General features: G+C 34.2%; 15 protein-coding genes, 2 long non-coding RNA genes and 1 pseudogene across 33 annotated transcripts; 9 read left to right on the top strand and 9 right to left on the bottom strand.

The window, feature by feature from the left end:
- The first annotated feature begins 43,015 nt into the window (after positions 1-43,015).
- Positions 43,016-44,075, top strand: LOC149905484 (flexible cuticle protein 12-like). The gene is made up of 3 exons (XM_090106614.1): positions 43,016-43,125; positions 43,283-43,404; positions 43,743-44,075. Exons 1-3 carry the CDS (start codon positions 43,117-43,119, stop codon positions 43,936-43,938), a joined length of 327 nt encoding a protein of 108 aa, XP_089962740.1. The 5' UTR covers positions 43,016-43,116; the 3' UTR covers positions 43,939-44,075.
- A 9,787-nt stretch (positions 44,076-53,862) lies between these two features.
- On the top strand, positions 53,863-55,604 carry LOC149905483 (flexible cuticle protein 12-like). The gene is made up of 3 exons (XM_090106341.1): positions 53,863-53,924; positions 54,735-54,850; positions 55,281-55,604. Exons 1-3 carry the CDS (start codon positions 53,916-53,918, stop codon positions 55,474-55,476), a joined length of 321 nt encoding a protein of 106 aa, XP_089962467.1. The 5' UTR covers positions 53,863-53,915; the 3' UTR covers positions 55,477-55,604.
- Positions 55,605-104,128: 48,524 nt separating this feature from the next.
- Positions 104,129-106,336, bottom strand: LOC149905482 (uncharacterized). Its single transcript, XM_090106584.1, has one exon. The coding sequence runs from the start codon at positions 106,334-106,336 to the stop codon at positions 104,129-104,131; it is 2,208 nt and encodes a 735-aa protein (XP_089962710.1).
- A 17,542-nt stretch (positions 106,337-123,878) lies between these two features.
- Positions 123,879-152,392, bottom strand: Nrx-IV (neurexin-4). Its single transcript, XM_090106007.1, has 25 exons — positions 152,189-152,392; positions 151,925-152,038; positions 150,013-150,209; positions 148,402-148,543; positions 147,859-148,062; positions 147,164-147,330; positions 146,341-146,517; positions 145,754-145,915; positions 144,981-145,197; positions 144,115-144,259; positions 143,338-143,444; positions 142,490-142,615; positions 141,755-141,958; positions 141,354-141,533; positions 140,603-140,740; positions 140,198-140,334; positions 139,762-139,913; positions 139,377-139,573; positions 138,810-138,950; positions 137,842-138,021; positions 136,933-137,066; positions 127,055-127,784; positions 126,171-126,308; positions 124,562-124,653; positions 123,879-124,089 (listed from the first exon to the last, which is right to left on the bottom strand). Exons 1-25 carry the CDS (start codon positions 152,253-152,255, stop codon positions 123,991-123,993), a joined length of 4,347 nt encoding a protein of 1,448 aa, XP_089962133.1. The 5' UTR covers positions 152,256-152,392; the 3' UTR covers positions 123,879-123,990.
- Positions 152,393-152,785: 393 nt separating this feature from the next.
- Positions 152,786-172,505, top strand: sw (cytoplasmic dynein 1 intermediate chain short wing). 14 transcript variants are annotated; one of them, XM_090106425.1, is made up of 17 exons: positions 152,786-153,104; positions 154,437-154,567; positions 155,116-155,306; positions 155,911-156,038; positions 157,995-158,027; positions 163,376-163,396; positions 164,135-164,182; positions 166,320-166,457; positions 166,798-166,954; positions 167,520-167,774; positions 168,140-168,257; positions 168,828-169,059; positions 169,385-169,545; positions 169,761-169,901; positions 170,548-170,673; positions 171,389-171,528; positions 172,003-172,505. In XM_090106425.1, exons 2-17 carry the CDS (start codon positions 154,445-154,447, stop codon positions 172,004-172,006), a joined length of 2,016 nt encoding a protein of 671 aa, XP_089962551.1. In that variant the 5' UTR covers positions 152,786-153,104; positions 154,437-154,444; the 3' UTR covers positions 172,007-172,505. The 14 variants fall into 14 exon arrangements, with proteins under 14 accessions (XP_089962551.1, XP_089962549.1, XP_089962548.1 ...); XM_090106423.1 differs by having other exon boundaries at positions 166,299-166,457; XM_090106422.1 differs by having other exon boundaries at positions 166,287-166,457.
- Positions 172,506-174,619: 2,114 nt separating this feature from the next.
- Positions 174,620-177,087, bottom strand: LOC149905479 (peptide deformylase, mitochondrial-like). Its single transcript, XM_090106334.1, has 3 exons — positions 176,641-177,087; positions 176,393-176,513; positions 174,620-174,829 (listed from the first exon to the last, which is right to left on the bottom strand). The coding sequence occupies exons 1-3, from the start codon at positions 176,974-176,976 to the stop codon at positions 174,639-174,641; spliced, it is 648 nt and encodes a 215-aa protein (XP_089962460.1). The 5' UTR covers positions 176,977-177,087; the 3' UTR covers positions 174,620-174,638.
- A 2,616-nt stretch (positions 177,088-179,703) lies between these two features.
- Positions 179,704-180,847, top strand: LOC149905478 (uncharacterized). Its single transcript, XR_016457154.1, has 3 exons — positions 179,704-179,718; positions 180,119-180,361; positions 180,654-180,847. It is a non-coding gene; the product is annotated as an uncharacterized LOC149905478 (long non-coding RNA).
- An 864-nt stretch (positions 180,848-181,711) lies between these two features.
- On the top strand, positions 181,712-182,487 carry LOC149905477 (uncharacterized). Its single transcript, XR_016457153.1, has 4 exons — positions 181,712-181,758; positions 181,886-181,957; positions 182,076-182,155; positions 182,260-182,487. It is a non-coding gene; the product is annotated as an uncharacterized LOC149905477 (long non-coding RNA).
- A 2,087-nt stretch (positions 182,488-184,574) lies between these two features.
- Positions 184,575-188,116, top strand: Hibch (3-hydroxyisobutyryl-CoA hydrolase). 3 transcript variants are annotated; one of them, XM_090106269.1, is made up of 5 exons: positions 184,575-184,635; positions 185,097-185,631; positions 186,307-186,581; positions 186,917-187,058; positions 187,443-188,116. In XM_090106269.1, the coding sequence occupies exons 2-5, from the start codon at positions 185,097-185,099 to the stop codon at positions 187,586-187,588; spliced, it is 1,098 nt and encodes a 365-aa protein (XP_089962395.1). In that variant the 5' UTR covers positions 184,575-184,635; the 3' UTR covers positions 187,589-188,116. The 3 variants fall into 3 exon arrangements, with proteins under 3 accessions (XP_089962395.1, XP_089962396.1, XP_089962397.1); XM_090106270.1 differs by lacking the exon at positions 184,575-184,635 and adding an exon at positions 184,728-184,827; XM_090106271.1 differs by lacking the exon at positions 184,575-184,635 and adding an exon at positions 184,965-184,984.
- Positions 188,117-188,525: 409 nt separating this feature from the next.
- LOC149905475 (uncharacterized) lies at positions 188,526-189,807 on the bottom strand. The gene is made up of 4 exons (XM_090106191.1): positions 189,431-189,807; positions 189,131-189,238; positions 188,780-188,839; positions 188,526-188,618 (listed from the first exon to the last, which is right to left on the bottom strand). The coding sequence occupies exons 1-4, from the start codon at positions 189,518-189,520 to the stop codon at positions 188,577-188,579; spliced, it is 300 nt and encodes a 99-aa protein (XP_089962317.1). The 5' UTR covers positions 189,521-189,807; the 3' UTR covers positions 188,526-188,576.
- Positions 189,808-189,981: 174 nt separating this feature from the next.
- Positions 189,982-191,528, bottom strand: LOC149905474 (uncharacterized). Its single transcript, XM_090106582.1, has 4 exons — positions 191,053-191,528; positions 190,849-190,853; positions 190,482-190,779; positions 189,982-190,159 (listed from the first exon to the last, which is right to left on the bottom strand). The coding sequence occupies exons 1-4, from the start codon at positions 191,400-191,402 to the stop codon at positions 190,036-190,038; spliced, it is 777 nt and encodes a 258-aa protein (XP_089962708.1). The 5' UTR covers positions 191,403-191,528; the 3' UTR covers positions 189,982-190,035.
- Positions 191,529-196,283: 4,755 nt separating this feature from the next.
- Positions 196,284-198,077, top strand: LOC149905473 (odorant receptor 43a-like). Its single transcript, XM_090106054.1, has 6 exons — positions 196,284-196,556; positions 196,649-196,745; positions 196,864-196,971; positions 197,293-197,400; positions 197,815-197,874; positions 197,980-198,077. The coding sequence occupies exons 1-6, from the start codon at positions 196,357-196,359 to the stop codon at positions 198,019-198,021; spliced, it is 615 nt and encodes a 204-aa protein (XP_089962180.1). The 5' UTR covers positions 196,284-196,356; the 3' UTR covers positions 198,022-198,077.
- Positions 198,078-198,591: 514 nt separating this feature from the next.
- Positions 198,592-201,874, top strand: LOC149905472 (uncharacterized). 2 transcript variants are annotated; one of them, XM_090106684.1, is made up of 7 exons: positions 198,592-198,968; positions 199,135-199,446; positions 199,556-199,810; positions 199,887-199,999; positions 200,137-200,300; positions 200,756-200,908; positions 201,245-201,874. In XM_090106684.1, exons 1-7 carry the CDS (start codon positions 198,798-198,800, stop codon positions 201,364-201,366), a joined length of 1,290 nt encoding a protein of 429 aa, XP_089962810.1. In that variant the 5' UTR covers positions 198,592-198,797; the 3' UTR covers positions 201,367-201,874. The 2 variants fall into 2 exon arrangements, with proteins under 2 accessions (XP_089962810.1, XP_089962809.1); XM_090106683.1 differs by having other exon boundaries at positions 199,093-199,446.
- A 501-nt stretch (positions 201,875-202,375) lies between these two features.
- On the bottom strand, positions 202,376-236,471 carry Moe (moesin). The gene is made up of 12 exons (XM_090106440.1): positions 236,298-236,471; positions 226,782-226,961; positions 213,931-214,053; positions 212,448-212,618; positions 211,011-211,222; positions 210,384-210,644; positions 209,598-209,703; positions 208,002-208,136; positions 207,412-207,558; positions 207,054-207,278; positions 204,052-204,224; positions 202,376-203,684 (listed from the first exon to the last, which is right to left on the bottom strand). The coding sequence occupies exons 1-11, from the start codon at positions 236,316-236,318 to the stop codon at positions 204,060-204,062; spliced, it is 1,746 nt and encodes a 581-aa protein (XP_089962566.1). The 5' UTR covers positions 236,319-236,471; the 3' UTR covers positions 202,376-203,684; positions 204,052-204,059.
- An 8,070-nt stretch (positions 236,472-244,541) lies between these two features.
- LOC149905469 (palmitoyltransferase ZDHHC6) lies at positions 244,542-252,561 on the top strand. Its single transcript, XM_090106335.1, has 8 exons — positions 244,542-244,755; positions 245,041-245,222; positions 245,504-245,588; positions 246,445-246,572; positions 246,904-247,074; positions 248,842-249,048; positions 251,450-251,637; positions 252,312-252,561. The coding sequence occupies exons 1-8, from the start codon at positions 244,701-244,703 to the stop codon at positions 252,427-252,429; spliced, it is 1,134 nt and encodes a 377-aa protein (XP_089962461.1). The 5' UTR covers positions 244,542-244,700; the 3' UTR covers positions 252,430-252,561.
- LOC149905470 (U2 spliceosomal RNA) lies at positions 247,633-247,809 on the bottom strand (annotated as a pseudogene).
- Positions 252,562-259,248: 6,687 nt separating the features above from the next.
- Positions 259,249-270,375, bottom strand: LOC149905468 (tubulin alpha-1A chain-like). The gene is made up of 9 exons (XM_090106436.1): positions 270,255-270,375; positions 264,214-264,386; positions 263,763-263,891; positions 263,249-263,419; positions 262,508-262,711; positions 261,360-261,415; positions 261,075-261,171; positions 260,446-260,558; positions 259,249-259,754 (listed from the first exon to the last, which is right to left on the bottom strand). The coding sequence occupies exons 1-9, from the start codon at positions 270,373-270,375 to the stop codon at positions 259,571-259,573; spliced, it is 1,248 nt and encodes a 415-aa protein (XP_089962562.1). The 3' UTR covers positions 259,249-259,570.
- Positions 270,376-270,378: 3 nt separating this feature from the next.
- On the bottom strand, positions 270,379-285,623 carry LOC149905467 (tubulin alpha-3 chain-like). The gene is made up of 2 exons (XM_090106438.1): positions 285,528-285,623; positions 270,379-270,609 (listed from the first exon to the last, which is right to left on the bottom strand). The coding sequence occupies exons 1-2, from the start codon at positions 285,528-285,530 to the stop codon at positions 270,379-270,381; spliced, it is 234 nt and encodes a 77-aa protein (XP_089962564.1). The 5' UTR covers positions 285,531-285,623.
- Positions 285,624-288,358: the final 2,735 nt, after the last annotated feature.

The following is a 288,358-nucleotide window of genomic DNA, read 5'->3' as shown; positions in this document are numbered from 1 at the left end:
TCATAATAAAATCTCGCTCAAATGATCAAGCTTACATTTTGTTGCTTTTACAACGAAAACCCATACATTTTCTCGTAAAGGTAGGCCAGTTTCTGGATAAGAAATAGCGCAGTTAATGCAGGGTCACCTTAAAAGGTTGTCGTTAGGATCCGACCGACGATTTGTCGGCTCAATTGACTGTCAATGAATGGATGTTTCTTTGATAGGAGCTCATGCTACGGGGAGGGTGAATTTTTACGAAGGTAATGTTGGGGGACGTTTAATTTTCGTAGTGACTCAATGGTTATGAAAAAGTCGAAGGTAGAGCTAAATATTACTTGCTAAATTCTGCTGCTGTTTTTTAGTGCTCAGTGATGACATCTATCTCTGAACCCAATACATTAGGCGAATATTTATATTGATCCCATATTTACATCTAAAAAGTTTCAAAGTACATTATTCCTACCTCACAGACTGATATTATTTAAGATAGAAGTATAAATGAATCGAATATTATGTAAGGATAATTCGATGTGTAGAACAGCTACTTAAATAATCAAACGCGTTTCCGAGTCACTAATTATAAAATTCAAATATCCAACGACCCAACCATCAACTAATTATTTAAATTTAAATTAAATTAACTTAAAGCACATAAACAAGTTTGTGCTCTACAATTCACAGCGCCTGTTAAAAGCTAATAAAACGCCTATAAGGTAGATATATGTATATGGAATTCCAGATTCGCCTGTTAAAAGCTCATAAAATTTTGTCTATAAGGTACCATATATGGAATGCCAGGTTCACCTTCTTCGATATCGTAAATGCAGTGAATGTTAACGGTCGATCGGTTCCACCTCGCTTTATATTATGCCCGGGATAGCCCAATTATGGCGGACGGGACGAAAGAATTGAGTGGATGTGCTTGTGTACGGTGGTTTGTTTCATTATGTGGTAATATTTAGTATGGTATATTGCTACAAATTATTTGATACGAGATTATTTAACATTTTCTTGAAACCTGCTTGACAAACATCTGATAAAAATATTATGTATAGACGCAATCGCGCAATCGCGAATGAATTCATTCGCCGCTTGAAATTTTCCACATTTTTCTTAAGTATAGTCGTGGGCACGGAATTTCACTTCTTGGAAGATTAAATTAAACGAAAAAAATCATCTTACTCATAACTTATTTTTTCCTTTCTTGATCGCATCAATTCAATTGAAAACAAAGGGACAGTAAAAATGCTATAAGTGAAAAATGTAATGTAAATATATTTATTTAAAAACCATATGTTTTACACAGTTACAATTGTTTTTACGTTGCACGTTTTACATACATTTGGCTTAATCTAGGTTTATAACAAAGGTTTACTAATAGTACCTACATTAGGCAAGCCTGGTATCGTGGGAAAAAGTGCATTTCAAGATCAATTATTATTTATTATTCTTCAAAAAAACCTTCTACTTCTGTATAAAACAAATATAAAAGTAATATCCACATGTTTCCAACATCTCCCCAATTGAGCGGCACTTTTAGCTGGTTACCTTTGCCCATTTCCTTCAGAGATAGTTTTTCTTCCACATTACTTACAGGGTCGATAGACCTGCGTATGGAGCGAATGTTTTGCAATTGCGTCTTCTTATATAAGTCTAGCACGAAGGTTATTTTTAATGTATAAATTTCAATGTTGGAAATGTAGTGTTTTAATTTGTATAACATTTTATAACTTCTCGAATGTTTTTTAATATACTTTAGTGTTGGGGATGTAGTATTATTTGTAGAAAATTTTGTAACTTTTTCTTTGAATAGGAAATTGAACTGGGAATTGAAATATAGAAGGTCTATTTCTTTTATTAAGTTACGAAAAGTGTCGAGATGATATGTTTACATTGACTAAGCTGTATCATTTATATTTAAACTTAATTTATACGAACTGTGCCTTCTTCATCTCTATATATAAAAATGAAACCTTATTTCCCTTGATCACGCCATCACGCTTGAACGACTGGACTGATTTCGATAAAAAAATTTTATAATATTCCTTGAAGTACGAGATTGGTTTTTATGGAGAGAAAAAGTAAAATGTACCACGGGCGAAGCCAGGGCGGACTGCTTGTTCAAAATAGTTACAGGAAGCAATTTCTCAAGAACAACGTTTATTATTAAGAAGATCCTACTAATTTAATTAACCAAAGATATTAGATGTGATGAATCAAGAGGAGACTCAATCACTGCCAGCTCCTGATTGATCGCTTTGATTTTATGATATTATTAGTTAATCGATCACAGGTCGATCCAATTTGCTTTTTTTGTTTTAGGCTCTTTCATCACTATGCTGTTATTTGTTGCAAGTCATGAATAACAATGCATAGTGATTATAGAAAGTACTTGTGTAGTAATAGAAAAGACCGTACTTACCATATATTTCAATTCATTAACTAAATAAAAAGAATACAGTTTTTCACTTAAAATTACAGGAAGAACACCAAATTTAGTAATAAACTCCCCGCAGTCTAACAAAACCAAATCATAAAGGTCATAAAACAATCTTATTTTGTACTAGCTGTGCTCCGCGGTTTTACCTGCAGTGCTCCGCTCCTGTTGGTCTTAGGGAGATGAAATATACTGTATAGCCTTGCTTGATAAATGGGCTATCTAGCACGGACAGAATTTTTCAAATCGGACAAGTAATTCCCGAGATAAGCGCGTTCAAACAAACAAACAAATTTTTCAGCTTTAATATATTAGTATAGATTTTCTCTCCATAAGAACCATCCTCGTACAAGGTTCAAGGAATATTATAAAAAAAGAATTAACATAATCGGTTCAGCCGTTCTCGACACGACTTCAGTCGTTTTCTACATCTTTACCGAATACCATTTTTTATCCCGTTTCAACACAAGTTATTAGAGCAGTAAATATGAAAGCTATCTATCTACTTACCACCTCGTTCAGTAACCGGAGTCCTGACATCCGACACCACCTTTTATCTCCGCAAACACATCCCAGGTGCTTCCCTTAAATGGTATTTATCTTGCGAATATATCTGATTGTTTGTTACCTGATATTTTAATGTTATTGTTCGTTTTTCTGTGTTTGAAGCCACTGATCATTTTTCTGTAAGAATTGATTCTAATGTTTAGTGCACATTGGTAATATAAAACTGTAAAGTGAATTTCCATTTGAAGTGAAACTTCTTTAGTGGAGAGTAAAATTTAAAAGTCGCGTAATAGCAATACCGTCACGTCATGAAGTAAGACCACCATAGGTATATTTTAATCTTGCCAAAGAAGTTTCACTTCTAACACGTGTGCTCGGCACACACGCTATTTTTTATTCTGTGTTATGACCAACCTGGGAAATTTTAATTGAGATGTGTGATGAGCAATTATTATAGTGAAGATATTTATCAGTAATTCATTGCTAGTAATTAGTATAGTAATATATGAATAAGTAATTTTTTAATTCATCTTAGGGCCGATTTTTCAATTCTTGGATAAAACTTATCCGTCCAATAAAGTATTACACGATAATATTAAAATGTCACGTAAACTGTCAAATACGGGCAATTAGAATACGTTTTTAAAATGGTAGTTTTATACATTATTCGACGAATAAGTTTTATCCAAGCATTGAAAAATCAGCCCTAAGATGAATTATATATATAAATAATAAAATAAAAAATATATAAATAAAAAATAATAATACTATTATAAAGGCGAAAGTTTGTAAGTATGGATGTATGGATGTTTGTTACTCTTTCACGTAAAAACTACTGAACCGATTACAATGAAATTTAGCACACATATAGAGGGTAACTTGGATAAACACATAGGATAGGTTTTATCCCGGAAATCCCACGGAAACGGGAACTATGCGGGTTTTCCTTTGAAAACGCGGGCGAAGCCGCGGGCGGAAACCTAGTTGTTCTTTAATTCCTACCGGTCTTTGAAGAATGGAAGTAAGAAACTATTAAATACACTAAGTGAATAAGCCAATAGTCGAACAATTTAACGCTTTCCCGTATGGCTATTTTCACTTGGCCATTACCAGCCCATTTCTACGCGCGTAGAGCACGTAGCTTGGCGTCGTAGAGGCGTAGCACTGTAGCTGCGTAGACGTTTACGTGGAGTGCTTTTTAACCGGTAAACAGGGTTGTTTTAAGGTTATGTGGGTGTTTGTCTGTTGTGTTAGAGCTCAATAACAATTGAATCAATTTACTTTTTTATAAATTATCCCAAGTTTTTAAGTTTTATAAGTTAACTATTAACTTTTTCCTTATCACACTTAAATAAGAATCATTGCTGTAGTCAAAAAATATAATACCATAAAATTATTGTTTCCATTAAATACTTAACGAAACTTGCTAAGAATTCCACCTAAAGTAACACACATTCAAAGAATATTAGCTGAATAACACTCCAAGTTTTAAAACAATTACCCGCAGTGTCATAATATTTAAAAGTTGTTCCCTGCAGGTGACACTATTACAAACTTGTATTGCATTTGAAATTGGCAAAAATGAACTTTATGATTTGGTAATAAGTGTGCTTTAAAGTGGGGGGACTCCCCCTACTTCTTGTAGAAATATCTGACGGTTTGTGACGTTTAATCTTGCGTGGTGCGCGGTCGCGCGTAGGTATCACTTGACTGGCGACTTTAGTGATGTTAAGCGTAATGAGAATATCGATAAATAATTTTAAGGCGTGTTTGTCAATAACTATATAATATGCAAATTTGTCTGTATATGTCACGTTGAAATGGATGGACCTTTTGTAATGTAATGCAGTTCTGTTACTCATTATACTGCAATTTTATAAAAATGTATTCACTCATTCAGTTACGTAAATAATTATTGTACTCACTCACTCACTTTATTCATGTTTTAAAAAGTACCTGGAAAAATATGGCTTAAAACTTATTTTTAATACAATGAAAACAAAACCACGTAAATCATTGTCCATTACCATTTATGGAACAAAAAATATCAATTAATTATCCTAATTAACAAAAAATAATTAACCGCTAAAACTATCGACAAGCTCCACCCCATCACTAGGCACGCGTCTGCAGAAATTCAATTAACATTACCTCCAGTCGCGTGCACCTTTATTTCCGTTCGGAGTGAGTCTCCCTCCCCCCACGGGAGGGGTAAGACTCCGGTAATGAGGTCCGGTGACCATTTAGTGTACGTAATAGCTTACGTGCGCGAGTTGCTGAGAGCTTTACCTCATAAGCCTTGTATTTATTGATAATTTAGTAGCTCTGATTAACTTTTATTGTTACTTTTAATACAGTTATAGTGCGAATATGGAATTTAATAAGTTTTGGATATTAAAGTACTTAATTTGTAGGGAACATTTTGTTTTGTTTTACTGTAAAATAAAAGATAAATTTGATTGTACTGTACCACTGCGTTAGAAACCGTTACCCTTAGGAAGAAACCTGTTTGTTCAAATGTAAATCAATTTCAATAATGTTTGGGAATTGCATAAGATATAATATGAGAGATAGAATTAATATGATCTCCTTGTCTATTTATAAAGACGTAATTTTAAATATTGAACATATTGTGAAATATTAATATATTGTTTATGAAACAAACACTTCAATTTTTGTTTATTTCAAGATTTGTCCAATTCCGATCAATTCAGTATTTCGTTCCAAATAACAAATCCCAAATCATAATTCTATCACCACAAAGCTTAAATATTCTAAACTCAAAATTTACGACACGCTATCAAATACAAGTACTCTAAACTTCTCTACATTTGAAAATTCAAACAAATACGTTCAAAAACAAACCAATAACTTTAGTTATTTCTGGTTGGAGCAAAAATACCGTGATGAAGACAGATGTCGATCTAGATAGGGAAGGTATCTGACGCAAAGGATTCAGGAGGTAATAGCCAATCTGTTTATTTTTGTTTGCAAACGCTTTCTAGGGAATAAGGTGAACAATGAACATGTTTTGTACGTGTTTTTAGATAGCAATTTATGGGAGTTATAAAAGATTGTATGAACGATCTATATCATAATAGTTTCTTGATTTAACAATCTTAACGTTAACGTTTCTTTAACGATCTAATTTGATAGTTTAGGTAGAGTTAGAATACTTAACACGTATAACCGACCATTACCAAAATTTACGTCAACCAATGATTATATGTTTCACACGTCTATTTTAAGTATTTCATAGACTACTATCACTACTACCTATTATAAAACAAAGTTATCCGTTGCGTCTGTCTGTTCGTGAATTACTCAAAAACTACTGCAACGATATTCAATCTGTGAAAACTAGCGGATAGCGTGATGCTCGAGGAAGGTTTTAGTATATAATTTGTTAGGTTTTACAGCACGCGGGAAAAATGCTGGCGGAAAGTTATATTCTAAAAAGATAAACGTTACCCTAAACAGTCATATATAATATATATGAGTAACGACTACAAATACTTTTACAGCCTTAGTTTCAACATAAATGTTATCACAAATAAATTAACAACCGCATTATTCAGTATTTCCGAGAAATATGGTTATAAATTCCAAAGAACAACCCTTGAAAGTCGCAATAAGTAAGTTAAACGATTTATTCAGGTGATTTGGGATGTATGAAGGCATTCAACACAATCCATCTCTCACGGGACGCGCTCGGGGACTCTTTGTGTTCCGGATTTCACGGTCGCTGGGAATAGTGACGTGTGGTGGGGTATCGATGAAACTTATTTATCGATGGACTTTATTTTTATTTCTGTTCATTGTATTTGTTCAATAGGTGTGCGCGATATTCGATATGGCTTTATCGCCGAAAACATCCAATGGGTATAAGAGAAGATGTAACAGACAACTATCTTGCCTTTCACGTTATTATAGTGTAAAATGATAAATCATAGGTAGCATAATTTAGTTTATTGATGGTTACATTATAAAGAGGTGTAAAAATACGGGATATCGATACCCTCTACTGTTGCTGCTTATTTTTGAGGCTTAGACTTAACTATGAAAAAGTATATGTAGGTACTAACAGTTTATGTTTTTATTTAACTATCAATTCAAGAAAAGGAAGCTCAGTTTTGAAATGTTAGGTAAAAGACGAAAATATGATCTTTCATTTCAATTTTTAATTTCTTTTCATTCCATTACGATAACATATTTTATCGATAAACTACGCACATCACTACCAACTCACAGGGGAAGTGACAAATGCCGTGTAGTCACTGGACCCAGAGTGGCTTCAGTCTCTAAACACACAATTTCATTCCTATTTATAAAATTTATGACTCGAATTATTCTTATTGTTTTTACAAATGTTATAAAAATATGTTGTTTACGAGTATACGAGTAGAAATAATTTGTAAAAGACATTTGGATTAAATCCCTACTTATAAATACGAACATAAAGTGAATTTTAATTTGTTGTATTTGTCTCCGCCTGAAAAACTTGGAAAACTCACAACATAAGGATAGAATTTCTAGTATGCGATTCTAAGGCATTAACGTTTTGTACATTTTTAATATGAATAACTTTGTGAGGACGGAAATATTAGTAAGGAATTTTTAAGTCTGAACTTTTTTGATATCATAGGAAACATTCCTTAGCAATTAAATACTTTGAAATTAAAAATGGCGGCAGAAGGCATAATGGAACACCTTAATCTTTGCAAGATCTCATTGCAGTGAGATGAGATTCTGCTATATTAATTAGTAGTTAAGGAGCTGCCACACCAACAACGCAGTTACTGCGGTTAGCTTGCGTTTTGCTTGGTCTTAGATAATGAAGACGTTATATTATAAGCATCAGAGAAATATAAACATCATAGATTAAAAAATCTAGCTGAACATTACTCATAATAAAAATTATAAAAAGTATGCTATCAAAATATAAGCTATAAACTTAACAAATACAGAAATAAAACGTAAGAACAAAACATTATCAGAAATAAATTGATTTGTAATAATTAATTTCTGTGAAAAATTTAAAACTTATTTCGCCAAAACAAACGAAACTGAATTTGAAATTAAATGTCTAATTCCAATAGAATATACCTATTATTATATTACTTTAAGATATGATAACATACTTGAGTTAAAAACGCCCAATTTTAAGCCCTTTAAAACCCGCCGCGATTCCGCTGCAAGTGTGAAGCACCTTAATCCCTTAGTTTTCTCCGCAGCAGCAGATTTGAGACCGTCAGACTGCTCTTAATTAATTGGCTTGCATTCGTTAGCATGAATTACTCAGGTATTCACAAAACCCCCTTTTCGACAATTTTTCACCCTTTGTGTTGCTAAATGGTTAATATAATCAGCTCATCTGTATTGGTGGGACGAAATTGGCCTTAAAAATTGAGTGTTATAATCTAAGTTAGTGAAAAAAAAAACATAAACTCATAATATTCTAACAATAAATAGATTTTTGTCGTCTTATAATAAGTTTCTATATAAAAAATGTCACGAAGTTTTATTTAAATACAGTCCTGAAATTTAATTTAATTTAATAAGAGACTAGAATCACGTTTTCACTATTACAATTTTAAGTAGTTCTCACTAGATGGCAACGTTATAATTGAAGAAGAAGCCCTAAAAAATAAGTATCTTTTACTGGAGGCATTTAATAATGTACAAGTTGTGTGGGTTATAAGTTATAACTTATAAATGAATGATGCGTGGAAGAAATAAATGACTTATTGTTATAAATTAGTTGATAAGCGCTCTCAATTAATATAGCATGGGCCGCTTTAGTATCTTATTACAAAACTTACTTTCACGGTTTCACTGACTGTCACACATAAAAGAATTAAGACCACCTAAATATAAAAATAAAGCTCAACCCCACAGGACCGGTTATCTAAGCAGCTACGTACTTTATCCATTAACCGTACTTGCGGCGTGAGTCTAAAATCGTGTTTGATCCGCCCCGATCCGCCCCGAACCGGAATAATCCGGTTCACCTGATCCACGGGCGACTTGCGGCATCTGCCGGGGCTTCAACTTGTATGGGATTTAGCTCAAATTGTTTTGTATAGAAATTTCTGGCTGTACACTGTGTAGAGAGGACTATGAAACTGTTCGAAAATAGGAAAATACATCATACCTAAATAACAAACAAATATTTTATATGTAGTAATGATTAATAAGTGGCCGAGTGGATAATTAATGTTTTCAATAATTTGATTGTTTTCTTTTCTTCTAATCAAATAAAGATCGTCAAATCAACCCAATTATCCTATATTATTACCTACATAATATTATTGTTATTTTCGATGATACCTAATGTTTGCGAAAAAATTAAAACTTAAGTAAAACAGAACGTGTGTGCTGAGCACACGTGTCAGAAGTGAAACTTCTTTGGCAAGATTCAAAGATATCAAAATCATGACGTAACCTAGAAATTTTACTCTTAACGCGCCTAAAGAACTTTCACTTCAAAAATAGAAAAAAACCACCTCGCCTTAAACATAAAAAATATAGGCACCCCATACTTACCCATAGCTCCCCCATACAAGAAAATTTCCTCAGAAACTTGCCACTACGTCATCTGTCAGCCGCGGGCGACTTTCTGTCACAAGTTGCGCAACTTGTTGTTCAGTGTTGCGATTAACACCTGTACCGTTAAGTTTCTCGCAAAGTTTCTAGACGATGGGGAATTTTTAAGCCTTTAACATTGTTTTGTAATTCATCACTTTTTTTAGTTTTCAAGAGAATTTTATGTTTGAAAAGACTTTTTAACGAGACTGAAAACATTAACTGAAACTCAAACATTCATTTATTGAACTACCAAAACTTTGATCTATGAGCTATTATTACTACGTAGTAATACATCTCGAAGGAATAATAGCTCAATGGTTTCGTTTTCTAAAATTATACATATTACATTAGTATGTTATGTATAATTTTTATGTTATGAAAAATTATTACCTCGATATTTCCCTACGTCACAAATCTATTTTGGGCTAAGTATTTTTTATCACAACTTCTTACAATTTTCTTTATTTATCTATAAGTACTATTCATTATAGATTCCAACGCCCTCAACAATAATCAAAATTACCTAATTCAAGTAATATACATCTTCATTCAAATTCAGACTAGAATTACATGCAAAAGTTCCACGTAACGACAAACTTCGTGGACAAATTGAAATTATTTTTTCATTAAAATTTCCCAAGTTTCAAATTCAGGTGAAGTTAGTGAAGTGGCCAATTCAAACTTTGTATAAATGAATATCCCGGAGTTTATTAGGAAATAGGAATTTGAACTTTGCGAATAAATAATTCATATTGTCTCTTGTAAGTTGTGGTGTACGAGAATTTTGTGTGTTTAGAGATGTTGTTATATATATAATCTTTAAATATAATTCTAAAGCCCGAAATTTTGTGTCAGTGTTTCGGGTCATTTGTAACAGGATGGCGGTTCTACAAGGGTCTTAGTACGCAATGACAAAAAGAAAAATGATGGTCAGAACGCTGATACCGGATACCATAAGATACTGTAATATTTTATATTAGAGAATCTTAACATAAAATATTATAGCATCTTCATCGTGTGTGATGCGCTTAATGCTACTCAATTTTTCCTACGTCCCTCAAACTCAAATACCTTAATGAAGATCTTTAATATAATATTTCGTAGTATATCCAGACAATAATGTAAAAATGCAGTTTAATTGTTTTGTTTACTCACAATACCTACTATAGGTACTATCTACAGCATGCTGTTAAGGTGTTTTTTTTTTTTTTGCTATTCATAATTACTTGTAACATTTTACACCGATAACAAGGTTTTATCAAACATTTATTTTATCAATTATTCTTCTAGAAGCACTATTGCATTTATTTTTTTTATATTTAAGTAATAAAAAAAAATAAGACAAAAAATCCTACTTAACTCACACCATAGCAATAGCCAACAAAGCTATGAACCATATCTAACCGTTAGCGACATACGTCGATGATAATACTCCAAATGATATATCATGGAGACGGATAGCTTATCCGTAATCCCGGATACCTGCGGGATCTTCCCGGTATACTTGGGATTATTTTATCTGTTACTTTTTAAGGACGTTGTATAGGAAACATTATAAAAAGAAGTTCCAAAGGTTGTAAAAGTTTAGGACCCTGTATAGGAACTTAGGAAGTTAAGGTTAAAATAAAAGTGACTATAAGGATTACTAAATTTTTTATCTCGAGGAAAATGTCTGGACACTTTATAGGAAAAGTTATAAATACCAGTTATCTCTATATATAAAAATGAATCCCTATTTAAATTGGTCACGGCCTATAATTCCTTGAAGTATGAGGATGGTTCTTATGGAGAGAAATCGTAAACATGTACCACAGGCGAAGCCGGGGCGAACCGCTAGTTATTTATAAAGGAAAATAAAAGGGACTGAAAATTAAACCAAAATCTTACTGGAAAAATATGCATGGTAAAAGATACTAAATAATAACAAGGATAGTAGTTGTCAAATTAAACTAAATTTTGTTCTTTTGAACTGTAGGAACAAAGTAACTTTTAACAGAGTAAATCTAGTTTCATGTCAGTCCTTCAGAAGAACCGTAATTCAAAACCATACTCTACGCCTATACTAATATTATAAAGCTGAAGAGTTTGTCTGTTTGAACGCGCTAATCTCAGGAACTACTAGTCCGATTTCAAAAATTATTTTAGTGTTAGATAGCCCATTTATCGGGGAAGGCTAAAGGCTATATAATATATCATCATCCCAAGATCAACAGGAGCGGAGCAATGCGGGTAAAACCGCGGGGCACAGCAAGTATTGTATAAGACAGTTTTTAGTTTGCGTTCGATTTAAATATAATCCAAAGAAATTGAAAAGATATGAAAGAAGAAGGTATTTGTCGCGAAAAACAAACTAGATTATCTTGAAATATGGAATGGAAATTTAAAAAGCTAGTAATTTAAAGCCAAGTACAAAGACAATAAAACACCTCGTTAGAACAGGTAAGGCATAGAATATATAATTAATTTTATTTACGCGCCTCGCGGACTGAATCTTAACCAACTTTGTAAATTGTAAATAGCTGTTTGTTAATTACAATCCCCTGAGTAACTGAGTTAGTATCGAGTTAGGAGCTTTTGTTTTTATTCATTGCTTGTGGTTTTTAGAATTATTTTCAGTATATTATTTTTATGTATTTTTATTAAGAAATAGGGTGTTTATTGCTGCTTGCACTCGAATAAAGTTCGGATCATGTTACGTATTTTTAACACGCATTTAATAGCTTCACTTGTATGTGTGAAAAAGACTCCATTTACACCCGCTTTAAACGGATAGATTTAATTTAAATTGTAAACACTTACGAAGGATCGGTGACAATAAAATTCTTTGAGTTCAAGCGTGCTTTTTAGTTTTTTTACTATAGGTATTCACTATTTTACATAAGGAATTATTTATCCGACACACTATCACCTGTAAAGTAACATTTATATTCTAAAAACCTAAATCCATTTGTTTGTATGCCATTTCAAAGCAATCACTCAAGGAATTGATACAAAAAGTACGAGCATTTCAATCAAATAATGAGGACACATTACGCACCCTTCAGGAACATTTATCCAACCTAATCGTGCTCTCACGTACATACCTTAAAAACCACTTAATAAAATTTCCTCACTAAATTAATTTTGCCCGAAATCCGTCTCTTTGTGACAAAGAAAAATTGTAGCGAGCCCGCAACCTGCTTGAGTGTGTTGCAAATGTGTTCTATGGTAATGGAGTGTGGTTTGATTTAGCTTGTGGTGTGGATAATTGAGTTGAGGTGCAAGGTATACGTTTATTTTTGGGGTAAGTAACGAATTGTTTAAAATATTATTTTTGACGAATACTTATAAAAGTTTTAGTGCCAAAAACCTACATTGAAAGCTTTCCATTCTGTATTCATATTAATGAACTATCTGTCCGAATTATCTTTCGTGCTTCATACAACTGTTCAATTTCAACCTCTTATCTTAAACGTAGGTATCCCATTTTAATAGCTCAGATGTAAAATATGTGTATCTAAAAATGTTATCAAACTGACAAATCACTGAAATAAAACCATTACAACTGAAAGATTTCTATTTGTGTACTTTTTTTTACCCAAAAATCTCAAACAAATATAACAACGCTACTGCCCTTAATTTAAGCCATACAAAAACAAGAAAAAGGTAAGTCAGGCAAGCTGGCTGTCATTAATACATCGGGATGAGTAATGTCCCGGGTTCGGATCCCGTGAGCGGTAAATACGCTTGTTACTGAATTCCTGAACAATTATTGGTGATGTCTTTTTGTATTGAGTTATTTCGTTGGAACGTGTAAACAGCTTTATAAAAAGTACTTTATATACAATAATTATGAATATATAATATTAAAAAGAAGTAAGTAGAAATTTACATATTTTCCAAGCGATATCTAATTATAATAGCCGAGATGTTATTATCTAGAGATTCATATACATATTTTAGAATTAAAAAAAAAAACACTAATATGGATAACATTATATTTAACAATATTTTTATACAGGGTGTCCCACTGTTGGTATAACTAATCTCAAGGGAGACGTATTTTTTTTTCAAATAGAAGTCTTAAAACTCTATGTGTACACCCATAAAAAGCAACCCGCCCAGCTTTGCCACCAGCACGTGAGCTATCGTTTAAGATTATGTTTTCATAGATAAAATACTCACATTAGCGAAGCTATAATATATTATGCCGGCTGCGCGAAGCCAGAGAAGAAAACATGGATTTTCAGGAAAAATTTAGCAAAAATTTTTTGACGTAATTTTGTTGTTTAAGTATTTTTTTCGTGATCAGTGTATGCAAAACTATAAGTCCCTTCGCGCTTAGTATACCAATAGTGGGACACCATGTATACGTTCGTACGACATTTTTTTATCTTTTGAGCTCTAATACATAATACATATTACACATAATATTATTTAAGATATAACTATTAACTAATGTTTGAGATAATTGTTTCTAAATTAAACGCTTCACAATGCTACGATTAATTTAAATATCGTTATGTTTAAAAGCATAAAAAGAAAATTCAACCGAAGTTGGAACCTTAATGAAATTTTTTATAATTTATATTGAGTAGAGATTCCATATTAAAAATCTAATAATTTCCTTATAAGATAAGCAAGCAAAGCTAAGGGCATAGCTAGTGAGCCTCACCCGACGCCGGCTGCGCCTACCTTTGTTTCATATCCTGATGTTCCTAGCGCATTTTTTCTAACATCCAATGGTTCATTTGTATGGAGATGGACTTTTTTAATAACTATAGATATCGTTTGAATTCGTATAGTTTATTTCTATGATAGTGAAGCTGCCTGCAAGAGGTGATGCGCAAATTTTCATTAACTCTGTATAATTAAGGTACCTATTTAAAGCAAAGTGTAATCACAATTGACGTTATAACTAAGTCGATTTTATTCTTACTTGGTTCAACCAATTATCCAAGGTAGACTTTTTCATTTTAACGACATAAATGTGCATCTATCGTTTGAACGCCATTCATTCTTCTTGTTTTCTCCAGTGCATAATTATGATAGATATCATTTGAACGCAATTTCTCCATATTGATGATACTCGCGTGCTACAATCTTATCTTTTTTTTCAAGTTGTCACAAATTTCGTAAAAGCGCGTAATCGCGTACAACTGATATCGAATTACAAACTTCCTTCCACATGATTAAGATACATACATAATACAACCTAGGTAATGTTTAGGTAACATTAGAATTTAGAAGATAAAGCCGCCTCCACACTGGCAACCGTTCGTTATTAGGTATGATCGTCGAACAGTGGATTTCAATAAAGCCTCGACCTTTTGTTACGTGTTACCAATATTTGAGCTCGACTCGCTCGCCAATATTAAAAGATTCATTTCAGATCACTTCGTTCATCATCCGTCTAACTAATATCGGCTTTTCGGTGTTTTTCATCGTTATATCGAAATGGTTTTGATTTGACGAAGATATTTCGGTCGGTTGGTATGAAAGCTATTTTTTGGCAGTATTTTGTAACTTATAAAAGTATTTTTTAAGCTATTGCATAGCTTCTATCGCGGGCCTTGAGCGCGGGGACCGAATCCAGAAATTTAGTAACGAAAAACCTCACGCTCCCCACGGGCGCGGAGGTGTGGCTTGAAGGCATAGCATGCAATAGCTTTACCGCGGCAGTCCCCGAGTGCCACACGTCTTTTTTTTAAGTAAGCTAGATATTATTATTGGTACTTGTATCATAATAAGAGGGATTATTAGTACCTATCACATGAGGGGAAAAATACGGCATGATACTATTTCTGTTTAAGGTTCTCTTAATTGTTTAACATTTACATATTTCTTTTAATAATTAAGACAATTATTGGTATTTCATAAAAAACGACACTAATTAAAAAAGAGCACGTGTGCCGAGCTCATGTTAGAAGTGAAGCCTTCTTGGCAAGATTCAAAGATAGCAAAATCGTCACCTTACTCCATGCCGTGACGGTATTGCCATGACGCGACCTTGAAATTTTACTCTCAACGCGCCTAAAGAAGTTTCACTTCAAAAATCGCAGACACACGAAATCAAAATATAAATTTCCCCTATCGAAATTTACCATTATTACTTAGAAAATATATCTAACATAAAGCTGAATATGAGACTGTAGTTTAGGATATATCGTAAACAAGTAAAATTAAACATCGTCGTAAAGCACGGCATGCAGGGAATGCAAATGCAACGGTCACAATAATTTCCGCTAGCTGGCAACATAAAATATATCAAAAAGATTATTGTTTTCACTGTTGAGAATATTACATTTCGTGTTATTTTGGAAGTGTACAGTGTAGCTTGTTAGAAGAGTATGGTCGTGTGCTAAGGGATTTCACTTATTTATTTTTTTAATACTTTATCGCCTGTATCGGTAGATATAGAAATACTGAAAGAACTAAGAACATAATTTATAACTTTAATTGACAAAAATGAACGCCTGACAAAATTTTCACAAAAAATTGTATTTTGGGTGCCTATTATCATATCAATTTTTTATATGAATTTACAAAACAAAGGTACAAATAGTACGTGAAGATAATTATTAGTATCTAGTTACCCGAAAAAAATATTTGTACCTTTTTGACTGTAATTTCGTGTAAGTTAAGTTTATTAATTGAATAGGTATGAATTAACATTACAAACATACAAGTAGTTTGAAACTATAAAAATTGCAGGGCACTTCACGCAATGCCGGGGCAGTTCTCAAGCGTAATACAATATTCCAGCATTATTTTCAAACAATACTTTAATCTGAACTTGCTTCTAATTTATGAATTCCCCTACCTGACCCAAGTTTCTCAGTTTTAATGAATTCTTTATTCGATCGCTCAACTTTGAGGGCTTCCATGATTTTTATATTGCAAAGTTTCTACATTATCTATGCATTGTTCCCGAGCATTGTTATTTAATTTTTAAAAACGTCTTCTTTCTTGTTTCATAATGTAAACCTTTTTTAGGGATAACTTGTATTTAATCGAAATACGGATTTGATTGTATTATATACTCTTTTTATCAATAAAAAACAGCGTGTGCTTAGCAAACGTGTCAGAAGTGAAACTTCTTTGGCTCGAAGATACCAAAATCGTCGCCTTACCCATGACGTGATGGTATTGCCATGTCGGTATTGAAATTTTACTGTCAACTCGCCTAAAGAAGTTCCACTTCAAAGCAATGTTTTTGCGCGTTTATCCCCTAAAATTTTTCATGTGAGGTAAATATTATTCACAAGAACGGTACTTTAAACAAAAATACTTACATTTTATCCCGTAAATCTTACCACATAATAAACGAACTCCCCAACACCTTAAAACCTCAAAACAAAAAGACCAAAAAAGCTCCGCGTTTGATTGTAATGGTCCTCGAAGCTGAAACCGGAAGCGCCGCCATTTCCTCCCTCCACCTGTCGTCGAGACGACTTCCGGTGACGTCTTGACCGCCCCAAATAAAACAGCTGGTGGGTTTAAAAGGAAAATTTGAGGTTTTTACACTTTTCTTGATTGTATAATTTGATGGTGCGAACGTTATAAAAAAAAAACAGTTTAAAAAAGGACCAAAAAACCCAATGACCAATATAGGTCAGCCAGTAATATTATTATTTCAATACATTCTAAGACTTATTACTAAAAGCAACAATATTGTCTCAAAAATATTCCCTAACAATTTAGTTATAAAATTTATACACTATAAAAATTAAAAATAAAACGTTAAACACTTTACACTTGAAAGAACAATCTCGAAAATACAAACGTTATCTAAATTGAAAACACGTGTAGTCGGGACAATAAATACTGAAGCTAGACTTGGACATAATCTAGACTACCTGACTCATTCACACATACACTTGTCTAGGGCGTGCGTGTACGAAAATGTACTTTTAGCAGAGAAATCTTGAGAACTCATGAAATATGTATATGTTTTAGAACTATTTATTTTTGCCTCGATAAGTGGTACAATTTTGGATTTAGTTTTATAAATACGCTGAATAAAGAAATAACTGGCCTGCCAATTTTTTTTATAACATTTGCCTTGATAAGTCGTAGACTTTTTTTGGTTTTTAGATACGTTGACCTAATTAGGAAATAAGTTGTCTACCTAATTGCCTATCTTCATCGTCGTTATCATCTTAAAATTGTTCAACAAACCATCTTCTATATTAAAATAAGTACCTATATTTTTAATGTATCACAGACTTTTTGTGACGAAAAATTTGTTCAAAAAGTGTTCTTCCAGCTGACTGCTTCATCTATAATGTAATGAATAAATCGTGCTTTAAATCCGTTAAAAGGTATTTTTCTTCCCACTATCCTCCAAACAAAGCTCCACGGAGCAGATAATGTGTGGGCGGCAACACCTTACAGGAACAACACTACAATATGCCAAGTGTATTCTATAAATCTTCAGTACCAGCCCCTTGACTTGTATCGATTTGGACCCATAGCCAAGTGTTTTTAACCTTTTGTAAAAATAGTTAAAGAAGTACAGCTTTATTTACAAATGGTAAGATGTGTGATTTTTTTAGAAAGTAACTCTGTCTGTCTGTCTGTCTGTTACGCTTTCCCGCTTAAACCTCTCAACCGATTTTGTTGAAATTTGGCACAGACAATCTTTAGACCCTGAGAAAGAACATAGGCTACCTTTTATCAAAACACCACGCGGGCTAAGCCGCGGGCGGAAGCTAGTTCAAATATAATATGGAAAGTGATTTTCGTTTACTATTTAAATTGTTTAAAATTTAAAGGTTTCGGGCATAGTTTCATATCTATAAAAAATGCTTTAATATTTAAATATGTCCAAAAATAACAATCAAACATTTCGTTTTCAAATACCTATTTCAAGATATTGATAAGTTGATTAGATAATAAAATGGTAGATTCAATCCATAAAAATATTTAAACCTGAATTTGTCAGTTAGTATACCAATACATAATTTCAAAATGCTTGCCAATGTGTTTCAAACTAGTGTTACAGCTATCTTATTTAACTATCTATTACAACGTATCGCGACAACTAACCTGCACCTTAAAGAAAAATAATTCATAAAAATCTCAGTTTTCAAATTCCCTAAAATATAAAAGCACAATTTTAATAACGGGTCAGATTGTGTTATTTATCGCGCAGGTAGTTTGGAAAGTCGCCAACAGATAGCAGAAGATACTTTGTATTTTGGCATCGTAAATTCAAACATAATTCAGTAAAAAAGGACAATTTTGTGTCCCCTCGGTATACACTGCCTTAATAGCTTAATGTCTGGGCACAATATGGCTCTAAATTTTATATTTATTTTTAATTTGTTTTTTTTCAATAGGGAAAATTAAATTTGGAAATGATTTCATTAATAGGGAGTTAATTTGATGCAATAATAATTGGAACTGAGGTTACAAAGTTCACATTGTACACACCATACGCACTATGCGCTAAAGAAGAGCCATACATTTAACATTGACAATACAACTTAATCGAGACTCGAGAGGTTTTCCTTCGGCCTTCGACAGTAATTAGGTTTACAGACATTTATTTCAAAGAATTTTAAAATTCACTTATTCTAACGTTTTATAATAATACTAGCGGTGCGCCCCGGCTTCGTCCGTGGTACATATTTCGCAATAAAAGGTAGCCTATGTTCTTTCTCAGGGTCTAAAGATTATCTGTGCCAAATTTCATCAAAATCGGTCCAGTAGTTTATGAGCCTATTCATTACAATCAAACAAACAAAGTTTTCCTCTTTATAATAATATTAGTGTAGATTATAATAATTATTTAATAATGTACTGAAAGTCAAAGAATCAATACAAAACCAAAACAAACGAATTTAACAAATTGATTTGTTATTGTATATTTTAACTCTATAAAACCATTTTCATTTTATTGTGTCTCAATTTCCTCTCCCAATTTGAAAGTGTAACATTATACCTGTTTACAAGTACCTGGCTGTAACAGTGAGCCCGACTCGCTCCATTAACTGTGCCAACTTAGTTTGTATTCCAGTTATGCAAGAGAGTAGCAATAATATTTTATGATTAAATTTCCGTTCAGTAGGTACTTTAGTTAAGGATATTTGATTGTTTATTTCATATTATAATAACAGGTATATTAGAAAATTAAGTTCAATTATAGATTAAAAAGATATTATAATTAAACCTCTCAACGTACATCCATCAATCTAAAATGGTCTTTGTGGACTTCTATTTTACACTAATTGCCACTACTTTAGTAGCGTTAAATTATATTTTTTCGTATAGGTAGCCTTTTCTTCTTCATCTTATAGCCAACCTTCTCTTCTATCCTTAATATTATTTCTTATAACATAAACTATCTGTTAATAAAATTTGGATACAATCTTGCATAACTCCGTCCCTTCAAACAACAGGCCTATAAGGACCGATAAAGTCACGGAGGGGCAGTAGAGCCAGTCATGTTGTTTTTGTAAACAACCCCGATCAAACTATGAAATATTTACAAAAATACTAGGTAGGATTATTGTTATATTATTATAGTGTTATTTCTATTGGATTTTTAGGAATAATAGTTAAAAACGAAAACTTATTTTTATTAGATATTTATTAAATTACTCGATTTCTCGAATTTTTCTTTCATTGACAAATCATTTTTAAGATTTAGAACAAGAATAATATAATATTATTTTTAATATAATATTATTAATAATAACTTAATTAAACACTGTCGTAGGCTTTCCATTTACAGTGAAAAATATGATTTAAAATAAAAGACAATTCAAAAATGTTTTCCTATTTACAACTAGCGGTCCAACCCGGCTTCGCCCGTGGCACATGTTTACGTTTTATCCATCTTCGTACTTCAAGGAATATTATAAAAAAAAGAAACGAAATCGGTTCAGCCGTTCTCGAGTTTTGCGCTCACCAACACATCTTGCGATTCATGTCTCTATTTACGATAACAAGTTAGGTACATCGAAAAACAAACACTTCGTTCTGTAACTGTAGAATTATACGTATTTTCAACAAAGCTCGTTCAGGAATCCCAATTTAATTCGTTCATACCTGAGGGAACATGGCGAGACATTTTAACTGCTACACATTTTCATATGAATTTATATTTTTACAACAAATTGTCGGGGTTGTTTCTGTCGCGCTTGTATGTATGGATCTAGATTTAAATTAATTATTGAAACTGTGAATTATAGTATGCTGAGTGAATTTAATTATAAATTTAGGCCCTTGTAGCATATTTTCTGTTTTTTGCTTTACGAAAAAGTTGATGCAGTATAAAATAATATCTATGGTAAATACTATCTATAGCTTATCCTAATTATAATTTTACGGAGGTTTTTTTTCCTATCTTAAAGCAAGAATTCAATTTTTCAACATTTCTATATTGTACACTAGCTTACCGCCCGCGGCTTCGCCCGCCTTGTCTAAAACCTAATAAATTATATACTTAAACCTTCCTCGAGAATCACTCTATATCTATTAAAAAAAACCGCATCAAAATCTGTTGCATAGATTTAAAGCTTTAAGCATACAAAGGGACATAGGGAAATAGGGACAGAGAAAGCGATTTTGTTTTATACTATGTAGTGATAAATACAAGACAATATTTTCTTTACTTTGTCCATACAACGATGACGTTTTCAAATGAAAAATAATTTTAAATTATTTCAGATGAATCAATCATTATCACGCAATGTGGAATCATACCTACGCGTTGAAAAATGACTCCATAAAACGTATGATATCAATGCATTGGTTCTCAAAATCAAAACTCAAACTCAACTTAACATTTATTTATTCAATTAGACTTCTTCTACACTTTTGAAACGTCATTACATATTTTTAACAATTACCACCGATTCGGAAAGCAGTATCTACGGAGAAGAACCGACAAGAAACTCCATAGTTGCTCTTTTTAATCATGTCAGTTTTACAATTTAATTTTACAAAATACATATGTAACATCATATTATATTATCGTAATATGCCAAAGAACTGTCCTGTGGTTTTTACGCGGGTTCATTCGTTAAAATAACTGTAAGTAGGTATTTTAATAGATAAAATGCAAAAATTATTGAAGTTTAAAATAGTTTAATTTCATAAACATACGTTTAAAAAACTCCCATCATGAAATTAATGAACACCGCTCACTGGGGAGGTAATAGAAATAAAGCATGGCTTCCACTCAGCTTTATTTTTCCGTAGTTAATTATTTCCAGTTAACAAGGTGTTGTCTTTGTAATTTATTGCTCTGTGAGCGGTGAGCGTGGAATTAGGGTGAGTGCACACTGGTATAGAGATAATATAGACCATGGTAATTTTGAGGAGATACTGGTTGCTATAAAAAAAATTGGTTGTCTGTAAAGTCGGCTCACTGACGATAGTTGAACGTGACAACGTCCGATTGTGCTTCTTTGTCGCTCGTTCCGCGCTCTCGCTTGCACTTCAAGCCTCACATGGAACGCCTCAGAGCGAGGTAACGCCGCATGACTCATGTTTTTTCGTGCGTGCAGCCGGCTCTATCGAATTATAGACGTTGTCACGTCAAAAGATAATATTAATATGTACAGTGTAAAAAGGTATTCTAGGTAGAATACCTACGATGTAGGCATGGGTAAAATGGTAGTATCATCGGTAGAATGAAGCTTAAAATAGCTAATAGCTAATAGAAATAGAGCTACTAAAGCTAAACTTCATACAATGAAGTCAAACTATTAATTTGTTCGAAATGAAACTACCCCTTTTTTCATCTACAAATATTTTAACTCAACTTTTCTTAATTTCCGAACATATTTCCTTAGCTTCTTATAGCTTTATTTGGTGCACAAGCTCTAGCATTGGTTTACTGAAAGTCCTTAGTCAAACAAGATACCTTGGAAAGAATTATTTCAGCTGAAAAGGTTTTATTAGTGTAAAGAAACATGATATATTCGTTTAAAACAATTAAAATTTACAGAAAAATAGACAATGAACAAATGAAAAAATATAATGTAGCTTTTCTCACTTATATTTGGAAACAATCTGGAAATATATAGCTTCATAGTTTAAAACTATAGCTATAGGGTTATTTCCCTCCCTTCTATATTAAATAACTAGCTTACCGCCTGCGGCTTCGCCCGCTTTGACTTAAACCTAATCCATACTAATATTATAAATGCGAAAGTAACTCTGTCTGTTTGTTACTCAATCACGCCTAAACTACTGAACCAATTTGCATGAAATTTGGTATGGAGATATTTTGATACCCGAGAAAGGACATAGGCTACCTTTTATAGCGAAATATGTACCACGGGCGAAGCCGGGGCGGACCTCTAGTAAATTATACTAAAACCTTCCTCTTGAATCACTCTATCTATTAAAAAAAACCGCATCAAAATCCGTTGCGTAGTTTGAAAGATTTAAGCATACAAAGGGACATAGGGACAGAGAAAGTGACTTTGTTTTATATACTACTAGCGGTCCGCCCCGGCTTCGCCCGTGGTACATATTTACGTTTTCTCTACATAAAAACCATCCTCGTACTTCAAGGAATATAATAAAAAAAGAATTATCGAAATCGGTTCAGCCGTTCTCGAGTTATGCGCTTACCAACACATTTTGCGATTCATTTTTATATATAAGAAGATGTAGTGATTATTTATTATTCAAGTTATTTAATAATCATATAACTATTTAACGTTTCATAGGTTTTTAATTTTAACAGCATTCAAATGCTTAATAAATGAGAAATTTTTGAAGAATAGAATAAAAAAACGATCACTAGGCCGGATACGCCCCAGTAAGGCGAAAGACGCGGGTTCGAATCCCGCCTAGTGATCAATTTTTTTTCAGATAATTTCATATTTAACGTATCAATTTTTTTTTCAATCTTCATTATTACACCTAGCAAAAACCTGAAAAACCATAATGGTTTATTTTCATAATAAATCCATAGTATAATAACCCTCTATCATATTGTGACCTTATGTTTATCACGGCTAGAGGGGACCAGGTACAATTTATCGCTAGCTCTTGCCCGCGGCTGTGCTCGCGTTAATGCGTTTTTTGGATGATAAACAGTAAGGACATAACTTAAATTTATATTGCTTCGGGAGTTGAGCATGATTTGCAACGTATTTGGCCAGATCGCACCGGGACAGGTAGCATACCCCTGCAGAAAATCAGCGTGAAATAATCGCATTTTCTTTTCCTTACCCATCCCAGTCCTCTTGTTTATTCCCACCCCATCATCAAAGCTTATCCCATATCTATAAAAGTCGGCTATTTGATTGCAGAGGCATAAAGTATGTGAAAATAGTATTACGCTTCTGCAAATATTCATGGGCGATGGTTACCAGATTCCAGCTCCTTTGCAGATTATCATAATACAATTGTAAGAATATGAGGAATTGCATGTTCCATTGCATATATAATAAGTAAAATATGAAAAAATATTTTCCCTATATAAAAGCCTCTTCCAATAACATAATATTAATCGAAGCCTAAATAAACGATGCCAGAATATATTCTACATGTAGTATAGGTATGTTATTACAAGGACACACATAGTTTTCATACTCATAAAGAAATAATCTCACTAAAAGTTGGTGTCATGGCGGTTTTTGCTGAGCGCAGGTGTCGTTTATTAGTTGCAAACTTTTGGTGGGAAAAACTAACGCTATGCGAGTTGAGAATTAGTTTTCATAATAAGGTAAAATGATGGGGATATTATGTAATAAGAATATAAAAAGGAGGTATATTTTATGGTACAATTTTTATAAATAAGGAAAATAATTCATAACGAAATGTACTGAAGACGGCCATATCTCCAAAAGTTGTATAAAAGCCATCTTCTCCAGTCCAATCAAATTTTGTATAATATTAGAATTGCATATTATGCAAATAACGTATAAACACAGATTATATAATAATACACAGATAATTAATATAATGCCATTGTAATATTAGCCACCAATATATAATATATTATGTATTATCAAGTTATTTTTGTGAAAACAGTCTAATGATATTTTGTGTATTGTTTTATCCTTTTTCACATACAAAGAAATGATATGATTTATTGTCATATTATAATAACATGTTCGTTTTGAAGATGTATTTCAACACGTTCATATTAGAAGTAAAAAAAAACAATCGTATATTATTGTAGTTAGGTTTGTCGACAAGCAACTGAATTCAAACACCGTTTGTAGGTTCACCAGCCTTTTTGTTTATTGAATACTTATTTTATATTTCATTTTGAATGCAACATTCTGATGTATGGTAAATTGACAGTATACCTATAATATATTGCTTTAATCGATGATTTGATGAAATGGTACTATGTATTGAATGCAAATTTGGTAGTAGTACTAGTGGTAGAACTAAAAAAGTAATTTTAAAATTCTAGACACAAATATTCACTTAAATTCTTTCCTATGTGCTTAATATTCTTAACTAAGTTTTGCTTGGTGATTGGATCACAATAACACGTGAACTTATTATCTTTTTAAAAAATAAGTTTCTTTGTTTCTAAGATTCATCTAGCCTGAGATTCCAAAACAACTGACATTGCCAACATCTATCCATAACAAAACTAAGAAAAACAATACCAAAAATAGCCTTCAAATTTATCCCAATTATTCGTAACATAATGGTAACACAGTCTTTGATGTTCGCGCGTGACTCTCACAAAGGGCCCTTTGCCCTTTGCTGTAACGACACCATCACTATCATTTTGTGATGTATTGGGGACATAGGAATAGTGAGAATTAGTCCCATGCCCCCCTCAGCGTATGGGGCATGCTCATGGAGGATTTTTTTGACAATTTATTTCCAAATTTTTCTTGCAAATATATAACTTTGACAAATTATTTGTAAGGCCATAAAATTTAAAAAATAGTTTTCCACGATTTGTATCTGAGAATTTTCATACAATTTTTTACGTAATTGTTAACTTAATATATGAACTCATTTTAAAGTGTTATACATAACACTTTAAAATGAGTCTAACGCATATAATATATGTACATTGTACAATCTATTTTAAGAATATTGCCTAACTTTTTATTGTAAAGTAATGTCCGCACAGTGCCCTTACTGCGAACGAACAGCATTCGCTTAACAGTGACGGGACGAAATCTCTTCTGACCTCAAGCTTTTTAATGAATTCTTATGAAAAAAACAGATTAATACATAGACAGCACCTGTAATATGTAAAAATACTTCGAAAAAAAAATTTTCCGCAGATTTTATAACATATTGATTTCATTAATACTGCATACACGAATCGATTCAATATCTCTAATACATTTAAAATAGTTAATTACTGCAGAAGTAGGATACAATTATCATTTCCAAATTGTATCTATGAACATAATATAAAATATATCTAAATAATGCAATTGTGTTAAATATTAAACTAGCTCTGTGTGACCTAACCACACATGACTCACTGGCATTTCCTATCATTTCACAAAGAATGATCACGCACTCACGATACGTTGCTAAAAATGTCAGCACTATGCTGTTATAAATGTGATTCATTTGTACGCACCTTGATTTATTACCTCTAGGAAATGCATATTTTTTTTTACATTGATAGAGTAAATATTTTTTTTAAGATAGAGTAAACGGATTTTAAACGCGATTTATTCATTATATTAGCTCTATTAGTTAACTTTGTGGCGTGGTCAAAGGGAGACCGTCTATCTCCATTAAAAAAATCGCATTTAAAATCCGTTAAAATCTTTAATTTCTAATAGACTACAGGACCAAGTTGAAAAATTTATGGGTCATTTGAACCACCAGGTGACCTATCTAGAACGATATAAGAGCATACAATAATAAGATTCAGCATTATGCCGATTTTTTCCCCTTGTCTCCATGATTTTTGTACGGCGTTGCGGAATAATGGATCAAAAGCATAGTGGAATAATGGATCAAAAGCATGAAATAGTATGACACAGATGCCGTACAAAAATGGTGGTCCACAAAGTCGGAATTTATTTTTATTTTCCGACAATTGCCGGGGTAAATTTGGTCATTTATTTGATTTGGTATTTCATTGAACGAGCTAGATTCAAAAACTAGGTTGAAAAATTAATGTTGTAATATTTAATCCATTTTAAATCGCTATTTTATAACACCTTACGACCAATAGAAGCGGTAGGTCTATAAAGTTTTTTTTAATAATGTTAATAGTACAAAATATAACTTCTATAAAACACAAGAAGTTGGGTCAAAAAACATATAAATTTTATTGATCAAACATCTATTATTAAATAATTTAAGTTATTTATATCATTCGCTTTTTTATTAATAGAATTTTGTAGGTTAGTAGGAGATTAGCCTTTGACATCTCTTGATGCTTACGAGATGACCGCTGTACCAAGATAAATAAATAATTTTCATGCAAAAGTTCTATTATTTTCTATTTATATTGTTCTATACATACTTACTTAAGTTACAGGTTAGCATTCAAGTTTTATGATCTTAAATTCTCTGACCATAATATGCAATATTACATCACAATCTCTTCAGCCATTTTGGTCTAAAAACGGACCATTAACACTTCAACTATGATATGATTGCATGCCAAACAAAAAAAAATTCAAAATGAACCAAAAATTGCACAATAAAATAAAAGATGCAAGGATGTATGCCTCTAAAACATATTTCACAATAGAATATGTAAACGTTTTGTCTTTTTTTTTTCAATTTACCATCCTATTTAAATCAATTACTTTTGACAAGCAATTTCATACTTATTAAAAAAGAAATATGTGTAAAGCAATGCATGTTTACATTTAAAAATTGTTGCGCTGACCTTACGTAAGGTGTAGCTTCCAGTGAAAGCTATAACGTGTTAGGCAACATTAAAGCTACATTCAAGATAACTTTAAAGGCATATTTCTCTGCACCTTATTTTGAATATATAATAAAAGGCTCATAAAATAAACCTTGACCATTAATTTTTAAGTCTGTAATACTAGAATGTATATTATTAAAATTGTGTCTGAAAAATCAAGGAACGACGTATTAAAATGTTAAGAATATTTGTTAATTTGGTAATTTTAAATACTTAAAATACTTGTACAAGTTGTAAGTAAAACCGCGGTATGGGGTTAAAGGATTGAAATGAAAAAAAAAATCTATTATAGGCACTACATATTTTATAAGATTAATTCGCTTAGCTTTCTCTGTGCAAAGGTATTTATTCAAATAATAAGCCGATTAGCTTATGACCGATTTATTTAAACCAGTATGACGCTTTTCTAATAGTGTAAATTGAACTTTATTCACAAGGCTTTAAAGTATATTATTAGTTAGCAATAATATGTGTGGGTTGAAATAATATTGATTGTTTGTTATTTTATTTGGTAATTCGAATATGGAGAAATGCGGTGTCATCAGCGATGTTTATTTTGCATCCTTATTATGGAAACGGAGGCTCCGTTTATTTTAAAATAATATATTTTGTTTTAACTTTACTCATCAGATAAACTATGTCTATGATATCGGAAGTAAACGAAGACATACTTTAAAAAAGCATTAAGGAAAATAATTTAATTTTTCAAAATAACATGCACTTAGTTAGTTAAATTAAATTATTTTTATACATTTTATAATTTAAAATTCCTATTTACAGACGCTTCGCCCGCGTTTGCAAAGGAAAACCCGCATATTTCCCGTTCCCGTGGGATTTCCGGGATAAAAACTATCCTATGTGTTAATCCAAGTTACCCTCTATATGTGTGCTAAATTTCATTGTAATCGGTTCAGTAGTTTTTACGTGAAAGAGTAACAAACATCCATACATCCATACATCCATACAAACTTTCGCCTTTATAATATATATTAGAATATTAGATATTAGATACCTATTTAAATATAAATATTTTTTTAAACACTTGCAGTTTGAGGAAAAAATACATCTTAAGGCATCTTAAGGCAACCACTGAAAATCAGTGTATTGCACTGAGTGGCAGTCGGCAGACCTATTGTGGCACATATATTTAAGTTTCTTGTTTCATTTTATTCATATCTTTTTATGTATCCATAATAAACACATTTCATTTCATTTCATAATATTTTCATTTCATAATATTTTCATTTCATTAAAATACGTCCATGTAATTTAATCTAGAGCCTAATGGACCAAAAATCTTACTGTCAGTATTATGACTACTCAAAACCATCCCTGTCAATATTAATAATTATTTAAATACTCTTAAACCGCTTATTAAATTAATTACAAACAATTAAAGCACACGTAATTAACCATCGGAAAATACAGTTTTGACGTTTGACAGACATGCAACTTGCGCAAGCTAGGCTTGTTATTAATTAGCGTTGTATTTCAAGAATTAAGAAAAAGTTATTAAGTTTTTTTCCGATACTTATCTGTAGACTAGCGGTCCGCCCCGGCTTCGCCCGTGGTACATATTTACGTTTTCTCTACATAAGAACCATCCTCGTACTTCAAGGAATATAAAAAAAAAGAATCATCGAAATCGTTCCACCCCTTCACGCGTGATGTAGATTCAGAGGGACAAGCATTAGCATTTAACATAACAAAATATTTAAAATAACACAAAAAAACGTTTCATAAACGAATAAAACAGTAGGTAACATATAAAATCAAAGCAAAGTGATTAAAATTAATAAAAACATCCTTTTAATTTAATAAACAATGTGTTTGCAAAGCTTGCATAAAATTAATATAATAATATGATTATAATACAAATTACACATTCAACCCGTAGAAGGCATGCTGTTCGAATAGACAGACATATGAACACATTCCGCGGAAGATGCTAAATGTCAAATCAAACGGTGTATGGTTCCATTATCACACGATAATTTTAATAATTCATGACGTCATACTTCTGTAATTCGCTATTTTGTGTGATGTATTCGTATAGAATTATACTTTTTGATATACATATATTTGCATAAAGAAAGAAATCAAGATATACCTAGGTATGCATTGCTTTCCAACGTCCATAGTAACGTCTATATTATTATTACGAAATTATCCCTGGCTTTCATTGATAGCTCCATTAGCTGTAATTTTGGATAGAGTTTTTTCCTCATAATCAAGATCAAAAGTTCTTGGATACATGATTAGAAGGTATGCAGTTCGATAACATTCGTTTATAAGCCAATACATGATGATATATTTGAATGTTTTATATCAATATGTCCAGTGCATCTAAAAAACCGAAACAGATTTGACTACTTAATTCAATAGTTTTCTATAAAGAAATTTCTTAAACTGAAGTCATATTACCTAGTTAGGATCTTTGTAACAATAATATGGTCAAATTTCTATGTAGTTGCTATTATAAATACGATTTTACTTACAAACGACCCTTTGAAGAATCTACAATTCGAAACTCTCTTAGATACCTATCAAATTATTGCACACCCTTATCAGTTTTTCTTGCTAATTAATACTTTTCCATCATCTACCATTAAAAAAATCCCGTGCCGTCCAACAACGGACACTCGAGCACGCGACCGGTGAATGTATCGCGGGTTCGAAGCCAGTTATAGTTTTTTTATTGGTCTCTAATTATGCGACACCGCGTGTCAAGGTGAACAAAAAATATTGCGATATAGTGTTGTATTGGGATTTATTTTTTTATATTTTTATTATTTTATTACTGAAATAACTTCATTCAGTTACGAAAATGTGTAAAAGATGCGAATGTGTGAATTAAAAACGATTTAATTTAAGATTTAATTGAGCGCGATGTATTGATTTGGTTTTCATTGAAATATACATATGACTGCAACTAAACATGAAGCAGGTTCTTAGTTTTAAATCGTGCGCAGAATAGTCTGAAAAAGGCTCTATCTGCTATGGCCGCTCCTAAATCGGCTACAAGTTTAATAGGAAATAATTCAAAGGTGTTCTCATCTTTACCAACCAAGATTAATTCTAATTATTGTTTAAATCAAATCAAATATATTTATTTGCTCGTATATGGCAATTTAAGGGTGTTATTTCAATACTAAGCGATCTTATATTTATGTTCTTCTCTTGTTAGATGTAAAATATGTTCTTTAAATAATGTTTAATGACCATATGATATTCCAAAATCGACACACCAAACAAAGACCTCACCAAAACACGACTTAAATAAACTTTTATTATTCTCTAAATATTTATGAATAACTGTCAATGATCAAATCGCCATTTACGTCCAAAAATGCCGATTTAATATTATTTCACCTTGAATTAAATCATCCACCTGTCCTTAAAATGCACATAAATAACTATTTAATATCATATATTATATTTAAATTAATATAATGTACTATCAATTTATGCTAGCTTTAGCTCGCAGCTTCGTTCGTACCTCATTATATTATAATCATAAATCATATCTAGGTATGATATATTATGTATACTTAATAATCCAGCTAAATTATGTGGGATTATAATTTACTAACTGTGCCCGCGGTTTTACCCGCGTTGCTCCGTTCCTGTTGGTCTTAGCGTGATGATATATAGCCTACTTCCTCGATAAATGGGCTATCTAACACAGAAATAATTTTTCAAATCGGATCAGTAGTTCCCAAGATTAGCGCGTTCAAACAAACAAACTCTTCAGCTTTATAATATTAGTATAGATAACACGACCAAATGAAAACGTGCTCTCTACGACCTTTAAACGTCTAGTCCGCTAACCGATTTTCTTCTTATCATACAAAACGAACTAATTAAATAACGATAAATATGCATAATTTAGCAGGTTTTACCATGCATGATGACTTGGTAACAAATAACAAAAAATAAAATGTATACTTATTAGATATTTCAAACGTTTGCGAAAACAAATTTATTGAGAAAACAAGTTTGATATCGGATGTGAAACGTGATTTTTTTTTGTTAGAAAAATCCATTGACAGACATTATTTTACTTGGCTAGATACCAGAAGTTATGTCACCTTATTATATTAGCAAAAGGTCGTCTATTTAAAATAACCGGTATAACGACCCCATGTAGGTAACATGATAAAGAATAAGGTGATTAAAATAAGATTTTGCTTAGCCTTAGAATATTTTTTTGTAATTGTTGTTGAAGAAAATTTAAATTAAAGAAATATATTAAAATTAATTACATGAACTTTAAGAGATTTAGGATAAATAAATCTGAGATAACCATAAAATAATAATATGCTATAAGTACTTAGTCGTCATGAAAAAAATACGGTAGATCATAAAATATCGAATAATAGAGTGTAATTGCTTTGAATTATTTTGACTCATTTAAAGTTAACAACTCATTATAACATGAAATCTATAAAATTATTCTAATGTTAATCCAAGTTACCCTCTATGAGTGTGTTAGATTTTATGAAAATCGGTTCAGCAGTTTTTGCGTAACATACAAACTTTCGAATCTAGCACATAGTTTTTCATGGTAATGATAATGAACTTACAGACTTCATATTATGTCTTTTATAATTATAGTTCATTATAATATTGTACCTATGTGTATCAATACAAACATACAAACAATAAATCGTTATTATATTAGTGTACATTCACGTGAACGTGCTGTGTGGGCACGTGCTTCTATATTTCATAATATCTTGACCAAGATATATTTCAAGTCTTTAGAGGTCAATCTCATTGTGAATCTTCTAACAATATTTTTATTCAAATCAACGTTTAGCTAATAGTGTTAAACGAAAACTAATTTATTGGTGAGAATAGAATAATTTATTTAAAATATATTCTAAATAACGACATTTAGATTATTAACACAATAGGGAGCTTTATGGTTGATATCGAATGTTAATTAGCTTTTCGCCCGCAGCTTTGCCCGCGTTGAAGGAAAACCCGCATAGTTCCCGTTCCCGTGGGATTTTCGGGATAAAAACTATTCTAATGTTAATCCAAGTTACCTTCTATGTGTGTGCCAAGTTTCATGAAAATCGGTTCAGCAGTTTTGGCGTGAAAGAGTAAAAAACATACAAACTTTCGCATTTTTTGTATAAGTAGGATATGCAATTCGATTAGTAATTTCTTTCCCTGCTAAAATTAAAGTATTTAATAACAGATTACTAAATAGTTACGATAATTAACACCAAAGCAAACCAAAAAAATAAAACTAAATAAAATATTATTATGCTATAATGACAAGAACTGGTTTGTATAGATAATATTATTTTGTTGTTTTATCTTTTTAGCATATGCATGAATGAAAAACGTTATAAAAATATTTCTTTATGTATAGATCGGGTTACACGGCTCAGATAATTACCATTATATTATGTACATAATATAATTCAAATGATACCATACCTAATTATTATTTTGACAAAATACTGAACTGTTAGTTTTTCATGTAAAAAAGAACCATCAAAATCGGTTCATTCAGTCAAAAGTTCAAAAGTCAGTTGAAAAATCAAACAAAATAGATATATATTACACATGTCATCAATCAATGGTTAAAAATCTAATAGTTCACAGTGGCGGTTGCGTAAGCGTATAGTATTACCTGAGTTACGGTGCATTTACACCAAACGAGCGAATACTCAATCTAACCCCATTATGTCAAATTATTGTAGTGTTAACAGGCGTACAGCATTCTTTCGTTGTTCTTAGTGCGTTCGAAAAAATTATATACAATGTTCAAACTCAAACTCAAACTCAAACATTCATTTATTCAATTAGACTACTGTTTAGTAGCACTTTCGAATCGTCATTACATAGTATTTTTAACATTTACCACCGATTCGGAAAGCAGTATCTATGGAGAAGAATCAGCAAGAAACTCCATAGTTGCTCTTTTAAAATAATGTCAATAAATTTACATAATATGTAACTTATATCTAACTACATAACATGCCAAAGAACTGTCCTGTGGTTTTTTCGCGACAACCCTCCATGGGTCTTTATCGTCCATATATTCCTGAATACTGTAGTACGCTCTCTGAACTAGTACATTTTTTATGTAAGTTTTAAATTTAGAACTACTAAACTCTTTAATATTGTGAGGAATTCTATTGTATAAGCGTATACCTTGACCCATAAATGATTCTACGTTCTAATTAACAACACTGAATATGAGTTTTCGTTTACACTAAATATCACGAAAGACTGCTCTTGCTCTAGCTCTAGCTCTATGTTCGTTTGATGTGAATGCACCGTAACGTTTGCGCGGCATTTGACGCAATGCATAACTTTCACATACAGTGTTGAATGCCTTTAATATCCTTTGTACACGGATAAACTTCCGTGGTATTTGATAGTGACTGTATTGGTTAAGAAAATAATTATAAGCACGTTATTTTCCTGTTTGTGTAAAACGAAAAGCATTTAATCGGTGAAGAAGTAGGTATAAGTCATATTTTTTGTTGTTAAATAATAATATAATAATAATAAATAATAATATCATATAATATCGAATCGATCGTCGAATAACATATTTGTTGTATGTTTTAACCCATTGAGCCCCGAACGGCCCGATCGGTCCACGACACAATAGATTTTCTATTGTGTCTGTGATTCCGGGGCCTGAGTTATTAAGAAATAAAAAAATAACATTTATGAATATACAAGCAGCTGAGCAGCTGCTATTTTTTTAATTTATTTTTTACCTGAAGACACTGATTATTAATTAAAAAAACAGCTGCTGGGTTCTTCTTTTTGCTTTGTGACTAATTGAATAAAACTGTGTAAAGTGAAGCTACAAATTAATAAATAACGTAATAAAGAAGTAATAATTTAAGTATATTTCCTTGAAATTTAAACATCGTTTTACTTATATCGAACCTAATTTATGTCATGATTTATAGTTTTTAATTATAATTTATGGATGCCATGATTGTATAAAATTAGGTAGTTTTGGATCAGGAAGTAGCTTAGATTAAAGGTTAAGGTCTTATTACAAAAGAATCTTGATTTAGGTCTTAATCTAGTCTAGAAGATGATTAAAAACATGATTTGAAGATCATATAGATGACCTACAAATAGATACTAATAAAATGCTAATAAAATATTTTCGTATCTTAATGTTTATTCATAAATTTCTGGGCATAAAATGTGTGTTCTTTTTATATCTAACCTTTGCCATAATAACATAGGTATCATATTATGTAAATGTAAAAAGATTATCAAAATTAAAAATTACCAGAATCTGTTGTTTAAATAGATATATAATAATCGAAATTCCATCACTTCTTCAGATTTTAACTACATAGTAACATATTTAATGGTCAATAATTATTGTTAAACATTAGTTTTAATATACGCCTAACACAATTGCGCGAAGGAACGTCGAAATGCTAAATAGCCGGTATAAGATAGACTAATCAGAGTTAAACTATGTTTGTAACAAAAGCTAAGCTATATTTTAACTGACGTTCCCAGAAACGACGGAGGTTTTCAAGCGTATTTTTATAAGCCATTTTTACATTGGTAACAATCTAAAATATAACATAGTTAGTCATATTTTAGATTGTTACCAATGTGTAATTTAATAACACGAGAGTGTAAATACGTAAATACCACAATTTGAAAATAAATAAACTGTTAGAAAATGGTAAAATAGCCTTTTATTTGTCTTATATTATTTATTTTTATGGTAACTTATAGATATTATGACAACCACACATTAAATAATGCTATCAACGTATTCAACAAAAAAAATGGTTGTCTGTAAAGTCGGTTTACTGACGAAAGTTGAACGTGACAACGTCCGATTGTGCTTCTTTGTCGCTCGTTCCACGCTCTCGCTCGCACTTCAAGCCTTACATGGAACGTCTCAGATGAGTCAGAGCGAGGTAACGCCGCATGAGTCATGTTTTTTCGTGCGTGCAGCCGGCTTTATCGAATTATAAGACGTTGTCACGTCAAAAATATAGGTACTATAAAATATAGCTTTCACAAAACGTTAGCATATCTGTAACTGGGTGAGATACCGAAGTTCACCGAAAAAGGTCGCTCAGGCAGGTTATATTTATGTATATAAATTATAACATTACTGGTTTTACTTTTAATACGCGTTTTGATTACGTGATGTAAGGGCATTGCCTAGAGGTCAGGTTGAATTTAACAATATACTAACTTTGCCGGATTTTTTGCCCCTTTATATTACAGTAGACCGGACTTACACCGGCCCCTGGCCCCGCCCGCCCCCTTAATCTGACATGTCTAAAATTGCTGAACCCCTATTTTTTGTCAATTTTTACGTCGTTCAAGCATGATTTAACATTGTACAACCTCTACAAAAATAAGTTCCTATACTATTGTGGTTTACTCTAAGTTTTAATTCTAAAATACAAAATGAAGCATGATTTGAACCTACTTCTGAAACAGAACTAGCTATAACATCTTATCTCATTAGGTCAGTTATTTGTCGAATTACAAGGTACTCTTGCGTCTAAACATCCGGACTATAATCCGAGAAATTCGATACTTCGACAAGGCCCTGCAAAACGATTGTCGGAACCGCGGGTCTACTGTACAGTGTTTTGGAGGAAATAAAATTATATCAGCTCTAGGACTTGCTTATGAACGTTTTGTTTAATCGTGGTTATCTATTTTTGATCAAAATCCTTTGCATATAAAAATCTAAGCATACATAGGAACACAAAAACTACTATGTAGTGATGTCAAATTTGTTTATTCGGATTTGTTATTATAAAAGTTATGCAAATAAAAATCCAATAAAAAGCATGTAAGGTGTAATTATACTACTATAATATAATATAATATAATAAAATACAAAAGTATTTTCCCAAAACCTTGCCGTAACAAAAACCTGTGAATCATATTATCTCATAATCATATTGCATAAAATTTCTCCATTCTATGACTGTATCACTTGTTATTTTTGGGACAAGGTATTCAAGGTATTCTTGAGATCTTATATACTTACACACACACACATACATACAAAGATCCTTATTTCGGAAAGTTTAATTTTAAATAACTAGGGAAAAATAAATATAGAGCAAGTTTGGTCAATAATTTTCCTTAATTTTAGACTTTTAGAGAAAAATATGTTAAAAATAATATTTAAGCGAACTGTTTAATAAATAATATCTATCAAAAAACAATTCCAAATGGAAAAACTTTGCTCTATGACCTTCAATTGTCAACATTTATGCAACAAATAATTGCCTCCACAATTTTGTTAATCGTCTCTACAAAACACAAATTCAATTACTGATTCCTGCGCTAGAAATGATCATCAGATATATGGAATTACAACAAAATTACCTTCTTAAGCCCCAAGTTACATACATAAAAACTTACAGCTAATAAATTCGCAGCCTTGCATAATTTGCCGAAGGCTGTCGCGGCGCTCCCACTGCCTAGTATCTACATCGTCATGTCCTGAACCGTTTATAACCTTAATATATAATATTAATAATTACCTTTTTAACACGCTTTCATTAGCTTCACGTGTATGTATGTATGTAACAAATATGTTTGTTGACAATCGACTGTTTGTTAACTTTTAGACTCGATTTTGACACATTTTAAACGGACAGATTTAATCCAAACTTTATACACTTAACAAAAATCAGTAACAATAAGTGAAGTCCTATGTCCCCGTAGTGGGGTAAGGGGCAGATGCATTTTACATCTGTTTCACTGATCGATTTTCTTTAGGGACATGTAGGTGATCAGCCTTCTGTGTCCTACCAGACCAAGGCATTTTTTTTCTTCGTCTCCACCGGGAATCGAACCCAGGACCCCTCGGTGTTACGCTCACGCGTCAACCACTGTACCGAGGAGGCGGTCAATAATATTTTTTTGAGTTATAAGCGTGTTTTTTTATTATTATTTTTTTAACTTGGTATATTAATTATTAATAGAATAGATATAAAGTTTGTGAGTATAAGCAGGATATTACGGGATAAATTAACTTATTTTACACGGTTATGAAATCATGTTATTTGGCTGGCATGGTTATTTTCGTAAAGTCAAGTAATTATTGTTATAGAATTACAATCAAATATCATATCATATCGATGTATTCACATATTAGAAATATTGCATCATTGCTATTATTATTTTTTAGAAAAAACTAATTTAAATTCTTATTTCTATGTAAAACGATGTTGTTTTCAAATTTATTGTATTGTTTCTGCATTAATTGGTGTAAATAAAAAAACTGTGTTAATTTAAAGTCACGATTAGCTTCTAAATTCTTTAACAATATTACGATAGTTCGAGATTTTTTAGTTCAATAACATTTTATAACATGACTAGCTTCCGCCCACGACTTTGTACGTGCATCCCCGTTTTTCCCCGTTCCCGCAAGAATTTCGGGAAATCCTTTCTTAGCGGATGCCTATGTCCTAACATCTACCTGCATGCCAAATTTCAGCCCGATACGTCCAGTGGTTTGGGCTGTGCGTTGAAAGATCACTATATCAGTCACCTTTGAGTTTTATATATGTATATAGATTCACAGAACACTCTCGGTTTTGGAATAGAGGATATTATCAAAAATGGTTAGTACATATTCTTAAATTTAACAAGGAAACCTGTTAAAATAAAACCGGATTCTTTTAAAATATTTAAATCACTACATGTAACGAACGCTTTCGATCGAATAAATTCAACACTCATTATCTATTCCGACTCTTCAGGAATTGACCTTTGAAAATAATAGTCGTGTTACTTTAACTATTTTCTTTTCAAATTTATTCCCGTTCGATATTGTGGCTTTAACCGTTAAAGCGCATCAGAAATACAAACATTTAAAAATAAAGGCACACATACTTTCAAATTTTAAGGAAGGATTTATTTGTGAATTTTTATAATATAAATCCTCAGCCATGACACGCTCAATAAAAAACTAAATATTTATTAGAGACATCTTCATATATCAAAAGATCACTAATTATATGAATTAATTACATGTTGACATTGAACTTGTTTGGTAATCTCTGAAGTAAATGTGTAAGGCTGGTGACACACGAGCGTTTCAACGTGACGTAATCAGATTTTTATTAAGAGTGTGTGCTGAAGATGAATGGATTATGTAGAGTCCTCTATCACGCAAAAATTACTAAATGGATTTGAATGAAGCTTTACAGTAATTTAGATCATATTATATCAGCATGATTCATAGAAAATATAATAATTTAACGATAAATCGGTCAGAAAAAATTCTGCTTTTTGAAAATAATCTTCACTTGCGCTAGCGTTGGAGATATAATGAACCGTAGGATTTCTTTGACTTTTGTTTGAAAACGCTCGTCGTAACTTCACCCTTAATTAACATTTTAAAAATTAAACTCAAACATTAAACACATAAGATTCCAAACTGAATATTATGTTCGTATGTGGGTCCAAAACGGGCCTTGAATAAATAATTTTGACACATGGCATTGTTGATAATGCATTTACTTATATGGCAGACATTCTTTTATGGTGTGCAAACTTAAAACTTATGTTCTGAGTGTGAAAATTTTTTATAATTATATTATTTAAACATAATATGTTAACATATTATGTTAGTTATACATATTAATACAAATGTCAGATGTTTATGTATGTTTGAATAAACGATTCATTCATACGTTTTTTACGTGAAAACAACTGAACTGATTTTCATGAATTTCTCACAGATACACTAAATATTTTCATAGATTTATTTCTTTCTTTCTAGGAGGTACAGGCAAAGAAAAAAGCTTTATATGGACTTATTTATTTATAACATATTTGCTACAAATTTTATTAAATAAAAATGAGATCCTAGGAACTTACCAAACTGAATATTAAACACTAAACTAAATCCCAATTAAAAGCTTGGATTGAATTTCTTTAAAGTTAATAAAGAAGGTTCTCTTAATGCTAGGAATTCTGACGGAAGTTTGAACAAACCTCTAGTTAAGATTTAAGGAAGGTAATCAAGCTGTTACAAAGACATCAATTAACATATAACATATATAATATAATAACAAATAGCTGCGGACGCTGTGGTAACCTTAAATAAGATATGTAAGATATATTTTGGTAGGAAGAGGAATAAATAAGAGAGACTGGTTTTTCACAGATACAAGAAGAAAATCTGATATTATAGTTACTTTTCTCTAGAAAGTTATTATTTTAGTGAATAGTCTTAAAAATACAATTAATCATCCAAAAGTATATTTATCGATAGATGCTAGGTTGTGCGCCATATTCACAATGGGCAGTGTTGGGCGAGTAGAGGCAATCACGATAGTGTAGAGGGCCTATATGTTTGTGATGGCCGTCTTTGTAGATGTTTATTCGTAATCGACGTAATGGCGGCAAACATCGACGATCATTTGTTGGGCCATCGTTGCCTATTGTGAAGAGGAGGCATTAAATTAACCTACGACCTACACTATATAGCAGTGTCAACAAGAAGTGATCTAAAAATGGGAAAAAAGTACCTAATCCTTTTGATATCAAACGAAGATTAGTGGATGAGATAGTATTATGATAAAGAGAAATATGTAAAGAAAATGATAAAATATAATAAGTCTAGCTATTCATTTAATTAATTCTAGATTTCAAACATTTTTTTTTTTTAATGACATAAGAAGGCAAACGAGCAGACGCCTTGCCTGGTGGTAAGCTAAGTGCGCCGCCCATAGACTACCGCAACTGATGTTACGGGTGTTGCCTACTAAAAGAGGGAAATGGACAAGATATTGGGTAAAATAGGATATGCCATCGGTGGATTAGGGACTAGCGTAGTTTATTGGCCTTTCAGGTAGCTGTAAGCTCTTTTTTGAAGGTGACCATATTGAAGCTGTTCGGGAATACAGACTTTGGCAGTTTATTCCATAGTAAAGCAGTACGCGGAAGAAAGTTGCACATAAAGCGCATTAACATAATTTCAATACACGATCAAACCCAGGGCGGACAGTAAACCACTATCAACTTATTTAAATCACTTTCCAATGGACACAAAATAACAATCAAACTATTTATATATATTTAAACCAGATTAGCATATAACATACTTGTTTGTTACGCAACCTAACCCTAAGATGACCCGCCGTCATATAACCTACAGCCAAATATCAGACTCATTGCAATGTATTATGTAATGCTGTAATATAGTGATATATGCTCATAACCCGTATATTATACGTATGTAGACTATATTTAAAGAGATCTATGTATAAAATAGTTTATTTTGTGTGTATAGAGAAAACAATGTAATTTATGTAATTGATCAAAACAATGTTCAAATACATAAATTACTAGTTATTAAAATTCAGGCATTACATACAACGTCTAACTAAGCTATAGAATTAAGCAATTTAATGTCTGAACGAGTTAATTTCAATGTATTTTTTCGCATTTTTTAAAGTCGCAATTGAAGTTTCAAACAGTCCCAGTTGACTTAACACATAAATAAATAATTTCTTAGATTTATACAAAAGGTGCATCCTGCTAATGACAAGACGCCGTTCATTACATCAAATAATAATAATCGGTTGAAAATATGCGGGAAGTATCCTTATGATTAATTATTATAAAGCTTCTTGCAAATAAGTGCACTAGTTTGTAAAATTATTGAGATTACGTCTCATTTCCATATCTATCCTAAACTATTTGCTGATGAGTTAAAATGGTATTTACCTTGTGCGTATTATTATTATGGCTTAATCCTACTATGTACAAACTTCATGCTATTCCTTAGGAAAAACATCATGTACAAGATATGGAATAAGGACTGACGAGAGGAAGAAAGGAAAGGAATGCGAAGAGTTAGGAAAAGGACACGCAACTCCAGCTCTCCCACAAAAAAGCTGTAGAGAATTTTATCTTCTGTATCATTGGTAATATAATATAAATACTTATAGCGAAAACCCCAACGGAAACGGAATAATTGAAAAAAAAAACGATTTTTGTGACCTTTGACCTTTTTATAATATTTAGGTTTTGAGACATATTTGAGGATGTCAAAATAAATGTTTAAACATGCATAAACGTATTGAATAGCTCTCATTCCAAGATGAAACTACTAAAATTACTGGACTACAACTTCTTTAGATCGAACTATTAAAAACTTAATATATTTTAAAGAAATATTGAACAATAAATCTTTTAAAACATACTTTGTCATTGTGATATTCCTCGAAAGCCGCCAGCGGCATAAGTTATAACTTTTCGCCCACTCGAGTTATGTAACTATCTGTATAAGATTTAGATTACAATAGAATCTCAATGAGTTATATAATTATATGAAATAGATCTTTATTGATTGCGTTTTTGCCACGGATAAGTTTGTTTTGTGGGTGTAATCTAATTGCTCTAGATTTCATCGATAAAAATAGTTCTGTTTTTTATTTTATTTCATATGCGATAACGATTTCTTTATTTATTCGAAACATTATATTTTATATGATTATAATGAATGGCCAGTTGTTCTAAAAATAATTTTATCCGAATATCAGTATGAATAAAATACAAAAATTTTAGTAGCTCTATATAATGTACCTATATCGAAAATCCTCAATATTATCTATAATTCTTTATCAGTTACTTTTCAATTGCATTATATTCTTACACTAGTTACTTTGCAAAGAAATGTTAAACAAGCTAACAATTTTGTATTTTTTTATAATTGAGAGCATAATCACACTTTTCTCGGCCTGAATTTAGAGCAAATTTCAAGTTTCAAATATAAACAAAGTCACGCTAAACAGCTAGTAGTCTAGAATCAATCTTATTAATATTATATTATGTAATTACATTAATTCAAATCTATCAAAACTTTCTATAAACCGATTCGTTCTCAATATCAAAGCAAATTACATATTACCTACATTAAATCTATTGCTAAATACCCATACGAGCAATAGTTCACCGCCCTGTGTCTAGCCTTCCTAGATTTATCATTCCTAAAACATACAAATCCTACTAATATTACCTCTATATTATGTGAAAGTCCACTCAATCATGTTAAAACGTACGGCCTGATTTGTATGAATTACTAGCGGTCCGCCCCGGCTTCGCCCGTGGTACATATTTACGTTTTCTCTACATAAAAACCATCCTCGTACTTCAAGGCATATAATAAAAAAAGAATTATCGAAATCGGTTCAGCCGTTCTCGAGTTATGCGCTTACCAACACATTTTGCGATTCATTTTTATATATAAGAAGATAACAAAAATATGCCTTATAATGTTAGTTACGATATTGCTCTACGCATCTTGTATTTTAAATATAAGTTTTAATTAGTATTGAATGATTTGAAATAAGTATTGAAGCTGTATTCCACTAACTTAAAACTTTATGTTTCGAACGTTTAAATGTTAAAAATCTGTAAATTTGACTATGCAATTAATAACGCTCAATCCTAATACAAAAATGAAAGTGGAAATTTTTGTGTTTTTTTTTGCAATTTTTTTAGAAAATCTGTAAACTGTATAATTCCATAATTGACCTTATGTTTCCAACAAACGGTATCCTTCATACAACCGGACACGAAGAACCTTTGGTTACCTATAGAGGATCGCTGACCGAAGATGCTAAGATCAAATGTCACAACGCGTCCTTGCCTGCAGTGTTAGTCAGTATAAAAAGGCACATCTTCATTCCATTGGCATCAGTCGCTCGATTGCTTTTCACCGCAACACACAAAAAAACCAAATCCTTCAAAAATGAAATCGGTACGTTTGGGATCAACCCTTTATTAGAATTTGTAACTTCAAATAATCGATCTTTTTATAACATGTGATTTAAGGCAACAATGCCTAACTGTGGTGTTCTAGCCGATCCCGGCCTAACAAGAGTTAACTGGTATATATATATATATTTCGTTTACAGTTCGTAGTTTTCGCTCTGTGCGTTGTGGCCGCCCTCGCCGCTCCCCCCACCTCCAACGACCGCGATGCCCAGATCCTCAGATACGAGAACGAAAACATCGGAGTCGGCCCCTACAACTACGCGTAAGTTTTACCTATTGCTCCCTTCATCATATGCCAATCAGGAAACGCTCAGGAGCCCTTTCACGTCTAGCAAACCTTTAATATATCTAGATCAGGATTCAGAATAGCTATTTAATTCATATAAATTGATATTTGACTTCCTCCTATATAGGAGCAATTATATATTGTTATTTAATATTCACGATTTCCTCACCTTTTAAATATCGTTCACGAGCGATATTCGGTAACAAAATTGACGAAATGTTCAAATATTCATAATGTCATCATGTCATTCAGTTTTCTTCCACTGCGAATGAGATTAAATAGTGTCGTTATTCAATATGTGTTTATTCCGACAGCGTGGAGACATCCAATGGCATCAGCGCCCAAGAGAACGGCCAGCTGAAGAACGTCGGAAGTGAGAACGAGGCTTTGGAAGTCCGCGGTCAATTCTCCTACACCGGTCCCGACGGCGTCGTCTACACCGTCACCTACATTTCCAACGAGAACGGTTTCCAGGCCACCGGCGCCCACCTTCCCCAACCTCCCCAATAAACCCTCACCACCTAGCTTATAATCTAGTCCAAAAATACTCAACTTCTTTGTCCCCCCATCCCTCTTTAGATCGTTCAAGCGATTCTGTGATACCCTCTGATTTGTATATTGTTAATAAACCAATGTTATAATAATTATTCTTGAATTTTATTACACCATTAACCGTTCAAAAATCGAAGACGTTAAATATGAAATAACTAGAAAATATTTCAAGGTTTACCACAACGTATTATTATTCGACATAAAGGCATTACAGCCGCGATATAGACTTACGCGTCTGTTGTCTGGTTGGGCCCTGAAAACCAGCGCTATGCCGACCGTGGTGCGGCGTAGCATATGCTGAGTGGCCTTACCCTTTAGGTCACCAGTCGCCACACAAATATTTATAATAGATTTTTAGCTCTTAATTTTTTCTTTTTTTTTATCCCTGTTTATTTTCTATAGTCTTTAAGAGTGCTTTTGTTATTGTTTTTTTATGTGGTGGTGGTACTTTGGAGATCGTAATAAATGTATTTTATTCTTTTTATTCTTTATTCTATATTATATAGTATATTATAGATATATACATATTATATGCGTTGTTTTGCGCAGTCAAAGTTGACGGTTAAGCCGGTATGTAAATTCGTGACCTTCTCATCTTCTATCGGCAATCTCATTATAATTTTAATGTTCCTTGCCGTGGAATCCTAAATTTTGTCACTCGCTTTTTAGAATATATTACCATTTACACAGTTTTTATGTCATCGTTATTTTTAGAAACATTTATCGTGTTTTAACAAAGGAATCAAATAAAACTGGAATGTTGAATTGGACGATTACTATTATTTTGCAGGTACTTTTATATCTTTATAAGTATTTTAAGTGTCATTTAACATTAAGCCTTCCGTTTTTTGAGATATTTAGCATATTATTTCATTAATAAATTGATGTAGGTAATGAAATATTATGTAATTAGATATTTATATATATATAATGGGGACATTGATTATTATTGATTACAAGTTACATAAGCTACCGTTAAATTTAAGCTGAACCATACGAAAGGTCGAAGGCATTGATCTTTTTTTTAAATTAACATTTAACATTGACCGTGTGAAATTGAAATTCTTTTGAACCTGCGGTCTAAGATGGTACGAGCTTCCCTAGTAGGTACCGGTTCACTCTTAACTTTTTAATTATCATCATAAAATTATTGCTAAGAAGTAAGTGTTTAAAAATAAAATGGGTACACAAATTAGATAATATTATATAGATGAAAAAAGTTGTCTGAATGCATATGAATTCATAAGGTGTTAATAATTTATTTTATACAGAAAATGATCGTCAAGCTATTTCTTATTAAGTCATATTATTCCACATTTTTCTGTTGGCAAGTGTACGATAATTTTGTGATGGTAAATAAATATAATGTAGATATATCTATTACCAAGTTCTAAGTATCTACTTTCTCTTACCATGAACTTTAATAAAGCTTGTTCAGGATGCAATACTTCAATAAAATGGATAGATATAACCTTGCATTGATATCATATTAGTATTCTATGCATTCTAGGATTAATATTCGTGATATCCGCATTTTAAACTATAAAATATATAGATACAAATCAGCCTTTAATACAGAAAGAGGCAAATTCATAAATCTACAATTACTTTTAGTTAAATATATTAATCAGCCAAATAAATTGTTTTACTAACTATTACGTATTTGGCATACTATCTAAGTTATGTATTAAATAATAGATATATATTATGTTTAAATTTATTTTTAAAGATTTCACACCCTACGCTTAACTACAATGAAACTAAACAATGTTTTTAAACGTAATTATTTAGAAAAACATAAATATATTCGTAAAAAAATATACCGGCTGAATTGAGAACCTCCTCCTTTTTTTTGCAGTCACTCCTCCTCCTCCTTTTTTTAGGTTTCTTTGCTTTTCCGATTATGCATTTAGGCTTTATTAACATAAACGACGTTGTTTAACTTTAATAAGAATATTTAGGTTCACATAGAATAATAATTAATAATTATATAGCACTAGCTCTCCGCCTGCGGCTTCGCCCGCGTTTTCACAGAAAAACCCGCATAGTTCCCGTTCCCGTGGGATTTCCGGGATAAAACCTATCCTATGTGTTAATCCAAGTTATCCTCTATATGTGTGCTTAATTTCATTGTAATCGGTTCAGTAGTATTTGCGTGAAAGAGTAACAAACACAGACACATCCTCACAAACTTTCGCATATACTATCATTATTTACAAACTAAAAGTGTTATAGGTTTAATTCCCTTAATAAGACAAAATGTTGAAAAAATCTTACAGGCACTTCAAATATGGATGCAACATAAAAAAATTCAAAGATCCATGTCAAAACAGTTACGATAGTTTTTAAAGGATACTCAATGGTCAATTTATCTTCCAGCTATCATTAAAATCGAAAGCTTTCGCCGACATAACCTTTGCAGATGTGAGCCTGGCCGTGACCTTGTTCCGTACCCACTTAGCAATGTTAAGCTGTTGATCGACGTGCGACAATTTTTTGCATTTTTTTTATATTTGAGCTGTTGTAACTATTTGGATAGTATAGGGATTGATGCATGTAATTTGTATATGGCAATAAATTATTCTATTGGTGGTATTTTGTTTTTTATCGACCCGACGAGGAGAATGGTTGCCGGTAATTATGAAGCGTTTATTGAAAGGACTTTTTAATTTTTAATACAGGTTATGGAAATAGCCACATTGCTAACAAATATTACCTCGTTAAAGTTGTAAGTAATATTTTTGTCAAATTATATGGGAACAATTAATTATTATTTTCATTTCTAATTGTACTACAAAATACATCGCCTCTCACTTAAATCGTCCTTCAAAACATCATCCAGGACACCAACAGACGTTTGACTCTTACAAACAGAATCACAATAGCACATAAACTCGTAGTCGTAGTCGCAGTCGCAGTCGCACAACACTAGTCGACATAACAAAGAATGCAATGACTCAGTGATGTAACTCACTCGTAACATTATCAGAGGCTCGATCAAATTGTGGTAATCTTTTATATTTAATAATTTACACTTGGCTGTTTGCCTAACTTTGACATTTCCATTACTAGCATTGTAGTGACGAGATAAATGTGAAAGTTTGTTCGTTTATTGCTTAACCACGGCTGGATGGATTTTGATGTAACTCAACATTCATACCTGTTTATTTATAACAGCTATGATATATTTATAATTAGTATATGCTTTCTATGGAATAATTGTTTTTAGAGTATAGAAGAGAACGTAGGTGAAGTCTCGTGTATAAAATTAGGTCATCTTTTTTGCGCAATAACTTTAACTAGCTTACCGCCCGCAGCTTCGCCCGCTTTGTCTAAAACCCAATAAATTATATACTTAAACCTTCCTCTTGAATCACTCTATCTATTAAAAAAAACCGCATCCAAATCTGTCGCGTAGTTTTAAAGATTTAAGCATACAAAGGGACATAGGGACAGAGAAAGCGACTTTGTTTTATACTATGTAGTGATTAGCTTCACCTGTATGTAACCCACATGTTTGTATGTAAACGACTCCTTTAGACTCGTAGTTATTTTGGGATAAGTGCAACAAACAACCACGAATCAATCTATTTTTTTTTCTATTTCAAGGGGTGGTTTTATAATATCTCTGTTCGGCTTTTTCGTACAGTAGTGGCACGAGTTACCCTGTGGTCATGGGTTCTTTTTAGGAAAAACTTAAACAAAACAGTATATTAGGTACTTTTAATTGAACTCAGTGAAACAGATGTGAAATACATCTGCCACCCATTTTTTTACATGTCATTTAAAAGTGTTACAAAGTGTTTTTGCTGTAAGTCTATATTTTATTTAAAAGATATATATATATATAATATTATATAAGCATATAAAAACATATTTGATTAATAGATATATCATATTGGTATATATGCAAGTTTCCGCCAACGTATTTCATGAGAAACGTTTGATTTATTGAAACAGACGACATTTATATTTTATAGTTTTTAAGGCTCATCTTTTATTTATTTTTCATTATGATAATGTACTTTTTTTAAATTAGAAAAACTAGAATTAAATTATTTAGAAACGAGGAAAAACTTCCAAATTATTCATATCCTGTCTTAGGTTAATGGTACGGGAGCCAGGTGCAAATTTGGTTAATTATTTCCTCTCAAGAGATAATTCGTCAGACGCCTCAGAGTATAGTATTATAAAGCCTCGTGAACGTCAGCTGGCGCTCGGTTGGGGGGGTGAGCGGTTGTAGCCTCCCACGCACGTAGGAAAAAAAATACATTCATTCATTCATTTCCTCTCAGCTAAAAATTTGTCAAATTGTAGCTAACCCAATATCTCAACGAAAAAAATAATCAGCTGGTTACAACATGGTGTATTATACGTCAGCTGGTGTCTCGAACATGAGAGAAAAATTTTTTTTTCCGTGATTTCCTCTCAAACAAAAATTTACCTGATGATAGCTTATATGTAACTGTGGATAAATATATAGGTCAGCTGGCTGTATCTTGGTGGAAAAACCGTCAGCTGATACGGGAGGCTACAACCGCTCTTCCCCCCAACCGAGCTCCAGCTGACGTTCACGAGGCTTCATAATACTATACTTTGATGCATTTTACTAATTACCGCTTGAGAGGAACTTGGTCATAAAATCTGTTCCTGGCTCCCGTACCATGTATCTATCATACAATCAATGATATGATAATACATAATATATGAAACTTGTTTGAAAACTTGCATTGAAACACGAATCTGGATCATTTTAATATTAAAACTACTATATCAATGCAGATATTAATAATAATATGTAATTTGCTTAAAATATAAAAGAGAAAATTACCATATTCTGTAAGTAGCTTAGCTTCGTTTAAAAAACATAACATATTTATAGAAATTGTATGAAGAGAATATTATATTTTTCCTTACCTTTGCTGTGTTTTTATCTTGAAGTGAAACTTCTTTAGGCGCGTTGAGAGTAATATTATTTCAAGTTCAAAGGCAATATAATCACGATAATATGGAGTAAGGTAAAGTACGATTTTGGTATTTTTTGACAAGTGTGTTTGGCACACGCGCTTTTCATTCAGAAGGACGAAGAATAAATAAAATTATGTTTGGATATTTAATCGAATATAATGTTTTGGACATAGGATAGGTTTTATCCTAGAAATCCCACGGGATCGGGAACTATGCGGGTTTTTCTTTGAAAACGCGGGCGTAGCCGCGTACGTAGCGCGAAAACGCGGGCGTAGCTAGTCTATAATATAAAAATGAATCCCAAAATGTGTTGGTAAGCGCATAACTTGAGAACGGCTGAACCGATTTCGTTAATTCTTTTTTTATTATATTCCTTGAAGTACGAGGATGGTTCTTATGTAGAGAAAACGTAAATATGTACCACGGGCGAAGCCGGGGCGGACTGCTTGTTGTTTATAAAGTTGGAAATGTAATTACAATGCCCGTTTTATTGAAATTTTGTACTTTTTAATATACAAGGATTTTTTATAGGTTAAGCTTTATAAATGAAAAGCTCTTTATAAGTTAGCATCAACCCGCTGTATCGTCCACATGATATGTCTCAAAATAACTGATAGGTTTTAGTTCAGTGATATAAGCTACCTAAATACCAAATTTTCTTAACACAATATTACCAAAACGTGTGACGGAAAGTGATAATATTTTTACACTAAATCTAATTTATGTGTGCCATTTTTGTTTTCAGACCTCGATCTCGTTCTTAATTAGATCGATATTAGATAGAAAAAATATAAAATCGTTAGACTCTCCTGTTTTTACTAGACAATCGTATACATGATTATTATATAAGAAAACCAGTTATACAATATTTGTTTATCGTATTTTCCCGTTTTTATGATAATAATTATATCAAACATTTATATACCTATAATAATTATTATAATCGGATTATGTAAACACGTTTGAGACCAACTAAAAAAAATTACATGGAGAGGAAAGATTTTATTGAAGTGAAAACTTCTTTAGCGGCGTTGAGCACTTTTTCTGTAATGGGTATAAAATCTTAAACTCGCGTCAGTACACGTGACCTGATCGAAAAAGGGTAAGACGGATGGATATCAAACATGCTCAACGTTAATAATCAAGTTTTCACTTCTGCCGGCACTCTCGGAGTACAACCCATCTTTTTTTTATACTAGCTTTCCGCCCGCGGCTTCGCCCGCGTTTTCAAAGACAACCCGCATAGTTCCCGTTCCCGTGGGATTTCCGGGATAAAACCTATTCTATGTGTTAATCTAAGTTACCATCTATATATGTGCTAAATTTCATTTTAATCGGTTCAGTAGAATTTGCGTGAAATAGTAACAAACATATCTACACATACACAACCATCCTCACAAACTTTCGCATTTATAATATTAGTATTTAGTAGGAAGGATAGGGTAGGGATTAGCTGTCCTGGCAAACGATGTTCTGCCTTACTCTTATCATTTATGAGGATGAATAATAGATGTTCGATTCTCAGACCTACCCTATATCACAGATTAATAGTTACGTGCACGTCCGATATGCACACAAAATTTCATGAGAATCGGTCGAGCCATTTCTGAGGAGTTTAACTTCAAACACCGCATGAGAATTTTATACAGGGTGTCCCACTATTGGTATACTAAGCGCGAAGGGACTTGTAATTTTGCCTATACTGATCGCGTAAAAAATACTTTAACAACAAAATTACATCAAAAAATGTTTGCTAAATTTTTCCTGAAAATCCATGTTTTCTTCTCTAGCTTCGCGCAGCCGGCATATATCACTTCGCTAATGTGAGCATTTTGTCTATGAAAACATAATCTTAAACGATAGGTCACGTTCTGGTAGCAAAGTTGGGCAGGTTGCTTGTTAGGGGTGTACACATAGAGTTTTAAGAATTCACCTATTTGAAAAAAAACTGCGTCTGGAATTTTATAAGTATTTTTTACGTATTCAGCGTATGCAAAACTATAACCTCCTTTGAGCTTAGCTGTATACCAACAGTGGGACACCCTGTATATTAGAAGATTAGATTAGATGTAACTCAATTGTGCTCAATTGATACAAAAATTATAATATTATACCATTAAAAAGTAACAACATAGGTTTTTTGAAGTGAAACTTCTTTAGGCGTGTTGAGAGTAAAATTTCAAGGTCGCGTCATGGCAATACCGACACATCATGGAGTGAGGCGACAATTTTTGTATATTCGAATCTTGGCAATGAAGTTTCACTTCTGACACGTGTGTCGGCACACACACTTTTTTTTAGTTAGCCCCGGGTGAAACCGTGGCAAGCAACTAGTATTTAATTAATTATTTAAAATGACAATGCCTCGTAACACACACAGATTTTAAAAACGTTATAAAATGATAAGTTTCGTGGCTAGGTAAGCCGGTTCCATCCTTTCTGAATGTCAAGGTCGTGGTTCCAATAGTTTTGTAAGTAATGTGATTTTTGTGAATTTTATAGAAAAAAATAAATTATGTACCTATCTGTATTAGATTTTGCACTAGGTAGTTAATTTAGAAAGTATAAAATCTATTATTGATATCTATACCTAGACACTAATATTATAAAGCTGAAGAGTTTGTTTATTTGTTTGTTTGTTTGAACGCGCTAATATCAGGAACTACTGGTCCGATTTGAAAAATTCTTTCGGTGTTAGATAGCCCATTTATCGAGGAAGGCTATAGGCTATATATCATCACGCTAAGACTAACATGAGCGGAGAAATGCAGGTGAAACCGCGGGGAAAAGCTAGTATTAAATAAAAATGCATATTTTTTGTGAATTCTATTTTGATTAGGTTGATCTTATACCAACCTACAGAACCTACAAGCTTTTATGTTTTTTTCAAGCGGGCATAGAGATTGAAAATCTATATACTTTCATATTATGTATAAATATTTACGTATTATCTTATGTATATGTAGAAAAATGAAACCCGTTTTCCTTGGTCACGGCATCACGCGTGAACGGGTGGACCGATTTCGATAATTCTTTTTAAAGTGAAACTTTTATTACATCGTCTTAAACTTTTTGGTCTGTGTAGCGCATGTCGCGTGACGGTCGGCTGCCGAGTAGGTATAAAGCAGTGTTCGCAACCGTACGATAATTATCGTACAAATACCATAATTTTGTGCCTAAGTTTCACTTTTACCGTGGTTTCATAAAACCACAAAACATTTTTTTATTATATTCCTTGAAGTACGAGGATGGTTCTTATGTAGAGAAACGTAAACATGTACCGCGTGCGAAGCCGGGGCGGACCGCTAGTATCCTGTAATTCTTAAATTAAGTAATCCTCAGGAATAATTTTGTGACCGCGTGACCTCTATATACCTTATAGGTAAAGATATAGAGCTAACAAGTGTAAAGAATTTTGTTGTACCTAATTAATAAATAAAAAACCGGCCAAGTGCTAGTCGGACTCACGCACAAAGGGTTCCTTACTATCATTTATAATAGAAAACCATTTATTGTACGTAAAATTTCAGCTTTCTAGCTATCACGGTTTATGAGATACAACCTGGAGACAGAAAGACACATAGACAACGAAGTCTCAGTAATAGGATCCCGTTCCTTTTCGGTAAGGAAACCTTTTAACGTAAAGAAAACGTTTTTTTTTCGATTTTGTTCATTAAATTATGGGAAATTTAATATCGGGATGTGAATTCTGTGTGTGTTCAGTGAAAGTTTTAATCATTCAAATAGTGTTAAAAATATATTGTTAAAAGGTATTTTATTCAAGTAGTTCGTGATTGGGTCAATGCATTTATGTCATTCTCTCATGATATTGCTTGTTTTTCACCTAGATAAAAATCACTCAATCACAGAAATGAATTAACATCTGTAGGTAGCTATTGATAGCTACAGATGTTAATTTTGTAACGAAATAAAATCTTAAAATGTTCTTAATTATAAGATAATGTCCTTAGTTCTAAATTTTCTTGTGAAATAAATGTGTTTCTTTTTACCAAATCATGTACATGCATAGTGCAGATACACTTATGCATACTTGGCTTCTAAAATAAATAAAAACAATATGTATTTGCGTTTTGTAGTGTAAGTTTCCTATACCTATATACTATGATTGATATATAACCTAAAATGAAAATAGGCAACATTACAGATACTCAACAACGAACTAGAGTATAAAACCTTTTTTATTCAACCGTGTAGTGTGGTACATCAAAAGGTCATAGACTTATATTTTAAAGTGTGTGTTTTATTACCTATTTAAATAGATTTTAACCACTTTATTAAACTTTATTATTTTTTTAGGACATTTCCATTCAAAATTTGGCCGCACGCATTTTTAATTAATATTCATCATCTTTAACAACCAGTAACCCTCATTTGCGGCTGGATTTAATAAGGCAACCATAAATAAAATACCTGTAATTTGATATATGATTCATTAATGTGCGCTATGAACGTGTAACGTATAGATGGATTGAAATTATACCTGTTTGCACCAGGCTGCCAAGGGGTTGCGGCCAGGTGAAAAACGGCAACCGTAGTTTTTTAGCATCTTTATGTAATTTGCCGTGATGTAGACTATAAATAACAAGTGAACGGAAATTTTTTCCAAAAGTCGATTAGAAAAAAAATCAATATACACACTTGCGGCCAAATTTTGACTGGCAACCTGGTCGATAGGTATATATTTTTTTATAAATATACATAACTAGTATCTACTAACATAAAAAATATTATATATTAATCCTATTATCCCAATAATCATCACGACACATAATTAAAAAAACGAAATTGTCAAAAGTCGCCCGAAAAAACCAGACTGCATCAGCCCAAATTTAAATATATGCAAAATAGTTGGATATGGTATATAAAGTGCGAAATCTATATTCCGATCACAGTTCAATTCAGTCGACTCATCCTCACGGACTACAAGACCTCATCACCTATCAAAAATGAAATCCGTGAGTAGTGACCATTATTACAAAAAATTGCCAGCACTTGTCAGAAAAAGTCGAATTAATACTATTAACAACAAAAGTTAAAACAGTTAAAACGGCGGCAGAAAAGGAAGCAAAAACTTTTCTGCTAAGTTTTTTGTCCAAAACATCGTTTTTATAATATAAGGCTCCAGTGGAATCAATTTAAATAATTTTAAAGCTCATTAAATTAAATATTTCAATGATAAAGTACTTATTGCGTGGAAAATCGTGACTGAGTTTCATTGCGGCTCTAAGATTTCCAGAAACTCATCGATTTTAAAGTCCTATATTTCGCGAAAAAAGCTTTTTGCAAGCCTCGTTTAATTTACAATGTGGTTAGGTCAAGGTCACTATCATTCTTTACGACTTGTAACAGGAAAGTTAACGATACATTCTTCAAAATTACTCAACTATTACCGTCGATTGTGTGATACTTAAGTTATTTTATGAATCAGAGTTTTTTTATAATGTCTTTTTATATGTTTGACCTTTACACATTGAAAATGATTTGGGCCAAACGGCGCGTTTCATCATACAAGATTGTCTAAATGTTTGGCAATTAGCAAAAATGGCAAACTAATCGACCTGAGGTCAATGATATGTGCAATGAATATGTTTAGTGGTTAATTAGTAGTTTAACTACTTATCTTGTTCAGTTCTGTAAATGAACATTTCTGTCCCTTTTATTATAACTTCATTACAAATAAGCCTCTCTTCATTAATATGATGCCCAACATGTTTGTCGACATTGAGACGTTCTGTAGCACATTCTAACCATTCTTCTTTCTCTAGTTCATCGTATTCGCTCTCTTCGTGGCCGCGGCCGTCGCCCTCCCCGTTGAGGACAAAGACGCCACCGTCCTCAAATACGAGAACAACAACATTGGTGTTGAGGGTTACTCTTACGGGTAAGTTCATCTTTACTTACTTATTTATTACATTGCTCTAGGAAAAAGTTTCATGTTTAAGTAAATTCATCTATTTATTATATTATAACTAGTGGTCCGCCCTGGCTTCGCCCGTGGTACCTACATGTTTAAACTATCCTATCTCTCAAGTTGGATCGAACTGCACATGGTGTGCGAATTTTATTATAATCGGTTAAGTGGTTTAGGAGTCCATTGAGGATAATTCAGCTACTGCAATATAAATATTGAATCTTCTTGGCACTATATTGACTATTAGACATTTTAAATGGATTTTAGACCTTTCTTAAACTTAAACTTAAAAACGCAGTATCAGGGCTTTATCTAGAAGGATACTAATTAGTAATTACCAACTTATTTCAATATCCATAGTCTTTTCTAGAATGATACTAATTACCCATTTAAATTTCAGTGTAGAGACATCTAACGGTATCCAAGCCCAAGAAAATGCTGTGCTCAAGAACCAAGGAGCCGAGAATGAGGCTATTGAAGTCCGTGGACAGTTCTCTTACCCCGGTCCCGACGGCGTCATCTACACCGTCACCTACATCTCCAACGAGAACGGTTTCCAGGCCTCCGGCGCCCACCTTCCCCAATCCCCCCAATAAACGACGACCTGAGCCTTCTTGATATCTAGTCCGATCGACCATCAAGTTGAAATGTCGACTGAAGTTTTTTTTTTAATTTGTTGGGCTATTGCACTAAGATAGACAATACATGTTTTTTTGATTCCACATTTGGTTGTTTTCTTTCCTCGTTTTGTACATGAATGGCACAAAAATTTTGATTACTTTAAGTAAGACGGATGTGAATTTAATATGAATATTAATTCTATCACTTATATTAACAAAAGTCTTTGAAAATTGATAAGAAGTTAAAACACTGTAAATTTTTAAAATCACAATTTTCTTCTTAATACATTATAAATTTATTAGTCTTAATATTGAAACTTGCTTTAAACCTTTTCAAGATTTTAATTAAAGTTTCAATTTTGAAACCCCTTTTTAACAATAGACGAGACCAATTATCTAAAAACCTAAGTGAAGCCAGATCAAGACAGTCAGGTAGGTCTTTCAACAATCCATTAGTGCTACCTAGATCAAAGTTAATCGACGACACAAAGGGACCAAAAAGAATCCCATTGTGGTAAATAGTACTCTACAGTGCGTTCATGTGGAACACACTCTACTTGATTATTCTAGAAATAATTCAATTTTCAGTTGTTAGATAGTTAATACCTTATTAATGAGAGAAATAACTTAGCTTCTTAATTAGATGAATATTTTGTATGACTATTAACTTTAACGGGACGTATCCATTCTTCCTCGGCATTCCTTTGTCATAAACTATATTCCATTAAAATCTTAAAATAAAACATGACAAGAAGTGATTACTTCTTAAAAATAGCACAAAAAATTTAAACGGTTCGGAAAACTTAGTAGACGCGCATTTTAGGAAAGCTAAAATGCATTACATTCATACTCACCTTATTACTTATTTAAACATTCATAGATACATTCTAGACCCCATAGATAGAATGTTTGCATAATATGTATACCTATATTTGAGTTTCCAAATTCTTCCATGGAACCCTACCATATAATTTCAAAGTTAAAGTAGAGTACCTTCCCCAACACAAGATTACATCTACGACATCAAAGCGACTTCTCTAGGTGTTAATGCACAGTGTTACTCGCACGGTGATAAGATATCACTCCCTTTGTTGTCTCTCTTCCCGAGGTACTTACACGCAAACAAAATATTTCCAACCTCTTTGCTAAATGAAAGATGCTTTGTTAGAAACGGTACAGATAAATACTATTGTAATAATTGATTTAGTAATGGCTTTTTCTATAATATACTGAAGAAATGTAACATATTACAATATGTATATCTACATAGATTTCTTAAGTATTTAAGTACTGTTTGTAGTGATTTTTAATTTTTAACTTATTTAAAACGTTTTTACAGTATAATGAGTAAAGCTGACACATTTGAAAGAATTGAAACCATAAGAATACGAGTGTTATAAAAAAAGTATAAAGTACCTAACTAAGCGTATAATATAGTAACACGTTCATGCTGAAAAAAAGTTTTCATTTCCAGATTTAGGTTAGATATTATCGTAACTAATATTTTCGTATTCACACGTATCTACATTGCTTTCGCGTTATCTCCAAATGGTTTTTTACGATACTTAGCGAACTTTTTGCAAGGAACGGCGCGAAACTTTCAATTTTCCTGTCATTAAGTCGCTTAACTCTCGGAGAGGGAAAAAATTGTAAAGCAATGTAAAACACGTAAAAAGAGGGTGGATTTTGAATTTTGGAAGTTGTGTTAAATATATTTAGGAATTAATAATATTTTGGAATTTTATTGACAGCGTTCTATTCAAGTAACTATAAGCTTTAGTGGATTTTTTGATAAAATTTAAAAATAACTGTATAATAATTATACTCCTTCTTTTTAACAACATTGCTATTACCTTAAAAATTTTAAAATACAATAATTGTTTTGGCCGCGGACTGCCCAGGGCTGTACCTATCTCTATAGTGCAGTCATGGGCAGGCTGCGGCTGGTGTCCCACAACACAGTAAAGTTCTCTAAAGGGCCTCTGCGTGTTGGATCCGTGTCCCCACATAAGCCTTCCAAAGGACCGGGTGCCTTCCTTATGATGGTACCCGAGTATTGTGGAAGTGAGATACACGTAATAATCATAACTCACATAATATAATATATCTACCATTTATAAAGTTGGTGAAATACTAAAATAAGATGTAAACTGAAGCTGAAATGCTGAAAAGCGACAATATTAAAACAAGTAAATCATTGTATCGACACGTTGGAGTTATTTTTACACATATTCGTGTGTTCTCTGCTACGTTCACTTTCTGTGGTACAAGTTGGAAATATACTTACTTAAATTATAAATACAATAGTTTAGTTTGATATGATGTTCGTGTCTATATTATAGCGTTCTAACAGACGAACGGCAAACTGCAAGCGTCGCCACTTGTCGACGGCAGCCGTCGGCATATTGACTGCTGCCGCCGATGCGGACGCGTTAACAACTTGCCGTTCGTCTGTTAGAACTCTATTTAAGAAGTTAGAGAGACATAACCTGTGTTGCTACGCCGGCCAAGTGTGGGGTAGAAATGTCACAATTCGTCGAGCTTTTGAATTTTGATTATAATACATGCCATTTTCTTTTTCCAAAAATAATATCCACAATACCTAAAAATAAATAAAAAACCCAATTGGAGTATTAAAGTAACAAAAATTTTTTTAACAGTAATCCATACTAATATTATAAATGCGAAAGTAACTCTGTCTGTCTGTCTGTTACTCAATCACGCCTAAACTACTGAACCAATTTGCATGAAATTTGGTATGGAGATATTTTGATACCCGAGAAAGGACATAGGCTACCTTTTATTGCGAAATATGTACCACGGGCGAAGCCGGGGCGGACCTCTAGTATTACATAAAGTTCAGTTAAAATCTAGTTAATAGTTATCATCACGATTTAATTCAATAATATTTTGATGGCATTTCAATTTGTAGCTTTGGTACTCGAGGTGCATAAAGCGATGACAGTGTACACGGACATGTCACATGAGTTACCTTTAATTATTGAAAGAAAACTAGATTGCCATCGCTCTTAATGCCATCACGTTGAATATATTCGCTAAAAAATAACAAATTCTTGTTTCCACGATCAATAATTTTATATAATTGCCAGACGATTTAGACCAATTAGAACATGATACATAGTAAAACAATTTTAAGAAGTTACAAATAAAAAAAGCTTTTTCGCTACCGCCTATACCCTGCACCACGCCACGTAGGAGCAATAGATCACAGGCACCTGTATTATTAACGCACTATCACTAACACATGGCGTTGCTTGCGCGTGGACCATGCTAATATTGCAAAAACGTTTTTCCCTATATTTGTGCGTGTAACTTGTCTTAAAGATATTATTGATTGGTGTGAAATGTATGGAATAAATGTGTTTTGGGGATGATGGAATTTTTTTGCACGCCTCTTATGCGAAGCGTTGAGGTGGGTACTACTGTCACTTCGCGCAAAACATCTGATTTTTCAAACTTAAAATGTCTTTATGTATCATACATTGCACTTGTAAGATAATACATACACACACATATTAAGAAAAAACACTATTTTTAACATTCATGATATTTTTGATGTCATTTTTGTTATTTAAACTAGTTCAAAAACAGTTTAAAAAAGTTCTGTCTTGGACGTCCGTGTGTCTGTATGTGCGGATCCTTTTTCTTGTTAACACGATAGCGACCGAAATACTTTACTAATCGAGTCTTTTTTTTTCTCTTACGCTTGAGTATGCTCAGGAATAGAACCCTTTCATTTTTCAGGGTCTGATTCGATGTGGTTTAATTGTTATTAAATAAACAAAAATAATAATTAATAAATAATTATTAAAAAAAAATTATGAGGCGTGCACTTTTGGATTTTCCAAATTATTTAATAATAGTTTAGAGTATAGTAAATTTAGAAATTAATTATGCTTTGTGAGTGTTGGTCGTTATATAATCACATCAGACAGGCGGAACAGTTAGAAAACAAACTTGTTTCCGGAAAAGTACACTGTACTGTGTTCATAAGCTACCTACACTTTACCGGGTCATATATTATTTATAAATGCAAGAGAATTTCAGTCAAATAAATAAAACAACGTAGATACAATTTATTTTTAATCCAAATTAATTCTACACACACAAGTCTTTATATCCCTAAGTGCCTAAAATAACAAAATGTTATAAAAATTAGGTGAATTACTTTAAAGTTTAATATAAATCAAATAAATACAATAAACAATTGTACCTAAGATCGTAAAAATTCTTATAACTAAAACTATATTACTTGCAGTAATAATGAACTCGCACACGAAAAATCGAACTACGTCTAACAAATTGAATAAGAAAATTTTATTTTTACCTTTTCGTCGAATAAACGAAAAAATAGAGAGGACCCTTTTATTATACCTCTATTAGGATAGGAATGGGCATCGAATTGGCTAATAATCGTTCTATCAGGTGAACGGAATTTACTTTCTTACGCTCCTTTGTTGCTAGGGATGTTTTAGTTCCGAGTATATCGATATAAATCTATCGATATGAATATTTTGGCACAATTTTTGTTAGTAGATAATTAAATAGGCAACTGTGTTAAATTATGGATTTTTTTTTATTTGGTAAAACACAGGAGAAAATTTATCAGAAAAGTTAGAAACGCTAATAATAAACGCGTATTATCTTTAGAATTCGCTCCAGAGCAAGTAAATCTTTTGAAGTGCTTTTTTTATGGAGAGATATCCGTTCTATATACAACGTACAGCCACAGGTACTGCAATGTAAATATGTATATCATAATATTCAATACTTAACGAAGTAATCCATCAAATGTTTTTTTTTCTTATTAGAAATCAATGAATATCAATTTATCGATATCGCTATCCCATCACTACGCTATCTCCAGTACGCACAAGTTTGTCCACCTTGATCGCAGTTTTAGTGCTTTCCGCACTGTTTGTCGACACTCTGACACATTAGCACGCTTTTCGATAAAACTTTGAACAAATTCGTATTCTATCGATAGCTTTTATGGCACTTCGGAATAATTAAATAACGAACCTAATGCCTGTTTTTGTTGGATACAATTTTACGGGGAAAATATATTGTTATTTTTATAGGTAAAAATGTATTGTGTGTTAAAATTATTCTGTTTTGGAAGCAACTTTGCAAAAATTAGTGGACGGATGTTAGTTAATACTTTTACAAAAACGCTCAACCCCTTAAAAATAAGAAGCAGCTTGTTTTTAAATTTTAGCCCTTGGCTTCCGCCTTCCAATACTTTCATTCCAAGATAGGTAACAGAACGACTGTCGCATTTATCAAATTAATATGGATATTCAAATCTAGAAAAAAATAAGAAATACAATTTCTTGCTCTTTTCAAATCTTTTACCTTTTCAATTTTATTTCAATGTTCCTGAACGAATTTTCTGGCGGTTAAGTATTCCGTTATCGAGAGACACCTGCACACTGTCGCAATTTGCATACAGATTCACAATACAAGCCTCTCTGCTTGTAATGTGATTGTAGGTATCCGATTTTCCACCTTGTTGATAAAAATTGAAATCTAAAAGGTACAATGATGATATCGGAGTATAAAAAATACACACAAACTGAAAAGTAAAATAGCGTACGGATACAGAAATTAAAACAAAATAATGCATGGTCTTATCTACGAGGCAATTACGACTCCTATTTTCACGATATCACTATCACTACATAGTATAAAACAAAGTCGCTTTCTCTGTCCCTATTTCCCTATGTCCCTTTGTATGCTTAAATCTTTAAAACTACGCAACGGATTTTGATGCAGTTTTTTTTTAATAGATAGAGTGATTCAAGAGGAAGGTTTTAGTATACTTAATATAATTTATTAGGTCTTAGATAAAGCGGGCGAAGCCGCGGGCGGTAAGCTAGTAGCTAATAAAAATCAGAGATGATGTACATGATTATGACACTCCTAGCTATAGTATTGTTACGTAGCTTTTACACAAGAAGCTTTCATACAACCGTCAACAAGCGCAATATATTCTCAATTCTCAATATATTCTTTTTTCCTCTTCTCTCTTTTAAAATCCTAATACAAATTCAATAACGTCAAGAATGTTGTATCACACAAAAGCGTCACAAAGCCATTTAAACAATAATGCATAGTAAAATTCCACTACAACGTTTAGTCCGTGGAACGAAACGAATGGCGTAATAAAGCCAGCTGTACATCAGCGAACCAGGTGAGTGATTCAGAGGACAAATGAGGGCCTGAAATATGGTAATGGTTCTAGCGGTTATGGAACATTCTAGTAGCTTTTATGCATGTAATGGACACGATCACGCTGATATATGCTTTGGAACGGTAAATGTGTACTAATTTGTGTTGTTTAAATATGTTTAGTGTGATGGTTATGTTGTCCTACGATTATAGTGATTGTAGAGATGATAGAGATAATACAAGGAGTAACTTAACGAAATGTTACTTACTACAATTAGCCTCCTAGCTATGTTACAATTTGGATAATAATTAATCTCTATGATACATTTCTTTAGAGAGAAATTAAAATTAAACACAACCATCACACTAAACTATTAATTTTTTAATTCAAATGATGTTAAAATATATCGATCTGATTATAACAGCTCCTTCGATATGATCACGGTAAAGGTTTTTCAGCCAAAAAACAGGCAATCGTTTAAAAAATACTGTTTCTTCTGCTTCGTCATATTCATTAAGTACCTTTAATTTCACATGACCAATACAATTATTTATTTATACAACTGTTACGTAAGATTGTTTATTATCTATAATATCATTTTTATCTCAAGTTGGCAACCCCACCTGAACAGCAAAGGGTATTTAGCTTATCTGTCTGCAATCAGTAAAGGGTGGAACAATTTATGCAGTAACATCTCGGCACAGATTAAAAATGTTAATTTAGGAATTATTCAACGCGATTTATTCTCAGGAGTGTACCTTGAAGGTATTATACAGGGTGTTGTTTAATGCATTCAACATGGAATACGGAATGCTATAGAGTTTCACATAGTATAGATTATTTAGGTTCGTGATTAGATTGATAGATTAAAACAACTGCTATGCATTATATACAGTACTAGCTGTTCCGCGCGGTTTCACCCGCATTGCTCCGCTCCTGTTGATCTTAGCGTAATGATAGTAGCCTATAACGTTCCTCTATAAATGGGCTATCTAATACCGAAAGAATTTTTCAAATCGGACTAGTAGTTCCTGAGATTAAAGCGTTCAAACAAACAAACAGCTTTATAATATTAGTACAGATATTCTGTAAATATAACTCAAACTCAACTCAGAAATTCATTTATTGAATTAGACTTCTAGAAGCACTTTTTAATCGTCATTACATATTTTTAACATTTACCACATAATTATATATTGTGGTATATTGTGTATATGCCCTTAATTACGTATTCGTGTTGCAGGCACTTGGCTAGTCTTCAAGTATCATAGAGATTACTCCTCGCGAGTAAGTTATGATCGTTAATACATTAGGATTTGATTATTGCAATAAATAGCGATTATCAAATATAACCGTTACACATTGCCTCCTTGGTACAGTGGTTGACGCGTGAGTGTAGAATAGAGAGAGATGTCCTGGGCTCGATTCCTGGTGGAGATGAAGAAAAGAAATGTTTCGGTCTGGCAGGATACAGAAGGCTGATCACTTACTTGTCCCTAAAGAAAATCGATCAGTGAAATAGATAATTCATCTGCCCTTTACCCCCTTTTACCCTTTACACACGTTCACTATAATTAAACACACGGACAAAACGGACGAGATATATTTAATAATTGCGCCTGCGCTGCGGCAACCCGTCGTATTCTGGGGCGGGCATAATTCTGCTCGGTCATGTGCCAAGGGGTTCGCAGAGCAAGCGAAAAAATCACCCCCCTCCACTCTCACGGTGGACTTTTGTAACATACGGGGGCTGCACACTAACTTAAACGCCGTCCACTACCATCTTGAGACGGCTAAGCCAGCCTTGCTCTTCCTGATAAAAGGCCGGCAAAGCACCTGCAACGTTTCACAATTATTATAGGTTTACGGTCTCTGACAAATAAAACACCCCGTATACAGATTCCCAAGCAAGAAGATATCTTCATTAATCTCTCAAGATCCCTTAATTCATGCTAACTAATGCACAAGCCGATTTATTGGAACAACCCTTCACCTGCGGGCACAGCCGAGTAATTAAAATATATATTCGTTAATTTTAATTAAACTTATAGGAAGTCACCGTGTGACATCGCAGTCATTAATTAGCAAAATTATAATTAATGATTTTACTGAAGAGGGCACTATTTTGTATGTGTATAATGTATTAATCCTGTAAGAATGAGAAGTTAACGGATTAAAAAGGGAAATAAAGATGATACATTTTAGATGCAAAGAAAACTTTTGTACCTATAGCCGTACATATCATCATCATCATCATCAGCCCATATATGTACATATGCCGTACATATGCACATATATGTACATATATATGCACATATAGGCATATGTGCATATATACACACATATATGTGTGTGTTTTATTAATAAAACAGCTGATTGGTCTCGATTACGTCACATTAATTTTAATTGCATTTACTAATTGAGATCGCTGCACGAACAAAATTTTCATTCAAAGCCAATACAATAACGCCCACTAAAAATCATTCTAAGTATATAACATGTAACGCAAAACATTCCATTAATAAACCATATTCGAAAATCTCCACACATATATATCACCTTTTAAAATATTCGTCCCAAACACATCCCTACAAACTTTACAACCAAACGCAGCACGTAAATTATTAACAAAACTTGCCCCATAAACTGGAAACAGATCATCAATCAGAAGAAAATCGAAATAAATCCGACAAACTATTGATAAACATCAGGTGCAGGGCAGATTTCGACCGCTGGGAATATTCTAATACAGTGCCGTGGACCCTTCGCAATCATTTTATTTTCATGGCCGGTCTCAAAGGCCCAAAGGGTCTACCTCGTGATTTGCCATTCAAAGTGTGAGACGTGACGACGCATCAGGTACAGGGTTAAGATAATGTTGGCGGACACTGGATTTAAGAATCAATTGCTTTTTATTTTGCGCTGGGTTTTCTGGTGGTTCTAGATTATGCACAGTTTTATTGTTTTTATTTTTTTTGTTTTGTTATTGCTTTGTTGGGTTCACAAGTACAATATAGCATGCTATTCTAACTTTAACTTATATTTATAAGGACGATTTTTTATGAAAAGGTTAGTTTCTTACGTTTCTTTGGATATGTAAAAAAACATTTGGGACGACAAGATTGAAAACATAATTTTATCTTTATTTTACCTGAATCATAGAACTGTATAATCTTTTAAATTAAACACAATAAAATAGAAAGAAAAAACTATTTTAATAACGTTTCTTTGACCCAGTATAGTCATATTATAGTTGCTCATCAGTCCTGCTAAACATTACTTAACATTACTTCTCCATTGCAGCATCTCACAAGCCTTCAGCATCATAATAACCGAAATAAAACAAACCACAAAGCCCGATTTCAATATAGTTGGCGAGGGAAAACTTTATTTCAAAGGATACCGCTCAAATCTGGCCCTACCCTACGTGAGCGGACTTATAAAACTACCCGTAATAAATCGCAATTTTTTATATCACACCTTGCGACCGCTGTTTATGTAACCGGTGCGGACGGAATTTTGAAGATACCCGATTGTTTTTGTGTTATTGCTGTTTTGAATGTAGATAATACTAGCTGTGCCCCGTGATTTCACCCGCGTAGCTCCGCTCCTGTTGGTAATAGCGTGATGATATTATATAGCCTACAGCCTTCCTCGATAAATGGGCTATCTAACAACGAAATAATTTTTCAAATCGAACCAGTAGTTCTTCATATTAGCGCGTTCAAACAAAGAAACTCTGAACAACAGTTTTAATATAATATGAGTAGGTATAGATTATTATAGTTGTACTAGCTATGCCCCGCGGTGAACCCACATTGTACATGACATTATAAAGACTAGTCTCTCTTAATAAACGAACTATTCAACATAATACGATTTTCTTTTTTCGAACCAGTAGTTTAGCGTGTTCAGGAATAAACTCTTGATCTTTATATTATTAATAAAGTTAACTTAAATGATTTTGGTATGCATGAACTTGAACTCGATGCAAAGAAAATAGAAAAAGTAATTTTTCTCGTTTTTCTTGCTGAAAATTTATACATTACTAGCTTCCGCCCACGACTTTGTACGTGCATCCCCGTTTTTCCCCGTTCCCGCAAGAATTTCGGGAAATACTTTCATAGCGGATGCCTACGTCCTAACATCTACCTGCATGCCAAATTTCAGCCCGATACGTCCAGTGGTTTGGGCTGTGCGTTGATAGAATACTATATCAGTCACCTTTAAGTTTTATATATATAGAGATTTCTCGTATAACACTTATATGTGAAGAAAATAAATCAATTAGTATATTTTATTATCAATACGAGTATAATAATATATTTGGTTGCATCAAAATGACTAAAAGCCAAACAACTAATATCAAGGTAATCCAACCAAAAACAATTGTTATAAAAATTTTAATCGCGCTAATAAAACCCGATTGGACAATAAAATAAGATCAAAAACAAGATTCGAGGCAATCTTGTCGTGTACAGTCGTGAAGAAAATCCAATACAATAAAGTGCTTATATTATTATGGTGCGTACATCAGCAATCCCATTAAATTCGTCTAGACAAGTGATTTACGTATACCTGAGCGGACGCGAAATGTCGACGAAAAAATATTTTTGTACGATTTAATTTATTACACGACTGTACTTTTAGCTTTTAACGGGAAATTTATTACGTTTAATGTGAAAACTATGTTGGGGAAAGGGTTTAAATTTAACGGCTTCACTATTTTTCCACTGGCTTAACAGTTGAGGATTAAAAATTATTGAAAAATAGTTTTAAACCATAAAATAAAGTATTTTAAATAGATACATTTTAAGATCCTAGCAAACTTCTGTATTTCTAATACCAATAGCCAGATGTTCAAGTAACTACTACTGACTATTAAAATTGCCCGTTGTTTGATATTTGCCTCTAACGATATTTGAAGATAACTTCACTTTTCTTTTATACTGTGCGTCATCTAGCCATCAACATAACCGTTTCAATTTGCGATTCTACTTACAATCAAAACAAATCATAAAAACGTAAATATAACGAATCTATCAGTACCAAGGTGTCGATATCTAAGAAACGGTCAGCGAGGTGCGACGGTCGTAAAGCGGCCCGGCGCGAGCAGATACGGGGCTCCAATATATATTATGTATAGGGTTGGGGTACACTGGGATTCTTAAATATATTGTTATTCAGTGATAAAATGGTTTAAAAATGAAAAGGGGAAATTATTATTTATAAAGACAGTATTACTCAATTTTTTTTAAATAAATAACGTGTATCGACTATTACTATGTTTTGTAACACCTGTAATAGTAAAATTATATACCTATACTAAGAATTTCAATCGAATTAAACCACAGATAACAGAAAATGAATTAAACATTATGGAATGATGATGAAAGATGACAGCAGCAAGTTGATGAACATGAAATTTTCTTATATCTACACAATTACAATTTACAACACCGTATCATTAGAATTACGCTTGAATCTGACTTAGATTCAACAATAATTATAATTATTAAAGCAAAACCAATCAATTCATTACTCAATGTATAGTCCACTTGCGTTGTCGAAAGTAGAACAATCAAATCACCCGGTGTGTCCCAATATTTTCCGCTACCTTATTTTATGGGGATTATACGATCAGGCTCCACCTTGTCAACGTTCTTCCTCATACCCAGGTTTGGACATTGCATTAACCACTATACTATTACATACAACATAACCCTTAACAACCTACTCATAGAGTTCACAATCGCGCAGCTCAAAGAGAAACGCCAAGAATTCCCGTAGAGTGGGGAAAATTGACTTACCCTAGATAAGGACAGTAATAGGCAGGCAATGTTTTTTCTTCCCAAATTACGTTGAGACGTTAACCGTCCTCTTGTTTACCTTTATTTTGTAAGGTTTTATGATATTGCCTATAAGGAATTTTCTTTTATCGAAGGCATTTCGGTTGATATATTCAATCGTTTCGGCTAACTGAATACATTTTGGAGATAAAGTCAGTTATTTATAATCTCAGTAGTGTTATGTGTTGATAATTTGTGCGTGTCATTCACAGCTTGCTTTATTAAAGGAAGAGCAAAACAAAAATGGCATTTCAGTCCTGTATTTAATTGTGTTTTGGGTATCTTAGTCCGTTGGGATAAGTTTTAACGTATCACGTAATATAACAAATCAGTTACCATTTCAAATGTATACAAGAAGCAAGCAGAGCTAGTGGCTTCACCTGAGTTCACCCGGGATAAAGATTCAACTTTTTAATCGTATAAAATGCAATTTTTCGAGTATTTTCCGAGTCAAATAGCAGAAAGATAGATATAGATATTTTCCCTTCAAAATATTAGTATTTCGTATAAAACCGCGTCCTTCAGTAAAAGCAGTATAGTAAGCAAACTTGGCAAGTTCTAGCCAAAAATTTCATCTAGCTATTGTCCATACCTGTTGTGTATTGAAACCCTCTGCCAAATGCGCACGCCAAATTAGATCGTAAAGGTTAATGCAGTCGCTTCTAATGGATTCTGTAGGCATTATAGTGTTATAACGAGTCTAGACTAGCGTTTGGAGATGAGGTGGTAATGTCCTGTGGTTTGTGTTGAATTAAGTTCGATTAATTGAAGTGAATATTAAAAGGTACATCATTGGAGAAATTTTTTCACACTGGTGTATAATTAATCATTTATAAATCGTCATTATTGAAGTATTATTACTACGTATAGAGAGGACACCACGAACAAAATCTGTGCGACAAGCGCGGCGGCGAGGGGCGGCTATTGAATCATACACTTTGTAGATATTCTGTCTCTTATTACTTATAAATTAAAACCAATCAATGTAACAAATAAATATTGTTTATCTTATTAAAAAATATGAATAAACGTATTAATTAAAATGTTACCAAAAAATTGGTTTGAGACGATTGACTCGTGTTACAAATAGTGTAGTAGCGATGTCCTCTCTAGTACGTAGTACATAGTAACTCAATGATCGTCATTACTAAAAACAGGCAGAAGACCAGCAGTTATGCGCCTTGTGAATATAATGATACAATATTTAAAAATAAATGTTAATAAAACTTATTTTATCGACATTCCAAAATAAGATATAAGTGCGTATTATGTAGAGCACATATATTGCATTTTTAATATTTATATAACCGTAAGTTTAACTGTTGTATTAAGTGTTATGTGAATATTTTATTGTTATTGTAACAACCAAACTGTTAACTTAATTAAATAAAATATCTTTACCTGATAAACTTATCGTATCTTTTACCTCATTTTATGTATTATATGTAATGGAAATGTGTACTTATTTAATGTAACCAATGTGAGAAAATAAACTCTTTTTTATTTTTATTTATTTTTTATTATTTTCCATTTAACTGTACCTTCATAGTCCATATCCCACATTAAAAAGAAATATTATGATACAGGGATACATTGCAGTAATCTTACAGGCGTCGAGCCAAAAGATAGCACACGTAGCCTAATGGCCTAGTACGTCTATGTAGGATTTTGTGATTACTAATTCTTGTTACCTAGTTCCTTAATGCAATTTATAAAGGGTAAAGAAATCTTGCAATATCTACTAGTAGTTTCCGATTTGGATTTGGGTTTTTATTGCTCTCTCGGTATGTAAAGTTCTGGTTACTTAATTAAATCTATACTAATAATATAAAGTTGAAAAGTTGGTTTGTTTGTTTGAACGCGCTGATCTCAGGAACTACTTACTGGTCAGGTTTGAAAAATGATTACGGAGATAGCCCATGTATCGAGGAAGGCTAAAGGCTTATATATCATTACGCAAAGACCAACAGGAGCGGAGCCATGCGGGTGAAACCGCGAAGCACAGCTAGTTACTAATAATAGAATGATGAAGAGCTTCTGTTAACGAATCTAACCAAGTTAGTACACAGTTGTACAAGCTTGGAATTATTTAAGACCTTCGGGCATGACTTCGTATTATGCGCCAAAAAAAATATATATATTGCACGCCTCATAAGCGAAGCGTTGAGGTGGGTACTACTGTCACTTCGCGCAAAACATCTGATTTTTCAAACTTAAAATGTCTTTATGTATCATACATTGCACTTGTAAGATAATACATACACACACATATTAAGAAAAAACACTATTTTTAACGTTCATGATATTTTTGATGTCATTTTTGTTATTTAAACTAGTTAAAAAACAGTTTAAAAAAGTTCTGTCTTGGACGTCCGTGTGTCTGTATGTGCGGATCCTTTTTCTTGTTAACACGATAGCGACCGAAATACTTTACTAATCGAGTCTTTTTTTTTCTCTTACGCTTGAGTATGCTCAGGAATAGAACCCTTTCATTTTTCAGGGTCTGATTCGATGTGGTTTAATTGTTATTAAATAAACAAAAATAATAATTAATAAATATTTATTAAAAAAAAATTATGAGGCGTGCACTTTTGGATTTTCCAAATTATTTTAGATTTGCTTACAATTGAAATAATGCCATTTTTTACGTGTGCATAACTCATTTCTCATCTCTGTGCTATCATACTACGATTAATTTGCAACTCAATACAAAATACATGTTTCATTGAAAATTATATATTTAAAGAATATTTAATAAAACATGCATTTAGTAGGATAGTGAAAATTATAAAACCAAATAATTATCATAAAGCTTTATTCACACTATTTGAAATATTCGAAAGCCAAAAGCTGTGAAAATGATTAAACAATGAAACTTTTATTCGTAACATATTTTTTCTCTCGCAAGTTACGAGACAATAATCCTAGAGTATAAATTTCCTCGAGATTTCTTTATTTGCGTTGCAAGACAGTGCGTTGTGTAACAATCTGTGGACATACACATGAACTTAGCGATTTTTAATTAAATTATCGATGAATACATTGTTTTCTTTTATTTATAAGATACGGTCACATAGTTATAAATAAAATAAACTTACTTAAAATGAGCCTGTCTATATACTTTACGAGTTTTCACATGAACATTTTCTATAGGTAACCTTTGGATTCATAATTCATATATAAGATGCACTTATTTATTATGACCATAAAGTTTCTATTTTTTTTAAACCTGCATTATTATGAAATTAAACAGCACTTCAGCAGTTTTTATTAAACAGTACATAGCATAATTATTATCTCTAAAATAAATGTCTCTTATACCTAAAAAACATTGAAGAGTTTTTAAATCGCTCTCACTTATTTCTGTAACCATAACCTCCGCGCACCTATCACGACGTGGGAACACTGCCAAAGTAACCTGCTATATACATACATACATACAAACATACCAACGCTCCACAACTTAGACTCACTTAGATTTATTCGCTCCGCCAAATTTTATTTTACAACAAAGGTTGACAATTGTAATTCAGGCTTTGTCTACGCCCTTATTTATAGGTATCTGGAATAACACTAAGGCTATTCGAGACTGAAATATTTTTTAAGCAAGGGGTGAAAATATTGTCTATGGGCAATACTGTCTGATTTTATTTTATAGGGCTTCAATAGTAATCTAATCCAGGGCCTCTAAAATCTACGCTAAAAATGACTACTTATAAAAGAAGTTCATGTTTAAATATTAAAGATAATTCTACAAATAGTGACATATTTAGTTTACTAATTCCAAAAAGATAACAAGTACCTACTTATACAAAACCTACAGAAACATCTATAAATTTGGCCATTTTTATTAATTACCTTAATTCACTAATGCCAATAGCCAAAGACATAAACAAAACACTTCAAACAAAGATTGGTGAAAAAACAATATAGCTACATCACCAAATAACTAACTTCTGAACAAAAACAAGCTTTCTTATTTATGTGTACATTTAACAAATTAATATTGAGGCTCTAGCTACCTTTTCAAAGAAATAAATCATGTCCATTTATTCTAATTCTTTCAGTACAACAGTAGTTTTATTTATTAAAAAAAAATCACAACTTATCCGTATATTAAAAGTAATAAGTAGGTACTTTAAGTTGTCTTAAAACTTAAAGCATAATAATAACGGACGATTAAATTTGAAAATTAATTTCCAGATCATCAATACCAACACAGTTGCTATTCATTATTATTACACAATTCATTTCCCTTATTACACATCTTAACCCGCAAACGCTGCACTTCACAAAATAAATTATAACACGCAATTCATTCCACAAGCAACAGATAAGCATTCCGCTAAAATTGGCTAAATTAAGCGGCCGTGCAGCCGGAATTTAATTTAAATGTCACTTTTAAAATTGCTACCTGACGGCGGAGCACGTGACGCGACGCACGTGACGCCGTCATACCGTCACGCCGTGACAGCGTACAACGTTCTAAACGCGGTGTGTAATTGGATGAATTTGAATACGTGTGGTGCTTTGGTTAAAAGTGATATGTGATATAATTATTTTATTTAAGAATTATGAATAGACCTAATATTATGGTAGGTATAATTATTCGAGGAGAAGGTGCAAAGTGGTTTTAAAAGTTTTGTTTGCTAAACATTAACATGTGTAAGTACATCTTAAATAAAAAATAAAATAATAAAGCTATAGTAATTCAACACTTTACACGGGCAATGCTGCAAAACTCGTAATTTTACTTATTTTTACTTTACATAAAAAGCTCTCGAACAAAATACTCTTTTATTTTCACAGCAATAAATAAACTGCATAATCTATCAAGTCGAGAATAACTTTAAAATTCATCTAACAGAACACCTATCAAGCCCTTTTCCGCGCGGTTGGCTGCGTCAAATAAATTACGCCCCCTCGTCTATTGAGTTACGTTGTAATTTTTATTTTCTGCCATTCGTCACGTGATGTCACACTGTCACGTCGACACGTCAGGTAATGCGTGTCACTTGCGAATTAATGATACTCTACGTGTTTATTAGTTATTTGGGCATGCTTCTTTTGGGATATTGTTCACGCATTTTCTTTATGTCTCATGTGTATTGATGTAAGAAAGTACATATTGGTACTTACTATATCTATTAATAGAGATATTTTAAGACACTATTGCATGAGTAAGTGTCGCGTTAGTATACTATAAAGATACTATTATGATCAGATTATTATTTTATCAAATTAAACCTTTTTTAGAAACATATTTCTACTGAATTTAATTATTTGAATTAACACAAAAAGTAAAATATGAAGGTGAAATTACTCCTTTTCACCACGAGACCAAATAATAATACTTGAAACACAGAACATAAGCAAATTATTTTATAATATCTATTATTAATTCGATTTTTCTCTTATTTCATAAACAACACGATTCCTTTAATCAAACTACAAGGACACTCAAAAGAAACCCCAAGGTACATGCAAACGTGCAAAGAGTGTAACTACATTAGTCTGAGACGTAATGATGTCTATCTAATTATCTGGAAACGTGAGACTCGTACTAACACCTGGAATGTGCTATTGTCAGCGAGAAGGGGGAAAATAGATTGATACAGCTTTGGATGTTGATAATTCGCTTGAGATGTTGATGGTTATCGTATAGATAATGTGAATAATAAATTGATAAGTAGGTATGTTATTTATAATAAATAAATGAGTAATAATATTTTTTCAGTAATGTATTATAGTGTGTGTGGGTTTTTAGGGTTAATTGAATTTAATTAATTGAACTTAACTCGAATACTAGACTACAGGCCCATGTTGAAAAAATTATGGGTCATTTGAACCACCAGGTGACCTATCTAGAACAATATAAGAGCATAAAATAATAAAATTTAGCAGTATACCGTCACTTGTAAGCTGTCCACCTGAGTGCAGATGCGAATTCGAAAGTACAGGTAGAGATTTTTCCCCTTGTCTCCATGATTTTTGTACGGCGTTGCGGAATAATGGATTAAAAGCAGTATTGAAATAGTATGACACAGATGCCGTACAAAAATGGTGGTCCACAAAGTCGGAATTTATTTTTATTTTCCGACAATTGCCGGGGTAAATTTGGTCATTTGATTTTGTACGGCATCTGTGTCATACTATACGTAGTCTATACATTAGGAAATGTAAATTTAGTATTAAGTATGGGTATATTACTTTGAAAAGGAGTGACATTAATAATCATAAAACATTAGAATGTAAATGTTAGCGCGTGGGATAATTTATTAGACAGATTGTATAAAATGCATTTGTTTTTAATCAACCAGTTCTTTTTTTAACAAAATATGTTTATTTGCTATACGAATAAAACAAATAACGACTGGATATAATGAAGAAACGAATTATTATTCTAAATTTGAACTTTAATTAAACAGTTGGCTTTGAATTAAAGGATAGAAATTATTGAGCAAACATTTGAAATAGGCGAAAGGTTTTTGCAAAAGCTAATTACATAGTTTGATATCTACTGCAAATAAATTACTATTATTTATAACCCATTCACTTAATCACTTTGAACTTTGAAGGCTAGTCAGTCTTAAGAGGTAACATTTGAAAACGGGAAAAGCATATTATAATAATATAAGGAACATCTTTACATGAATATACTTAATTAAGTATATTAAATTCTGCGTTTAACATAATATTTAAGTCATAAACAAAAAATGCCATCGAAATAAACAAAATTGTGTTCCAATTCGTCACACAAAATGCAGAATGGAATGTCTCTTCTTCACGCCTAAACTAATGAACCGATTTGGATGAAATTTGTTACAAAGATAGTTTGAGACCTGAGAAAGTATAACTGATATGATATATCCCGGAAAACCGAACGGGATTTAGTTTTCTATTGACTACACCTGCGACCTGCGAAGCGGATGGAAAGCGATTGTAAAGAGATTTTTTTTAAGTTCAAACATTTTTTCTAATATATTACTGCGTGACATCCTCAAAAATGTCACGAAATGTGAAATAAAAACATGAACAAATACATTGTGACCAGCGACTGCGGGCCGGGTCTCGGCGACCCTACGGGTGACGATAAATCAGCGCACCTGACCGAGGGCACTTGTCTAAACGCATAAATCTCAACTGCTTTTAGTGTTGGGCGGGTTGTCGATGAAAGTGTAACCTTTTAGGAGAAAATACTCGCGGTTTGAAAATTATAAACATAAATATATATTTGTTAATGTGTGTTGTGTATTACAGTTATCTTGTCCACATGTAATTTTTATTGTAAAATGCACAATGCGCAAATGCACAGTGCTTTTAAAAAATAATGTTAACGATGGATTGGAAAGAAAATGCCCCTAATGGAGAGATATTTATAGAATTCAAACCAGTGAGCTTTGAATTCACAACACCATTTTAGTTTCATATTAAGTACCAATCATACTTACCAGTCATTTATAAAATATCAACAAAACAACTGTATTTTTCGTCTATTTTACATGGCGTTCAGTATCGATATTCCATACATTAGATACCTTACGTGCCACCTCACTAGGGTCGATGAGACCCCTGAACTCGTAAATATTGAGGTATTGACTCCGCGACGGGTTAGTCGTCTGTCTGTTAATGATAGTGCGCTATTATCACTGATTTCCCGTTCTAGGATTTTCTCTTGAAATAAATCGTGTAAGCGAAGAATTTACGGGTTTGGTTGATTTTTAGGAGATCTTTATAAAAGGTAGTATGATTTATGTGCATGTTTGATGATTGTAGAGTTAATTTTAATAGATTTCATTGTAAAACAATAGCCTTAAGATTGTGTAGCTATTGCAATAATTGACAATAACTCCACCGATTTATGAATACTTATAATATGACGTCATTGCTAATAATGTTGTTTTTAGTTTATCAATGAACGTTAATAGACTACAAGCCCGCATAGGACAAAAATATGGGTCAAATGAACCACCACGGGACATATCTAGAACGATAGCAGAGCAAAAAATAATAAGATTCATCACTATGCCGTCACTTGTAAGCTGTCCAACTGAGTGCAGATGAGAATTGAAAAGTACAGGTAGACTCGGTAAATTTTGGTCATATATTTTTGTACGGCATTCTTAACCATCGATAGATCCATTAAAAATAATAAGAAACCGCTCAGTGCCGTACAAAAATGGTGGTCCACCAAGTCGGAATTTTTATTTAATTTCCGAGAGTTACCGGGGGTAAATTTGGTCATTTGACCATGTACGGCATCTGTGTCATACTATTGCTATACTGCTTTTAATCCATTATTCCGCAACGCCGTACAAAAATCATGGGGACAAGGGGAAAAAATCGAAAGTTGCAATCCCCTCTCTTTCCCCACTCCAGGGGGTCATTTGACACAACACGAAATAAATTTATTTTTAAAGTATTTTATGCATAGATAATATTTTTTCATGTGCCGTACATTTTCGTTGGTTCAAAGGGGAAAAATCTGAAAAAGAAAAAAATCCATATAACGAAATGTTTGCTTTATATTTTTATAATAAAATATAAATATACATTAATATTAAGAAGCTCGAGGTGGTTAATTATCACCTTGGAAAGTCGGAGTCAGGTGGAATGGACTCCGTTAAATTGATGAACTAATAAAAAAGCTATGAACGAAAAGATGTGAATTATATGCAATCAGTCAATGAATACAGGTAAAGTCACAAGCAAATGCTAGTAATATATACATATTCAAAATGTACAAGTAAAGCGCTTTCAAATGATACCAAACACTGCATATTTATCTTAACTTTATTTTTTTACTCTGTATGTTTTGTCCGCTAGATGGCGCCACATTAGATTTTGTGAAACCCCATATAGCCTTTAGCTAGCTGGTCGCTGGTTATCCAGTGAACAATTCAGACGCTTCTAATGATATGTCATTCGTCGAATTCTGATAAGTAGTTTAGAAGTTACGAGGGAATAGATGAACATACATACATGACCTGTAAACAACCATAACCCTCCTTTTGCTTTGCCGTAGTTGGGTAAAAATATGTTAATGCCGTACTGTATCAAATGGCCATAAAGCACCCTTAAAATTGTAGCTTTCGTCGCTTTCATCAGCCTAAAAGATGTGGTCTGCACAAAAATGTACGGCATCGTTTTTTCCTAATTTATCTACGTTAATACTATTTAAAACAACGGATAAAGTGTAGAAAACTATTATATTTCATTAATCTACGATGTTTAAACTTTAACAAAATTTCTGGTTTTGCATTTCTCTATAACTTTTTTTAGAACGGTTTCTTTTGAACGGCAATACTATACAACAATTGAATTTTACAATATCATGTTAAAAAAAAAGTTCCCGTACAGGGTCAAATGACCTTACAGCTCTTTATATCAAGAATTCGATGAAATTAAGATGATTATTGGTATACATTTAAAAGAACAATTATTTTTTGACGGCATTGCTTTTAATAGTACTTTTGAGTGCTAGATAATGTTTTGGAACCGAAGCCGTACTTAGTCAAATGACCCCCTGGAGTGGGGAAAGAGAGGGGATTGCAACTCTCGATTTTTTCCCCTTGTCCCCATGATTTTTGTACGGCGTTGCGGAATAATGGATTAAAAGCAGTATAGCAATAGTATGACACAGATGCCGTACATGGTCAAATGACCAAATTTACCCCCGGTAACTCTCGGAAATTAAATAAAAATTCCGACTTGGTGGACCACCATTTTTGTACGGCACTGAGCGGTTTCTTATTATTTTTAATGGATCTATCGATGGTTAAGAATGCCGTACAAAAATATATGACCAAAATTTACCGAGTCTACCTGTACTTTTCAATTCTCATCTGCACTCAGTTGGACAGCTTACAAGTGACGGCATAGTGATGAATCTTATTATTTTTTGCTCTGCTATCGTTCTAGATATGTCCCCTGGTGGTTCATTTGACCCATATTTTTGTCCTATGCGGGCTTGTAGTCTATAATACTACAAAGCTACAACTAGAAGATTCAAATAGTACCTATTCTTCGTTATAAACACAAATCTAAATATAAACACAAATGATTCTATCTTTCCACTATCTTTACTAATATTATAAAGCTGAAAAGTTTGTTTGTTTGAACGCTTTTATCTCAGGAACTACTGGTCCGATTTGAAAAATTATTTCGGTGTTAGATAGCCCATTTGTCGAGGAAGGCTATAGGCTATATATCATCACGCTAAGACCAACATGAGCGGAGCAATGCGGGTAAAACCGTAAAAACAATAAACGACTGCGAAGTGTAAAGGTAGACTAAAATATCTAAAAACATAAAGCGAGAGACGCAATTAGATAGTACTTAACTACTTAGTAGTCCAGACGCAGGTCTCGTAATGCAGGCTATCCGCTGCACGCATATTAATACCTTTGTATAATTATATTATTTTATCCTCATAGTTCTTACTAGGAAATGTATTATGTACAATGCGATAAGATATTTGTGCACTTTAAGATGCGTACAAAAAAATGAGAAAAATACACTTTTAATTTTTGAAGTAAAACTTCTTTACGCGCGTTGAGAGTAAAATTTAAAGTCGCGTCAGTACAATACCGTCACGGCATGGAGCAAGCCGACGATTTTGATTTCTTTGAATCTTGCCAAGAAGTTTCACTTCAGACACGTTGGCTCGGCACAACGCTCTTTTTTTACAAATCTATGTTTGAGTAGATACTTAGCATATTCAATTACCTATAAATATACCAGTGTGAATAAAAATGCCTTGATGATGAATCCTCCTTCCTCCTAATATATGTACTTGCATTTTTCCATCTCAACCTACTCTGGAATTAGAGTAATACAGCTACTATTAAGAATTCTGTGGTAATAGATAGCATGATCGTAATTCTATGAAAAGGGATCCAAATTTTCCTGTCCCCGTCGCGTCGTTTACAACTGTACATCGTGTAGGTACATCATTCAGATAAGAATGACGCAATTAAAATATAAGACAATAAATTTCTATAATTACTATGTACACCTTGTTCTTAATTGTTATTAGTGAATCATTTATCGATTTATCAATTTTACCTTGTGCTAATTATACATCATTTTATTATAAACACACCTTAAGTTAAGTAATTAGCACGCTGTTTAAACATAAAGGTTCTAGATTCCTAACATATTCAAACAACACATATAAAAAAAAAACTTCTCATACCAACAAACATTGTGTACTTCAGACTACGCTTTATAATAGCCATACATACACACAAAAACCATAACCATCCGGGCTGCCCCAGTCGGATAAACACTCAAAACACCATTAAAATAAGCAACCTAATCCACCTAAGACTCCGATCAAATTAATGACCCGTACCCCAGAGCAGTATAGAGTAGAAGAATATTGATTCAGTGATAGTTTGGCAGTGCTAACCGCCAATAAAAGTTTTTCGATTAGCACCTGATATTTGGCCCTTAACCAACCCTTCGGAAGCAATTTGTTTCATCTACACAAGCTAAGTTTATTAGTGATGCTTTTCGGTACTTTGTTTGCTATCTGTAGTCACTCTACGTTAATAATAGAGAAAGATTTGGTGTTCTTGTACGTGTTTTAGATTTAATTCAAAAACTAAGTAATCATTTTGTTAAATTCTATCACCAGAAAAATCGTCATACTTGGTTCACGTTGCAGAAGACTTGTTATTATAAAAAGAAATACGTAGCGGAATTCGTATACTCTTTTTTGGTGAAATAGTTATGTAATATAAAATTATCTTTATTTGATTCAAAGCCAAATGGGTCTCCTAAAAAGCTGCAGACAATGCCGTCACAAAATGCATCGACATACTAATCAAAAGAAGCCCAGAAGTTTCAGGCTAGGTGCAGTAAATCCCACTTTATAATAGGATTTCAGCGGTTCACCGACCAATGACAAAGATTAAAAATACGACCCTTCCAATTTACGACTGGTAACTTTAATTTAGTATCAAAGTCTGCGCCTAAGTCTGCCTAGCGTAGGTTGACTATACGTTAGAAATTTGTAAAAATATGATCTTAATTCATACCTTTAAAATCCCTCATTTAATTAAGTTGTTTCTGAAGCTTTTGCAAAGACAATACTCATCATTCCAACTAAAGATTTATTAGTATAAAATAATAGATAATTATGTGTTAACAAAAACAAAACAATCAGTTATATTCTTATTTGTAAACGTTGTTACGTAACGTGAAAGTGTGTCCCATTGTCTAGAATAAACATTTGTTTTGAACATGATACATTTACATTTTTATAGGATTTAACTAAAATTTAAGTTTATTGAAAACTGTGACATTTAAAAAGCCTTTTGATCTTCTAAATAAACTAGGTACGTTATTTAAGAATTATCTTTACCACTGGGTCACCCTACTCTAGGTGCCCTAAATCATACCTGGCTAGCAGATGCGGGAGTTAGTCAAGCGCGAACCTGATAGTAATAAATTTGTCCTTCCTTCAAGGTGAAAGCTATAAAAATAAAGGAATCAATGGACTGTGCTGTCGCGTTAGTAACAGTAAATATTGTTTTTCCCGTGTGTTTTGGCCAATTTAGATCTTGGACTACGTATTTATATTGATATACGTTTAAAACTATTGAAATAAAAATCAATTAATCAAAATTATCATCTCTATGAATCTAAAATGTTCGTGTCACAATGTTGGTTACCATCTTGGTTACCATTCTCCTATTTCCTCCTCCTTCATCTGTTTTTCAGAACAAAATTCATAGGTGTCAAAACTATTAAATTTGTTATTCAACTTTCAATTTGTTCTTGTATCGTGATATGCAAATGTTTCATTAATTACGATTCAATCACTTTCTAATATTCAAATATTCGACATCCATTTTCCTTTACTTAACGTAGTGTCTTGAATTTTTTTTATATTTGACCAGAATAAGTTACCGAGAGTTATAGAGGTTTCCATTTTTGTATGTTCCATTTTTGTATGCAAGTAATATAATTTTTATTCTGAACCATCATGTTCATTCATTCATTTGATCAATAATAAATAGGTATTTGAAAAGCCCTTCAGACGTGAATCAATTCCAAGTGATCTAATAAAAAGTTCAAATTTTCATGCTGCCCATCAAAAAAGGTATATTTCCATGACATGCATAATAATATATTATGCGGAACCCCATTCCACGTAACTTATTACTCACATGACCGCTGTCTTATTTCAGAAACCACGTGAGATTTCCAACATATTTTTAACGTAACCCCAAAATGAACTCTGTCCCTTTGCAACAAAGCTTAAAATGACAATTTGTTGAACAAACTTATTTCCGCACAAAGTTGTGGAAAAGTGAACTTTATTACAAGAACAATAAGGATAGATATAGAACTAGTTTAAGTTGGTTAAAACTAGGGCTCATTTGCATGAGACAGGAATATTTGTCCGAATGTCACCTTGCTCAAACCTTTATTTATAAAACGTAAAGGAAATAAATTTTACAACTGTTAGGGGAATTCTAAATAGAATTTTTGAAAATAAATTTAGTTAACTTGATTAAAACTGAAATATTAATGAAAGCGTATTTATACAAAAACTTTAACAATTAATCAGTCTTCAAAAATGTAAATATGCTAACTATTATGTCTAATACTAGCTGTGCTCCGCGGTTTTACCCACCGTGCTCCGCTCCGGTTGGTCTTAGCGTGATGATATATTATAGCCTAACTATAGCCTTCCTCGATAAATGGGTTATCTAACACCGAAAGGATAGTTCACGAGATTAGCGCATTCAAACAAACAAACTCTTCAGCTTTATAATATTACTAGTATAGATTATTATATAAAAAAGACACAATTACAGATAAACTTATTCAATTTCAAACAAACAGTCTACATTTATAGATACCTTAAAACAAAAAAACAATACTAAACAACACAACAAAATACCCAATAATTGTCCCCTACCTTTATCCAATATTATAAGAATGCTGACTAAGCGATTCTCAAGCAGGGTGAAGACATAACATCGATGCTAGTCATCGCTGACACCGGCCCGGTGTGAAATATCGCTTTTGAATATACCTTATTTGTCTGTACCTTACGATATTGGCTCCGTTTTCTCACGTAGCTTTGAGAATTTTCTTTTAAAATGGAAATTTGAGTATTGAAATGTATCAAATCTTTATATTCATTTAAATGGAAAAGAAATACACAATCAATGTTGACTTTGTAAAATATTGGTTTTATTGGCGTTCGTTAACTTCGAAATTAGAATGTCTATTTTTTTCGTTTGTCTGGGTTGCCACCTCACATATAATATTATGTTAATAACTTAAAAAAGTATGATCAACGTAAATATTTCACTGAATAAATAAAAATAATGCTAATACATACAATTATATTTGACTAATATATAAAATATCCTTGCTCCTCAATTATAAAGAAAATTTCTGTAAAGTATTTCTCAATCGCAAAATGCAAGGTGATTCAAACAAACAGCCACGTCAGATAACGCAGCCACCGCAAGCATCACATAAGTATTGCCATAGATCTCCCAGATGAAAATGTGTCTGGACCGCAGCCTCCGGTATAGATCTCAGTCTACACGTCATATTTCAAGCTTACCTAGCTGATCAGTTTTCATATTTCTTCTCTTTATTTACCACAGATAAAACATGGTGTATTTAGTGTTCTTTTTTTAAATTCTAACTTTTTTTTCATTGATGAAAAAAGTTTTTAATCTATGCTCATAGGAGTTGACATGTCAAACTGGTTTTAGAAAAAGTTAAATTTTAAAAATCGAATCGCCTCATAATGCAAAAATTATAATTCCTCGTAATGTTAGCAGTGTTCTTTAAATTATTATAATAGCTATTATAATTAAAATACATTAAATAAAAATATATTTCAACAGGTGTATTAGTTTCAAAGCATTTAACCAAAAGTTCAGAAAAGATCCAACGGTTCACCTCAACCTCTGAATTGTTTAAAAGTTACTGCAGCTATTTCCACGATTGTATTTTCTTGGCACGATCTCAAGAACTTAGAAAGTTTAATATTGGTACTTACCTGAAGACAACATAATTTAGGAGATAGACAATTTAGATTGCTGCTATTGTAAGTACACCAATGAATAGATTGTAACTTTTATAATGTCTTAAAATGTCTTCCACATTACTAATAGTTAGCTATAGACACTATTTGACTAGTATTTACTAGTGTAGTTAAGTGTAGTAGTGTGTTTTATTCATTAGAATAAGTACTTTTTTCTAGAGGATTCGTTTTATTTTAATTAGATAAACAGTGCATTATGTTACTTCATTTGTTTTTAATTAAAATTGGAAATATGTGTGATTAATAATGAATTTGGTGACACGTAATTCAAAATTATTTTAACCTAAAAATGGACAACAACTAAGGACAACAATGATAGCTGTAAGTAATAGTATTATAAAGTGTACACTAGGTATACATTTAAAAAAAATGTAAATATTCCACAACAATGATTTTTAGAATTTTCCATCTTTGAATTTTTCATATATTTTTACGATACAATAAAAATGTGTAAAACTTCAAAACATTAACTGAAAAGTACACGTAACAGAATCTGTTAAAACAACGCTTAGGTAGACAAACACTAGCTATGTTTACCGACTGGACTCGGTTTAGAGTGTCCAAGTTCAAACATCGCGCGACTCTAAACGGTTTGTATTTATTTTAACTACTAGTTGTGTGACCCGGTTTGACTAGCGGTTAAAAATATAGCCTATTAGCATGTACGTTTGATGTAGCTGTCTAATGATTAGAGTGTTTTTTCACCAATAATGTGCGGGTTTTCACCAATCCTATCGCTTCATTTAGTTCGAAGTTTGAAGCGTTTAGCGTTTGAAGCGATACTATTGGTTATTTATAAACACATTTTTCGCTTTAAAAATCGCACATTATTGGAATCATTTCATTTTTTTTATGGCATCAACGTCGGCAACGGAGTAAGCCTGTCTGATGAGATCGTTAGCAGACCTCACGCCTAAAAATGGATTGCTGGCGTTAAAGAAGCAGGGGATAGAGAAAGGATTGACGAAAGAAGGAAAGGATTGGGAAGGGTAAGAAAAAGGATATGGGCCACAAATTATATTTCATTCATAAATTTGTGATAGAGTAATTTACGAATTAACGAATATGTTAACATAAGAGTTCAAAATGATAGTAGTTTGTAAGTACATATATAAAATTTGAGTATCCTATCTACAGAGTGCTTCCGAATAACTTTAACTTCATTTTTTCTAAAATATTTATTTAATTACTGCACAAATTGTGCTATTAGTTTGTCATGTTTATAATAACAATGTATTATATAATACTCGGTCTATATAAATTACGTATACGTAACAACTGTTCACGCTATTTTAACATACAGCCACTTACTGAAAATTCGTTCAAGCACTCAGGTATAAAAATCACAACCGCAGAGGTCATAAATCGCAGTCGAGTATAAAAGCTTACAAATGATTTAGTGAAGTAAACCGATTACAGGCGAGTGTGAGCACGTAGCTCGATACCTGTTTCGGTTTTAGTAAGGTGTAATTCTGGGGAAATGTACTGTAATATAACATTGATAATATGAGGTCTAATGTCCTAATATTGTTAATTTCAAAGAGCTACTCTTTACGCATAAGGTCGCTAATTCTAGCACTTTACTGTTTATTTTAATGTTCATAAAAAAATTGGTTGTCTGTAAAGTCGGTTTACTGACGATAGTTGAACGTGACAACGTCCGATTGTGCTTCTTTGTCGCTCGTTCCGCGCTCTCGCTTGCACTTCAAGCCTTACATGGAACGCCTCAGAGCGAGGTAACGCCGCATGAGTCATGTTTTTTCGTGCGTGCAGCCGGCGCTATCGAATTATAAGACGTTGTCACGTCAAAATGTTGATTATTGCTTTTGTTCATAGAAAGGAAAAATGTTCATTATTTGTGATTACAGACGATAGAAAATTTCGTTAGCAGTAGAAGAACAAACACCTTTATAATATCTACATGTATTGACGATATTGTCAGTTCTATTAAATTTTTTAAGCGCATTTTATCGTATCTAGCTTCAACTAATATCTGTTCTATATAAATATACTTACACCACACAAAACAAGATCATTCGCAAAACTGCAGCTTTATTCCAATTTTAATAGAAACGCATCAGCAGATTTGTCAATAGCGTCGAATGGAACGCAGAGGTGAAAACATGTGGAAAATGGCGCGAAAACGTGGATTTATTGCGGTTCCTTTATGGCGGCTGATTGATCCGGATGGAGCTTTGTGCGCCATGATGGATTGCCGATGAATTTGTTCTAATTTTATTGCTTTTAACGGACCTTGGATGTTCAATGTTCATGTCAAAAGGAGTATAAATAATGTACAAAATAAGAGGAATTTAAATTCCCCTTTTTATTTGTTTTTTATTCCATACAGTGGTTTCCATTCCAGACAGACAGTCAGAGTTACTTTCGCATCTTATATATAAAAACTAGCGGCCCGCCCCGGCTTCGCCCGTGGTACATATGAAAAATAGATGTTGGCCGATTCTCAGACTTACCCGATATGCACAGAAAATTTCATGAGAATCGGTCCACCCGTTTCGGAGGAGTATGCAGACTAACATTGTGACACGAGAATTTTATATATAAGATGAATCGCAAAATGTGTTGGTAAGCGCATAACTCGAGAACGGCTAAACTGATTTCGATAATTCTTTTTTTATTATATTCCTGGAAGTACGAGGCTGGTTCTTATGTAGAGAAAACGTAAACATGTACCACGGGCGAAGCCAGGGCGGACCGCTAGTTTATAATATAAGTATGGATTGATACTTGAACTGCATTAAAAGAATCGTCTTCTGAGTATCTTACAACCACAACATTGTCATCACCTCCTTACAAATTATTAAGCCAATAAATTTTGGTCGTCCAGGATTTTAGAAGATTATTATAATGTCTACGATTCTTAAAGAACATTTAAATAGGACTTTCTTGCATAATTGTTTATCAGAATTTTTACATAAGATTTTTATCACATTTTTCAATGGGTTCTTTATTACTTCTTCGAATTAAAACACCAGAAACACTCCATGCCCATAAGAAATCCAATGCCAATTACAAACTAACAGAATCTAGCAATTTAAAAAGGGTCCGTATCATCAATCGTTAAAAATAAACGTGGAAACGGCTCTGTTGGTATTGATGGCGTCAATAAGCGCTCGAAGCTTTCAATTAGAGCTAAACACGACTTGATGAATGGAGGACGATTAAAAGCATTTGTTTTTCTAACAGAGAGGAGCGTAATACATGCAGGAATAATGTTGTCCTAGTAAGTTGTGTGAGGCAGACATTTGGCAACTAATTATGAAGATGAATCGTAATTAATTATTTAGAATTTTTATTTATTTCAGTAGTAAGAATTCAGCAAAGAAGATATTTTATATTTATAAAACAGCAATTACAATAAATACAAGAAATAAGTTAACAATTTGAACCAAACGTAAACTTTTATACAACGGAGGATAACAGCAGGTAATTTTGATTTTTATGAAAGTACCTAATATATTATTATTTATTATGTATCGTATATAGCATCATATCTATGCTTAAAAAGTACTATTTCCCTTATCCTAGACAAAGCCTATTGTGTTACACCATTTATAATATTTCACATTATCCCACGGGATAAAACATCACAGATAACGTAAGTTTGATAGGTAGCAGGAAACGACCCACGAGTTCGTATTGTACCGAACAGAAGGCTCGATCATTTGTCTAGCACCTTTAAAAGCTATTCTCAACCATTACTCTTTTTAAAAACCTTTAGACATTCCCTTCGTTTTTCAATCGCCGCCCGTCCGAAGATATCCCGATAAATGCTTCTGTTTTCGCATCGGATTTATATAGAGCTGTTACTTAATCGTTTCATTTTATTTTACAGACAATGGACTACGCAACGTTTATTCGACTTAGTAATTAAAAATTCTGCTGTCGATAAATGAAGTTAAATAATATTTATTGTACTTAAAGATACAGGTAAACGTAAATATAGAAGTGTCCAAAGTTAAAAGTGGTAGGTATGTAACCACATTACTCGGTATATTAAAAAGTATATAAAATAGTTGTTTTAGTTTCATAATAAGCAACTCTATATTTATGAATCGCATCAATGAGTTAAAAGATACGTTCTTATTAACTTATCAATCTCTAAGGATTATCTTTCTAGTTAATAAATTGGTATAAACATCTCTATATAAATATTTTTGGTATTCGCAAAATGTTGAGCCATTCGGACAGGTGAATAAATGTTTCTCCCCTTTCGTGAAGAACTATCAGTCACAAGCTTCGCTGTGGATTAAAACAAATGCTTCATTTTCTATTTCATTTACTTTTACGACGAAATCTCAGAAACATAAAGAAAGTTTTGTTTAATTAACTTTGTTAAGTAAATTTTATTAATTGTGGTAGCTTATTTATTACTGTGGTCATAGCTATGTATATTAATTTAATATTTGATACTTACAAGGCAAGACAAATTGATTGGGTTAAATAACAATAACAATTCAAACCTAGTTATTTAGTTATCTGTAAAAATAAATTAAAGGCTTGTAAAGAGTATTTTATATTTTGTCACAGCATCCTTTTGAAAATACGTAGGCTCAAACTAAATAATATCTGGATTCTTTTCTATACCAGTATAAAGAATACCACAATATAAAAGCTATACATAATGAACAAAACAATTCTATGTAATCACAATCTCAATTATTACACAACGATCATTAACCTAAACCATTAAATCTATCCCGGTAAACCGTGTCGATAAATAATAAGCAATTGAAAACACATAAAAACACGCAATCAGGGGCAATGAACCGCTAGATAGGCAAGGGTTGATCGTAAATCCGGTACAGGTGCCCCAAACTTCCAGATCGAGTTATTGAATCTCTAATCCCCTTTTATTACTTGCCAATAAAAGCCTCCGATTGTTCTCACTTGAAACTCTGATAATAGGGTATTAATTCGAGCTAAATTCCTTGTTTTTTTGTAGGACTTTGGAAACTTTGTAATAATCTGGATGGATTTTTGAAGGCTTGCGATTTAAAAAGTAAATGAGTGTTTATGATACGCAGAATATTATAACAACAAATGGCCTATTACTCGTCTCCTATTTTCGAAAAAAAAAATCTAGTTCAAGATAATATACGAAAGTATCTCTGTCTATCTATCCATTACATTTTACCTGCATGCTTTATTTCCTAATTTATTTAACGAGAAGTTTAAAATCTATAGACTAAAAACAAAATGAAATATCCTCTCTAAAATGAATCGCTATTTCCAGAAATCAGATATCAAAATCCATATCACTGAATCATTCCAGACACACCTAGGTCCCAGCTCAAATTGAAAGTCCAACTTGTAGATAGGTCCAAGTTTTTAGTTTTCATTAGCCACCGCTCCGGTCGAGCGTTCAAGATAAGTTTTATTGCCAAAAACTTTTACCCCGTTCATCGGAATACTTTTTGTTCGTAACTTACCTTCCATTTAATTTAGTGTCTTTTAAAAATTGAAAATTTTACTGTAGTTATATAATAGACGTAATCTAGAAAATATTAGGACTTCTTCAGTCTTCAAGATTCCTCCTACAATTTTCAGAAACTATGACTTAGTTCCTACATATAAAAAGACAACAAAGATGCAATAAACCAATATTTATCCAAACAAATTATTGAATCAAAACCCATTTCCCATACCTGACCATTGTTTGCGAAATACCGCGAACCAATCAATCGAACGGAAAAGAAAAAACGCACGCGTGCGGACGGTGGGGAAACCGCGCTTTTTGTGTGCACGGAATTATGGCTTTGACGTATTCGTCCTTTTTGCGTGCGTCCAGCTAATTGGCTCTGTTTGCGTTTACTCTACGTCTATTTCAGTATTGAATAATAGTTTCATAGCTGGAAAATGTTTGGTATTTTTGATGTTTAGAAGGCAACAAACTATCTATATATATATGCATATGATAGGTACTACGTCATATTATAAAAATTGAAAATAAAAAAGTAGAATAACTGTAGCAAAAGTTGTTCGTTATTTTTGTAAAACAACAAACAGGTGCTACTTTTTTGCAGTACTTATTTAAATAAATAAAACATTACAATTGAATTTAGCCTTTCTTACCTCTAAGAAAACAACTGTTAAAGACGCACTAAACATTGAAGTCTCACCAAATCTATCCTTTTCTTTTCGGAAAGTGCTTACCTAACCAATTTAAAGTCTTATTGAGTAATCTACCTTTTACTCAAGAAATGAGGAACTTTTCAATGATAGAGTTCTACGAATAGTGATGAAGATCAGACCATTTTTAATTCAAACTCAGATTAGTTAAGATTCAAGTGATAACTTCCTATGATATTTTTATCTGTGAGGTTATCTAGGTAGCAATTGAACACTGAATATGGCTGAGTTATTTTTGAACGAATGACTTTATAATAAGGGAAAGTACTTTAGAGTTTGTATTGTTCTTGCAATTTAGATACTTATCGGTCACTTTAGTTTTCAAATTAAACACAACACACAAGCAACTAAGTATATATATCTCTTAAGTTCAAAGATATAGTTTTAGATATTCTTATAATGTTTTAAATCGACGCTAAGCCACATTTTAACAAATTCCACACAAACCTCACATGTCCACATTAAAAGTATCATGAAATAACTACCTACTAAATATTAAAACAATGTGTGGAAAGGAGCAATCCATAAAATAAAGCCCGAGTCGCATGGAGCGTGTAATAGTGCGTAACAGTCGTTCCACCTGCGACGGACGTATGGGGCGGAAATCGGAAACAAATCACTTGTTAAGCGACGACCAGACTGGGCGGTTTGAACGGTAGGTGGGATGTGGGCCTTAGGATTGGAAGCTATTAAGTTTTTAGGGTAGTTTTAATGTTACTATTTAGTTTAAATATATGAAGATAAAACATTCAATATAATAATGTGGTTGTTAAAATGTTTTTATTTTAACTATATAAAAGTTTAATTATTTTATAAATAACATTTGAATCATCGAACACGAATAAATATTATAAAAATTATCGCATTACGCCTTGCAGGACACAAAAACCAAATAAAAATGTAGCTTGTCATAACAAAAGTTTCAAATTATGATAAAAAAAAATCAGCAAAATAATTTTTTAATTAATTCATTTAAAAAATCATATAATGCATCTGAATAATTGTATAACTTATCAATATAACACATAGTGTGAATAACCGCTACGTGTGTACCAGCCTTCTCGTAAAAAGTCCCGTCACGTCGCATCCAACGGAAGGTAGGGCCAATAAAAATGTATAGAGGGATTTGTTGGAACAAACTCCATATTCCAACCGCGGCATCGACAATTAATGAATTATTACGCTCTATGAATGCGAACGGCCTGCGAAAATCATGTAGGGGCTTATGGTATGGCTTATTTAATATTAATATAAGGTAAGGACTAAGGTCTTAATTTAGATTAAAGATCAAAATACTTGTGATACGGAATGGGGACTACTTATATTATTATTTAAATATAGGTACATAAATAACTTTTTAACGTACACATTTCCTTACCTTCATACGCAATTAGTTCACTTAAAAAAATATTCAATTATGCTTATAATTTGTAAATAAATTGCATTTCAATAATTTTAGATGCATATTATTATATTGTACATGAAATTAAAATGAATACGAGCTGCTAACACATGATATTCTCTAATAACAAAGAATAATTCAGTCTACACAACCCTTTTGCCTTTCATGTACTTGTCAGATTACAGCTTTTGTTCATTAGTATTTAGTACCTCGGATTTAGCGGCCAGCACAGGTAGTGTCCATTTTTCCGGATTTATTCATTTCTACAACGTTATACATTAGTCGCTTCTTACATTTGTAAGCTTAATGTTAATCGTAATTACACATAATTACAACAGATATAATATTATTGTTGTTACAAAATTTAATTTTATGAACAACTAGCGGTCCGCCGCGGCTTCGCCCGTGGTACATGTTTACGTTTTCTCTACATAAGAACCATCCTCGTACTTCAAGGAATATAATAAAAAAAGAATTATCGAAATCGGTTCAGCCGTTCTCGAGTTATGCGCTTACCAACACATTTTGTGATTCATTTTTATATATAAGAATATTTATTTTTTTATTTGAATAGGGAAGTAGGGATTATATTTTTCTACTCAATAGATTACATATTGAAATTAATCAAAAATCATCATACCTACTATCCGTTAATTCATCTCAACACCAAAACAAGGCATTAAATTCTTAGCTAATACCGTGTTGTTTCGTCGCTCAAATAATCAGATTAGCTGTTTTGTTGCCTTTGAATAATTCATAGCGAACTTCAGGTACCCACGGTGCATCTTTCAGCTTGTTTTCTGTTTTATCTTAGTTAATTTTGGAGACACTTTTGATTAAATACGCGGGTGGGTAAAAACTTTAAAATTGTGCGACATGGTTGCATTGTAAAAATTATGTTTGAAATACCTAAATACCTACTGCGTTTAATAGCCATGATTTATTTTATTCATTAGCAGCTGTACATCGATTGTTTTACATAAAAATACACAAAAAATATAAATATATGTTCCAAAAGTGTGATGATCAATCAAATTGAAAACACTGGGAAATCCTTAAATAATGTTACTAAAAACACCAATTACGGACCACTTTGATAAACACTAAGACAAAGACTTGAAAGGAGTCCAATATATTAGATTTTAAAAATATTCATAAAGAAAAAACACTGGTCAACAAATTAACAAATAAACTAACCTCCTATACGTAACTCTATTTGAAAAACCTAGCAGATCGTATCAAATAAATTATTGAAAGCACATTTCCTTGTCAAAGAAAGGTATATTGTAATGGAATCGATCAGATCCGAGTGAAGAGTTTGCTCTTACAAGCCAGACTCGGCCAATATAAATGTAAATGTTCGATGCCCACCGATGGCCATAGATTAACTTTCTTGAGTATTTATACTGAGTAGGAGTTAGCTCTGAGAGGCTAAGTTTTATATGAGAATGTATAATAAGTTACCGTTGCGTATAATTTCTGGTGAAGATTAATCATTATGAATATATGTAATATGCTTTCGTTTGGATAACTAATGTCGTGTGCCTGTTATTATATATTGTTTCAAAACTATAAATATCAGTGTTAATTTATTACACTAATACTATTTTTCGATTTAAATTTAATATTAATCGATTTCTTTACCAAAACCCTGCTTTCCAACAAATGGTTCTATTACCTATGCCTTCATTTTCTGTATTCCACTTAAAAACTTATTATATCTTAGTCGAAACATCCTTCCACATCTATAACATAACTACTCTATGTTACAGGACGTGCGTCGGATCGCGTGTGCTCATGCATAAGGAACGCGACCGCAGCACGCCACCTGAACGTCATATTACCTCTATATATTTCAGCTGCTACGTATGATTGTACTGTCCTGAAGAGGTTTTTTTCTTCATCAAGAAGACATAAGGTATAATAACTTAAAAAATATAAGGGATAATAATTGTGAATGTATTTAATATACTTGTGTGTGTGAATGTATTTTACTGTGACAATCACAGTCACACCACGGATGTATTGGATCTCATCATCACTTCCTTAAATAGAATGAAAAATAAATTGAGAAAGGAAATTTGCTAAAAAAAGAAAAAGCTTTATGTGAAAACTTTGTTTTAAAATAGCTATGCATTTATTTATTATAATTTAATCACGTACACACAAGAATAAACGAGTCGAGTAATCATCATCTCATACTTAATACATATTCTTGGTTTGTAAATGTTGTATGACGTAGATATGTATTACCTACTTCACTTCACAAAAATACCATCCCATTATATTGCATACGCCTGTTATTCCGCTAGTTCCAAAATACGAATTCAAAACAGCAAATAAACATAATGCAGCTATAAACAAGGCTGGCTTCCCGCCAAACCGCATCGCAACTTACCTGTTAATTTTTTACTTTTTTACTCAATTTTAGCATTTTTATGATGCGAAAGTAGCATTGGCAAGCAACGAAGCTATTGATTTGCCATAATGTTGCCAGGGCAAAACGTGCTTCATGCATATGTAGGGAGCTAAGGCTTTTTATGCTCTATGTATTAGCTTAGTTTAAACTGTGCTTTTACCAATATGTATTATAAGTATGAAAATGCAATGCAGTTCATATCTACTGGTCATCATAGTCTTTTAAACACAGGTTTTTAAAATAGTTGGCTTACCATAAAATAGTTAGAATGCATTAAAATAAAAATAAAAGATAAAGATTATAAGACTCTATGCCTGTTGCTTTTAAATAGAGATAAAGCCAGTTTTTAAGTATCCAATTTTTAAACATATTTTGTTTTAAAAAAATTAAATAAAATTCATAAATAAATATCATACATATATCTCGATGATAAATATATGTATTACTGTGTATAACAGTGAATAAACAGCATCCGTCACAAAGGTTATCAACAACACCAATCACTCGGAGGCAGCAGCAATTTTGGTACAAAACTAAAATTCATAGTTTAGGCCAGTGACACGCTGACACAACCAGTCGGCGTGCAATATGCACACGAATGATTTGTTTGACATAGATTAAGTAACAGATATGCCATTATTATAAATATAATTATTTTTATTAATTATAATGTCTAAAATGTGTTGTAGTTAATGAAAAAAATTAAGTCGCAGTCGCAGTTGAAAGAAAAAGGTTTCCTGTATTTAAAGCTAACGTTTTATTTTAATTATGGGTAAGTATGTAAATGTAAATTACTTACTCAATTTGTAATAAAAATTTTAACAAATTATATTTTTCTCATTTTCAGATGCAGGGAGGAAATTATAGCAAGACGATATTCATATTTTCGGAGTAAGCTTTTTTCCTCCATTTAGAGGACACTCGATTCTAAAATAGAGATCAATACTACCAATATAAGTATTCGTTTTCATATTATATACTTATCGCGTTATATCTACCTATCTTATAGGTCTCTTTAGCACTGTAGTGATAACCTAGTGTGTTCTATTGTTAATGAAATCTCTTATCAAACGACTGTCTACAGCAATGTCTAAGGCAAAAATATCTAAAACTGACTTCAATCCTAAATTCTTAAAAGTAATCAAACTGACCACATCACTAATTACTTATCCAAATCTACAACCCAACATGATCTTTGGTACCAAACTGTAAATCAGTTGAGTGCGCCGACTCTCCGGCCGGCTGTCATATCCATAGCCCAGCGAGTATCAGCACACGAATGCACCTTTGGCCATTCCAACTAATTCAGTTCATTGTTTAATTCATGGTGTTTGCGATTTATTTTTATGGGTAATGGGTATCTAGTATCTACATTTAAATTATTACTGTAAAGCTGATCTATAACTAAATTAACAAAACTTAAAACGAATTGTATAGCTTAAAATATTTAAACTCTACTTTTTGACTTTGTCAGATAAAAAATTTATGTACTATTAAATAACTTCTTGCAGGAGAACGACCAATAAAAAGAAAAAATTTCAAGATATGGATCTAATGAAGCACAATGTTTTGCATTTTACTAGCGGTCCGCCCCGGCTTCGCCCGTGGTACCTACATGTTTACGTTTTTTTTCATAAGAACCAATAGATTCCGCAGCGCACGCGATGACAGAATTTTTATTAAGGAATTTTTTACACCTTGGGTTACATTATTGCATTTTTGGTAAGGATCTCTAATTTTTTGAAAATGTAATATGTTGCTCAGTGAAGATGCAGCTTTCCAATGGTGAAAGAATTTTTGAAATCGGTCCAGTAGTTTATGCGTGAAAACCATACATACATACATAATTACAAACCTTTCCTCTTTATAATATTAGTATAGATACTTTCAATATTTTTCCAGGAAATATTAAACATATTATAGAATATAGATATAGTGCTTCCTCTTTTCAGGTGAAGTTTATAATAAAAATATACTACTTAATCGAATCTGTAGTTTTTGTACAAAATAACAAATAGCATCTTCAGATCCTAAAGTTCCGTAATATTTCTCACAAAATTACGAATACGAAAAGAACTATTCAATAGTCTTAAGACGCTAAGACAAACAAGACTTAGAAAAAGATAATTGAGTTCAGGTCGATGTCGTCTAGACCGAGTTAATTTTCTGAATACCTGCGTACAAAGGACATTTCTCACCACAATAGAATTCTTGGGTATGTGTTATTTGAAGTTATTTGAAGCAGGTAGGAAAATCTTTATTCCCATTGAGGTATTGTGGAATTCACGAGTTCTTTTATAAAAAAAAAACTGTAATGATGAGATGAATTTCAAATGAATAAAATGGTATATCATTTTTTAGTTCGTTAAAATTGTTGGTTTATTAATTTGGTATATGAAAGGTGTAAAAAAAAGTCTTATTAATTGTAATGAATGTTTTATTTATTTTATCCAAAATCCTCACTTATTGTAAAATAGAAAGTTCTTCCATTAGAAATGTATAAACAACCTATTACCACAGACAACGACGACCTTTTACCAGTTACCACAGATTAGTAAATATTTACTGCTATTACTGCAATGTTTGGAAATGTAATGCCTAGTTTTATGTTGCCTGCAGCTTCGCCTACGTGGTAACTTGGTAAGAATAAATTTTCATAATGCTAAGCACATCCCCTTGAGGGATATAATGATGTATTTAGAACTAGATTTCCGCCCGCGGCTTCGCCCGCGTTTGCAAAGGAAAACCCGCATAGTTCCCGTTCCCGTGGGATTTTCGGGATAAAAACTATCCTATGTGTTAATCCAAGTTACCCTCTATATGTGTGCTAAATTTCATTGTAATCGGTTCAGTAGTTTTTCTTGAAAGAGTAACAAACATCCATACATCCTTACAAACTTTCGCCTTTATAATATTAGATTTGACAAAATCCTTTCTATTAGCGAATGCTTACATCATAATGAAGTTTAGGCCGATACCTTTACGTTGTATGTATGAAAGGATTTATTATATCAACAAACATAGTGGCTTTTATTGTATCTCCATACCAATTTTCAGCAAATTAGTTTTTGATTGGAAAAACATACGTGCCATACAGTCAGCCTGCTGTAGAAACTTTTTTAAGCTATTGCATAGCTTCTATCGCGGGCCTTGAGCGCGGCGACCAAATATAAAAACCGTAACGAAAAAACCTAACACCCCCCACTCCAACCGGCACAGCGATGCGATGCTATGCTCTACCGCGGCAGTCCTCGAGTGCCACACGTATTTTTTTATTACAATACAGAAACAAATAACTAGCCAGGTTTAATTCAGGTTAACTTTACGGCTAACTCTTAACCCCATTCGCTGGGCTCAATCCGCTACACTAACCACTAGACCTGAGGTGCCGTTAAACGCTTGCTATCTTAAGGGGTGCGTTTCCATTGAACCACGAGAATTTTTTACATTGTGACATGAGTAATACACTAATAGAGAATGTACTACTGACACGAAAATTAACAATTCTTGCGAATATTTATGAAAATGTAATCATAGAACTTTATTTCATACGTCTTACAAATCTCTACCAAACTTTTTGCAAATTGTTTAACAGATATGTATAGGTACACATTAATTTACTTATTTTCCAATATCATTATAGGCAAACAACGTTTTTTCATTCGAATCATTATTAATTTAATCCCCTTCCATGCCATCTACATAATTATAAGCATTTACATTACCTACTGTTAGGATAAAACAATATGCACCTACTTATCCTGTACTGCTATAAGGCAAGTAATCTTATCTATTATTTATTAAATATTACTTCCTACTTTCATTTGTACTTCTACCTTACGTCTCGTCTCGTATACATAGTGACAATGGAAACGCATCCCCGTCAAGTCGGATCGCCGTAAGACGGTAGCGAGCTAATAAAGCCTCCTTCATCGCTCCTCAGCGGCTAATCTCACTCGCGTGTGGCTACACCTTAATGTGACGGTGTAAGTTTGAAGCAGATGATGCCATATCACTTATCTTATTAATAAATTCAATTTAGATGGTTCCCTGGTTCTATGTGACGTAAGCGGGCAGACTTGGCATAAATATCATTGATCACTGATCAGTAAATAATTTTGTCGAATTTACAATGATAACTAATCTTTCTGTTTTAATTGGTGATCATAGAATATTTTAAAACAGTAAAATTATTATACTATTTTACATAATGTCATATTTTTTTGACTACCTACTATACAAGTTATCTTTTCACATCTCTATGATCATATAAAGTAGAAAGTTATCATCAGCCCATATAAATTCCCACTGCTGGGACTCATATGAGGGTACAGACCATAATCCACAACGCTGGCCAAGTGCATTGCAAGGATCTCACATATCGTCAAACATTTTCATTCTTCGACATGCAGTTTCTTCACGATGTTTTCCTTCATCGTTTAGAATGATAATACTACTACTAGCGTTAGCTACTATTAAGTATTCTGTGCTACTACACTAATATTTCATATAATTGTTCAGTTCCGTGAAAAGTTTATAACTCAAAGCGCTGGATAAAGGTTAGCCAGACGGACGGCTTTAACTAATCTTATTATAGCGGAGATCGGGAGCATTGTGCGGGTCAGGTGATGTGGATTACCTTCTGTTTGCTAATAAGCAACAATAGTTGCTTAGCTCCTGATGTTTAGATAAATAACCGCATCTTTAGGAAGGTGTATAACTATATGATATGATGATAATACGTTTAAACGGGACATAATATTATGAGAAATAATTTCAAAAAAAGAAAGAATTTTCATTGAGTCAAAACCTTCATTGTAGATTAAGATACCTTCCTAAAAATATTTATTATTTTACGGTCTATCTGGAATGATTTTTGAACACTGTTAGGTAATTGAAATTAAATTGAGCTTAAAGCTATATTATATCCTTCAAACTGGTTTCGGACTGTAATTTGAATTTAAACTATAAAAATTTAGACTATCTACCTATTTATTACAAAGAATAAATTACATTATATAATTATTGTCCATTGTGAACGTACTCACAAATGCGTGTGTTCAAAACTTAAAAAAAAGATGATCTGTGTATTATTAAGTTTACATAGGTACTAAGACGTACCAAAATACAACCATAACCTTTCCAAAACCCACATTTCCAAGTATACTTCAATAGAGGTACCTTATCAATCAACATAACCTCAAAATCGTGTATTTCCGTGCTCCACGCGCGTATAATAGCAATAATCCTGACTGATGATCATCACCTATCTCTCACTGGCGACAATTTATCACTCGCCAGAGACCGGGCAGATTTATACGCTTTCAATAGCAATTCAATGGAAATGTTCGTGTGAATTACGGTGTTACAAACGCTTATATAGACGTAAATGCTTGAGTGTTGAAGTGGGAATTTTTCTAAATGTAAATCGCTGTAAAATCTAATTTTAATATGGTACTTGTTAAGTGAAGATTAAGCTATTTCTCTGGTCATTTATAAAAGGCCTAAGATGCGAAAGTTTACATAATATTTTAACCATCAAATTAAATGTTAACACAAAATTCAAATTCATGTACCTATTATCTAATTGCTTGAACACGTACATTAGACGTTTGTCACAGTTGCCATTACTAAAAAAATCTGGAATTGCTATCTTTCAGTGTAACATATCAATTTTACAAAATGCATCATTTATACAACTTTAAAACAAACTATCCACTAACATGAACATAAAAATCAAACAACCCTTTAAAAAGATTAGCAAAGACATAAATCCTGTCAACAGTCCCAGTGGTAGTCCCATAAATAAGGCTATACCATAACCGTGCGTACCGTTTGCACAAAATATTTGCATGTAAAGCAGAAAGGCAATCCACTTAGAGACTCTTACCTGCACGACGCTCCACTTGAATATGCTGTTCTACGCACAGGAAATTCGTGGAGTCGCTGTTTTTCGGTGTTTTTTTTTTTTTTCGAAAATGTAATTGTTGTACAAACTTATCGTACCTTCCTTATAAATAAAATAACCGAATGTTTAGACCTATTTTCGAGTTTTGCACTTGTAACAACTCATTGGGTTGTAACGGCTTTGTTGTCTAATAATAGGTATAATATACCTATTAATCGATTCTGAATATGTTTCTATTTCAGAAAAACATAATAATCAATAATATACTTGTAAACTAATATGAAATAGTAAAACTTCAATTATGTCGTTATCCATCAATAAATTTTAATTTATTCAATGTAAACATTAAAGAAGCTCGACATTTTCATTAAAAAAGGCTAACAATAACACGCGACTCCACGCATTCTCGAGGACACAATTTGTCGAGGACTTACCTCTTCATAAAGGGGGTTGGAATTTTTCTTTATTGTGCGGATTATTGAGCAGCCCTGAGAGGTTTATCTGAAGATGGTCGATTTTACGACATTATCAAACTTCAGACGTTATTAAGTTATTGATATAAAAGCGGAAGCCTTTGTAACCGGGATGTAGGGATCGATTTATTCTTTAAAATATTGCTTTCGCCTTTATGCTTATCAGATGTTATGCTAAATGGCCAAGTGCTTTTCAATTTAAATTTAGAAAGGATGTATACCTATGTTTTACGTAATTTAGTAAGGAATTTTTATTCAGAAACATGACATAGGAATACTACTTTTATAACAGAGCCTATAATAACAGTAAATAAAAATAGTTTGGCCAAAATATTTTGTTTTAATAATTCTGTGTTGAAATATAAATCCATAAATATTATACTCTTATTTTTAACGTAGCAATAATTTTAATTATTTCCTGGCCATTGACAAAGGCAATTTGTGATTTAAAAAGATTGAAGCGTAGGATTCGATTTTCAATAAAACCGGCCAAGTGCGAGTCGGGCTCGCGCACAAAGGGTTCCGTAGCAGCAAATATAATAAATTACAGTTAAATCAACCTATCTCAAAAACTATAAGAGATACTTTGATCAAACCAAAAATCGTTGAAAGAGTTAATTAGCATGCATCACCTCTATTTTTTTTAGAATTTTATACCCCGTAGTTATAAAAATAGAGGGGGGGGGACATACTTTTTACGACTTTGAGAGCTGATATCTCAAAAACCGTTCACTTTAAGAAAAATGTTTTTTAAAAAACTTTATATCATTTTAAAAGACCTTTCCATTGATACCCCACACGGGTATGTACATCGAAAAAAAAAATTTCATCCCTCAGTTACATGTATGGGGGGCCCCACCCCCAATTCTTTTTTTTACTATTTAGTGTCATATTTTTGTAGCGGTTCATACAACACATATTCCCATCAAATTTCATCACTGTAGTACTTATAGTTTCCGAGTAAATCGGCTGTGACAGACGGACAGACGGACAGACGGACAGACGGACATGACGAAACTATAAGGGTTCCGTTTTTGCCATTTTGGCTACGGAACCCTAAAAACGAATTCAAATTTGAATCATGATGAAATGATCCATTGAAATGTTACATTTTTTAGGCCTGACCTTGAGTTTTTTAGAGGACGCAATTTTATGTTTTTGATGCGTAGGGGGGGTCAGTGTGAAGCTAAAACCAAGTTTGTGGGGTCGCCACCCTTGTCCCATGGCCGCCATCTTGAAAATAGCGGTTGAAATAGTTTTAACGATATATCTCTTAAACTATTTATCTGATATTAAAACAATTGTAACATTATTTGTTGCAAATTAAATTCTCTACAACTTTGATTCAGTAACTTTTTGCCGTAGAACTATAAATAAAAAAGTTATAAGCGAAAATGTTCAGAAATTAGAGCTATTTATATTTTTCAATAAAACTTTTTTTTATCATTTTACGAAGAAATGATATAAGACTATTTTTGTAGATTGTTTTTCGAGGAACAACTTTTATGTACAACATTTTGTCATTACGTCAATAGCTAAGGTTTTACAGCGCTCAGAAGTGAGTACTATTTTTCAGTAGTAACTATACATAATAAATTGGCGATTGGCTCTTTTCCCAGACTCCACAACAATGGAAGCACACTGCAGAACATTTCAGCCCTTTTTTTTTTTTTTTTTTTTTTTTTTATAGTGGGGAAATCTTCCAAAGATACCCACGGCCCCCGGGGAAGGAGCCGTGGGTTATGTCGGATTCTTACCGACTAAAACCCCACTGTGTTCCGTCGAGCCGCTTTAATGATGGGGCCGCGGGTATTTGTTAGAATTCTTCCGCGACCCCCTCGGCGGCAGCCCATCTCCAGGCCAGGCGCAAGCCAAGAACAGGAAAGGTGCCTGCTCTTCCCTCCCGTTGGCGGCATGAGCGGAACACGTCTCAAGTCGCCTCACCGCGCCGGACGATGGATTACATTCCCCGTTCCACCGCCCGGTGCCCTTCGTCAAGGAGGCACGTTGCGACCGTGTAAAGCGGCCGCAACACGGCGACGACGCCCAATAAGACGTCTGCGCCGGATCGGGTCCGCGTGAGGATCCCTCTCGCGCACCCGCTCTGCCTCCTCTTTCTGCGAGATCACGCTCTCCGAGAATGCGATCACCGCACGCCAGGATCTGTCGCCATCCACCATTGCACGAACAACGGAGGGTAGAGAGAGATCCGGCCCGATTATCGCGACTAGGCGAGCACGGGGCTCGGCCCACGCGGGGCACACGGCAAGAGTGTGATCTGCCGTGTCCTCCGGGCAGGCACACCAGTGGCAGACCATGCTGGGCTCCCTCCTCGCGACTTTACACAGGTACCGTCCGAAGCAGCCGTGCCCGGACAGTATCTGCGTAAGGCGGAAGGTTATGGCCCCGTGCCGCCTGTCGCACCACTCTTGGAGGACTGGACGTATGGCCGCAACCGTCCTCTCACCCGCGCTGGGCTCCTCGAGCCGGCGTTCCCACTCTCGGAACCGCCGCTCGACAGCCTCGGCCCTCCACTCCTCTACTTCCTCGTAGGAAGGATTCACCCCATGTGACCTAGACGCCGAGACGCGGCGATACACGTCCGCTAGCATCTCGGCGTCCAGATCCCATGGCGGCGTTCCGGCCATTACGCAGGCAGCCTCAAAAGACACCGTGCGGTATGCCCTAACTACCCTGAGCGCCATGACCCGCTGCGGCCTCCGCAAGAGGGGTCTGGTACGGGCGCTCAGGGTGTCTGCCCAGATGGGGGCCCCGTAGAGGGCCATGGAGCGGATTACGCCAGTGTATAGCCGGCGACACCCACCCCCAGCACCTCTAAGGTTTGGCAGCAAACTTCCCAGTGCTCCGGCCGCCCCTACAAGACGGGGGGCGAGGCGACGGAAGTGCTCCGTGAACCTCCATCGGCTATCCAACACGATGCCTAGGTATCTCATGGTGGTGGTGACCCTGATTGCTACCCCATCCACCCGGATCTCTGCGCCTGCGCTATGTAGCCTCCGGCGACCGGGAAAGAAGATGGCTTCGGATTTCTCCAGCGCCACCCGTAGTCCCAACCGCCGGATGCGGCACACCACCTGCTCAACTCCCGTGGTAGCTAATAAAGCTGCCTCCTCGTATGTGGCCCCACGCGCAGTCACCAGAGTATCGTCGGCGTAACAAGTTACGCCAACACCTGGGAGGTTAGTGGCGCGCAGGACCCAGTCGTACCCGATGTTCCACAGAAGAGGCCCGAGGACCGACCCCTGTGGGACACCGCACGACACTTCCCTCTCACTCCATCCATCGCGGGTTGGATAGGCAACAGTCCTATCTGAAAGGTATGACCGCAGCAGTCGCACCATGTAGCCCGGCACGCGATGATAGTGGAGAGCTTGCAGGATACTGCCCCACGGTAGGGTGTTAAACGCGTTTGCGATGTCCAAAGACACCGCCAGGAGGACTTCTCCACTAGCGGCCGCATCTTCTGCGGTGGCTCTCACGCGAGATATTGCGTCGAGTGTGGACCGACCACGGCGAAAGCCGAACTGGTTCCCGCTGAGGTCTGGTCCCACTCCCTCCAAATGGTTGACGAGGCGAGCTGCGAAAACGCGCTCAAAAAGCTTGCTCACCTCGTCAAGCAATACAATGGGCCTGTACGCTGAGGGCGAATCGCGCGGGCGCCCCTCCTTTCTTAACAGGACCAAATTCCCTGTCTTCCACCTACGGGGAAATTGGCCCCGCTCAAGGCAAGCCGAAAACAACCGCTCCACCCGGGGCCCGAGGGCTTCCAACGCTAGCACCCACGCTCGGCCAGGTACCCCGTCAGGTCCAGGAGCAGTGTTTTTCCCTTTAAGCCGCGTAACTGCCGACTCCAACTCCTCATGGGTAACGGCAGGGATTTCTTCTGCGGGCTCCTCCTGTGACGCAGGTGTCGCCGCCATCGGCGGAGGAGAATATCTTCCCCGGTCCGGGAACAGAGATACCACAACCTGTTCTAACAGACGGGGCTCGAGAGACTGAGACAGGGGCGGAGCCCACGGGCGGAGCTTCTGCCTCACCCGTTTATACGGCCGACCCCACGGCACTCGGTTCAGACCCTCGAGCATCTCTTCCCATGCTCTATCCTTGGCGCTGCTGATTGCCTCCTTCAGAGAGGTAACGCACTCCCTGTAGGAGGCATACAGTTGCGCTTCCTCCACTTCGTCCCGTGCACTCCGGCGCCGGTGCCTGGTGTACGCCCGCCTCGCAGCCACGCAGGATGCGCGCAGCTGGGCAATTTCGGCGGACCACCAATACATCGGTCTTCTGCGCGGATTAGAGCGAACTCTACTCATGGCCGCATCACACACCTGCGCCATGGCATCAGCCATCCATGCTGCATCGTCCTCTACTGTTGCGATCTGCGGTGCAGGGATCCATGCCTGAACTATGGCAGCCTCAATTAGGAGTTCCCTATCGAGACTACGAATCGACCAACGTGGACGTCCACCATTTAGGGAAGGCTCACCGCGAAACGCGGATGGCGCAGAGACGCTGAAGCGGATGTATCTGTGGTCCGATAGCGTTTCCACATCAGTTACAACCCTCCAGTCGCTAATTCGCCTTGCAAGGGGGGGGCTAGCGAAGGTGATGTCGACGATGGAGCCCCCTCTTTGCCGCACGCATGTCAGCTCACTCCCGCGATTTACGACCGAGAGATCAGCTGCGACCGCCCAGTCCTGCAGCACCGCACCCCGCGCATTTCTCACCGATGATCCCCATGCCATTGATTTGGCATTGAAATCTCCGGCTAGAAGCACGGGCTGCGAAGGAGCGAGGTCAATCAGTTCCCCAAGATCTGCCAGGAACCGCTCGAATTCATCCAGGCTACGGTTGGGAGAGAAGTAGACCCCGATCACTGTGTTACCATTGATCGAGGCCGAGACACAACCCTGCCGCCGGACTACCCTTTCCATTACTGTGCCGCCCTGCGTTACTAGCGTCACCAGTCCATCCAAGTCGGCCGCCCAGTTGTCCCGGGACGGCACGAAATAGGGCTCAGCCACCACCGCCACATCTATCCGCCACTCCGCCAGACTCTGGAGCAAAAGATCCTGAGCTCCGGCGCAGTGGTTGATATTGCCTTGGAGGAAATGGAGGAGAGCCATTACTGCGTTTCCATTTCGCTAACCGTCACATTCGCCTCGACGGGCGCGGGACAAGGACACGGCGCGGTACCTGGACCATCGCGTCCCCGATTTCCTCTTTTCCGCTTCGGGGCTTTGCAGGCCGGGCCCCCGAGCCGGTGTCCCGCGGGCAGTTTTGCATCGGCGCAAAGAACACAATGAGCAGCTGCCGTACACCCTGCAGCCTTGTGCCCATTTTCGCCACATCGGTAACAGACGTTGCTTCGGTCTGTGGGCGACGAGCACATGGCCCTAACGTGTCCCACCTCCAGGCACCGGAAGCAGCGTTGCGGCTTCACTGCACCGAGTGAGACCCCCGCGGAGATCCATCCAACAAGGATGCGCCCAACCTGCGCCACCTTTTTTGCAGCAGCAACTGGGCAGCTCACCCACGCCGTGGTGGAACCTCTCAATCCCACGCGCAGACCACTGCACTTAACCTGGTCCGCGGGGCACTCACCCACCCGGGAGACCGCAGCTGCAACTTCCTCGGCAGCCACCGAATCATCCAGACCAGTGACCCGCACCTCCGCGCACTTTACCGGTCTGGATACCTTTATGGTATCCTCGTCCCACACCTCACGAAGTCTACTAGCAAGGGCGTCCGCCTCCTTCGCACTTGTAGTGCCCGGAATTTCCAAAATTCGGGCCCCAGTCGCGGCACGCTTAAAGCGTAGGGCGCTGACACCGATCTCCGTGAGGTTGATCTTTTGCCGGGACCCAGCCATTACAGAGGCGTACGTGACCCCGCGCGCCTCCGCACCCGGCTGCAGGGTTATGACTACAGCCGAGGACGAGGGAGAGCGGAGTTTAGGAGCCCTTTTTCGTGCTTTAGCCTCCGCCTTGCTTTTCTTCCTCTTCTTCTTCCTCTCCACCAGAGTCCACCCTTGCTTAGGCGGTTGCTGCTGGGGAGCGGATGACGTAGACGGGGCAACCCTTTCGGGACGCCGCTCCGCCTTCTTTCCTTCTTTTCCTGGATTGGCCTTTGGGGCCAGACCGGTACCCACAGGCTGTGCAACAGCCCGCGTTTCACCCTGGTTTTTATTCGCAGCCTTGGCCCTCTTAGTAGCCTTTGAAGGCGGGAGTTGAGGGAAGTCCTCGGTTAGCACTTGGCTAACCGCCATCCCCCCAGTCCTATTATCCGCCGCCAGTGGCGGCCTCACGCGCCTTTCTAGAGGTAGGCGTTCCTCCAGCACCTCCAGCCGGGCGTTAACCATTTCTCCGACCTGCCGCATGATGTTCGCGGTCAGTTCAGAGTCCGTCTGCTGCTGCTGCGCATGTTGTGCGCCCCCAAGCGCGGCTTTCATCTCCGCCATCTCCTTGCGGAGGGCTGCAATCTCCCCATGCAGCCGAGTGTTGTCGGCCTGGAGCCGCCGTGTGTCTTCGGAGGCGGTGCGCTGCACAAGTAGTGCTACCGCCTCTTGGATCGCCTCCGACGCATCCTTTAGGGTCCGTTTCGACGTCCCCTTCAGGTTTGAGGATTTAGCCTCTATGACCGCAAGATTCTCCTCAATGCGGCGCCGTAGGGCTGCGGTTGATTCGTTGACGTCGGTTCGCCCGCCGCCGGCTTCTGCGTCCGCGACCAGAGAGCTTCTCGAGACCTGGGTCTCTCGCTCAATCTCAGACTCGGGCTTGCCGCCTACAAGCTCAAGAGCTTTCCTTGCGGCAATCATTTCCGCCAGAGTCTTCCTTGCAGCCGTAGGTGTGCGCGATGTTGACGAGCGTCCCTTGCCCCTCTTGGCACTCTTCTTGGCCGTGCGCGTTCGTCCCTCTGTGGAGGAGCCCGAGCAGCTCGCTCCAGAAGACCGCTTCCGTTTCGCCCACAGTCGGTCCTCCTCGTATGACTGGACCGTCATGAGGCTGTCTACAGACGTTGCCGCAGACAGTCCACTGGGTCCAGCTTTCCTCCCCCTAGTTCTCATACGCTCCATTTGAGCGCGCGTCCCTTCCCCAATATCCGTATCACTTTGCATAATATCGTTATTGTCCTTTATCCGTTTGCCAGAGTCGTCGGTCGGTCCAGTAACTTTTGGCACCGAAGAGGCCTGGGAACCCACCTCCTCAGTGTCTTTGCGTAAGTTTTTGCCCCCCCCAGAATACGTGGGGCAGCCTGAGTTGGACTCAGGGAGGGATTCTCCACTTTTGGTGGTACCCTCCTGGGGTAGTTTATTTTTAAAACTTACCTCCATCATCTCCTCCTCTTTCCTCTAGTTTGCAGTACGCCTGCCGGGTTAAACCCGCCAGCCGCTACCTAGGGCTGGGCCCTTTCAGCTCCACAGCGGCCTCATCGGCCCCAACCCCAGTACTAGGTGATGCTGCGCACATACCATCACCTAGGAGTATTATTTAGCAGCCCTCCGGCCAGCTGGTTTTGGTCCGCGCCGGCTGATCAGCCGGTACCCCCCATATCTGGGGGGCCTGCCCCTATCCGCCACCTGGGGACGCGCCCGATGGGAGACCAGAAACTCCACACGGGAGAACATTTCAGCCCTGCTTTTCGACGTAAAAAAAAACGCACTTCCAGACTCTCTCTACCTCCTGGGTTGTGGGGAAAAGATTCAATAATTAATTATTAATAATATTGCAAAATTAATTATTAAAAATATTATTATAACAAAAATAAAATAATTACGGTGAAAAATTATTATTAGTACACACATAATATATCGTATTCTGTATAGTAAAGACTACTTAAAATAGTACTCACTTCGGATGGCTGTAAAACCTTAGCTATTTACTTAATGAAAAAATGTTGTAAATAAAAGTTGTTCTACGAAAAACTATCTACAAAAATGGTCTGATATAATTTCTTCGTAAACTTATAAAAAAAAGTTTTATTGAAAAATATAAACATCTCTAATTTCTGAACATTTTCGCTTATAACTTTTTTGTTTATAGTTCTACGACAAAAAGTTACTGAACCTAAGTTGTAGAGAATTTAATTTTCAACGAATAATGTTACAATTGTTTTATTATCAGATAAATAGTTTAAGAGATATATCGTAAAAACCATTTCAACCGCTATTTTCAAGATGGCGGCCGTGGGACAAGGGTGGCGACCCCACAAACTTGGTGATAGCTTCACACTGACCCCCCCTACACATCAAAAAAATAAAATTGCGTCCTCTAAAAAATACTACCCCAAATGTAACTTTTCAATGGACCAAAAAAAGGCGTGGAAAACTACACATGTTATCAGCTGTAAACAATCTTATTTAAAGTTGAAACGGAAAATTGTATTGTCCAGTAATAATATTAAGTGCAGACGAAAAACTAGACGTTAGATCGAGTTGCATTCTTGTAGAGGCGATGGCGAAAGAACAGATAAATTATCATTAGTGTACACGGGCAAGTCGGATGCTTTGTGTGATATACGAATACTTTGGATATGGTACGTGAAATTGTGGAGAAACTTTGTATTTACAATTATGTTGATACGTAGTTAATGTATTTGATTTTGAGTGAGTTAGTGAGGGCATTTTCTGTAGTAATTGCATAAAGTACAGTACGCATGGCTTCAACTTATGGCTCACAGGAATAGTTGGATATACCTAATAATGATAACAAATGAAAGAACCTAACAAACAATTTTTATATATGTAATAATTTAATCTAAACTTTTTTTTTGTATTATTTTCTTGTAATCCGTTTAGGCCGTTTTATCACTAGGTATCAATAATAATTTGTAAAGCGTAGGTCATAGAATTAACATAATTTCGCATTAGTAATTAAAACTTCTAATCTTTATGACAGGACACCATTTTGTAAAGATACACAAAACAGGAATACTAATGGAAAAAATTAAAATTCGTAATACATTCCGAGGAAGTCGGGGACAGCCTGATTGCATCCATTGTAGCCTAGTTGCTCCCACGAAGTTATTTTTTAAACAGAAATTGGCCACTTGTTTGTTGGTAATGTGAGCTAGCTTCATTACGAACATGGTTGTTCCAAATTGCAATTTTTAGTGCTATTTCGCATGTGAATGGATTAAAAATATTTGTCTTTCCACTAGTGAACTGTAGTTGCAAGTTGCAACGCTTTTTATAGGATTCACATAAAACACAAATGAATGAATATGTCGGCGAGAGGTGTAGAATGTGGATCTATTTTCAAGCTGTGGGCGTTGCGTTGGGTAATCGAGCAAAGAAACACCTCTAACTCAAACATTTCTTTATTTACCACCGATTCGGAATGCAGTATCTACAGAGAAGAACCGGCAAGAAACTCCATAGTTGCTCTTTTAAATCATGTCAGTTTTACAATACAGTCATTTCTAATACAATCACTTGGTATTACAATTGTGACCACTAATAAAATAAATATCACAAATAAGTTATAGTAAGCTACTACGTAATAGATGTGCACTCGGCAACGGTCGGCGAACGAATGACCCGAGTCGTGCGCGCGCGCTGCTTTTTATCGGTTCGCCGTTCGTTATTTTTTAAAGCTTCGACGGTGGCGCCGTCACGGCCATTCTGACTTACGCTCGTCCTCGAGCGACTTCTGAACACCTGGGAACAAGACAATTAAAACAATGTGCTGGTCCGGCAAGCCCTTCAGCAACCGTGCTAGTCCGGAAATCTCTCCAGATTTCCCTCTAGCGTGCCAGTCCGGAAATCTCTCCAGATTTCCCTCTAGCGTGCCAGTCCGGAAATCTCTTTAGCTTACTGCGCTAGACCAGATTTCCCTATAGCGTGCTAGACCGGATCTGCAATCCCTATAGCCGAATTATTGGACCGGACTCCCTTCAATAACTCGCTCTCTCTTTTTTTTTGCACCATTCTTTTTGCTCTCCTTTTTTTTGCATCATTCTTTTTGCATCATTCTTTTTGCATCATTCTTTTTGCATCATTCTTTTTGCATCATTCTTTTTGCATCATTTTTTTTTGCATAATTTTTTTGAATAATTTTTTTTGCACAATTTTTTTTAAGGATTATTTTTTTTCCTTTTCTTTTTTTTTACACAACAATATTAAATCCAAACTCACGACTCTCTCCACTCTCTCCACTCCTCGGCCATACTGACAATCGTACGTCCTCGTACGTCCCTTCTTGTTTTACAGCACTACGGTATTTCATCCCGGGATTAGACAACTATACCGCTCGGCCATACTGACCTTACAGAACACCAACAACATCCACATAACATAAACACGACGCTCGCTCACCACAAATGAAGGCTCAACTACCGTGGACTGCAACCCAGATAGCACGCACAATTCCTGCAATGAAATCATTACCGTTACAATAATCCACGTTACAAACTTTTACTTTACACAAGTTATCTCCGATACAGTCATACTTGCGTCCTCGTACGCCATAATATCTCACACTACATTACTACGATAATTCATTTTCATTTTTTTTTGTCAAAATAACATCCATCCTGCCTCAGCCTACACTGACCTTACAGGGTTTCCACACTGCCCCGATCCTACTGACCGGTCAGAACACACATGTACTATCCTGGACCTCATGCCAGATAGCATATCACTTTCTTCTAATAAACGACATTACCGTAGTAATATTGGAATATTACGTAAATGTGTGTTGTGTGGACACAACACACATTTACTTCGTACAGCGTACGAGTAAACAGATGTCAGTATGCTACTGGTCAACTATGAAAACTGAAAACAGAGTGTTGCCGCAGCAAATCAGTAAAACGGTACGCGACCGTATCCTCAACGTTTGCGCTGCGTCATCCTGGCATCGCGTCATCGAGCCGTACCATTGGCCGCTGATGATGCTACGTTGTTCCATATGCTACGCAACCGCTGCGCCGTACTGTTAACTGCCTCGCTTCTAAACGCTGTGTCGTAAAACGCTCTCTGTAATTTAGCTAATTAAAATCAATCTGACATTACCTGTCGTTAATTATGATCATTGACTATAGCGCAAAAATTACAATATCTTAAAAAGAATAATTCGTAACCGGTTAACTCAAAAAGTGGCAAAAGCTTGTTCTCAAACTTAATGATTTACCAACTTGAATTTAATGTAATCATGTGGTTAAAATTCCTTAACGGTATGTCAACTTTTGAAAACTCAACTTAAAACAATTGATAAGTGTAGGCTTAAACTCATCTGTGAATAGTTTCAACGTAATAAGAATGTACTGCTCAACAACTACTGTACAACTACCTAATTGATGTATTCAGTTGATGTCAAACTGCAGCTAGTCACAAAAACTAGATATTATCAAGGAATTACATTAAATGCACACAATGTAAATCGATTATACTATCGAATACTCCACGTTTAGGATTGGCGTTCTTATATTTTGAAGCTACAAAATAACCTTCAGAAAACCTGGATGGATTTTTTTTCTTTTCTCTATTCAATTAAACAGACGTTATATTCTGACGACAGTATGTAAACTGTAAATGCGCGATTAACCTTGAGATTATTTTCAGTTAGTTATTATTTTTTTTTAAAAAGAACATCGTAATATTTAACGGACCTTAACGTTGATGGGATAGTTAAGAGTTTAAAACCAAATCTAGACCCGTACTCCAATCATAACATTTATCTTACGCCAGATGTTTATTTGAACACACGCTAATTATCTGTGACATTGTATTATGAACTGCCTAAATAAGGACTTAATAAATTCTCTAAGTAAAAATTCAAAACTAAATGCCTCGATTTACCTTTCATTCGATCAAACTAAATCTGCCACATTTCATAAAACTGCATATTGTAAAAACTGTATACTGTGAATTGTTCACAACTTTATTTATTTTTTTTTTTTATAAAGAAATGACCTCAAATATCACCCTAAATAAAACCTACGAAAAGTTTATTAAACCTCTAAGCACTAGTTAACGCATTGCTTTTCGTTTTTAATCGAATGGCAATAAGGCTGTCTTTGTGTAGCAATTAATTGCTATTTGTCAAGGGTATAGTCTAAATAAAAACTAACGCAGGTAGTTCAAGAAATGAATGCGGGTAGTCAAGAAACTAACGCGGGTAGTTAAGAAACTAATTTAAAAGTAATTCGCATACTGTTTTTTTGTTCCGATACACGGACAAGTGAATGTTTATTGTTTACGTTCGATTGAAGTATCTGGATGCAGTGTACAAATTATTGCGCTTTCTTTCTTTAGTGTTAGCTCACAAACTAACCAACATTAAAGCAAGTCGTTACTTAATTCATCTTGAAGTCAGTGCTTACGCCGCGAAGTGTTTTTTTTTTTAATAACGTGAATTACCTACTCAAGTAAACGTGTCCCTGAAGAAGTGAAATACAAGTCACACGACCTAGGTACTGATAATAATTTATCACTGCGTAACTAAGATGGGCTAAATGTAATGGAATAAGATTTAACTAACTACAAAACCGTAAAGCAATATCGCACGACCTAATAATAACATCACTGCGTGAATAAGTCGAGTTAAATGCAATAAGATTTAACTATACACTGGTCTTGTAGGTTACAACTTTTAACAAAATCTGTACGGCCTGTAAATCAGCGCTGTTTTTATGCAGCATTTAGCTGAGGCTGTGACGATTTTCCTCAATTAATTTTAAGATAAATTTTGTTTTTGGCAATAAATTTCTTTTTCTTTCAAATAAGTTACTACATTTTAAAAACCTTACTTTCTTTATCTAATTGCACACTCAAAGTGAAATGTTATCTACTGACCGATTTCTTACAAGAGAACATCAGAAACATAGTAATAAAAATAGTACGACTGACCAGATTCACCAGCACTTAGCCTCATACATGTGCCGAGTGGCAGCTGCCAACGCGTCGTTTCGTTACACTATAACCCTCCTCTGCCATGAACCACACGGCTTGTAGGCGCACCGCCCGCGCCACTGCTACTGCGATAACGCTGCGATGCCAGACTTGTGAAGTCATGATGAAGCGCTGCTCTCGATGATACGGGGTCCGACGCGGTGGTGCGAGCGGCAGTGGCATCCGCGCAGCGCGAGGCGAAGTTGCCACCCTGCCCGCACATAACGAGCTCTCCCTTTGTCACCGGCTGCTCAGTGACACGTATGCTCGTAGATCTGTAGGATGCCTCTTCCCGTTGAAACTGGATCGAAGTGCCACGTGGTTGCGGCATTTTGTCTTTTAATCAGCGCACGCATTAATTATATCCAGGTTATCGCCACGTGCTTTCTCATTTGCTCGATTTGATCCCACTTCTGATGTCGGCGAGAGGTGTAGAATGTGGATCTATTTTCAAGCTGTGGGCGTTGCGTTGGGTAATCGAGCAAAGAAACACCTCTAACTCAAACATTTCTTTATTTACCACCGATTCGGAATGCAGTATCTACAGAGAAGAACCGGCAAGAAACTCCATAGTTGCTCTTTTAAATCATGTCAGTTTTACAATACAGTCATTTCTAATACAATCACTTGGTATTACAATTGTGACCACTAATAAAATAAATATCACAAATAAGTTATAGTAAGCTACTACGTAATAGATGTGCACTCGGCAACGGTCGGCGAACGAATGACCCGAGTCGTGCGCGCGCGCTGCTTTTTATCGGTTCGCCGTTCGTTATTTTTTAAAGCTTCGACGGTGGCGCCGTCAAATACATTAACTCCGTTATAAGCCAAATTTTAATATTCGAAGATGACCTGTAATAAAAATGTACACATTAGAAGAAAGCTTTACGTTGATGCGATGAGTACCTATTGAGTTAAGATAATGTTAGATGTACAAGAATTTCCTTCTAAACTTTTTAAGATTTCATCAATATAATATCAATACAATATAAGAAACTACAGAACTAAAGTTTAAGTTATTTTAAACTTGTAAACCTTAAACCTAGTTCGTAGTTCCAGCACACGGCACTCACGGTGGGAGTGCACAAATGGAAAGCCAGCCGACGGTAAACACGCGTGACGTTGATTTGTCGACCGTTTTTATACACTAATACAATTGTTTCACTTTTCATTTAGTTAAAACTATTTAGTTAGAGACGATAAGTTGAAACGGTAGTTTTTGGAAATAGAATAGGTTCATAGTTCTCTAAAATAAATTCTGCGTTGCGTGACTTAATAACTGCAGAAACAGCAATTCTACAAAAGCATTTCTACAAAATAGGCTTATTTCATCATTTGTTAGATCTCAGGCTAAATGAAATATACAGGCCATAGGTATATTACGCCATTTAGTACATACTAAAGTACTAACTAATTACATTTCCCTAGTTCACATCATCATTAAAATAATGTATTCACGAGTATACACCGCTATGTAAGACTACAAATAAATTTATCTCAAACCAATAACTTTCTGCACAATACAACACAATTCTGCCGATAAGACAGCGTCGTGACGGCACAAAAATAAGAAAAAAATATAAAAACAACATCAATCAAATCGAGAAAGCGGCCATCACTGCGAGTCATTAGGAGTTTCAGGTGTTTTTTTATCTGTAAGCCGAGAAGGCAAGTAATCGACAAGCGAAATTAATGTGGCGGCACTAACTCGGGAGTTCGGCTGCCACTTTTAAAAATCTCTCTTTTACTTAATTTTTACATCGTTGTAAGGTAACCTTTAGGGGTAGGGGTATGTCGATGTTTTATTTTTAACATAGACATTATTTCAAAAAATTTTCAGTGTTGAAATAAGTTCTAATTTCTCAGTAAGCAAACTTTGTTTCTTTGTTTACATAAATGAAGTTTTTGCAGAATTTATATAATTATAGGTACATAGAAATACAGGAGATTTAATTTGTACACAAAAGTATATACATATTACATTTATTAGGTATCGATTGAATCATTGAAGTTAGATAAGGTACTTTAAATTGACGATCACTTCTCCATACAACCGCACTTTTGTTAATAGTTTTTCTCATTTCTTTAAAATTTTCCTGTCTTTTTGCCTCTATATCTTTATACCAAATTAACTACTATTTATTTCCACCGCTAACTTTTTATTTTATAACCGTAATACTATGTAAGTATTGCAAAATTTTCTTTATCTTAATAAAATAACATCCCTAAAAAACTATCGACATCTCCCCATCCCTAATCCGCGAAAACCTATTAATAACTTGCGGCTGTGAAAGTTTTAAAAGTGTTTTCCACCTTGTCGGGAGGTGTTGGACGTTTGAACCATTAATTATTTTCTCCAGCCACGGCCTGATGATATTGTTGAATTTTTTATTGAGGGGAAGAATGTATGTCGTGGTTTTGCTATGAGAATTTGGGGAAGGGACTGGATTTTGGTTGTGAAATGGAGTTAGTTATTGTAAAGAGGAGTTATAAATTTTTTTAATCGTTATCTGTAACGTATACGATCTACTTGAACAATTTGTTTGAAATTAGTTTTAGTTTAGAAACAATTTTTGAAAACAATTTTTTTGTTTGATTAAGACCTGAAACATGTTAATATTCCTAATCTTAACATGTTACAGGTCACAAGCAATGCATGTCTTGCAGGATAAGGGCGAATTTGTAAAAATATAAAATAAAATTTACTAAAAAGTAATGTAGAGTATACCTACCTACTCTATTAACATATCCTACCTACTCTATTCTTGATATTGTTAACATAATCACCATGGAGCACGGTAAAATTGTAATTAGGTGCAAAATATATTAAAATTTAAATTCTCGCGTAGCTAAAGCACCTACTTAGCAATAATTTTTTATTCGCAAATAATTTGCACACCCCAAAACAGGTGTGAGAATTATTTTGAAAACGTTTCCTTAATTTCCTCATTTACTTAATGTCACAAGCATTTCCTTGGAAGCGAAAATTAAATATACTACGGCAAATATTAAGAAGCTGTCTGATATAGGATTGTGAGCTTTATGAGAAGGGTGTAAGGGTGGTGTTATTGGTTTAAAGAATTGTAAGGGTGTTTTCAAGTGGGCGGTGATCGTGACAGGTTTGAGGTAGTGGTAGGTGATGGTACTTGAAATTCTAAGAAACTCTGTTTTTGCTTATTGTTCGCTGCGTGCTACTGAAACGGTGTAAAGTGTATGAATTCAATGAACCTTTTAAGGGGTGTGGTGAAATGGTTTTTCTTTTGGGCGGTTTTGTAATTTTGTGTACAAAATTATTTTAATGTGTGTGTGTGTGTGTGTGTGTGAAATTATTAAAAAAAAATTTGTGTGGTTTTATAAAACCACGGTAAAAGTGAAACTGTTCGAACGGTTCCGAACGCTGCTTTGTGTAGCGCATGTCGCATGACGGTCGGCTGCCGAGTAGGTATACCTACTCGGCAGCCGCGATACACGCGACATGCGCTACACAGACCAAAAAGTTTGAGACGATGTAATAAAAGTTTCACTTTAATATAACAAAGCACTTATACCTACTGAATTAGCTATATTAATAAGCAAATTTAATTCTCTCATCAGCAATATATTATGTAAAAATTTAATAATAACTAACTATGTATAATAAAAACTTAAAAAATCTTACAATACCTGTGGCTGTTCCTACAGCAAGCTAAAACAATGCACGGGTTATAAAATATAAAAGTGAAAAAGTTGTTCTAATCTATTGTCCTGACGTTAGGAGCAATTTCTCAGGCGACTTGCCACCAGCGTCCCATAAAGTAGTTGAAATAACGTCTCACAGGTCCTTAATGTTAGGATTATCTTACCTTACCTTGGAAAATACATATAAAAATACACTCGGGGTGGTTTCGCAATATTCTGCTGTGAAGATAAAATAATGTGTAAAGATAGAATTTTATTAGACTGCAAAATTGGGAATACAAAATCGGTTCAATGACTACATAATTAGTAAACACAGATTAGGCTAAAACATTTTAAATTTTAATACTTACCAAAAAGTCAGTGCTGCTTATATCAATTGCAAATTAAATTAAAACGTTTGTTTTGTAGAAAATCATATTTTTAAATATGTTTCTCATTCAAAGTTTAATTACCATTAAAAACAAAGCTAAAACTTTCCATATAAACTACATTAGATCCGTTTTTTCAGATCCGTCAAAACAGGAAGTCGCCTAAAGCGCTTCCGGCCGATAACAACATCCTGCGCGAACTTTGCCGAAGTTTCGCGAAGTTTCGTAAACTTAGCGAAGCAGGTGCCTGTTTCTCGGATAAAAATTTCACCTTTGTTGAGTGGAAATCTTTTTATAAGTTTCAGAATTATGTTGCTGACACCGTGTCGTCTGTCGTGACGAAGTTTTATCTCCGTTCCGTCACATTTATCCACTTTATAATGTGAAAAGGGTTCTTAAAGGTTCTGAACGATTTTTTATTATCTGTGTTTAAATCGTGTCACGGTCTGTATAGAGGCTTGTGGAATAACTCTTAGTTTATATGAAGTTTTTTATATTCAGTTCAAATTAATCATATTACTATTCTATGTTCTTACTGATAGATTTTCTATATGGGCACGTCTTGGTATTTGTGCCTCAACAATATTTAATTCTATAACCTATTTTTTTATGGAATCTCATTATGAACAGCTTAATCAAGAGTGTAGAAATGTTCATTAATTGTAGGTATGTGTGAAGTCACAAGATGATTGATAATTTAGTTCATTATATAATCTGAAACTGTCCTCTACACAAAGAATTTAATAACAAACTGACGTAGAGTAATTGATTATATCACAATAAAATTAGCGAGATTAAGCATCTCTCATCTAATCTGTCCTACATTAAACAACAATCAAACAAGGCCGGTATTATAATAAATCTTCACAACTGCTTCAGGCCAACTCAATATTTCATGGGGCATACTTACAAAAACCATAAGCGTGCGAATTTAGACTCTATGATTATGTACATAAGGTGAGGGTAGTCGCAAAATGAGTGTAATTATAAAATAGCCGGCGGGTTAGCGAACACACGGCAGATATTAATCCGTCAGATCGTGATTAGATTCGGTAGCACGGAGTAATATATTCTGCAAGGTGTCAGGTGTAGGGAGGGTTATAACATCGATATTAAATAAAATTATATGATGAACCTCTTTTATTTAATAGATATGTGTCATTGAGTCCCGATCATTTCAGAGTTGAATTGTTGCAAGAGAAATCTTTATTTCCGTCTAATATGTATTTAAGTACTGATAGCCAGGTAAAAATAAATAGATACAAATTTTCAAATGTTCATGTAGGTATAATCGATATGTGCTTCGGTAGGTATTCAGTAAGAAGTAGCCAAATCCCATTGTATGTTTAACAAATGACCTAGATATTAACATAATTTGATATCAAGATAACAGATTCTGTCGATGAATTCATATTATTTTAATCAATTAATGTTAGATCATAGCTATATTCATTTGTCTGATTGTATACTTTCAACATAAATTCTCTATAGTTTTATTCTCCCCACAGTAATAAATACAGCAACAATCGATAACCAGGTAACACTAAGCACATCACTAAACATCGTGGTGTCGATAGCCGAACGTGCCGCAGCAAGCGCCGCCCGTCTTAGCGCCACCTTCCGTCGATAACTTACACAACACTTACCGTTGTACCTATCGACAGTTCAAATGAATATTTTATTGACACAGGAGTTACCGGGAAATGTACTACTATGAACTTTATTGTAATGGTATTAAATAAATAAAGTTTAAAGATTTTAAATGTGTTTTATTTATTACATTAGTATTGGCTGGTGCCCGATGCTTCGCTACTTTTAAAAACTAGTCTATGTGCTTATTCGAAAATTAGAGCAGAATTTCTTTTTTCATCTCTAGGCGCAAATATATACCTTAAAGTAATCAACAACTTTCATTTATTTTACGGGATACACTTTTTACGGCCAAAAATTATTAAATGTTACCTAATGTTCATTAACAATTTTCTTTGTAAGTATAGAAAATATCCATGTGTCCTTGCAATTGCAAGGTTTTAAACACATTTACGGGTTGGTAAGTAGGTATAGATGTGGTATAGATTTTTAATTACCGAATAACCAACTCAAAAGGAAACCCTTCACCTGTAATACGTACCTACAGCCTACGGGCTACGTAACTCATTTTAATAACGTAAATAGGCATTAAAAGGCTGTCAAAGTCTCTTTATAATCGGCTCAGACAGGTGCAGCGGGGGACGGGAGGAGGGGGGAGGGGGGTATTTTAATTTGCAACTAATTTCCAACGCTTAACAGCATAAGCCGATTGCAAAGTTCATAATGAGGCGACTCTGGCTCGGCCAGTGTACGATTTTTGATTATTACGTTCAAAGGGTGGCACTTGGCAGGTGAAATATTGTCATGTAGTAGTATGAAAGTGTGAGACGTTTCAATCTTTTACTACCTAGGTACTTCAAAATTAACTTAAACTTTAACTTTTTCAATGGAAAGAAAATTAAGCTTATAATAGGAGTAAAATATGTCTAACTAAAGGATAAATTAAAGTAATAATCACAAGCAATATTACGTAATTACTTATATTATTTTCATATTATCTATTAAATCTATGAATAGACTATAATAAAATTAGTGATCATACGGTAAATTGGCGTATCCACACCTCCAAAGTACAGATGATTACAAGATTACAGAGTTCGTAACAAAATGATGATACCTCAGCGTAATAACAGGGCTTAGATTACAGGCAAGAGGCAACATACCTTTGGGTTACGCACAATAGCCCAGTGATTGAATACCTAGGTGTAGCTTTACGTTTTAGATAAACCTAGAACCAAAAACAACCATGTATGTATTTTGAATAAAAAATAACGTTCTAGAAATGGTGATTTTTAACACGATTATAAAAATATATTCAGATGAAATCCGATAGTATTTATCTCGTTAAAAATTCTATCCACGAGACAAAACACTCTTGTTCTTAACAATAATTAACGGCCAATCACAAAAATTTTTAAATTTAATCGAGAGGAAATAATCAACTACAGGAACAGTCAACTGTAAATTATAGAGATAGTAATTCAGCAGCATGAATATAAATTCTTTGAAAATACGACGACTATAATAATGACCTAACCTTTTTAGAAATACTGACCGACAGGTTGGCAACGATTATTACCAAAACCTTATTGTTTTAACTCAATTTTGATGCAGCCGAATGAATAAGAGGAGATGGAGTTACAATAAACAAAAAATAACAAAATCAAAGCGAAAATATCCGTCAGAATTCATGTAGCTAATTATTTAACCAACACAAATGTAGATGCAGAATGGTATAGCTGCTATATTCTTTTACGAACGTATAGATATCTACATATCTAGCAATATATTAATTACAGCATTTGATAAACATCGTAAACCGTAGGTACTCACATTCTACGTGAGTGATCAAACGTACCTACCATTCATATAACAATTGTCTCAATTCCCCTTTACCACGTCGTGGATTGTAACAATAAAAACAACGTCCCGAAGGGGTGATACGCTCCGACACAGGTGAAACAACAACTTTATTAGTGTACAACTCTCGCGAGCTTACGAAATTGTTAAATCTCAATTTTATCTGTCCGACTCTAACTTTTGAGATAGGGTTTCACAATTCTGAATACGGTTCTTGTTTATCTAATCTGGATGTTTTGTTTGTTTCCACTAATTGTAAGAAATAAACTTTTTAATTGAATGCTCATTATGAAATGAGCACACAACATTTCAGAGATCGGTTTTCAGCTGTTTAAAAACATCACAAAATTTGATAGTCTATACATATACGGTATGGAATGGTACATAATATTATATTTGAAAATAATATGTAACCTACGCACGATACAAAATTCATCTCGAATAGTGATAGACCAAGATCAAGAATAAAAAAGTCTTCTTTCTCTATCTTTTAATAAATTTAAAATAAAATTTTCTGAAATAGATAGATGGCCATCTGATAATTTTAAGATGATTTCTCTCCAATAACTAAGCATACTTGAATATTCGCACACGGTGTTAAAATTAACAACTATTCTCAACCTTAACAATATTAGAATCAAGATCACTTAAACTCTTCAAAAAAATCAACCTTCTCATAATAAATCTTAAGAGCTCTATTATCTTATCAAATAAATGTTAAATCTCGAGTAGTAGTGATGTAAGAGAATGTATCGACATATATGTCAAGAACGTTGAAATTTTAGCGCAAGAAAGAACTCAAAGAGAGGCCGATTGAAAACCATTTAAGGCACAATCGGCCCGTTAAGCACCTGTACCACTTAACCCCTTTGCAAAGCGCTGACTGCCGACATTGGACGCTTTTACGTGAGAAACGTAGGCTTGGCCGCATCACTTGTCGATACTTTTGGTTATATATGATCCTTGGAATGCAATATGCTTTTTGTAATACTAATTTCGTAACATTTTCTGAAGAAACGTATTGCATTTTAGTTTGAAGGAAAAACAATTTTCAATATTTAGGTATTTTCATTCTACATCCAACTTGAATTTTAATTGGTAACTATTTAAACATCTGATTAATATTAGAATCGATCTTTTTAATGAACTAATAACACTTAATATGATAAAAAGTTAGAATTGATGTTCAAATTAATATAAAAACGGAAGGGTTGTGGTAGAGCAAGCAAAGGTAAGGTGGTCATCATCACAATCAATCACAGCAATGCTGGTGCTATATTTTTCCCTGTTTTTAACACATATTATAATATCTAAGCTCTCCACAACAAAGTCACGAAACTTAGCATAAAATCGAAATGCATCGACGCAGACCATCCTTATGTATCGAGTGCATCGGTCTATCGGCTCTCGAGCACGCGCCGCCCCTCCACCTCGCGGGTCACTGGGCCAGGTGCTCGCGGGTTTGTTAGCGACCTAATTGTGGCTAATGCTTTCTATGAACTGCTGAAGGATGTATGGAGCGGTGATTGGAATTAATATGCTGCTAATATGTTAAGGGTTTAAAGGTATAGCCAAAGGTGCTTATAAAGCCAAAGGTGCTCCTAAATGGTGTTAGATTGGAAAACGTCTGATTCTTTATTTATAATTATTATTCTAAGCATATACCCGATTAAAAGGATTGGTGATTAGTTTGACCATTCCATAGAAATCTAAGTTTCTGTGTGAAACTTTATACATATTGTAAAAGTAACTACATTTGTAATTAATTATTGAATACAGTTTCAATGTTCAATGTACTAATTAATCGTCTGGACAAACAAAGAAAAGATCACGAAATATTCTCAGACCTCAGACCTACCAATTTTACATATCTACACTGTTTCGAAAATCGGTCATTGCATACACTGCACGTAAGAAGTTGAAACACGAGGTTTTTATATACTGTACCTTTATACTTTAGGTTGTGTATTTTACAGGCGAATATCATATTCGTTAAAGACACTTTTTCCAGCGTGCTTTTGGGCGGTGCTTGTAGAAATGCGTTATAATACTAGTAGATATTAATAATATATTGTTGTTTTTTGTAATAGACTCACTGCTCAACCAAGAACTACAGATATTATATTGATATAGGATGAAATAGTTTTATATACTTATTAAATTAAATGGAAAGGTAATAAAATAAAACACCAAGTTTATTTATGAATTTATTGTGATTTCGTAGTAAAATAAAAACTCTACTAACACGCTACGTGACCTCCGTGCCGACTATAAGGCACCTATCTGTCGAATCCACAAGCGAATATCATCATTTTATAATATTTTTATTATAGAAAAATGATATTTGTATAAAGGTAATTTTATATTAACAAAATCGCGTTATAATAATTTTATTAATGCGTACATAACAATGAATTTGGTTCATTTCACAATTTATTTGTTCTTAAAATGGTTAAGGAATTACAAAAATTGCCAACACTCGCTTGTGGATACCACAATGACAAACACACACAACTAACCAAGTTTATTGTATTTCATATAAAAATACTTTTTACATTAAAGTAGTTATTATCGTTTAGTGTGCAGTCATTTGCAAATAATATTGTACGATGGATACGTCTTTTGTTACATAAAATACGACAAAATTATACAAATACACTTAAGAATACACTAAAATAAATCGAGATTCACAAATATTTTAAAACACTGTCATGCAAAATTATAATTCCCTACAATGTTGGTATATTTCAACTCAATCACGCAATTAAAACGTTCAAAAATCGTTATAATCACAGAAAAAAAAATACTTTTAAGTAGCGGTGACATTCGTTTCTGGACGGAAAATAAAAGAAAAGCTCAGCGAACCCTAAACAACTAAACCTAAACACAAATTATCGTGACGATACAAAATAAACTACGCTTATTATAATTTGTAATTCTATAAACTAATAATTTTATTGTAAATCTAATACATTCAAATATATAAATACGAAAGTAACTAAATATACATCGATACAAAAATGTGTTACAAAATACAAAAGATACAAAATGTCAAGCCAAATGGCACGTAACGGGAGAAATTTGAAAAAATCATACAAAAATGCTATTTGTGCATTATTATAAGTAATTTGAACTTTTTGTGCCAATATAACTAATGATTATGAATTATGATGATTATATTTTCATGATTTTTTTTAGAATACAATATGTAATGAATTAAACGCAATTCTTGAATATTAATGAAATGTTTATTAGAATTTTAATGATAATGTTTCATCAATACAAAAAGGCACAAGCGACGGATTTTGCATAATGCAACTATGTATTTCATAATATAAAATGACCCATATTCTTAAAATAGGATCCCGAAAATACGTGTGAATAAAATACTTTTTATGAGATGATGTCCTTAATAAAAAAGAAGGAATTGCGTCGTCTCGTTTACACATTACATGATCCTTGATGTCAGAAAGAGAAAGAAGAATTATGAGATTTTCTTTTGAAAATTTCAAATGATAAAAGAATGATATATATATATGTGTGAAATAGTGATTTTAACTAATTAACTGATTATACTTTCTGTGCTTGGGTTTGTCTGTATTTTATCTAAGATCCTTCTAAGATGATATTTGGCTATTTTTTTTGTGTTTTAATGCGTGTGTAGTGAATTATTTGTCTATATTTAAAATATGATATCATAATCGGTAATACATTACAGTCTTATGTTTTGAGATTATTGCTTTAGAGAATGGAAACGATAAGCTTGAATCTCGTTGAAATGTTCTGTTCTTATTCATTTATGTGTTAAAAATATAAATGGAATATCAACTCTGCGGTAGTTTGTATTTAGATACTGTGTAAATACTGATTTTATAAATTCTGAAGTACCTATATTGAGCAATACAACTGAATTTTATGAAGAAATACGAGAAATCGATGAATAATTAATATTTTTAACAGTATCAGGTATTCAGTGGTCTATGTTATTCGCTTTTTGTTCTGCCTAAATTGTGGTTTTTAATTTCCCCCTAAATATAATTACCCAAAGTGTTAATTCTTCATTATCTATTGTAATAGTGTTATGTGTTTTCCTGTCCCTACATCCCTTGCGGTGCTGTCTATATCCCTTTCGCCTCCCCTTTTCTCTTTTTAGGCGTGGTCTTCATCCTTAGTTATATAAGTTATATAACTATACAAGTATATTTCTCCCTCCCTCCACTCTAGTATACAAGTAGGCGTGGTCTTTACCCTTTGCATTTTATAACTCACCATACAAGTATAGTTATATAGTCCCCCTTCCTCCCACTTTATTTAGCCGTATAAAGTAATCCTACTTCCCCAACTGGTACTAGTATATACCTCCCTCCCACTCCGGTAGGTGCACTAAATGAAGACCCCTTACCCTCACTCCCTCTTGTAGCTGGTGGTGTTGCACTACATAAAGTAAATCTCCCCCCAAAGCTCTACACCCCCTCCCCTCCCACTCCCCCCTCTTGCAGCTAATGACCGGTGCACTAAATGAAGAACTTCCCCTCCACACTCCGCTGCTCTACACTCCCCCCCCTCCCCTATCCCCTCTTATTTCAGGTGTGTGCACTAAATGAAGAACTCCCGTCGCTTGGTGACCCTCGGCCCTGTAGCGGCGGCAAGCGCAGCTGCGTCGGGTCCCTCCGCGCCCTCCGCACCGCGCTCCTCCTGCATACACACACACACATATATATTACTAGCTTCCGCCCACGACTTTGTACGTGCATCCCCGTTTTTCCCCGTTCCCACAAGAATTTCGGGAAATCCTTTCTTAGCGGATGCCTACGTCCTAACATCTACCTGCATGCCAAATTTCAGCCCGATACGTCCAGTGGTTTGGGCTGTGCGTTGATAGATCACTATATCAGTCACCTTTGAGTTTTATATATATAGATTTAGTGTGTCCCTTAGACACATAAAAACTGTAAGAATAGAATATATTCGCTCTGGCGGGTCACGAGTGGCCGATTTGGTCAGGCGTCCGCCCCGGTTTGGCGCGAAAGGATGCGGGTTCGAGTCCCGCTGAGTGATCGATTTTTTTTATATTTATACAGCAATTGAATGCCATAAAATTCTACATTTACATTGTTTATTTCAAGTATTCATATATAAGTAAAGAACAACATATTATACAACATACCTGAGTGAGATATTCTCCCTTGTGTCGAGATAGCGTTCGAACCAAGACAATGGCCACAACGATCAGTAGGAGGAAAATGAAGGCCAGCACCGCTAAAACAAAATCATTGCATTTATAATATCGAAAAATCGTCAATGTATTTTTTATTATTCGTGTCAATGTTAATTTTCTTTTTTTTTATATAGGATAATCTCATTTTGATTCTTTTTTTTACGATATTATAAAATTTTTGAACTGATTAGAATAATTGAATTAATTTTATATCACTGACATAAAAAAAAGTCATAAACCCCTGAAACCATGTTTAGTTTACACATGTCTTATTTTTATACCTTACTTATTTTTGAACAGTTAAAATGTAATTAGACATCTACGGCCTTATTAATAAAAAGTTAAACAATGGATAAATTTTTTAGCATAGCTGTGTCCTGCTCTTGCTCACATGAAACGTCAATCATAAAAACAAGACAGGTTACTGCAATAACTAATCCATTGCAAAGCGAATGGGTAACATTTTTTAGTAAGACCGATGCAATCTAGTAAGTATAGTTTCCAAATTCCACATTGTTTTACACTATATTAGCACAGTATTACCATTATTTCCTACAGTAGTGCGACGAATGTACTTGTGCAGAGAAACGGAGGGGAATTGGCGGGGGTCGGGCGACGCGGGCCGCGTAAAGCAAACACGCTTAGTTTGCTTTACCTAGCGCGAAAGGATGACGCAGTCGTATTTTTTGTGTAATAATTTTATTATACATAGGTACTTACATATTCTATTATGGCGCGCACAAACTGTTCGGTTTACGGATGTAAATCTACATTGAAATCCCAGAAGGAAACAATATTTCAGAAAGATTGTATTAATTGTATCTGTTGAATTAAAATCAAAGCTATGTATATATGTTGTCCTCATTATTTTCTAATCAGATTGTACATCCCAATGCGAATGCATTACTTAGTTAATTAATGTTATAATACCTATACAATTAAAAACATCCAAAAATAAAGTGTTACGTAAATAATAATCTGTAATTATATATTTATGAACAAATAATTACATCAGATTTAATAATCGCAATTATTTTGAATGTACTGTATATGAATAAAGATTTCATCATAATATTAATAATCACAATTGTTTTATTTCCCATTTGTTGCAACCCTAGCGTATTTTCGTGTGGCAGCGTCATTACCTACGCTGGCGGCGGCATCGCGCGACATCAAAGGCGATTCCTTACTGTAGGAAATAATGGTAATACTGTGATATTAGTATACGATTTAAAAGTTAAATAAAAGTGTTAAAGTTAAGTAAAATTGTAATGAATTTAATTGGACTAAAATATTAAGCACTTTGACATTCAAAATACTATTATATTAAAATTTAAAATTATTATAATATAAAAAAATTAGTTTAAAATTATATATTATTTTTCAGCAAATTGACATATTGAATTTAACTTAATGTAATGTTGTATTTTCCTGTTATTGAAGGTGCAGTAGACCATATTGTATTCAATTGTAAGCTATGTAAAATAATACTGAATAAGGACTGTATCCTTTGTTGGAAAATCTTAAATATAAATAAATAAATAAAAGCAATACAAACTAGCAAGTATAGCTTCATCCGTGCGATGGTAGTCGAGATCCGCGTCGCTGTCCACATAGGGCGGGGGGCGGGTCTCCAGCGGCGCGGGGGGGTGGGTCACGGGCTCCACGCCGCAGAAGTCCTCGTGGAGGATACCGCCTGGGGGGAAATATGGGTCGTCATGTTTGAATTATATTATTGAAGTGAAACTTCTTTATCGGGGTTGGAAAAAAATTTAGTGTAACATGTTTTCGTTACGCGTGACATTTTTCCGTAACGCGCCATCTTTTCCTTATCCCTACCACGCGTGATTCGACGTATTTCTGTAAAGTTGCATATAGTAAATTATTTTTGGAAAAATAAGGTCATAAAGAAGTTTCACTTCTTACGTGTGTACACTAGTACACGCACACATTTTTTGTTTTGTATTTATTACTAATTATAACGATTACACTGAATCCTGTTAATCCACCAGGAAACGTTAGATAGAGCGAACTCAAGAAGCGCAACTCAGCGCAAGATACAAGTTTAGCGCTAAGCTTAGAGCCCACTGTCGTACATTATTTGTAAATCATGTAACTTACTGGACAAATATGGGACAAAAAGCCATCGCGCACGTTACCGGCTAAAATGCTACACGAGTTGTAGTAGAGACATAGACCTACGTAGAGCTACGAATAGACAACACGCACAAATAGGAGTGCACATTAACAGGCGGGTCCGGCTACGGCACCGCTACATATACAATTGCGGCGGAGCTACGGCACGGCTACATAACGCTACCGTAGAGGTAAGTAGAGCTAGCGCGCACGTCGAGGGTGGATCCTACTGCGGCACCGCTACATGTGAAGCAGCAGTAGAGCTCCGCTAGAGATGCCGTAGAGCCGGATAGCGCTACAACACACCGATAGAGCGCACGTTGGCGGGCGGGTCCTGCTGGAAGAGCAGCTTGAGCGGGTAGATGTCGTCGAACTCGACGCGGCTGACGCAGCCCGCGAAGCCCTCGCTCATGCTCTCGTTGCGCCGATGTAGAGCTGCGGTAGAGCACACAGAGCTGCGGTAGAGCACAGAGCACGCACCGATAGAGCGCACGTTGGCGGGCGGGTCCTGCTGGAAGAGCAGCTTGAGCGGGTAGATGTCGTCGAACTCGACGCGGCTGACGCAGCCCGCGAAGCCCTCGCTCATGCTCTCGTTGCGCCGATGTAGAGCTGCGGTAGAGCACACAGAGCTGCGGTAGAGCACAGAGCACGCACCGATAGAGCGCACGTTGGCGGGCGGGTCCTGCTGGAAGAGCAGCTTGAGCGGGTAGATGTCGTCGAACTCGACGCGGCTGACGCAGCCCGCGAAGCCCTCGCTCATGCTCTCGTTGCGCCGATGTAGAGCTGCGGTAGAGCACACAGAGCTGCGGTAGAGCACAGAGCACGCACCGATAGAGCGCACGTTGGCGGGCGGGTCCTGCTGGAAGAGCAGCTTGAGCGGGTAGATGTCGTCGAACTCGACGCGGCTGACGCAGCCCGCGAAGCCCTCGCTCATGCTCTCGTTGCGCCCGATGTACATGTACTGGATGTTGTTGAACTGTGCGTCCGCGCTCTCGCGGATGTTGAAGTGGTACTCCTGCGTCTCGTAGTTGTCCACCTGCAAAAAAAAACAATAATACTATGTTAAAAAAACCAATAATACTACGTTAAAAGCGCGAGATACGCCAATAAGCATGACCAGTTAGGGCATGAGCCTACGAGAGGGTTTAAGGTTGATGTTCCGACCGTCCCTCCATACATTTTTGATTACCTCTAAACACTTAACACAGACACTATTTCTTTAAAACTAATCATTTTATCACTTCTCTATAATGAAATGTGTGCGCGTTCGACCTTTTTAATCAATAATTTACAATATTTACTTAGAAAAACAACAGTAAAATACCGGAAAAATTTGACACTTCTACAGTAGTGTGCGTGACTTTTGCCAAGCGAAACACGACATAAAGCACGACATCTAGCGCATAGACTATATACTTATTACAGATCTAGCGCGTCAATGTCTAAACGAAAGGCGATGTTTAGACATTGACGCGCTAGATGTCGTGCATTCGCGTTCGTTATCTTATGCATAATGAGCATAATTCTAATAAATCAAAGTTCTGTGTAAAAATTGAGTAAGTAATTTCATTTCCAATCGTTCAAAGAAAATAACAATAAAATAAAATAAAACTAATGACCTTAGAAACTATGTTTTTTTTTATTTATTACTCATTATTGTTCGTCCGTCGTAGGTCTGTAAACTGTATTGTACACTGAAGGTAAATGGTACTGTAGGTACTTTAGTTCGGCGTCGTCGCTCGTCGGCTTGATATAAAATTACATTCTTGATTTCATTGACACGCGCTATGATTTGCGCGCGGAATTTCTTGTGTTGTGAATTTATTTTTGTATGCTATGCATTTTAATTGATTCAAATTGCAATGTTTCTCTAGTATGCATTTGAGACTATATTGTAAATTGTAATAATTGATCGTGGGTATAGTAATTAATTATTCTACTAACGCAATTAGTAATATATGTATTTTCGGTGGGATTCAAAACAAAAAATTGGCCCGTGATTTTTATGAAATTTCACCACATTGCAAATCACATCAATCATAGTTCATACACATGTATGACGAAAGTGATTAGTATTGTGGCTAACATTGACTCATCAGTTCATCACTGAAACCAGTGATAAATCAGTACCTATATCATATTGTGTTTGAATATTTTTAAACAATGATATAAGTATACAATTATTATAAATCGGTAAACTATCAAAGTAATCACAAACTTGCAAACATTGGTAAAATGTCCAGTAGTTTATGAGCCTATTCATTACAATCAAACAAACAAACAAAGTTTTCCTCTTTATAATATTAGTGTAGACAAACACTATGAATACGATCACGAATGCAAATTCGGGGATTTTCTAATTATTGCTAAATAATAATTGAATTCGTTTTGAAATACTCTATAATTTTTAGTGTATAAATAGACATTTATAATGTGGTGCTCATTTTTTTTGTACTGCTAACGCTATTGTAGGTACCTATTTTCGCTGTTTTATTTCAAGTGAACACGGCCATACAATTTTGTCACGAGCCGCCTATGATTGTAGGTACTTTTGTTAGGCTCCTTCGTCGTCCGCGTCGGCTCGAAAGTTCTTGATTTCATTGTCACGCGCTATGATTTGCGCGCGGATTTTCTTGTGTTGTGAATTTATTTTTGTATTATTATTATTTTTTATTTATTTTTTTATTTTATTGATTCAAATAAAATATTTCACTAGTATGCATTTGAGACTATATTGTATTATGTATAATTTATCGTAGGTATAGTTATTCTTATAACGCAGTTATATTTTCGGTGGGACAATTTGACCCGTGATTTTTCTGAAATATCACCACGTTGCAAATCACATCAATCATAGTTCATACACATGTATGACGAAAGTGATTAGTATTGTGGCTAACATTGACTCATCAGTTCATCACTGAAACCAGTGATAAATCAGTACCTATATCATATTGTGTTTGAATATTTTTAAACAATGATATAAGTATACAATTATTATAAATCGGTAAACTATCAAAGTAATCACAAACTTGCAAACATTGGTAAAATGTCCAGTAGTTTATGAGCCTATTCATTACAATCAAACAAACAAACAAAGTTTTCCTCTTTATAATATTAGTGTAGACAAACACTATGAATACGATCACGAATGCAAATTCGGGGATTTTCTAATTATTGCTAAATAATAATTGAATTCGTTTTGAAATACTCTATAATTTTTAGTGTATAAATAGACATTTATAATGTGGTGCTCATTTTTTTTGTACTGCTAACGCTATTGTAGGTACCTATTTTCGTTGTTTTATTTCAAGTGAACACGGCCATACAATTTTGTCACGAGCCGCCTATGATTGTAGGTACTTTTGTTAGGCTCCTTCGTCGTCCGCGTCGGCTCGAAAGTTCTTGATTTCATTGTCACGCGCTATGATTTGCGCGCGGATTTTCTTGTGTTGTGAATTTATTTTTGTATTATTATTATTTTTTATTTATTTTTTTATTTTATTGATTCAAATAAAATATTTCACTAGTATGCATTTGAGACTATATTGTATTATGTATAATTTATCGTAGGTATAGTTATTCTTATAACGCAGTTATATTTTCGGTGGGACAATTTGACCCGTGATTTTTCTGAAATATCACCACGTTGCAAATCACATCAATCATACACACGTATGACGAAAGTATAGTGGCTATAATTGACTCATCAGTTCATCACTGAAACCAGTGATAAATCAGTACATATATCATATTTTATTGTGTTTGAATATTTTTTAAACAACGATATACCTATACAATATTATTATAAATCGGTAAACTACCAAAGTACTTCCGAATTTTCAGACAGACAAACAAGTAGTTTGAACACGCAGTTTTCTTATACTAGTAGCAAAAATCAAAACCATAATATTATGTTTCCCTACTATATTTTACTAAAAGTCGAGTGCGTCGAAATCGTAAATAATAATATGTTTTTCACCTTCCTGGTTATTTTCCCATAGTAAATAGTGTTTTAGGTTTGTTGTTGTAGGTAGGAATAATAATAATTATTCTTACATGTTGGTTATGAAATGTATATTGAAATAATTTACTTTTACAAATCATTAGTGATATAAGTTTTGAGTGAAAATGCTTGGATCAGCATAATATTATATGGTACTTCAAATACATGTTTTGATAAAAAAAACAATAGTGTAATAAAATAAAACTGCGTTTTATTGTAATCAATGTTGACAATTTTAAATTCCAAAATTATTGATCAATAAAATAGTTTACACCAACAAATATAACTTTTATTTTTATAACAATCGTTCATAATATAAACCGTAGCAGGTGGCGTTTTGAAGTTCTGTCTACTCATACAGAAAAATGGAAAACTTGTTTTTTTTGTAAACAATTTATTACTCATGTTGTTTGGCAACTCGAAGCGTGGTCGTCCGTCGTAGGTACTTTTGTTCGGCGTCGCGTCGTCGTCCGCGTCGGCTTGATATAAAACATTCTTGATTTCATTGACACGCGCTATGATTTGCGCGCGGAATTTCTTGTGTTGTGAATTTATTTTTGTATGCTATGCATTTTAATTGAATCAAATTGCAATATTTCTCTAGTATGCATTTGAGACTATATTGTAATAATTGATCGTGGGTAGGTATAGTAATTAATTATTCTAATAACGCAATTATATTTTCGGTGGGATTCAAAACAAAAAATTGGCCCGTGATTTTTATGAAATTTCACCACATTGCAAATTATATATTATACAATTACAATTATTATAAATCGGTAAACTATCAAAGTAATTACAAACTTGCAAAATATGCTTTTCCGAATTTTCAGACAGACACACAATTTTATTAGTTTGTTTTAGCAAAGTAGGTATACGCTTACGTCGTAACCTATACCTATACGCTTACGTCGCGCGTCGCGTCGTCGAAAACGGTGCGCCCAGAAACAAACATACCTAATTCAGTTACAATCCTTTTTTTGTTCCGTAATTTATTGTATTTATTCTAATACGATTTTTTTTATTCGTCGGCCAGTTCTACTAGGTATAAAAAGATAAAATTGAAATATAATTATTGTAGCGACAGCCATATTATGTTACTATGTTTTCGTAAATATGTTTTTCACCTTCCTGGTTATTTTCACATAATCTTATCTTATATATAAAAATGAATCGCAAAATGTGTTGGTAAGCGCATAACTCGAGAACGGCTGAACCGATTTCGATCATTCTTTTTTTATTATATTCCTTGAAGTACGAGGATGGTTTTTATGTAGAGAAAACGTAAATATTATGTACCACGGGCGAAGCCGGGGTGGACCGCTAGTATATATATATAAATGAATCGCAAAATGTGTTGGTAAGCGCATAACTCGAGAACGGCTGAACCGATTTCGATAATTCTTTTTTTATTATATTCCTTGAAGTACGAGGATGGTTCTTATAGCTAGAGAGCTAGTTAGTTTAGTTTTAGTGCAGTGGCAGTGTAAATGTTGTTGTTGAGGTTATGTAAATTTAACACTTTAGTTAACTACCAAGATATAAAGAAATGAGGATAGGACACAATAACTATTGGTTGAGGTATTTATAAACTCATAATATACTTTAAAAAAAATCACGTTTTAATAAATTTCTAGAATTAAATTAGAACAGCTGATTCAAAATAGCCTAAAAAATCTTAATAATAATAATTACGCTTCACAGCAAGAAGAAATGTACCATATGTACCCGCACAAAGTCGATATTGTGTTGCCTACCGTTCGACTCAATGGCTAGGGTTGTAACTACCTTTAATAATTATTACCAAACTAATAAACCGAGTGATGCGAAATAACCATAATTCTTTTAGAGTTTGATAAAATGATCAGGCAGGTATTTTCTTTAATCCTCTGAATTCTCGGTTACTAAATTGTATCGTTGAAATTATTCTTAATCGCGTAAATTTAATAAATAATCATAATTATGGAAAACACTTTTCATTTGTTTTTTTACTTTCACGCCCAACTACAATACAATAATTACGTTGTTTCGGTATTTTGACGAGAAAACGCAGGAAACATCCGTTGTATCATTTTAGATAGATTGTATATTTTGTATCTGTAGAATTGAAATCAAAGCTATGTATATGTTGTCTCCATTCTTTTCTTATCGGATTGTTGATCCCAATGCGAATGCGTCACTTAAATTTTATAAAAGACAATTAAGAACATCAAAAATAAAGTGATACGTAAATATTTCACAGTGCAATATATTATGAAATTAATAATAATTATATATTTATGAAAAAATAATTACATCAGATTTAATAATAGCAATTGTTTTGAATGTACATAATATGAATAAATGATTACATCATAATAGTAATAATCACAATTGTTTTATTTCCCATTTGTTGCAACCCTAGCATATTTTCATGTAGCAGCAGAAGTACCTACACTGGCGGCGCGGCGGCATCGTGCGACATCAAAGGCATTGCCTTACTAGGTAAGTTTATAATGACTCATTTCTTTTATTATATAATTTACGTTTTACTTTTACAGAATCCGATTCAATGGATTATGAAGACGAGTCACACAACGCCATACGATAGTGATGATGAATGAACATTTCAATAAATGCATGCGTGTTTTTTTATGTTGTTTTGTAATTGTTAATTGTTTCTTAAATAAAGAAATAAACTAAATATTTAAATGATGATTTGTTATTTGCAACACAACTTTATATTTGAGATTCTTTACAAATGTATATTTAGTTTTGTATCATCAAATTTATAAATTTTATTCCATAGTTTTCAAAATTAAATGTAAATGACCATAAAAACATTAATAAAGTAAATCATTGATGTAAGGTCAGGGAACGTAATACATATATACATCTGACCATGTAGAAGCTAAGTCTTGTTGACTGCTGAAGTCTGTAAAGTTTTGTTGTCTGCTGAAGTCTGTACGCAATGAAAATGTCTGCCGTTTCGAAAATAAGTTTTTAAGACCCTAATAAATAAAATATATGAATGGCAGATCTGGTCAAATACTTTCAAAATTGTATTTTTTTCAGCACTTTCATAAGTGTCTGCCAGAATGTTATCCGCGTGATAATGGTCTGCCATTGTTATTTTCCGATAGTAATAATAATCTATTTTCAAATATCAAAATGGCAGACGTGGTCAAATGGTTTCAAAGTTCGCCAAAAATTTCCACCTGTCTTACCTAAGCGCGCGCCCCGTCCACCACTCTGGGCTTAGTGACTCCTCATCTCATGTATAGTAGGTATAGGGGAATCAACACACAAAAATCCAGGTCTGGTCAAATACATACAGGTAGCTTTGCGCTAGCTCTCTAGCTATTACTTCTTATGGAGAGAAAACGTAAACATGTACCACGGGCGAAGCCGGGGCGGACCGCTAGTAAATAATAAAATAATAAATAGTGTATTAGATTTGTTATTGTATCTTGTATACCTACGAATAATTATTCTTACGTCTTGTTGGGAAATGTTCAAATACCTACCTATTGAAATAATTTACTGTTACAAATCATTAGTGTTATTAGTTTTGAGTGAATAGGCATGGATCAGAAATTCAGAATATAATATGCTACTAACTACTCAAATACATACATGTTTACACAACAAACACCACTGACCTCTATAACTATAAGTTATAGAGGTCAGTGACCGTCAGTGACAAACACTATGGATACCTACGCTCGCGAATGCAAATTCGGTGATTTACTAATTATTGATACCTAGTCATTGAATTCGTTTTGAAATAGCCTGTACTTTGTAATTTTTAGTGTTATAGACATTTATAAAATGTGGTGCTCATTTTTTTGTAATAAATCATCCCGAACGCTATTGTATTTTCGTTGTTTTATTTCAAGTGAACACCTATACAATTTTGTCACGAGCCGCCTCTGGCCTCTGGGTGAAATTATGATTTTTGTTCTAATTGTATTTTGGTAGTAGTTTGTTTAGAATTTACATTACCATTGTTTAATTTTTATTTTGTATTTGCAGTAAAATAAAAAGATGAAAAACTTCATTAGGTATATTGTACGACACCTCACTCTGAATCGCGCTAGCGAAATTTTTTCGTTACAGAGCACATATACAACTTTCGGACAATCTTCATTGAGGCCGGCCGGCAAATCGAGTATGTCGAGAAACTTCACTTATTCGATGGAGGTATTCTACCTTCCTTCCTCCACAGTTGTGGGACCCCGACGTGCATTGAACACGCAGCTTTCTGATACTAGTAGCTACAAGATAAAAAGTAAAACAACTAAAACCCAACTACGACAAAAAACGACGCTGAAAAAGTATAAAACAAAAGTTAAATTGATGAACTAATAAAGAAGCTATGAACGAAAAGATGTGAATTATATGCAATCAGCCCATGAATACAGGTAAAGTCACAAGCAAATGCTAGTAATATATATATATTCAAAATGTGCAAGTAAAAAGCTTTCAAATGATACCAAACACGGCATATTTATCTTAACTTTATTTTTTTACTCTGTATATTTTGTCCGCTAGAGGGCGCCACATTAGATTTTGTGAAACCCCATATAGCCTATAACCAGTGGACAATTAAGACGCTTCTAATGATATGTCATTTGTCGAATTCTGATAAGTAGTTTAGAAGTTACGAGGGAACAGATGAACATACATACATACATACATACATACATACATACATACATATATACATACATACATACATACATACATACATAGCCTGTCAAAATCATAACCCTCCTTTTGCTTTGCCGTAGTCGGGTAAAAATCAAAACCACAGATATGTCTGTGATCAAAACCATAATAATATTTTTACCTATTATTTTACTAAAAGTCGAGTGCATCGAAATCGTAAATATGTTTTTCACCTTCCTGGTTTTTTTTCCATAGTAAATAGTGTTTTTGATTTGTTGTTGTATGAATAATTATTCTTACTTGTTGGTTATGAAATGTATTTTGAAATAATTTACTTTTACAAATCATTAGTGATATTAGTTTTGAGTGAAAATGCTTGGATCAGCATAATATCATATTTGCTACTTCAAATACCTACATGTTTTGATAAAAAAAAAACAATAGTGTAATGTAGGTAATAAAATAAAACTGCGTTTTATTGTAGGTAATCAATTTTGACATTATTTATTTCCCAAAATTACAATAAAATAGTTTACGCCAACAAATATAACTTTTATTTTTATAACAATCCTACTTCCTACTAATGCGAAAGTTCATACATGTTTCAAAAGAAAAACTTTTACTTTTACTATTATTTCAATTTATCCGGTTTAATTAAGACTTAATATTGATACATATGATCATTATAAATACAAATAGGAATTAACAATATAACGAATACGTGGCACAACTAAAATTTTACCGATACCACCCGTGGTAATTCTCCTTTGTGGGTCATTTGTAACAGGATGGCGGTTCTACAGCGAAAAAAGAAAAATGATGGTCAGAACGCTGATACCGGATACCTTAAGATACTGTAATATAAAATATTACTAGATTAGATAAAATATTATAGGTAGTATCTTCACCGTGTGTGACGCGCTTTACATTCACGCCATCTAGAGTTAAATCTTTATCATTTTTGTATACGTCTGTGTGTGTAAACGACCCTGTATGCAATGACAGATGTTAAAACGCATAATTTTACCGAATTGGGTGGATTTTAAGGCAATGATATAACATATTTCAATAAAATATAATATTCAGTAACCGCCATGACTATTCCTAGGTTTGATGACTATTCCAATTACGCAAAAACTCAAATAAACTAGAAATGTAGAATTCAGCGCCATCTAGCGGGATATTGGCTGGGAACAGATCGTTGCAATCACCTTAACACGGCCCGGTTTACGTCCGGTAGTCGGTATCTAGGAGCCACTATCTTGTGTACTTTGAACGGTTTGTACACAGCGCTGCAGCTGTTAAAAAACCGAGCCGTGTGCCGTCTGCCTTATACAAATTCGACACTCATTAACACAGATATCCTAAATTTATTTAAATAATCATCAAACATGTCTCCTTATGTACGGCTAGTTTCAAAATTACAAGTTATTTTAATTTAAAAATAATTACAATTTTAGTATAAACTATTTAAGAGGATAATTCTACGTTACCTGTATTTGGAGGGTAGTTACTAATAATACGTTACCTGCAGAACCATAGTAGCGCCGCTGTCCTTGCGCGAGAGCCGCACGTCGTGGTACTGGCCGAGCCCGAAGTGCTTGCCCTGGAATATTATCTCCTGCCGCTCGAACCCGAAGTCGAACACCACGCGGAGACTCCCTGGGGGGAAAAAAGACGTGTGTCACTCGGGTACTGCCGCGGTAAAGCTATTGCATGCTATGCCTTCAAGCCACACCTCCGCGCCCCTCGGAGTGGGGAGCGTGAGGTTTTTTCGTTACGGAATTTCTCGATTCGGTCCCCGCGCTCAAGGCCCGCGATAGAAGCTATGCAATAGCTTAAAAAATTGTTAAGAGAGAAAGAAACATTCTTTTTTTTTAACAGATACAGCACTACACGCTAAGGCAACAACAACAAGGCAAAAATATAGAAATTAGCAATAATACATATCATCAAAAACAAGGACAAAAAATAAAGATGCAGTAATTTCAATTTGAAGTGATCTCTTTGACATATTCTTAAAGAGTGACATGTTTAAATATATAAATTAATTGCCATTCTAAAATTGTGTTTAAAGCTTTTTTATGTTTGTTCTGAACAAATGTTCAATTTTTAATTACAGTTAACTTTTTATTACAGTGATATAGTCATTTCACTACACAATATATTATAAGAAAGTAACAGCCTAAAATTACCTACTTATAACATTTTATTAAATTATATTAATTTTGCCATTCCTTTCTCTTTCAAACTCAGACTCAAACATTTATTTATTCAATTAGACTTCTTATACTTTTGAAACGTCAAAACATATTTTTAACATTTAGCACCGATTCGGAAAGCAGTATCTACGGAGAAGAACCGGCAAGAAACTCCATAGTTGCTCTTTTAAATCATGTCAGTTTCTCAAACCTAAACACTATAACCTTTAACTCACCCGAGTTAGACACCATGAGCGTGAGGTACTCCCCGGATATATTCGAGTAGAATCCCAGCAGGAACCCCCTGGGGTTCGTGGTGGTGAAACCCACGCGTATTTTCTCGTTGATCGTGGACCGCCATGAGCCGAGGAAGTCGTATTTCACCATTAAATTGGGACGCAGGTTTACACCGATTTCTGGAGAATAATTATAAATTAAAGTAGGTTTACTTAGCTGTCAGCTACTGCGTTAGAAGATATAGATTAATTTGCTTTCACACGTATTAAAAATTTTAAGTATACAAGCAAGTTTACAAGCTGTAAGTCGTTTTTAGTTAAAAAAAAATATAGATTCATTTTCTGTACGTTTTTTTTTTAATTGATTAAATGTTTTCAACATTTCGCTGAATATTTTCCCGATTTCGCAACATTTTTCATTGCTGCTCCTACTACTATTGGTTTAACCAATATGTTCATTGTTCAGATTGTGTTATGGCAATTCTACATTGCCACAACGCTTTGTGAAAGTTTTCATTGGAGCCAGACAATTTTGCGATGTGGTTCTCTAACTCCAATGCATTATTAGCTATTTTTTTCTCAACGAACGCCTTTGCTCATTGAGCGTAGCATATTATAAACCTTCTATAGCAACCATACAAAAAAAATATTTATCAATACGGAGTATATCCTGAGCACGTTTAACAACCAAACTGTTCAGCTATATAAAATTGACAGATTACATTTTTTTCTAAGGGCTGATTTATCAATGATTATAAAAACTTATTCGTCGAATAATGTATAAAACTACCATTTTAAAAACGTATTCTAATTGCCCGTATCTGACAGTTTACGTGACATTTTAATACTATCGTGTAATACTTTATTGGACGGATAAGTTTTAACCAAGCATTGAAAAATCGGCCCTAAATCAACTAAACATGAAATGTATTTATCACATGAACAAATATAAGTGTATATTCACTTACCATCAGCACAAATAGGTCCTTTGAAGGCGGTCCATCGACAGTCACAAGAATACGTGTCGTATCGCTCGAGGCACGTGCCGTTGTTGAGACACGGGGACGATATGCACTTGCCCACACAGCCTTCCGATATTCCGTAAAGACCTGATGTATTAGATTTTTTTATTAAATTAACATGTTATTCGTATAGAACTGGTGGGAGAAATGTTTGTTAAATGTAAAAAAGGTAAATAACAGATTTGAGCAAGAGTACGTATACGAGTACGTGCGCGTTGATGGAATAAATAAATAAGTTATTCGCTAGATGTAGTCAGATTTTGTCACGTTACGACTAACGGTAATCAAAAACTAAATTTGTCGTGTATTGTGATGTCCTTAGTGAAACGTAGCAGAACCCATGCATTCCTTGGTAAAAACTAAAAAGTAAAAATTTTAGTAGATTTCGTAGATTTTTTAACTTTAATTTTATACTTGATTGATTGATTGATTGATTGATTGATTGATTGATTGATTGATTGATTGATTGATTGATTGATTGATTGATTGATTGCCAAGCTAAACTGAACTCACCGCGTCTCGCAATAGAGCGCAAGTCGACGGGCTTGCCGTTGAGCAGCAGCGCCCGCATGCAGCCCACGAAGCCGTCCTTGCGCTCCAGCGTGGCGCCCAGCACCAGCGCGGTCGTGAGGTGTAGGGCTCGTACCGGCTCCTTGGCTGTGCGTATCTCGTTCTTTAACGCCCCGTCCACTACTACGCGAGCTTCTTTCCTACACATCAAATATATGTGTTAAAATATAAGTGAACCATGGAGTCGTTCATATACAGTAGGCGATAAAACGTAAGGAAACGTGACGTTACGTTACGTTACGTGACGTGACGTTTCAACAAACACGAATCCAGCTTATCCAGATCTAAGTGTTTTGTTCAAATGACTTAGTTGTTCTGATGCACATACCTGTTCCTCTCAATGGAGACGGAGTGCCAGTGGTCATCAGCGAGCCTGGAGCTGGTCTCCACGGAGACACCGAGCGGCGTGTCTCCCACTTGGAACTGGAATTGAAGCTGGTCTCCGCCGATAATGGACAGCTTTATGTAGTCTTGCGGACCCTGGGGAGAGATGTTTTCGATGTAGCATGTGTCTTAAATCTATATATTACTGGAGATGTAATATTAAGCCCGGATTTTTTTATCTTTTGTGTTTATTATGCGGAAAACTATCAAAAAGATATGGGCGAACATAATAGCTTCAGTTTTTGTACACAGAATTTTATGAAGGTATAGGAAAAACCTTCGAAAAAATGCGTAAAAGTAACATACAAAAAAGAACCTCCTCCTTTTCGAAAATCAGCTAATTATGTATTTATTATTTGTAAAATAATAATAAATCTTACCTTAGCATGCAGCAAAACAGCATTTTCCTTGGTCGTTTTAAACTCAAAGTAGATGTCGCCACTGTGGCCGAGGTCGAAAGTTGGCAGAGTGACCACCGCGTCAGATATACGGAATGTTATCTCGTTGCTGAATAAATCTGGAAAATAAATAAAAATTAAAAAATAATACGGATTTTATAATATTTTAAATTATTTGTAGAACTAGTTACTTTAGTTTTATTGCATTGAAATGCTCTATAAATATATTTTTTTACAGAATAGGAAAAAAAGCTGGCACACAGTCGAAAGACGCTAGTTCGACTCCCGCAGCGTGATCAGTTTTTTTTTTCTATTGTTTAAAAATGTATATTTGCAGATTTTTTTAAGTTAATACTATTGATACTTTCTACTCTTGGCAACACTTACCATCTCCTTCACACAATAGTGGGCCAAGCGTGTATCGGCCTTCTTTTTCGTCCAGATGGCTGCCCGTATCTCCGAAACGCAACTGCTTGACTGGCAGGTACTCTTTCTCGGTTATATCGCCACCGTCCAATTGGAACTCTAAAAAAAGATGAAAATTTTTTTCAGAAAAACTTGCAATATTTGTGTAATTTTATCTTTCAATGCCAATTTTTATTCGGGCGCGGAACTCGGTTCGACAAAAGTTCGATTCATTGTAATTGTAATTGTTCACACAGGAGGAATTTGCAAGTCATGTTGGTGATTTTTGGTAGTTGTTTCGCTCGCTGGATCTGCCTCGGGTGTACATATCATGTACGTTCCCAGTATCGCACGCACCACTACAGCACACACATACCGTGCGCATCGTGCGGCGGCCGCTCCGCGTCGCAGTTGCACCACTTGCTGGGGTCCGCGCACGCGCCGAGCACGCCGCACGCGCACATGCGCGAGCGCACCACTACAGCACACACATACCGTGCGCATCGTGCGGCGGCCGCTCCGCGTCGCAGTTGCACCACTTGCTGGGGTCCGCGCACGCGCCGAGCACGCCGCACGCGCACATGCGCGAGCGCACCACTACAGCACACACATACCGTGCGCATCGTGCGGCGGCCGCTCCGCGTCGCAGTTGCACCACTTGCTGGGGTCCGCGCACGCGCCGAGCACGCCGCACGCGCACATGCGCGAGCGCACCACTACAGCACACACATACCGTGCGCATCGTGCGGCGGCCGCTCCGCGTCGCAGTTGCACCACTTGCTGGGGTCCGCGCACGCGCCGAGCACGCCGCACGCGCACATGCGCGAGCCGGGCTGTGCGCCGGCCCAGTAGTCCATGCGCTGGCCCGTGCGCGACACCCACCATGCGAACGGGTGGAAGTTTGCCTCCTCACCTAACATACACGAAAACAACAAAATTAGATTCGAAAATTTCAGTTTTAAAAAAAAAATAATTTTCAAAAAATGGCAATTTTTTGTGAAATACGGTTCAAAAATAAGTAAAAAAACTTTTCAAATGCACGACAAAATACAAAGTACACATTCGTTTCATTCGCTAAAAAAAATCCATCCTCAAAGGACCAATCCCCCCTTTTGCCCCCAGACAAACACTCACTGGGCGAGTTGAGCAGTCTCGAATGCCGGCACATATAATCGAGCCGCTGTGAGCACGTGTGCGACCTGTTGAGCAGGGCCTCTAGCTGCGCCCGCGTCGCGTCGTACTCTATGTCCTGTCTGAAGCTGCCGGGCTCCTGGTACCCGTCGACTACGGACCCGCCCGCTGCCGCGTGACGCACTGCCGTTATGATTCGACCGTCCGCTGGGGGAAAGTAATAAAATTATTTATTTATTTTAGTAACAGTCATTTACAGAAAAAAATACACAATAATAATATGTAGTTATTTTGATATTTTGTATACTGGAATAAAAAATATCAAAATAATAATATTTTTTGTTTCTAAAACAAATAAAGTTAAATAAATAAAATCAAAATGTATTTGACAGAAAATTATTGAAACAAAACAAGCGTGTGTGCTTAGCAAACGTGTCAGAAGTAAAACTTCTTTGGTAAGATTCAAAGATATCAAAATCGACGCCTTACTCCATGACGTGACGGTATTGCCGTGCCGCGGCCTTGAAATTTTACTCTCAACGCGACTAAAGAAGTGAAACTTCTAAATTTTTTTACATTTTTTCTAAAATTTTTCACATTTTTCACTGGTCGTTACGGCTACCAAACGTAATCAGAACAAAGAAGTACTAACACAAAATAAAAGGACCTGACATAAGATTCAACTATAAAGTTTATATTTACTATAAAAAAGTATTTAAACACGTCCACAATACTCACAATAAGCCTGACAAGTGACCGGGAAGGCCGGCAGAGGTCCGGACCCGTCAACGTCCACGTGTATATCCGCGGAACGGGTCAGACCCGCTGCGTTCGCGTACGCTTGGCACGAGAGCGGGTGGACCGCTGCAAAATATTTATTTATTTTTATTTATTTATATTTTAGGAGAATCTACAGCTGTATTCTTAAAGATAGTCACATAATATAATACTCACAATAAGCCATTTACAGATTCTCACGGCTAGAATAATATTAATATAAAACAATTACAAATGTGAGCGATTACGTACACGAAACGAATATACGTAACATACAATGAATGTATGTAAATGTATGTAATATACAAATTGTAGGAAAATAGCAAATTAATTATTAATCGCTCAGTTTGAATAGTGTTACTCTGATAAAATTTAATATAATACGTGAAGATAAGATAGCTTTTCATTTAATAATATATCAAAAAAAAACTTTAAGTAATATTACTTTTAGAGTTGTGCCATAATAAATAAAAAGGCAACCTTCAAAGTGTAAACTGCAACATATTATTACATTCAAAATATTACACACTATTCGCACACTTTTCCAATTTTATCGTTAGCATTATAATAAAGAAATATCTATATCAATTCCCATATCCACATTTAGGGTCGATTTTTCAATGCTTGGATAAAACTTATTTGTCGAATAATGTATAAAACTACCATTTTAAAAACGTATTTTAATTGCCCGTATTTGACAGTTTACGTACATTTTAATATTATCGTGTAAAACTTTATTGGACGGATAAGTTTTATCCAAGCATTGAAAAATCGGTCCTTAATGTATTAAAATATAACAAAATACGTACAAGAATGGCAAACAGCGCCCGCGTATCCCGTAGCTGAACAATCGCACGTGAACTCGTCCGCGGTCTGCACGCACACGCCGCCGTGCTCGCACGGATTCGGGTTGCATCTGTACACATTTTATACACATTTGTTATTCGATTGTCACCAAGCCAAACAAAAATTATCAATTTTTACGACTTACTACTACTTACAACAAAAAATACGGATTTGATTATACATAAAAATAAGATTTTTCTTCTTAGATTTTAATATTACTATGTCTTTTTTCTTAAAATATAACAATGCACATTCAGAATTTAATACATTTGAGAGAAATGTGATAGTGTTTATATTCATAGTATACTATATTGTATGCATATTTCCCATTATATTTTGTCAGTATTGCTCTTTGTTAGTTATCTATGCGTCGCATCTATTATCTATGTAATATTATCTTCTCGTCCTTATATTTACCTACGCATGAGTATGTCTTCTTGTTCTTACTTAAAAAATATTTCAACAGTGAACACATACGTGGAAAACTACTTTTTTTAACGTGATAACGTTTTTAAAATCGTTTTAGTCGGGTGACATGTTCAGAAACTTGTGTCACACCAAAACCTCACGAGCGCGATCGCAGGTATAACGAGAGAGAGACGGACCGATCTCCCGTCTCATCTCGAGCGCTGCCACCAATAAGACGTTATCACGTAAACATCTCGATCGTAAACCTACTTTACAAACAACCAATTTTTTTTTTTTAGTCAATCCCTGATTAAATCTTATCCATATAATACCTATCAATCATGTGGCAGGCGTCGAACACGATCTCGTTGGGGCAGCAGAACTCCTCGGGCTTCCAGTCGGTGGGCAGGCGGTAGTTGCCGTCCAGGGCGATGCGCCGCATGCACCCCACGAACCCGCGCGGCGGCCCTTTGCCCCCTGCACACAACAAAAACTATGAGATAAACACACAGATAATAAATATTATACTCAGTTTTTAAGCTATTGTATAGCTTCTATCGCGGGCCTTGAGCGCGGAGACCGAATCGAGAAATTCCCCACTCCGACGGGCGCGGAGGTGTGGCTTGAAGGCATAGCATGCAATAGCTTTACCGCGGCAGTCCCCGAGTGCCACACGTCTTTTTTTTAACAATCAAATGCTAAATGAGAATTATTTAAAGAATACAAAAACATCGTTGTTTATTCACTGCAATAACTATCTTTCTAACTAGCCATATACCGCCTCCTTGATACTGTGGTTGACGAGTGAGCGTAGAACCGAGGGGTCCTGGGTTCGATTCCCGGTGGAGACGAATAAATAAAAAAAAATGTCCTTACTCCACTTGGGGACATGGGACTTCACTTTTTTAACCGACTTCAAAAAAAAGGAGGAGGTTATCAATTCGGCCGGTTTGTTTTTTTTTTTTACCGATTACTCCGAGGTTTCTGAACCGATTTACGTGATTCTTTTTTTGTTCGATGCGTGATGGTGTCGAATTGGTCCCATAAAAATTTTATTCGGATAGGCCCAGTAGTTTTTATTTTATGAGCATTTTTGTCTGTATTTGTAAATGTTGCAAACGTGCAAGTTTGAAGTCGGTTGTTTTTAACGCAGTTATAATAACTCCACTTGTTTTATATAAATATATGCATAACTCACCAGCAATATAATAAGTGCTGCCTGTAAAGAACTTAAGTTTCTTCGTAGTTTTCACAGGTCTATAGTCGACCGCTAGCGTGAGCGTGTCGGGCGCCAGCGTGAGCACCAAGGCATGCCAACGTCCATCATTGTATGTGTCAGCGTAGTTATCTAGTTTTATTTTGGGCGAACCCTCTGTGAATAGTTCGACTTTCACTTTACCCTCTTCTAGGAATACCTGTAAGGATGAATTTATTAGTTGTTTTTTCCAGTAATAACTCAGGCCCCGGAACCACAGATACAATAGAAAATCTATTGCGTCGTGGACCGATCGGACCGCTTGGGGCTCAATGGGTTAAGTGTTTTTTTTTAATTTATAACAGTTATCATCCTGATACAAGTTGCAATATAAATAAATAAAATATTTAAAAAATCAGCCATTCTTGAGTTAGAAAGTGTGTATCTTACATGATTTTCTTTTATTAAGATTAGTTACTATGCTAAGCTGGATATGATTAAATAAAAAAAAATGGGTGACGTAGTTTCTCATCTATAACAAGAAAAATTATAATGGTATATGATTAATAAAAAAATTGCAATTCTTCGCACACACATTAAAACAAATCTTGATAAAATAACAGCCTGACACAATCAATGTACCAATGAGTTAAATCACCATATAATTAGCACGTACCTATTTGTACCGCTTCATTGCTTGTGTATTATTTTTGTTTGATTTTGTTTTGTTTTGTGTGTGCAATAAAGTGTTTTTTATTTTTATTTATTTATTTTACCTTAACATATCCTTCAGATTTGAACTTATGGTATATCAACAGCCCGTGCATCTCATAGGTGCGGAACTCCAGAGACACGTTGAGGGTATTCCCTCCGGAATAACCGCGTAATTTCGCGTACGAACCTTCTTTAAGGAACGTCACTGGCACTATCGGTGGTTCCTGTTGAAATAATTATATTTACTGGTGTTAGTGAATATTTCAAAAATTCATTTTCATAGATTTTTTTTTATAAAAATAATTAATTGATACATATAAAATGATAACAACGTGAAAGATGTGTTTATTGTTAGATATAACATAATTATATGCTCTTATAATATAAAAATCGGCTTAAAATTTAGTTTCGTGTCGAGTCTACAGACTTTTTATTTTTTATATATGTACTGCAAACATGCATAAGCATTAAGTAACATGATAAAATAGAATAAGATTTCAATAAAACTTTAAAAATTTAGACAATACTGACACAAGATTAGTTGGATTTACATGTCATGCTAGTAACTTATGTTTATCATTTATGTTATACATATAACAATTATAACCAATCAGTAAGTCTAATAACAGAATTTACATCGAATACTCACAGGACAATTATACAGCGTGTTCACTTTCTGATACTTAAACGGTTCGCCTGTATCATATCCCTCCTTAAGTTGCGCTATAATGTTGGTAGCGTTGAGGTACATGTTCTCCACACACCCTGTGAAGTTCTGCTTCACTACCAGACCCTCTTGCGAGTTGGGAACCCCTCCAATGTACATCTGGGAGTATAATAAATAGGTTTATTACTATTATAGTTTTTAAACGACTTCAAAAAAAAGGAGGAGGTTATCAATTCGAATCAATTCGATTAAAATGAAGCTTCAAGTTTGTTAGTCGATTAGCCGCTCGTTCCGGCTCACACAGGTGGCAGGACACGACACAAAACGAAGTAAAATATAGCCTATGTTACTTCGTGTTACAGCTTAGCTTTTTTTAGTGTAAAAAACTATTTATTATTATCGGTGCAGTACATTTGAAGCCTATTCAATACAAAGAAACAAACATATCTTTTTCTTTAGAATATTAGTTTGGATGTATTTAAGAAAAATTCACTAGGTAGCATGCACTTTGTAAAACACATTCATATGAAAAGTATATACGTATTTCCATCTTTAATCTATGTCTATGCCAAATAAAAAAAATGTTTTTTAATTTTTTTATCCCAGAAGTTTAGGAGTTAACAGTAATCATCTCTTTCATAGTATTGTAGTTGAATTCATAGTAGTCGAATTGACATGCGATCGCAATTTGCACTGCAATCGTCCACTGCAATTCTAACCTTAAAAAAGGTCCTTCGAGCCGGATTTTCAGTTAAACTACCGTAATTTTATATATTTTTGTTAATTTATTCAATTCTCAACTCACCGCTCTATTAAGATTCAGTCTAGAGAACTCTCCTCTAATTCTGCCTTGCACAATAACTCGATCCACTGAGAATATGATGTTCCTTCTATTCCTGGATATAACTACATCATGCCAAATGTTATCGTCGAGCAGACTGCCCACGGAGAGAGAAGTGGCCGCGCCGGAACCTACAAAACATATTTAATTTTAAAGTCAAACTTCTTTAGGCGCGTTGAGAGTAAAATTTTAAGGTCGCATCATAGCAATACCGTCACGTTATGTAGTAAGTCGATGATGATGATTGATGATAATGACTGATGGTATCTTTGAATCTTGCCAAAGAAGTTTCACTTCTGACACGTGTGCTCGGCACACACGCTCTATTTTTTGTTTCCTAATTATTTACGAGACGACGTGGTCGCTAAGCGACAAAGTTTCTTGAGAGATAAATAAAATAAATGTTTCCCTATAATATACCCATGTAATTGATAAAGTCAAAACCTTCCAAACTGCCAGTAAATAACTTTATTCGGTATACGGTATGTTCTATATTATGACGGTCGAAATGGCTTCCACATGAAGTGTAATTAAATAAATTAATACGTATGAATTTCATTCAAGTATTAAGTATTTTCACAATACTTTTTTTGAGGTCAATTCCCAAATAAAAAGAAACTATACGCCATTCATAACCTATTTTTTCCAATTTAACTTACCAAGATCAACATTGAGCACAAGTCGATTATCCCTCAACTGCAGCGCTATATAATCCCCCTGAGTGCCTCTAGAGTACAGCAGAGCCCCGGAGGCGACACTTGTCTTGAACCGGAATCGAACTGTTTCCCGGGACGCTGATATGGGATCCCGGAGAAGGTCTATCTTCACTAGTGATGTACCGTTGAAGAATAGCGTATCGGCAACTAGAATAGAAATAAATTATGTATTATTTGTCTTGATTTAAGATTTTTGAAATTTTACAAAAGTTGTCAGCGGCCGATTGGTGATTTACTTACTTTAACAAAAAAAGGCAAAATGCGTTTTATGTGAAGTCAAAATTTAACAAAACAATTTGGAGAGACAATTACTTTTTAACTGATTTTAATTGCGATTTATGCGATCATCAAGTGTAATATTGCGATATTACACTTTCGATGATTGCTTTTAAAATCCGTAAAATATATTCGCTAATTTCATATACACTCTCGTAATTCCAAAAATATTTTTAATATACCAATATATCCAAAAAATTAAATACGTACCATAATCACAGCCGTACAGTTCGACTCTCATCGATATCTTGTCCCGCCATCTCATGGGATTGATTCTTATATACTGAGCTATTATAGGCACTTCGAATTCGTTCTTCACTACCGTGTTACCGTCGTGGTTACCTTCGAACATCTGTAATTATTTATGCACACGTTTTAATGAGTGTATTGTTTTGCATAATCATTTGTGTATCCCAATGTTTTATAATTCTATATACAGAGTTAAAAAGGGTATATAAGGATTGCTTTTAAAGTTATACTAATTTTATTTCCAATATTTTTTCAAAGTAATAGCAATATGCTGAAATTGTCAAAAGTAAATGTTCTACTTTCGACCACATAAATTTGTCTGCTCTCAAAAGGATACTCCGCTAGCGCTACTATTGGTCATTATGCTTTATATAGTGTCCCCACCTTCAGTATACTCAATAGAACTTATAAAAACGTGTTAGATAGCCCATTTATCGAGGAAGGCTATAGGCTATATATCATCACGCTAAGACCAACAGGAGCGGAGCCACGTGGGTGAAACCGCGGAGCGCAGTTAGCCCTTTATAAATTACTACTTACTCAATAGATAATTTACCTCAACTGAAACTTGGCAATTTATTTTATTTAAAAGGCACTTTAATGAATTCATAAACTTAGCACCAAATACCTATTTTTATATTCTACTTTTAGTTTTAGTGTTAATAGTGTTTACAAAAACAATAGTGTGCATATCTAAACTATGTTAGTTATACCAAAACTCATAGTACATGCTTAATATTAGAAAGGTCAAAGTTAATATTAAAAGTATTTACAAAAATCTACATTACTATACACATTGGATTTATACCAACAATGTTGAGTTATATTTTGTAGAATAACTATTCAAAAATGTAATTTAAAAACCTATGAGCTGCAAGTAGACACGTGTAGACATAGACAAGACAAGACACAGTATGAATGAGCTACTGTATTTAGAGAATTGATTGTTGTTATTATCTGTAAATTATGATTGAAAATATCTGCAAACTATATTTCATACTGATACATTAAAACCAATCTTATACACATAGCTATAAGATTGCCTATCAAAAAAAAAACCCCTTCAACCTGCGCATATCCCTCCGCGTCGGTCAGATCCCTCCAACTCTCGCCGTCATCGCAGTACTGTATCATGTACTCGGAGACGAACTCGTCAGTAGCGAACCGGCCCCTCGTGGCCACCGCGCGCAACTCCCGCCGCTTGTGCAGGTTTATCGTCAAGTGCTGGTAATACGAGCTCTCTTTCGCCGTCCATGCTGATGTCCCTTCACCGTTTAGTGTTTGTTAGTAAGTTGTGATACAGTGTAAATGCAGCATTATAACCGATTGGCTATGGTAAATATTTATTGCTGCATTTAAACTGTATGATAGAACTGTCAATAGATTTAGTATTTGATATTACTGATAAAAGTTATAGTTAAGAGATCTAGAAGTGTTTAATTCTACATTCAAACTCTAATAGCGAAGCAAACTAAGGAAGGTACATAACCCATCACCAAATCACTAACACAAGCATCTAAACGTGCAGATACACCCCACCACGATCACGTTTCAGCCCCGCCACCAAATTACCTTGACTTCACCCCCCGCCGCTTTATACTGCGCGTAGTCAAGTCCGTTACTACCATAGCTGATATGGTACTCTTGGACGTATTCCTGCGAATGCGCTCGTCCCTGTGTCGATATTCGAGTGACATTCTTCACCGAACCCAAATCTATGACGAGTTGTTGGTCAAAGTCATTCTCGGACGCCGTCCACGCGTTCAAACCTTTTTCCAATTTTGCATTTTAGTCTTTACATCTAGTTTCGTGTCTGTTAGTATGTTTGGACGTTAGTGGAAATCAAATACGCAATTTTCATAACATTTTATTTAACCCATATACATGTTAGCCCTATAACCTACGATCTACAAAACAAAACCACACACTAACACACACCTAATGAAAATAACATTTTAATAAGGTTTTGGCTTCTTTTTTAAGAAGTCACTAGTAAATTTTGGGTCTGGTTCAACCAATGGTTTTGCATCCTCGAGCAGTTCTTCTATAGTTAAGCATTTAAATGGAACAATTTCACTGTTTATCCCATCTTTAACTTTTATTGCAACGGCCACACTATATAAATCATTTAACAATGTTTCTTCAAAAGCATAGTCTTCTATAAGTACATCATTCTCATATAAAACTGTGCTTGTAGTTATTTCACCAACTTTTAACTCTTCTTTTATGGAGAAACTAAGAGCTTCCAGAGAAGTTGTAATTCCCACACCAATGTTCTTCACATAACTTTCTTTCAAACACCAAATACGGTAAAAACATGCCATCTTTTGAAGATCAGAGTGATAACTATGAATTTTCTTCCATTCATGTTCAGATAGTTGCCTTCTCATTAGGCGAAAGAAATCTGGTATATCCTTGTTAACTGGAGATTCAATTGTCATAACATCAATACCAATATTTTGTGCAGTGTTACCAGCTAAGACAACAAAGTCACCTTGATGGGATACATTGAAATGTACTGATGTATCAGCGCCTAACAAATACGGTTTCCCATTTTCATCCCTACCAACTTGTATGGATTGATAGGGAATATCAGTTGCGATACTGAGATACTTCCTAATCATGAGTCGTCCAACTAAACTCGACTTAGCATCTTTGAGAAAGACAAATTTTGAGATTCTATGCTTTTCCTCAGGTTGAATGTAGCTTGAAGCAGCTAAAATCTGAGCTTCAGTAGGATTCCATTCGCTGGCATTAAATGCCCATCTTGTATTCTTTGCTGCCATTTTTATTTTGTGGATGGGAAGAATTATCTTGTATTCCTTATATGTGTTTACGTAATTAGTCAACAGGGATAGTTTTTTATACCATGTGTGAACCTGTTGACGAATTAATCCTGTTTCAGGGTTTATCTAGCACTCTCAAGCTAAAAACTTAAACGCAATAAAAAAGAAAAAAAATATATGCATGCACAATTTAAATTAAAACAATCTCATAAGGGGAAATAGCACATATGACTGAAAGTTTATTTTCCCATAACCTTTTTGCTTTCATGTCAGGTTACATAAAAAGTTTAGTGCAAATGCATAATTTAAAATCTATTTTACCTGTAAAACATTAAGCTATAAAGGACTATGGGAAAATATGTACGTATGTGTAGGTAAATCCTATAAGATATTAAAAACAAGGATATTCTAACACTACAATGAACAATGCTCAAACTACTCACACAATAGCAAATTAAATCAGTGACCTTGCACCTAACAAAACTATCAAATAATTGATTTTGAAATATCAAAAATACAAGTTCCAATAAGAGTTTTTCAATATTGTAATATTTTTAAGAACAGTATTCAGTCAGATATAAAACATTGGCTTTGTAATAATTCTTGAAACAATTATGTGTTATGAAGAAATATGAGGAACTACATAAACAAAATGCATATTGGTATTTGATTGGTAAAAGCTAGAGGTATAAACTTACCATGTAATTTAGCATTATCCGGTCCTCTTTCCCGTAAGCTAGAAGTAGCAGTCAATTTAGCGTAGTCTAACAGAGGTTCATTACATTCGTAGTCGTAATAATAACGGACTGAATCTGAAAATACGTACATTTATAACATGAAAACTGTTCATAAAAATTTGAAGACTCAAGTAAGAAATCAAGTGCAAGCAACATAATAATTTTTGATTTTAAATAGCAGTTAAATGAGTTAATTGTTTAAAGTTTATATTGTTATGTACTAACCTGATTTTGTACTTGATATGCTAAAACAAAGCACCACAACAAAATAATACACAGGGCTGCTCATCATAACTTCATATTTAAACCAAATTGAAGCAATAAATACAAATTATGAGTTAGTCACAAATTCAAATAAAATTGTTTGATCATTAGATTCGGCGTTGTCAACTTGTCATATCGCTCACCAAAGGACAACACCCAACTCCTGTTTATAACGTTTTTACTGAATAAATCTGCGGATGCGATTGGTTAAAATTTGGTAACATGAAGTTTAACCAATAATAATTTACATTTATTACCATAGACAATTTGACATGGCATAATTTATTTCTGTTATTCACGCATATAATTGTTTAACTTATGGAGTGTGCATAATATGAATATAATATTGGAAATGGCAATTGGCAAATATTATGCTATGATATAATACGAACGTCAGTTTCTTAGCTTCTAATTATCAATATTATTTTTTTGGACCAAGCGCAGCGGCTCAAGATAAAATCGATACGTGAATGGAATTTTTATGTATCTACTTTATAGATCGTAGAACGCACTCGAGTTTTTTTATCTGTGTAAATGAAAACATCCATGTATTTGATGACTTCAGTCTTCATGTCTGATGTCAATAAAATTTTGAATTGGTTGATTGTAATTTTTTTCTAAATAAATTAGCAAGAATCAGTATTAATTTGAATTAATAGTATAATTATTTAAGATATTCACATTCAGTGCAAGCCCTTGTACTTCGTTTATCTAATTTTAAAGTGGGTGAACGCCCTTATCCCATAACAGGCTTTCGCCGCTCCATAAGAATTTCCATTTTCCCGTGACACAAGAAAGTTTTTTGCCACGTTCTGTCGGCTTTTTTAAATCCCTGTTACATCAGAATGTTATATATTTAAAGGAAGCAAATAATCAGGTAAATAACAGTTCTTATTAAACTAATTTTTACAATTTATGTTAGATGTTGGTTGCGGTATCATGCAATTGTCTAAAAATCAATACGAGTGCATGTCATGTATTGTGTTATTCAATAGTTCCTCTTTGATTATTATTCTGGTTTTGTTGCTGAAATAAATGTATTCGACGTTTTATATGTTTACTAATATACGCAGCGAATTATGTTTTTTTTATTGAGTTCAATATTTTTTTATATAAATAAACAATACCTTCTGCTATAATTCACATTTCTAATTGGATTAAGGGTTTATCAAGCAAAAGAGGTGTCCAAAAAAAGACCCAGAATCGACAGTAATGAAATGTGTACCAATGGATTGACAATAAAATATAATATGATGTAGCTGTAGCAGCAATCCTGAAATCGTTATAGTATAGGAGCTAGGAGCAAAATAAAATAAGCAGGGAATTTGTTTCTAAAATAAAAAAATAAGTTTATTATCTAATCAAATGATATCTTCATTAGTCAGCTGACATCAGCTGACCATCATTATCATCAGATCAGTCATCAGCTGACCGCTCTAGCGTAAGGTCTTTGTCACTAGTAAGGCGAGAGGAAAATGACCTCTTACGTTTTGAAATGTGATGTATGTAATATTGGAATTAATGAAGTGCTTGTGTTTGTTTATATCAAGATAAAAGTAATTGACAAGGATGCTCTATCAAGGATTTGTTTATTATTTTCGTTTAACTGAAGATATTTTGAATGCAAATAACTGTTTTTTGAATCGGTTCAATTAAAGAGAATGGAACAAAGCAAGGATAATGTATCAGTGAGTGATGTGGAAGATATAACCAGGCTATTGAAACATACAGATGAAATAGATGCAGGATGAAATTGATATTTATTGTTTTATGGCATTCAAATGCTTTATAAATATAAATTTACAAAGAATAGAAAAAAATTGTGAGGTATCCGCCCCGGAATGGTGCGAAAGGATGCGGGTTCGAGTCCCGCCTTGTGATCGAATTTTTTCTATTCTTTATAAATTTATAGATGCAGGATGTTTGGCTATTGTTGTGGCAAGGGACCTTAATAGGTTGCCGTCTGTGACCATCAATGATGGTGTTAGCGTGAATAATATCATTAGGTGCGATGTAATGTGCTTCACCCTCGATTTGGAAAATGATAAATTACTAACATAGTTTAAAGAAAATGTCACCTGTTTTATTGTATAAATAAAAAATTTTATTATATTTAATCTTGTTTTTTGAAGATATCATCTGAACTTACTATCATACCAAATTACCAATTTTAAAGTGTAAACCGAATTTTTCTCAATTTCGTTGGCAGATACAAAAATGTCGAGCATGTCAGACCGTAAAGCTGAGCTGGAGCGCAAGAAGGCCAAGCTCCAGGCGCTCCGCGAGGAGAAGGATCGCCGCAGGAGGGAGAAGGAGCAGAGGGATGCGGAGGAAGTGATGGTACATTCTTTTTATTTATTTTAATCAGAATAGAGACCGAACTATCATTTGCTTGGTACTGCATTACTCGCTATTGGTAACTTTGCAAGGCAAGACGATTATTGCATACAGATGATGAACGATAAGATATTTGATAAGCTGTTGGGTAAGTTTTTAATAAATAATTATTTAAAAAATATGTAGTAGTATGTGAAAGTTTCAAGCGTTAAAAAAAAATATTTTGGAGACATTCCACTCTGTTATAAAATTGATTGTTGTGACTTTAGTGTTCATTTTTTTTCATCAATGCTTTCCCTTATGTTAATTCAGTGGTTGATGCATTAAGAAGACTGACAGACAGAGTTACTTTCGTTTTCTACTTTTATTTATTTAACTAGGTTTTGTTTAGAAACGCTTTTGAATTGTGAAAATACAGAAAAATAATAATTTACTACTAGTTCAGACAGTAGTTTGTATAGAGAAGAACCGGCAAGAAAAACCAAAGTTGCTCAAATAAAAATCATTAGTTTAGATGATTATTTCCCTTCAATTTTAAAAATCATCATCAGATACGTGCAGCGAACACGTCCAGCCTCGACAGCCGGCGGGATCTCGACGAGATGCTCTCTTCCCTGGGCGTGGCGCCTGTGAAAGATGTGCTGTCGTCACTATCTTCGATGACGTCACTAACCCCGCCGCAAACCGCTTCCCCGGACGCTAGTCTACCCCATACGGATAAAGCCAGCTTGCCACCGCATGGGTATGACTTATTTTTTTATCTTTTTGCACCATTTTTTATGTTAGCAGTTTCTGGAATAAGTTTCAATTTAAATTTCGTAAAAACGTTTAAATTTTAATACTAGTAGAAATGGAATACAATTAAAAAGTTGAATAGACTATACTACATTTTTTACCCATGCCTTTTTCGCTAATGAAACTTAAAAAATCACATACACATCTATAATATAAAAATGAATCGCAAAATGTGTTGGTAAGCGCATAACTCGAGAACGGGTGGACCGATTTCGATAATTATTTTTTTATTATATTCCTTGAAGTACCAGGATGGTTCTTATGTAGAGAAAACATAAATATGTACCACGGGCGAAGCCGGGGCGGACCGCTAGTTATTTATATTTTTGAAGTGAAACTTCAAAAATATGGCAATTCCGTCACGTCATGGAGTAAAATGACGATTTCGGTATTTATAAATCTTGTCAAAGAAGTTTCACTTCTGTCACGTGTGCTTGGCACACGTTCTCTTTTTACTTGAGTACTTAAGTACAATCTAAGACACAAGTAACAGTTCAAAAAAGAGAAAACTTACATATTAAAATATTTACACCTCATTTTTTAATTTCTAGACTGGTGAAGAAATCGACGCAACTATTGGTTGTCTCGGTTCAGTCTACAGACATTCCCCCAAAAGAGAATGTCACATATGCGAAGCAGACCCAGACGACCACGTCGGGGGTCACTGAACTGCGTGATGGTAAGTTTCCTTCCATTTTTTATACTAGCCTATAGGTTTTTTTCCCTCCATTTTTTTATTATCCTTGATTATCGTAATTTTTTTTTTAATTAGTGTTTTTTTCGTAAGTGAAAAAAAAGAATATGGCAATACAATTTTGCATTTCTATGCAAAACATTTTTTTTTTTCTCTTGGTTTTGTTTATAAAAAGTTAACATATATTTCTAAAACTATTGCAATACAATTTAATATTCCTTAAATATTTATGAAATAGGCAAATATGTATGAGTACAATTAATGATTATTTGCAATAATTTAATACTTTGATTCCTATAAATGTGTGTACAATAAGTATGATTGCATTAACATGCCTCTGATTGTCAAATGATGTACATATTTTGATTTTCAAAGGCGGGGACCAATTCTCAAATTACTAATTCCTGTCCAAATTTTACTAATACTTTTTAAAAAACATACTAACATAATATTATACAGATAAAAAATACTATGCATGAGTGATATAGATACCTACATAAATGTATTCTATTATATATTTTCTATAAAAGCAATCAATTTGAGAATTGGTCTGATATGTATTTGACTTAACTGTGATGTCTGGGTGATGGTTTTGTTGTTTTCATTTGCAAATGTAACTTGTGTGTCTGTCACTAATCGAATGAATTAAATCACATTCATTTAACTCATATTTGAACAATTAGTGCAAAACTAAATCTATCAGAATTTGCATTTTGTGTACATCTGTCTCTTTCTCTCATATGGAAATTACTTTTACTAGAGTGAGATGGATTGCTTATAAGTTGTAAATCATTGTTGGCATATAAGCAGTCTGTCTCGCTCTAGTGTAAAGCATTATTTTGTGATAGAAAGAGATGACATTATAGTGAAATGCAAATTTATTTGTATAGATTTGGCTTAGCTATTAATTTATAGTTCCACTATAGTTATTAATTTTTATCTTTTTGTTTTTTAATTGCAAAATATTGTCAATCTGTTCATTTAGTAAATTATCATATAAATGGAACTATTAATTATGTGAATAATGATATTTAATACAATAACAGAATAAGCAATGATCATATATCGTAGACATCGCTTATAATTTTGTGTATAGTCTCGTGTTTGCAAATGAAACTTGTTGAATAACCAGCGACGTTGTAGTTACAAAGCAGTATTTACTTTTCACACTTCTTGCCTCAGTAGTCTGAATTTGTTAGAAGAAATTCTTAGAAATGACATTTTTAGAAACTTAGTCGCATCATTGTTGATTTTTTTGTTGCGTCAATAAATTCCGACTACACATTTTCACGCAATTCTGGAAAAGCTTTCGTGCTATCTTTTTATATTAGAAAATTTACCTTATATAAATGCAGTCAAGGTTCAAATTTGAATACAAAGTTTCAACATTTGTGTTCAAGCTTCATTGCAATAGCTTTAATGTGTTTAGCTGTTTCGTTTTTTGGTTTATGTCACATTTCCTAGGACGATATCATTTTTGTACAGTCTATCAGATAGTTATTTTATTTTTAAGTTTAAAAAAAGATGTTCTATGTGTATACTTATTTCATATCACATCACTCTAGTCTGTGAAATATAAAAGAAATCAATGCGAATGTCTAATCTTTATATGTATAACCAAATTTCTCACAGTAAATTCTTTAAATATATCCATCTACCCTCAAAACTTGTCTATTCATTAAAATTTATTCAAGTAAAGTTTCATGTTGGTTTTTAAGAAAAAAATTAATTAATTTTGTTATTCCTTTTTTCTGGTGAATTATTTAATAATACCGTCTCCAAAAAATTAACAATGGCTGCATTTATAAATCGAACTACCCGACGTAGTGACGTCACAGTACTATGAGTACAACAAAAGTAAATACTGTATGAGTGTCTGGTGCTGTTTGTGTTTGTGCTACCATAAAAAAGGCTGCTCTTCCAATGCATCACCGCTTGCAGGATACATGGAGGACTGGTGGCGGCCACGGAAAGGTAATGTACACTTTATTAACACACTATTACATGGGATCGTGGTTGGTTTTTGCTTGAACTGTGTTTTCGTTTGAAGAATTTTTTTGTATAAATTATTATGGGTCATTATTTATTAGGTATGTCAGATTCTATGACAGTTCAATAATTAATTTTTTGTTTGAGTGAAGTACTAAGAAAAATAAATGATTTTTTAAAATACATACTTATTCATTATGTATAAATAAAAAAGTGCGTTTAGATTTGCAAAAATACAACCACTATTCCTTAACTAAATAACACTACACAGTGACATGGTACATCCATTAAATGGTATTCAGAATTATTCAAACACTACACAGTGACATGGTACATCCATTAAATGGTATTCAGAATTATTCATTTTATCAACACACTAATTTTCCTCATAACGCACAGTATTTTTTTGACCCTTCTTTTGCGACAGCCTAATTTTATTGAATGAATGTATGGATATATACATGACAAACGCAAGAGTAAAACTCCCATGAAGCTCACTATCATACTTTTCGAAAAAATTCAATCTGAATAAAAAGTACCGGTATTTTATATAATTCAATTTTAATTTTTTATTAATTTTTCTACCATTATAACACATTTTTTTGCATTGCGAGCGTCAAGGCTAGCCATAGGGCCAATTTTCGATCCATTCGGGGAAGAGCTGTGACTTCGCAATTTCGAGATAATCGCATAAATAACAAAATTTCATTTCTTTTTTTGTGACTGAACTTTTAAGAATAGGCAAATTATTTTTACTTCAAAACATAGTTATATGTATGGACTACTTCCACAAAAAAAACCGATCGCGAAAAGAGCGGGATTCGCGAGATATTAATTTCTGAAAAAGTACCGGTTCTTTAACGAATTTTTTGTATAAAATCCACAATATAAATTGAACTTATATAGAGTTGCGTTTCTCAGATGACGGAATACTACAGAAAATTTGATGAGACATATTGTTAGTAAATTGAAGTGTCTATAACAAAATATAAAAAATAAAAAAGTTATAAAAAAAATTGAGTTAAAATTAAACAAAATTTCTTTATGCAGTAAAATTACATCATTTACAAATTAATCTTAATTATTTTTTTATTGATGTTATTTAGCGTTTATCGCGACATAAGGTGTTATAATAAAAATGTTTTTGCTTTAAAAGACTTTCAATAAATTCTCTATTTGTTTGGTCGGATGACATTTAATAAGATAAATAAAAATAAATAGTTCAAATTTTTTTTATTCAACTCATCCATCAATTGAAATTGCTTTCTCTAGGCACTAGATATCAAGATTACGACTATTTATTTCAACTTATTAGTTGACATTATCGGGGTGTGTGGAGTTTTCGCAATCCAGACTAGAGGGCGCTTTTGCGCGCTGAATCGCGCTATTGAAATGTTTTGTTAGTTACATATAAGATGTAAGCTGATTTCCATGAGTTGGGTTAATTGGTTTGGAGAAATAAGTAAAAAAAAGTAAAGTTGGTAGTTTGAAAAGTAAGGTTGGTTGAATTAGCGTTTTATCCGCTTTAAACGAAAAATCGGTTGGTTTTATCGGTCCAACCGTTTCAGTTGGTTGGTTGTGGGTCAAAACCCTAATTAAATCTTCTATTTCGTTTTGTAAAGCCATTTATTGGTTGTTGATTTTTGACTTTTCTTTTTTACTTTGTTTTTTAATTTCTTTAATCCAATTATTTTATTTGATTAAATACTTTCACTGCCATTCATACAGTTTTGTATACGTAAAGGCTATGGATAACGCTGTAGCTGGAACCTCTTATCCTTCGGAGGTGGCCTCATACAGGCTAGATGTAGAAACAGGCTGCCATACACTAACTCGATATGATATATACATATATCTGGATCAAGAGAGTAAAAAACTCCATGGTCGCTATGGAAAACCGTTTGACTTATCCAAATCGGAAAGGAATATTTTTGTAAAATCGATTTTTGCAACTATATTAAATACACCCCTTTCAGAACCACAGGAGAAAAATTTTAACATTGCTATAAACCGTTTTATCAACAAAGTTGAGAAAAGATATAACGATAGCAACAGAATTTTGTCACAATTTCGAAAAAAAAATAACGCTTGGTTGAATAAGCCTTTTATAAATGATCTTCCTCAAGATGTCATTTCGAAACCTTCTGAGGTTGTGAATGTACCACCTGCCGTCTTGGATGTATCGCCTATGGTTTTGGACGTGCCATCTGAGGTAGCCGATGAACACCCAATAGTTCCCGATCCTCATCGCTTGGTCTTGCGTGAAATTGCCTGTTGTAATAAAGATGAAGAATATGCAAAACTTCATAAACGAACGCAACTTAGAAAACAAAAATCACTAGAATTATTGATTCAGAATGAACCATCAGCAAAACTGATTTCATCATTTACTAAAGTCATTAAATCTCATGACAACAAAAAACTAAGCAAAAAAAGTGCCCATGACTTAGAAGCTGTGATAAAGATATGTTTGGAGTCTGCAAATAAATCAACTGAAGTGTTGGCAAAAATAAATCAGTACAGTAATCCATACTCTCCAGAAGAAGCGCTTGGTATACTTATTGACCGAAAATATAGTGTCGAAACATATAAATTTTTACAACAAGATTTAAATAAAAGAGGTTTTAAAGCTTTTCCACCGTACAGACTTGTAGCAAAAGCAAAACTGGAGTGTTACCCAGAGGATGGAGTCTTGGCAAATGAAGTTGAAGCTTCTGTTTCGCTACAAGGTCTGCTTGCACACACATTTAAAAGAATTGTAAGTCTCTGTGATGATGTCATTAATGCGTATTGCGAACGAATGGATTTGGACGAATTGTCTTGTAAATTTGAAGGCTCTTGGGGCTTTGACGGCAGCACAGGCCAATCATTATATAAGCAGAAGGCACCCCAAGATCCTTTGTATGATGAAAATACTATATTTGCCACAACCTTCGTACCATTAAAGGTCATGGAAACGTGCAGCAGTCAAATTCTCTGGGTAAATCCAACACCTCAATCATATCGCTCTTGCAGGCCTCTACATATTCAATATAGAAAAGAGTCAAAGTCTCTTATTCTCAGAGAAAAACAGTACGTTGAACAACAATTAAAAAATTTGTCCCCTATCGCAGCAGCCACATCAAAAGGCTTCATAGTAAAAACTATTTGTAATCTTACATTAAGTATAATAGATGGCAAGGTGTACAATATCATCAACAATACCTTTTCTCAACTAAGGTGTCCAATTTGCGGGTTGACAGCAACTAAATTCAATGACCTGGATTTGGCGTTCTCTACACAAATTAATAAAGAAGCTATAAAAAATGGTCTGAGCCCTCTTCATGCATTTATAAGATTTCTAGAGTTCTTACTCCACTTGGGATACAAAAATGACCCCCGAGTAAGACAGTGGCGAGTCTCAAAGTTGTCACCTGCGGGCATAATTACTGAAGACCGAAAAAAAACAATTCAGGCGCAAATACGGGATCGTCTGGGTATACTAGTAGATGTTGTACGTCCGAACTCTGGAACAACTAATGACGGAAATACTGCTCGAAGAGTTTTCGCTAATGAGGAAAGTCGCGGCATATTTGCAGACATATTAGGAATAAGTAGATGGCTTGTAGATGACATACACGTAATTTTAGTGGCAATTAACTGCGGTCTACCGGTAGACTCAACGAAGTTCGGAATTTTTTGCAGAAATTTAGCCAAAAAATATGTAGCTAATTACAACTGGCACCCCATGACGACGACAATGCACAAAATCCTTATTCACGGCCAAGAAATTATAGAAAACTCGGTACTGCCCGTAGGTGTTTTATCCGAACAAGCTGGAGAGTCCAGAAATAAATATTGGCGATATGACCGCGAACATCACAGCCGAAAAGACGACAGAAAACACACAATGGAAGACTTATTTCATAGGGCATTGGAATCGTCCGATCCAGTTATATCGAATACACGTTTGAGTATGCGCCAAAACAGTATGAAAAAATTGCCTTTGCCCTCTGCTGTTATCGAAATGTTGAAACCATTTCAATTTAATGAAGAAGAAGATGAACACAACGAAGAAGAATCATATTGTACTGAAATTGAAGACAGTTCACTCATTCTAACAAATGAAAATGACGTATTTTTAGTTTAGACATTTTCACATTTCATTTCACTCCCTTAGCTACATATTTTTTCCTGCCAAATCCAAGGTCAAGTTTATTTTAATAATTTTACAAACAAGGAAACTTACAAATTTATGTAATCCTCTTCATAGTATAATGTGGTATAAGTATATAAATAAAGAAAAGAAATAGTAATTGGGGTACCTACTTACCTTTATATGAAAGTATGAAATAAAAATATTGATAAAGTGTGATTTAGGATTTTATACAAAAAAATCGTTAAAGAACCGGTACTTTTTCAGAAATTAATATCTCGCGAATCCCGCTCTTTTCGCGATCGGTTTTTTTTGTGGAAGTAGTCCATACATATAACTATGTTTTGAAGTAAAAATAATTTGCCTATTCTTAAAAGTTCAGTCACAAAAAAAGAAATGAAATTTTGTTATTTATGCGATTATCTCGAAATTGCGAAGTCACAGCTCTTCCCCGAATGGATCGAAAATTGGCCCTATGGCTAGCCTTGACGCTCGCAATGCAAAAAAATGTGTTATAATGGTAGAAAAATTAATAAAAAATTAAAATTGAATTATATAAAATACCGGTACTTTTTATTCAGATTGAATTTTTTCGAAAAGTATGATAGTGAGCTTCATGGGAGTTTTACTCTTGCGTTTGTCATGTATATATCCATACATTCATTCAATAAAATTAGGCTGTCGCAAAAGAAGGGTCAAAAAAATACTGTGTAACGTGGTGATTAGAATGTAAAATTTAAAGTTTCTTAAAAATATATACTTACTCCGATATTCATTGAGACAGAAAAAATTTATATACATATTCCAAAACGTAAGTGGGGAAAAAATTGGTTATATTTACCATAATAATTGGCAGAACTTGTATAATAATTACTATTAACGTTTATATTTTAAATGTAAAATATCAGGAGGAATTGTAACAATATATTTTTAATTCTAAAAAAAAATACAGTCGCCACCTCTTATCACTTGAAAACTGCATGAGAATCTAATTTCGTGATCAGTTATTTTGGAAAAATAATAACTTCATCTGAATGTTTCGATTGGGCATGTTGAATCAATGTTGGGAGTTGCATGGTCTAACATTACCAGAAGTTAGTTAATACGATTATGATTATAGGATAATTATAAAATATTTTACTTTGTAGAATCCTAAAGCTATATTTACTGATTTTATTGTTAATTTTTGTCCCAATAGCCCACGCGACAGACTACTACGGTAAGTCATTATTCCTCCTGTACGCTTCCGTAACACATTACTCTATCTGTCGGTGAATAACATGGTGCCGGTCTAGTCTAGATCTCATCGGATATGTATATAGAACTACTATCACGCTTTTAGACTCTTACTAACATTTCCCGTACACCAAAGTGCTCGAATCGAAGTTCGGAAGTTTCGAGAAGTTTGGTGTCCCACAGGGGTCGATATTTGGACTAATGATGTGGTAATTACCAACCAGAGTGGCCTTCCAGAGTTCTCCACGTGGTCTCTGAACCACAGGCCACAGTATATAGCACAGGAATATTATATGTCTATTATGGTGGTGGTATGGGGATCGCCATATCATTTCACTCACACTTCCAATTATACTAACAATACATTGCACAGGTTTAACGCATTCGGACCCATTTTATTCAACTTTCAGACTGGATTGGTATTTAGTGATCACAATTATAATTATACTTTGCGTTTCAATAAGGATTGGTTCAACCAAATTTTTATCAACTACACTCACCATAGTCCATAACTATATGTTTTGTTCATGCGCGTAATTCTTCTTGAAATGCATCCGAATGGATTGTTCTTAAATATGCAGTCTCAGAGTTACATCAAATGGAGTCAGAGACCATGCTGTATATTACATAGCAATTGTTATTACGCTCCTATGTGTAGTCATTTAATATTGTTTTTGGTCGAAAGATACTGACATGATTTATTTTTTCCTCCCTTTTCAAGACGAGTACAATCTAAACCCGGGTTTAGAGTGGGAGGACGAGTTCACAGGTAGGTCTCAAATCCGAACCACAGACGACCTTAGCCTGTGCCACTGTCACCTTAGCATGTATGTTCGACTTACCCCTCTTCGTATATGTAACGCTATTTATCAGTAGTTGCTAACATAACATGGCATTATACTCTTAAGTGTCAATATATACAGGTTCTATATACAGGTTATAGTTTTAGGGAGATTATTTTTTGTGAATTAGTAACTGTGTTCGGAAGAAAAACTTGGTGGGCGCGAATGAAATCTTAATTTACAGGCTTTTCAAATCGATTTTGCCTCATTACAAATTCTTATGGTAAAATTATAATAAAAACTGACTAGAATATCCTAGATTATACCTGTATGTATTGGCATTTGGTGACAATTCTTAATTATACATTATATTTATCTAATATACAAGTATAATGTTTTGATTAATATGCATGCAACAAAAATAATATATTTTTTATGCATGACATTTATGTCATTGTCTCATGTTTAGGTATTTTTATATTTTATTTATATTTATTAAATATATCTCTCAGTGGAGAGCTCGGGAAGTTTTTTTTTTCATTATTTTAAGATAATATTAAGGCTTTCTGTTACAATTTGCTTTTTAAATCCCGTGTGTGAACTTTTTTCTAGATATTCATTAAAATTTGAAATCTACATTTTATACACTCTTGACACGTATCAAGAATGAATCTGCCTGCTTTTTGCATTAGCCACATTTTTTTTATATTTTTTCAAATGTTATTATTGCATACTATACCCGTTGTAAAACATCTAAGTTACTAGCAGAATGATTCTAAGAGAGGTGATGATAAATCAAAACTAATTTAAAAGATGTTGTTGATAATTGTGAACCGACTCAGGTCCTGTTTTTTAAATTTATTTCTATATAAAATTCTTCAAGAATTTTCATGAATCGACATTCAACGCTACTAATCTGCCCCTTAGCTTAGAGTGTACGAAAGAATACTTTCTGTTATTTTTTTATCAAGAAAAAATACAAAAAAATGTACACTCGAAACGTTGTAAAAATTTAGTGCTTCATGTGTTAACAAAACGCAGGGGTTCATGCTGAATGATCTATTTGGGACATCTTCTTCAAAATTCAAAATTCTTTCTTATTTATAACTTGAATCATTAAAGAACAAAAATAATTGAATCATCAAAGATAAAAACACTGGATTTAAATATAATTATTGGCGTGTTGTTTTGGCTACTTAATCCTAGCAACTATAATAGGAAGTATAAAGATTTCACTAAATACTTTAATGACTCATGTTATAAATTACTTTTGGATTAGGTCAAGCTTTCAAATAGTTACATATCACAGCTAAATTTCTTACCAGTTTGAAGTCTACGTCTATTCCATGGTTTTGGAGATTAAATTGATGTAATGTTTGTAGTAAAATGAGAATTAAATGAAGGAAAAGAGTAAAGTTATATCTGTCATCAATTTAATGAATGTTAATGGATAATTAATTGGAAGAGACGTAGACTTTGCAGTTTATATTATTCGTAAACCGCTCCACTATATATTATTTATAGGCAAATTCAAATGAATAATGGCAGAAGTTTTCTAATTTTCGTAGATACGTAAAAGTTGCCATAAATAATGTATGCTCTCTTTATATTGAATTTATTTTAAATAATAATATAAACTGCACAAAATGTTTTGATTTATTAAAATCTTTCATTTCGCTAGTAGTTAAAAGTAGAGCTATCTTCATATGCATTTTATGACACAGTTATTCACATATTATAACACGTTGTTTCGTGAAGTTTGTCCTAATAAAGATAATAATCACTTTCGTTCAACAAACAGTTCAAATTATTATAAGAAAACTTTATTAAACTTCACGAAGCATACACCCCTGGCTGACATACTCTTGACGGCATCGAAAGGTGTCTAATCCTTGTCAATCGGTTGAATACTAAAATTTTAAACATGCGGGTAGTCGTAACATTAACAATCAAACTACCCACTAAAATTGAAAAAAATAAAATAAACGTAAGACGAGGTAGAACCGGCAAAGAGGTAAAGTAAGTCAGCCAGCGCATGGCACAAGGCCGCAGCCCGCCCGCCGCAAAGGGCCATTCTTATTCACCGTCCAGTGCTTACATTCGACGGGGACGGCGCGCGGCAAGGTGACGAAGAGGACGCGGCGTTCCACGGCAAGCTGCCGCCGGGCATCCTGCCGCACGGCCTGCCCACCGTCAAGGAGGTGCAGCCGGCCGTCACCGCCGCGCCGCAGGACAAGAAGGAGGAGGAGAAGGAGAAGAAGAGTGAGTGCGATGTATTAATAACAGCTCTCTTAATCTAATTGCCTATATTTTTCGTATGAAAGTAATTTTCATAGACGATATGGATACAGCGTTTTCTTTTCGAGTTTAAGCAAGTGTTAGAAACTTGTATTTCTTTCTGTTGGAATATTATTTTGTTAAATAAAATAAAGAACTTTCCTGTACCTTTTTAAACCAAGATTTAATTACAAAAAATATTCTATTTTTTTTTACAGAAATGTTTACAAATAAAGAATGCGTTAGTTAGACTGACAAGCAAATTTATAAAACAGAATATTAGTAAACCTACCCTTAAATATTAACATTGCATTCACCCTCCCAGTCCGCGAGCTGAGCAACGACGAGAAGCAGACGATAATGCTGTCGGCGGAGTTCCAGAAGTTCGTGAGTCGCGCCGGCCGCGTCATAGAGCGCGCGCTCGCGGAGAGCGTCGACATCTACACGGACTACACCGGCGGGGGGGATAACGAGAATGCGCAGTTAGTTGCTCACTACACTTGCTTGTTTGAAAAATATAAGCTACTTGTTTTTAGGGTTCCGAACCTCAAATAGAAAAAAGCGTAACCCCATAAGAACATTGTGTTGTCCGTTTGTCACTTGGCCGGTTTTATTTTTATTGTAATAATTTCTTTTTCGAAATATACTTATAACTTATAATTTTTATATTGTTTGAGTTAAAAAAATCGTATAAGTAATATGTCATTCATAAGGAGAATTACTTTAATAATAATTTTTCGTACACTATCACATTCGGTATTGATTTATTTAAGATTTTTTATCAAATAATCTAATTTCTTCAATTAAAAAAATAAATTGGTTGTCTGTAAAGTCGGTTTACTGACAATAGTTGAACGTGACAACGTCCGATTGTGCTTCTTTGTCGCTCGTTCGGCGCTCTCGCTTGCACTTCAAGCCTTACATGGAACGCCTCAGAGCGAGGTAACGCCGCATGAATCATATTTTTTTTGTGCGTGCAGCCGGCTCTATCGAATTATAAGACGTTGTCACGTCAATAAAAGTGTTAAAAATGTTAATGTTAACCAGGGACGACAAGTCGGACGCGCGCCTGTCCCTGGTGCGCACGTTCTACGACGAGCGCTGGTCGCGCGGGCGCTGCGTCACGTGCGCGGACTGGTCGGCGGCGCACCCGGAGCTGCTGCTGGCCGCGTACCACAACAGTGACGACGCGCCGCACGACCCGGACGGGGTCTGCCTCGTGTGGAACACCAAGTTCAAGAAGTCCACCCCGGAGGATATCTTCCACTGCCAGTCGCCCGTCATGAGCGCCACTTTCGCCAGGTACGTATCAAGGAACTATTGTAATGGTGATTATGAACCACATATAAAAGAATAGCATTACATAATGGTAATATGTCCCATACGATACAGATGGAGAACTGTCACTAAGTAGTTTTTTAGAATTTAGAGATGCTTTGCAGGTTTCAGATTAAGGCATTTAAACATAATAATCTATTAAAAAATTATTGACTATAGTAGAGCCATTTTAATAGGCAACATTTGACAGTTCAACAAAATTCAACAACGTAACCTAGTAACGACGACCTAGAATAACATGATATTTCGTTTTGTTAGAACTGCACATTTGCAAATACATTTCTTATCAAATCACCCTTATTTATTAACTTATTTAGAATTTTCTTTAGGTTCCACCCCAATCTGATCCTGGGGGGTACATACTCTGGTCAAATAGTGCTGTGGGACAACCGCGTGCAGAAGCGGACGCCCATACAAAGGTCGCCACTATCTTCACTAGCACATACTGTAAGTATTTCAAAATTACTTAAATTGTATGTGATGTAAATGGTTACAAATACAACTTGGCCATTGACTCAACTTGACTCACGTACGTTGATTTCAAATGTATATCTCGGCTTACTAAGTCGAGTTAAAAAATGGAAACGGTTTTTCATCTTCGTATTTAGCTTATTTTATGGCTGTACATATTCTTATAGATCATATTTCACCAATTCGATGCACTAAACTTTTATAAAAAACATCTATACATAAAATGATTGTCATAACTCATGTAAGTGAATTTTCTCTATCTAGCGCTGCAGCCAAGTTAACTTGTAACTTTTAGGAGAAATTGAAGAAATGTGTTCCATGAACCTTATATTATGTTAATGCTGATAGCATTAAAATGTCTTAGTCTTTCCCAATAGAGGAGGCCTTTACTCTAACGAGATCCATACTTCATTAAATAAGTAAATCATACTAACATTAACTAACTAGAATAACGACATACTAACAATACTAATAATCATTTGAAATGTAAATTTGAGAGATGTGGAATAAATAAGGTTTTATTATTATTATTATAATCTTTCCCAGCACCCAGTCTACTGCCTTTCCGTGGTGGGCAGTCAGAACGCACACAACCTGATCTCCGTATCAACGGACGGACGCATGTGCTCCTGGTCCCTGGACATGCTGTCGCAGCCGCAGGAGACCCTGGAGCTGCAGCACCGCCAGAGCAAGGCGGTAGCTGTCACCTCTATGGGCTTCCCGCATGGGGATGTGAATAACTTTGTGCTGGGAAGCGAAGACGGGAATGTGTATACGGGTAAGTTGTAGAAAATAGAAAAAAGTTTTGTGACAAGCGTTTGATATGGTTACTCTACCTTTTGTCGATATGAAATTATGTAGGAATGTTGATTGCAAGGCGTGTATTTATAAAACTGTTGTTTGGCAGTTGCTTGACATATTTTACAAATCATAGCATCACTTTGATATTGTTTCGGTTTTAAATTTAATTTGGGGTCCCCCAAGGATCAGTATAAGGTCCTCAATTTTTTTTTGTTTATTTTTTAATTACCGTGTGCACTGCGGTCCCGGGGTGGATTATCTATCGTGCTAAACATCTAAATATCATGAAAATGTTGTGTCAGGTTGCCGCCACGGGCAGCGCGCGGGCGTGACGGAGTGCGTGGAGGCGCACGCGGGCGCGGTGACGGCGGTGTCGTGCCACGCGGCCGCCGGCCCGCTCGACCTCTCGCACCTCTACCTCACCGCCTCCGTCGACTGGAGCGTCAAGCTGTGGAGCCTCAAGGTGGAGCACTTCTGTAACTTGTGACGTCATCAACTTCGTCATTATTGTCTTCAATATCAGCTTCAAGATCCTTGTTATTTTTATCATTATCATAAGTAATTTATCACAATTGCTCAACGTTATAAGCTGAGATGTCTGATGTGCTACTGTAGACTAAAACAACACATAAACTAATAAAAAGCACTTCTATTTAAACAAACGTATGTCCCCTGCAGGAGTCGAAAGCACTGTACTCGTTCGAGGACAGCGGCGACTACGTGTCGGACGCGCGCTGGTCGCCCGTGCACCCGGCGCTGTTCGCCGCCGTGGACGCGGCCGGTCGGTTGGACCTGTGGAACCTGAACCGGGATACTGAGGTGAGTGGCCAGGGGACTGACGGAAGAAGAAGATACGTGTATAGTGACAGGGGACTGATGAGTGTTGAGCGTGGTTGTAGTCACGTGGGAATGGTGACAGGAGACTGTTGAAAGTAGCTGTGGGAATGATGCCAGGGGACTGATGAATGCTGTACACAGCTGTGAGCTCGCGGTGATAGTACCAGGGGACGGATGAATGTTGAATGCAGCTTTGGGCACGTGGGAATGATGACAGGGGACTGACGATTGTTGAACGCAGCTGTATACATAGCTAGAAAACTCGTTTTAGCTTTAGACAAATCTGGATACATAATGCTAAAGCACTTAGCAAATTTCTTTTAATCAACGAAACCAATGACAAACGAATTTTTAAATCTACACCGTACACAGATTATTATTAACTAGATTTCCGCCCGCGGCTTCGCCCGCGTTTTCAAAGGAAAACCCGCATAGTTCCCGTTCCCATGGGATTTCCGGGATAAAACCTATCCTATGTGTTAATCCAAGTTACCCTCTATATGTGTGCTAAATTTCATTGTAATCGGTTCAGTAGTTTTTACGTGAAAGAGTAACAAACATCTATACATCCATACTTACAAACTTTCGCCTTTATAATAGTATTAAGATCTTTGAATGTACGTGGCAGGTGCCGATAGCGTCCATAAACGCGGAGGAAGGTGCGGCGTTCAACCGCGTGTCGTGGTCGCCGAGCGGCTCGCTGCTCACCGCCGGGGACGACGCCGGAAAAATATGGGTCTACGAGCTCGCTGAGGTGAGCTTTTAACTTCTACCTTGCCTTTTAGCTAATAGAACACGCCTTTTTTGACGTGACAACGTCTTACAATTCGATAGAGTCGGCTGCACGCACGAAAAAACATGACTCATGCGGCGTTACCTCGCTCTGAGGCGTTCCATGTAAGGCTTGAAGTGCGAGCGAGAGCGCGGAATGAACGACAAAGAAGCACAATCGGCCTTAAGACGTTGTCACGTTCAACTATCATCAGTAAACCGACTTTACAGACAACCAATTTTTCTATTGAAAATAAATAAATAACACCCCCCTGTCCCTTCACGAAGTCGTGGGAGCAACTTGAATTGCCTATCTTCTAAACTCACTCCCTTTATATTGAAAAGAAATGGATAAATAACCCACCTCCCTTTCGCGTAATCATGGAAGTTGTTAAGAGCTTGTCGTCCTACCAATTTTAACACACCCGATCTATTAAGTACTACTTATAACATCTTGATTATTGGTCGTTTTGTGACTTTTTTTATTAAAAATAAGACGGGTTGCACTCCGAGAGTGCCGGCAGAAGTGAAAACTTGATTATTAACGTTGAGCATGTTTGATATCCATCCGTCTTACGCTTTTTCGATCAGGTCACGTGTCCTGACGCGAGTTTAATATTTTACACCAAACGCCGCTAAAGAAGTTTTCACTTCAAAAATCTTCCTATTCATACATTATGTGTGTCTTACACTTGCAGCAAGTGTACCAGCCGCGTCACGACGAGTGGACGAAGCTGGTGTACACGCTGCAGGAGCTGCGCAACAACCAGATGGACGAGGAGACCGACCGGCTCAGCGTCGCCAGCGGCCCGCCCTCGCTCGGCGCCAACCCGCTCAGGTGCAATCACACAGACATACACGCACACACACATATAACAAGTAACATGTGACACACACACACACATACGGCACGCACCCGTACGTATACAAACACATGATATAATTTATATAGCGCATATATACACGTATACATGCACGTGATTTAACTCACACGCACATACTTACAACAGCAAACATACGACACGCACAAATACACACACACACGCGTCACGCATGCGCGCGTGTTCAAATACATGATATAACACACGCACATGCACGTACACACGCACGTTATTTAACTCACACACACACATGTTACGCGCCTGCACATACACACGTACACGTACAACACACACCCGCGCGTATACAAACACATGTTATAATACACGCATACACGCCCGTATACAAACACATGATATAACACACACACACACACACACACACACAACAAGAATCCACGTAAATATGGATTAACTTTAATGTTCAATTCCAGATAACTGATGCGCTGGGACATTCGCTGCGGGTGGAAACTATAGGGCACAGGAATGACTGATTGATACGAATGAGACTAAACAGAGACGGTCGGATTTTGTTCATTTTCTAGCAGCTTGTACGTTTACTTCGTTTTTAAAGTCTGAAATATTCTTTTGGTGCGAATATTTTAAGTTTTATTTAATTAGATTTAAGTGTCTGTTTTGCAATCTTTGAGATTAAGTTTTTTGTATAATTTGGGAAGTAAAAATTCGGCTACGCTTGTATGTCATTTTCAATGTGAATTGATTGATGTGTCGATATTTCATTGTTGATTATACCTATATAGCATATCTTATATCTATCGTGTCGTAGAATTTTAAATTTTTAATAAAAAGACAGTAAATTATTTTTATATAAGTAAATAATTAATAATGAATTGTTGACATTGCAAGACGAGTCACCCCAGTAATGGATGAAAATAAAATCTACTCAAGTATTAAATATTACTATTGATATTCTTATAATTAATCCATCAGTCCTCGGAATCACAGACACAATAGAAAATCTATTGTGTCGCGCCCCGATCGGGCCTTACGGTGGTCAATGGGTTAAATGTTAAAATTATTGTCTCCAATCTATCTCAAATTATGCTGCAAAGGTTAACACAAATAATCTATAAACTAGTGAATATTCATGTGCTATTATTAATAATGCAACCAACTGTTTTTAAGTAGACCATAGACGTTACTACTATAACAATCCATTTAAGAAATAAACCATAAAAGTCGATAAATTTACGTAAAAAATGCACGCATGTAAAACAACTATCACCATCTAATCGTTAATTATTGAATATGCATAATTAATAGACAATTAATTGTATTCTGTTAGAAGTCGCGGCACGTAAGTCTAGCGGTGACCTTCAATGTTTTACGGCAAGTTCGCCTTTATTTCGTTCAAATAGATCCCCTCCACTTCGAGGTGAGCGCTAAACTTACGTGCCGTGAGTCATATTTGTCTATACCAAAAGCACAAGATCTTACAAATTTTACGAATCATAGACAATATAATACTATCATACTCTCTATTGGATAATCCTCAATGATAATAAAATCCTAGTTTAGAACACTAATTGTTTATAAAAAGATGTAATTATTGTTAACAAACATGTTATATGTGTAAAATTATTTATTTTAAACAGGTATAAGTTTAGTTGATCTAATACTGTATTAGTACTTATGCTTGGAACAGAATAAATGTATTGCTTATGCATTTGGTATTTTATTTAGCACCTCTGTTTCCTCCACAATTTTTATCTAGTCTGTATTTTAAAGATTAACATTAGATTTTCTGTGGTTCAGTGATCTATTTACTACTCGCAGGCCGCCCCAGCTTCGCCCGAGGTACATATTTACTTTTTCTCTCCATAAGAACCTTTCTCATACTTCAAGGAATATAATAAAAAAAGAATTATCAAAATCGGTTCACGCGTGATGCCGTGACCAAGGAAAACGGGTTTCATTATTGAATGAATGAATGAATGAAAAATTCTTTATTGCACACACATACAGGATTACAACAGAAGAGCGATAAAAGTTAAAACATGTACAGAGGGCGGGCTTATCGCTGTAAGCGATTTCTGCCAGACAACCCGCAAAACCATAAGGATAACATAATTTTATGGTGAAGGTGCAATTACAATTGGGTACATTTTGCTTAAAATTGAACAAAATCTATAAATAATTATTACGTAAATAATAAATATATTAATAAATACATAATAACTTATATACATAATATAATAACTTATTACATAAATACATATACATATATACATACATATATACATTCATATATATACCTACACATATACATATTATACGAAATTAAAGACTTGGACCCATAAGAAATACTCAACATCCATGTGATGATATATATATTATATAAATTATAGGCAAGGAATAACAAGTAGGTATAAATTATAATGTGTTACGAAGCTGGTTGCGAGAAATATTGTTTTAATGCATTTTTGAAAACATTAATTGATTGAGCACGCCTTATCGATTCTGGAATAGAATTCCAAAGATTCATTGCAGACACAGTGAAGGAAGAATGGAAGAAATTGGATCTGTGGGAAGGGACACTTAAGGTGAGAAGATTAGAGGAACGGAGAGTAAGGCTATTTTCACCCAGGAATTTAAAATTTTGTTTCAGGTAAAATGGGGTTTTGGGATCAAATAGAATTTTGTACAATAAATGCAGGATATGAGCATTCCGGCGGATGCGGATGGGAGGCCACTTGAGCTTGGCTCGGAATTCGGACACATGCTCATATTTTCGCAGTCCAAATACGTAACGTATACATACGTTTTAGAGTCGCTCAAGGGAATCAAGTTGTTGTTCGGAGAGGTCAGGGTAGGAAATGTCAGCATAATCCAGGATAGGAAGGAGTAAAGTCTCAGCAAGCGATACCCTTGTAGGAATGGGCAGAAAATTGCGCAATCGACGAATGGAACCTACAGCGCCATACATATATGATTTTAAAATTATTCAATCTATACTGCCTTTATTTAGACAATTTAACTTAAAATTAACTTAACAGGTAGTTACAGATAGAATAAATAAAACATCACATAAACATAATAATTTATTATTCTATGGGCTATAAGGTATAGCAACCTTTCCTTTACTCAAGTTGATTTCCTCCCAACATACACACTGTAGGGTCTTTCTGTCCATAACATCAGTATATAGTTTGCCGTTCAAGTGGTCCATTTCATGCTGAACTATTCTGGCCGGCCAGCCACTGTACTGTTGTGTGCTTTGTTCTCCTACTTCATTGTAACCTATGAAAAAACTTGAATTAAAAATATAGCCTATAAAGAGAATTGTACAGGTAAATTAGCTTGGAGAAATTTTTGCGTTTGTAGTAGTGTATGGTCAGCAAATAAAATAAAACAACATTTTATTTTTAGTTTTTATTTTATATATATAAGGGATTTTAAATTAAACTATATGTGTTTCTCCTCTGAAAAAGATGAGACTTTATTTTAATATTTGCACATTTAACATACATATAACTTTTACATTAACAATGTTACTAAAATGAAAAATTTACTAACCTGAAAAAGAAACGACATTTAAAGTTTAATTCTTTAGTTTGAGAAGTCAAAGGCTTGCCTCGACCATGTTTTAACACTGAGGCCATTTTGAATTAACAATATAAAGTTACAACACTTACACACAAATTAAACACTAGTTACGGCCCTGCCTTCATACAAAACTGCTGAATACGCCGTTCGCACGGGAATAGAATGTGGATGCGATTTCCCTTAGTTAGCATCCAAGCTTACGTCTTTATAATTATTAAACTGTATAAATTCATTCTTTAACTCCGGTCTGCATCGTGCAGACATGGGTGTAAAAGTCTCATTTTAGCTATTAAATGTAGTTTTTAAGTACATCTGAGTTTTCATTTGGGGCCTCCGGCTGCGGGACATGTATTTCACTTCATCAAATATTATATGTAACAATAATAACAACAATCAACAAATAAAAAATTTATCAATTAAACTATGTACATAATAATTATAATTTTTGAATGAAATGTGTGCTTTATGTTCTAACAGTACCAAACGACTGCACGTGGCACCTGCGGACAGCGTAAACTGGTTTATTCTGGTTTTGTGCGTGTTTCCACTTTCCACTATCAAGTGACGATTTATTTATTTGTTTTGTTTCGTAATTATTATGGTCAAATATTAATTATGAAATAAATTATTATGGACACGATATTTTAATCTTTCACGGTAGTCGCCTTGTCGTTTGCTCAAGGACGTAAAATTGAATGATATATTTTTTTTTATAAAGTCAAAACCATTTTCTTTAAAATAAAAACTTGTTTTTATTGAAAACAAAAGTGTTGCTAGGAATAAGTATAAAATTAAATAGCAATGTTAGGATATCGAAACATTTTTGTATAGGCCAGAACGATATAGTGGAAACGCGCTCTAAGATCTGAGTAATATACACACCACTACATATGCAAAAATTTCTCCAAGCTAATTTACCTGTAGTTTTCTATTGGATTTTTTGAAAGAAATTTCAATATCACATAGTTTTAGTTTAGTTTAGTTTTAGTTTTTTATATTACAAGAACACAGTATCATAGATTCTAAAATTATGATTTATACCTAAGCAAATAAGTTTGTAATATTTTTGGAGTACAAATAAGGTGTTAGAAGGAGAATTTAAAATCTTAAGAAATTTTTCATCCAATAAGTAAATGCACGTATTGCTTTAGAAACTGTATTTAATAGGTAATGTTTGTTTATAAGTTGGGATTTTGAATGGTATTTGGCTTACTGCAAATCAAATATAAATTTACATGAACAAGAAAAATTAATTACCTGTTACTTCTACAGATTGATGTCTTGCAACATCTGCTTGAAATGATTTAATACTTTCACATCCTTCAGGAAGTATTACTTTATTATAGTCCAGTACTTTGACAACTGGATTAATGAAAACCTGAAACAATGCCATAATATGTGAAATTCAACCTTATATTGTACAGAATAAAAGTTAAATTGACCTAAAAGTTTTTATGAGAGAAAATTATGATCAATTGCTGTTTTCTTTAAGTGTACTTACTCACAGTGAATGGTACTTCGTACATATTTCTGCTTTTCACAATTTCTGGTAGTTCGGATTTAATTTGCTTCGCAGTGTGTCTCATGACGAAAATTCTTTTATTGATGCCCACCTGAGGAGCTGACATTCCTACACTTCCATACTTATTAAGCATATGTTCCAATATAATAATTAATTTTTGTATTTCATTAGTTTTTATAGCCTCAATAGGAACTTCTTCGCATATTTTACGTAATCTAGGGTCGCCTATCTGCACAATGTGTTCATATGGAGGATTTACTTTACCGCGACTGGGTGATAATTTAGCATACCAATTTAATGTTTTTCTTAGTATCCCCATTTTTTAAACACAATTGATTTTATCTATTTACCTACTAGGTTTTCTACACCCTCAAATTTTCGGATAAATTTTCATACGATAACAATAATTATTATGACAGACGACCCGCGACAGCTGATAGATTGAAAACGTGTTGACACTTGACAACTGGCATTATTTGTACAGATTATATGCCCTCGTCATTGGCCTCGCTGACTTTTCATGGAATTTGTTATAAACTGTGTATTGATATTTTAGTTATTTTATGTACTTCCAAGCAACTATTAACGCATAAATCAGTCTTATAATGGAGAGTGGGGATAACGCGGTAATAAATTATTCTATATTTTAAATGCAACATGTGTACATGAAAATGTTAAAGAATTACAGGCACGTATATTTAAAAAATGGTTTAAATCGCTAGAATGTTAAATACATAATCAATCTAACTTATCCTCTGACCAGTGCAAACTTAGCACCCCATCTATGGAATTTTGGGTCGAAAATGACCTTGATCGTTAGGTCCCCGTTAGGTCCTTTAAGGTCCACCAATTTTTTCGTTAGGTCCCCTTTAGTTTTTTTTTAAATAATTTTTTAAATTTTAGGTATAAAAAAATTACACTTTAGCACCCCATCCATAGAATTTTGGGTCAAAAATGACCTTAATCTATAGGTCTTCGTTAGGTCCTATAAGGTCCCATAATTTTTTCGTTAGGTCCCCTTTAGTTTTTTTTTAAATATTTTTTTTTTAATTTTGGGTATAAAAAAATTACACTTTAGCACCTCATCCATATCAAAATTGGCGAATTTTATCAAAATCGTATTCTTTACCGTTAGGTCCGTATAGGTCCATCATTGAAATTGTTAAATTATTTATTTTATTAAAATCTATATATTTATAAGAAAGTCGTGTTAGTCGTGTTAGTTATACTCCACTTATAACTCAAGAACGGCTGAACCGATTTAGCTGAAAATTGGCAGGGAGGTAGTTTAGAGCCAGGAGAAGGATATAGGATACTAAATATGTACCACGGGCGAAGCCGGGGCACTAGTTATAAAATAATTGAAACCTGCGCATGCGCCTTAGAGCATTAAGACATGCGCACATCATACATAAACAGCGCGAAATTTAAATTGGTATCGTTTCATTTATTAAATCAATAAATAAATCTATACTAGTCACGTCTGGTTCGAAAGATGAGACTGGCTTTTTATTTCGAAAATTTATTTGGCAACACTTAACAGTTAACTGTCATTAAAACCTGAGTTGTTGATGTGTCAAAGCTTGTCAAAGTGATTTTATTTTCTGCGATTTTAGCTTAGGATTTTAGTGATTTCTAATAATTGAAAACTGAGTTGAAAACATGACGAAAACTTTAAACTATGATTAATAAATTTAAAAAGAAACAATTTGAAAGAGATGTAGTTTTCAAGGAAAAACACACAGTGTGACTTGATATTTTGATACTTTTCATCTTGATTGCATTGCACATTATATGATTTGTTTAATATTATTATTATTATTTTGCATGGATGATACCAGTAATCCAGTTATAAACTATTAAAGCAACAATATAAAATTGAACGATCTGTCCGTTCAAAATGTTTAAAGACACAAAATCAGTATCTCAACGAGATTTCTTCTATGACCGAACCATGTTATTCATGTTGAAGAGCAGTACAAAAAAAACAAGATGGAATAACTGCAGAAATGGAAGAGTTAATGATGTCAGAGATAATGATAGTGATTCTTATTCTTTATTCGCGGCTGAACGCGGCTTTTAGATTTAATATGATTATATTGATTAAACAAAATTTAATTGTATTTTATTATGTTTTTTATTACTTTCACTAGCTGTTCTTTTTTTTATCTGTATCAGATAACTGTACCAGATTACATATATATAATATTATATAGATGAAGAGTTTGTAGAGGTTGTTAATCTCTCAAAAAAACAAAGCTCGTAATAATAAATTAAAGTATCAAAACTTTATTTCCAACTATAACCTAAGTTACCATTAGGTTACCTTAATATGATGATTTTTTGAATTTGCCGCCTTTTCCAGTCTTATCTTTCGTTAGCCGGACTATCACCACAGTATCACCATATTTCCTACAGTATGGCGACGAATGTACTTGTGCAGAGAAACGGAGGGGAACTGGCGGGGGGTCGGGCGACGCGGGCCGCTTAATGCAATCACGCTGAGTTTGCATTAACTATCGCGAAAGGACGACGCAGTCGTATTTTTTGTGTAATAATTTTATTATACATAGGTACTTACATATTCTATTATGGCGCGCAAAAACTGTTCCGTTTACGGATGTAAATCTACATTGAAATCCCAGAAGGAAACAATATTTCAGAAAGATTGTATTAATAATTGTATCTGTTGAATTAAAATCAAAGCTATGTATATGTTGTCCTCATTATTTTCTAATCAGATTGTACATCCCAATGCGAATGCATTACTTCTTAAATGGTATAATATACAATTAAGAACATCCAAAAATAAAGTGTCCACGTAAATAAGTAATCTGTAATTATATATTTATGAACAAATGATTACATCAGATTTAATAATCGCAATTATTTTGAATGTACATATGAATAAATGATTTCATCATAATATTAAATAATCACAATTGTTTTATTTCCCATTTGTTGCAACCCTAGCGTATTTTCGTGTGGCAGCGTAAGTACCTACGCTGGCGGCGGCATCGCGCGACATCAAAGGCGTTTCCTTACTGTAGGAAATAATATTGTAATACTGTGCTATCACTATCATTATTATATTATACATAGTATAAAACAAAGTCGCTTTCTCTGTCCCTATGTCCCTTTGTACGCTTAAATCTTTGAAACTACGCAACGGATTTTGATGCAGTTTCTTTTAATAGATAGAGTGATTCAAGAGGAAGGTTTATATGTATAATAACATCCATTAAATAGTGGAGAAGTACTGCTATTTTTGAGGTTTCTAATGTGATGTCGTAAAAAATTACCAGCCTTACTTATAAAAACTGACTGATCTGTTGCATAAACACCTCTCAGTTAAATAACTCTCAACTCCTTAAACAATGATTAAAATAATCTTAGGTACTTATAAACCTATCTCAGCAGTCTCTCAACTAAGTTACGTCAATATATGTATTTTTTTCTAGTAACATTATCGAAATAAAACCCGCTATTCACGTAAAACTTGACTAAAAATGTACTTTTTGACAAATATGAATGGTAGACTTTATTTTGTATGACGTTTAACTGACAGGATATTGATAACTTTCAAATTTCAAACATTTGTACAGATTTGAGATTTTTGATAAATTCAAATTCAGTTTTAATTTAAAATGAGTTCAATGATCAATAAACGTTCTCGTTCGACGAATTGGAGTGAGGAGGATAAGGTACGTAATGTACACAAGAAATCTAATAGAATGTACTTATTTCCTTACATGTTTTAATGCTTATTAATAAATATATATTGCTCTTTAGAAAGTGCTTCGAAAATAATTAGTGCTCGAGCGAGCACATATTATATTAGAGAATAAGGATACGTCGACTAATACAAATACAGCAAAAAAACTTGCATGGGAAGATGTTTTGTCTTGGTTATTTTAGTTTTACTTATTCTAACAGTTTCTTGTATTTAATAAATTGTTACAGTGTAATAACATTATTATTGTATTTATATTTCAGTTATAATATCATTTCACTCCATAAAAGGGACTTAAGCCAAATACAAAATCAGTGGAGGAATTTGAAGAAAGCTAAGGCTTCGGAACACAAATTTAGAACGGCAAGAAACATGACAGGCGGGGGACCTCCGCCACCAAGTCCTCCGCCTGAAGATCAAGAGCTTATAGCAGCTCTTCCTAATGAGTTTGTGGTTGATAACAGAGATGTAAAGGAGCTTCGATTCCGGTTCCGTTAAGTCGGAACTTCCGATTATTATTACACTTTCGGTTCCGACTTCGGTTCCGATACTTTTGTATCGGATGTTAATCGGAGGTCGAACGAAACAAAGCGGGCGGCGCGCGACGGCCTGTACCGAACAGGTTCATACATGTCGCGCGGGGAATCCCCCGACCCCCACTACGTGCACTCTATCATCAATTATTTTTTCACTTGTTAGTTGTTACAAAGCATCAAAGCTTTTGTTCATAAAGTACAATACATTACTTTTGGAGTCCATTTTGATTTAATTTGCTTTAGCTATTGTTCATTTATTGTAATGTCACCAAATGTAACACGCTACTTTGGGTTTTAATTTTAATTAAACTTTAAATTCATTAATTTTATCTTTTGTTCATTTGGAATTATGCCAATTTTTTTTCACAGTTGTTTTTTATTTTATAATCTTAATACTATTATAAAGGCGAAAGTTTGTATGGATGTATGGATGTATGGATGTTTGTTACTCTTTCACGTAAAAACTACTGAACCGATTACAATGAAATTTAGCACACATATAGAGGGTAACTTGGATTAACACATAGGATAGGTTTTATCCCGGAAATCCCACGGGAACAGGAACTATGCGGGTTTTCCTTTGAAAACGCGGGCGAAGCCGCGGGCGGAAATCTAGTAAAAAATAAAAATGAAAAGAATTGACTATAAATCATGTTTTATTTGTCTTTAAACAAACTGACCCTGCCTCCGATTTCGATTCCGATTTCGATTCCGATTCCGATAAACCAAATTTGAAAACTCCGATTCCGATTTCGGTTCCGATAAAACTACCTCCGTTACATCCCTGGTTGATAACAATCCTTTCGATAGCGATGCAACACATGGCCAACAGGTTTATATTTTTTACATTTTCTACTGCTATTATTCCTTAATTTGGAATATCCATTAAGGGATAATAGCGCTATGCATATATAGTTTTTTATTGTGAGATTGAGTAATTATATTTTATATATTTATAGGAAGTTACTAAGGAGTCTGCTGATGATACATTGAAATTGAATGAAAATGATGAAAGCACTGCACATGCATAGGTAATCATATTATATAATAATTTGTATAATATTTTTATCAGTTATGTTATACAAAAATATCAGTATTATAAATAAAATTTATATTATTTTAAAATAATTATTATTTTTTTATTTTTAGCCTGAATTGCCAAATTTCTCCACTGAATTGCCACGTATAAATCCTACACATCATATTTTCAAAGCTAAACCAAAAAAAACGTAAGTATGTAATGTTGAAAATAGAATTTCATGAAATTTCCTGTGCTTATTGTTCAGCTGTGATTTATGTGAAATAATGTTTAATGTTTATGTTATTTTTACAGTGGGAAATCAAATTCCAATTACGAGCATCAATTATTCCTCCTTGCAAAAAAAAGCAGGGAGGAATTAATGAAGCAACAACAAGAGTTGCATCTATTAAGAATAGAGCAAGAGAGGGAGCTTCACCTATTAAGAATAGAACAAGAGAGGGAGCTTCACGAGAAGAAGCTCCAAATACTTGCATTAGAGGAGGAATATTTAAAAAAAATAAATTTTGAAAAATAATAAAATATGGTTTTTATTGATTAAAATAAGTTTCAATATAAATGGCCCTGTTTATATTTTCGTCTTCATCTTCTATATTATCAGGGATAGTTGGATCGATTAATAATTGATTTTCAAGGCCTGAAGGATCTAGAAAAATACAAAATAAAGAATTAAAATATGCTTATTTTTTATGCATTGGCATTATTAAATATACTTTGTTTACATATTAGTTTGCACAAATACCTTGATTTAAAATAGACTCATTAAAGAGTATTGCTAAATTGTGCAAAACTGCACAAGCAACAATAGTGGTCTTGATCACTTGCAGAGACCCTCGCATTGTTTCGTTGAGTATGCGGAATCTTTGCTTCCACACCCCAAAGCAACGCTCTACAGTATTCCTCGTTCGTATGTGACTCAGGTTGTACCTTTCTTCTGCCTGTGTCCTTGGTCTTAATATTGGTGTTAGAAGATGCGAAGTACAAGGATACCCGCTATCTCCAATCAGCTTCCCATGAAATTCATTCTCCTCAAACCTCCGCTTTATTGAGCTTTCTCTATATATGCGGGAATCATGTGTACTTCCTCTCCAGTGACACACAATATCGCAGATTTTAAGGTCAGAGTCACATACTACCTGTAATTATTGTCATCAATATTATTATAAATTAGAAACACATAATAGCACACATAACAATGAAAATTTATTACTTTAAATACACTATGATCAAACTAAAATGTTATTGTACAATGTTCATACTTGAGTGTTAATGGAGTAATGTCCCTTCCTATTAACATAGTACTGTCCAGCCTCTCCACTCACTTTGCGTATCTTAATATGAGTGCAATCTATTGCACCAATGATACGCTTCATCCCGCATATTATGGCCTCAAATTTCCTAATTGCTTTGGCTTCCTCGGTTGAGTTCGACGGCATATTAATATAACGCGAACTTTTAGAAGCTAACGCAATAGCAACATTTCGGGACAAACGGGAAAGTGTCTGTTGACTCATTCTGTGAATGTCAGCACAATCTTCTTGGATCTGTAATGTAATAGATCGTTATACAGGCTTTTCTATTGTATATATCCAAAACTAGAGCACAAGTCACATCTTCCTCATGCCGGCCCCAATATCGAATAACTGCCATCACTTGCAGTTCCACTGGAATACCGCCCCCTCGAGTGTCCACGCGAAGGTCATCCCGAATCAAATTAATGATTTGTTGCATGTTATTCTTTCCGAATCTATACCTCGACCGTAGTGTGGCCCTGTGGCCGCTACAAAAAATATATTGACACCATAGATTGACACTAATACCAGGTTATTTTAATTCTAGGTTGAAAAGTAGGTTTTTAATAAATAAGCACTCTCAGAACAATAGATTTATTTAATAAATGAAACGATACCATTTTAAATTTCGCGCTGTTTATGTATGATGTGCGCATGCCTTAATGCTCTAAGGCGCATGCGCAGGTTTTTATTATTTTATAATTTTAATAAAATAAATAATTCAACAATTTCAATGATGAGCCCACGGACCTAACGGTAAAGAATACGATTTTGATAAAATTTGCCAATTTTGCTATGGATGGGGTGCTAAAGTGTAACTTTTTTATACCTAAAATTAAAAAAAAATTATTTAAAAAAAAACTAAAGGGGACCTAACGAAAAAACTGTGGGACCTTATAGGACCTAACGGAGACCTATCGATTGAGGTCATTTTTGACCCAAAATTCTATGGATGGGGTGCTAAAGTGCATTTTTTTTTATACCTAAAATTTAAAAAATTATTTAAAAAAAAACTAAAGGGGACCTAACGAAAAAATTGTGGGACCTTAAAGGACCTAACGGGGACCTAACGATCAAGGTCATTTTCGACCCAAAATTCCATTGATGGGGTGCTAAGTTTGCACTGGTTATCCTCTGTGCTTATCCCACAGCTTATCCTAATATTTAAAAGCGCCAATTAAAACAATAGACAATAGACGATAAACAATTTGAACCTGAGATTTGAACTGATTTGAAATTCGGAGATCAACTATCATTTATTCCTCTGAGATCAAATTCCTTCAAATTCGCATTTTGAAATTTCTTTGGTTTCTTTGACAGATGACATTTTACCTACTGTATCTACGCAAGTCACAAAGTTTTAAAGTTCGATTTCAAGGTAATGAATTTTAATTAATTAATCTAAATACTTTTTATATTTACAGCTTTGTCTTCTTATAAGTGTAAACTCATTCTTAATTTTTTATGATATAATTAATATCTTTAATAAAGTGTACTTTTATTTCTGCTCATAAATATGGTTGCCGCACGCATTATTTTTGTCAAGTAGTGTTTTATTTATAACTAAGAGGTTTGTTAGTTTATACTTCATCGGTTAATTACAGTTTATAGTAATTGAAACACAAAAATTAAAGTAGGTGATTAATATAGTCTTTGGGGTTTGTTATATTTATTTGTAAAGTTTGAACTTTACCATAAAAAACCCGTTCGTATCAAAACATGTAAAGGTAATTCTTTAATTTATTATTCAGGAATGATACAATGAAAGACGATTTAAGTTATTATGTATATCAAATAATTGTTGGACACCTATGCTAAGATAAAAATATTGTATTCCAGATGTTAAAACTAAGAATAATACCGCAAACCACATCGATTTTAAAACGAGCGATGTGCACACAGGAACAAGATGTTCTATTTGAAAATCTCAATAATGCTGGCATTATCACATTAAACAGGCCAAAGGCATTAAACTCCCTCAATTCTTCCATGGTAACTAAATTACTACAGCAACTACAAGAATGGATGAATACAAAGAGTCTAGTCATAATAAAAGGTGCAGGCGAGAAGGCCTTCTGTGCGGGCGGAGATGTCAAAGCAGCTATAGACAAAGTCGAAGGGCCCAAATTCTTCTACACAGAATACAATGTTAACTACCTAATTGGGAAGTACAAGGTGCCTTATATTGCGTTTATGAATGGGATCACTATGGGTGGGGGTTTGGGATTGTCGGTACATGGTCGGTACAGGGTCGCTACAGAGAAGACCATGATAGCTATGCCAGAAACTAAGATTGGATTGTACCCTGATGTCGGAGGATCATATTTCCTGCCAAGGCTTCCTGTCAATCTTGGATTGTATTTGGGTTTGACTGGTAAGTTAATAACAATAATATTATTTTATGTGCTATGAATGATTTAAATAATTTTGAACTGACTTCATTGATTACTCTGAAGAATACTATATTGTTAAAATAGTTTTCAACCTGGTAATAAAAGTAAAAAATTACATTTATAAATATTATTTTATTTTAATTTAATTAAATTTAGTGATTTGGACAGAAGATGGCTTTTAAAAAATTATGTAATTTGCATATCATATCAACAATTATTTGGTTATGTTTGTTTTCTTATCTCAAATAATGTTATCTAAAAGAGAAACATGTGACGTGATGTGTTATCTTCATTTCAATATACTAAATAAATATTATTTGACAAAGTCCAGGATTCCATTTGCAAATTATTATTTTTATATGACTTTTAAAACTTCACATTTTTTTATGAGATAATTTTTATCAAAGATGGTTAATTAAATGTATAACAATTTTAACAAAGTTTATAAATTACTTAAATGGTCTTAACATGTTATCTTTACTAATTTGCTAATTAATGCTCTAAACATTGAAACAACTTATCTCACTAATGGAATGGTAACTTTCTCCAACAAATGCTGATATTAATAAAATTATTTAGGATACTGTTATTTTCCAATAATTATGCATTCTTCACAAAAATATCTGTCAAATATCTAACAAAATATCAACTTCCAGGTGACAGATTAAAAGGCAAAGATGTAGTAAAGTCCGGTATCGCCACCCACTTTGTACCCAGCAAGCGTCTATATGAACTAGAGAAGCTACTCTCTCGGTGTGCGAGCGAGGTGGAAGTCCAGTCCCTCCTGAACAAGTTCCACGAACCAGCAGAGGATTTCACACTCGCACCGAACATAAAACACATCAATTATTGCTTCGCCGCGTCCACTGTGGAGGAGATTATTGAGAGATTGGAGAAGGTGCAGAATGAGTGGTCTGTGAAGACTATTGAGGTGAGATTTCTGTTACTATTAAGTACTATTAATTTTAATTTATACTTATGAATAGGTACTATAATTTCTATATGAATGTCCTATGAACATAACAGGGTCTGCTTTCTATGGAATCCCAAATTTGAGTAATCGGTAGTATGATGATTATTGAAATAAAAATACTTTTGTTAATAATATTTAACCATTTATTTCCTAATACGTAATACGAATATTTGGTTACACTGTGTATGAAAAGTAACAGTAATACAACAAATTAGTTAAAATTTTTATCAACTTTAAAATTGATATCGTTCATTTTTACGTCGATTTTTTTTAATATAACATCTTTCCACCAGACGCTACACCAAATGTGCCCTGGATCTCTGAAGATAACCCTCCGAGCACTACAACGCGGCGCTCAGCTCGATTTACCGCAGTGTTTGCGCATGGAGTACCGTCTCTCCTGCCGACACACAACTGGACATGACTTCCCTGAAGGTATACGTGCACACACAGACACAGACACAAAGAAACGTGACAAAACACGCACACACAGACATGTGATAGCACACACAAAAAATACACTTTACACAAACACAGATATTTGACGGCTCACACACACGGACATGTGATAGCATACACAAACACAGACATTTGACACACATGACTACGCGTTACACGTACGCATATGCACGTTCACACACACATTCATACACAAACACAGACATGTGACAGCATACGCACACACAAGCCGTGATAGCACAGGCACTCGCAGACATATTATATTATATTGTGATATCACGCACACATGCACGTAATAACATGCACGCATATTTCACAGCATTCACACTTACCTAAAAATAAAAAGTAAAATGTTTCCAGGTGTTCGTGCTCTACTCATAGACAAGGACAACAGTCCAAAATGGCAGCACAAATCATTAGATGAGGTTGACGAAGATTACGTCGAGGAGTACTTCAAGAAACTGCCTCAAGATCAAGAATTGCAGTTCTTTGATTGCAAATTATAGGCATTATTATAAAAAAAAAACCTTCCAAATATGCATAAACTCAGTTGTTACTCATTAGGTGTTCTTATAGTTACTTGGTCATTAAAGAAAAATATTCTGGACTAATCAAAAGTTTTATGAGCATATCGCGTGTATCTGCCTCAATAAAACTTCCAAACGGATGGACCAATTTAAGTCAGATTTTTTCCAATCGAAAGTCGGTTATAAAATTCAGCTCTTGTTTAAGTACAAATAAAACTTTTGTCTCGAAAAAAGATTGGGCCTAATAGCAGTGATCTCAGGCAAATGTTTTTTTTTTCGCTATATAGTCGTAAAAATCAATAAAACGACAGATTTTTCGCATTTAAATATTAAACAAAAATGCAGCTTTGATACAATGAATTTAATTATAGGTACTTAAATACAATTATATTTTCATATTTTTTTAATTTAGTTCCTAATATTGTTGGTATAAGAACAAATATTGCACATTAACCTTAAAAACGTTAATCAGATAGAAATAAGCATATTGAAAAATCACAAGACAATAAAATATTTTTATACGAATTTTTGTATACAATGTAATTTGCCTAAAAAATTAGATTTGTTATGTATTTGAAAAATTTATTGGCTGTTTTTTGGAATTTATTGTATATCATGTTTGCATTTATATTGTATAGATATAGTAATGAAGCCATATAATCAGTTGGACTGATCTTATTAAATGTTTTTTACGTATTCAATGGTGTTTTATTTTTTAACAGAAGTTCATGGTTATCTGTATATTTTTTTTTTCATATAACTTTAGGGATGAAAGCGAAGTATAGTAATGAAACATTAATTTGTATCAGGTTAAAAGGCATAAAATAAATACACATTCATAAACAGACATTTTATTTCACTATACATACTCTACTATACTATTACCACAGACTAATAATAATATACTACGTATACAACTATTACGATAGAAAGTAGGTACTTATTAATTGCCGGAGCTACGTTTATATTAGTAAAACAAAGAGAAAACACTATATGACGATTTGACGAGCTGAAACAAAAACATAATGGTTCAATTAAATTATGCATAAAATACATAGTAACATATAGTTCAGTAAAAACCCCACTTTGGCCTATTGGCATAGGCTCCCCTCCCTATATGCTTCAAACAACTTTGCAACTTAGCAAGCAATTTCATATTATACTATTTACCGTTACATAAGATGCGTAGGAAAGCTCGACAACCCCCAAAGCTCGTAAGGCCACATTCTTCTGAAAATATTTAGAATTTTATTAAAAATTATCGTAATGAACACATAGGTACGCGTATATATAGACGCATGTGGTAAATCTATGACTAGATATTCTCAACAAAAAAGGTGATTACGCTCTCAAAAGAGAGAGAGATTTTTTCAATTCAATTCAATTTATTTTATGAATGGCAGTGCTGCGTTGCCACAAGATATTTTTTGCATCGGCAAATTTTGTTTCACTCGTCCGTCATTTGACAGTTTTATCTAAATCCAAGTGCCAAAAGATCCTCGCGCTACCATAGGCTGTTACCTGTCCTTGCGCGATAGAGAAAGAGATGAGGTGTCGCACGCGAGCCGACGAGCCTCTGGTACAGTTTTCCCACCCAGAGCTGTAGATAGCTGTAGGAACCTTGCTTGCCTTGAACAATTGTATTTGTAAATTAGTGTAACGATTAGGGCACCATAAGCATGTGACCAACCTAATTACTCCTAAATTCATTATAGGAAGGTGCTAAATAGTGATTTTTAATATTGGTTTAATATGTATTAAAATTCACTATTTTGCACCTTCCTATAATGAATTTCAATATGCCCGCTATATTGAAATTACCTCAACAGTGACATCTCCCATGTTCCACATGAAGAAACCAGTCCCTATCAGCATGGCGGACCCCATTACGCCCGAAGCTAGAATGTTCATGGGTGTGTGCTCTGATGTCTGGAAATTATAAACATAACTATGGAACAAGGATGGATACCAAATATTTAGTAGTTCAAGCCTTTATTATAGCTTTAATTAATTATATGCCGGGAAAATTCCCGCGAGATTACAAATTATCGAAAAATTCGGATTCGTAATTTTTACTTGCAATGTAATGAATTATTTTTCGCGAAACCGTAAAGTTGTAAAATTGGTTGGTTGAACGAATATGATAGTTTTTATTTAGGTATTTTAAAAACTACACAGCAAATATAGATCTCCGTGATCCGTCGGCTCAACCGGCGCCTGATGAGCGTTTGGGGAAAATCGAGCATTTGTATCCGTTCAATCAGTGAATGTCATTTCACAATTTTACAAGCTTACGGCGATATTTAAAAATACAACTAATTAGTAGGTAAATCCCCATTGGAACCCAACTAGGTACCTATATTACAATTTAGGCTTGCAATACTTAAAAATATTTGACCAGAGCACAAATTCTATAAGTATTCCGCTTAGCTATTCCGGGGCCTTATGTTTACCATAACACGAATCATGACCAGGACGACAGTCATCATATTTATCATTAGCTGGAGACTTAACACTACGTAGAACGCTTGCTGGATATCATCCGTGCATCTAAAACAATTGAATCATTATAATTATTTAATTATATCCTCTAACAATATGAGTAAAGTTAGACAAATACATTTTATAAAATTTTCTCCGGAAATTCTTGTTTCAGCGCTGGATTCGCAATTTATTTTACTTATCAGGCATTCATGGTTCACACATAACACATTTTACCGAAATAAAAATGAGTGCTATTTTTAAAATGCACTTTCTACTTGTGTTGTGTTGTGAGTTGTAAGTTGTGACTTTTGAGTTAGATTGTGCCGGACATGTTATATCTATTACCATTCTGCCTTTTTTTTCTCAATTATTAGAGATCAACTACTACCTTAATGTATCTATATGCAACTGTATGCCAGTCTTAAGAGCTTGCTCGTATTTCATTTCCTGTTCAGACTGACTGATGTTTTCGTCAAATATCGTGGTGAGACTGTAAAAGTAGCTTTGTAGATTTGTATACTGATAACTCAAATAAATAATAGATGTTATGACCACGAGAAACAAGGCCATAACTCGCACCATAAAGAACCACCAAAATATATAAAATACAACTCTCCATATATTCCCAGCAACGTTGTCGTTTTCAACATCTGGAAAGGCTGTGACCACGGTGATGAATTTTCCATCTAAAAAAAACAAAAAAAAAACAAAATAAGGTGATAGTTAATACCTAGTTATAATACATATTATATGACATGGACTAAATCACTAAAATAAAGTAATAAAGATCGAGATTTTTCATGCTCGCACTTTATGAATACGGACTACCTACTTACCTAGTAGCAAATAATAATTATTATAAGAAAAAAAATCATCAGATTTAGTTAACAGTGAAATATAGTTAGAAGGTACATATTTTTATCTGCGTATATCGTATTAAGGTAGAGTGAAGAATTAACTAATAATAATTAAAAAATAATAAACCTCCAAGTATAACCAAAACCAAAGCTTCCAACCCGTAAGAGAACAGAGCTCCCGAGCACAATGCAAGGAACAGCACCGCGTATAATTTGGACCTTTTTATAGCGGCATTCTCTACATTCTCATTATTGTAATGTTTCTTCAAAGATATCATCAAAGTATATGCTATTTGCTTCACAGTATCCCTATTCAGATACAAACTAATGTAATAGAAACTAAGCATGAAGTGAGAAACGCCCAAAGTCAACAAATCGTTTTTCTGCTTTGGCGTAAGATTTTTCTGTGTGATAAACGACAAGTTTTCTATAACGACGAAAATAAGTAACATGATATTTATTATTTTCACGTATATTGCATTGAAGCGGACAAGGAAAGGCGGTATATTGTAATCATAATTTACAAAGTTTGGTAGCCCACAAATGTAGGCAAATTTGTTGATTGAAGAAAAAAAGGTCGCTAGTTTAGTTGTTTCAGGAGTTTGGTCCCCCATTGTGCTTTAATTTCTATAGCTTATAACAATAACAATAGAAATACGCGGAAAGTGTAAAATAAATACATTTTCCGCTCTATTTATATACGGAAGAATTCAATACACAGGGCTGTAATCGATCATGTCTGCTTGAGGTTGTATGTTTTTCGTACCAATTGCAATGTACCAAACGCATCCGCTAGGCTCGTTTACGCAAAGGCATACAGCATACTATTATGTATAATCAAGGGTATACGGTATACCTAATGCTTCTGTTGTCTCTTGAATAAAAATTTAACAAATTTCGAATTTAAATTTTACGGCTAATCGTATATGCGTTAGTAGGTATGCCGCATAGGTATGCCGTTTTTGAAGATCGAATGTTGTATTTGTATTGCACCTTTTTTCTTATAATTAGTGTCCGACCGAAACTGGTTTCCAGGCCGAAACCGAAACCGAAACCGAATGTTCGGCCGTCGCTTCAGTTTCGGCCGAAACCGAAACCGAAACCGAAACTCACGTGGTCAAGTATGAAATTTCTAAAAATACTGAACTTCGGTGCATTTTACCTATTAGGTATTTTGCCTTAATTAGAGCATGAAATGAAAACACAGTATATTAAATTTGTTGTAATCATTTATTTATTTAATATAAAATAAAAAATAATATTTTTAAAATATTAATATGTGTTTAAAATGTTAATTTAATTTTTATTATTTTTTCAAATTAAGTTCTCAGTAAAATCAGTCATCCAAATCAAATCAGTAATTGTTACTGTTACTTTAAATACTAAGTTTTGGTATTTTGAGATCTTTCTCTTTATTAAAGAGTCTTTAATACTTTGGATTGGTATTTGCACTTAGAAGAATAATCAGTCTCTTTTAGGTACCTCTTATATAAAAATAATAATTATTAATTACTATTACACCCAGTTTCAATCTCAACATAGATAATCAAAAATTGTTTCCACCAGCGTGGGTCAACCAACGCTTTGACAGCGTCCGTCAAAGCGTTGCCGAGGAAAACGAAGTTAGGCAAGCATGAACGTGTGTGAACTAAGTTCACTGAACTTGCGAAATAAGTTTCGGTTTCGGCAAAAGTTTCGGCCGATTTTGGCCGAAACCGAAACTGCGGCCGAAACTTGATTTTTGGCCGAAACTCGGCCGAAACCGAAACCGAAACCGAAAGTTCGGTCGGACACTACTTATAATATCATTGAATACTACCAAGGTTGTGGTAAGTATATCTAAGTACATAATTGGTATGTAGCACATTAACATCATTTTTTTATTATGAGTAAAACAATTTTAAATACGTCCACTTGCTTATTGAATTACTAAGTAGGTACTTAATTAAGTAGATATTTGATTACTTAATGTTTATTTGCAATATTCGATTTTAAAAAGAACCGGCAATTATTTTAATTGTGAAAGGTTTTTAAATGATTTAACTATGTGTTATAGCAACTTGCTTGTAATCTAATTACCAGCTGAAAGCTCGTCGATAAGTAGGAAATAGGAATGTAAATAATAAATATTGACTATATTTTTTTTACAGTAGTTAAGCCTATTTATTGGCTAGAGATAGATAGATAATATTACATTTTTTACCTATTAAATTAATATTTCATTTTTTACTTAATCGGTTTTGAGTTTTTGAGTTTAACAAAAAAAGAATAAGAAAAATCAATCCTCTTTTGATCACAAGTTTAGGTAATTTTCATGACGGCAGTAGCAGTGTAAAATGTAGTCTATATTATACCGTAGTTATTGATTACATTTTTTCCTCAATAATTATTAATTTTGATTATGATAAAAGAAGGCAGCAACAAATAATTAGTAGCGTAGCTAAATAGATAAGTCCGGTTTACACATCCATGGTCGTACCTTGAAAGTCTTATCCTATCCTACTAATATTATAAATGCGAACGTTTGTGAGGATGTGTGTGTGTTTGTTACGTACTCTTTCACGCAAATACCTACTACTGAACCGATTACAATGAAATTTAGCACACATATAGAGGGTAATTTGGATTAACACATAGGATAGGTTTTATCCCGGAAATCCCACGGGAACGGGAACTATGCGGGTTTTCCTTTGAAAACGAGGGCGAAGCCGCGGGCGGAAATCTAGTAGGTATTATAAATGCGAAACTTTGTGGAAAAAAGAGGTGTGAGGTGTAGAATTTGTACCTACATGTTCCATGATCCTGCGTCTGAATATCTAAATTCAAACAAATACAAGTACTCCTGTGTCATATTATGGGTTCAACAAAGCAGAACGCTGTCTTTTGTTATCGGCAGCGCGATTCTCCCAATAGACAGACAATTTAAGTAAATTAGAAAATGAAATGATTAAGTATGGGTTAAATCGATCTCATTCAAGAGATCAATAAATCGACCGAGAAAAATAAATATTTATTAACACAATACATTGTAACATAAACAATATAATATAGAAGAATTATTCAGCACATGCTATATATAATACCGAACGCCGTTGCAGTATTTTATAAAATAATATGTCTTTAAGTTAGTCCATTTGTTTGTCAGTTTATATCCATTATTTTTTGCTCAACGTGGTTATTTAAACCTCGGGTTATTTGAAAACACAATTTTAACCCTATAGAAGGCGCTGCTGTTTGCTCTGTATGCATATCACCAAATTTTATTATTATGCCAAGTACCTCTATTCTACTTTCTAGGTTGTAACGTATGCCATGTCTGCTAGTCTCAATTTATAGCATTAGGTATAACTTAAAAGTTATATAATATTATAATGAAGTAGGTAGGTACATGCTTATGTAATTATAATTCTAATAGCGAGCGTATACCCATTGATCAGACCTTACATATTTAATACTTTAACTCCGTTAATTTCTGCTAAATTATATGATTTTATAGTCATAATTACTACGTTAATCGGTATTTATTTGAAAGCTTATCTACCTAGTACACTTGTGACAGAGATTTAAATTGATTTTTTTTTCCTTTTTGGCAAAAAATATTCTTATCTAAATAATAAAAAACTGAAGAGTTTTTTCGGTTTGTTTGCACGCGTCAAGAAGCTTATAATATTATCTAGAACGCGCGGCCAATCTCTTATATGGAATTATCTAGATCCTGTAATAATTTCAAAATTGTTGCCACTGCTGAATATGTAACTTCATGACATACAATTCATGAATAAAATATTTTAGTATTTACAATTTCCTATTCAAACGTGCGATAAAAAGATTCTATTAAATGTGGTATTTAAAATTGATATTAAAATAAATATACAAACGGTCTGATGAAGCACCCTTTGAAATTGACTGCTTATAAATAATTAAGAAAATTAATTATACAGTAACCAGCTAATTATGAAGTACTGTCTAGGATCATGCTCGTCAATTACTACCAATTAGCTAAATTAACGTTATTAAACGAAGTGTGTAATTACTTGTTATATTTTATCCTTTAATAATGTATAGAAACAGGGCAGGCGGCAACGTTTGATTTTAAAGAAAATGTAGTCGAAAACCAGCAGTAGGTAGCAGATACAAAAATTCAATATCAAAATTATTGAAGATGATTCATGAATGTTGTAAAACTATGCTTTGGATTATTTACCTACCTACCTATAGGCTATTCTATAATTTAGTTTCAGAATACCTAACCCACATCCCACAACCACAAAAATATATTTATACAAATACATAAGTTATCATTCATTCCGCTGGCACAAGCTAGTAATAAATAGAAGAGCAAGGCAAGAATTAAAGTAAATTTCTTTCTGTGTCAGAACTCAGTTCAGATTTCAGAAGTTTTGAGTAACTAACTATGTAACTATAGAAATGCTTAATATCGAAATCGGTTATTCTCAAACTTTCGTTTGAAATACATCTCTGGCTTTAAATCCACATAAATAATCGCTCTTAAATAACCTAATCCAAAATTTTCGTGGTTTTAAAACTGTCAAGATGTCTGAAGTACAATATAGAAAGAATAAAACGTCTGAATTCTTTTCCAACTCAAGTATCCTAATGTACAAATGCGGATTATCGTATTTATGGGTGGATAAAGTTTCGTTAAAATATTTAACATTGTTCAACAGGATTTCAACGTTTTTCATGCTTACGTTGATGACCTCTGAATACATAGCGTTTTTCACTCAAAAAAATCTAAGTGATAAGCAGGCATCTGATCAAATAATGTTTGCTATTTCTCATCCAATACTCATGTCATATTCCTTCAGCATTTTATATTACAGGAAGGATATTAGGAAGCTGTTATTCAAGCTCTCTGTGGTTTTAAAAGAGGGATACAACGATTTGGAGATAGAGACACAAATGATTAGAAAGGCGAAGTTGTATTCGACATTTTATGTTATGAGCTTTAGCGCTGCTTTGTTTTTTTACGCTTTTGATGGTATTATGCAGGTTGTTAAAAAAGGTATTATGTAGTCGATAATCGTAAATTTTATCCTCCATTTCTTACTAAAAAGAATACTTAACCATTTTAACAATGAATAAGCATTTGAAGACTGAAATTATTAATTGGTGGCAAAAATATTGAAAACTTGTAAATTTTAGTGTGGCTATCATACATTGAATCCATATATTTTTTTTAAAGCTTAAAAGGTGTGCTACTAAGTATATCGCCACCGCCACACAAAACAATGCAACCGCTTTTCAATTAAATAATTTTCAGAGACATTAAATTTTTTAGGTGACACTTTCACAACGGTAATTTTGGCATGGCCGGATGTACAACAAAGGGGAATATTGCCAGATTTTATAAGGATTGCCGTGTATTTCCTGTGGTGGCTTTTCATGTTTCGTGTATCGGCCGTCTATGTATTAGTTATTTCTTTAACGATAACGTTGAGTTATCAGTATAAGAATTTACAAAGCTATTTTTACAAACTTGAAGATATTTTTAAAGATGGCAATGTGGGAAATTTTGAACAAAAGGAGAAGGAATATGAACGTGCTTTGAAAGTTGGTATTTCATTGCATTCTGATACTATTTGGTACGTAGAACTTCGATTAGAATTACAGCTTCAAAGCTTAAAAGCTTTAACCATGTTTTGACCGACAACTTTTGTTTTTATTCAATTTTTAGGTGTGTAAGGGAGTGTCAACGAATTTGTAGCTGGGTGTTCAGTGGCCAAATTACTTTCAATTTTACTGTATTTTGCATGCTTATGCTCCAAATGGTGGTAAGTTGAATGCATAGTTTCATATGGGACAACTTTTTTCTCTTTTACACATATATTTTTCATACTTCTTTGTGTTACGTACTAAGCTACACTTTTTTGTTAATCTTTGTTCTTTAAGAATTCTGAGCGTACACTAATGGGTGTCTTGGCGACCTTGTCAACGAGCGCATCTCTCTTGATGGCTACTGGTTTCTTCATGTGCAATGCTGGCGATATTACCGTTGAAGTTAGTGTAATATTTCCTCTTTTAATGTACCTACATATTATATATAATCTTTCTATACGAAATATAAGTATAATAATCATCAAAAAATCCATCAAAAATGGATGTGTTGCGAAGTAAATAAGTACCTATGCCAAGTTATTTACTTCACAACACATCAAACGCTACTTGGAAAAATCGGCTTATGTTTCCAAAATAGCATACGAGATATTTTAGATATATTTTTATACCATGGGTAATGTTATAGTGATTAAAATATTATGTAATTGCCAATTGGTAACTCAAAACGTACGTTTTTATTCTGATATAATTTTAAAATTTTAGGCAGCTGCATTGCCAACGGCTATTTTCTTTTCGGGATGGCAACATTGCCGCGGCGCCACTTCTGTTCGCATCAGGAATTTATTAGTTGTTGCCATTTGTCAAAGCCAGGTAATTCAATTAAAAATAAATTAAGTTTCTCTACTCAAGGGTGAGATAATGGAGGGCTTCGGTTATCATTTCTCTTATTTTTATCTTATTCTATTAATATTATTTAATATTTTTATGAAAAACTTTCAGGGGGAGGTCGGGTAGAGTGAATACCTTAAGATATTTAAGGCTCTCGCAAAAATTAATGTATAAGATACAAAAATCAAATAACTATCAGAAATCAGTATTTAATCATTGCTCATATTATAATAATTAATACCATCATCAGTTGCCATTAATTAGTAAAGATACATTTACGGCAAATAAAATTGAAAATTGCATGAAAAAACCTACTACCGGACTTCCCCTATATATAATAAAATTTATATTGATAAATCCCAAATTATATTATTTAACTCAGTTCTTTCATTACAGAAACCCGTGGAGATACAATGTTTCAATGTTATTAAAATGTCGTACCAGTCATTTGTTTCGGTATTTTTTTTTGTTTATTTAATTTTTGAGATTGGGCCATTGACTTAATACATACATATAGCTTTTATGTAACTACATATTATGTAATATCTCTTCATTTTTCAGATTGTTAAAGCTTCGTATTCAGTTTTCTCAATTTTATATTGAAGAGAGCGACGAAAACATGAAGAATATAATACATAAAGGATTCATAACATTTGTATACTTATATAACCTTTAGATTAGATAATTCAATAACATGCTTTCAATCTAGAAATCTATATTAAAATCTACAATTTATCCGTTAGAGGAAACTGATAAAATACATAATATGTAGAAATTCTATGCGATTTGCAGTGCACAGCCGCGGCCCGGGCCGCGGCCGCTTCTCTATGAACATATAGCTTCGTATTTATATTTTATAATGCATTAAATAAAATACAATGGTTTCGTCACTGTCTTTTTATTTTCAGTAATTTTTTCCTAGTTTATAATAGGATAAAAATTTAAGAAGAGCTGTTTTTTCTAAGTAATATTAAAAAAAATTACATAATCAAAGATTTTAATTTGCCATAATATTGTACAGTCGTGGTCATCAACTCATTTTCTATCGAAGAATTAAAATATATCTATCCCGTGATTAGGAGTAGTGGAAAATGGAACGTATTGATTGACATTTGAATATTTGATAGCTATGTGACGGAAATTGTCATTCATAGTTCAAACCTGAGGTTCAAACATTGTCAATATTATTGATTGCATTACTTTATTTTATTTTAATTAAAATATAAATTGAATTAGTACATTTGGGATAAAATGTTTATACATTAAGATTAAAATCTACGTGCTTCGGTTATAATTAAACCGATGTTGTTTTTAATTTTTCCCTTGCGAGGTTATTTTTTATTTTCATTTATTATAAACAAAGTATAATTAATAAAAGAATGCGAACATATTCACGGAAACCTCCGGACCATCAACTCATCGACGGTGTGCTGGAGTTGTGTCGTCTCTGTCTTCGAAAACCCATTAATCCTATGACGATTTTCGATAATGACGACAGAAAGTTTTGTGGATCCCTGCCTATGAGGATAATGATATGTCTTGGTTTGGAGGTTTGTATGCTTTTATTAATTAATTCAACGTAAGTAAGCGGGGTGTCTGTTGAAGTAGATTCAACGGTGAAGGACTAATCAATAAAACAAACATGCTATCACGAAATCCCAAATCATTTTGCAGATTACCAATGAAGAGTGTTTACCTAACATGATATGTTCACAGTGCTGCAGGGACTTAGATAATTATTATGATTTCAAAAAGAAATGTATGCTATCCTATAGAAAACTCAAATCACATCTTATAGCTGTAAAAGAACTAGAGGTTAAAAAAGCAGCCGAATTAAAGTTAAAATTGGAAAATTATTGTAATTTCAAATCTGATTTACCAGAAATTGATGGGGAGGAGGGGGTGAACGATCTTAGTGATGAGGACAATGAGATTATATTGTCGTTGACTGACGAGGATGCCTTGGAAGTTATTAACATATTCAATGAGACGACGGCTTGTGCTGGAGACCAGCCTGACGATGAGCAGGTATTTATAACATATTTATTTAATCTAGATATTAATATAAATGAAAATTTGTTGAATTTTATTTCATACAAGAAAACTATGATAAATTTATGTTTAACCAATGCTTTAGGTACACGAGCCAAGCGTCACAACTTCCTACAACATAAATGATAGTCTAGACTTTCTCAATTCAGTCAGTTCTGAACCCATTCCGCCTATACCTGAAGATGTTACCAGTTTCCTCTCAACAATCCTCGTTCAACTGGGCGTGCTGATAAAAGATAGTACAAACGAAAAGATAGTGGTCATTGACCGTACATTCAAGAATGTGAGATTGGAAACTAGCGATGGTCCTGTTATCCTGGAGCTTTTTGAGGAGGATGAGGTGATAAATAATATTTAATTAACAAAAATAATTAATTAACAATGGATCACAGATAATAATTTTAGTTTTTCAATAGGAACCAAAAAAAGAACCTAAAAAAGAAGAACCGGAGGAACCAGAACCGGAAAGGGAAATTGATAAAAACAGCACAGTTGAATTTGTTTATAATGCCACCAATGGGATACTGAGGTATGTTTTGGAAAGATTTTTAAGAATTTCCTTTGTCAGTTAATCATTTTTTAACAGCTTTTGTAATGTCATATAATTTTCTTAGACAAATATACAAATTGTGTGTGTGTGTATATAATATAACAAATAATTTGTAGTGGCAAGGCAATGTGCGTAACATGCGGCAAGCACTTCGCGACGCGCGCGGCTATGGCACGCCACGAGCGGACGCACTCGGGCGTGCGGCCCTTCGCTTGCGACGTGTGTCAGCGTGCCTTCACACAGAAGGAGGTGTTACGCCGCCACCAGCTCACACACCAAGGTATAGACACACACACACAACGCTAAAGAACTCAATAAGAGGAAAAAAATAAAATAAAAGCACCATACACGCAGTGGCACTTCAACACACGCGCGCTTTCTTATGGAGTTTCTTGCCGGTTCTTCTCCATAGATACTGCTTTTCGAATCGGTGGTAAATGTTAAAAATATAATGACGATTCGAAAGTGCTTCTAAAAGAAGTCTAATTGAATAAAAAAATTGGTTGTCTGTAAAGTCGGTTTACTGACGACAGTTGAACGTGACAACGTCTGATTGTGCTTCTTTGTCGCTCGTTCCGCGCTCTCGCTTGCACTTCAAGCCTTACGGAACGCCTCAGAGCGAGGTAACGCCGCATGAGTCATGTTTTTTCGTGCGTGCAACCCGCTCTATCGAATTATAAGACGTTGTCACGTCAAAAATGTTTGAGTTTGAGTTGAACACCACGCTCTGTACAGCGGAGCGGCCGTTCAAGTGCGCGCGCTGCCCCAAGGGCTTCACGCAGCGCGCGGCGCTCCGCTCGCACGAGCTGACGCAGCACACGCCGCACCTGCGCCCGCTGGCCCTGCACCGCTGCAAGCAGTGCCCCAAGGTGTTCCTGCACCCCTCTGGTATGTGCCAACACTCATTTCATTCATATGTTCAATATAGTCATTTTGATAAGCTATTTTTTATCATTAGAGCGCATTGGGAATCTTATTAACAACCTATTCACAATAATTAGTAAGTAAAAATAAATTGATTTTCAATCTAATCAAATTCACAAATTTTAATATTGAGATAGACAAAAATAAATTGGTGTCTTCATAAAACATTATCATTCCATTCGCAGCATTGAATAGCTATTATCTGTCTGTATTTATCTAAATTATCTTTATCTATGACATATTATATGCGTGTCAAAAGCTATTTCCATGAAATTAAATTAAATTTATTAATTTCATCAGGTTTAAGCAGGCACATGGTAGCTCACACGGACCGCTACTACGCATGTAACATGTGTGCACGCGCCTTTAAAGACAAAAGCTCGCTCCTAAGGCACCTCAAGACGATCAAACACACCACCTAGCCTCTACTTCACAGCGATCTGCTGTTTACATACGGGATTATAGACCGTTCTAGATAATAATAGACAATTAGAGGGAAAACTATTAGTCACGCATGGAATGGTGTTGGATTTCAACTTAGCTTTTCATAAATTTTTGGCGGGAAAAATGACAGCTCGGAGACGCTGAAGATGGTATTATATCAATACAATTTTTAAATGAAATAATTATGTATTAGTGATATTAAATTTATTTTGTATCCAAAAAATTTTAGAATAGAATATTCTCGATGTTGTGCTAATTAAAATAATGATGTCTGTGAATTGTACAAAAGTAATATAGGAATTTCATTGTAGTGGATGTTTGATACTCGACTGTATATTTTTCATATGTATTTATGCAGTAGCCATTTCGTGATAAATGTTCAGTGAATGTAAAGTAGGCTAAAGTAGATATTGATATTTGTAATTTGCCAAAATATATTCCACTTTTGTCGATATGGTGTCGAATTCAGTATTGAATAAAATGTGAAACTAATTTTTGGTATTTTATTTTAAAATCCATTTATTAACAACTCGTCCCCACTCAACGTTTTCTATAGCATTAGTAGATAGACACAACATTTATTACTTCCCTTAAAGTTAAACGTACGTTATTTTTTTAGTTATTCTTTCTCACCTTAATACTACAAATTGGTTGGGTATCTTATCACTAATTTGGTAAGATACCTAACCAATTCGTAGTATTGAGGTGAGAAAGAATAACTAACACTAGATTATGCTCCATACTGCCCTTTAGAAAAAAGTAAGGCGGTGGCATCACTACGCTCTTGGAATATAATTGAGGATTTTTAGTAATATTTTTTTGCCCAGTGAACATTCACAATGGCGCGTATGTAGCGTTTTGGTGAGAGAAGTGAGAAGGGAATATTGCTAATATTTCGTTTTCTCTCTTTCGTATGTATGTATTGTTAAGATTGTCGTTAATCAGGATAAAAAGAGGCATTTCAGTTAGTAGTTAAATAAAACACAATTTGTTATACTTAAACATTTTATTGGAAAAATTTTCGTCCTAGACTGAAAGGCAACGTGGTTTTGTATAATTTAGTATGAAGATTAGTTCTTTAACTCATATTTAGGCGAGGGCAAAGTACGAATCCATTATTCTTTTATAAAATATATTCCAAGTGTTAAGTAGGTAAAGTTTTACAAAATGTATATGATTATAAATATGTATAGAATGGTCGATGTATCTAAAATTTAAGTATATCGTTTTTATAAATTCAAAATATTAAAATTCGTACTTTGCCTCCAGAGAACTGACATCAACGGATGGCACTTAAAAACAAACAAAATATTGCAACTATTTTCACAATAAAACGCCACCGCATAGTTACTTATTGGAATGCCTTTTACTCACTTAAATTAAAACATTATACACATCATATAAGCATACAATTAAATATAGTTTCGCTATCTTCAATTTTGTTCAAGAATTAAAGGAAACGGGCCGATTTCACACCAACAATAAACTGAACGAATATACAACACATACTATTGTATATAATATCAGAAACTCGGAACGATAATTACACTTGAAGCTAAACTCCTATATCTAAAATATAAATGATTATAAAAATAAATAAGGGACATCGCCTCCCCCCCATCTCCGGGCACTCGTAACACTTTTGAGCAATACTAACGTACAAATTTTATATATCCACAAAAATAACTGTGTCTGACACGTTACGAATTTGAATATAAACACAGCGATAAGATATGAAAGTGTCAAGTGTTCCCGCAGCTCGCAGGGTCCCATATTCGCACACGCACTACAACTAACCAACGGCCGGAGCGACGAGTCGCTCAACAATTAATCATTAAAATAAGAACAAAAAGTGTGCCTCGATTTTCATATTTGAATACGATATAGTCGTCGGTAGATATTCGGTTATTATAGCACATTATAGTCTAAAATAAAATTACTATTAAGTAATAATCAATATTTACAAGCCCTAAGGCGACGGCTCAGTGAGCGGCGAGCACCAACGGTCCCCCCCCCACTCTGTGCGCATTCGCTGAACGTTCGTCACAATAATACTCGATGCGTTATCGTTTGGACGAGTGGCGACATTCTATATTCGGGAGGCCAGTGAGAGTTATTTATGTATTTGTTATCTTTGACGAGCCATCGTAACCCATGTAATGTGTATATGAAGCGATGTATCTGTTTGTCTGTTCGTGGTTCGGATCGGTTTGGCACTACAAGTGGACAACTATACTCTTAGCCAAAGACTATAATTGACGAACGCCGTCGGTGACTTGTTGGGCCGATCGCGCTGCTGGAACACAAATTACAATGTTATTATTATCACGAATATCACCATTTTAAATATGTTATTCAAATTAAAATTAACAAGGAACTTCTAATTCAATCAAATAAGTGTCACAAGTGTACGAGTAAGTCGTACAAGCATATTCATAGTAAACAATAAAGTATGTAACCGTTAACTGTATACAATTTGTCTCTTCTGATGTTCCTAGCCACATAGAGCTAGTACATTTAGTGGTCCTTCGAGCCGGATTTTACAAGTGTAGTTGAATGGTTGTTAACAATTCCACAAATGACGTTATGCGTCATGTCTGATGACTGAATGTATGAATGATGAGTGGTGACCGGTGACCGATGAGCTGCGATCTGTCACTCACCGCTCCGGTTACATGTTCTCGAACTGATCGACGCGACGCTTGGTGTTGCCCTTGCGGATCTCACGCAGAGTCTTGTACTTGTCGCGTCCCTGGCGCACGTTCTCGCGGTGGATCTTGTCCATTGCCGTTTCCTTCGTCTCGTCGCGGGATTGCGCCAGGTCTTGCTTCAGCGCCTGAGTAATGTATAACATTATGTTAGTTAAGTGTCATTTTGGATACGATAGTGGTAGGTGTAAATTGTTATTCTTTTATAATAAGTATGTTGTATGTTTGGTAGAAGTAGTATATTTGAAGAATTTGTAAAGATTGAACGAAGTAGCAAACATGTGCTACTTCGTGTTTGGGGAAAATGTTAAGGATATACTTGAAAAGTGCATGTTGCATGTTTAGTGCAGTTTATAGTGTCTTATGATATATTTGGCGGCTATGTAGCGTTTGTATACCTCGTAAATGAAATGTATTGCAATTTAGTATTGTATACAGGGTGTCCCGTAAGTAGTGGACCAACAGGTTATGGGGAGTAGAGGGACTTATTATCTAACAAAAATACTAAAATTTATTGTCCTAGACCATAAAGTTTTTGATTTATGCTTTATTTTCAAAATTTGATAAAAATATCATCCACGTAAGCTTAATATGAACTTTTACCATTTCTGTTTTTATTTTATTCTTAGTTTTTTGTTCAAGGTTGTTAAGAATACATAAGTCTTCCTAATTAAAATGATACTCAAGCATAATTAACAACAACAAAAAAATTAGACCAAAAGATAGGTAAAATTTTACGTTTTAAAATTTTACGGACTGAAGTTTGAACAAAGCTGGTGTAAAAAAAATGTACGGTAACCCTGTGGAACTTTATTTTAAAAACTTCTACATCTCATACAAATTACAAAAAGATATAATTTTGTGGTATAAAGTATTTAAAAAAATGTTAAATTGGCGTAGAACATTCAAATTAGAAATTATCAGGTAGTCAACTCATTAAGTTATTCCGAGAATTATTGCGTTTATGGGCGCGCGCTGGAATTCTTTTGTATTGTTTCTGGCCAATCATAGACGATACTTGAACCCACTATTATTTTCTTTGACTTTCAACTATTTTAGTGACTTGCTTATAGCTCGGAACTACACGCGTATTTAGCTTGAATCCGTCATTACGATATTATTCTTTGTTGAAGTACGCTTGAATTGGACACTGATTTTGCTTGTGATTTGGATATTGTTCGACTTTAGTTTTTTGAAGGAAATTGCCTAATACATACACTCCACGTGAATATGCAGAAATGTTAAAAAAATTATTGAGTTAAAAAAATTTTGATCCAATCATCAAGCATCTCTCGACAAAAATTAATTCGTCGTTGATAATCACCTGGTATTAATGCTTGCTCACTCGTACATGATACGGGTGTAAATCACTTCTCTTCAATATGCGATGCACTGTACTTCTTGGTACACCAGTGCGTCTAGCAATACGGCGAGTACTAGTTGAAGGATCTTCTTCTACTTCTGTCAATATTAGGAAGTCCAGGAATACGACCTTCATGGTATGCGTTATTTACTCTGAGAAAAAATCGGTGATCAGGATAGCAATCCCGATTGGGATAACGCTCACGATAAACACGTGCTGCTTGTCGAGCATTTCCATCACTGAGTCCATAAATAAAAAACATTTTTCTGCATATTCACGTGGAGTGTATGTATTAGGCAATTTCCTTCAAAAAACTAAAGTCGAACAATATCCAAATCACAAGCAAAATCAGTGTCCAATTCAAGCGTACTTCAACAAAGAATAATATCGTAATGACGGATTCAAGCTAAATACGCGTGTAGTTCCGAGCTATAAGCAAGTCACTAAAATAGTTGAAAGTCAAAGAAAATAATAGTGGGTTCAAGTATCGTCTATGATTGGCCAGAAACAATACAAAAGAATTCCAGCGCGCGCCCATAAAGGCAATAATTCTCGGAATAACTTAATGAGTTGACTACCTGATAATTTCTAATTTGAATGTTCTACGCCAATTTAACATTTTTTTAAATACTTTATACCACAAAATTATACCTTTTTGTAATCTGTATGAGATGTAGAAGTTTTTAAAATAAAGTTCCACAGGGTTACCATACATTTTTTTTACACCAGCTTTGTTCAAACTTCAGTCCGTAAAATTTTAAAACGTAAAATTTTACCTATCTTTTGGTCTAATTTTGTTGTTGTTGTTAATTATGCTTGAGTATCATTTTAATTAGGAAGACTTATGTATTCTTAACAACCTTGAACAAAAAACTAAGAATAAAATAAAAACAGAAATGGTAAAAGTTCATATTAAGCTTACGTGGATGATATTTTTATCAAATTTTGAAAATAAAGCATAAATCAAAAACTTTATGGTCTAGGACAATAAATTTTAGTATTTTTGTTAGATAATAAGTCCCTCTACTCCCCATAACCCGTTGGTCCACTACTTACGGGACACCCTGTATAGTGTCTGGTGTATAATATATAGGGTGTTAGTGTACCTTATTAATAGAATGTTAGTAAACTGTGCTTTTGAGTCTAGCGGCGCACACGTTAGTGTTATAGCGAGTGTTCCTATCGTGTCCCGTGTACTTTTATTTGCCGCGTGCACGTTAGTGTTGTATCGTGTTCCTGTCATGTCCCGTGTTGTGCCCGTTAGTGTCGTATCGTGTCCCTGTCATGTCCCGTGTTGTGCCGTATCGTGTCCCTGTCATGTCCCGTGTTGTGCCGTATCGTGTCCCTGTCATGTCCCGTGTTGTGCCGTATCGTGTCCCTGTCATGTCCCGTGTTGTGCCGTATCGTGTCCCTGTCATGTCCCGTGTTGTGCACGTTAGTGTCGTATCGTGTTCCTGTCACGTCCCGTGTTGTGCCCGTTAGTGTCGTATCGCGTCCCTGTCACGTCCCGTGTTGTGCCGTATCGTGTCCCTGTCATGTCCCGTGTTGTGCCCGTTAGTGCCGCATCGCGTCCCTGTCACATCCCGGCGCACACCTTGAGCTGGTTGTGCAGGCGCTCGGAGCGCTCGGCCAGCGTGCGGCGCTCCTCCAGCGGGTCGACCAGGTCGTCGGGCGCGCGCGAGAGCTCCCCGCCGCCCGACTCCGAGCCGCCGTCCGAGCCGTCGCCCGAGCCGCCCTCCGCGCCCTCGCCCGCGCCCGCCTCCGACACGTGGTGGTGCTGCGGCGTCGTCGCCGCCAGCAGCAGTGCCGCCGCCTCGTCCTGTAAGCAGATATACAATATAGTACTGATACACACACACACATATAGATATAGAACTGTAGCAGCAAATCACCTAAAATCGATCCTATTCTCAATAAAACCGTAAACAAATATACTAGTTTGTCCCTTGTACCTGCTTGCGGCGGGCCTCCTCCACCTCCTCCTGCAGGCGGCGCGTCTCCGTGTCCTTCAGCTCCACCTCCTGCTGGATGCGGGACACCTCTTCCTGCTTCGCGCGGATCTCGTCCTCCAGCTTCTGCCGCTCCGCTGCTTCCATGTTCTGGGGATAACATTATGTTATGTTATTATAAAATCTATTCGAAAAATGTATTCTGCAAAAATAATAGTATTGTGCAGGTCGTTAAATGACCGCTACAAATTACCAACATACATATCCACTTGATTTAAATGCCACCGATGGACCCAGTGTCATAATTTAAGAAAACTATAAATTTACAAAAAAAAGTATCCTTTCGAAGACCATTATTTTACTACGCACAAAAAATTAATCAATGTGCACAAAAACGACAGTATTCAAAAATTAAATATCAAACAGAAAACATTATTTCTGCACCTAAAAATGTCCATAAACACATCTGTACAATACCCCAAAAATCATCCCACTGATCCCTTTAATTTCGTAGATTTTGCTTCTCGAAGCGTCAATCTTCGTTGTCTTTTAATTCTAGAAGCTTCTAGAACGTTCTAGAACCAGTTACATACCTTGGTCTCCTCGAGGCGCTGCATCATGTTGTGCAGCTCGTTCTGGCGCTGCTCCAGCTCGTCCTTGGCGGCCTGCAGCTGCTTCAGCTGCTCCTCCAGCCGTCGGATCATCTCTTGCGCTTCGATTAGATTCGCCTGCAACATTGGGGTGGTTAGAGCACAGAACATATAAAAGAGGTTAGAATGGCAATAATTTGCCGTTCCTATAAGAACCGGTGTCGCCTGTGGGTGTGGCCAAGTCCGCGCAAGTCCGCTTACGCACATATTTGCAATTTCAAATCTAGCCAATCATAGCGCCGCGCGATCACGCGTTTTAAATGGAACGAATCATACGCATGATGATGATGTGAGCAGTGCTCATATCGTTGGCGCGTCTGCCCCGCCCACAATACCTTTCTAACCTCTTTTATATGTTCTGTGGGTTAGAGCATATTGTAATTCTAATCTGTCTTACCACAAAAAGCTTTAGACAGGGTTTATCTTTAAGCTCGGGTTCTCTTTGATCTGGTTATGTCGTATTTCACATAGACAATTATTAAAGTGACAGATCCCTGGTTTAAGGTTAGACTGTGTTTAAATTGTTTTGTGGTAATACGATATAAGTTTATGTAGGAAAATAGAGAAAAATAACCTTTATTGATCCAATAATGAGGACGTGAAAAAAAAAATTTGGCATAAAACCTAAAGACGTATATTTTTCCGGTTTCACTCAAAAACAATATATCTTTAAATTATAACACTATCAAATTATAACAGTCTATCTATAAAAACGAAGTTTTCGGTATGCTATTGTAACGTTTCCAATTACCTTAAAAACTTTACTACACAAATAATTATCATTGAAAATTTAAGAACCTAAATCTCATTTCTTTTAAGGAAAATTATTTGCTTAAAAAATTACTTTTCCCAAAAATCATGACGATTTTTCATATATTTATAGTTATATACTTCCTAGTATAGCATTGATTAATAATCGTTAATATTACGCAAGCAGCTATCTGATATCGCCGTTATTAGCAATGATTAAAAACATATCAGATATGTAAATATTTTTACGATGATATTAAATTTGGACAAAATTTATTTTTAATCGAATTGGCATATTTGATAACAATTAACAGTACACATGCACGCATGTAGATGTGTTTAATTTGTGTTAAAGTTTATGTTATACGATCTAAGTTAAAATTGATGACGATGGAATTTCCATCACAAAAATCAATATTTTAAAATAATGAATTATTTCTCTTTTATTTGTAATGCGGCACCCAACAACTTTTTATTTGTCTGTTATTTGAAATTCCGTACCATAGACTATTTTCTCTTACTCCTTTCATTCCATATATAAACTATAATCTATAATCTATACTAATATTATAAAGCTGAAGAGTTTGTTTATATGAACGCGCTAATCTCACGAACTACTGGTCCGATTTCAAAAATTCTTTCGGTGTTAGATAGCCTATTTATCGAGGAAGGCTATTATATAGGCTATATATCATTACGCTAAGACCAACAGGAGTGGAGCAATGCGGGTGCAACCGCGGAGCGCAGCTAGTATAAAATAATATAAAATATAATGTAAAATATTTATACCTGTGAGCGCTCCATCTCCTCTTGCATTTGCCGCAAGCGGTCTTCGTACTCTTGTTGTTTCTTCTCGGCTCTTTCGCGTGCTGCGATCTCCAGTTGTAATTTCTCTCTGGAATTACGAGGTGATGTTATAATTTTTTCAATTCATATATTCATTTTTATAATCGTTTGGGATGTAAAATCACATCTAAGTGAAAATTTATTTGTAAAAAGCGACACTTAAAAATATTCTCGAAGGTTGCTTTTACAAAACACATAAATGATACATTACTAATTCATAAGATTAAATTATATATTATTGTTTTAGTTGGTTGTTTACACGTGGATGGTGTCGGGCTTGCGGCGCCGCATGTACAGCTCGTGGTTGCGTGTGTCTGTGCGTCTGTCCGCGCTCACCTCTGCGCCTGCTTGGCCAGCTTCTCCTCGCGCGCCTGCGCCTTCATCTGCTGCACGTCGATGGTGTCGGGCTTGCGGCGCCGCATGTACAGCTCGTGGTTGCGTGTGTCTGTGCGTCTGTCCGCGCTCACCTCTGCGCCTGCTTGGCCAGCTTCTCCTCGCGCGCCTGCGCCTTCATCTGCTGCACGTCGATGGTGTCGGGCTTGCGGCGCCGCATGTACAGCTCGTGGTTGCGTGTGTCTGTGCGTCTGTCCGCGCTCACCTCTGCGCCTGCTTGGCCAGCTTCTCCTCGCGCGCCTGCGCCTTCATCTGCTGCACGTCGATGGTGTCGGGCTTGCGGCGCCGCATGTACAGCTCGTGGTTGCGTGTGTCTGTGCGTCTGTCCGCGCTCACCTCTGCGCCTGCTTGGCCAGCTTCTCCTCGCGCGCCTGCGCCTTCATCTGCTGCACGTCGATGGTGTCGGGCTTGCGGCGCCGCATGTACAGCTCGTGGTTGCCCATGCACAGTGCCAGGATGCGCTTGTTGACGCGCACTCGCGGCGCGAAGAACACGAAGTCGGGCGCCTTCTTGTCGATCGGCTTGATGATGAACTTGCGGTCGTTGAACGAGATGTTGCGGATCTCCGACCACGGGAAACCGATCTTCGGCGTCAGTCTGTGGACAACGGGAAGGGTTATTTGTTGTTGTTAAATCATAATAGCACTACATACGATGGTAATTGGACAATAATTATTTATATGTACATACATAATGTCTTGTTTTGAATTTAAATAAGGTCAAACAATGTTAAAAAATTGTCCACCACCAGACCGAGGTAGGACACAGAAGGCTGATCACCTACTTGTCCCTAGAGAAAATCGATCAGTGAAACAGATATATAACGCATCTGCCCCTTACCCCACTAGGGGACATAGGACTTCCCTTTTTTATACAATGTTATAGGTCAAAAAATAAATCAGTAATGTTTTGTGCCTTTTTACGGAGCACAATAATTGGGTATATGGGATAAAAGACACTCACTTATCATCCTTCTCGTATATATTCAAGCCAAGCGCGTCAACGCCCAGCCACAATTCAGTGTTCTTCTTGTTGCGTATCTCGAAGTAGTTGACGCCGTACATCTCCAGGTCTTGCGCGATCTTGAGGTACTCCATCATGGCGTCCTCGCGCAGCATCCCGCGGTGCTCCTGCCACCAGTTCGTGATGCTCTGCTCCCACTCCTCGCGGGACATCTGGTGGGATGGAATTACAAGTTTTATATATGTAGCGGTATAAAAGAGGCAAAGGATTTTATTATTCATGCGAACTTGAAGATTTGGATAAACTACAAACGAAAATCGTATTTTCTCCTAAGAAAGAAACTTAACTTATCAAAAAAGTAGTGTCCGACCGAAACTGGTTTCCAGGCCGAAACCGAAACCGAAACCGAATGTTCGGCCGTGGCTTCAGTTTCGGCCGAAACCGAAACCGAAACCGAAACTCACGTGGTCTAGTATGAAATTTCTAAAAATACTGAACTTTGGTGCATTTTACCTATTATTTTGCCTTAATTAGGGCATGAAAGGAAAACACAGTATATTAAATTTGTTGTAATCATTTATTTAATATAAAATAAAAAAAAATAATATTCTTAAAATATTAATAATAACAAATTTAATTTTTATTATTTTTTCAAATTAAGTTCTCGGTAAAATCAGTCATCTAAATCAAATCAGTAATTGTTACTGTTACTTTAAATACTAAGTTTTGGTATTTTGAGATCTTTCTCTTTATTAAAGAGTCTTTAATACTTTGGATTGGTATTTGTACTTAGAAGAATAATAAGTCTCTTTTAGGTACCTCTTATATAAAAATAATAATTATTAATTACAATTACACCCAGTTCCAATCTCAACATAGATAATCAAAAATTGTTTCCACCAGCGTGGGTCAACCAACGCTTTGACAGCGTCCGTCAAAGCGTTGTTCACAAAGTTCACTGAACTTGCGAAATAAGTTTCGGTTTCGGCAAAAGTTTCGGCCGATTTCGGCCGAAACCGAAACTGCGGCCGAAACTTGATTTTTGGCCGAAACTCGGCCGAAACCGAAACCGAAACCGAAAGTTCGGTCGGACACTACAAAAAAGGTAGATAGATAGGTAAATCTTTTAGAAATTTGATAACTTATCTGAAATCAATGTATGTAGACAATAAATTACCACCACACACAATTATTTGACACCAAAACAAAAATACCGTAAAAAAATTAAAGAGGTAAAATAAAAAATAAAAAATTAAAATTCAACGAAAAATAAAATGATTATGATTTTTAATAACAGTGTATCTAGTTGTATTTACAATTGACATATAATATTTTAATTTATGATCAAATTTCCTTAAAAGAGGACACAGCAACAAAAGCTGAAAAGTAGGGTACTTTACATTCAAATGTTCATCACACCTATATCTCCAAACCCACCTTATGCTGGTCAGTGACACGCTGCGGCAGCAGACGATCATTGGCCAGGAACCCAGGGCCGTGTATCGACGAGTTGTGATCCCCATGTCTCGCCTGCACTGCGTAGGATGCTAGCAGTACTGATGTTTCCGGCGGGCAATAGATCTCGTCTGACAGGATTGCGTTCTTCACCTGGAATCGAGGAATTATATCTGGATTACAGGAGTGGATTATTATTTATGCCAATAAACTTGGGTATTGGGGCATTGATAGTATCATTTGTCTATTAAACACACGGTTATAGAATCCGGTTCACTTGAGAAATAGTGACCTAACCTATAAGGTTAAGTAGCAAAAGATGTGCTAACTTAAATGCTTCAATGTCTAAAAAATTATATGAAAATGAAAGTACCCTACATGGGGTAGGATTGATAATAATTAGACGAAGGATGGCTAGATATTTTGTAATTATAAAAGTAAAGGATGGCCATCATTTCGTTAAAATTAAAAAAAAAGCTTTGTTTGACCATCAATCTTTACTTCAAACACATGACTTCTCTCATTACTTATAATTATATTTTATATTCATTAGGGTACCGTTATCTCTACCAGAATTTAATTAATTATTCATTTACCAGAAAGCAACAACAATAAATTCCTTTGCGGTTGAAAATTCCATTAGTTATTTTTTTTTTTTTTTATTATTTATTTTATTATTTATTTGGCTCACAAATCGAAGTTGTCACTCAAATAGCCCTAAAAACAATTCACCAGAACAAAACATTTGCGGTGCAACTCCTAAAACCAGTGAGCACATCGTGCCCAGTAAAACTACATAAAATAACACTACTAGGTACTACTATTTTTTAGGTACTCAACGCAGAGTATATTTTACTTCTGGCTGAGGCTAGAGAACTCGAGAAAATATCGAAATCATACCTAATTCCATTATAGTACGAACAGCACCTGTATAAAGGAGAATTTTGACCTACGTTAGTACGACAATAGGGTAATTTAAAGCACTTCCTATTTTCCAAACGGCTAGCAGGACGTGGAACTTCTATTTTAATGCGCGAAAGGAGTTCAGGGCAATCCACAAGACCATGTATCAGTTTGTACAGAAACAGTATGTCCAAACCTTTGCGGCGCACACTTAGAGGCCTCATTTTGTAAAAACTCAATCTTTTTTATGTTATGCATATATGCAGAGTATCCAAATATGGATGGGCAATTAAGCTATTTGGCTCTTAATATCGTGCAATCGTATCATTCAAGTTTACTAAAACTAACGTAAGTAATTTAAAATCTTATCAGTTTGCATGTGGTTTTCAATTAAAATCCCATCATTCAACCTTCAATTACTTACTATTAAAAATAAGATTCTAAATCTCCAGAACAAATTTCAAACTAACATCATTTTATTGGCACAAAAGGTAGAGAGGAGATATTTCTCAAGTTTTTTTCGTTTTTTATTTTAGATATATTATATTATCTGTGCACATACCTGCAGGTAGAAGAGTTTCAACGTGATCTCCTGTATGAGCTCGTCAGCGACATCCTCGGGGTAGAATTTGGCGCGGAACTTGAACTGTAGCGGGTTCTCCTTCTTGACGTCCTGTTGCATCACCTGGAAACAATACGTGGAATATTAGCATTTTTGTATAATAATTGTATTTGTTGCTTATTGAAATATAACAGGGCTTATTAAAAGGAGAGACAGAGGAGACTTTTTACGGGATTGATGAAATAAAATAGTAATAGAAATTAAATAGTAAAAAAAAATCAGGAAGCAAATCTACTCTGCATTTTCATTTATGTCATAAGATTATTTGTATGTTCTTATCGGAGATGTAATCTACAATGTCTCCGTTTATGCGCATAGGAGCTAAATTGTAATAAAAAAGTTTGTATGAAAAAAAAGTATAGGTATAGGCTACAAAAAAACTTCGAATTAATTTCGCTTTGTCAGCTCATGGGTCAGATAGTTAATGAAGTGAGATTAGTTAAATTGAATTAATTGACCACATTGTGATACGACTTAAGACTTGGTCTTGCTTGCTCTTATCGAAACAATGACAATTGTTAGAACATTGAACTAGATTTAGTAAGCTATTTGAACTACAAACACATTCGACTCGAAGGATCAGAAATCCTATAAATGAAATGTAATCAATATACATTCAATGAAATAAAATATAATGGAAAATTATAACAATAATTTTATTATATAAAATAAAAAGTACATTTCTTATAATAACTCTTACCCATCTGGAGAACGGTAGCGACCCTGACTTCGTTGCGTGCCCAAGTGATCCAGGGTGAGCGTTAAAAAGGCAACAATTAATTACAATTCAGCGTCAGTTTTATAATCGTCCAAGAACATAAAAATATAACCATTTTACGATGCACATAATTACTTTAACGTAGCTCTTGATGACGCCAACGATTATAGCAGATACCATAGTGGCAGATAAGTATTTATTGTTTTACGTTATTAATGTACTCAAGTTTAATTTAATGTTTGACGACAGTAGTTTTTGTAAAACATAAGTAGCTACTTATATCGCTGTTAACAAGCAATAGTTGATATTTTAGTGTAAGATATATTCGTTCTTCATTTCCGTATAGTCACACAATTACATAATCTCTGGAAATTTTAATCGTCGACCAATAAAATGTCCGCTTGAAAGGTAGAGAAAAAAATCAATGTGTTTTACGATCATGTATGAATAAACTATAAGTTAGTACCTACTTGCCTTTTAGGGCTTGTTCGTATAGCGATAATGTACTGTATAAATGACTAATAACTACAATTATTACTTAGCCTACAGAGGAAGCTATTAAACTCGTGAGTCATGACCAATTCTTTAGACATTCATATGAGGTACATAACAAGCGTACAGCAAATATGTATTGCCTGTTATCTAATAAAGTAATAAAGATACATTCATCTTGTCATGATTGCTTTTCTTAATTTTACCGATGACGAGCGCAAAACATAATGTTATTTTAATAAAACGTATCATTAGTAGGCAGATTTCACTTTCGTTTGCGTAGCACTATCAAAATATTCTGGTCATGTGGTACATGACAATACTATATGGTTAGACGCGAATTGCGTCAATTGATGTGAATTGAATGGAAACGAAACTTTTATTTTTGGGAGTAAGAAACTCTGTATTACATAATAATCACATATTACCAATAACGATAATAGCAATCTGCAGATGGAACTTGGCCCATGATTATTTTACTACCTACAATATGCTGTATATATGCTTATCCAATTGATAACGATTTTCTATGCGGTAATTCATACATTCCTAAGAACTGCTTATTATATTTTCTAATAGGTTTTCCCTTAGTCTAGAGCTAATCTCAGATTATAACAGATACAGAAGAATATAATCGAAAAAAAAAAGCGTACATTACATATTGATCAAAATTACTAGTGTCATTGTAATGACTTCATCGGATCGTTTTTTAATTTTTACGTAAAACATAAATAACCGGTATTCGTGTGCTCAGTCACGCCTCGATACCGTGGCGTAAGGCCATGTACCATAGTTCGATGAATTAATTACTCAAAACATAACCTGCCATTACAGTTTTTAAGTGGTAATAATGGATAAATAAGATAGCCATACAAATAGTCCAACAGCCTTAAATTAATTTGCAAAGTCATATAAAACAAGGAAAATCAAATAGGTACTCTTTAAACATATAGCATAAGACAGCCACAATTCGGATATACAACCTTGTGTCCTTGCTTCGGAATGGCAAGAATTCAAGCCCATACTTTCGAGAGGTGTTTTCGAACGACCAAATCACTTAGTAAAACCACACTAGCCAATCAAAATTCACCTCTATCACGTTGTATTAAGATCTAGCGATACACCAAACTAGCCCACTACCATGTCTTACCATATCGTCGGCGCGGTCATACGCAGCCTCTTCATCATCCTCCTCCGGGGTTACCAACTTCTTTACTGCGGTCGTTACGCATTTGACCGTCTTCTCCGCTATCGTTTCCGGCTTTAACATGTATCATTATTTATTTGATGGGTGGATAAATGCCTTAAAGTTTTGGGTAAAAATAGCGATTACTTTCAGATCTATTAGTGCTTTCAGAATGATATTGCTATATTTTATCATAAAACGGTTATCTACAATTGATAATAATTAATAGTGCTTTAATAATGGCTTTCAAAGTTGATAATAGAAACTTTGAGGGCCGAAGAGCTATCTTAGAATTACCAAAACCTATTTGAATAGTTTTGGATTAATATTTTGATCCTTGTATTGCTATTAAACCGGTATACGTCCTAGAGCCTAACCCTACAAGGAATGTCCTGACTATGGTCCTGCTCAGCTCGTAGTGGAAAACGAATTAGCGTGTCCCAGCATTGAGCAACGCCAACGTCGCAGCTCACTGTGGCTCGTGGGAGCGAAAGTACGGTCAACGAACCCGCGACCGCGTTAGCACAATCAGCTGTTCTGTGCGAACATTCCTAAACATGGGCCTGTATCATCTGTACCTATGTCCTATATACATAATCAGGTTGTACTTGAGATTCGTTTCTGACACTATTGTATGGATTTTCGCGGTTTTTTGTCAATTTCTTCTAAAGCTTATGTATTCATTCTATACAGTTAATTGTGTGTAGCGGTGTTGATTTTTTATATCTATATAGCTTTAAGAATGTGTAAAGCAATTGGCTTAAAAATATGCACAAGAGTTCAACGATACATCTGATAAGCTGTGCACTCATGATTGATTGACTTTTTCATTGGTCATAGAATATAAATATAATGCTATCTATTGGGAATTATCAAAGCCATTTTAATTAAACGTATCGAACAGTGCAATCACCTGTTCTTGTGCGCATTGCAAAATGTTATTTCGTATATTGAATCGGATCTTACAAGTATTCATTGTTACATACAATATGATTAATATGAAAATATTCAGTTATTTTCTTGTTGAGAAGAAAGAATAATATTTAACATACATTTGCGGAATAACCATACTTTGAATAAAAGATTTTTTTCTATTCAAGTCGAACAAGAATCTATTGACCTCGCCCTCATTACAGGAAACATGCAAGATGCACTATAAACTATAATCGGTATTTACACATTACTTTGTTTCTTTCTACCTCAGGTCAAATAACTTGAAAGTGAAAGAAGCACTATAATTAAATTCATAATAATTAATGCCCAATTACTTTTACTAATTACAAGGGATTGATTTATAAGTATTCATTAGATGAGTCTTAGAAAAATAAGATAACTGCAGTTTATACATTTAATGCGCTAAAAACAACATGGTGTATAACATCAAACGGAACAGTAAAAGAAACGAGGAAATCATCAACTTGCAGCCCAAACAATGCGCCAGACACACTTTCCACAAAACTGCGTAAATTCCATTGCGTATGTCAATACCGAGAGAAACTCGTCAACGATACACTTTGCACGTCGCAGCGCGCGCGCCGCATCCGACCGCCGCGGCCGCCGGACGGACGCACCTGCGAAAACTATCGCCGTCTCGCTCGCCCACCCACTATCTCCATCGTATCTGTAGTGCACCTGACGCACTTACCGCAATTACTTCATTCATTTATCAATCGTTTTCCTTGAAGGAATCTAATCCCACAACCATCTCATGGGTTGGAATGACGCGCGTATGGTATTTTGTTTTCTCTTGAATTAAATGTTAAATGCACTTTCACAGTGTTGAATGAAAGTACATAAAAACACGATTGCTATTCATGATAAGGCTGTAGCGGCTGAGGCTGCGTGACCTTCACGTGACCTTTCGCCGATTTCATCGATAGAAGGCAGTCAAGGACGCGTAAACCAAAAGCTGGTCGGGGTCACCACCGCCACCTGGTGGTGACTCGTGGGAACGGGGTTACGCGGACGCATCGTCTCGCCTCGCTGCCCGCGCATCGTATGAAACCAACAAATGAATGAACATGGGCTTCAGCTAATTAGTTTCAATGTTTGCATCATGAGACGGATGGATAGAGGAATTTATATAAAAAACGATAGATGTACCTTGAAGGTGATGACGTAATCGCGCGTCACCTGATATAATATTATGTTATCCACGAGAAATATACCTTAAGTTAAGTCACAGTTTAATTATAAAAAATAAAACCGTCGCTCTTGTACATGTGGTATGTGACCCATCATCACAAGTTTGACTCATATAAAAACTACGTCATCTGTAAGTGATGAAATCTAAACCAACTATTAGTCCTGGCCGTTATGATCTAAGCATTTACAACACCATTACAACAATTAAGAGTGGGACAAAAAGTATCATTTCGTGCGCGCGCTCGCGTGCCAGCAAACGACATCTTATTCTATGAACGCTTATAGAAAACAGTTTTGTACCATTCAAATTCTGTTTTCATTTTATAACACTTGTAAGAAATAACATACACGCTATACTCGTGTTTCGAGATATGCGATTGCGGTGCAAGGGAAAGTAATGGACCCCGCTGGTCCGGTGGTTAATGACCCGGCCTGCTGCGTCAGGTTGTGCAGGTTCAGTTTACATTGATGGAAAAGTATTATAACTATCGAGTATTATTTTTATATGATGTAGATCCATTAATGAAATTAATTTTTAAATATTTTATTACTTATCTAGTTAAGTTACAAAGCAACATTTATTCATTCATTATATCAAGTTAGCATAGCAACAATTTTAATTACTTAACAAGTTTTAAAAACAACAAAAAATATCTTAATTTATGCCAAAAAATTTAATCTACGAACTCGAAAAGACGATACGTAACCACTTACTTAGCAACAACAACCATTCTGAATCAAGTATTATATCACGTATTAAAATATACTCTCTTTACTATTATACTGTTTCCAATTACCATTTGTTACCTATTTCTCCATACCTACAAGAAACACTCCATGAGTCAGCCAATAAATACGTGTCAAACTAGATTCCTTATCTGCATTAATAAATAAATCATATCGAGCCTCATCCATCTATAAATATTAACAATCCGAGCGCTATAATCTGACTAGCTAGAATCGAAAACTAGTTTCACTTATGGCAGAGGAAAACCCAAGTGTAACACATGTTCTATATAGCGCAGTTCCATGCTAAATATGCTTTTAAAATATATCAAACCATATTGAAACGGTCAAAACTGGACAATTTTTTCAATAAAACCAACCAGAAGGTTCTAGCTTACAAAATATACAAATCAAAAAATACAGTGAATTCCGAATCTCCTTTTTTGAAGTCGGTTGAAAAATAGGTCGTTCAAGTAGTGATCTCATCAAGCCACATGCGTCAATTAGTCAACAATTGTTATAAATTTCGTCGGCTCTCCGAGATTATCTTGATATATTATAATATTATGATGTAAGCGCACTTTTTATACTGTATTGTCCTCGAGAATCTCATATTGACAAAAATTATAGGTATACTAGCGTTTCGGCCCGGCTTCGCCCGTGGGCCGTGGTACCTACATGTTTACGTTTTTTTTTCATAAAAACTATCCTATCTCTCAAGTTGGATCGAACTGCACATGGTGTGCGAATTTTATTATAATCGGTTAAGTGGTTTAGGAGTCCATTGAGGACAAACATTGTGACACGAGATTTATATATTATAGGTATATTTTTGATAACTCACTATTAAGACGTCTTTCTAATTAATTGACGTTAACTAAACAATGCCAAAATAATGATTGCAATTTGTTTAACTACAAATTATATACTTCGGAAAAATCCTATCCTTGGTTCGCCCAAATCTTTCGATTGTCCCTTTGGAGGCTTATTAATAGATGCCCTCCCACGTGCACTGTCTATTACAGAAGAAGTTATATTAGGACTGCCGTAAATAAATTATTATTAAGGAAAGAAAAAAACATATTTGAGTGCATTTTGTTTTTGTTATTTCTTTCCAAGGTAGTGGAAATTTGGTGAGCCAAATAATTGTATTTTATTCTTGTTCTATAAATGAAAACATGCATTTCTTCATTATCATAATAAAACCGTAAATAGGTAAAAACATAGATAGCGTGTCTTTACGTGGAACTGTTATAGGTATATTGAACGGTGTCGTTGCGATTTGGCCTACATAATAATGCTCAACCTTGCAACGCCTGCAAGATATCGATACAAGACTTCTATTGATATTCTTATTGAGAATTTATCAATATTCATGTAAAATACTAGCATTGTGCTGATTTTTCTTTGCTATCTGCTTGATAATCGGTTTCAAAAATTGTGTGAGAGATAGACAAATTTGGAAGAATTTTTCTAAGGAGTTAGGTTATCTTAATCAGTTTACAGATTAAACAGACATAGAATAGACAATTTTATCGTCCTTTATCATAACTTTCCCTCCTCAACAAGACAATATTCAAACAACGAATTCAGAATATCAAACGAACAACCTACATCAACTGTCCCAAGGTGTCCCGATCGAAAACTTAACTGGATCAAGGTGAACCATAATTCCAACCGCCATATATATTACACACATTGACTCATTTCAAGAGAATCCGATAAAGTTAATTATTAAAGTTAAGCATGCGTTATATTTAAAAATAAATTCGCTTATCGAAAACGTCATTATTCAGTCATTCCGGAACTATTCCGATGAATCATGTGTTTTAACATTTATATGAACAAGAATGTATCGAGTGTGCATAGAGAAATGGCGTAATTCTATTCAAGTTTTGGATTTGGTTATAAATGTTTGTAAACTAGAACAATCGACTTAAACGCGGAGGCTTTCCTTTTTATAATTCACATGAGTCAGAACTAAATGTTTTCTTAGAAATTTAATCAGAAAAAGCGAAATAACTACGTGAGGTTCAATATTCAACAGATTCAAAGATCAAAGAGTAGCAGATTCTGCCATAAGTTAGCAACAACAAGCTTATGGTCTGATTTGATCTGTCAAGAATATATAGTAGAACTATATATGTAGTTATAAGCATTCTAACAGCCACAATACAATATCAATTATATGTTATATTGAAACGTGTTAGGACTACGGTGACATAAGGCAGCAAAGATTGCGTAAGTGCGATGTATTTAGCACTTTGATACTGAGAGGACGTTTTGCCTCATCAACAATTATCATCACATAATGTTTCAATATTACCCAATATGTAGATAGTATTGTATCCTATCAATTAGATTGGATCTCAAATGATGATATAATTAATTTGGAATATACTATAATTCCGAGACCGATCTTGTACATAATGTCTCACGCTATTAATATCATTTACGTGGAAATCTACACAGATGAATATTTTACTGAAGACAAAATTTCCAATTGCCCCTATTAAGTGGAACTTAGAACAGGTTTGCTGGTTGCGAATTCTATTGACGTCACAACGACATAGTCTTTGACGCCAAGTCATAAAAACCTGACGTCCACAATATTAACAGAGCCTCTTTAGGTTAAGTGTCAGCGTTGACAATCGGTCGTCATAACACGAAACGATTACACAATAAATAATAAAAGTTTAATAGTAAAACTACAGAGGACAGTTAACGTATTAAAAGTTTAAACAACGTTCGATGGCCTTATCGAGTTAATTACAGGACGTCCTAATGCCATATAAAGCTGATTGAAAGTAACGACTAATGAAAGGAAATTTAAGTGATTGATTTAATAAATTGAAGCCAGATTAGTTGTAGACTCAAAGAGTCTGTTAACAAAGTGTATCTATTCTCGTTTACGTTTACAGATAAATAATAAGATGAAAATATAGCAAGTACAAATATTACGGACAAATAGCTGACGAAATTCTATGAATACAATCAGAAGGCCCAACAATAGCTACCATATCTTGTAAACATAAAATTTCATAGCGATCCACATTCAAACACCCGCATAATATTGCATAGTCTGTAGATTACAGACCAATATTCTGCAAACGCGATTCTCGAGTGTCAAAACGTTACACAATCATAACAAGCGTGTACTTATCAAAATATTCATATGCATGTAAATCGTATCGTGTGCGACAGGGGACATAGTTGCACGTCCACCGTCACGTAACACGCCAGAGGACTTACGGTGTCGGATATCATAACTGGCAACGTCATACGATGATATCTATCAATCGTTGTGAATGATACACGGAATACTCACAAATATTGTGAATGAATCGTCTTGGGCTGTGGTTTTGGGATTCGTTGGACAATTCGAAGTAGGGAATGAGGGCGAATGAATATTTATCAAAACAAAGACGAAACTTAATAGGCAATAAAACATAACCAACCGGTATTTTCTTTTCAAATTACGAAATGTCGTCACAGTTCCCATAGCTATATTTAAAGAAATGGGATTGATGAAATTGAAAAATATTGTTATAACCAATAGAATATGTTGTATGATAGAAGATTAATCTTAGATCGATGTCCAAGAGAAACTTTTGAACATTTTTATCTGAAACGCATTCAAATAACTCAAGTAAAAATTATACTGAATAAATCGCTTTTTGAATCAGTCATTTTGTTTCGTTTAATTAAAAAAATATGAAAGTGTTTAAAATTAGCATTTAAATTAATACTCTAGTGAGCGAACCTTGTACACTCACATTGGCACCACATGCTTCATAAATATGTAAGATTTTTAGTGCACGCCATCTGGTACATTATAAGATAAACACAACTTCTTAGTTTCGATTTCATGTTCATTTTCGTAAACTTGTGAAAACTATTTATCTCATCGTTTAAAATTTTCAATGCGCACACTCATTTGATTTCTTTAATTCAAGTAATGGAAAACCTTATATAATATCTGACTTGAAATTGACCTAAAACAAGGTAGTTAGTGAGCATTCTTACTTTCAACGATTTTCTTAGAACTTTTCCCTAATAAATTTACTGTTCTTCAACAATATCTTTATCCTACAATAAATTATCTTTAACGTTTCATACGATTCCGTTACACGACAAAAATTGAAACATTATTTCCAAATGAAATGTTGAGTTTCTTAAAATTCACGTGCGACAAAAAGCGGAATAAATAATACCACGACACACGCCGAAGAAAGTTATAAATACAGTGTATCGCAGCTGAGCGGTGAAATGTGTATGCACTTATAAATTCGGGGGATATAAATGAATCAACCACTTGCACTTTATAACATTTTGAACAATTGCGTGAAAATTGCTTATGCGTACGATCTTAAGGATATGCAGATTTAAAGCTTTTATATGACTCAATTCAAGAACTAGTGGGTTAAAGACTTTCTGCCTAAATGAAAGTAAGCACGATTCTTTTGCGCTATACACGTAGCAAGGAGCAGCAGGACCTGCTTGCCGGAGGCTTCATAGTTCTTTTAAATATTCCAAGGTTAAGTCCAACCAAACCATTCCTACGACTACTTTACTATTTTAGGTTCGCATGGTCATTATTCTTCAACATTCCCAAACTTTTCTAATAATAACCCATTAACTAGAATTATTTCCTTCACGTCTATGAAACAACAACAACGGTCTCGTGCTCTCGCATTTGTCAACTTTATAGCATCATTAGCAGCGATTGGCGACCATTATGAACGCGTAACAAATCGCAAACAGAGCTAGTACGTAATAAAAATATGACCGTTGGAGTTGAAACATGATAAGCCGAGTTGGATGTGATTAGCATCTGGTTAGTAGCTGCTCGTGACTCATGACTCGATACACTTGTACAATGTGGGAATTCTGATTAATAGAGTCCGTTGATTACGTTGTTTCAAATTTTGTTGGACATGTGCTTACTGGAACTATGAACAATCGTGAGGTATTCAGGATTAAATCAAATTATTTTTTCTTCTATTCAACTGAAAGACGATGCCGTTCCTACGCCTGACGTACCGGGGGAGAAGAAATTTCAAATATACTCGGTACCATCGGTCTAGACTAGACTAGGTTTCCCTTACAAGTTATTTCATTAGCTCTTAAGAAGCTTAGAGCCCAGGTTTTTTTAAAAGATAAACTATGTATTTATATGTTGATGCTGGGAGTGATAACAAATTATAAAGAACAAATTTTACATCTTCGTTATTTTTATTGTTTTTGAGAACTATACTTAATGGACGGTAGTTCATCTAATCTATTGTATTAGCTACGTATAAGCCGATAGTTTTACACGTAGATAACACGTCATTACGATATGGCTAATACCTTCAATTAAGATAGAAAATGTACTATTAAGCGTGACATTACATTTTAACACTAATTTTTCGCAACAAGTATAAAACATTAATGCTAAATATATTTAAATTACACCCGAGCCACTTTCATCTTTCATTGTTGAGTGCATGACCGGAAAATTTCGAGAATCAAGAAGTGGACTATCGAATGAATAGATCTCCATTTGAACACGTACATCCACTCGGTTCGATTTGACAAAAACGAGTAATATGCCATTTCAGTTTTTGCTATCGATTGTCGTCATTGTCTTCTCGAGAGCCTTTTTGTTGGAAACAGGTTTTATTTTTATTCAAATCGTGCAATTTATGTTGATTATTCCGTAGATTTCTGATAAATTAATTAAAATTACATTAACCATAAAAGCGTGCCTTTCCAATGAAGCCGCATTAAAGTAGATTGAAGGAAAGTGCATGAATAGAATTATAGTAAATGTCAATAAGTGTTTACTATACTCTACGAGTACGTTCATTTAGCTGATTATTGCTTTTGCATTGCATGTCAGTCATACGGCGATTGATAATAATAACTCTTGGCATATCCCGTTATCCAATGCATATAATCAACCAGAGTCGTAGAACCTTGCAGCAAATATATATTTGGCCGGTGAATATCGATGAAGACTTAAATAAGTAAATGGTTTGAAAAATTGGTAATTTTATCAAAAATGTTTGTGAAATATGATAAACGTACACACCTAAATCCGGTTTCTAATCATTAAAACATTCAACAGATACAAAATTGAATAAAGATGAAAATAATTCGTCGTTATTCGTTTGAAGATTGAAAGTTTTATGTATAATATACAGAAATAAAATTTATCCGAACGGCCAAAAACTAGTTTGGTAACGTTACACCTGTTTATCCATTCACTGATGCTGGTGCTTATTTAAAAACCGCTAGACGACTCAATACTTTCTACAAGCCGACGGTAGAAGTACTCTCAGCGGAGTTATATAACGCTTAAGAAGGTCAAGGATATTTTGTAACGAAACTAATTGGAATTGCAAAGAAATCACAAATGCGGCCATCGATAGACGGAAAATAGTACCGGCGTGTTTTCACGAAGACAGAGGTGTATAGTATATGGTGATTAAAAAGTGGACGTCCTCAATGCAGAGGCCGTATGAGGGTAAATTAACTTTTGGTATCAACGCGGCGACATTGGTTTAGCGGGTCAATGCCACGTGATAAGTACGAAAGGAAAACAATTTCACAAATACTCCAGGCGAAAACCATAAACACCACGCGGTGAATATCAATCGACAAAATGGTTCTGAGATTCAATTGACGTAGCAACAGCGACGACGGACATTTGAATATTAGCATTATTGATTTATGGGTCGACACAAATGGCGAGAACACTTGAATTTGTCACGTTGGTTATATAACATGGCGACTTCCATAATGAAGGTTGAATCTCAGACGTTTCGTTATTAATGAAAATTATCTGAGGGAACTTCTCGATGTGTGTTGTACACAATGGCATACGCTTATACAACGTCACCATTATTTTATGTGACGAATGATGCTGTGAGAAATAGAACCGCGATACAAAGACATGTCTGGAGATTGTTCTTTTGTTAAGGAATCCCTAATAGAAATAAATTGCAGAACTCCTCACATTGATTTACTTTTTAGTGATACATATTTAATCAATTAACTATAAGATATACTATAGTGATGGAAAGAAAACCTAATAAATCATAAACATAACTCTAGCAATATGAACATTTTGGCAACAATAACGCGGTCGGTGCTTCGAGCCTTGATCTTGATGGATCCGGCTAAAATAAACTTCTTACGTGTGTTTAAACTGCCGTTTACATTAAATAGATTAATTTCTATAACACACATCATAGTAATATAAATGGTATAGTATCGAATAAATTACCCCTGTGTACGTGTTATGCAACCATACGATTCTGAGAATCCACATTTTAAAGTAGCCTTAATTTTCTTAAAAATTGCCTATTAATTATATTAAACAATACTGCATACTGCTTTTAATCGCAGTGTTTGTCTGTGAATATCGATTCAACGAATTATAAACGCCCTTTGTTTTGAAGACGTCGCATCTTTTCCCGCCAGTCCAACATCCCTGAAAAGAAAAAGTAATTCACACATTCCGAAAGCCAACCGTACCTTCTTATACAGCTTGATCCATGTCAGGTCACCCTTCGAGTCGGTGTACTGGAGGCCGAAGAACCAGACCTCCCGCAGGCCGATGGTCTTCACCACCTGGTCGAAGAGCTGTTTGCCGGTCGTCGTCTGCTGGATCGCGAACTCCAGCTCCGCGTCCATCGTCGTCACCCGGACGTTCATCTGTAAATGTTGCATGTTATATTTCTGCTACCATTTTATTGTCCAGTTCTATCTACTTTTGGAGCGTGTTCATCCAGGGTAAGGGATATACTAATTGATGGTGTAGGGTGAAATTCAAATCGAGCATTGAACAAAGAGCATTCTATTAGCACATTTGTTTTTTATAAGAACAAGTAGGTAATGATCCAGGAATTATATGACATACAAATGTGTTGCATAAAATAAAGATGTGTAAAATGTGTGATGTGTGTGAAATACAATAGAGCATCTACACAACATGTGTGTGGAAAACAATTGTTCCTATTCATGTAATGGCTGTTTGTGACGTGTGTTAGTTAAAAACCTATCATTTAATCTATTACAACTTCTCAATTGGATGTCATGCGGGATTGAAATAAAACAGGAACAAAATAATAAACAAGACGAAGGAACTATTTTCTTTGAAGAATATATAAAAAAAATTCGATGTTTTATGATTTAAGAAAATGAAAGTATAAACTTGAAAATAGTTGTTATCGTTACAAGTTTCAGCCTTGATAGCTGCAGAGGAACCTTATGCAAAGTAGGAAATAAATATTTTACAAATTTGCTTTATTCAACTCTCATTATATTACAGCACGTACTTTTGATCAATACTTTTACGTTCAGTGTAACTTGTATTAGTGTTGTATTAGTGGAAGACTGACTCCATTCATTATTATTGCATAGACAAGGCAATTAACCTTTTTACAAGATATTGTCTTAGTAGGGTACGTTTTTTTTATCCTTTCACTCTCATTCATACATATCTTGATGGAAACTTCGTAAGCAACATCCAGAAACATGTAACAGGAAAACGGATTTCAGTTTGAAAATCATAGATAACTATAGGCTCATAAATACTTAATTATACGAGGTACGTTAAATACTTCAGCAATAGCATAGACTAATAAAGAAGTCAACATATAAGAGGCTATAAATATAAATGGGCATTCTTCTCTTTGCAAGAAATATGTGCTATTATTCATAAGATGTTTTTCTTGGTATCGTCGCTTTGTAGCTAAGCGATATCAATCTACTGAATTTATTCGCATGTACAATTTATCTCAGGATTAATGATTATCTTTCAACATCAGCCGTGTTTTAGTATAGAAATTATTACTAGGAATACTATAACTGATCATAGCATGCTTTTAGATACCACTGATGCGCAACCGGCTAAACGACGTCATATCGATGTACACCATGAATTTTCTATTTGTATAATTTTGCAAAGGCAAAACTATATTCCCAAGGGACTACTAAGATCTGATAATAAATTTAAAGAAGTTACCGCATGCATTCGCTTTAAACCCCAAATAAAAAAAGTTTCTTCTATATACAAAGTTTGCCCTCTTAACCTTAATAAATAACATTGTAATGAACTCTAAGCTTTAACTTACAAAATATTTATTTTCATCATTCAAATCAGTATTTGTTCACTGAACTGAAAGGGTTATTAATATCTTTTAATTTCCTACTATAGCGAACAAACATACTTCCGAGTCAGTGATATAAACCTATTAAAAGAACTAAACGAGACGCAAGTGAACTGAACTTAGACGATAGTATATAAATAGTATTATCCGACTATATTTAAAAGTTGAGATCGCGCCAAGCGGATGTGATCTTCCGGAGGCGATTGTGTCATCGTTTACAATTATATTGTGTTTTGATGTTACTAGTGCATTCGCTTTTCGTACTATATGATCGGATACATCAATTTCTGTTAGGACATCTTACCATCTCTTTATGTAATATTCTGGAGTCACAATGTTTGTTACCACACACCGCCTAATGTGTGTAGGTAATGTGGGTAGATCTGAGAATCGGCCAACATCTATTTTTCATACCCCTAAGTGATAAGAGTAAGGCAGAACAAAGTTTGCCGGAACAGCTAGTCTTAGTCTAAAATTTGCTCGTTTAATCTCCCGACTGTATAAACTTAAGAAATATCAGAGAATCAACAACAGCGCCCAGCTACAATCGATACATTATCTTATCAAGTATTTGGTAATTGCTTGCACGCATTTCTAGACGTATAATGTAATCGTTCACCTTGGTACACGCCGCTGATAAGCGCCAGTACATTTCATAGCAATGGATCTGAAACTATGTTCTGCTGAAAGCGAACTCTACTACTAAATAAAGATAAATTCGATGTAAGATATTCATAGACAGTTGAATCTATCAAAATTATTAGCAGTTTAGTTTTGATAAAAACAATATTTTATTATTAAGCACTAATTCCGAATTTGGTCATAAATTCCAATCTAATTGCCTCATCAAGATAGCGTTCAAATCAAAATAAAATTCTAACATAAATCGATCTAAACTTGGCCATATATTTTATGTATAAATAATTGAGTATCGTCCTAAACATTCGTTTAGCTATTTATATGATCATAAATTCACTCACAATAGTTTAGATATGATCTGTGGGCTGGCAACAATGCATCAGTCCATTCATCGAATACATTTCGAGGTCGACTCAGCCTTGATTCCTCTTGTTATTTTCTGCATAACTCAGTACCCGCATCTACTTATCATGTAGATTGAGTTCTTGCCGTTTGTTAACATCCATTTGGAAATTATTTTTCTAATTAGACTATATTACGAATATTATACTACATATATAATACAGAATCAATCTATATTTACGACTGCGACTACTATAAGTAGTGACTGATAAGGCTTAATTTTTCTGTACCACTTTGTAAAACTTTCGATATATTTTACGATTAAGAACTAAAGAAGGAAGCTACATTCAACGATATTTTTACGTCTTTCAACATGCTATTATGAGTATCAGTCGAAAGAGATAAATTGTTCACTACACTATTAGAAAAGAATAAAGAATTTGTAACACTATGTACAGATACAGTCGATAATATCATTGCATTTGTTTAGATAAGAGATAAATGAGGACACTGACATGACAATGTTTCATAATAGGATGGAACAAATATGTGAAAGAAAACAGATAAGTTATTGGAAAGATGGAACATCAAACGCACTTGTAAAATAATTGAGAACAAAACCCATTAAAGGTACTTTATAAAAATATACTTATTCATTTATTATACAAAATTCTTAAAGGACTTAAATGTAGTATAGCCATACAATAACTAAAATCAATCAATAATTGTCATAAATACAAAATATGTTTTCAATGGAAGGTTTTCAAGAAAATAAAATTGACGTCAACAGTTCCAACAAAGGACACAGGTGACAGACTGATATATTATTGAATGAAAAACATCATACTTCACTGCCATCAAAAAAGGCAGCGCTCATAACATCGTCAATGAAAACAATATTTAAACTGCCTCATAATCCAGGAGAATTAAGACTCACACTTTCGGCAATCCATTAATTAGATTTACAGGCGATACAATAATACAGACTACAAATCATATTCAACAGAAGAAACTATACGACGTCACGTTACACCGTACACGCGATGATTCAGTAGTTGGAATCGAGAACGCCTCGAGATAACGCCAATCTAGCGTTATCGGTGTAAACGGCGGATGTTTATGCAAGCCCAGCAATTTGCCTTTACATGCTGAATGTTTAACAGCAATTGTTCCACGAGTACATAGTGACCGGGTCGAGGTGGCGCAATTTATTCGTGATTCCCATCAACATTACCTTACCGATTTGACATTAGGGTGCAAGGTTGATGATGACATCTTCTAGTGAAAATGAAAGTTGATTTTACTCGTAAATATAAGTATGAGAGTTGGTTGTTTGTAAAATTAAATTTGTTTTAAGCAAAATGTAAACGTTACAAATAGAATGATAAATACTTTGTCATTGTTAATGTGATAAAACGTATAAAATATATGCTCAATATGAAGTAATGAAAAAGCAGACATGACTAAGCAAGGAAAATTACAGACCTAAGGATGTACGTACAAGAGGAAATATTAAACGTTATTTATAATAATTTGACTTTTACATAACTCACGAGTCGTGTCAAGGGATTTTGTGGAGGTCAAGAATGTTCAGAATGTACCAGAAAAAGAACTTTAATGTGACGTTATTGAAATATCGAAGACCTTGCTGAAAACAGCAGAGGCGGAAGGAAAACGAAAAAGCGATCGACACAGACATCGAGGTCTGCATCAATCGATTTTCGAATTCTAGTGAAAGACCTTGGTTCTTGTATATCCTACTTTTACATGGACATTGCAGAGGTTATAAATAGCATAACTAGAAGCAAACACACATGTTTGAGTGCATCTCAGCCTCGGCAAACATTAAAGATACGATGACATCACCGTGCTTGCTTTATGGCGATAAGATCCTATATTTGTAACGCGTTTTGCTATAACGCGCCTGAATTATGGGTGTTACAATATTGGAAGTACTAGTTGAAACACTTGAGATATATTTGAGAATAATAAGTACGTGTATGGAGTTAAATTTATTTTTTTCCTATGTGCTGCTCTATCCAAAGTTGATAACATAGTTCGATAATTTTTTTTCATAAAACCTATTAGCTCACTGATCGGTTGACAAATTGTCAAAGATAAGGACTTAGGCCCTCAACAAGCCCTCCACGTTTTAATTGTAGGATTACATTTATTTTATTAAATGAGGCATTATATACGGTTGTAATTAACCTTCATCGCTACCATAACCACAATATAATAAGGCATTGCGCAATTGTCACCGAGTCTTATTATAGAGTTAAATAACAAGGAAACAAGTAAAAGCTGAGAATACGAACACAATGCTATTGGTTATCAAAAAAATGGCGACATGAGCAAATACAGATGACGTAATATTTTAGTTACAGCACGTATTTAGCGGAAAATACCTTGGCAACCGTTTGATATGTGGAAAATCTGAAAATGTTATTTATTCAATTGCAATTATGGTACTATGTATCGTATTGAATGTGTCAGTAGGCATGTGTACAATCATTGTACAATTTTATTAAAAATGTTTTTATTTTTAGTTGATTTTTAGTTGATGCTTTTAAGATGACATATTCTGATCTCTATCGATATAATTTTTGACTCTAATCTATCGAATACAAACGATTATCAGAATATCGCGAAATCTTCAGATAAGCAATCGAACCATCACCATTAAGGACTCTTACATAATACTGCCACGATTCGGCACAATATTATCAACAATAAACTGGCGACCCTGAATACTGTGTGCCGATTCTCCACGGCCATTGTGTGGACCACAAGCAATGACTCTTGTATAGGAAACGAGAAACGGTATTGGTACTTTTATTGACTTTATTATTGCCCTGTTAGCCTAATAGAGTTAATAGTGAGCAAGTCTTGGAGATCATGTGCAGTGGCTCTACCGAAATTGTATCGTCAGCTGTCCTCGTCAGAAGCCCCTTGACCACCGAGCGGCCCAATGAGACCGCGACACAATAGATTTTCTATTGTGTCTGTGATTCCGGGGGCTGAGGGATTAATTAAATATATATCTGTTAGGAGGAATCAAGAAGATTTTGAATGTTTTCTTTCGCTATATTTATATTTGGCTTAACTTAAATATGTCTATTAAACGTTATAAATGCAAATACGTAATAAGATTTATACATATAAATACGTATTATTAATTTATTATTAAGCATTTCCTAAATAAACGTGTAATGATAATTTAAAATTAACTATACAAAACCCTTTAGGAACCAGTTGTATATTATATAATTACTTTATATGGTATTTATTGAAATAAAAGGTAGATAATACATTTTCCTGTCCAGAAATGAATCATTATTTTATTTATTAAACAATCATACAACTATTTAACTACATGTTTTTAGCGATTTCTTAAACGTGTCCTACAGAAACAATGCAAATATCATTTATTACATTTCTTGGTATTATTCTCCCAACAATAAAATGATCACATAGATGTGTTTTCTCTGTTGTTAATTATCTATACTTATATTATAAAGCTGAAGAGTTAGTTAGTTTGTTTTGAAGTTTGAACGCGCTAATCTCAGGAACTACTGGTCCGATTTGAAAATTCTTTCAGTGTTTGAATTTTGATAGCCCATTTATTGAGGAAGGATATATATATATCATCACTCTAAGACCGACAGGAGCGGAGCACTGCGGATAAAACCGCGAGGCAAAGCTAGTGATTTTATGTTCGTCAACATCCAAGACCAAACTTTAAAACTAACTCCACAAAAAACCACGGAAATAAATACAACAAAAATCATTATAAGGGGTGGGATTCAAAATGCCGGGACAGGTGCAAAAAGAGGCAGATGGTGACGCCACGTGGTTACCGTGTATCGGGAACAAGGGTAAAAGGTGCATGCACATTAACTTATTGCATTAGAAATAAAAGCCCAAGGAAGTCAAAAATGTACAGGAGTATAAATGCTATGGGAATATTATAGGAATTGAATGGATGCGCAACTCTATAGATGGGGATGTTTATTTTGATTTGATCAGTATTTCGAGTTAAAACGTTTTATGAACGATGATAATTATAATGTCATTACAGATATCAATACAATTTTAACTGAACCAGATTTTAGCAGCATAAAACTTTAATGTAATACCATTCTTAGGATATTAGGAATTTGATATCATCCGCTCCAGTTGCAATTATGGAACATTTCAATTGAAAGCTTTGATAAAAACTTCAACTCTTTTAAGTATATAATTCCGTCTCCATTCCCATGATGTGTATGAAATTACGGGCCGTTTATAATAATTCTCTGACAATTCACAGGTGAGAACTGTTGCCTTACATCATCCTCTACAAAAACTAACAATGACGTAAATATACATACCTACGTTAAAGTCTTTCGTATTTTTTATTACCGCCGTTCATGTATTGAACATAAAATTTACTTAAATACGCAATATATTAAATTTAATTAATAATTATAGGTAGGTACGTGTATATGAAGGTATATTTTTTGCCTAACTCATAATTTGAATGTGTGATCAATGGTTAATATTATGCATAAATTTTGAACTTGTCATTGAATAGGTAAATAGGTAGAACTAACGAAATTATTTGTCTTAATAGCGGAAACCCACTATTGGATATTGGACTCAAAAATTACGAAGACAACAAATCACAAACAATATTCCTAAATTCATACAACAGAAGTTAAAATGCACAAATAATGGTAATAATAGACTCAACTGCAGGTCCAAACTATCAACAAGATAGAAACCATTTTTACAAATATTATAATTAACAAAAAAATCTACATACAAAAATTATAAAAGTTACGATATTATGCTGCAGATATAAATGTAAAAGTACGACATGAATAAAGAAATGCCTCAGAAATTTACTAACGAAATAAATTTTATTCAATTATGATGATGTCCGAGATCTTAAGATCAGATAGAGAAAGCATTTCTAAAGTGTGGATGAAAATATTCTGCTTTGCTTTGGGACCTATTGAAAAATTATCAGTTAGGTGTCCTACCGACAGTAGAGTTTAGTCGGTAGGACCCTGCACTCAGCAGGGTGAGTCCGACATAACCCAGGGCTCTTCCCCCGAGTGGCCTGGGTATGCCTAAATGCATTCTCCACTATAAAAAAAAGGTATGATTCCAATAATTGTAATGTATATCTCGTAACACCAATAGAAACTAGGACAGTAAAGAAAATTACAAATCCATGTTATTATATTCAGGTCGTATTCGATGTAGGTAGTTTATTTTTAATACGATAAAAGATTAGCTAAGTATAGTTTATTTCATAAGTTCGCATATACATGCATGTATTTTATTGGGACACAGATAAAAATATAGATGATTAATGAGTCTCCTTTTTTTGTTTGTTTTGGTAAGTATTAAGAACAATTTACTATAGAACTAGGAAATCTAAGTTCACTCAAAAAACATAATAACGAATAAATTACCAAAAAAAATATTTATATTTTAACATACTGAGAACCATCAAAATTCTCACTAAACCTTCGCATAGATTCTCACATTATCTCATTATTATAATAGAAATCAAAAAATAAGGAAGTGGAGACTGATTTATTATAATCACATGTGACCATGATAAGAGGTATGACACACACAGTATTTAGAGGAAAATAAGCACATCCCTGTGGTATTTGTCAGAAGGCTGCTATTTATTGATGCGAAGTAAATAAATCATTCGCGATCCACACTGCATCAATTCTCAGGAACTTTACAAAGCTTCATGCGAATTACGTAGACAACGCGCTAGAATATCAAACATAACCATTGTAAGACCTAGAACATCTATCTCACATGACGATAAATACTATACATTACATCAAGGTACCAGAAAAATAATCATGTAACATAACGACACTAATAATAATATATAATTAGTGAGGTTGTATTCTGATCTCTGTAACCTTTGAACAAATAAGGAACATCCTTGGGATTGACGAGCGGTAAGAAATAATTAATAATTCAGAATTAACAGAAGTTTTTGTACCCAGATACCTACGTCTACACCGAGACGACTTTTTTTAATAAGGATTAACCTGAATTGTGCCAGGCTTCGAAGCGATAGTGAGGCTAAATATAGAAACGCGGGCTACTGTCCACATCGTCGTCGTCCATAATTATTTTCCATATCAACGTAGATTATTTTATTTCATCATAATTACGATCCGATTAGATAAGATTAATTTATTTTCCTAAACGTTCGTCGAAAGCGTGTGCGTACGCATACATGAATTATATGAATATGATAATGATAAAAGGCGTTTTCGCCTCGCGAATTGCTCCTCGATCCGGTAACTAAATATAACCGAAGAAATCGAAAGCGAGGGAACATTGGCGAAACAGGAAACCTTCTGTCCCTTTTTTGTGACCGCAGTAGACAGGGACAGGGTATAAGACGGTTAAAACCGTTTGTGGCCAACAAAATAAATAATAAAAGCTGAGCGTCTTGGATGAGGCTCAAAGGCTGCTCGATGACATCATCGCGACTTATGTATTGTGTCTACATGTAACACGCTCGTCAATTCACTTGACGACCACTATTTATTGTTGCTACGTGAAACTGAAAATCGTGAGCTGTAAAATCGATAAGACGTGGCAATGAAATTAAATATTTACGCCCAACGTTACAATTCAAAAGAATCCAATTATATTTTGGATAAAGCCTGTATGAAATTTCCTCTATCAGTTTTTATTAAGTTCAGTCCAAACCCTGACAATTTGTATACCTTTACAGAGCTCAAGTAGTAATTAATTTGTTATCAATGTTCAGTAAATTATCATAAAATCATAATCATAAAAATCATTACCGGTCAAAGTACATAAACCAGCCTATTGACATTGAATGAGTTATATAACAATCTACCTGTTTTCCGCCCGCTACCATTTTGCCGGCTTTCGGGTTACACTTGTTAATGTCACGGCCACAATCACTTGTATCAATATTGGGGGCTACTTAAAATATGTAAATTATTTTCGGGGGTGAGTTAGCACTGGCCGCGTCTGCCGATCGCGGCGGTAGAGTTAAAACTGAACCGACGGCTTTTGCGGGGATGCGCCGGCGTTCCGCCCTGAGGACGAAGCCTGCACACCTTACTGAATTAGCGACTGCAGTCACCGCTCAGTGTACATTGAAGTCGCGGTACTGAACGGATTAACTGTGATTGAACCGCGCGTTCAATGAATTCGTCACGTTACGTTCAAACTGTCTAACCGCCGCAGACGGCCACCTACATGTTTTTCCTATAATGAGTCGATCCTAAATTGAATAGTGATGGCATCGATCCAATGTGTCATGGCTAAAAGTTATGCTAAACGTTGCAAGGGTATTTCCTTTGAGGCTTTAGGTTTATAAAGTGATCAAAACACAGTCACTAGTACAATTTATAGTGATTGAATGAAAAGGATTGTTCTCGACAAAACTTATAGGTGTTCTGCACCGTTAAGTGTGGTCTAGACAGCTTTTTGTTTTCTTATAAGGACTTGAATCCTTGTGCCTTTTCTAGTGACTGATCGTTCAATTCCAGACAGACCGTCGAGCATTGGCATCTAGTATATATTTAAACCTGTTTTTATCCCAGAATAGAGTTTATAGATTTAATTCAGGTTTTAATGTTTTGTTCGTCTATTTTTTGAACTGTAATGTCGAATGGTTTCCATTACGTTCTTAAACTACACCTATTCCTAAAGAATACAAGTCAATAAATTGCTTTAACCATTTAGAAGATTTTAATAACTTTTACATAATGGATTTTTTAAATATATTACATACTCCATATTAAAATATTTCCAATACTGCCAAATATCAAATACAAGTTCCATAAAACGAAAAAACATTACGACTTATTTGACCTTAATGTAATTCTCGCCTTGTTGAGCTATCTCTAGGAAATGCTATTAAAAGTCTAAGCTCATGTTACAAATAATAGGAACTTGACAGCATCGTTTTTTTAACTTTCATAAAAAATTGTATGGATGATCAGGAAAAAGATGAATTATTGAGCTAGTGTATTTTTATTTTATTGTTACTCTGTGGCTAATTTAATTTAAAGGAACAACATTTATTTCGCATAGATACCAAATTAGGAGGTGCTATTTTATGGATATTTGCTTCAAAGAATATTATTAATTATTATTGTCCTCGCGGAAATTTTTGGTTTTGCTTTCAACAACAAAAGCGAAAAATTTTGCAGTTAAAATTAGGCAAAAATTTTTCATTGATCTAAATAATAATAAAATATTATGAGCCGTGACTTGCTTAAAGCCAACCAGAAATTTGTTAGGTATAATATGTTGTATTTTTTGAAATGATCTAAGTACCGCAATGCGTAAGCACTATTTTGTACTCACATACCTAATTAAAACAAATAAAATAAATTTTAATTGAAGAGTTCGTACTTTTACTATCTTTTTAAATGCCTACAAGCCATACTAATATTATAAATGCGAAAGTAACTCTGTCTGTCTGTCTGTTACTCAATCACGCCTAAACTACTGAACCAATTTGCATGAAATTTGGTATGGAGATATTTTGATACCCGAGAAAGGACATAGGCTACCTTTTATTGCGAAATAATAATATGTACCACGGGCGAAGCCGGGGCGGATCTCTAGTTTAAAAAAAACCCTCTAAGGGTCCTCTAGTTCTCTCGTAGACCATGTCAAATCGCATTACAAAGCGATCACGCATCACAAACTACAAGCAAACCCCGGCGCATCCACTTGCAAATGAATATATAAATAAAACAACCATGTAACGTTGTCCACTGTCCACTAAGCTGATAACGTGTGTCCCACTTTCGCGTTTCCTTCCTTCACGAGCCACTTTAAGGCATTTCACTGGCAATTTTATAAATTATTCTAGTTTCTTTAAACGCTTCGTAATTATGTGAACGCAGCAAAATTAGGCATTTAGCGATATCATTCGTACTTTCCATGTAGTATTTATTGTTCACTAGAGGTCCGCCCCGGCTTCGCCCGTGGTACATATTTCGCAATAAAAGGTAGCCTATGTCCTTTCTCGGGTATCAAAAACAAAATATCTCCATACCAAATTTCATGCAAATTGGTTCAGTAGTTTAGGCGTGATTGAGTAACAGACAGACAGACAGAGTTACTTTCGCATTTATAATACGAGGGTCATGCCAAAAGTTGTTAGATGCTCTTTACTTAATAATTTGATACTGGCAAGTTATACACCATCGTAAACACTAGTTATTTAGTGTCAAATTTAAATATGGAACATATTTGAATTCAAATATTTTTTGCTCATAAAGGCTTATTTTTGTGACAATCTGGCGGGAATTTGCTTGCAACAATGGAACTCAATCGACGAGATTTTCGCGCTATGATTTATTATGATTATAAAAAAGGTTTAAAGCCGCAAGAATGTTTTAAACTTTTGGTTACTACTTTTGGTGAATCTGCTTGTTCACGAGCAACAGTTTTTAATTGGTTTGCTGAATTCAAAAGAGGACGGGGAAGCTTTGAAGATGAAGCGAGGACAGGTCGGCCGCCAACCGCAGTCACTAAAGAAAATATTCAAGCAACTGAAAAATTTATTCGCGAAAACCGACGAATTACATATGTAGAGCTTGAGCGAGAACTGGGTATTGGATCAGCAGCGTTGCAAACCATTATTCATGATCACCTTTCTCTCCGTAAGCGTTGTTCAAGATGGGTGCCGCACAAACTGACCGATGAGCAGAAAGACCGCCGGGTAGATTGGTGCCGATTTATGATAGAGAAATTCGACGGAGGCGAGAAGAAAAACGTATACGATATACTTACAGGTGACGAAACATGGCTGTATAACTACGATCCCGAAACAAAACGACAATCGACTGTATGGTGCTTCGATAATGAACCAACACCAACGAAATGTCGTCGTGCACGCAGCACGCAAAAACAAATGATTGCCTCGTTTTTTTGTAAGACCGGTCATATCGCTACTGTAGTGCTAGAGGATCAAAAAACAGTTAATTCTGAGTGGTATGTGTCAATTTGTGCCCCCTCAGTATTGTCAGCTTGGTGTGACAAGCGACCGAAGTCAGGAATCCGGCACCTTCTTTGGCATCACGACAACGCCTCGGCGCACACGTCCGCCAGAACACTTGATTTTTTTAATTCAAAAAAGTGTCTATCCTGCCTCACCCGCCATACTCTCCTGACTTGGCACCTTGTGATTTTTACTTGTTTCCCAAAATTAAAGAAAATTTGAAAGGAAATAGATTTGAGAGCATGGAAGATGCATTGGCTGCCTATAATTTCGAAATTTCCGAGGTATCTGGAAAAGAGTGGTCAGAGGTGTTTTCCAAGTGGTTTAAACGCATGGAAAAGTGTATACATGCTCGGGGTGAATACTTTGAAAAGATAGATATAAGTAACAAATAATAAATATTATGGTTTTCGAGTATCTAGTTTTTTTTGGCATGCCCCTCGTATTAGTATGGATTTGACATGGAAAAAATAATTGAATTGTAATATTTATGTCCCTTACAGCAACAAACCCTTCTGCTATCACGAAATGGCACATTTATTATTCAACTCTAATTTCAAGCTATTATTGTTTCTCTTATCGATCAAATTCGAATGTTTTATATTTATAGCATTGAAGCGAAAGCATTTGTATTGTTTTTTATAACTATACTAGAGGTCCGGCCCGGCTTCGCCCGTGGTACATATTTCGCAATAAAAGGTAGCCTATGTCCTTTCTCGGGTATCAAAAACAAAATATCTCCATACCAAATTTCATGCAAATTGGTTCAGTAGTTTAGGCGTGATTGAGTAACAGACAGACAGACAGAGTTACTTTCGCATTAATAATATTAGTATGGATTGAACAGCTAGTTGGCTAAAATGTCAAGTTTATCGTTTCTAACTTAATCATGTAATTCGTCCTTTATAAAAAAGGCTCAATTTTCAATAATTTCATTTAGTATTACATGTCTATAACATGCTGTAATATAAAAGAGAGCTTAATTAACCTAACGAGATGTTGAAATTAGTGATAATTATTGATTAATCAATTGAAAACTATCTTTCATTAACATTAATTAGCAGTAATTTTGCATAAATATCATGTTTCCATGAATGTCTTAATACACACATACATTACCTAATCTTTCGAAAAAAAAACTATAGAAAGTGAAAAGTATTATAGAGTGAAAAACTGTGAAATAACTTCTTTAAGTAAATATAATCTTGTTGTTCAAATAAATATACTTTTAAATTAATATTCATTCTATAAATTAGATGAATTTCACAACATTCAGACATTCCAATTAATTCAGACTTTCCGAAGTTAGGGTGGGAATGGGATACAGAAACTCACAAACATACATATGACTATGATATATACACTCCTGAATTGAGAATTTGGATAAAAATAAGGTTATTGATATGAGGATGGGCAATGTTCAGAGAGTTTAAATTAGGCTATTATATGTACATATACAAAGTCAAAAGAATCGATGTCTTTAGCGACAAACAGTGTATAATTTTTTGAATATAATTTACAAGTTTAGCAATATCGTGAAACTGATAAAACAGAAAAATTGTGAGGTATCCATACACATGGGTTTTATTTACAAGAAAAACGAAACTCGAGCAAAGATCTAATCTATAAAAGGATAGCATTTCAGGGGTATACAGAGGAATTTCAAACGAAAACAGACCAATTTAACTAACCAAGTGATTTTCACTTGAACCACCTATTGCTTTATTTATATATGCTAATATCTGAAAAAATAAGATAAATGAAAATTAAGAGAAGAGTATACACATATATTATCTTAATATTTCTAAATATATGGAGTGGAACTTTGTACTTTCTTTTCCCATAATTAAATGTGCGTGTACTTGTGTTTGTCAAAAAACTAATAGAAAGAAATTGGAAATATACTTTTTATAAATTATTAAATTGTAATGTAAATTATTATTGCTAACTTCCATATATTTGTATCAATGATACTACTACTTACTTAAATCATATAAATTAAATCAAGACTCATTCATTTATAAATAAATAAAAGGTATTTCTATAAATATGGAAAATGCACATCTATTTAAATTGTGCAGTTTAATGAAAATACTTTAATAATATTTGAATATTTGAGCATAATTTCCAGTTTTAAATTATAATCACTTAAACGGTGAAAGTAAGGAATATAATCCACTTAATTAATGTTATCAAATAAATTACAATAGCAATAAGACACTTTTGGTAGTAATTGTGGTACAAAATATTTATACTAAAACTTGTGAACATGAAAAATTTTCATACTGTGTAGTTCATTTTTATTTATTGCCCTCATATCATTGATAATATGTTTTTGATCTACGATATACAGTTAAAATTATATTACTTGTATGACATTTGTGAATGAAAACTATGTGTACCTATATTATAGAAATGAACTACTTATTCCATTACTCTATGGGAATCTACTTTTTTATTACAAAAATATATATTTATAAATAATATGATAGTATGATGGTTTTATTGTATTGCAAGTGTTTTCCAAGTAGAATAAATTTCTTATATGAATCATTTTGCCAACACTGGCAGTTTCCATTAAACATTATAGAAATATGTTTCTTAAGCTATTATGAGTCATATAATCTCTTATCAGTAAGTATGTAAGGTATGTGAGAGTAAATCTAAAAGAAGTATTTGATTCTACTCATATGGATACTATTCGGGCATTTACTTAAACTAAGAATTGCGCAAAAGTTACATTCATTATTTGTTCAGTTATTTAACATGCTGTTTGATGCTTGTGGTGAAATCAGAAATACGCGCTTTTGAGAATATCATATTCCATCATTAAAACGTGTTTTTAACTAACTACCTGTTGTAATATTGACATTTATATGTTATAAAAAAGTACTTACCGATTTTGGCATGTTTGCGGTTTAGGATTGCAATCTGAAACGGAAAAACAAGTGTAAGAGATTCGCACGCAAACACCACATCGTAAGGGGCCATTGACAAGTCGTTCCAGTCTAAGATTATGTTTTCGTATCCTAAATGAGAAATTATAAGTACTGAAAATCTCATGCTGCTTATTTCATTTATTGTATTTGTTGAACTGGTGACGACGGTCTTTAGATAGTGGGAACCTACCTAGGTTCTCACCGGCGGGGATTATACCCACTAGGCTATATACGGTTACCACATTTAAACACTTGAAAATTAATTATCACAGTTGAGATTTTATTAAAACTTACCCGGTAAAAGAAGAATATCACCTAATAATCCACATAAGTAGCAAAACACACATGAAGAAAGCACACACCCAAAAGAGTCACAAAAATATCGCGATATGATGTGACAACTGCGTGACGTGGTACGCCGGGTTACCACATTTTATCAATTTTCAAATAAAAACTTGACAAAACTGGTAATGTCTTGTAAATTTCTATTACAGATTATAAATAATCAAATAGATTAAATATTCCATTTTTAGGGTTCCGTAGCCAAAATGGCAAAAACGGAACCCTTATAGTTTCGTCATGTCCGTCTGTCCGTCTGTCCGTCTGTCCGTCTGTCACAGCCGATTTACTCGGAAACTATAAGTACTACAGTGATGAAATTTGATGGGAATATGTGTTGTATGAACCGCTACAAAAATATGACACTAAATAGTAAAAAAAAGAATTGGGGGTGGGGCCCCCCATACATGTAACTGAGGGATGAAATTTTTTTTTTCGATGTACATACCCGTGTGGGGTATCAATGGAAAGGTCTTTTAAAATGATATAAAGTTTTCTAAAAAACATTTTTCTTAAAGTGAACGGTTTTTGAGATATCAGCTCTCAAAGTCGTAAAAAGTATGTCCCCCCCCCTCTATTTTTATAACTACGGGGTATAAAATTCTAAAAAAAATAGAGGTGATGCATGCTAATTAACTCTTTCAACGATTTTTGGTTTGATCAAAGTATCTCTTATAGTTTTTGAGATAGGTTGATTTAACTGTAATTTATTATATTTGCTGCTACGGAACCCTTTGTGCGCGAGCCCGACTCGCACTTGGCCGGTTTTGAAGTATATAATCAAGTATATACTACAAAAGTTAGGGCGTATTCAGAAAGAAAGCTTGAAACTTATAAGCGCTTATAAGCGCTTATCGGCGCTTATAAGCGCTGGTAACCCGCGCAGGAAAATATATGAACATGCGCTTATAAGCGCTGATTGGCGCCGACAAGTTCCAACAAGTTCCAACAAACTTGTCGGCGCCAATCAGCGCTTATAAGCGCATGTTCATATATTTTTGAATACGCCCTTAACTTCGATTACATAATACTTATAAATTATATTGGTATAGAATGTCGTAAAATTAAATTGAATGTTCCAACTACAGCAACGCTTCGCACAATCGAGCACTAGAAAAAGTAATGCGCGTGAATTGATGCGTGCAATCGATTTATCGTTAGTAATTATTAATTGTTGGAAAAAAAATTTAAGCTTTCGTTTCATTGTAGTTTTTTCGAAATAATCAAAGTTAATTCAAATTGTGTTAAAAAAATAAATATAAGTATGGATGAAGGTACAAACATTGAAAAAAATGTTAATGAATTAATCAACATCCAAATTACTTAAAATAACCATAAATATTTTTCAAAATTATTATGTTTACCACTTTATTTACACATTAATGAGGTTATTGCTAACTCTATGAATATTTTTTTTTTCAACACTGAACTTACAACCTGCTGGTGCGTTTCATGTTCCAATTAAAGCATCAGCATAATTCGGCATTGTGCGGCACTGAGTCGCATTATGCTTTGTAATTGGAAAAAAGCCATTAATATTTGTGATCGTGTGTCGTAGCTCTTGTTGAAACACTCATATTTCACTGACATTACATATATAAATATTGTTTTTAACCATTTTTTAACATTATAATAAAATTAAAAATATGGAATTGAATTCCTATAAATAAAATAAACTATTATGGTCAAACATTATTGTGTAAAATGACTTATGTTTTGATAAAATTTCCGAGTAAAATTTGAGCGCTGTCGCCTGTCGTGAGTCGTCAACTGTCAAATTCACGTCAAGTTGTCGTCCGGACTCCGGATGGCGGATGTTGAGTGACAGCTGATTATTATTCAGAGTTCTTTTTAAACACAAGCATACAATGATTTTATAGTGAATAGCCATATATTATAAGTGAAACTATTGCGTTTAAGTAGAGCATAATGATAAGGAATAATGTATAGTTGATAATTGAATATTGTATGGTAAAAAAAGAAGAATATAATCATGCACGTATCGCCTTTTAGACGTTTGTTACATTGGGGTCCAATTTCGGTTTTAGGTACGTTTAAATATTAAATATTTGTTTTTTCTAAGAAACCGGCGTTTTGATAAGTATTTCACGTAGTTTTTTCCACTTTGTTCGCTCGTTTTTCGATTTAAGATAACATGGTTCTGTATGTAAATTGATTATCTGGAGACTGGAAGGTTATTTTCAGAACAACAAAGGAAGGTTCCTGTAAACCTTTACTAGGATTAACTATATGCAACCTTCATCACCACTCTGCTATCTTTTATAGTGCACAGAGAGAAAGAATAAATTTATATGTCTTATTATAATTTGCAGCTATAATTAAACTAATAACATGGGCAATGGTCCATCTGATGAGCATGTGGTGGCCCCCACACGTCTCGCTAGGGGCAGCTCTCCACTCGCTCATGTTTCTGAGCCTTGCAGCGCTTACTCTATATTATTTTCTACAAGCATTACTTGAGGGACCAGGATATGTACCTATGGGATGGAAACCTGTGAGTGCTGTTATTATTATTAAATTTGGTAATTAGAGTATTTCAGATTTTTGGTCAATTTTTTCATGAATCACTAAAGTTTAGTTTACTGTAGAGTAAAGTGAAGTGATGAAACGATTTCGAAATCGAAACTTATTTTCCTATGGAGAAGATATATACTTTTTCTTTTATTTATTTAAATGCAAGTACATGAGTTCTTGTTTTTTAATAAGTATTGACAATAATAAATGTTACGTACTCAAACAAATAAAAATCTTAATTGATTCATTTTAAAATTGCAGGAAAATGAAGAGGATGTAGAATATTTGCAATACTGTGTTGTGTGTGACGGTTACAAAGCACCTAGGTCACATCATTGTAAAAAATGTAAGTTATTGACCAAATTTTATTTCATCAGCTGACCTTTTGGTTTTTGCAACAGCATTGTGTGTGAATCTTAGAAATAGCCTTAGCTTAAACTTAGCTTTGATTCAAAATAAAGTTTTCAAAATGAAAAATAAAGTATACAAAATCAAAAGGAAATCTCCTTATTGTACCTTATACTAAAGGAGAATGACCACGGGTGGTATCGGTAAAATTTTAGTTGTGCCACGTATTCGTGATATTGTTAATTCCTATTTGTATTTATAATGATCATATTTATAATTTACCGAATTAATTATACCGAATAAATAGAAATAAAAGTAAAAGTTTTTGTTTTGACACATATATCTATCTCTCTTGCAAGCGTCCTGCGTCATCTGTCATTGTGTTCGACGCATTGTTCGATGTTATTTATTTTGAGATAATGTTTATTACCATTTACTTTTCACATTTGTCTGGAAAATTAAAATATTATCTATGTAATAAATGTAAAACCACAGACTAATAATAATATACTATGTATACAAGTAAAACTTAACGTTCATTGTTAGTTTAAACTCGATAAAGTATTTTTTTAAAGTGTTGAATAACACTATTGTTTTATTTATATTGTCGCGAACTGCGGCTTATTTACATAAAAACTTTAATCGTTTCTAAAAGTACTAACACCAAGCTTTAAATTGAGCTATATTTCATCTTGACACAATAAGTTTGATTTGCGATACCAAGTGCCATAGTAACTTGGGCAATCTCCTTTCTAGTATTCTGCCAGTCATTCTAAATATTGCTGTTTAATTTGTGCACCTATTTTAGAGTTTAAAATGTATATTGTGCTTATAAGTCATTTGAATTATTTCAGGTGGTAGGTGTATAAAGAAAATGGATCACCACTGCCCGTGGATCAACTGTTGTGTAGGATATGCTAATCATGGTTACTTCATCACATTCCTTATGTTTGCCGTGCTTGGATGTCTGCATGCATCTATTGTAAGTTATAATCTACTAGCGGTCCGCCCCGGCTTCGCCCGTGGTACATATTTACGTTTTCTCCACATAAGAACCATCCTCATACTTATATATACAAAAAAAGAATTATCGAAAACGGTTCACCCGTTCACGCGTGATGCCTGACCAAGGAAAACTGGTTTCATTTTTATATATGTATAAAGATATCTATACTAATATTATAAAGCTGAAGAGTTTGTTTGTTTGAACGCGCTAATCTCAGGAACTATGGCCTGATTTCAAAAATTATTTTGGTGTTTTCTTACGCTGACAATCTGCCCATACTGCACTATTCAGATCGGTCTACCCGCAGGTGCTAATAATCTGCCTGTACCACGCGATCAACCGCGGCTGGTACATGTACCACGGCACGGGCCAAGAGCCGCTGATCTTCCTCACGCTGACCACGTTACTGCTGACCCTGCTGGCTATTGGACTGGCTGTGGGTGTTGTGTTAGCGGTTGGAGCGCTGTTGTATTTGCAGGTGGGTTTTATGCTAATGAAAAAGTTGTGTCAAAGTAAATTGAAAAGGAATCGGAAAAATCAGTGCGGAAAAATAAAAAATGCAGTTTATTTCATTTGAAAACTAAAAGAATATATTCTTTGTGTAAAATTTTCTAGCTACAGTATTAAGAGTATTTTCCTCGAGGTGGCACAATAAATTCCACCTATACAGGGTGTTTTGCACATGGACCGACATGATTTTTTGGGGGGTGGGGGGGGGTCATGTGCTATTCTCCCCCGTGAGACCCAATACCCTAAGTCTCACGGTAGTCTAGATATGTTTGTTTTTAATTTTTTTGAAATCTACGCGAAATCTTGCCTTTAAATCGTCCTTACCTTTTTTGTTTGTGGTTATAATACAACAAAACAAAGTATGCTTGTATTCTAAAATGTTTTCTTATTCTAATTAAATCATTACATGTTACAATTGATATCTACAAAAAAACTTCTGAGCTTTCAAAGTGGTAAATCGGTGTAAATGTTATGAAAATTGACAACTTATCAATTCATTTAAAAAAAAACTAAAGTTCATTTTGAATTTAGCTTTTTTTTAAAAAGTTCTTTACTTATTACCCTTTCTAACGATATGCTACATGACAGAAATAATACATCAGGGGTCGACCTAAGAGATATTTTGTTGCTAGGGTCAAGATAATATTAAGCTGAAAAGAACAGATACTACACTTTGATCTTAGCCAAAAGGCCGAGAAGCGATCAAATTTTAGCCATGAAGGCATAGCAAATCTGCTATGCCTTCATGGCTAAAATTTGCTATTTAATAAAAACAACTTAACATAAAAAAACGTATTTTCATTATCTTGACCCTAGCAACAAAATATCTCTTAGGTCGACCCCTGATGTATTATTTCTGTCATGTAGCATATCGTTAGAAAGGGTAATAAGTAAAGAACTTTTTAAAAAAAGCTAAATTCAAAATGAACTTTAGTTTTTTTTAAATGAATTGATAAGTTGTCACTTTTCATAACATTTACACCGATTTACCACTTTGAAAGCTCAGAAGTTTTTTTGTGGATATCAATTGTAACATGTAATGATTTATTTAGAAAAAGGAAACATTGTAGAATACAAGCATACTTTGTTTTGTGGTATTATAACCACAAACAAAAAAGTTAGGACGATTTAAAGGCAAGATTTCGCGTAGATTTCAAAAAAATTAAAAAAAAACATATCTAGACTACCGTGAGACTTAGGGTATTGGGTCTCACGGGGGAGAATAGCACATGACCCCCCCCACCCCCCAAAAAATCATGTCGGTCCATGTGCAAAACACCCTGTATATTGACAAATTGACATTATAGTTACCGAGTTAAAAAAAGAAATTGAATTGATGTATTGCATCTTCTATCTTCTTATATATAAAATTCTCGTGTCACAATGTTAGTCTGCATACTCCTCCGAAACGGTTGGACCGATTCTCATGAAATTTTCTGTGCATATCGGGTAAGTCTGAGAATCGGCCAACATCTCTTTTTCATATGTACCACGGGCGAAGCCGGGGCGGACAGCTAGTAAATATATAAATTTATAAAGAATAGAAAAAATTCGATCACGAGGCGGGACTCGAACCCGCATCCTTTCACGCCAATCCGTATTGCAAGCAAATTAAAGCTGGAAGTTAATATACCTACCTTTTTTCGACGTCTAGTGATAATTCGAAGACACAGTTATCTGTTTTTTTAGCTATTTATAATGAAAACTTCTAACAAAAACATGATTTCATACCTAGATCCGCGGGCTACTCCGCAACCGCACGACTATAGAGGACTGGATAGTAGAGAAGGCAGCGAGTCGACGTGAAGAGCGGGGCCTACCACCCTTCGTGTACCCCTACACGTACCACTGGGCAGATAGTTTGCGCTCGGCCTTCGCCCCCGGGTTAGGGGACGGGCTGCACTGGCATGTGGTCGAGGGAACTGGGCCTTATGATCTTACTGTGAGTAACATCGAAAGTAATGAACAAAATTTTTTTTTATCAAAATGTATGGTACATATACAGTGTGTCCGGACATGACATACCGATATTTGAAGGGGCTATTCTCCAGGTATTTTTATCGACAATTCAACCCCTCTACAGTCCCCTACCTCACCCCCCTCAAAATGGCAAACCTATCAATTCGGATAGTGAATTTATGAAAATTGTAATAACTTCGAAAGTGAGTGTCACTATGTGATTTTATTTTTTTGCGGGCCCTTGAAGTGGTGAACATACTGGGTAATTTTATCTTTCTTGGCATTTAATTCTTTTTTTTATTCCATTCGAAGATCTAACGATAGTAAATGTTACCATACTGAATTGGCCTATCTTTCAGCTTAGCAAACAAAAAAAAATCAAGCATCTAGCGCAACAATTGACGTCACCATGAGTGAAAATATCATCGTACTCGGCGATAGTAGACTGGGGTAGAAGCCTTTGAAAATAATGAAAAGATAAAAAAAATCGCAGTCGGATGAAACCCATTAGAAAAGGAGGGGAATATGATAAAAATGTAAGGAAAAATAAATTACGGTCAATCTGAGTTCGGGAAGCGGGAGGGGGGAGCTTTTAAGAGAAAAAAATGGTTTCTCTCGATTTCCGACAAAACTACAAGTCCTATAGAAAAAAGTTCAATGGCAAAGTTGTAGGTAATTAAAAGTTCTACAACTTTTGTATTCACAATTTTTTCACATAACCTAAAAATTTAGGTGAAAAATTCAAAAAACCAAGATTTTGGTCTTTTATTTCTATCTACTTCAAAATTTTTTTTTTTTCTACGAAATTTGGTAGAAACTTACTTTATTATGTCCCAAATACACTGTAATTTATTTGATTGAAAATATTTATTTTTTCGCCTTATTTTGAATTAATACCAAAAAAAACAACCTAATTTTCAATCGAAAAGTCACCCGTCAAAATATCAGCTTTTTTCAAAAACTTGGGGTGCCTTTTATTCATTGAAATCTCTACTTTCATATGGTGTAAAAAAAATAAACACCACCATAGTAAATGTTCTCAGGAAATGCATACAAACAGTGTGATAATGAGCTTTTACTAAATCAGGCACACTTCTTGAACTCTATATCTTCTCTTGTATCGGCTTTTCGGTAATATTTCAAAAGAAAAATAATTATCTGTTCTAAGTTTAATATTTTACAGCATATTCAAAAGCAAAATGATGTCGATAAAAACATTTCAGGTAGTTCGAGAAGTGTGCCTGATTTGGTAAAAGCTAATTTTCAGACTGTTTGTATGCATTTCCTGAGAACATTTACTATGGTGGTGTTTATTTTTTTTACACCATATGAAAGTAGAGATTTCAATGAATAAAAGGCACCCCAAGTTTTTGAAAAAAGTTGATATTTTGACGGGTGACTTTTCGATTGAAAATTAGGTTGTTTTTTTGGTATTAATTCAAAATAAGGCGAAAAAATAAATATTTTCAATCAAATAAATTACAGTGTATTTGAGACATAATAAAGTAAGTTTTTACCAAATTTCGTAGAAAAAAAAATAAATTTTGAAGTAGATAGAAATAAAAGACCAAAATCTTGGTTTTTTGAATTTTTCACCTAAATTTTTAGGTTATGTGAAAAAATTGTGAATACAAAAAATGTAGAAATTTTAATTACCTACAACTATGAGATTGAACTTTTTTCTATAGGACTTGTAGTTTTGTCGGAAATCGAGAGAAACCATTTTTTTCTCTTAAAAGCTCCCCCCTCCCGCTTCCCGAACTCGGATTGACCGTAATTTATTTTTCCTTACATTTTTTTCATATTCCCCTCCTTTACTAATGGGTTTCATCCGACTGCGATTTTTTTTTGTTTCAAAAATTATCTACTCTAGTCTATAGGTGAAAAATTGAAAAAAAAAACGTCATAACTCCGAAAATACGAAAAATCGCATAACATATATACATGGGGGTGATTCGGATAGCCCTCTAGGCCCTCTACCTTCCAGCTTCCGTTCATCACTACTTTTTGGGACACCCTGTATAATTTTTTACCTAAATTTTTTGCTCCCTCAAGTACTCTTACTATCTCACACGATCACAGTAATCCTCTGCTACAGCTCTGTGATACAATTTCATCTATAGATGACAACAAGTTTGTTTGTTTGAACGCGCTAATCTAGGGAGCTACTGGTCCGATTTGAAAAAATATTTCGGCGTTAGATAGCCCGTTTATCGAGGAAGGTTATAGGCTATATATCATCACCCTATGACCAACAGGAGCGGAGCAATGCGGGTGAAACCGCGGAGCACAGCTAGTTAAAAAATAAATCGATCACAATTTCGTTAAAAGATGTTTTTATCGTTTTAGATTTAATAATCATTTAAAATTATTTTCTCCTACAGATGGAGCAAAAAGCCCAAAAGATAGATAAACAACTCCGCTCCCGTCTATTCACGGCGACCAGTAATTACTCCGGGCACTGGGTACCCATCCTCACCCGGCCGCGCGCAGCCATCGCAGCACCTTGTACTGATGAAGCTAGACTGCCGTTGAAGCCTGGAGATCTTATAAGGGCTACTAGGCAGAGAAGGTGAGGGTTTTAATTTTATTACATTTATTTATTTATAAGATAAGATTTTCCAACAAAGGATACAGTCTATATTATTTTACATAGCTTACAATTGAATACAATATGGTCTACTGCACCTTCAATAACAGGAAAATACAACATTACATTAAGTTAAATTCAACATGTCAATTTGCTGAAAAAAAATATAATTTTAAACTAATTTTTTTATATAATAATAATTTTAAATTTTAATATAATAATATTTTGAACGTCAAAGTGCTTAAATATTTTATTTCAATTAAATTCATATACATTAACATGCTTTTTTATAAATATCATAAAGAAATAAAAAAATCACGTCTTATTTCCGGCGCCTATTAATAATGCGTTTTGATTAATTTTTTAAATAATATGCGAAATAACATAAAATTACTGTTCAACGTCATTTTTTAACTATGGTTTTTTTACATTAAAACAGGGGTTTTTCCCTTATGTTAAATGTTATTTTTTAACTAAGATAAATATGTTGCAATAAACGTACTGACCTAAATATTAAATGTTATTTCTGAAATTAGTTAATTAGTTAGAAAACACAATTGTGACGTTCAATATGGCGCTAAGTCGCTCCTAAGATCAAATAGTAACTACATTTTATTCAATTTATACTCCTTTTTACTCAATAAATTTTTTTTCAGGCATTGGCTCTTCGGCGAGAAACTAGTTGGTTTCGACGAATCAAGCCGAGGGCCGCGGGGTTGGTTCCCGCGAGACGCAGTAGTGCCAACAGATCAAATAAAAAGTAAACCCGATTAGCACTAGGTTATATCTTCATTTAAATATATTTATATATAATAGTTTTTAGCTGTGTAGTCAATGGCAATTCCCATGAAAATGAGCGCAGTAAAATATAGGCTATAATATCACTCTAGCCTCCCAACTGTCTCCACAGACTCCACAGACACAAAAAAAAGACGTCACTCGGGGACTGCCGCGGTAAAGCTATTGCATGCTATGCCTTCAAGCCACACCTCCGAGCCCGTCGGAGTTGGGAGCGTGAGGTTTTTTCGTTAAGGAATTTCTGGATTCGGTCCCCGCGCTCAAGGCCCGCGATAGAAGCTATGCAATAGCTTAAAATCATATCTTTGTCTCCATAGGGCCACATATATCTGAGTGGACCTATTGAGGCAAACCCTTCACTTCTAAAAGGTAGTCTTGTCTTACCTTCCTTACAGGTGACAAATGTCAGATTTTATGAATTTGCTGAAAAAGATACATGGTCAGTGTTATCTGACATTTTCTTTAGGGCCGATTTTTCAATGCTTGGATAAAACTTATCCGTCCAATAAAGTATTACACAATAATATTAAAATGTCACGTAAACTGTCAAATACGGGCAACTAGAATACGTTTTTAAAATGGTAGTTTTATACATTATTCGATGAATAAGTTTTATCCAAGCATTGAAAATCGGCCCTTAGACTGTTTAAATTAAGGTGTCCCATTCGTTGGTGCCATAGAAATTAGAAAGATATAATTTTTTCCGGACATGCATGCAAAGCCTCCTCCGGGCATGTTCAGCCGGTACATGTTGTTGATAATACTAGCTGTTGCTACTATCTGATTTTCATTGTTCATAATAACACAGCCAGTTTTGTCAAATCTTACTTGGCCTCCACTGCGAATAATCTGACTTACAGATAGTAAGTTTGTAGCTAATCCATGAACATGTAATACATTTGTAAACAGTACCTTATTTTCTTGACCTTTTTATTGTAAGTATTTAAGCTCACTTGCCCTGAGCATTGCACTGATAATACTTTGTTATCTGCTACTCTTATATTCTTTATAACGGAAGTAGTCTCATTCTGAAGCAAACTCTTGTCTTTGACCATATGTGGGGATGCGCCTGAGTCCACATACCAGGCATCACACTGTGCAGTTGTCGCAATAAATACAGCAGCATATGATGAACTACTGGAATTTTGTGATGCTTCTTTATTTTTCTGGGCTTTTGTGTCCATATTTATTACAGGTGTAGCACCTAGGTACTTTAGAATGCCTCTTGAAATTTTTCTGAAATTTTTTGTTAACTGCGAATGCTTTTGACTCATTTTCACATGGTCCGACATCCTGTCGTAATTTTGCCTTTACAGAATCTGAAGTAATAGTCATGCCTGAGCTTTCAATGGCCATTATCATTGGTTTATAGCTTTCGGGCAGACCTGAGAGCGACATAGTACCTAGCCACTCGTCTACTTTAAAACCAATGTTTCTGAGATTATGAGCTGTGTTCATTATTCTGCTTACGTACTGTTCTACATTTTGACATTCTGTTAGTGACGTATTACATAAATCACGCAGTAGCCCTACTCTGCGTGTCAGCCCAGAGTCATCAATAAATGTTGAGTACAATAATTTATCCCAAACTTCTTTGGCGGTGCGAGACTCTTGGATATGCACATAGTTTGTGGCATCAACTGAAAGGATTATCTTTGTTCTCGCCTTAGTATCTCGTTTTGGATCTGGTTCCGTGTTAGATTCTATGCAGTCACACAAATTCTCATGTTGTAGATATGTTTGCATTGCAAACCGCCAAGTTGCATAGTTTTCCCGACCGGATAGCTTTTCAATTAATGCCAATTGGTTGTTTGTTGCCATTTTGTTTGAATTTATTCACTTTCAACACAAAAGTTTGTATTAAAAAGTCACGTTGCCGGTTTGAGGTTAAGTTCACTTATAATGTTTTGATCACTGTTTTCACAACGAGATTTCACACTTTTCTTGTTTCTGAGCTAATTGGGCCCATAACCTGATAGATTAATGAGTCGCAAATACTGTTTATTTCAATATTAACTTTATTTTAAGTAAAAATACCGGGAACACATACAGTCACTATAATGTCACCACAGAGTAGAGAGAGACGATCAAGCGTGAGCTGGTGTTGCAAGGCGCAAAGTTCAAAATTACAAAATTATAGGTATTTAACACACTTATTTAGTTTTGAAATCAGCGCCATCTAGCGGTTAGTTATAGGTACTATACATGATGGAAAATTGTATGGGCGTTGGAGGAAAAGCACTTAGAACTTTTAGTAAGTTCGATTCCCGGGCATGGTTCTATTTCTTTTTAAAAATAAAGAAATGTTTCCTTTCAGCAATATACCTGGATAGCAATATTAGTATTTCAAGTAATTTTCCTCCAGTAAACAAACAGGCAACTTTCCACATTTAAATTAGATTGTAGTTGATAAAATGAAAATGATAATCAAAAGTTAGTTGTTACGATTTTGTTAATTAAATACACATGTTGAAATCATATGCTGATATAGTAAATAGTAATATGAGTCAATTTCGTTTACAATACGATATGATTTTAACGGCAGCGATAATATATTTTTTCCTAATAAGTGCCCTGAATAAAGATATTATCATTACATTAAAAAATTTAAAAATATTAACATGATTCTGTGCCTGCTAATTAAGTTAACATTTGGAACAAACGTTATTTATATTTATACATTTTAAATACAACGTAGAAAGTTGGTAGTGTACTTTGAAGGGAAATAATGAAATATGTATACAGGGTTACTTGTAAAACACCAGCAACCTCGCAGGACAAGATAGCTAACATCATAAGTAACAACATTTGTTCTACGACTATTGGCATAACGCAATAAAATTATTTTTAAATGATTTTTTAAGCTTTTATTGTACTCGAACATTTGTAAGTCTATGCGCTGACTGTCGCAGATAGGTCAAGTTCAAACGCTCCGCCCCTTTTTTTTTATAGTGGAGAATGCATTTAGGCATACCCAGGGCACTCGGGGGAAGAGCCCTGGGTTATGTCGGACTCACCCTGCTGAGTGCACGGTCCTACCGACTAAACTCCACTGTGTTCCGCCGTGCCGCTTTATTGACGGGGCCGCGGGTATTCGGTAGAACCGCGTCCGCAGAAAACGCTCCGCCCCTACCTTCCCCCTCTCATTCGCTTCTTGTTTACGTTTATTTTTTGGGATGCGCGTAAAGTTTATAATATCCAAGCGGAAAATTAAATGAATATTTATTTTTGTATGGAAATAAAATCTAACAAATTATCAAAAGTCGTAGAACAAAATACATATGTTGTTACTTATGATGTTAGCTATCTTGTCCTGCGAGGTTGCTGGTGTTTTACAAGAAACCCTGTATTTTAGTCATAATAAGAATAACCGCATTTATTACGAATCGAATTTTTAAGAACATTTTGTATATGTTTATAAAGAACTTGTATGCTATACATAATATTACAATGGCATTTGTACTAAATATTGTTAGTCAAGATCTCTTTTTGTACAGTCAAATATAAATAGATTATAGTTTATATACTGTTATTTTAGTTAATTATTTTATAAAACCCTTTTTTGTGTCAAGTAATATTACAGGTTTAAGTCTTAGATTAAGGATTGGTCTCCGCGCGCGCGCTACGACTAGATACCGCCCCACCTAAAAACAATAGCTCTGTGAGTGCGGCAACTCATTTCTGTAGTGTGTGTTAGGCAATTTGTAAAGACGCTAGTGTGTGTGAAGAATTGGGCTGCCAGCTACATAAATTTTACCTAATAAATGGGAAATCTGGCATCTTGGAAAGAAGTTTGAAAAATATTTTTTTCATCCTGAAATCCAACCGGAAATCGAATCCATGAACATGCGACTCAAATCCACTTGCGATGCTACTATACTATAGTCACAAAGGTTGTTTAAAAGTAAAAAAGCGGAAATAAAAAAAAAACATATTATATGAGTCAGTTAAACATGGTAAAACAGAAATAAATTATTGTTATTATACTTTTTTATGCATGTGTTAGTATTGAAAAAAAAGTTCAAATTATTGCTAAAAGATTTCCTCAACCACGTGTATTTTTTTGGATATGCAGTACGGCAACATTGAATGGCGTCGTATTTTCGTAGAAAATATTTTCGAAGTAAAGGAGAAATTTCGATTAATGCGATACTTAGTGATGGTACGTGATCCCAGTGTCTTTCTTGTTTTTTGTTGTATTATTTTTAAATAGTTTTATGACACAAATAGGCATTTTACTTCAGATTTTGTTCAAAATCTTTATAAACTATCAGTTCGCCCTCTCCACACAATGCTTGTGACACGACTGGTTCGGGTACGCCGAATTCGGCGTACTATTAGTTGCCGCATTTTCCAAGTACGCCGGCGGTATCTAGTCGTAGCGCGCGCGCGGAGACCAATCCATAATCTAAGGTTCAAGTATTATATATTTTTTATGGATTTTTTTTGTGCTATTGACACGAGACGGAAGGCAGTTTTTAAATGTGAATGTTTGTAAATGTAAGGTGACAGAATAAACAATCGTTTTTTTTAACTTTTTTACAGGTTTTATAATTATAAGTAATATTAATAAACATTAATAATTAATAATATAAAAAAATCGATCGAATTGAACTTAAATTTTGTGCGATTTTTCGTGTCGTCTAGTTAATCTAGTTAATCGAATTTTATTATAGTTTAATTACCTTTTATGTACTTTTTGCAATATTTTTTTGTACTTTTAATAACTTAGATAGGTTTCTATATTTTATTTTTTAAATAAAATACAACTTGTATACTAAGAAATGTTTAAGTCACAATTATTATCATTCCTAAATACGATTTTTTTAGTCTGTCCCAAGTGTTTTTAATTTTATATAATTTATAATTTACATATATTCTGTGAAGATTTATTTTTTACTAAAAGTTTATTTGCTGCTATTTTTTACTGTTAAACTGTTTAAAGTTCTTTATTTTTTTAACATATACTCGAAAAAAGATTTATTGCATATAATCATTTGTAAATTGTAGCCATATACAATATTATATAGAAGTCATTTTGTTAATGTTATACATTGCAATAAAGTTTTTATAAAGGCTTATTAATTTTCTTTTAATTTTAAGACATTTGTGTAGTTCAAATAAACTTTGTAAATAAATTAGGAAATTTTAATATTTATATGTGTTTTCTTTCTCGTTCCATAATAATTCACCCTTATAGTCTGTCCACTATAAGAATTGCTTTTTGACAGCTCGACAGGTGATACCAGAAGTGATGTTCAAAAGATTATCGATTGTGATACCATTTCAATTATAAATTCAAAATATTATCATAAATCGAATCAGGTACGTAAATAATAATTACAACGTAAACGTACTAATAATAGTAGGGGAGCCCAGGATGCTAAATGTGGATTTACTCGAGCGTCACGGGAACCTATTAGAATTGGTAGATTAGACCATAGCGAGAAAAAAAGGTACTATAATGTTTTCACTTTTAGCGGTGGGGAAGGGTTTTTTGATTTTTTTTTATTTAAAAAAGAAAAAAATTGGCTTGGAAATACTCAAGCGCGTTAGATATTGATATTTTGCATGCTCCAGGACGTCACTGAAAAAAAGTATACGTTAATCTGACGATTTAAGTGGCGATTTAATCGCTATGAAGAAAGGGTAAAAAATTAAAGTAATATTATTCGAGTGCGTCAGATTAATATATGGGGGGGTTAATTACAATATAAGAAGTCCCCATTTCGCTAATCTGACGATTCGAGCTCAACCTTAGGGAATTATGGATTATTCAAATTTTCCAGCGGGGCCCCTGAGCGCACCCACCAACCATAACTGCTCATATTGACTAGAGGTACTAATGAATAGCTAAGGTACCGTCCCTTATAGTAATCTGACGCGCTCGAGTAAATCCCAAAATCCCCCTCTTGGCCTCCCCTACTATAAGATATGTAATAATAAGACCACATATCTATGCATTGTATGTTAAAACTAAACTAAACTAATATTTTATTATTTATTGGTTTCTATCTTACAATTGGGTTGTCTTTTCGTTTAAATTATATAACATAATAGAAGAGTTTTTCTGTATCGGATATACCTATATTTACAGATTATTTCTATCGATTATTTTAATCTATCGACCCATCATTGAATAATTCTGTGTAGGCATCACTAAGTGGGCGGGACCTGTCCATGAAGTACGATAATTATTTGTATGACATTTTAACATAGACAATACAATCCTACATAGGCGTGAAGCTGTCAAAAAGCAAATAATATAATGGACAGAGTATAATCCTTCTTATAAAAATATTTTTTGAATTAGTATTTTGAATATCTGTGGCACGCACGAAATTGTTGAACTAGTTTTGCTTTGCTTTGGTATGCAGATAAACAGCTCTAGATCTATAGAATAACCCCTAGTAATAATATAGTCATAGTCCCCATAGTCCATAAAAGGGAATGAAAATAAAACAACGAAATTTAAAGTGTAAATTTTTATTGTGCATTAAAAATAAATTAATATTGATACAATATTGTAGTACATAAAAAATCTATAAGTTAGCTTGATAAAAATTAAAAAGCTATATCTAATCATTATCACGATCTCTATATTTAATAAATGCATACCGCAAATAAATTCACACAATGTTACAGTTATACAAACTTTGCATTTCAAATGGAAATTATATTTCAAAAGTTTGTACTGTTAATAAGCATTCTTACAAGCTCATATTACCCTTATTATTATTTGTTACTTATTTAGTAGAAAATTGATAAAATATTTTATTGCTGGCAATCTGTCAGACGTCAAATTTGTAGTGATGTGCGATTTATTGATTTTAATCGATAATATTTCTTAATAGAAGTGGTGGAATCTTAAAAAAAGACACTTAGGAAAAGGAATCTATGAAAACCACTCTACACTTCAAATGTATCTTAAAACGTTTGGAATCGAAATTGCAATAATGACATAAATCATAGTATAAAAGACCTAGAGACAGACTACCGCAGTTTATTTGTCGACAGCTTTTACTATTTCTCTATGACAAGTCAGATATACACGATTTCCTCTATGAAATATTCCCTTGTCTATCTCTCATATAAATCGCACATCACACCCTCCCCTCTAATACTCATTATCCTCATCAAGTTCCCCCTCAGTGGAATCGACCCCGACCTCCTCATAGTCCTTCTCAAGCGCCGCGAGATCCTCTCTAGCCTCAGAGAACTCTCCCTCCTCCATACCTTCACCAACGTACCAGTGGACGAACGCGCGCTTTGCGTACATTAGATCGAATTTGTGGTCGAGCCTGTGGGAAAGACATTGTTTTAATAAATAGATCTGAATATCTAGGTATAAGATATAATAAAACTGGAAGTCTGTTTGTTATCCGATTATCATGCAAAATTACTGGACGCATTTTGATGAAACTTTTTCGTTATATAGCTTTGAATCTTATTTAATGTGAACATATGCACGCGCGATCCAAGTCATGGGCATATAATGAGAAGGCATTTATTTTATACCAATACCATGTGGAATTTGTAATTGTAATAATTATATATCTAATAAAGTTGTTTAAAACCATTTTGTCGAGCTTTTATTTACACTACACCATAAAGCTTTTTTCAATAATTCTAGTTATATTTTTGAATGAAAAGTGGTAAATTTTTAATCAGCATAAAACTTTACCACGACAATCTGACATTTACTTAACAACCATACTCCTAAATACAAAATAACATTGCATTACATCGTCAATTCAAACATTAAAAAAAGTACGAAGAGCAACAGATATCTTGGCCTTTAAATAAAAAAAACACGTGTGGCACTCGGGGACTGCCACGGTAAAGCTATCGCATGCTATGCCTTCAAACCACACCTCCGCGCCCGCCCCCGTGGGGAGCGTGAGGTTTTTTCGTTACGGAATTTCTCGATTCGGTCCCCGCGCTCAAGGCCCGCGATAGAAGCTATGCAATAGCTTAAAAATGTAAATATACCTGGCCCAAGCCTCCGCGATGGCGGTGGTGTTGGACAACATGCACACAGCGCGCTGCACCTTGGCGAGGTCGCCGCCCGGCACCACGGTCGGGGGCTGGTAGTTTATACCCACCTAGATGATAATTACATATATGAATATGAAATTAATTCAGGAAAAATATTGTTGAAGTGAAACTTCTTTATCGGGGTTGAAAAAAAATTTAGTGTAACATTTTTTCGTTACGTCTGACATTTTTCCGTTACCATATCTTTTTCTTATCCCTACCACGCGTGATTCGACGTATTTCTGTAAAGTTGCATATATAGTAAATTATTTTTTGAAAAATAAGATCATAAAGAAGTTTCACTTCTTACGTGTGTACACTACACACGCACACATTTTTTTAATTAATTGATAATGGTACCTAACATTATCTACCATCGATGGTAAATCTGTATATATAGCTTTATGTAATGCCTTCGTTTTACTTTTGAAAAGAATAAATATATAGTTAAAAAAGCCGTTTTAATATAAGATAAACTCATGAAATATTTGTCCAATTACATCAATTCTTGATAAGTGTACCTACAAAATTTGATTGTTCGTTATATTTTCACAAATTACATGAGGATTACAAAAAACACTCACTTTGAAGCCAGTAGGACACCAGTCCACAAACTGTATGGACCGTTTGGTCTTGATGGTCGCGATGGCTGCGTTCACGTCCTTTGGTACTACGTCACCTCTGTTGAAAATCATTTTAATGAAGTGGCTGAAGATGAAAATCTTTCCTTTAGTTCGAAATTAGCAAAGTTCATTTAAGCATAGAGTTGTCTTTATGAAATAACAAAACATACTCCATATATTGTTAAACATTTCATAGTTTTAAAATTAGATTTTCAATATTTATTCAATAAGCATTTGGGTACAAACCTGTATAACATGCAGCACGCCATGTATTTGCCGTGACGTGGGTCGCATTTCACCATCTGTCATTACAAAACAATTTATTACAATAAATCTACAAAAAAACATATAGTAGAGGCATAATCTAATTACACAACAAACAGAGCCTTCAATCAAATATTTTATACCTATTAATTTGGTAGTAAATATTCGTATGACCGCCTCCTTGGTACAGTGGTTGACGCGTGAGCGTAGAACCGAGGGGTCTTGGGTTCGATTCCCGGTGGAGACGAAGAAAAAAAAATGTCTTGGTCTGGTAGGACACTGAAGGCTGATCATCTACTTTTCCCTAAAGAAAATCGATCAGTGAAACAGATGTACGCATAATGCATCTGCCCCTTACCCCACTACGGGGACACGGGACTTCACACACAAATATTCGTACATATTCATTTATTATTTTATTTCAAAGTATATTACGATACAAAACTAATCTAACTAAGTCGTATTTTATTCATATATCAACTGATTAAATTTTCCAGTAAATTTCCTTTAACCGCAGTAATATTCCAAGCTGAATTAAATTTCTAAAGAGTATATGGTACAAGGCTCGAAATCTCGAGAACGTCATAAAAGTTATGAGGGAGGCTCTTGGATCCCAGCCAGCGGAATTAATATTGCATAAGGACCTACCTGCAATGCGCATAATTTCTAAGCTTAGGTAAATTTAATGTTTTTGTAGCTTTTTCATTTGTTTTTTAATAGAGTATGGTATTCTTGACAAAATGACTATTTTGGACTATTATCGATTCAACTTTTATCGCATATTATTTTATCGTCGTTTTAAAAAAAATAATTGAACAATTTTATGTTGAGCTTCTATGTGAAAAATAAAAGTATTAATTTATTGCAAGATTGCTAGGATAATGATGGTATCGACATACTTAGGTATAGGTCTTCCATACTTTTGAAGAGGCCATTATCAATGTGAAAGAATAAAAAGGGTTCAAAGCTTATCTGCTTCCTATTATTAGAGTCGCAGTTTGTTCGCTTACATCTCGAACTAAACTTTCTAGCTATCAATCTTTCTATCTTTTGACTATCCCGTAATAGCAATTCGAATAACTATTCAATTGTTTTTGACAATAAGTACTTGTTTTCTGTATATGACTTACCTGGTTAGCCGGCTCAAAGCACGCGTTAGTAATCTCAGCGACGGTGAGCTGCTCGTGGTACGCTTTCTCCGCGGAGATGACGGGCGCGTAAGTGGCGAGAGGGAAGTGTATCCGCGGGTAGGGAACGAGGTTCGTTTGGAACTCCGTGAGGTCCACGTTGAGGGCGCCGTCGAAGCGGAGGGACGCGGTTATGGAGGACACGATCTGAGGAATAGTGGTGTAAATTTGTTAAGGAATTGTAGCAATGCATACCTACTGAGCATTAATACACTATTAGCATTGCAATTTTTCATTAGTCATTTAGGTAGGTACTTAATGTATTCAGTATATTTTGATAGAGTAGATTTGCTCATTTATATACGATCTGGTTAAATGTGGATGACAAAATCGTGAAACATTGACGATTTAATGATCTGGTCAAGCTATGTTGGCCACATGCGACATTCGACATGCGAAATGCGACCATTTCATGAAATGAGCAAATATATACGATATGACCACGACATGTATAAACTGAAATATAATGTATGAAAAGTTATTAGAATTATCAATTAAAACGGTAAGAGACACTTTAGTACAATGAAGGAAAGAGAGCATTTAACGAGAATGAGAGTTTCTAATACTTTTAACAACACTTAAAAGCCACATCTATATTCTGGATGAATTTCTCTAAAATAAAAAACTCTACATTCAAAATGTTTTATTTTTAAGGCAACATTTAAATCATCTGATATATCTTACCTGCCCAATAAGCCTATTCAAGTTAGTGTACGTCGGCCTCTCAATATCCAAGTTCCGTCTGCAGATGTCATAGATGGCTTCGTTGTCGACCATGAAGGCGCAGTCCGAGTGCTCCAGAGTTGTGTGCGTGGTGAGAATGGAGTTGTAGGGCTCTACCACTGCTGTTGATACCTGGGAAAGAATATTAGATTAATAAATGAAAAATTTAAAGTTTTAGTGTGTGATTTTCTAAGATATAAGGAAATAAGAAGTCGGCCGTCGGCTCGCAACCGTCTTTTTGGGGATACCTTGGAAGAAGTAAATTCCTTCATCTATCAATGAACAAGCTAGTCATTCAACAATATGCCGAGCGTTATATCCGCTCTGTTCAAAGGGCTATGTTACAAACCGCTAACTAGTTGAACTTTGAGTGATACTTGTTAATTTGACGTTCGACCTAGTCATTCAATTAAATGTCGTCATTCAATTGTGTTAATTGAATGACTAGTCTTTCAATACAATTTAGTACTCTTACTTGTGGTGCAGGGTAGATGGAGAACTCCAGCTTGGACTTCTTTCCATAGTCAACGGAGAGGCGCTCCATCAGCAGGGACGTGAACCCGGAGCCGGTGCCTCCACCGAACGAGTGGAACACCAGGAATCCCTAGACACAGAGATAATACATTAGTTACTAGTTTCACCCACGGATTTACTCGCGTTGTCAAAAACAAAATATAATATTCTTATTTCCTCGACAACCATGCTGTGCTGGTCAAAACATAATGTAAATCGGCGAAGTAGGTTTTTGAGTTTATCGCGAACAGACAGAAAATTTCGGCGGAGGACTCTACGTTATAATAGGTATATGTATGTGTTATGTTACAAAATTTGAAATCCACGACAATATTCGATACCATTTGAATGCAGAAACAATTAATTAACAAATCAACTTAGCTTTAAGGATTATAATAGGTAAATTAAAAAACCTGAAGTCCAGTGCACTGGTCAGCGAGCTTCCTGAGCCTATCCAACACGACGTCAACGATCTCCTTGCCAATGGTGTAGTGGCCCCTCGCATAGTTGTTGGCGGCGTCTTCCTTGCCAGTGATAAGCTGTTCTGGGTGAAACAACTGGCGATAGGTGCCCGTGCGGACCTCGTCTATACGTGGAAAAAATTGTGTGTGAAAGAAACGGTCTTTATAGGGCTCTATATTTTATTAGAGAGCGATCTGATATGATGATGATATTATGATGTATTTTTCTCTTTTACGTGAAGCTAAATAAAAATGCAATTGAACATATACCATAAACATGTTATCAATACATGTTATAATGTGTGTCTGTGTATGTGAATTAATGGCAGCTTTACATTCTTATTTTCATAAATTTGTTTATGGCAACTGCAGGTAAAAACATTTCAGGAAAAGAAATTTCATTATTAAATCAGACATCACTGTGCAGAATCTGAAGCAAGCATAATGCGAAGGTTAATTAATAATTAATAATTAAGTATTGCACTCAATCAATGCAATTAAACTTCATTAGAATGTCGCACAAATCAATCAGAAAGCAAAGTTACTGCATTTCTAAATTAAACTTTTCATCACAGATCTAACTTCCCTTCAGAAATTGCACCAACTAGGTACTTAAACAATAGCTTGAATATATCACAAACTAGACTCTCGTCCCGGCTCCGCACGTGTTTAAACCGGGATAAAAACATTACAAAATACCTATGTTAATCAGGGATAACGTAGGATTATCATGATAAAGATTTTTTAAATCGGTCCAGTAGTTTCGAGCCTATTCAACTGAAACAAACAAATCAAATCTTTCCTCTTTATAATACATATTCGTATATATCTATAGCCCTTCTAATTAAATCGTTACAGTATTCAGTAATAGCAAATACCAGGATTAACTAACGACCAGCACATGTGGGCAAAGCGAACAAAACAGTGATTCCATCAGAAAGTCAAGTGGCAGTTAATGAGGTGGAATGTTCTGCAGACTGCGTAATTGGATTTGTCGGGCCTGTGTTCATTACTGGCTTTTAGTGCATTTTTATTTGCAATTGTTTTATTGATTTAGAAATAGTACTAATTAAACAGGGAAAGCAACATTTTACTATCCAAAATTTTAATTAAATATTAAATTGTAGAGGCGCTACCATAAACATCTAAAATTGTAGCAAACTGTTGTTGTTTCGTTCAAGAGTTTTTCACATTATTATTCGATAGGCGTATAATTAAAAGCTCATCGATTATATCATATAATACTAAGACAGTAGAAATTGTTAATATCTGACCAATTGGTCTTACATATTGAGTCTTGTTAATTAACAATCATTATTCATTACATTCCTTTTCATAATATTAGTTAGATTGCATAAGTTGAAAAAAAAAACAGTTTATTAATTTCTTTGTGTATTGTCATGATGATTGTCTAAGTCTAGTCTCCCCCTATCTGGAGGGTAGTTTTTCGTTTTATGTTTCAGCCCTTGAGACGATTCATTATTTTTGGAACTCGGTACTTAGTCATGTATAAAGAAAACAGGGGTTCCTAAATTAAAGGGATGATTTTAAAGACAGTTCTTGTTTTTGTTGTGTTTCTATATTGAAATATTATATGTATATATTTGTGTTTAAAAAATATGTGATCTTCTGTTTCTAAAATTATGTAAGTTTGGAGAGATAGACAGAATTTTCTTTATAGTTATCTACCAAGGGAGACCGAACATTTTGCTTCTATGCAAACATTAATTTATCTACAAAGTCAGGCTACTATATAAGTACAATATAAGCCACTATAAAGTCCTATTCTCCAATACAAAGTCAAACAAAAGCATCTTATTAAGAACAAGGCAAGTTTGATTTCATTTCATGAAAATTTAAGTTCTTTGAGCTTGTATTCGCTCTGCCCCGCAGGCATGTTCCCGTTTCTGTGAATTTTCAATCTAGACTGAAATGAGTAAAGTAACCTAAATAGCTGGGAATGAGGTCTTGAACAATGTGAAGTTAAATAAGCTATGTAAGTTCGTAATGTTTCGGTATTCTACTTTGTGTTTGTGATAAAATACATTTAAAATGCTATTCGAAAGACTTTCAAAGCGCCTTAAAAAACTTATTTTTATTGATAAAACATTGAATGGAGGCTGCAGCTCATTCTATTCTTAGTTTCAACTTATATTATATTTTAATATAAAACATTTTTTAATTAAACGTTAAGTATAAAAAAATCGCGTTTTAAAGAATTTTCTTCAAACCCTAAAAACATTTTTTTTGCAAATTTAGTTTGTGCCTGTAACCGGCGGCAAAGCAAAGCATTAGGTTTTCTGCATATCGCTATATATGCAAATTGTTTTACATATATATCCGCATTTTATAATGTATGAAATGAAGCAAATACAGTCGTAATTGTTATTGGTCATCTATTTTTTTGTAGGCGTAATCTGACACGCAAGTATTTGTATTGTTATTTGTTGCTTCTGAGAATCTTAGGCGTGGGTTGGTATAATGCCGACGCGACGGTAGAACTTGTGTTAAATTAAATACCTATAATTACAAAAAATAGCACTTCTTTATGTTTTTAACCGACTTCAAAAAAAAGGAGGAGGTTATCAATTCGGCCGGTATGTTTTTTTTATGTTTATGTCAATAATCTAACAATCAATGTGAACAACTTTTTTCTATACTATAGGGTAGGGCGGGGCTAGTTGAGCATAGGGGCAAGTTGGGCAATCGAAATATCTCGCAAACTATTCACCATACGTATAGGCATCGTATGGCGGAAAGAAGGAGTCGCGGGAGGGGTAATCACCACGCGATCACTAGAGGCGGCTGGACGAACGAGTGAAGCGCCCGTGCGTTTTGTTTATTTTGTGCCCAAAAAGTAAAAACGTCGTTTATTGCAAGTTTTCGTCTATATTAATCAATTGTTGTCTGTTTTCAATCAGGTAAGTGTTAATCTTCCAGATAATTATTGTACTTTTGATATGTAGAGAGGTTCTGGGTATAACTCTTACGATTTTTTTATAACCTCACTTTTGTTCTAAAATTCCGGGTTGGGGTTAGTTGAGCTATAGTTGCTCAACTTACCCCACGACTCAAACAACTGGAAATTGTACGACCATACCCAAAGGCTGGCCCTAGAAAAGCAGCTAAAACTAACAGAAGAAAGAGGAAAGCTGCAATACTAACAGACACTCCCGAAAAGAACGCTTTAGAAGAACAGCAAAATAAAACTACAAAAAAAAATTAAGAAGCCAAAGAAGAACATGGGTAAGAAAAGGAAGAAGGGTGTCTGTAAAAAAATACTCCAGTCAAGTGAAGAAAGTGATGATAATGATTATTCCTGTCTGATTTGTTGCGAAGGCTATGCTGAAAGTTTACCAGGAGAAAATTGGATCCAGTGTCAAGCTTGCAGGGAATGGGCACATACAAAATGTGTTCCAGGTGCTGGTCTTACTTTCGTTTGTGTCAATTGCAACAGTGACAATGACGATTAAGTTGCTAAGATCTTATTAATATATTTTTTTACGATATTTAAGTCTGATTTTAAACAGAAAGACTGAATCTAATCCTAAAGTTAGTCTTAAGATACGTTGATGTTTTGTTTATTCTATTTTCAGTTAATTATCCAAAGAAAATTATTTTAAGTTTTGTTTTTCTGTCACTAAAAGACTATTAATAAAGAACTGATTGTCGAACACATATTTCACTTCTCTAGTCAACATTGAACCCATGGTTTGGTTAGACATTCTTAGTGCTCAACTTGCCCCATACCCTTGCTCAACTTACCTCACCTATGGGGTACATTGAGCGTACTTGACTTTCTGCATTTAAACAGCTGTAGCTCTTAAATTCGACTTGTTACAAAAAAAATACTATGGACACTTTTGCTAAGGGATAAATTACTAATCCATCAAGCCGCATAACGACTCATTGAGACTTATTATTGAGGAGCTATATCCGCTCAAGTGAAAAATTGCTCAACTAGCCCCGCCCTACCCTACCCACAGACTATACCGTATACGTAAGTAAAGAAGTGTGAAGAAATAAAGTATGTGAAACTGAAAGTTGGCCGAAATAAACGTGGATTGAAAGCTTTCTTAAAAGCTTTTTTATAACTGTTTCAAACTAGAAATAATATAATTTATTCAAATATATAGGTAATATTATTGGAAACGAATACAGCCTGACGAAATTGGATGGAAAATCGATCCTGAAAATACCTATCTAAGTTCATGAACGACATTTTTATTCAGGCAATACATCGTAATACACTTCGTCTAGACGGTTTATGCCGCCATAGATATTAGATAATAGTCGTTTATTATTATTTCATATTGAATTATAATCTATATTAATTCTATAACAATTACGCCTGAATAGCATACATTGATCGTTTTTATAGGCTAATGATTAACCACAGTCAATAGTGAATACTGAATAATAATGCGTAGGTAGGTAGGTACCACAGACTTAAGACTATACTTACTATGCCATATACCAAACCAAGGCACCATAGTCCATAGGTTCCGTAGCATGTTATTTTGAAATAGAAAAATATCCTACATTTTACCTACTGGAATAAAACTGGATATTGTTTCAAATGTATATATGATAATAAAATATTTTTTTTTTGAAAAAGATAAAAGAGTGAAAATGATTCTATTCTATTTGATTTTAAACGCCTTTCAACGAACTTAGTATGAGTAATAACGCCATCACCACTAAAACAATTTTCCCTGTAACTGTAGTAGCTAAACATTGTAATTTGATCGTAAATTGTGAACATTTTCAATGTTTCGATCGACGGGATTATATTTGTGCTTCGAGTGATGGAAATAGCAATTTGATGAGTTATAACGTGGCTATAGGGTTGTCACCATTAATATATAATAAGTATTGTTTTTTAGCGCTGTTTTCATGTAGAAGTTGACTATTTGGCGAAATTAAATAGCTTATGATACAATTATTGAATTTAAGTCTTTAAACAGCAAATTACTTTAAATAATTCCTTGTAATAAAATTCATTAAATAAGTATTAAGTGGTTTTATGTACATAATACCTACATAGCAAATGAAACGTTTAAAACATAAAAATGTTTCCGAATAAAACATATTTTTGGAAGCTTTTTCTTGTCCCTTCTCAAAAACTTTATTTTGGCAGCCCTATCAGCCAGGTTGTCGATTTAGGTAAGTACAGTGCGGAATATAGACGTAATGACACGTTACTCTAATAGCCGCTCTTGAACGAGTTCAATGGTCGTCTTATCTAACTTATAAGTTCTTACTTCAAGAGCACACTCGTGTGATTCGAGCTTTGAGCTTCGGACTATTTTAGGAAATGTGAATCGAATATTATTTTAAGGGTAGGTACTTAAATATGAGCAAATAATAATTTATATTTAATAATAATAATTTAATACCGAATGATTGATGTTATTAAAAAACCAATCATGTCTGTAAATTCGCTAAACAATTTATTAAAAAAATTCTGGACACAGAGACACTTGCTTATTTATTTTTGTAGATTGTTAAGACTTGATTCAGATTTTGTTGTACCAGGATAAACTATAAAAACTACAGAATAGCAAGTTATTTGTGGTCATGATTATTACAGCGCACTCAGCTTAGAAAGCTAATTTTATTCTGAGTTTTTGTTACATTCGATTTACAAATCATTATTCATGATGATGCTGTAATTTTTTTTCACTTGGATGATTGTACCTAGATGATAATTTATAGTCAACTTAAACTGGTTTATTTCATTTTACTAGAGACTTCTAAAATTGTGTCAAATATTAAAAAGAAAAAGGCTGCAATGACCGATCACCGAACACGTAAGTACAAAATCTAAATTTTTTTATATGCTAATTTTTAACTGATTTTCTTTTATAATAACCATTTTTAAAACCGTCAATAGCAAAATATTGCTCTATAAAATCATGTCTCGCTGAAGAACGTGTTGAAGGAGTCGTCCCCGCCGCCCAGCGTCTTGTCGGAGGGCATCTGTCACTTACCGACTACAGTAGGCTCCAGGTCCACAAACACAGCTCTGGGCACGTGCTTGCCCGCGCCCGTCTCGCTGAAGAAAGTGTTGAAGGAGTCGTCCCCGCCGCCCAGCGTCTTGTCGGAGGGCATCTGTCACTTACCGACTACAGTAGGCTCCAGGTCCACAAACACAGCTCTGGGCACGTGCTTGCCCGCGCCCGTCTCGCTGAAGAAAGTGTTGAAGGAGTCGTCCCCGCCGCCCAGCGTCTTGTCGGAGGGCATCTGCCCGTCCGGCTGGATGCCATGCTCCAGGCAGTACAGCTCCCAGCAGGCGTTGCCGATCTGCACGCCGGCTTGCCCGATGTGGACTGAGATGCATTCCCTCTATGGGCAAATAATATTTTGTTGTATTGAGGAGGCTCTTTTTTTATTGTTGGTGATATGTGAACAAGATTTGTTGTAGTTGAATAGGTTGTCGTAATAGGTATTAGTTATAGAATTGTGAAAAATGTAAGGCGACAGTAATTTTGATTCATACATAATTTCATAATTATTAATTGAAGATTGTAAATCTGTATAATAGATAATATTATATTTAATTAAATTAATCATATTACTTGTATCTCTCCGTTATTATTATTAACTATATTATCCTATTAAAAACTAAAGTCATAGATATCGGCCAAGCTATACCTTATTTAACAAACTGACTATAGGCTACACACATACATTTCACACCGAACTATATTCCCATATGTACAAACAATTATATACTTTATAAATGAAAATATTCAAAGTGAAATAGTAAAGTGGAATAGAATGCAAATGCATTTAACATGAAATGGGGCGGAAAACGTGCAGACCATAAGAATATGTTAATCACGTTAATGCACAAACACTTTCATTGGAAATATTTTATATTTACATTTTATAGCAGTTTCTCCAGATTTAATACGGTATGTGTATGTTGAATGTAATTATAATTAATCCTATTGAATTATCTTAAACTATAGGATTAAGTGTATCAATTTTCAATAGAGCTTATAAGGACAATATATTCTAAAGCTTTCTTTAGTTATTATTTTTGTAATCTATAACTTTGTATGTAATCCCGAATTTGAAATCTGAAAATGGGTAGGTTAACTAAATAATTTAGCGTTGACTAAAATACCGAGGTAAATTTTAGACTAATCGTTCATAATTAAGTAAAGACCTAACAACTTAGTACATAAACTTTGACATAAAAACGGGTCATTCTATGTCATTACACGCAATAACTTTACAGAAAATATCTATACATCAGCTGTGTTCAAAGCTAATCGTTCCGTGCGTGACGGTAATTTGTAAAGCACAAAATTAGGGTTAAGTTCAATGAACTTCCATTACAGGACTGAAAAACGCCGTGTCAGCCACGAATTGCCTGTCATGATATGTTTATGATTATCATAAATGTGGAATGGAGTGGATTCGGTATTAGTTTGCGTGTATGGGAAAGATGATAATTGTAAAGCCTACTGGCATATTGTTTTGTTTTATTGTTAGGTGTCTATATATTAAAACGAACTTATTGTGATGAAAAATAACCTTAAAGGTGTTTTCAAAGCTTATGTTCAGTGCTGACGTACCAAAGCTTCGATATACTCGTCATAGAGCAAGTCTCACTCTATGTACCTTTCTATGTACGTATCTTTTAAGTAATGACATTCAGACATAACAAAAGGAAGTTTCAATTTCAGAAGAAAAAAAAAGACGTGGCACTCGGGGACTGCTGCGGTAAAGCTATTGCATAGCATGCCTTCAAGCCACACCTCCGAGCCCGTCGGCGTGGGGAGCGTGAGGTTCTTTCGTTACGGAATTTCTCGATTCGGTCCCCACGCTCAAAGCCCGCGATAGAAGCTATGCAATAGCTTAAAAACAATTAAAACGGAGAAAGGTCGGTACCAAAGACTTTACAAACTTAAAGCGAAGGACAAAAATATTCATCAGTATGACGCATATTTCTCAGATTTTCGAAGATAATCTCAAATGGATGCAGTGGTCGAGCTATTAATGTAACAACATCATTCGTTACACATGAACACACGGACATGCTTGGTGAAGCAGCTGGTTTGGATCTGGTTTCATATCACATGTATCAACCTGCGACTTATTTCTATCTTCTGATAAGCGTACAGCGTTAATAAGCTATCTAAAACAATAACACGTCTTCTCCTTGAAATAAGTACATACCTACATTTATTTAGAACTAGCTTACCGCCCGCGGCTTCGCCCGCTTTGTCTAAAACCTAATAAATTATATACTAAAACCTTCCTCTTGAATCACTTTATCTATTAAAAAAAACCGCATCAAAATCCGTTGCGTAGTTTTAAATATTTAAGCATACAAAGGGACATAGGGACAGAGAAAGCGACTTTTTTTATACTATGTAGTGATGATAAAAAAATCTAAAAATAGATTTCTAAACGAATCATACCCACGATTTTGTTAAACATCATATCGAAAAAAAACCAAACTTTCAAGTTGTTTCGATAAATGCTTACATTTTTTTAATACCTACAATGAATATAAATAGATGGGAATCTATGAAATTATTCATATGAAGCATATATCCTTTGTTTTTCTGTTTCCAGGGATTTTCCCCTTTCATGTCATACGGTAGTTTTGTAACTGATGCACGCATAGATGATAGGAGTGGAGTTATTTTCAATTATAGTGCAGTATCGATTACTTTGATATGGATATTTTCAGTAATACACCCTCATTTTAAAGTGTTTTGAATTGTAAATAAGAGGATTTTGAAAATTGGAATTTACAAGTACTTATATTTTTTCTATAATTATTCAGAACTTATGAGATTGTGCAAATATCTAAGTAATAAAAATGCATTATCTCTTTTTGATATTTTCATTTTGTCATAACCCAAGTCCCAATGTTACTGTAACAAGTATGATAAATTGATACATACCAATCGACCTAGACAACATTAAGCCATTTTTTTTAAACATGTTAAATAAATTACTAGGTACGTAGGTCGCTTTATAAGCTAAAATCTTTAAAACTATGCAAGATTGATTGTACGTAATTTATTAGGGTTTAGACAAAGCGGGCGAATACCTATAATTCCATACATATATCAAACACTCCTTCTAGCTTCTTTTAAAAGGACATTAGAAGAATACAATAGAAAGGAAATGGCCCAATATTATGGGAATGCTTCATTGACTGCGCAGGCGCAACAAGCGGCCTGCTAAATCCGTCTTTGTTTATACCCGCTCAAGTGGAACTCCTTCTGTATTACTTGGAGATTTATTGATCTGAATTAAACATTTGTAATGATATTAAAATCATCTTTGAAAGGTTTAGTCGTCTGTTTCATAAATATACTTCCAAAACCATTACGATATTAGGTATACTAAAAGCTTCAAAGATAACATCTGAACTGAAACTAAAAAGGTCACACTGAAAACTAAACTAAAACTTTACCAAGTCAGTTAACAAACGAAACATCAATTTACATAAGAAATAAATTGTTTAACAATTTCAATGCAGATCGATCGATTTATTTCCAAAATGGAAACACACCCACACTTATTCAATTAAGAAAACGATTACATGCTTAAAAATACATCTTTATTGTCAATTGTTTCACAATTAATGACACCAATTTTCTTTAACAACTCTACTTTTTGGAAGCCATTATTTTGAGAGTTCTTACACAGGTTCTTACTTGGAACAACTATTGTTCCTTACGTAGTCAATTTACCATGACATAAAAAGAACATTTTAGTCAATAGAAATGTAACCGGAATCTATACTAATATTATAAAGCTGAAGAGTTTGTTTGTTTGAACGCGTTAATCTCAGGAACTACTGGTCCGGTTTGAAAAAATCATATATCATCATGCTAATACCAACAGGAGCAGAGCCACGCGGATGAAACCGCGGGGCGCAGCTAGTTACAACATAAAGCGAATCGGTACCTAGGTATTATAATTCTATTACCAAATATTTCGGTGAAATGAACTTCTAAAATCACATAATTTACCACAATTTTGACTCTAGATCGTAAGAATCGAATTAACCTAGATCCAGGTATTAATTTGGCACAGTAACTTAGCCTATTATGTTTCTACATTGATTGATGATATCCGTGGTACCACACCGTGCTACGTACAAGAGCGATTTTTTAAATCAGACATACCTAAGACAGTTTCATTATGAGAAGTTTACTTTTTTTTTCTTGGATAAAATATAGCTTGCGAAGGAAATTAGTTTATTACTATTATATTGCTATTATAGTCATATTTAGGAAACTATTTTTTTTATAAATTTATAAAGAATAGAAAAAAACCAAAAATATCATTGCCATAAAACCAAAAATATCAATTTCAACTATTTTGTTATAACAAGAAATTATAAATGATTTAAAGAACAGAGAGACCTTAGAGTTTAAGTATAATTTAAGTAAATTTGAAGTCTTATTAGTATGGATGATACATAATCACGGTTATAATATTTTAATAAAAAATTAGATAATTGAAAAAAGAGAAGAAAGTTTATAATGTTGACATGCTGCGTGAACATTATAATCATAGGTACACTTAAAATCAAATTACATTCGTGGTACTAAAACATATAATATTTATAATGGCCGATGTAAGGTAAAATGACTACGATGACTAGAAATTTCTGGAAATCGTTTATACCACTTTTAGGTGCCAACATAATTAAATAAGATTAATGATAAAATTATTTGAAATTTACGAAACAAAAAATCCATTTAAAACTTTGTATAGCAACACATTATTAATTTATTTAGTTTAAATGTCCGTAGAGCTAGCGCTGTTATAAATGATTCTGTGTCAGCACATTTTTTCTCTAAAGATGTAAAAACTTGGCTTTGCTTTTATTTAATGAATGGCAAGTATATTAACAAAGCGACCCTTGACTCGATTTAAACGACTGAAAACACGTCATTGAAGTTGTGTTCATTAATTATATCTGAAAGATTTTTATTGTAGTATCGAATATTGGGTTTGTGAATTAACATAATTACCTATTAACTTAGTGACTTTTCTAATCGTAACAATTGATGTGTGTGATTGATTTAATAAATTTTTGTACGCCTAACAGTTCATTTAAATATATAATCAAATCACTGGATCATTTCAGCTTTAATAAGAATAATATTGTAATTATATTATATGGGGACAGTTTAAATATAAATAATAAGGATATTGATGTCGGATTAAAAAAAATGTTAGATATTAGTAGTAAGACTAAATGTAAATTTATGTTGTGTACCTTGCCATACCTGCCTGGTTTAACACAAGAACAAAATAGATTAATTCATTATATGAATTTAAAATTGTATAACCTAACAAATCATCATCGTGATGCATTTATTTACTTTGACATTAACTCATGTATTAAATCTTTTACTTTGACAAAGTACAGTGTATCTGCCATATAGATATAAGCGTGAACTTGCTATGTTAATAGCATATAATATTAACCAGTCTGGTACATGTTCGGTATCAGACCATCAATCTACTATAATTTTATGTAGTAGTAATTTTATACATCAACCTAGATTAAGTGTAGACAGACAATCTAGCCCTAAGCTAGATTTAAACTAGTATATAAGACAACAGCTAAGCAGTCTTTTTCCATTGTGCATCAAAATATTCAAGGCTTGGCTAGCAAATTGTTAGAAATAGAATTGTTTCTGAATGATAACAATATTAAAATATTTTGTGTAACAGAACATTGGCTTAAACAATGTCAGTCGTTAGTAAATATTGAAAATTACAAATTAAAAAGTATATACTTTAGGACACAGGCTATTCACGGAGGTTCTGTTATTTTTGTACATGATAGTGTAAAATGTAAAGAACGAACAGACATTGTTAGTCTTTCTGTAGAACGGACCATTGAACTGTCCTGTGTGGAGCTGGAGCGTTATATTATTGTTTGCGTTTATAGACCCCCTTCCAGTGACTATAATATGTTTGAGACAGTCATGGAAGAAATATTAAAGCGTCTAGGCAGGAGTAAAAAAAAAGTTATAGTATGTGGTGATTTTAATATTGATTTACTCTTACAAACACAAACGGCTACACGAATTGTTAATTTATTTCAGTCATTTAATCTATATAAACTTTTTAACGAACCCACACGAATAACAACTACTTCTGCAACCTGTATTGATAATATATACTGTGACTGCATCTGTTTAGAGAAAAATATTCTCAATACATTGACTTCGGATCACTGTGGCCAGAAAGTAGTTTTTGAATGGGATTGCATACCTACATTTAAAAGGATTAATGTTAGGCCTATAACTAAAAAAGGCATTAATAAGTTTAGGAATAATATTAATAAAAACCTGCCCGTACTAAATGATCAATCCTTTCCTAATAGTCCTTGTGAAATGTTTAATAATCTTTTTAATTTAGTACATAATGAATTTGAAAAAATATTTAAAGTTAAATCTTTAAATATTACCAAGGATTTACCATTTAGTAAATGGGCGACAGCTAGTATACATAGGTGCAGGAACATTCTTTATGAATTATATGGTATGAAGCAATATAATAAAGACCCATCTTTTCTTAGTTATGTTAGAAATTACTCAAAAATTTTTAAAAAAGTTTGTTTTACTGCAAAGCGATTATATATCAAAGAAAAAATACGCGACTCTGATAATAAAGTTAAAACAGTTTGGTCAATTATTAATGGTGAAATGGGTAAAAGCAAATCAAGTAATACCATAAAACTTGTAAATAATGACAGGGTTATTGACAAAAGTGCTGATGTTGCTCTTGCTTTTGAAGAATTCTTCAGTAGTGTCCCTGCTACTATTACTAATAGTTTAAATTCGTCTTCAGCACTTGCAGAAACCTTTTTGAGGGACCATGTTGCGGGGTGTAGTACATTATTTGAATTACGACACGTAACTGCTAGTGATATTGTTACTGCCTTTAAGACGCTTAATCTAAAAAATACTTGTGATCTTTGGGGAATGTCCGTAAATCTAGTTAATAATATAATAGAAAATATTGCGAAAAATTTAGCTTTCATATTTAATAAGTGTTGTGACTATGGTACATTTCCTAATTTACTAAAGCTTAGTAAAGTTATACCTCTATTTAAGAAGGGCGATCAAGAAGACTGTAACAATTATAGACCTATCTCTATTTTACCAACATTAAGTAAGGTATTCGAGAAGTTAATTTTAAACCAATTGAGTAGTCATTTTGCATCTAATAATTTACTGCACACCAAACAGTTTGGTTTCACAAAGGGGCGCTCAACCACAGATGCTGGAGTTGCACTTCTAACACATATATATAAAGCATGGGAAAACTCAAAAAATGCTCTGGGGATTTTTTGTGACCTCTCCAAGGCATTTGACTGCGTTGAACATTGTACTTTGTTACGTAAACTTAATCACTATGGAATTAAAGGAAAAGCCCAGAACCTCATAGCGTCATACCTGCATGATAGGATACAGACTGTAGTTGTTAATGGAGAACGTTCTAGCGGTGCGTCAATTAACATTGGTGTTCCACAGGGGTCAATTTTAGGTCCCTTCTTGTTCTTGGTATATATCAATGATCTTCCCTTTTATTTGCAGGATAGGTGTGAAATAGTTCTGTTTGCAGATGATACCTCATTAATTTTTAATGTGGATAGGCATAACCCAAATGTTGACGAAGTGAACAGTGCTCTTTTACACATATCTAAATGGTTTACTGCCAATAATTTATTATTAAATGCCAAAAAAACCACTTGTGTTGAATTTTTACTTCCTAATGTAAAAAAGTTGAACAGAGATATTACCTTGAACGGGGAGGTATTGCATCCTACTGAGTCTACTGTATTTCTAGGGTTAACATTGGACGAGAAACTACAGTGGGGAGCCCATGTCAACACCGCTGCAGGTAAGCTCAGTTCAGCTGCATATGCAGTCCGAAAAATAAGGCATCTCACCGATGAAGATACAGCTAGATTGGTTTATTTCAGCTACTTTCATAGCATTATGTCCTATGGAATTCTACTGTGGGGCAAGGCTGCAGATATAGAATCTATATTTATATTACAGAAAAGAGCCATTCGCTCTATATATAATTTACGTGCTCGGGACTCACTAAGAGATCATTTTAAGAATACTGGTATCCTTACTGTACCATCACAGTATATATTTAATAATATTTTGCATGTACACAAAAGCTCCGACATACACACAAGAGTAGGAGATAGACACGATTATGGCACAAGGAACAGGAATAGAATTGAAATGCCATTTTTCCGATTAGCTAAAGTTAAAAATTCATTTATGGGTCAAGGTATACGCTTATATAATAAAATTCCTCACAATATTAAAGAGTTTAGTAGTTCTAAATTTAAAACTTATATAAAAAATGTACTAGTTCAGAGAGCGTACTACAGTATTCAGGAATATATGGACGATAAAGACCCATGGAGGGTTGTCGCGTAAAAACCACAGGACAGTTCTTTGGCATATTATGATATATTATTATGTAGTTAGATATAAGTTACATATTATGTAATATTGACATGATTTAAAAGAGCAACTATGGAGTTTCTTGCCGATTCTTCTCCATAGATACTGCTTTCCGAATCGGTGGTAAATGTTAAAAATACTTATGTAATGACGATTCGAAAGTGCTACTAAATAGTAGTCTAATTGAATAAATGAATGTTTGAGTTTGAGTTGAGTTAATAGCAACAATAAAGTAGGATATAACAAATATATTAATTTGACTTTATATGTTAATTACCCTGCTAATAAATGAATTATCGTATGCATTGAGAAGGGCTGTCAAAAATTCATTTCATCCTACCTAGACTCATTACAAAGCCCTTCATGTAATAAGAGCACTCCCTAGGTCTAACAGTGTACTTAGTACATACGCTTCCGATGCCCTAAAAGCCCTTTCCGCTGGGACGAAGCACCCTACATCGAGGTAGGGTTACAAACCCTTACGTAAGCGAATATTACGGCTTTTTATTTGGGAACGGAGAGTGCAGTTTTTGGATGCCTAGAATGTCTGAAGTAAAGGGAATGTTTGTTGCATTAAATCTAGCACAGACTAATAATATACTACGTATATAACTAGTAGGTATTTGATAACATAGTGGTATAATTTTTAAATTTATATTGCTAGTTTAGAGATAGATTTATAATTTACTAGTGGTCCGCCCCGGCTTCTCCCGTGGTACCTACATGTTTAAACTATCCTATCTCTCAAGTTGGATCGAACTGCACATGGTGTGCGAATTTTATTATAATCGGTTAAGTGGTTTATGAGTCCATTGAGGACACGAGATTTATATATATTAAGATTTTAACTGTTTAGTTACTGATTAGCAATATTCGCTTTCAATGTGATTCGAATCAGGATATTATTATGTACCTATTTTATAATGACTAATGAAACAAAATACCTAAATAAAATACTATATTACAATCTGGAATACAGCTTACTGTATTAGGTACTTATACCTAAATCCTAGATTAAAGCAAGGCTAGTATAGCATGTTAGTCAGCAGTGACTTAAATCCAATGTTTCCTGTAGGTGCCCTGAAAACGTCCAGCCAACCAGCCAACCAGGTTATCGGTATACCTATTTACACGAAATTAATGGTCTTCCCTAGTGCTAGTTGTATTTTTTACATGAGTATTTCTACGCTCTTTAATACATACTTATTTTTTGCAATAGTTAGACTACTAGTATAGTATTTATATTATTATATGTGTTAAGACGAATATTATTTCGTAAAATTATAAACACTAAGGGAGAGCGCTATAAAACTTTAAGCTCGATTCAATGTTACTAACTTTGACGATACATCAAGAAATATAGTGGAAACTCAAACTCAAACTCAAACATTTATTTATTCAATTAGACTTCTTGTAGAAGCACTTTCGAATCGTCATTACATATTTTTAACATTTACCACCGATTCGGAAAGCAGTATATATGGAGAAGAACCGGTAAGAAAATCCATAGTTGCTCTTTTTGTATACCTACTGATTAAGTTTTATCGCAATATAGGGATAATTTTATTATATTTTTATCTGCGTATCTATCTGAGACGAATAGTTTATATTCATATTACCTAAAGCAACTTAACTAGCACTTATCCAGATAAATTAAAATAATAAATCACGTTTATTTATCTATAATTAAATCGACACATCATTGTTTTATGCAGAAATGTCTAGGAACAAATCGCTATCAAAATCTACATTACTGCAAGCCAAGTTATAGAGCCGAGGTCAATGTCCTTAGTTAATTCCGACGGCGGAGTCAAAAAAACATCATAAAAACTTACAATAGTGAATCGAACTTTACACTTTATTTGGTGGATTACAGGAATGTTATAAATAGATACTCTTGATTTGTACTAAAAATAGTTCATTGTTGATCAGTTACAAGTTAACTTATTTAATGAGTAATTGTTCATTGTAGATGGGCAAGAGATATTTAAGCTTTCGTATTATTTACGTAAATATGATAAATTATTTATTTTTACTGTTGATTTTAATAACGCAGTGCTTGTACAAATACTGAATTGATTTTATTACAGCTAATAACTACCTAATTATTAGAAGTATTTATGAGTTCCCTAGTAATGTCTAAGTCTCTACTGTGTGAACCTATTTTCATAATTACAGTAACAAAGTTTAGTTTGACATACATTAGGTACTTAGATTAGTCGTAATTTCAATACACTTATTGATCTCCTATGAGACAAAATGTTTTTAATATAAAAATAATAAAATATTATTGTGAAAAAGAGGATAATGATAAGGCTACTGTTTCAGTGGTATAAATACTTCATAACAACGTTGCTACCGACACCCATTGTGGTTTTTGTCCGGCACGAGACGCCTGCTGACAAAAACTGCAAAAACATTTCATAATAACAATTGTCCGATTTGGCCTGCCGTGAACATTTTGATTCTAACGCTATGTAGTTTTTTTACACAGTAGTCATAGGCGAGTGAAAAAAAATTACAATTTTTGGAACGCAAGAGCTATTACTGCTCGCTAAAATTCTATTTTTAACCATTATTTTATTTGATTAAAATAAAGTTATGTTTATGTAAATTTTGCCTAATAGATGCAGGCGTAAAAAGGTATACTAGTATAGGTAATTATAGGTAATACATATTATATTATGATAGGTGCGTAGGTTTATGTATTAATTTAAGTACATACCATTTTTTTTGAGGAGATAGATCTATGAAATATAATGTAGTGTCTATTATCAAATAGCTTTGGTTATAATCTAAAAGCTGAAATTATCGCGATATTTATAAAAAACTGAAATATTTGTTTAATACATAGTTACAAGTAAGTAGGTGTACCTACCAAAAAGTTACACAATGAAATAATGATTTAAAAAATAAATACCATACATGGGTAACCATCTGTTTACATTGTATAATAATTAATATGAATCAAATAACACAGAATATCCAAACAAAGTGAATAAGGATTTCTTCGTAAGACTAAATTTAATTTGAGACATTGATTTCTTGAAACTCTGAATCATTGTAACAAAAAACGTCTATTTTGCCTACACTACATACGGCTGATCAAATTAACTTGTTCACTTGCAAATAATACGTAATAATATGTTACTAATTATGTATATAGTTAGTTCAAATTTTAACATTGTCTCTAGTTTTCTGCAATATACTATTCCTAAATTTTAAAATATCATTTATCGAGAAGATTTTTTGATATTTCCGAGAACATGTCTTTTAAGTCTATTTATAAAAATATAGATAGGTAAACTAAAAAGTTGCTTATCAGATGATGATGATAACTTAAAGGTCACTACATTATAACATAAAAAAACATTTAAAAATAATTAAAAACTTTTCAGTAATTCAGTATACCAATAACATATCCCAACTATCCAGAGGTTAAAAACCTCGTAAAGTGGATACAACGGATAACCGCTGAATAAATATGTGGAATTGTAACTGAATCCCGAGTGACATGCAAATAGGGATGAGTCACAGGGAGGGGCTGGTGACGTCACTTGAAGCTTCCAAAAACTAATTACATATGTACTGTATATTAAAATACATACGAGGTATGTATGTACATGAATAATTTAATCACTACACAGTACGAATTAAAGTAGCTTCTCGTCGACAGATATGTACGATATCGTACCTATGTATGCTAAAAGTAAAATAAAATGCAAATAAATCATTTCATTTCATTTCAAAGATTTCTTGATTCTAGACAAAGCAGGCGAAATCGCGAAGATAGAGTAAAAAAATAAGAGCTAATAACGTACTTTATTATCTAGGTATTACATATATTTTATTATAAAGGCACGGTTTATGATATTAACTAATTAAGTCACGCAAAATACGACCTTGTTGATATTTTGGCGATAGCTCTACTGTAGAGCTTTCAATGTAATCACTAGTAAACTTGTGCAAATAATTGCACACAATTTTTAGAAAAATATTAAATTGTAAAAATGTAACAGAACGTTATTTTAATGTGATTATAATAAAATAATAATCTCTTAAAAAGGACAACATTTTAATTGATCGATATTATTTCCCAATCTTAATTATTTTGGCAAATAACTTGACGCAATATAAAAGCTTATTTGTAGTAAATTAGGTACACGTGCACTTTATCGATATTTCTTCGACACCTAATTCAATATCAATAATAGTAATGTATTATGTAGGAACATCCATAATATTATATTAAAGTTTTCTATAGACAAAGTCGTGCTACTGTAATAGTTAATAATAACTAATAACTTAGGTATGGATAATCTGATAAGCTCACACCCACGTATTGTCTGTAGTGTAATTATATGTGTATTTATAGGTCTATTTAATTGATTAAAATAGCTGAATATAAAAGCTGCAGGTACAGCTACCAGAGAGTTTGTTTTAATTTATCGCATGTATTTAAAAATATCTATAAACAGCATAAAAAATAATTGTTTTCTATGATATAGCTACCTAACCTACCCTAAGTGTATTTTTTAGTATTTTTACCTCTTTCTTTTCCCTACTGGAATCATAATAATGAAGATAGAGTTTTATTCTTATTTCCATAATATTTCGGAACGATTCGAAAGTTGGAAGCTGTTTCTGAACAATAAAATTGTCAAATATTTTCCCGCCAATTCTTCGTTCAAAGGTCACTGCACTGACCGAAAACGTGTTGGATGCAACTTATATCGATGTGTCGATATCTTGCAAAAACTGATCAAATGCTTTCACGCGACAATAAATTATTGTAAAGTACAGTTAGGTTTTATCAATGGTGAGATACTGAAATTACATTTTTATTTATTTTTTATTGCAGGAGGTTGAATAATGTTGCCAGTATAAAAAATAACACCACTAAAATGATTTACGCTTTGCATGGGACACTATCTAATAATTTCGACCTGTGATTTCGACTCTACATACCTAATAATAATCTGGATGGAAAGACGAAAGTATTGGGAATACAGCATCAATGAGTTTAGTTGTTAATTTTTTTTAAGTGATAATGGATAAATAATTAATAGATAATTAGTTATTGCATAAAAGCTCTTCCTAACGACTGAAAAATAATTCGGTAAACTTTTTGATGTGTTACCTATAATATCAAGCGGCATAAAAAAGTACTGAGTAATACATGAATTCGAAAAAAAAGATTTTCTATTCTTTATAATGATTTTTTATTTTATTTTCTCCACTCTGTATGTATACCGATTTATTGTACGTATATAGTGAACCCCTCAATAAGGCGGTTGCATAAACAATAGCTGCATTGTTTGTCACGAAGTCTGTCTGTATGCATTGTGTGTTCGGGAACTAATTGCTTATTCCCGATCTAATATTTATCGGCTTGAATAAAACATGCTTCAAGGAACAAAGGATCAAGGAATTGCTTTAAAGAGTTGTTCTAGGATGAAGTGGACTTTACAAACTTGGCAAACCTTCAGGGACAGACTTTGAACTTTTTTTAAGCTATTGCATAGCTTCTATCGCGGGCCTTGAGCGCGGGGACCGAATCGAGAAATTCCGTAACGAAAAAACCTCATGCTGCCCACTCCGACGGGCTCGGAGGTGTGGCTGGAAGGCATGCCGCATGCTATGCTTTACCGCGGCAGTCCCCGAGTGCCACACGTCTTTTTTTTAAATATAACATTTGTAATGTCAAAATTAAAACCAAAACATTAACCCGTAAATCGGTACAGAAAATAAAAGTAGATAAAATTAATGAAACGAACGAGCGAGGATTTTAAAATTAAATCGCGGTTATTAAATTGGTTAAAATAATTAATTAACATTTATTTAATTAAATAAACTTCGTTTATAAACGCTGTTGAATTGACAAATACAACAACAAAGTTATTTTCACTGCTTTAGTGATTTATTTCCTTATTTTAATAATTTTAGGCTTAAAATAAGAAAATAGTTATTACTAACTCAAAATAATTTTTACTGTGCCTTCATTCCAACTGTCGGCAACTAATATTGTTTTTCAATTGGCATCAAATAAAACTAACATCTTAGTATAATACTTTTTTATCCGAAACTTATTAAGCTTTAACGGCTGGTTGAAATTAGTTTGATCAGTCAAACGCGAAATTGGTATTGAGATTCCGATGTAATCTAAATGACAGAATAAAATAGTGAAGTTTTGCAAATTAAATGAATATTATTTCATTAATTTATTTGCGAATGGATTGAAATCGATCGTTAATATTATTATTATACATATTACCTACCTATTGCGGGATTTAATTCATAAGGTGAAGTTACTATAGCACATACATCTAAGATACAAATGATACAAGTACATAGTTTAATATTTTAGATGAATTTAGTTAATGATATAGGTAAGGTCAATAAGAAAGAAAAATATTTTTTTTCCTATAAATTAAATTAAAAGGTAGAGCATAGTAGAAGCACCTAAATATTACTTTAAATCTACACTATAATATAAGCACAGACTAATAATAATATACTACGTATACAAATATAAGTAATGATAAAACATTTTTTAAGCTTTTCTCAATTAAAGAGAAAATTAATTTATGGATACGGATTTATTATAATTATTTCGCCAGTTTTATAGTTTTCAAGTCTGCTCTAGATTTTGAAAAATTTAAAGGACTCATTAAGTAATATTATGTGATATTATTATTTAATAAATAATTTTTTTTGAACCCTATTTTCTATTTTTTTTGTCAATCCTGACTGAAAAAAAAGTTAACTTACCATGTTGCTTTAGTTTTTAAGTCTTGTCAAGTCTTGAACAATAAGAGCGGTTTTGGCGTGGCGAGTTCGCTAGGCAACGCACCGGGCCGGACTGGTGGTGGTGCGTGGTGTTCACCGCTTTTATATAACGTAGGATATGCGCCGGGACTATTCTGGAATTGATGGGTTTGTAGTGTTGAATTGGATAGGACGGATATGGATTTAAGGAGTTTGTATAGATATAGAAGGAATTTAGAGGATTGGAAATGAGGAGATTAATAGAATGAGGACATTATGGACTATAGATGGATAGAGGTAAAAGATACGGTTTCACAGGTAAAAAGATGTTTGATTCTACTGGCCACTGTAGTTTTTTTTGTATCTATGATATGGCCAAAGTTTTATTGTATTTATTGTGTTGTGATAAGGCCAATGCCCAATGCCAATTTCTATTAGGTATGTTTGAGTTAACTATCTTAGATACTTATTCGTCTCAATCTTCAATCTTATGTAGGTAATAGTAGGTATTTATTATAAGGCCCACAGCTATTGCTGCTGTTAATATGCTATATTTCTATTAGAGAGTGTGATACAAAGATGAAGGGGACAAAAATAAAATTTTAATAAAATCTAAAAGAGTTTTAAGAAAAAAACTCTACATCTCAAAATATCACAGAGTTTTGTAATGTATTGTTTTGTTCTCGAAGAAACGCTGAAAACCGATATAATAAGCTGTTAATCGAAACGATATCGTAGCGATATCGCACCTAAGTTAGGTCTAGATTCAGAATAACACCGTATCGTGTACCTATATGCACTAGTGTGTCCAGACTACAAACAGGGCTTGTCTTTTGGCTCAGTTTGTTGGGAACAATGAGTAATATAAGGAAATTAATGTTATTAATAGATTCATTACACATTGTATGGTTAAATATCTGATTTTATTCTGTATATTTTCAATCATTTGCTTCCTTAAGTATAAATTTGTTAAATAAAATTAATGTACGGATGTGAAAATTCTATTTTAAGGAAAATTTTTGGAGATTTTCTTTGATGAATGAAAAAATGAAAATTTAAAAATTTTCATTAAAAAAGCAATATTAATATTAATATTTTAGCCCTTTGTTAAAAATATTCGCCTTTATTCAAAATATGGACACAATGAAAGGGTTGACTGTAGGCCCGTAGGGAGATTCAGATGAATGGGGATGCTGGTTCCCCAACCTTGACCCTCGATAGCAATCGATAGCGTGTGTTTACATGAGGGAACATGCACTTTTTACCGAATTTACAAAAAGGAGGAAGATTTTTATGTGGTCGTTATAGTTACTAAAAATGAAACTGTATTAGTTTTTTTTTATTTTAGCGACGCACTCTGTGATTACGTTCATTGCCATAGAACAATTAAATATTTTTAAAGTGAAACTTTTATTACATCGTCTCAAACTTTTTGGTCTGTGTAGCGCATGTCGCGTGTATCGCGGCTGCCGAGTATACCTATTCGGCAGCCGACTGACACGCGACATGCGCTACACAAAGCAGTGTTCGGAACCGTTCGAACAGTTTCACTTTTACCGTGGTTTCATAAAACCACACAACATTTTTATTTATATGTTGAATTTTGCTCATATTAGAAAAAATTGCGAGTTCCTTCAATATCAGATCATCAATAAATAGTCAAAATAAAGGATACAACAAAACACAAACACTTTGATTTTCACCTTTTTCCATAATATAAAACTGCATAAATAAGAAATTTCATTGATATTTATGAAAACTATCGTAGGTTATTTAGTTATTAAACTCATTATAGCACCTCGTTTACCCCGCATTATTATCAACACCGAGGAATGCGGGCTTCCATCAACCTGTGCATCAACCGAGGACGCTAATGACCTACATTTATTTATAAAGCCTACAAAAATACAACATACTATAATGCTATAATATAATTAAAGGCGAAAATTACATGAAACTGCATAAAAACAATTATTATTTTTTGACAAAAATCTAAACCGCCTGCAGTTAATATGTAGTCAGAACTGAAAAAAACGGGAAGGATGAAATCATCCAATTCGCTTCACCCAGTCGAAACTTTTGTGGTAGCAAAATAAAAACAGTCAAATTGGGAATATCCTCCCTTTTTTTGATGTCGTTTGAAAATAGGAAACTTTCTATGCGTCTGTTACATTGTTACGCATATGCATATTAGTAGATAGATGAACTTTGATATAATGAAAGTTGGAACGTCGAAAAAGCCTTAATCCTGAAAAAAACGCGAAAAGATGGAATAGGGGATGGAATTTTATATGAGCCACGGCTGTCGCGAAGTGCAAAGAATAATAGCTAGCACGGAAGTTAATGAAGCAATAGGCTAAGTACATATTTATAGTTTGGCCCTTTTTAAGGCAAAAGTGAATTGGCAATATCTCTATAGGCAAGAATGTTAGACTTTCGACCGCGTCTATGCTTACCATCAAGCCTGATGGTGGTCAAATGACTGCATTGTAAATGAAAAAAAAATGTTTACACTTGAGTTTAATGCTTATTTCACCTATATACGTAGTATATTATTATTAGTCTGTGCCTATACATATAATATTAAATTATACTAAGCAAGTTGAACAATACCAATAATGTTACATTATTTTTTAAGCTCATTACTAGGTACTCTACGTTTCACTATCCACCTTCATTTATAAAAGCATAAATTCGACAAATTGGCGTTGTTATAAATGGAAACAATTATACTATTATCTCACTCTGAAGAGTATTAGGTAAGACTATAGTAAAGTATATTATTATTATCTAATAGATTACTACAATATAGTGGAAAATTGTCGTCTTCTCCT

This window comes from Colias eurytheme, chromosome 10 (genome assembly GCF_061535395.1).
Source record: "Colias eurytheme isolate Ceu_HAF_F1 chromosome 10, ilColEury1 Martin Lab GWU primary, whole genome shotgun sequence".
Lineage (NCBI taxonomy): Eukaryota > Metazoa > Arthropoda > Insecta > Lepidoptera > Pieridae > Colias > Colias eurytheme.
This window is presented reverse-complemented; position numbering and strand designations above follow the sequence as displayed.

Coding starts and splice junctions, on each gene's coding strand:
- LOC149905484 (XM_090106614.1), top strand. Junction 43,405..43,742: donor GTCGGCCCCTACAACTACGC/GTAAGTTTTACC, acceptor TTATTCCGACAG/CGTGGAGACATCCAATGGCA.
- LOC149905483 (XM_090106341.1), top strand. Junction 54,851..55,280: donor GTTGAGGGTTACTCTTACGG/GTAAGTTCATCT, acceptor TTTAAATTTCAG/TGTAGAGACATCTAACGGTA.
- LOC149905482 (XM_090106584.1), bottom strand. CDS start 106,336: ATGGAGGTAAGTTTTAAAAATAAACTACCCCAGGAGGGTACCACCAAA.
- Nrx-IV (XM_090106007.1), bottom strand. CDS start 152,255: ATGATGAGCAGCCCTGTGTATTATTTTGTTGTGGTGCTTTGTTTTAGC. Junction 147,331..147,858: donor TGTGCTCAATGTTGATCTTG/GTAAGTTAAATT, acceptor TATGTTTTGTAG/GTTCCGGCGCGGCCACTTCT. Junction 138,022..138,809: donor AGGACCTATTTGTGCTGATG/GTAAGTGAATAT, acceptor ATTATTCTCCAG/AAATCGGTGTAAACCTGCGT.
- sw (XM_090106422.1), top strand. CDS start 154,445: ATGTCGAGCATGTCAGACCGTAAAGCTGAGCTGGAGCGCAAGAAGGCC. Junction 155,307..155,910: donor GCCAGCTTGCCACCGCATGG/GTATGACTTATT, acceptor TTTAATTTCTAG/ACTGGTGAAGAAATCGACGC. Junction 164,183..166,286: donor GTGGGAGGACGAGTTCACAG/GTAGGTCTCAAA, acceptor TTCACCGTCCAG/TGCTTACATTCGACGGGGAC.
- LOC149905479 (XM_090106334.1), bottom strand. CDS start 176,976: ATGGGGATACTAAGAAAAACATTAAATTGGTATGCTAAATTATCACCC. Junction 176,514..176,640: donor TGTACGAAGTACCATTCACT/GTGAGTAAGTAC, acceptor GCATTGTTTCAG/GTTTTCATTAATCCAGTTGT. Junction 174,830..176,392: donor TCAATCTGTAGAAGTAACAG/GTAATTAATTTT, acceptor GTTTTTTCATAG/GTTACAATGAAGTAGGAGAA.
- Hibch (XM_090106269.1), top strand. CDS start 185,097: ATGTTAAAACTAAGAATAATACCGCAAACCACATCGATTTTAAAACGA. Junction 185,632..186,306: donor ATTGTATTTGGGTTTGACTG/GTAAGTTAATAA, acceptor ATCAACTTCCAG/GTGACAGATTAAAAGGCAAA. Junction 187,059..187,442: donor TGGACATGACTTCCCTGAAG/GTATACGTGCAC, acceptor AAATGTTTCCAG/GTGTTCGTGCTCTACTCATA.
- LOC149905475 (XM_090106191.1), bottom strand. CDS start 189,520: ATGAACATTCTAGCTTCGGGCGTAATGGGGTCCGCCATGCTGATAGGG. Junction 188,840..189,130: donor TCTCTATCGCGCAAGGACAG/GTAACAGCCTAT, acceptor AAATATTTTCAG/AAGAATGTGGCCTTACGAGC. Junction 188,619..188,779: donor CCTACGCATCTTATGTAACG/GTAAATAGTATA, acceptor TTTTTGTTTCAG/CTCGTCAAATCGTCATATAG.
- LOC149905474 (XM_090106582.1), bottom strand. CDS start 191,402: ATGTTACTTATTTTCGTCGTTATAGAAAACTTGTCGTTTATCACACAG. Junction 190,160..190,481: donor TTGCATATAGATACATTAAG/GTAGTAGTTGAT, acceptor CAATTGTTTTAG/ATGCACGGATGATATCCAGC.
- LOC149905473 (XM_090106054.1), top strand. CDS start 196,357: ATGTTTCGTGTATCGGCCGTCTATGTATTAGTTATTTCTTTAACGATA. Junction 196,557..196,648: donor TTGCATTCTGATACTATTTG/GTACGTAGAACT, acceptor TTCAATTTTTAG/GTGTGTAAGGGAGTGTCAAC. Junction 197,401..197,814: donor TTGCCATTTGTCAAAGCCAG/GTAATTCAATTA, acceptor CTTTCATTACAG/AAACCCGTGGAGATACAATG.
- LOC149905472 (XM_090106683.1), top strand. CDS start 198,798: ATGCGAACATATTCACGGAAACCTCCGGACCATCAACTCATCGACGGT. Junction 198,969..199,092: donor TGATATGTCTTGGTTTGGAG/GTTTGTATGCTT, acceptor ATCATTTTGCAG/ATTACCAATGAAGAGTGTTT. Junction 200,000..200,136: donor GCCACCAATGGGATACTGAG/GTATGTTTTGGA, acceptor AATAATTTGTAG/TGGCAAGGCAATGTGCGTAA.
- Moe (XM_090106440.1), bottom strand. CDS start 236,318: ATGGTAGCGGGCGGAAAACAG. Junction 209,704..210,383: donor CTGGCCAAGCAGGCGCAGAG/GTGAGCGCGGAC, acceptor TCGTAATTCCAG/AGAGAAATTACAACTGGAGA. Junction 208,137..209,597: donor AGGAGATGGAGCGCTCACAG/GTATAAATATTT, acceptor CCAATGTTGCAG/GCGAATCTAATCGAAGCGCA.
- LOC149905469 (XM_090106335.1), top strand. CDS start 244,701: ATGCACGTATCGCCTTTTAGACGTTTGTTACATTGGGGTCCAATTTCG. Junction 245,223..245,503: donor TACCTATGGGATGGAAACCT/GTGAGTGCTGTT, acceptor TTAAAATTGCAG/GAAAATGAAGAGGATGTAGA. Junction 247,075..248,841: donor GAGCGCTGTTGTATTTGCAG/GTGGGTTTTATG, acceptor TTTCATACCTAG/ATCCGCGGGCTACTCCGCAA.
- LOC149905468 (XM_090106436.1), bottom strand. CDS start 270,375: ATGCCCTCCGACAAGACGCTGGGCGGCGGGGACGACTCCTTCAACACT. Junction 262,712..263,248: donor TGAATAGGCTTATTGGGCAG/GTAAGATATATC, acceptor ACTATTCCTCAG/ATCGTGTCCTCCATAACCGC. Junction 260,559..261,074: donor GGTGTCCTACTGGCTTCAAA/GTGAGTGTTTTT, acceptor ATTATCATCTAG/GTGGGTATAAACTACCAGCC.